This window comes from Cervus canadensis, chromosome 16, assembly GCF_019320065.1.
Source record: "Cervus canadensis isolate Bull #8, Minnesota chromosome 16, ASM1932006v1, whole genome shotgun sequence".
Lineage (NCBI taxonomy): Eukaryota > Metazoa > Chordata > Mammalia > Artiodactyla > Cervidae > Cervus > Cervus canadensis.
The window spans coordinates 40,530,782-40,819,139 of NC_057401.1; the positions used below are offsets into that span (position 1 = coordinate 40,530,782).

At 38.1% G+C, this 288,358-nt stretch overlaps 1 protein-coding gene and 1 long non-coding RNA gene across 3 annotated transcripts; both read left to right on the forward strand.

Annotated features, from left to right (window-relative positions):
- Window positions 1–135,889: 135,889 nt before the first annotated feature.
- On the forward strand, window positions 135,890–242,056 carry LOC122454514. Of its 2 annotated transcripts, XR_006273426.1 has the most exons (6): window positions 135,890–135,948; window positions 180,013–180,108; window positions 186,362–186,414; window positions 235,992–236,136; window positions 241,666–241,771; window positions 241,885–242,056. It is a non-coding gene; the product is annotated as an uncharacterized LOC122454514 (long non-coding RNA). The 2 variants fall into 2 exon arrangements; XR_006273427.1 differs by lacking the exon at window positions 180,013–180,108 and having other exon boundaries at window positions 135,895–135,948.
- On the forward strand, window positions 157,029–157,519 carry LOC122454513 (cytochrome c-like). The gene has a single exon (XM_043489061.1). The coding sequence runs from the start codon at window positions 157,100–157,102 to the stop codon at window positions 157,415–157,417; it is 318 nt and encodes a 105-aa protein (XP_043344996.1). The 5' UTR covers window positions 157,029–157,099; the 3' UTR covers window positions 157,418–157,519.
- Window positions 242,057–288,358: the final 46,302 nt, after the last annotated feature.

Consider the following 288,358-nt stretch of genomic DNA (forward strand, 5'->3'; position numbering starts at 1 on the left):
GCTGCACTCCCAAGGGAAGGAAATACAAATTTCCCTGTTTCCAGCACCACAAATTTTCATTTTGCATTAGGCCCTGCAAATTATGTAGACATCCCTAGAAGTCAACTTCTTATAAAAGAGTGACTAACATATCCTTGGATACTATTTATATGGAGGTCATCATGCTGTCTTCCTATTGCCAAGATATGATGGAAGGTCAGGAATTCTTGTTGATCTTCAGGATGGTACCCTTGGCACAACTGTAGCAACTTCCTGAGATTAATGTCTCCTTCTCATTCTCAATAATATTTCTTCTCTCAGAATATTAATCATACTGCTGTAAGCTTCAAAATGTATTCCATTTACCTTTGTTGCCAGCCCTAATTCCAAATTACTTAGTGGATTCTTTCTTATCTAAATAATCTCTTTTGATATTTTTATTTCTATACTTTTTCCCTTCTGTTATAGGCTGCCTTATTTGTACTTTTCTGTCTTGTAGTTCCATTCTTTTATTTTTTGTACTTGCATAGTCTGTTCTTCCTTATTCTTACTCTAGTGGTAAGATTTAACCTTATCTTCTACATGACCTAAAACTTTTCCAAGCCATTTTTCTTTCTGGCATTTTTCAACATGTCATTTTTTATTTTTTGGGCTTATGTTAGATTCTTTTCCTAAATCAAAGTCTAAGTCCCCTGAAATTTGGGAGTACACCTATTTTAATTCACTTTATTTTTATAATCTTAATTTTGTTTTTTTGAAATAACTTCTGACTACCTACAGTCTATAAGGCCCATCTCTGGGGTCTGGCAACATACTTATGAAATTCTCTCCTTAGAACTTTTCAGAAGAGTCACTATAGAAGAATTTTCCAGAAGGGACATCAGAACAAAACCTAGTTTTCCCCTCAGTCAGTCTCTATCATCAGGAAGCTTCCATAAACCTCTTATCCTTCTCCATCAGAGGGCAGACAGACTGAAAACCACAATCACAGAAAATGAACCAATCTAATCCCATGGACCACAGCCTTGTCTAATGCAAGGAAACTATGAGCCATGCCATATAGGGCCACCCAAGATGAATGGGTCATGGTGGAGAGTACAGACAAAATGTGGCCCAATGGAGAAGAGAATGGAAAACCACTTCAGTATTCTTGCCTTGAGAACCCCATAAACAGTAAGAAAAGGCAAAAAGATAAAACAGTGAAAGATGAACTTCCCAGGTTTAATAGGTGCCCAATATGTTACTGGAAATCAGTGGAGAAATAATTCCAGAAAGAATGAAGAGACGGAGCCAAAGCAAAAGCAAGAGTACATGTGGATGTGACTGGATATTGAATCAAGATCCGATGCTGTAAAGAGCAGTATTGCATAGGAACCTGGAATGTAAGGTCCATGAATCAAGGCAAATTGGAAGTGGTCAGATAGGAGATGGCAAGAGTGAACGTCGACATTCTAGGAATCGGCGAACTAAAATGGACTCGAATGGGTGAATTTAACAGAGGTGATCATTATATCTACTACTGTGAGCAAGGATCCCTTAGAAGAAATGGAGTAGCCATCATAGTCAACAAAACGCAGTACTTGGATGCAATCATTAAAATGACAGAATGATCTCTGTTCCTTTCCAAGGCAAAGCAATCAATATCACAGTAATCCAAGTCTATGCCCCGACTAGTAATGCTGAAGAAGATGAAGTTGAACAGGTCTATGAAGACCTACAAGAACTAAAACTAACACCCCCCAAAAAATGTCCTTTTCATTATAGGGGACTAGAATGCAAAAGTAGGAATTTAAGAAACACACCTGGAATAACAGGCAAATTTGGCCTTGGAGTACAGAATGAAGCAGGAAAAGATTACTAGAATTTTGCCAAGAGAACCCACTGGTCATAGCAAACAACCTCTTCCAATAACACAAGAGAAGTCTCTACACATGGATATCACTAGATGGTCAACACCGAAATCAGATTGATTATACTTTTTGCAGCCAAAGATGGAGAAAGTCTATAGAGTCAGCAAAAATAAGACCAGGAGTTGATTTTGGCTCAGATCATGAACTCCTTATTGCAAAATTGAGACTTAAATTGAAGAAAGTAGGGAAAACCAGTAGACCATTCAGGTATGACCTAAATCAAATCCCTTATGATTATACAGTGGAAGTGAGAAATAGATGTAAAGGACTAGATCTGATAGACAGGGTGCCTGATGAGCTATGGACGGAGGTTCATGACACTGTACTGGACACAGGGATCAGGACCACCCCCATGGAAAAGAAACGCAAAAAGCAACATGGCTGAAAAGGCCTCACAAACAGCCATGAAAGGAAGAGAAGCAAGAAGTAAAGGAGAAAAGGAAAGATATGCCCATTTGAATGCAGAGTTGCAAAGAATAGCAAGGAGACATAAGAAAGCCTTCCTCAGTGATCAATGCAAAGAAATAGAGGAAAACAATAGAATGGGAAAGACTAGAGATCTCTTCAAGAAAATTAGAGATACCAAGGGAACATTTCATGCAAAGATGGGCTCAATAAAGGACAAAATTGGTATGGTCCTGACAGAAGCAGAGGATATTAAGAGGTGGCAAGAATACACAGAAGAACTATACAAAAAAGATCTTCTTGACCCAGATTATCATGATGCTGTGATCACTCACCTAGAGCCAGGCAACCTGGATTGTGAAGTCAAGTGGGCCTTAGGAAGCATCACTATGAACAAAGCTAGTGGAGGTGATGGAATTCCAGTTGAGCTATTTCAAATCCAAAAAGATGATGCTGTGAAAGTGCTGCAGTCAATATGCCAGCAAATTTGGAAAACTCAGCAGTGGCCACAGGACTGGAAAAGGTCAGTTTTCATTGCAGTCCCAAAGAAAGGCAATGCCAAAGAATGCTCAAACTACTGCACGATTCATTCATCTCATGCTAGGAAAGTAATGCTCAAAATTCTCCAAGCCAGGCTTCAACAGTACATGAACCAGGAAATTCCAGATGTTCAAGCTGTTTTTAGAAAAGGCAGAGGAACCAGAGGTCAAATTGCCAATATCTGCTGAATCATCATAAAAGCAAGCTAGTTCCAAAAAAACATCTATTTCTGCTTTATTGACTCTGCCAAAGCCTTTGACTGTGTGGATCACAACAAACTGTGGAAAATTCTGAAAGAGATGGGAATACCAGACCACCTGACCTGCCTCTTAGAAATCTGTATGCAGGTCAGGAAGCAACAGTTAGAACTGGATATGGAACAGCAGACTGGTTCCAAATAGGGAAAGGACTATGTCAAGGCTGTAAATTGTCACCCTGCTTATTTAACTTATATGCAGAGTACATCATACAAAATGCTGGGCTTGAAGAAGCACAAGCTGGAATCAAGATTGTCGGGAGAAATATCAATAACCTCAGATATGCAGATGATACCACCCTTATGGCAGAAAGTGAAGAACTAAAGAGCCTCTTGATGAAAGTGAAAGCTGCTGCTGCTGCTGCCAAGTCGCTTCAGTCGTGTCCAACTCTGTGTGACCCCATAGACGGCAGCCCACCAGGCTCCGCCGTCCATGGGATTCTCCAGGCAAGGACACTGGAGTGGGTTGCCATTTCCTTCTCCAATGCATGAAAGTGAAAAGTGAAAGTGAAGTCGCTCAGTCATGTCTGACTGTTAGCGATCCCATGGACTTCAGCCTATCAGTGTCCTCCATCCATGGAGTTTTCCAGGCAAGAGTACTGGAATGGGTTGCCATTGCCTTCTTTGAATGTGAAAGAGGAGAGTGAAAAAGTTGGCATAAAGCTCAGCATTCAGAAAACTAAGATCATCACATCCAGTCCCAGTACTTCATGGCAAATAGATGCGAAAACAGTGGAAATAGTGGCAGACTTTATTTTCTTAGGCTCCAAAATCACTGCAGATGGTGACTGAAGCCATGAAATTAAAAGATGCTTACTCCTTGGAAGGAAAGTTATGACCAACCTACATGGCATATTAAAAAGCAGAGACATTACTTTGCCAGCAAAGGTCCATCTAGTCAAGACTATGGTTTTTCCACTAGTCATGTGTGGATGTGAGAGTTGGACTGTAAAGAAAGCTGAGTGCCAAAGAATTGATACTTTTGAACTGTGGTGTTGGAGAAGACTCTTGAGAGTCCCTGGGACTGCAAGAATATCCAACCAGTCAATCCTAAAGGAGGTCAGAACTGAATATTCATTGGAAGGACTGATGTTGAAGCTGAAACTCCTATACTTTGACCACCTGATTCGAAGTGCTGACTCACTTGAAAAGATCCTGATGCTGGGAAAGATTGATGGTGGGAGGAGAAGGGGATGACAGAGGATGAGATGGATGGTTGGTATTACCGACTCAATGGATATGAGTTTAAGTAAACTCCGGGAGTTGGTGATGGACAGGGAGGCCTGGTGTGCTGCAGTCCATGGGGTTGCAAATAGTCGGACATGACTGAGAGAGTAAGCTGACTGGCTGACTGACTATAGAAGGAAAATATACAAACTGCAGATACTCTTCATTCAGTTAATTTTCATTTTGATTTTCAATTTACTATTTAGCATATTTCTTATGAAATTGATGCCCATGTTTCAGATATTATCCCTACCATTTCCTTTTTCTTCCATGCTTTCTCAACAGCTACTAGAATGACCCAGTTCTTTACTTTAGAAAACTACAGTAGCAAATAGTTAAGATAGAAGCAGTGAGGAAGGTGGAGTGGGAAGAACAAAGTGTATTTATTAGAAATCTTTGTCAGGTCACTCTGGCCTCCTAACGCTGAGTTTAGAGAATCCTTTGACAAACTTAAAAGTGTGTTTGGTTTTATATTTTTCAATAAATATTAGTAGATAACAGACAATACTATGAATAGGTTCATAGTAAAGGTAGGAGAGAAGAAATAAAAATATAATATTAATTGCATCTTCTCTGTGCCAGGTGTTCTGCTACATGATTTCTATATGTTATATTTATTTTATCTCCATGGTCTCTGTGTGAGGTGGATGTTACCCATTGAAGGACTAGAGGCTCAAAATGTTAATTTTCTATTGTCTGACCACTGAAGAGTGATTGAGCTCAGTTTCATACATAAGTCTGTCTGATTTTGTGGTACTCCATTGCACTACCGGAGAAGGCAATGGCACCCCACCCCAGTACTCTTGCCTGGAAAATCCCATGGATGGAGGACTCTGGTAGTCTGCAGTCCATGGGGTCGCTAAGGGTCGGACGTGACTGAGCGACTTCACTTTCACTTTTCATTTTCATGCATTGGAGAAGGAAATGGCAACCCACTCCAGTTTTCTTTCCTGGAGGATCCCAGGGACAGGGGAGCCTGGTGGGCTGCCGTCTCTGGGGTCACACAGAGTCGGACACGACTGAAGTGACTTAGCAGCAGTAGCAGCCACTGCACTACTCTGAGAATTCTCTTCTTCCGTATTTATATTTCCTTTGTTTCTTATAAACTCTGTGGACTAATATTCAACTTTAATTTTAACTAGGCAGCCTGCTGCCTGACCTGTAAAAACCTCACCTTTTCTCTTAGGAGCCATCTTAATTTAAAGAGCTGCCAGTCTATGAAGGGTCAGTAATCTCCTTCCTGTTGAATTATCATGCCTCATACACTTTGTTTTATGGCTTCAGATTAGAGCTAAAGTCCTCCCTTGTTATTCATTGCCTTGTTTCAATAAGGACAGAGTTGGTTAACGTTTTACTGGGAAGATCCCCAGTGGTCACATTCTGGCATGTGAGAAAGATTGGATTTATTTATCAATATATAACCGGCTGTGTGGGAGATGTCTTCCTCGCCCCCTTTCTTCCTTACTAGTTGATTTGTGAGGAATGCAAATAATGAGAAAGGAGACACGCATTTTGAGTTTTTGGTTCTTTAAATAGAAGAGTCATTCTGGGGTCCACTTTCCCAGTCCTTCCCCTTGTAACATCAATTTTTAAACTCCTGATTCAAAAGATCAGATAAAAGCTAAGCCCAAATCAAGATGAGAAGGAAAATCGGGAGCCATGCCAACTGCCGGGACAGTTGTTCTTTGCTGTATTCCGCTGACCTCTTAAATTAATAAACAACAGCAGCAATGGGTGTAGAGTAGATTCTGAAGTAGCAAAGATGAGAATAAAGATAACCTACTGTCAGTTGCAACTGGACTGACAGTGTCTTGGGCATGGTACTTGAAAGGCTTACTTAGAAATTATGTTTCTATACTTTTTCTTTGAAACTCCTTGTAGTTGTTTGTCACAGAACATTTGTTTCCCCTCAATTTCTTGCCTTGGTTTTAAAATTTTACTAAAGAAAATTGTGATGTTTATTATATAGAAAACATTAATCCCATAAACAAAATACATCAGATCAAGAAAATAATCATAATAAAGCCCTCTGCTTTTATTTTGTATATTTACACAGTATGTTCCATTCTACAGTGTCAGTTCAGTTCAGTCACTCGTTTGTGTCCGACGCTTTGCGACCCCATGGACAGCGGCACGACAGGCTTCCCTGTGCATCACCAACTCCCAGGGCACACTGAGACTCATGTCCATCATGTCGGTGATGCCATCCAACCATCTCATCCTCTGTCGTCCCCTTCTCCTCCCACCTTCAATCTTTCCCAGCAACAGGGTCTTTTCCAAAGAGTCAGTTCTTTCCATCAGGTGACCAAAGTACTGGAGTTTCAGCATCAACATCAGTCCTTGCAATGAATATTCAGGACTGGTTTCCTTTACGATTGACTGGTTGGTCTCCTTGCAGTCCAAGGGACTCTCAAGAGTCTTCTCCACTACCACAGTTCAAAAGTATCAATTCTTTGGTGCTCAGCTTTCTTTAGAGTCCAATTCTCACACCCACACATGACTACTAGAAAAACCATAGCTTTGATTGTATGGACCTTTTTTGGCAAAGTAATGTCTCTGCTTTTTAATATGCTATCTAGGTTGGCCATAGCTTTTCTTCCAAGGAACAAGCATCTTTTAATTTCATGGCTGCAGTCACCATCTGCAGTGATTTTGGAGCCTAAGAAAATAAAGTCTCACTGTTTCCATTGTTTCCCCATCTATTTGCCATGAAGTGATGGGACCAGATGCCATGATCTTAGTTTTCTGAATGTTGAGTTTTAAGCCAGCTTTTTCACTCTCCTCTTTCACTTTCATCAAGAGGCTCTTTAGTTCTTCTTCACTTTCTGCCATAAGGGTGGTATCATCTGCATATATGAGGTTATTGATATTTCTCCCAGCAATCTTGATTCCAGCTTGTGCTTCCTCCAGCCCAGCATTTTGTATGATGTACTCTGCATGTAAGTTAACTAACTAGGGTGACAATATGCAGCCTTGATGTACTCCTTTTCCTATTTGGAACCAGTCTGTTTTTCCATGTCCCGTTCTAACTATTACTTCTTGACCTGAAACAGATTTCTCAGGAGGCAGGTCAGGTGATCTCCTGTTCCCATCTCTTTCAGAATTTTCCACAGTTTGTGGTGATCCACACAATCAAAGGCTTTGGTGTAGTCAATAAATCAGACTTTTTTTGGAACTCTCTTGCTTTTTTGATGATCCAGTGGATGCTGACAATTTGATCTCTGGTTCCTCTGCCTTTGCTAAATTCAACTTGAACATGTGGACGTTCATGATTCATATACTGTTGAAGCCTGGCTTGGAGAACTTTGAGCATTACTTTCCTGGCGTGTGAAGTGAGTGCAATTGTGTGGTAGTTTGAGCATTCTTTGGTATCGCCTTTCTTTGGGATTGGAATGAAAACTGACCTTTTCCACTCTCCACAGTGTAATTACTGTTTAATTTAGAGAATTTTAACTAAAGGAAACAATAGAAAGAAAACCATATTCCCAATTCAAATTCACCCTTTCAGTTTAGAATACCTAGACAGCTTTACTTTTTCTGTTCCTTCACTGGATTGCTCCCTAAATTAGTTTAGGGCTGCCATAACCAAGTACCACTGACTGGGTGGGTTAAACAAAAGAAATTCATTTTCTCACAGTCTGGAGGCTAGACATCTAAAATCAAGATATCTGTGGGGTTGGTTTCTTCTAGGCTTTTCACCTTGGCCTATAGATGGCCAGTTCTCTCCCTCTGTCTTTGCATGGGTTTTCCTCTGTGAGTATTCCTCTCTGGGTATTCATGTCTAATCTGTTTTTATAAAGACACTTGTCATATTGACTGTGCTGTGCTCAGTCGCTCAGTCGTGTCTGACTCTGGGTCCATCAGTATGACCTCATTTCACCTTACCTAGTTTTTAATTGCTCTGTTTCCAGATACAGTTACATTCTGAGGTATTAGAATATAGGAGAGGAGCAATAATACACCCTCTACCCTTCTATGTTCTTGGCTGAGACTCCTTCCCCTCTTAATAGAAGATTAACTAGAGAAAAACAACTAGAAGTTTAGTAAACTTGTGTACCCCTGTTTACAAGGGAGATATTGAGGAAAACTGAATAACTCCCCTACATGGCCCAAGCCATTACTTTAAATACAATCTTCAGCTGATGACAAAAGAAAGATGGTTGGGGGGAGTGGCAAAAGTCCAGTTATGGGAGAAAATGCACAATAACAAGTAACAAGGGTGTTTGAAGTCCTAAGTCATTGGCTTCTACATTGACATGAGTTTATAGAAAAATAGCTATCCTTCGCTTCCTGGTAATAGAGGGACACACCCTTATTATAATAAATGTATTTAAATATTTAAGCTGGAATATGTGTATATGTATATGTACACATACACATATGACAAATATATATATTTGTCAAATATGTATATATATATATATATACACACATATATAACAAATATATACACGCACACACACATATATGTATATACATACACATATGACAAAACTTGGTCCACTGGAGAAGGTAATGGCAAACCACTTCATTATTCTTGCCTTGGGAACACCATGAACAGTATGGAAAGGCGAAAAAATATGACTCTGAAATAAGGTCAGTAGGTGTCCAATATGCTACTGGAGAAGAGTGGAGGAATAGCTCCAGAAGGAATGAAGAGGCTGAGCCAAAGCAAAAACAATGCTCAGCTGTGGATGTGACTGGTGATGGAAATAAAGTCCAATGCTATAAGAACAAAATTGCATAGGAACCTAGAATGTTAATTTCATGAATCAAGGTAAATTGGAAGTGGGCAAACAGGAGATGGTAGAAGTGAACATCCACATTTTAGGAATCAGTGAACTAAAATGGACTGGAATGGGTGAATTTAATTCAGATGACTGTATATTTACTACTGTGGGCAAGAATCCCTTAGAAGAAGTGGAATAGCCCTCATAGTCAACAAAACAGTCTAAAATGCATACTTGGGTACAATCTCAAAAAGACAAACTGATATCTGTTCATTTCCAAGGCAAGCAATTCAATATCAGAGTAATCCAAGTCTATGCTCCAACCACTTAATGCTGAAGAAGTTGAAGTTTAGCAGTTCTATGAAGACCCACAAGACCTTCTAGAACTAACACCAAAATAAGATGGCCTTTTCAGCATAGGGGCCTGAAATGCTAAAGTAGAAAGTCAGGAGATACCTGGAGTAACAGGAAAGTATGGCCTTAGAGCACAAAATGAAGCAGGGTAAAGGCTAATAGAGTTTTGCCAAGAGAACGCACTGATCACAGCAAACACCCTGTTCCAACAACACAAGCGATGACTCTACACATGGACATCACCAGATGGTCAATACCAAAATCAGATTGATTATATTCTTTGCAGTTGAAGATGGAGAAGTTCTTCACAGTCAGCAAAAACAAGAGCAGCAGCTGACTGTGGCTCAGATCATGAACTCCTTATGCCAAATTCAGACTGAAATTGAATAAAGTCAGGAAAACCACTAGACCATTCAGGTATGACCTAAATCGAACCCCCTATGATTATGCAGTAGAAATGTCAAATAGATTCAAGGGATTAGATCTGATAGACAGAGTGCCTGGAGAACTATGGACGGAGATTTGTAACATTGTACAGGAGGTGGTAATCAAAACCATCTCCCAGAAGAAGAAATACAAAAAGGCGAAATGGTTGTCCAGGGGGCCTTAAAAATAGCAGACGAAAGAAGAGAGGTGAAGAAAGGCAAAGAAGGCAAAGAAAGGAAAGATATACCCATCTGACTGCAGATTTCCAAAGAATAGCAAGGAGAGATAAGAAAGCCTTCCTTAATGATCAGTGTAAAGAAATAGAGGGAAACAACAGAATGGGAAAGACTAGAGATCTTTTCAAGAAAATTAGAGATACCAAGGGAACATTTCCTGCAAAGATGACCACAATAAAGGACAGAAAAGATATGGACCTAACAGAAGCAGAAGATATTAAGAAAGGTGGCAAGAATACACAGAACTATACAAAAAAGATTTTAATGACCCAGATAACCACGGTGGTGTGATCACTCACCTGGAGCCAGACATCCTGGAATGCGAAGTCAGGTGGGCCTTAGGAAGCATCACTATGAACAAAGCTAATGGAGGTAATGGAATACCAGCTGAACTATTTCAGATCCTGAAAGATGATGCTGTTCAAGTGCTATGTTCATTTTGCCAGCAAATTTGAAAAACTGCGCAATGGCCACAGGACTAGGTCAGTTTTTATTCCAAACCCAAAGAAAGGCAATGCCAAAGAATATTAAAACTACTGCACAATTGCATTCATCTCACATGCTAGCAAAACAATGCTCAAAATTCTGCAAGTTAGATTTCAACAGTATGTGAACCGAGAACTTCCATATGTTCAAGCTGGATTTAGAAAAGGCAGAGGAACCAGAGATCAAATTGCCAATATCTGCTGGATCATAGAAAAAGCAAGAGAGTTTCAGAAAATCATCTACTTGTGCATCATTGACTATTCTAAAGAATGTGTAGATCACAACAAACTGTGGAACATTCTTAAAGAGATGGGAATACCAGACCATCTGACTTGCCTCCTGAGAAACCTGTATGCAGATCAAGAAGCAACAGTTAGGACCGGATCTTGAACAATGGACTGGTTCCAAATTGGAAAGGACTATGTCATGGCTCTATATTGTCACCTTGTTTATTTAACTTATATGCAGAGTACATCATGTGAAATGTTGGACTGGATGAAGCACAAACTGGAATGAAGATTGCAGGGAGAAATATCAGTAACCTCAGATATGCAGATGACACCACCCATATGGCAGAAAGCAAAGAAAAACTGAAGAGCTTCTTGATGAAAGTGAAAGAGGAGAGTGAAAAAGCTGGCTTAAGCTCAACATTCAGAAAACTAAGATCATGGCATCTGGTCCCATCACTTCATGGCAAATAGATGGGAAACAATGGAAACAGTGGCAGACTTTATTTTCTTGAGCTCCAAAATGACTGCAGATGGTGACTATAGCCATGAAATTAAAAGACGCTCTCTTCTTGGAAGGAAAATATGACAAACCCAGACAGCATGTTAGAAAGCAAAGACATTACTTTACCCACAAAGGTCCATACAATCAAAGCTATGGTTTTTCTAGTAGTCATGTGTGGATGTGAGAGTTGGACTATAAAGAAAGGTGAACTCCAAAGAATTATTGCTTTTGAACTATGGTGTTGGAGAAGACTCTTGAGAGTCCATTGGACTGCAAGGAGATCAAACCGGTCAATCATAAAGAAAATCAGTCCTGAATGTTCACTGGAAGGACTGATGCTGAAGCTGAAGCTCCAGTTCTTTGGTTACCTGATGCATAGAACTGACTCATTGGAAAAGACCTTAGTGCTGGGAAAGATTGAAAGCAGGAGGAGAAGGGGATGACAGAGGATGAGATGGTTGGATGGCATCATCGACTCAATGGACATGAGTTTGGGTAAGCTCTGGGTGTTGATGATGCATAGGGAAGCCTGGCATGCTGCAGTCCATCAGGGTCCCAAAGAGTTGAACACTACTGAGCGATTGAACAGAAGTGAACTGATATATACATATACATACATATATGCCATATATTCATTCTTTATACCTTCATCTGTCGATGGATATTTTGGTTGCTTTAGTGTCTTGGCTATTGCAAAAAGTGCTGCTATGAATATTGGGGTGTATGTACCTTTTTGAATTAGTGTTTTCACCAGATATATACCAAAGAGTGGGATTACTGGATCATATAGGAACTTTTAGTTTTTAAAGGAAACTCCGTACTCTTTTACATAGTTGCTGCACCAGTTTATGTTCTCACTGATAATGTAGGTGGGTTTCCTTTCCTTCATTTGGTGTTTTGATGATGGGTATTTTGACAGGTGTGAGGTGATACCTCATTGTCGCTTTGATTTGCATTTGTCTAATAATTTGTGATGAGCAATTTTTCATGTGCCGATTGGCCATCTAAATGTATTCTTGCAGAAATGTCTATTTGAATCTTCTGATCATTTTTTATTGTTTTTTTTTGTTGTTCTTGTTGTTGTCATTGTTATTATTGAGTTGTATGAGCTGTTTGTATATTTTGGAAATTAAGTCCTTGTTGGTTGCATTGTTTGCAAATATTTTCTCCCATTTATGTAGGTTGTCTTTTCATTTCTTGATAGTTTTCTTTGCTGCGAAAAATCAAATAAGCTTGACTAGGTTTCATTTGCTTATTTTTGCTTTTATTTCTATTGCCTTAGAAGACTGACCTAAGAAAACATTGCTATGATTTATGTCAGAGAATGTTTTGTCTTATTCTCTTCCAGATGATTTTTACTGTGTCATTTCTTTTATTTAAGTCTTTATGCCATTTTTTGTTTATTTTTGTGCATGGTGTGAGGGAATATTCTATTTTCATTGATTTTCATGCATCTGTCCAGCTTTCCCAAGGTTACTTGCTGAAGAGATGGTCTCTCCCCCCACCCCCCCATTATGTCTTCTTGCCTCCTTTGTTGAAATTAATTGACTGTATGGTCCTTGAGGTATATGGGTTTATTTCTGGCTCTCTATTCTGTTGTACTGATCCATATGTTTCTTTTTCTGCCAATACAATGCTATTTTGATTGCTATTGTTTTGTAGTACTGTCTGAAGTCTGAGAAGGTTATGCTTCCAAATCTGTTCTCTTTCCTCAGATTTACTTTGACAATTTTGGGTCTTTTATGGTTCTATATAAATTTTAAGATTATTGGTTTTAGTTCTGTAAAAAATGTCATGGGTAATTTGATAGGAATCCCATTAAACACTTATAAACAGAAATTTCCCTTATAAATATAAATTCCTCTTCCAAAGGGTAATTTCTACTCAGAGCTCCTGAGTCTGTTATTTCTTCAAATAATCTGCACAAAATATGTCAAAGAGGCATATTTTGGGGGGGGGGCAAATTCTGCTTCCCTTCAGGGAGTTAGAGCTTCAACATATGGATTTCAGGGGAATATAGTTTAGCTCATATTACCATCTAAGACCTGTTTACAGCCAGCAATCATAGTGATCCTCGCTGAATACAAGTCAAACTGAATCACTTCTCCACTCATAGTTGTCTTCTAGCACGTTCCCATATGGTGCCTGACATAGAGGAAGCATTCAATTCATATTTCTTGAATGAATATATGTTTTAACTATGCTTTCAAAACTTCAAATTGTTACAACATCTGCCTAATACAGTGTAGTTCTGTAACTTTTTCCATCTAATGTGTGTAATAAACTTGTGTTTTGGTGTTCTAGGGCTTTTTACTTTGATGCAGGTATATTCTGTATGTTCAGTGCATCCTAAAGATAATTTGAATGGCACATAAAGATTAAAGATCAAAAAATTCACAACTATATCCATTAGTCCTGTAGAAGTTATCCTACATATTGTGGGCAGCATATTTCTCAAAGCTACCTGTAATTGATGCAACATTCGATTCTAAATACCCATAAAAAGTAGAGCAAGCTTTCTATTTGATGTAATTCTCTTGATATCAGAGGAAATGTGCATCAAACTTTATATTCATAGTATAACTTAGTGCTTTTAACAGCAGGCTCAGTAATTAGTTGAGCAATTAAGGGACCATAAATTATAATTTTAACTCAGATAGACATCCTCTCTAACACCTTGGGAAGTCCATTTGCTATTACTTCCTCTATTTTTCCAACTATAAAATAAGGCTAAATATAGATTTTCCATAAACTTGCTGATGAACTAAAGAAAGATAGGTTTACAAATGGAAGAAACCATGCAAGTTTATCTGGTTAAGTCTCTAGCTTTCAGACACATTAATTTCATCAGGATAGAAAATCACTTTTTTTTTTAATTAAAAAATGTTTATTGCATTTTAATGTTATTTTATATGAAAAATGGTACAAAGTGATCTCCATGTATTATATGTGCATCATATGGGAAGAACTCAACACTAGCCAGCATCTGTTATGGAGGTGAATGTATTTACCAGCAAAGCTTGGTGGCATCTTAAATCTCAAGGTCAATCATTGACATACTTAAAGTATGGTAATCTACTTTCATTAAAGCTGTTAGTACCTGTGTGTCCTGATTCATGAATCTGTCACCTGGCTTCCTCTCCACAGATTGTATTCTGGATTTGGAACTGAGCTTTAATATTCATTTCCATTTTTTGAAATTGTATCTCTTAAAAATGCTGGTTTGTGTTTCTTATTTTTTTGCCTCTCTCTTTTTTCTCTCTTTAGTACATACCTTGTTACCAACAAAACCATTACTCAAATCCTTTATACATTTTTATAGTTCTGCATTTCTGTTATCCCAAAGGGATTTTGTTCCTACAATATTTTACCACAGGGCCACATGCATTCAGTTTACTATTTTGGGCGAGGAAAATCACATATCCTTTCTTTACATACATGGTTTTCTATTGCACTCTTTCCTTGAGACCTAAAACTGAAGTTTGTAGTACTTGAGTGGTAACCCATTTTAGAGTGATGTCACTTCAGTGGTCTACTGGAGTGGTTCCCAGTTTGGGCATAGGAGGAGGAAGCCCTCAGAATGTCACATGTTAAAGAAAAGTCATTCTGAAACTTGCTAAAGTGGCAAGGAAATTTTGACTATCTTGATGGGTGTCAAGACTATTGCAATAGGGGAGAGAGAGATGAAATTCAGCTTCAGATACAAGAATAAGTGAGGTTCTTTTAGCCAAAGAGTAGGTTAGTTGGGGAAATTGGTAAATAGAAAATTACTAAGAGGAGACATCAATATAGGGAAAATTCTGGCAAAACTGACCTAATTCAGTTCTTACTGAAGGCATTTTGGGGTGATTAGAGAGCAAGGCTGATCAGATGTTGAATTTGGGCAGATTCTCTCTGAACTGGCTTAACAGAATTCCTGGTAAAATTGAGCTATGCAAACCCACCAAGGGCCGTGGTCAAAGCTAGTTAAGAGGGCTCAGAGCAGTCTGAGTAATGTTTGGTCAAAGAGAGTCTTTGTCAAAATGTTACATTATGGTTTTAGATGAGAGGTATGCCAAAGTTGGCCTGTCCTATGTATTTCAAAACAGCTCTTCAGATGATTTTGACGCTAGTGATGCAGAAAACTCGGTTTCTCTGTACACTGGTGCTGAATCAAATCTCAGAGACAGAGTTCTGGTTGAAGTAGAAAAGGAGAGCTTTATTGCTTTACCAGGCAAAGGGAGAGACAATGGGCTAATGTCCTCAAAACCATGTGTCCCAACTTGGGGAAGATAGTGAGAAGTTTTATAGTGATTGTTCAAAGAGGGAGTGATCAGCAAAGAGGGCACAAGCAGCTTGTGGACATTCTTCTGATGGGTTGGTGGTGAGGTAAGTAGGAGTCAGAATCAGCAACCTTCAGGTCCAACTGGTCTTGGGTCAACATGCTTCTGGGCAGCATACCCTTGTTAATCATTAACTTCTCCCACCTGGAGGGGGTTTCAGTATCTGTAAAATAGCTCAAAGATATTGTTGTGTGTATCCCTTGATGGGTCAGTAGGAACTTGCCCCAAGGCTGTTCTTGACTCTTTCTCCCTGGTCCCCAACCCATCCCTTCCCTAATTAACAACTGCTTGAGTTTGCCCATTGGAACTCAGGGAAGGTCATGGAAGCTGAATGAAGGCTGTTTCTTATAATCAAAGAAATGAGGGACACAAAGGCCTTGTGCTCCAGAGCCTCACAGGGCCCTGCCCGGTCAATAGTGGATGACCTTGTTTGAGAGAAACTGGCCTAAAATGTCTTCGCTAATTCCCTAAAAGTATCAGCTGGTTTCAACGACGTAAATATTCTCTAATTCATTGGTTCTCAACCCTATCTGCACGTTGGAAACATCTAGAGAGCTTTTAAAAACTATAGCTGCTTGAGTACCTCTCATTTTCACAGACTTATGGTGAGTCCGTGGGAATGGGCTTTAGGCAGTGGTGTTTTAAACCTCCCTAAGTAGTCTGATATACTGCCAGGTTGAGAAGCATGTCTCTAATTTAATACTACAAAGTTGAAAAATTAATCAGCAATACCCTTCCCTCTCCCAGAAATTAAAGTGATTTCTATGCTTAAATTTAGCAAATTCCTAACATTTTCTTCTCTCGGATGAATAGCAAAATTCTCTTAAATTTTTCCCACAGGAAGTGTTTTTCACATTTCAGCCATTCATCTGTGGACCAATGAGAGCTTCCTCTTACTCTTTTTAGTCTGGGCACCTTACCTCAACAAAGGCCTGACTGACTTCTGATATGGCAAAAAAAGAAGTATTTCCTAGTCCTTGCATGACTTATTCAAATAAATGAGTGTCTGAAGTTCAGACTACTATTTCTTAGTCATTCTTGTATCAGATTGCCTTTTTATTAAAAAACAAAAAAAGAATTGTATGAGTAAGGAGATGGTAAGGTATTTAGGAGATAAAGGCCTGTGATAATCTGCAGTTGTTTGTTGGGTGAGGCAGAAACTTTGTCTGGTGAACTTGTACTATGGAAAATTATGTAGTCAGTTGTGAGGAAGCTGTCAGCCTTTGCTGTGAGTTACTAATGTGGTTCTTTGGTCATAAAAACAATTATGAGAGCTGTCCTTTTGTTATTGTTGTGAATGCTTAACACCATAAGTAAGTCACCTTCTCAGGAAATTTTATGGCTTTTGATAGATCCTTTCCTTTTTCCTTTAAATAGTTATGACACAAATTTTTATCAATAAATTAATTTCTATAATACCTCTCTTCTTCAAGAGCTCCCAGGTGACAGTACATACATAAATAAAAACATAAATAAGATTATTTCTTATGCCTTTTAACTCTGCCTGTTGTCTGAAACTATCATTGTTAATCCCAAGTATTTCACAAGTATTTTGAGTAAAGTTCTTAAAATCCACCAGTCTGGGAGGATGGCAGTCTATTGTGATGAACTGTTTGTAAACTAAAGAACTTTAAACTTTAGAAGCAACTATAAGAGATGTATAAAAGCTGACTGTTTGGACAGGATGGAGCTTTGGAAGAAAGTGAAAAATTATATGTTATATATTTTGGGGAAAATTTTTATAAAAATTTAGCTATATCTTATCCTAGAAAATTACTAACTTATTGTAAGAAATTAGTCACTTTAAAATTTAAAGTGTTTTAAAAGATGAGATGAGAATCTTAGCCAAAGAGTATGATTAACTGTAAGTTTTTAGTAATGTTTGCATGAATGTGTTCAAAATGGCTAGGATTTGTACTTGTAGCAATTAGTTTAAAAATTTGTCTTAATCCTCAACACAGAAAGCTAAGAATGGGAAATCAGTTGAAAACAAAATACAGCATAGAGCACAAAATATACAGCATATAGCACAAAAGTGTCATGTGAGAAAGTATCATGATATATGGAATTATTTCAAAGAGATGCATATTGCATACGGAAGAATGGTAAAGTCCTCATAGAGTGCAATTAAGCTTTTAAAATTCCATAGACATTAAATGTGCTGTGTTTTTGCTTTTTAAGTCTTATACTTCAGTACATTTTAGATAAGCACCATTTTCTTTTTTTTTGCTTGCACACTAACACCAGGAACTGTCATGTCTGTGTTATTTCGATTACAGACAAGAATCATTGTTTGAGGTCGTGCACTTTGTACACTCTTTAAAATAACTCTTGTCACTGGAGATTACTCAAGAGGAGGCATTTCTCTGATTTTGGTCACTCTGAGAATTAGACTGTAGCTCATGGTAACTGAGTCCTTGGAGGTCGCTTGTTAGACCTGATACCTTTAAAAAAAAAAAATCAATTATCAGGATCACAGCTTGACTGAAACCAATTGATGATATATTAGTTTGTTTGTCTTCAGAGAATCCCACATACTGAGATGGTTCTCGAAATCAGTGGGGCAATGATGAAGTGGTTAGTCATTTGTTCTGTAACTTTACACATATCTGAACTTATCACTAATCATCAGTGTCTGTGGGTGTGTTTGCATTTTTTGACTGGTGAGTTATAAAATATATGTATATATATATAATATAAATGGTGAATAATGATTAACAAAAGTATATAGAGAAATATAAGCTCTGTCAGCTCATTGTTTTGTGCTTAACTTGCCAGTATTCATTACTACAGAAGAGCATTTGAATGACTTCATGTCAACACTGTGACAAGCAGTTCAATCCTTCAGAAATATTCATAAAATGCTTTGAAGCCATGAAAATTTTCATTGTGGCATACAGTGATAGATAATCTCTATTGTTCTCTGTGTATTGCCTAGGTTCAGACTTGGGAGAGGATATCCTACACTAAATAATATTTTATATGTGGGTGTTTTAAGGGTCTTGGTTAAATTTTTACTCCCTCACCGTTTATATCCACATAGATAAAAAATTATTTAGATTCCATCTCTCAGCCCAAAAGTATTCTTTTGAATTTAGATTTATCTCAATTACATTTCAGGAAAATAGACGTGAAAGGGGTGAATTCTCTCTACACTCTATGGCACCAGACTTTAAACCACTTGGAGTTTGCTTTTGCGTCGAGGTCAAACACTACCCACATAATGGTCTCAGTGGGCAGAATTGCTCAGTCTCTCTTGGTTTGATGAATTTGATGTTTATTCTCTTCTGAGAATTTATCATTCTCAATTGGTCTTTTCACAGATTCTTTGTTAGCTTTTAGAATTGAGGCATCCAAGCTATGGCTCCTCGAAATCACTCTTATGTCTTTGGTCAGTTATCCAGTTGCACTTATACTACTTTGCACAGGACAAATAGTGGCATACACGAATAAAGTTATAAATTGGTCAGATCCGGCTAACATGAGCAAAGCAATGGCCATGTGAGTTTGTGAGTGCACACACATAATCACTGAAAATCTCAGACAGGCTTCTTTGCCAAACATAGTTTTTTCTGTCCTTATGTCATGGATTTGCTTCTTGAATCTCCAATGCCTCACTAACTTCTCTATTTTCAAGTGCATTATATTTCCTCCCTGCTGTGTCCACTTCTGTTAAATCCCAGTCCTAAAGAGTGTTTTCAAGAAGTAACTACAGCATTCCTTTTTGGATAGAGAAATTAGAATACAGAGGATTGACTTGACTTTCATGATTTGAAATAGAGAATAGAGGTATTTCAGGTATTTGGCCCATGAGTCACCTTTTAAAACCTTGTCTGGTATGTCAGAGACACTCAATAAATATTTCTTAAATGAATGATTGAACATTGAATTAATCTTTAATGATGCCAGCCAACCTCACACCTTATCATATGTCTTCCTTTGCTGGTCAAACATTTCAGTGGTTTTTCACTGTGATAGAGTCTGAAATTCAAACTCCTTATCTTGTCAGTCAAATTTCAAAATAATTTGCATCATATGTATTTTCAATCTTATCTTGCATTTTGTTCTTGCTAGAGAGAAAATTAAAAAAATCATTAATGCTAATGCTAAGTCACATACTTCCTACATAGGAATAATACACAAATAGCACATTCTTTATGGGTTTTTTTTTGAATGATGGCATAGGTATTTGAAATATTTGAATGTTATGAAAGATCTATACTCTGAAAACTATAATATATTGATGAAAGAACTTGAAAATAATCTAAAGAAAAGGTGAGATATCCTGTGTTCTTGGATTAAAAGAACTAATATTATTAAAATGTCCATACTACCCAGGACAATCTACAGATTTAATGCAATGCCTATCAAAATACCCATGACAATTTCTACAGAACTAGAACAAATAATCCTAAAATTTATATGGAGCTATGGAATATCCCAATAGTCAAAGCAATCTTGAGAAAGAAGAACAAAGCTGGGGATTTCATACTCCCTGACTTCAGATTATACTACAAAGCTACAGTAACCAAACATTATGGTACTGGAACAAAAATGGAAACATAGATCAATGGAATAGAATAGAAAGACCATAAATAAACCCAGACACTTACAGTCAATTAATCTATGACAGAACAGGCAAGATATACAATGGAGAAAAAGTCTGTTCAATAAGTGGTGCTAGGAAAACTGGACAGCTACATGTAAAAGAATGAGATTGAACCTTCTCTAACACCATATACAAAAATAAACTCAAAATGGATTAAAGATCTAAATGTAAGACCTGAAAACATAAAACTCCTAGAGGAAAACATAGGCAGTACACCTTTTGACATAGAATATAGCAATATTTTTTTTGGATCTGCCTTCTAAATAAAGGGCTTTATCTGAAACTAATATAACATTATAAATCTACTGTACTTCAGTAAGCATATTACTAATTTTCCTCATAGAAATTAACATTTTTTTTGTAAAAATGTCCTGCTACTGTTCAGAAATAAAGTATTGACAAGCAAAATAAGTAAATACATAAATATCTGAATATTATCTCTTTTCAGACTCTATCATGTCAGGCTGAGAACCAATTGAATATTTTCTTTCTCATTGATATTTTTATTCATTCATTTTTAGTCATATTAACCATAAAACCATTATGAAGATGTAGTGACTAAATCTATGAACTGATATATTTTTAGTTCAAGTTTCATTGGTGAAAATTGCTGGTTAAAATAAAGAATTTAGAATTTTTTATAGTTTTAGAAGTTTTAGAAAGAGTTTTATCCCTGTGGTTTTTTCCCCCCTATAATTTTCAATTGTTTAAAAGGAAAGAAAACATCAAATGAATATAATTTTAATTAAATTTCACCATATAAAGTGAAAATACAGCATTAAATATTATGATGAAATAAATTATTAAAAAAAGGTGAATCTAGAAAGTAGAAACTATATGTATATAATAATTATATATGGGTATATAATTATACTACATATTCATTTTTCACTGATTTTGTTAGAATATTTTGAAAACATGAAGAAAATTGAATTATGACAATGATGAAAATAAGTAGGAATTTATGATGTATAAAATATGATTTTGTTTAAATTTTGTATATACTCATATAAACATTAATGAATTTATTAATTAATGACAAGACAAAAAAGAAATCTATACTCAATATTAGTAAAATACCTTTGCCTTAATTTCTCTAGTCATATGTTATTTTTTTAAAAAGTACTTTTTTTAAATTATAGTTTTTATTATTGGCTGTGCTGAGTCTTTGTTTGTGTAGGCTTTCACTAATTATGGTGAGTGGTAACTGTCTTTAGTTGCAGTGCACAGGCTTCTCATTGCAGTGGCTTCTCTAGTTGCATAGCATGGGCTCTAGAGCACATGGGCTTAGTAGTTGCGGCACATGGGCTTAGTTGCTCCTCGGTATGTGGAATCTTCCCAGACCAGGGATTGAACCCATGTCCCCTGCATTGGCAGGTGGATTCTTCACCACTGGACCGCCAGGGAAGCCCTCTAGTCAATATATTCTGATGCTTCTTCTCAGCTTCTAAACATGCTTACATATCTTCCTCTTCAAAGACATAACAAAGCACCAAACCAACCCAAAACACTGTCTCAGAATCAGTTTTTCTTCTAGCTTCCACCATTTCAATTTTATCCTCAGATTCAAAATTTTCCCAAGACTTGTCTATCCAAGTGGCAACATTTCATCACTTCCTATTCACTCCTTAGTCCATTCTAATCTGGCCTTTTCTCTCTTTACTTCAGCAAATCAATTCTCTTTTAAGACCATTAGTGAAATCCTTATCCCTGAATCTATTTCCATGTACTTGGCTTTTCATTAGCAACTGACACTTTTGGCCACTCTGCTTGAAATAACTTCGTCTGACTTCAGCTGTGTGGATCTCCTTTTTACCATTTACCATTTCCTTTATAGGCGCATTTTCCTCTACCTGGCCATTAAATACTAAAATACCTCATGACTATCCTTTGCTCCCTTCTGTTTTCTGTGTATTCTCTCTAGGGTATATAATTCACAGCCACAGTTTAACGTACCATCTGTATGACAAGGACTATGAAATTGGTATTTTGATCTCAGACTTCTCTTAGCTCCAGTTTTGCATATACATATTGTGCCTACTTAAAATCTCTTTTTAGATGTTTCAAAGGTGCCTTAAACTCACCATGTCTAAAATTGCATCCATTGCCTTCTGTTCCAAACTCATTATCCTCCTGTGTTTCCTATCACAGTGAATTCTACCACATTTCATTCAACCTGCTTCTGTGCTATGCTCCAGCTACACTGGCCTGCCTGCTAGTCTTTGAATAAACCAAGACAAGTTCTATCAGAGGACCTCTGCTTTTGCTTTTCCTTCTTCCTGGAATGTCCTGCCTCGCAAACTTCCAGTGACCCTATCTTATCCTTTCTTTACTTCTCGTTTTAACAGGACCTCCTCAGAGAAGCTCTTCCTTCAGCATCCTATCTAAAGGAGTGGCTCACTCACTCCTGGTGAACTCTGCCTTTTGTTATTTGTCTTTTCACTGCTTATAAGTCTCTATTAGGGTGTTATATTTCATATGTGTATCAGTGTATCACATTTTCTCCAAACTAGAATCCTTAAGAGAAGTTACTCTGTTGTGTTGTTCATAATGTCAAAATAGTGTCTGCAACATACTACAAGTCAGTTTTACCTCTTAGTCCCCGGATTTCTTCATTTCTTTTTATCCCCATTGCCGCTACTCTACTCTGAGCTATCATCATCTCTTGCCTGTGAAAGCATCCTAATCACTTCCATTTGGTTACTTTTCAGTCCACATATTTTCTATCTTGCATCTAGAGTGGTAGCTTTTACAGAAGCAAATCTAATAATGCTTTTTTATTATTTAAAAACATTCAAGCATGTACAGTTCTCAAGATAATGATCAAAATCTTTACCATGAGCTGTAAAGCCAAGCATGATCCACTTCACCTCTTACTGCTTTCCCCCTTGTTCTCTTTCTTCCAGATACTCTGGTGTTCTGAAAGTTCTCAAGTGCATCATTTTTCTCCCATCTTTGAATCTTTCATATGTTTCTTTGTCTTGGAAGATTCTTCAACTGCACCCACCCTCAGCTCTAGATTTAACCTGGTTAATTCCTGCTTACTCTCCAAATTTTTCAGTCCAATATAATGTGTGCTACCTGGCACTGTGAAGTGATCTAAAATATAATGGTGATCTGAAAAGGCAAAACTCCACTCTCTTACCCTTTAAATCTAGAACAGAAACCTGATATAAACTGACTTAGCTCCAAATAGTAACTCTTTCTAACCCTGTAACCCTTTCACAGTTTGTAACTATATATATTTATGAATTTATGGGATTGTTTTTTTTATCAACCTCCCTAAGAAGTAAACTTCATGATTTGCAATCTGTATTTGTGGAATAAATGAATAAATATACATCCACTAATAACATATTAGAACCCATACAAACTAGAACCCAAACTTGACTTCAATAATATTATTTTGTATATCTATCAAATATCTTCAGAGAAGACAATTCCATTATTAAAATTTGAAGCATCTGTTATTACACGCTCACTCAAGCTTTATATTCTGTAACACTTTCTTCTCTCTTTTGTATAATCTGAGTTTTATTTCTAAGCATACCTGTAATTATATCTAATAGGAATTTTGCTTGTGCTCTTGTTTACAATATTCTTTGATGAAATTGCAACTTTGGTCAAATATAATTCTGATTGAATGGGCTCAGTGGTCTTTGCCACATGCATTTAAGTTAATCTGTTGGCAACATGGAGAGAACACATTTCTTTCTATTTGGCAGGATATTAACTCATTTCAGCCACAGAAGCTGTAATTTCCTGAATGGTATCCTACTGTCTGGCAAAAGTTAATGCAGGTTTCCAGTCCCTTTCTCATGCCAGTGGTACAATTTACACCCTGAGACTCTGGCTAGATGTGTGCTGTATTAAACCAACGCATGATGTAAAACATGATGAGTTCAATTCTGCAAGTGTGTTTTGAATTCTAATCTGTGAAAACTGTGTTTTTCAAGACTAGTGGGGGATAGACTAAAAAGTATGAGGGAGTCAGAATTTTTAATAACATTGACATCTTATTAGGGTAATAAAACTTACACACATTTCCATGGAAACTTCATGTCATCATCCAATAGCATTATTTATTCTTGACTTCTTCCAAATACTAATTCCCTGTTCCACATCCCCTCTGTAAGCACCCCACTATTTGAGTGGTTACACAATTTTGAAATCTTGGAATTCTATAAGGCTGTCTTTTCTTTTATATCCTGTGTTTGTTAGCTCTTTGAGTAGTAGACATGTTTAAAGCTCACTCTCTTTTTAAAATCCTATCATTTGCATTCCTGTGACTCACAACCTTCATCTTCTTAATCAACAAAAACATAAGTGCCTAAACTATTTTATAGATCTCGGCCAGTGGAATGTCATTCAGACAAGAAAAATGTGAAGGGCACCCGATGGGCTATACAAAGAGGTAGCTCTCCTATAGAGCATCATCTAACCCAGGACTCCCAACCATTTAGGCACCAGGGATGGGTTTCATGGTAGGCAGTTTTTCCATGGACTAGGGAGGGGTATTGCAGACCCCTGATCTAACTAACTATTGTTAAATTGACTTTTAAGTGTTTGGAACCTTCAAATGAAAAGGAAGTCACTATTTAATTTTGATATTGGATATTTCTAATGGTAATAATTTAAGTGTACTAGACAAAATCTATACTTTCTTTTTTGTTCTTACTTTTTCTTCCCACTAAATATTTGGAGAAACCATCATGCCCTACAATATCTGAACATCATTTGATATGCTCATCTTTTCTCTAATTATTTCTCACAAGGGAAGGTATCTAGGGGCCTCCCTGGTAGCTCAGCTGGTAAAGAATCCGCCTGCAATGCCGGAGACCCCGGTTCGATTCCTGGGTTGGGATGTTCCCCTGGAGAAGGGATAGGCTACCCACTCCAGTATTCTTGGTCTTCCCTGGTGGCTCAGATGGTAAAGAATCTGCCTGCAGTGCGGGAGACCTGGGTTTAATTCCTGGGTTGAATTCAATTCCAGGAAAATCCCCTGGAGGAGGGCATGGCAACCCACTCCAGTATTCTTACCTGGAGAATCCCCATGGACAGAGGAGCCTTGGGGGCTACCGTTCATGGGGTTACAAAGAGTCGGACATGAATGAGCAACCAAACACAGCACAGCAAGTTATCTAGACCCCTTAAGAGACCACTGAACCGAGACAGAGCTGGAATGTACTTCTCTAGTTTTTAATCTATTGGCCTTAAAAAGCTTCTGTTTTCTCATAACTGGATTTAGTTTTACCTAAGAGACTACTAAATTTGTTGAATGTGATATTGTGAAGATACTATACTTTAAGATACTTGTTTTCATTCTAGGTAGAAAGGTACTTTAAGAGCTTTAACCCAGCAGGTTCTACGTATAATAGATATTCTTTAAAACAGTTAGTTGAACCTAAATGGGAAGGAAATCCAAAAAAGACTGGATCTATGTATATGTGTGAGTGGTTAACTTTGCTGTACAGCAAAGACTGTCACAGCAGTGTAACGCTACTATACTCCAGCAAAACAAAACAGACGTTAGCTGATCAGCTTCCATTCTGGCTACTATATGAGGCTAAAGAAACCAGTACTCTACATCTGACAAAATTTAATTGACTCAAAATTGAGGGAGTATTTGAGGCTGTGTACTGTAGCAAAATCTGAGAAAGCAAGTTTACTTTCATCTTTAACATGAAACTTTAGTAGGATTTCTAGGTGCAAAATATACTTGAAATGACAAATTGTATTTTGAATAATCTGTTAACATGGCAAGTTTCTGTGCTTTGAAAGCTATGACACTTTATTCAGGGTAACTTGAATAAAATCAGTATAATATTTCTGCATATTTCTCCTTGTTAAAAGATTGCTCATTTTCTACCAAAGGAGATATTAAAATACTTAAAGTCATATTTTTTGTTCCCAGTATGCTCTCAGGAGCTAAGAGTGATAATGTTTCAATACTTTTACTTTAGAATATGATAAAAATTTTAAATAGTTATTTAGGATACAAATTATGAGAGCTAGTTAAAACAGAGTGTGTACTTTGTAAAAGCAGCCTATCTGATTTGTTGACCACCTGCCTTGCAATTGTAGCTGTTAATATGATTTCTATAATCCAGAGGCAAAAAGATAAGAACACAGCTACAGAAAATATAATTGATAGAGGGAGGCCCTCTTCCCATTCTGTCACTGCAGCAGATGATAGTAGTAACGTTGTATGTATGTATGTTAGTTGCTCAGTCATATCCGACTCTTTGTGACCCCATGGACTGTAGCTGACCAGGCTTCTCTGTCCGTGGAATTCTGCAGGCAAGAATATTGGAGTGGGTAGCCATTCCCTCCTCCAGGGGATCTTCCTGACCCAGGGATCGAACCTAGGTCTCCCACATTGCAGGCAGATTCTTTACTGTCTGAGCCACTAGGGAAGCCCAGTACTGGGTTAGGGACAGTAAATTGTAAAGGAAACAGAACCTCCTTTATTTTCTCTTGTCAGCCCCATCAAGCAGGGACTCTTGATAAACTTAGGTAGAGTTGCCCAGGGAGCATCACACCAGACTCTCTCTGGATGAATCATCAGGTTATTTTGGCCAGTACTCCTGGATAAACTGTCACCTTAATCTCTTTGTACATCTTTCTTGCAGGAATACTAATGCTGTTTGTTTTAATGCCCAAAGTTTTGGGTGCACTAAATAGTTTGAATTTTTTCCTTATTAAGAGAGCTCCATTCATGTTCAACATCCCTAGTGATATCCTGATTGTGAAACTCAGTGAGTATGTTTCTGTCATTGTCTAACTGCAACTTGAGACTGCATTTGACATTTCTGTCATTCTACTGTCACATGCTTCTTGCCATGCTCATATCTTCTCCTTCATGTATTCCTGTCTCTATCTATCCTTCAAAGATATGTGTTTCTCATGGTGGCAGATCCTGCTAATTACTCAACACCCATTCTTTTTCTGTATCAATGGATTCCTGGTTTTAATGGGACCAAACCATACTACAGATAAACGTAGTCACTTTCCTAAACTCTCAAGAGCAATTCTGGGCGAGGAAATGGAATAAAAAACTTCTCAAGGATGGGCTTCTGGAAAAGCTATTGTTCTCTAGATAGAAAAGGACACTTGCCTTTTCCCTTTCCCCCTATTCTTGCTGAGAATGCAGAGCATGCACATCAGATGCCTGAAGGTGGACAAGCTCTCTTGTGACATTGAGGGTGAGAAGCAATGTCAAGGAGACTTAGAAAAGTAAAGCCAGACAAATCATGGGTTCTTTCTTTCTTTCTTGATCTACCTCCCTCTGGACTCTTCATTTTGTCATAAAAATAAATCCTTTGGTTACCTACTATGATTTTTGCTTACATACAGCCTGAAGCAAATCATGAAAGTTTTTTCCTTTGTGTTGTGTTTTTAAAAGTTTCCAATTTTTTAGTACTTTTAATGTTTTAAAATATTTTACTTTGTTTTTGTATTATGTTTTACACTATTAGTTAACACAATGTCTCACGTAAGCTCCTTAAATGCAGAGGTTGGGTTCTTCACACCTGTACTCAAACTACCTCACACACACTGGGGAGAAAAGCAAGAATTCACTCTATGGCTTGTTATACACAAATAAAAAACAGAGTATGAAATAGCTCTGTAAGTTAATTACTACTTTATGTGCAGAGTACATCATGCGAAATTCTGGGCTGGATGAATCACAAGCTGGAATCAAGATTGCCAGGAGAAATATCAACAATCTCAGATATGCAGATGATAACACTCTAATGGCAGAAAGCAAAGAGAAACTAAAGAGCCTCTTGATGAAGGTGAAAAAGGAGAGTGAAAAAACTGGCTTAAAACTCAACATTCAGAAAACTAAGATCATGGCATCTGTTCCCATCACTCCATGGCAAATAGATGAGGAAAAAATGGAAACAGTGACAGATTTTATTTTCTTGGGCTCCAAAATCACTGTGGACGGTTGCTGTAGTCACAGAATTAAAAGACGCTTGCTCCTTGAAAGGAAAGCTTTGACAAACCTGGATAGTGTATTAAAAAGCAGAGGCATTACTTTGCCAATAAAGGTCTATATAGTTGAAGCAATGGTTTTCCCAATAGTCATATACAGACATGAGAGTTGGAGCATAAAGAAGGCTGAACACAGTAGAATTGATGCTTTTGAATTGTGGTGCTGAAGACTCTTGAAAGTCCCTTGGACAACAAGGAGATCAGATTAATTAATCCTAAAGGAAATTAACCCTGAATATTCATTGGAAGAACTGATGCTGAAGCTGAAGCTCCAATACTTTGGCCATCTGATGTGAAGAGTGGACTCGTTGGGAAAGACCCTGATGCTGGGAAAGATGGAAAAAAAGAAAAGAGAGCGGCAGAAGATATGATGGTTGGATGGCATCACCGACTCAATGGACATGAATTTGAGCAAACTCCAAGAGGTAGTGAGGGGCAGAGAAGCCTGGCATGCTGAAGTCTGTGGGGTTGCCAAGAATCAGACATGACTTAGTGATTGAACAGCAACAACAAAACAGAATTGGGCATTACAGAACCTATGGAAAGGTTTGCCATTTTTGTACTATTCAAACTTTTGATCATGTTATCCTTTATTCTGTTTTTGGTAAAATGTATAGTAATTTTCAGTGGGAGTCCTAAAAGTAGTAATTGAGTACAAGGTTCCTGACAACCAGGAGTTACAGAGAACCCATCAAGTTAGGGAGATCAGCTCTAAACAGACTGGCTTTTCCTTTTTTGTTTGTTATTTATTTTTTTTTTATTTTTTAAAATTTTTATTATTTTTTTCCATTTATTTTTTTTATTTATTTATTTTTTTAATTCTTTGAATCAGCCATGGATTTACATGTATTCCCAATCCCGATCCCCCCTCCCACCTCCCTCTCCACCCGATTCCTCTGGGTCTTCCCAGTGCACCAGGCCGGAGCACTTGTCTCATGCATCCCACCTGGGCTGGTGATCTGTTTCACCATAGATAGTATACATGCTGTTCTTTTGAAATATCTCACCCTCACCTTCTCCCACAGAGTTCAAAAGTCTGTTCTGTATTTCTGTGTCTCTTTTTCTGTTTTGCATATAGGGTTATCGTTATCACCTTTCTAAATTCCATATATATGTGTTAGTATGCTGTAATGTTCTTTATCTTTCTGGCTTACTTCACTCTGTATAATGGGCTCCAGCTTCATCCATCTTATTAGGACTGGTTCAAATGAATTCTTTTTAATGGCTGAGTAATATTCCATGGTGTATATGTACCACAGCTTCCTTATCCATTCATCTGCTGATGGGCATCTAGGTTGCTTCCATATCCTGGCTATTATAAACAGTGCTGCGATGAACATTGGCAAAACACTCTCCGACATAAATCACAGCAAGATCCTCTATGACCCACCTCCCAGAATATTGGAAATAAAAGCAAAACTAAACAAATGGGACCTAATGAAACTTAAAAGCTTTTGCACTACAAAGGAAACTATAAGTAAGGTGAAAAGACAGCCCTCAGATTGGGAGAAAATAATAGCAAATGAAGAAACAGACAAAGGATTAATCTCAAAAATATACAAGCAACTCCTGCAGCTCAATTCCAGAAAAATAAATGACCCAATCAAAAAATGGGCCAAAGAACTAAACAGACATTTCTCCAAAGAAGACATACAGATGGCTAACAAACACATGAAAAGGTGCTCAACATCACTCATTATTAGAGAAATGCAAATCAAAACCACAATGAGGTACCATTACACGCCAGTCAGGATGGCTGCTATCCAAAAGTCTACAAGCAATAAATGCTGGAGAGGGTGTGGAGAAAAGGGAACCCTCTTACACTGTTGGTGGGAATGCAAACTAGTACAGCCGCTATGGAAAACAGTGTGGAGATTTCTTAAAAAACTGGAAATAGAACTGCCATATGACCCAGCAATCCCACTTCTGGGCATACACACTGAGGAAACCAGATCTGAAAGAGACACGTGCACCCCAATATTTTTTTCCATTTATTTTTATTAGTTGGAGGCTAATTACTTTACAATATTGTAGTGTTTTTTGCCATACACTGACATGAATCTGCCATGGATTTACATGTGTTCCCCATCCTGAACCCCCCTCTCACCTCCCTCCCCATCCCATCCCCATCGCATCTTAATAGAAAGGCAGGAGGAGAGGATGGCTGCAGGTGGGTGATGGTGTGAATAATCAAGCATTCAGGAAGAGAATAGACTGGTCTGAGAGTCAGCCTTGTTGGTTTTACTTCTTTGCTGGTTTTCTAGTTTGTCTACCACCCCTGTCATACTTTGGGGCTTCCCAGGTGGTCCTGGTGGTAAAGAACCCATCTGCCAATGCAGGAGACATAGGAGACACAGGTTTGATCCCTGAATCGGGAAGATACCCTGGAGAAGGAAATGGCAACCCACTTCAGTATTCTCGCCTGGGGAATTCCATGGACAGAGGAGGCTTGCGGGCTATAGTCCATGGGGTTGCAAAGAGTCAGACATAGCTGAGCACGCAGGTCCTGTCATACTTTAGAAAAGCATCCCTCTCCTGGTCAACTTCTATGACCTCCAGCTTTGTTTCTTTCTAATTAACCCACAGTCATGAGGATCTGATCTGAAAGGAAAACATAGTCCTATCAGTCCATTGTCTAAAAGCCCTTCAAAGTCCCTTATTGCACAGATAAAAGTCTAAGCATGGCACCCTGGTCCCTCCTGGCCTTCATCCCCTGTTCCTTCCCATTCCGTCCTTTGTACTTCCGTGCTTCATCTGCTGGGGATGCTTGCACTGTTCTGCATGGCCCATGTCCCTCTTTCTTCACACACCTTCACTTTACTGCCCATATTCCTGGTCACTTACCTGGTTGCTTGTCTGAAAGTGAAGTTGCTCAGTCGTGTCCGTCTCTTTATGACCCCATGGACTATAGCCTACCAGGCTTCTCCGTCCATGGGATTTTCTAGGCAAGAGTACTGGAGTGGGTTGCCATTTCCTTCTCCAGGGGGGTCTTCCTGACCCAGGGATCGAACCCCGGTTGCTTGTCTAATGCCATTTAATTTCTAAGTGAAAGAAAGTGAAAGTGAAGTTCGCTCAGTCATCTCTGACTCTTTGCGACCCCATGGACTATACAGTCCATGCAATTCTCAAGGTCAGAATACTGGAGTGGGTAACCATACACTTCTCCAGGGCATCTTCCCAACCCAGAGATCAAACCCAGGTCTCCTGCATTGCAGGTGAATTCTTTACCAGCTGAGCCACCAGGAAGCCCTAATTTCTAAGAGTAAGCTCTATTCTGTCTACTAAGGAAACTTTAAACACTTAATTGCTGTGAAACCTTGAATAAGTTACTAAACACTTTATTTTCCTCGTTATTAAAATTAGGTAACAATGGGACCTACCTTGTGGAGTTGTGAGTTGGAATGGGTCAATACACATAAACAATTTAGAATACAGTAAATAAGCACACTCTGTAATAGTATATATTAGTTATAATTATTAAAATAGCTTTTCCAGCCTTACCCTAACAAATCTGAATCAAATATGTCTGCAATATATCCCCATGATGCCACACTGTATTTGTGTTTTGACTTATCCTTGACAGGCAGTATAGCATTGTATAGCCGGAGTACATGGAACTGAATTTTAGTTCTGCTATTTACTACCTGTGTGGCCCTGATAATGTTACTAACCCTCTGCACCTCATTTTTCTCACTTGTAAAATAGGGATAATGTAGAATCTATTTCACTCTCTTCTTTCATTTTCATCAAGAGTGAAAATGGTGGCTTAAAACTCAATATTCACAAAACTAAGATCATGGCATCTGGTCCCATCACTTCATGGCAATTAGATGGGAAAACGATGGAAATAGTGACAGACTTCATTTTTTGGGGCTCCAAAATCACTGCAGATGGTGACTGCAGCCATGAGATTAAAAGACACTTACTCCTTAGAAGTAAAGCTATGACCAACCTAGACAGTATACTGAAAAGCAGAGACGTTATTTTGCCAGCAAAAGTCCATTTAGTCAAAGCTATGGTTTTTCCAGCAGTCATGTATGGATGTAAGAGTTGGACTATAAAGAAAGCTGAGTGCAAAAGAATTGATGCTTTTGAACTGTGGCATTGGAGAAGACTCTTGAGAGTCCCTTGGACTGCAAGGAGATCCAACCAGTCCATCCTAAAAGAAATCAGTCCTGAAAATTCTTTGGAAGGACTGATGTTGAAGCTGAAACTCCAATACTTCAGCCACCTGATGCGAAAAACATTGGAAAAGTCCCTGATGCTGGGAAAGATTAAAGGCAGGAGGAGAAGGGGATGCCAGAGGATGAGATGGTTGGAAGGCATCACTGACTTGATGGACACGAGGTTGAGTAAGCTCCAGGAGTTGGTGATGGACAGGGAAGCCTGGCAAGCTGCAGTCCATGGGGTGGCAAAGAGTTGGCCACGACTTAGTGACTGAACTGAACTGAGACTATTTCATAGATTGTTGTGAGGAATAAATGAGCTGATACATGGTAAACTGTTGGGACAGTGCCTGGAACACAACGAATGTTATACAAGTCTTTGCTGTGCTAACTATATACTACAGGTCAGTTTCTAATTTTCAGATATGTTTTTACCCACCAGAAAGTAAGCTTTATTCTGCCCCAACCCAGCCAGCTTTATTGAGATATAATTGACATAGAAGATTGTGTAACTTTAAGGTATACAGTATAATGATTTGATATAAGTATATATTGAGAAATAATTACTATGATAAGTTTAGTTAACACCTACATCACCTCACATAGCTGCAATATTGTGTGTGTATGTGTGTGTGTGATAAGAACTTTTAAAATATATTCTCTTAGCAACTTCTGGATATACAATATAGTGTTGTTAACTATGGTCACCATGTTGCAAATTACATCCTCAGAACTTTCAATCTTATAACTTGAAGTTTATATCCTTTAACCACTTTATTCTTTCTTCTCCCCTCCCATCCCTGCCACACACACACCTCAACATTACGTACATAGATCACCCCTGGTGATCACCAATCTATTGTTTCTATGAGTTTGATTTCTTTACATTCCACGTATAAGTTGCATCATATAATATTTATCTTTCTCTGTCTGACTCATTTCACTTGGCATAATACCCTCAAGTCCCAAAGGTCCATCCATGTTGGAAATGGCAGAATTTCTTTTTTATTTTATGGCTATATATATATATATATATATATATATATATGAATATATTATTTTTATCTGAAATTTCCTTTTTTTAGCTCACACACACACACACACACGTATGTGTGTGTGTTGTTGTTGTTCAGTCACTCAATTGTGTCCAACTCTTTTGGGACCCCATGGACTGCAGCACGCCAGGCTTCCCTGTCCTTCACCATCTCCTGGGACTTGCTCAAACACATGTCCATTGAGTCAGTGATGTCATATATGTATATGACATATATATATATATATATCTCACATTATTTTTATCCATGCATTCATCAGTGGACATTTAGGTTGGTTGTTTTCAAGTTTTGCCTGTTGCAAACAATGCGGCAGATATAGTGATTGAGATAGTGATTTCATTTCCTTCAGATATATACCCCAAAGTGAAACTGCTGAATTATATACTGGTTCTATTTTTAATTTCTTCTCTGACCCATTTATTTTTCAGGAGTGTGTGGTTTAATTTCTGTATTTTTGTTATTAATTTTTCAGCTTTTCTCTTGTTATTGGCTTTAGTTTCATACCAAAATGGTCATAAGAAATACTTGATGTAATTTGTCTGCTCAATTTGTTGAGATTTGTTTTGTATTCTAAAATATGATCTATCCTGGTGAACGTTCTATCTACGCTATAGGAGAAACTCTGGTTGTCTTTATCTATGGGAAGTTGCTAGTTGGTCTTCTTGTGAGGGGACTGAAGTCAGTAGCCACCAATGTCATTATTCTGATGACCAAAAGTGAGACTTCTGAAGGCAGGGGTTGTGACATTCATTTTATAAATTTATAATTGTTGCCCAGTCACTAAATCATGTCTGACTCTTTGCAACACTGTGGACTGCAGCATGCCAGGCTTCCCTGTCCCCCTTTTTTGGAGTTTGCTCAAATTCATGTCCATTGAGTCAGTGATGCCATCCAACCATCTCATCCTCTGCTGCCCTCTTCTCCTTTTGCCTTCAATCTTTCCCAGCATCAAGGTCTTTTCCAGTAAGTTGGCCCTTCACATTAGGTGGCCAGAGTATTGGAGCTTCAGATTCAGCATCAGTCCTTCCAATGAATATTCAATGAATATTCAGAAAAGTTGATTTTCCTTTACGATTGACTGGTTTGATCTCCTTGCTGTCCAAGGGACTCTCAAGAGTCTTCTCCAGCACTACAATTTGAAATCATCAATTCTCCCACGCTCAGCCTTCTTTATGGTCCAACTCGCACATCTGTACATTGGCATGCATCAAATCTTTCTTGAAAGAATAGATGATTTTTTTCTTTTTGTTTCACAAAGGGACAAAATTAAAAGTAAAAACTGATGAGGTTTTATTTAAACATTACTAAGTTTACTGTTCAGAAAGAGTGAGCTCATTGGTACATAATGGGTTTCACCATTCCTCTGCCAGCATTTCTTTATTCCTGTCAGGTTTAATAAGGACGATAATAAAACTTAGAGAAAACATTAAACTGCTGACACTTGAAATATCCAGTTAGAAAATCTTATGTTCTCACTGTTTTCACTCCCCTGGTTCCTGACTGTATTAAACAGGTTTATTTAAGGGCACCTTAGGTCTTGAAAGGACTTATTCTGGATGACAGATTATACTGAGCCTATGCTCTGTGTTTCCATCACACTGACCGGTGATTCATGAAGCATTTGTTGAACTTCCTTCTGTTTTATCACTGGGTTACCAGATCACTTATGTCAGATGAGTTCCTCTTAGAGCCACACACTTACTGGTGGAGCTTGGCCCCTCTGGAAACAATCTTCTCAATCAGCTTGAAAGTGTTAAGCAAGTGTATAATGTGATCAAGTGCATGTTTTTAAAACATCAATCTGAAGCCCATAGGAAGAAAGACTGGGAAGGGGGTGAGAGCCAGGGTAGGAGGCCAGTTAAAAGACTGATGGAGTAGCCCAGGCAAGGAATCTAGATAGAAATAATCATGGGGTAGAGAGAAAGGGACATATTTGGGAAATGTTAAGGATTTATAACAGGCAATTATTATTATTAGCCTGGCAGGCTACAGTGCATTGGGTCGCAGAGTCAGACATGACTGAGGGACTGAGTGCACACGTGCACACACACACACACACACACACACAGGTGATGAAGGGTATTAAAACAGTTCACATGTGTTTAGATTATATTACTGGATGCAGTGGGACTGTTAATCAGTATAGAGAGAAGAGGAGAAAAAGTAAGTTTTATTAGGGAAAATTACTTCTGTTTATAGCAGTGTCTGTTGGATGTGCCTGGCAGGCAGTTATCAAGAGGGTTTGGATCTCAGAAGAGTAGCCAAAGCTGGAGATACAGGTTCAGAAGTCATTACCATATGGGTTTTCATGGAGATCACTGTTAGGACATCTCAGGTGAAGTGTATACAACAGGGCAGTAAACAGAATGAACTCTAACCTGCTGCAATGCAAATGTTTATTTTTTAGAGATTAGGAACCAACAATTTGGAACATTTCAAGAATCTTCTTCTGGAAGGTCCATGCTTAAGGTCATGGAAAAAAACTAGTGTCTCTTCTCAGAGATCTTAAAAAAGCAGAGTTTCTTATTTGTATTTATACTGATGATTCAACCAAATAATATATGTATAAAATATAAAACACAAAACAAAGCAAGTAGATCACCAAGGCCCCATATTAGGTGTAGTCTTGATTGTAAACAACATGCATTTATCCTTTTTAATCAGAGGAGGCTATAGGGTAGTCCTGAACTTTGAATTTACAGTTTTTTCCCAATGTGAACAGTGCATTTTTAGTACATGCACACATGTACATTTGCCACTGACACAAAAGTTTTACTAAACAACACTCATCCTTACTTCTTATGATGCACTCAATAGTTTTCATACTATTCCATTTCATTTATTCATTTCATTCTTTTCCTTTTTTCCCATTCTGTTCTGCTGTAAAAATAAATAAACTCTGATTTAATGACCCCTCAAGTTGATTTTGCATACCATGAAGAGGTTACAGTCTACAGTTTGAAAAACTCTACCTTAAAAATGCTTCTGAATCTTATATAAAGATGAATTCTATTAGTAATACCTTTAGTGAAAGCAGATTGGGTGTGGAAGAGTTTCTAAGAGACTAATTAGGGCCCTTGTGGATCTTCTCACAGAAATCTTTCTGAGGAGTTCTAAACCAGTTAGTTGATCATTTATTCATTTCTCATTCAGCTGATGGATATTTATGGACTACCTCCTCTAGCCAGACAAGGCACCATGCTAGTTGTTGGGGATAAAGCATTCAACACAAGACAGATCCAGAGTTTGTGGAACTTGAAACTTACATAATTTAGGTACTCATTTTAAGAAAAAGAATGTAAAATTATAAATATAAAATTAGGTGCCAAACTGATCATTTATGATGAAAAAAACATCATGTCATATTCTTCAAGCTTCAGGTCCCTTTTGCCTATGATCCCTTTAGGCAATTTGCCAAAAATGTTCATACAGTAATTCTTACTGATTGCAGCCTTACTCCTTTCCTCACCTAGAACACTCTGTGGCTCTGTGCAATTTCTACCACTCACAAGGGCCTCTGTAAGCAAATGGACCCCAACCAGATATTTCATTAGCTTCAGAGTAAATCCACTTGTGTTTGTATTTGCATAAACAATATCAACCCACTTGTACCCTTTGGGCAAGGAAGACACAATTAAGGAACTAGTCATGTAACACGCTGTTCAATTATATTCTGAGGTGAAGATATACAAAAAAACAAGGAGAACATACAGTAGGAAAATCAGACCTAATCTGCGACAGAGAGAAGACCTACCTGAGGGGAGGTTCACTGGAGAGGGTCCAAGCTCATGAGCTGTAACTGTAGGCCAGTTCCAGGAACTGGTACTGGTTTAGAAACCACACCGTGACAAGACACATTCAGTAACTTAGAGTAAGTGTCTAAAACCTTTTAAAACAATTTGAAAGAGCAATTTTATATCCATTAAATCCAATAATTTGGCTTAAGCTTGCATTTTGCATGCCCTTTTATTTTTTATTTTGTTTTCCCAGAAATTCATTTTTCTTATAGTAACAGTATGAATCTGCATAGATTGGGGGGAAACGTGATCTTTCCTCATTGATAGACCAAGAATACTGCTGTCAGAGACTTTCCTTACAGCCAAACCCCATGCCCTTTTACTTTTTCCTCACCATACTTAGAATAAATAACATTAGAGTGAAAGTAAAACAACATTTTGAATAAGGACTAGACATCAAGAAATATTATCTTTATCTTAAGTTAAAAAGCTGTATGGTAAATAAGAAACAATAATGATATTATTAAAAAATAGAATATGAAAGTGAAGAAAAATTCAAAGCAGACCATGAAAAATTGGGAGGTAACTTTTAAAAGACATATCAAACCATTAAAAGGATAAATCCTTATATAACATAAGCTAATATAAAGAGGGTGCAAAAGACAATGAAACTTTTTATCTAGGAGCCAAAACAGAAATGGATGTCCATGTACTCCTAACACTGGTCTTGCTCTTTGGCTGAGAGCCAATGGGTAGAGATGGATCTCCTGGTCTTGTTCTGGGTGCCTGACAGTCCCAGCATTTGTGCAGGGAGGAGGCGTTACAATCGTTTACAGCGCGTGGTGTGTCTGTTTCCACATTTCCAGTGTGCAGTCTTGCAGCAGCTTCACCAGGTTATCAGAAATCCTCATGTAAAGGTGATCAAATGGAGATGTGGTGATCACATTCCCAAGTGAGTCAACAGACCATCTGTTGGAAATACAAGGACAGTATGTTTCACTTTCCAAAATCCAGAGCAAATTTAACTTTTTGGTATTTATGAACTAAGAAAGGGTTTGCTTCTAAACATTTAATTTCATTTCACAGCAGTTAGTAAAAGAATGTTTAAGCATTAAAGGAAGAGACATGCATTTTCCCTTAAACACTAGCCTTTAAAACTCACTTTAAAAATCATTTCTAAGCGGTCAGGAGAATTTAACCCTTTCATAGCATTTTTATTAGGTTCATGGACGGAAAAAGTAAGAAACAAGTATATTTATTTTGTAAATTTCCCCCCACATTTTCTCCTTATTCTCATTTTAAACCTAAAAATAATGTTTTAACATGATCCCTGATTTCTCAAGTAAAATTTGTATAATTCCTTTCACTAATAAATAATAAACATTTGGTTAAGAGAGGCTTTTTTGTGCAGTACAAAAGACACTTTTTTATAACTTGCTTATCATAAAAGATATTCAAAGTATGACTTCTTTCAGTTGAGCTAAACTAACAGGCTGCTGTTTAATCATGTGTTTAGCTCTGTAAACTCTTCATTGTTGCAAAGTGTATGACATTATTTTAAAATTAATTCATAATTTTGTCAGCTGTTTTTCTTGACAGGTTTAGAACATTGTATGTTGGGTGCATTTAAAAGTGTTCCTGTATTTGCAAAATATTTAGCAGGAATGAGTTACTTTTTCATTATAGTATTCCTTAGCTATTGTGTTATAATTACTTAATTTAGATAAAGTAATGCTATGTCACACTGGTAATTTTGCAAAGATAAATCACATTTTTGTTAGCTTGTTTTCCCTCCACATAGTTAGAATTATTCACACTTGTGGAGTTAGTGAAATTTACCCATGGGATCTACTTTGAACTGAATTTGAAAGAAAAAAAAAATTAACTGAGGAAAAAGCAAAAAGAAAAAAAGGAAAAAAAAATTAACTGAGATTGATGCAGAAAAGATTGGTGTTTCTGTCTTCATTATTATTATTTGTGTAAGCATTTAAGTTTCAACAGATTGGGAAAAGTTTAAAGAAATGACCTGTACCCGAACTGGTAGGTTAGATTGTAAATCATTTATTAAATCATTGAAAATATACTGGCAATAGGAAGGAAACTCATGTTGAAAGGAGACCTGGTCTCTGATTTTGTTTTTTACAAGAGTTTTTCTCTGTTCATTTTGTACCATAATAGAGAAACATAAACTTTCTTTGGATAAATTCATGATATGACATCTTCACAAATCATGCTTCAATGATTGCTCTAGGATCACATTATTTGGATAGTGTGATAACGTAGATAGTTTTGAGTTGGTTAGAACACTGTGTACCCATTCTTCTAACAGCATCAAGGAATGAATGAATGACTAACAGTTGGGAATACTTGGAACATCAACTGTAAATCATCAAACCCCTTGAAATGTTTAAAGATTTTCTAGAAACTTAGGCTATCCATGGACTTAATTGAGTATTGAGGTAAATTGGTCAAGCCCATTTCTCAGACTCCTGGAGGAATTTTATCAAAGCGCTGGTGAAACATGCTTATATACTTTCCTTAATTTTCAATATATTATTTATTCTTCTGAAGACACATTTCAAAGGGGAAAGTATGTCTGGCAAATGTTGTGGATCTAATTAAAGAAACACACATATGTCATAAACAATTTACCTTCAAGGCCCAGGATTATAAATTTAGGATTTGAAGTTCAGGAGTTTGTTTAGGTAAGACCCATTGTTCAATAGCAAACAAACATTAAAAGTTTTGAAAATGAGAGTTGTGTTGGCATCTAATGGTGCTTGCCTTCCGTTTTGCTGATGTAGTTCATCTGGGCCCAGCTGTGCAAAATAGTTAGATTAAAATTTAATCTTATTTAAGTTGGCTTATTAGGGCTAGTTTTGATACAATTTGATATAATAAATTATACATGTTTAATAAAAGAAATATAATTATTTAATAGATTACAAGTGGAGTTAAATTGCTTGTAAATAAGAAAATTAGGCGGAGGAGAGTAATTTATTAGAGTGAAAAAAGTGAATTTTGGATAACGTATGTCAGTATTAAAATAGTATTACCATATTACATTATAAAATGTACATTATAAAATCTAGATGAAGAAATTATCCATTTGCTCCCTTAAAAGTAGTCTTTCCCTTCCAGACATGGGTGTGAGAATTTAGCTTTCCTTTAGCCCAAACACATTATTAAGACAGCAAACACGAAGAGAAGAAAGGGATAGAGGGTAAATGCTCCTCATTAGCGGCCAGAAACCTCCCCAAACCGGATTTTAAGTACTCCTTCTGATATAAGTTTCTTCCTTTTCATTAAGAAAGGATATTAAGGAAGTAACACAATCATAATAACTGTTCACACCGTCCCTTTCACAAGGTATTCTTAGTGGCTTGCATTTTTCTGGGCCTTGTGTCGGATAATGGAAGAGAACTGGTGCAGAAGGTAGAGAAACAAATTGTGTGGAAGTGGCTGCAATGAGCAATATGGCATAATCTTGGATACAATGTTTTCATTGTGTTTGATGCATTCATTCATTTGCAGATACATTCATTTGCAAATTACCCACAGCTCATATACCTTTGCAAACTAAGAATATGTCATTCCAGGAAGGCCAGCAGATCCATGACCCTCTAGATTCTTTAAAAGCCTGTCCTTATCCTGAGTTTCCCTTCCCCCTTTTATTTTCTTTGAGAGGCTGGAAGAGCCTCAGTGAAGAGTGTAAGGGCTCATGCAGAATATGAAGGTAGTTATCCAACTACGCATACCTGTATATTTCCCCTACAACTACTTCATTACAAATCTATTTGAAGGTAAATTTAAATTAGTGAAATTAACCATAGATTGATGGAGCAATCTTGGGAGACAGAATGACTTTGGTTAAATTTGTTTCATCATAATGGAAATGCAATAAGCAGAGAGAAGGACATAATTAAATGGTTATCTATTTTATTTAGTGGGAAAACATATTCTTGTATCAGATCAAGTGTATCTATAATACTTGTAAGAATAAAAAAGATAGAAAGCAAAGAGATTATAATACAGGAAGAAAAAAAACCACAGAAAGAAATATTGGAAAAATAGAATAAAATTCTGCAGAAGTAAGGAATCAGTACTTGGCGTTTTACCAGTGCCTCCCATAGTTTCAGTGTAGATTGACCAAGACGAATCTGTTGCCTGCTATGTGCCGAAGCTCGACCGTGTGCTTTAAAGATGAACAGTCTCCACTTGCAAGGAGCTCACAGTTGACAAAGACGTCTGAGCAGAGTGAAGTTGGGTTGTGCAGGAAACCCATCTTTGATAGTGAAATCTCTGAGCTGAAATTTGAAGAATGATGATTGTCAACTAAGTATCTACAGAAGGAAAGAGCAAAGACTTGTCCACATGGGAAACTCAGAAAAAGCAGGTGTGTGAGATAAACAGGCAGTTTCCACAAGGTTGTATATGGTCTCCATTTCAGCGCTTGAGCCTCTTATCACCCACTCTCTTCAAATTCTTTGAAGGCTGATCTATACATTAATTCAAGCGTATAATTAACCTGGCTTTGACCTTATGTTTTGAATGCTATTCAAGATATTATTAATGATAGGAATGATTGAAATAATTTCATAAGCTCTCTAATTTTTGACCTGCATCCTGAGAAAGATATTTGAACAGATCAATAGAAATAGTATGTGAGGAACTATGAAAATTAACATTGATCACTGGAAACAACTATTATTTGCACCAAATTAAAAAAAACATTTTTTTCTTTTTTTGAAATTAGTATATCTGTAACTTTAAAATGTAATATATAATAGTTCTCCTGATAGTGGAAAATACTGAGGAGGGTGCTATATGCATAACTAATAGTTTGCAAAGGTCATTAGTGGCTCAGTTGTCACTGTAAGAAAATGTCTAGTCACTTAGCACTTGACTGCCTTCACTCCTGCACATCAACATTGAACTGAAAGGTTAAACATATTGCTGCCAGTGTTGCAGTGTTATAGTACATTTCTTTTCTTCCTTTCTCTACAGAGAATGCCAAAAAATAATCAGCATCTATATGTAATTGGTAATAATATACATTTTCTTTAATGTCCATTGCATCCTTTCCACATGTGTACTAAGCCTCCCAATTGTGTCTGACTCTTTGTGACCCCATGGACCCTGCCAGGCTCCTCTGTCCATGGTATTCTTCCAGGTGAGAATACTAAAGTGGGTTGCCATTTCCTCCTCCAGGGGATCTTCCCATCCTAGGGATTGAACTTGCATCTCCTGTGTCTCTTACATTAGCAGGCAGATTCTTTACCACTGAGCCATCTGGGAAGCCCATCTTTTCCACATAGGCATCTTATATTCGTAGGTGGTTCAGACAGTAAAGAATCTGCCTGCAGTGTGGGAGACACTGGTTCGATCCCTGGGTTAGGAAGATCCCCTGGAGAAGGATATGGCAACCCACTCCAGTATTCTTGCCTGGAGAATTCCATGGACAGAGGAGCGCCTGGTGGGCTACAGTCCATGGGGTCATAAAGAGTTGGACATGTCTGAGCGACTAACACATTTTCACATATTATGTTCTAGTCTTATAGATGAAAGAACTGAGTCAAGTAAAATAATCCACTTAGTCTGTAGTGTGCAGTGAAGATCCCAGAGATGGTTCTTCTGGCTTGCAAATCTGGGCTTTGTCCATTGTTTTCAATTATCTGTGCAATTCCTCTTTTGAATATACATGTATGTTGTCAAAAATATTTGTACATTATAAATAAATCTTATTGCTATGTCTACCTCCCTTATGGAAGGAAACACTTCCATTGAATAAAGAAAGGGAGTTAAATATCCTCCATTACTGTACTCAGAGCAGATCATCTTTATAAGTTGACAACTTGTTAACTTCTCATATGATGAAGTGAAGTGAAAGTCACTCAGTCATGTCTGACTCTTTGTGGCCCCATGGACTATATGGTTCTTGGAATTCTCCAGGCCAGAATACTGGAGTGGGTAGCCCTTCCCTTCTCCAGGGGATCTTCCCAATCCAGGGATCGAACCCAGGTCTCCCACATTGCAAGCAGATTCTTTACCAACTGAGCTGCAAGGGAAGCCCTCTCATATGATGAAAGAGCATAAATACCATTATTATTTCATTTTTCTAAATAAACTTTAAAAAAATTTTGGAAAAAAATTTAGATTTACATTAACATTGCAAAGATAGTACAGAAAGTTCATATATACCTGTCACCCAATTTCCCGTAATGTTAACATCTCTCATGGTACATTTGCAAAACTAAGAAATATTAATAGCATTACTATTAATTACACTGTAGACTTCATCTGGATTTCACTAGTTGTTCCATGAATGTCCTTTTTCTGTTTTAGGATCCAATCCAGGATTCCACATTACATTTAGTCTTTATGTCTCTTTAGTCTCCTCTTGTCTGTGATGTTTTCTAAATATTTCCTTGTTTGATAGCTTGGAAGAGTGCTAGTCAGGTGCTTTGTAGAATGAATGCTCGTCAATTTGATTCTTTGAGGTATTAGTCATGGTTAGCCTAAGGATTGGGGTTTTGGGGAAGAAAACCACAGATGTGACATGCCTTCTCATGACATTTCATTAGGGAGTATGTGATAAGAGGAGAAAAATAAACCATCTCTCCTTTATCTATTTTTAGGTTCTTGACTGGGTCTCTATAACAAAAAACAGATTAAAGAGAGAAAAGCATGCACTTTTATTTAGTATAAATTTTACATGACATGGTAGGTAAGGAAATGATCTGACCATTTTTATGCTAATTTAAGGAAGGGTAGAAAGTTGTGGGAAAATGTTATGTAGGGCAAAACGGGTGTGAGTTTCACGCAGTAAACTGGAGGACAGTTTGAAAGGGTTGTTCATTCAGATTCCTCTCAGCATCCTTCCATCTTCAGAGGTAAGGATGCTCCTCTGAGTATAGGGAGGGCACCTCTCACATAGGGATTTATGACCTACTTCAGGGGAAGGTCAAAGAATCTTTCCTGTACTTGCCATTTCTCACACTCCTTTAAGCTTAAAACATCCAGTATGCTAAGGTACCATATTTTGAGACAGTGTATCTTGAATCCTGTCACTGTCAGCAAGACTAACCAACTTGCTCTTGTTGTTCTGTTGCTCAGTTGTGTCCGACCCCATGGACTGCAGCATGCCAGGATTCCCTGTCCTTTACCATCTCCCGGAGCTTCCTTAAACTGATGTCTGTTCAGTCAGTGATGCCATCCAATCATCTCATCCTCTGTCATCCCCTTCTTCTGCCTTCAGTCTTTCCCAGCATCAAGGTCATTTCTAATAAATCAGCTCTATGCATCAGGTGGCCAAAGTATTGGAGCTTCAGCTTCAGCATCAGTCCTTCTAATGGATACTCAGGACTGAACTCTTTTAGGATGGACTGGTTTGATCTCCTTGTAGTCCAAGGGACTCTCAAGAGTCTTCTCCAACACCACAGTTCAAAAGCATCAACTCTTCAGCACTCAGTCTTCTTAGTGGTCCAACTCTCACATCCATACATGACTAATGGAAAAAACATAGCTATGACTACATGGACTTTGTTGGCAAAGTAATGTCTCTGCTTTTTAATATGCTATCTAAGTTGGTCATAGCTTTTCTTTCAAGGAGCAAGAACCTTTTAATTTCATGGCTGCAGTCACCACCTGCAGTGATTTTGGAGCCCAAGAAAATGAAGTTTCTCCCTGTTTCCATTGTTTCTCCATCTATGTGCCATCAAGTGATGTGACCAGATGCCATGATCTTCGTTTTTTGAATGTTGAGTTTTAAGCAAGCTTTTCCTGTTAAAGTTGTGTTTGCCAGGTTTCTCCACTGAAAAGTTGCTGTTTATTATGGGCCGAATTGTGTCCTCTAAAGAAGATAACTTGAAAGCCTAGCTCCAATACCTTGAAATGTGATCTTGTTTGGAAATAGATTCTTTGTATATTTAATCAAAGTAAGATGAGGTCGTTAGAATGGGCCCTAATTCAATATGACAGGTGTCCTTGTAAGACTAGGAAAATGCCGTGTGAAGCCTCTGTGAACACACAGAGACATACAGGAAGAATGTCATGTCACAACAGAGGCAGAGTTTGGGTGATGCAGTGAAAGCCACTTCAGAAGCTAGGAAGAGACGAGGAAGGTTCCTCCCCCAAAGTGTTAGAGGGTCTGTGACCTTTGTTATTTGTCCTTTAGTCACTGTGTCTACATTGTACCTGACTCTTTATGACCCCATGGACTGTAGCCTGCCGTGCTCCTCTAACCATGGGATTTCCCAGGCAAGAGTACTGGAGGGGGTTGCCATTTCCTTCTCCAGGGGACCTCCCAGACTGAGAGGTTGCATCTGCATCTCCTGCATTGGTTGGTGGACTCTTTACTGCTGAGCCACCAGTGAAGCCAGAGCATGGCCTTACCAACTCCTTAATTTCTGACTTTTAGACCTCAGAACTATGAGACAATAAATTTCTATTTTTTTAAGCTACCTATTTTGTGGGACTTTGTTATGACAGCCTTGGGAAACGAATACACTGTTCATTTTCCATCCTCTGTCCTTTGTAAGCAAGTCATCAAATCTAGGACACACTCAAAGGTATTTAGTTTGCTCTTATGCGTACATTTTGAAAACTTTGGATAGAGCTTGCCACCATCTTTCATCTCAGTTAATCTGCAGCTAATGACAGGAACAACGGAAACACTGGAGGAATACCGCACACCAAATGGGCTGTGTTTAAGCTTATCAAAGAAATAGAACTGCCATATGACCCAGCAATCCCACTTCTGGGCATACACACTGAGGAAACCAGATCTGAAAGAGACACGTGCACCCCAATGTTCATCACAGCACTGTTTATAATAGCCAGGACATGGAAGCAACCTAGATGCCCATCAGCAGATGAATGGATAAGGAAGCTGTGGTACATATACACCATGGAATATTACTCAGCCGTTAAAAAGAATTCATTTGAATCAGTCCTAATGAGATGGATGAAACTGGAGCCCATCATACAGAGTGAAGTAAGCCAGAAAGATAAAGAACATTACAGCATACTAACACATATATATGGAATTTAGAAAGATGGTAACAATAACCCTATATGCAAAACGGAAAAAGAGACACAGAAATACAGAACAGACTTTTGAATTCTGTGGGAGAATGTGAGGGTGGGATATTTCAAAAGAACAGCGTGTATACTATTTATGGTGAAACAGATCACCAGCCCAGGTGGGATGCATGAGACAAGTGCTCTGACCTGGTGCACTGGGAAGACCCAGAGGGATCGGGTGGAGAGGGAGGTGGGAGGGGGGATCGGGATGGGGAATACGTGTAAATCTATGGCTGATTCATATCAATGTATGACAAAAAAAAATAAATTAAAAAAAAAAAAAAAAAAGAATGCTCTTCAAGGGGCAGGGATAAACTCATTTGCATTCCCTCAAATAACACTATCCTATTATAATGCAGAGTCAAATCAGGTTTTTGTAACCTTTGCTTAGCATAGTATTGAATGAATGAATGCAATAAAAATGCAGTCCTTAACTCAGGCCTTTTAAATGAAATTTCTCCAAAAATATTTTTATTTAACAGTAATTTGATTGAACTGGCAGGACAGTTTGGTTAAACCACTTAAACTTCTAGGTTTTTGTTAACAGTTTAAAAAAGGTTTTGAATTCTTTTCCTTTCCAGGAGGAAAGAAGGAATATCACATTAAATCTACTTTTATGTAGCAGGCCCCAAAGTAAGCGGTGCCTTCAGCTGTGTTTGAGGCTGTTGATAAATTTTATTTTTATTTTTCCTTGACATTTTTCTTCCTTTCTGTCTTTCTTTCTTTTTCTTTCCTTTTCATTCCTTCCTTTCTTTTATTCACAAGAGAGGTCACTGAGTATATATATGTATATGTATTTGTTCTAAGTATACAGTAGGTCTGGGTTTTAGAAGAAAGATGGAAGAAACATGGGAAAATTCGTTTTTGCTACCCTGTTTGCAGTAATAACACCTATTTTCTGAGATTCTCTAGCATATCATTAAATTTACTTTAAAATTTAATTATGTAAATCCAGTGCATTAGAACGTGTGAAATCATCATGGCTTGGGAGATGATCTCTCAAGAGTTGCACACCCAGGGGAACTGGGAGGTTGCATTACCAATTACCAAAATATGCTTAATGCAACCCCATTCTTCTTCCTACATGATGCAGCATTTACTGGAAACATTCCAAAGCCTTATGAATATGTATGTCCCAAATTGTCCATTTAGCTCTAGCAACAAAGAAGTATTTTATATTATATTATTACAATATCTGCCATCAATTACTTTTAAAATGTATGCTGCTGAAGGTTTTGAATAAGCATGAAGATAGAAAGTACAATAACCTATACCTTCGTCATATATTAAAAAATTAGAAGATACACACACACAGTATATACATATTGGGTTTCCTCCATTAAACTGTATATGATTAAAATGGCTTTTATTTTGGAGATGGTATATATTGACCTTACTGCTTTTATATGGTTCCACCAGTTTAATCATTTTTATGAATACATCTCCCTGACCATGTCTCAGAAACTTAATCCCCAAATCATGCCAGTAAATTTGTTAGAAAGAGTTTTAGGCAAGGGAGAGGTCTGGGAGAGTGAGGCAGAAAGGCTGTGATAATGATATTCTAAGCAATAGAAACAAGCATTTTGTTTTCTGTAATTGTTCTGTAATTGTTATCTTATTGTTCAGTAACCCATTCCCGGGAGGCTTACTGAAGATAGCAAGTGTAACATTCTCTGTTTGCTAAGTATGTATCCATTTTGTTACTCAATAATTATTGGCAAGTAATGATGACTAAATGGAGTTTTAACAATCAATCACATAAGCCATACTCGGGAACATGAGGAGAAGATATGTAAAAATCAGAGTCTAATGCAAATGATGTGTCATGGATCCGGATGATAAGCTGCCCTCCAAGTTTCTTTTAATGTTTGGTTGAATTAGATTAATTGTGCAGGGAAAATACCGAGTGCTCTTTCAGTAAGATGCTTGTCATGTGCTGCCTATCACATGCCGGTAGTTTGGCACCAAGAGAAAATCCTTCGTTTTTCTTATTTCCTTAAGGAAAAGCAATTAGATGTTACCTTCTGATGAAGGAAGAGAAATCATCTACATAACTGAACCTCTGTCCCCTACCCTGCCAAAACTCCAAAACATGTTGAGAATAAATCAAGATTTATGAAATCACTTATTTTAAAAAGTGTTTCTTTAGCAGTTGGGCCCATTTGTTTATGATTGCCATTCTAAGGAATAAATTTTCAAAATCTACCAGGTATCCAGCCATATTCCTACCAAGTCATATATTATAAAAGTCTGCTACTGCAAGTTTGGACAGATTATTTGGAAACATAACATATATTTCTACATAAAAAAAGGATCATGAAAATGAGGGAAGAAAGCAAGAGATCATCTTCCTTCAAACTTCCCCAAATTAAGTTCCAAATACTTTTAAACATTTGTGGTTTCTAGGGAAGAAATTGTATTAACCTGTCCAAAAAGATCATTTCCAGAAAGCTGCCTTTGAACATGCCGGGTACTTACTTAGATTGGAGTGAGATTTATTGGTACATATATGAATATTTTAATGTAATTTCTTACATTTTAAGGAGAGACCAAGATACTCAATTTTCTCTTTGGGCCATTTTATTAGGAATTCAACTTGACAAAGTCTTGAAGACATTTGCTTTAAATCCCTTGCTTTTCTGGCGCCTGTCTTCCACCAGCCTCAGAGTCTTCAAGACATCAGGCTATAGTTTTCAGAAGCTATTAAATCCTTTTGATTTTATCTCCTAATATTTAATGATTTCCTCTTGTTTCAGTAATAAATTATCCCCAAACTCAGTGAGCATAAAACAACAGTAGTGGGACCGCTGACCTCTGCTTCATGGTCTCTGGGCCTCAGCTAGAAAGACTAGAAGGATGGAGTTTGAGATCATCAGAAGACACCTTCATTCACATGGCAGCTGATGGTATAGCATAGCTGGGGCCTCCTGGGCTGTGGGCTAGCATGTGGGCTTTTCATATTGTTCATATTGTTTCCTCATGTGGAGACACTTTGGGCTTCCACATGGTTGGCAGCTGGATCCTAAGAGCAAGTATTTTACGAAGTTAGGTGAAAGCTGTATCCCATTTTATGACCTAGCCTCAGAGGCCATTATAGTGTCTTTTCTGCTGTAATTGTGAGAGAAGGAACTACTGAGCCCAGGAGTCTGCAAGTCACAGTGGGACCTGGAGCTGTGGGGTGCAGTGGGGCAGACACTTTGGGACAGCACAGTGGGCTAGTGGGACCTGGAGCTGTGGGATGCAGTGGGGCAGACACTTTGGGACAGTACAGTGGGCTAGTGGGACCTGGAGCTGTGGGATGCAGTGGGGCAGACACTTTAGGACAACACAGTGGGCTGCGTTTTCCCTCTTGTCCTACCTGCAATTTCAGGTCTGTGTCTCATCATCTTTCACTGGGACATTAGGGCTGATGGCCTCCTGTCTCATCTCCCTGCCTACGCTCTAATTCTCTTCATATCCACCCTCCATGCAACATGCTGCTACTAATAAACTGCTTCAGTCATGTCCAGTTCTTTGTGACCTGGACCATAGCCCGCCAGGCTCTTCTGTCCATGGGATTCTCCAGGCAAGAATACTGGAGTGGGTTGCCATGCCCTCCTCCAGGGGAGCTACCTCACCCAGGGATCGAACCTGCATCTCTTATGTCTCCTGCATTGGCGGGCAGGTTCTTTGCCACTAGAGCCACCTGGGAAGCCTCCATGCAACGTAAAGTGAAAGTTGCTCAGCCTTGTCTGACTCTTTGCGACCCCATGGCCTGGGAATTCTCCAGGCCACAGTACTGGAGTGGGTAGCCTTTCCCTTCTTCAGGGAATCAAACCCAGGTCTCCTGTACTGCAGGCAGATTCTTTACCAGCTGGGTCACAAGGGAAGCCCTAGAATACTGGAGTGGGTAGCCTATCCCTTCTCCAGGGGATCTTCCTGACCCAGGAATTGAACTGGGGTCTCCTGAATTGCTGGCAGTTTCTTTACCAGCTGAGCTATGTGGGAAGTCTGCCATGCAGACCATGTAAGGATGGCCTATTTAATATAGAAAGCTGTCCATCATTTCTTTTGTAAAACCCTCAAGACTATGGAATAAAGGCCCCTCAGCCTGGCATGTGAGCTCTTCATAATGTTTGCCTCACTTTACAACCTGTATACATGGCACTCTCCAGCAAAAACACATTTTCCATACTTTTCTCTTGCTCCTCCTTCATCACACACGTACACAGGCTCCCCATGCCTTTTCTGTGGTGTCTCCTCTACCTCAATTATATCCTCTACTGTTTCCATCTTCCTCCAGTTAATGCATTTTAGTTCTCTACCAATAGGATTAGTTAGCAACAAGATTCCAGCTTATCTTCTAAATTGTAATTCTCATTTCTACTCACTATGCCTTCTTACCCCCTATTAAAAGAAAACATAACCCTCACCTTACATGGCTGTTATAAAAATTAAATGAATCTAACATACGTAAAGTCCTTATAACAATAACCAGAACATATGAACTGCTTAAAAGATGTTGGGTATTATTATTGTGATTATTCACCACCTGCATCTTACATTTCTGGCAAGTTGGAATAGAATGTCTTGCCTTGATGTCTTTGTTTATTGTTCTTTTCTGCATTAAATTCTCTACCCCATCTCTGTGTAGACCTATTTATTCTGTTTCCCCAGTTTTGTTTTATATTCCATAAATTATCAAGGAGAGCATCTGCAATAGCCTGAATATTTGTGTTCCTCCCAAATTCATGTATTGAAAGGAATTCCCAATGTGATGGTATTAGGCGGTGAAGCCTTCAGGAGATCCTCAGGTCATGAGGGTGGAGCCCTCATGGGATTAGCATTTTTTAAAAAGTGATCCTAGAGAGCTTGCTTGCCCCTTCCACCGTGTGGTCCAAAAAGAGGACCAACTATGAACCAGGAAATGAGTCCTCACCAAACACCGAATCTGCCATGATCTTGGACTCCCCAGCCTGCAGAACTGTGAAAAATAAATACTTATTGTTTATAAGCCACCCAGTCTGTGGTATTTTGTTATAGCAGCTAAAATAGACTAAAACAGCATCTTTCTTCTCCAAACTTTAAATCCTCATAACTGTTTTTGTATACCCTCTTGGAATTTGCATATCCTATTTTTATATTAGTTTGCTTGTATGTGTCTTGTTTATGGAGTTCTCAAAGGTAAGAGTTGCATCATATATTTTTATCATTTTAATTACTAACAGTCTGCTTTCCTTGGCATAAGCTAGTATTCACTGACTTAAGTTATGCTTAAGACAAAAGACTTTTCATAGATTTTTTATATTGTTGAGCCAAGATAAATGTACATTAAATTTGACATTTGGTTTTATTATATTATGCCACGTATATTATGTACATTTTAAAGATATACTCAGTGCTTTGTGTTATAAGGTGGGGAAATATAAAAGGTTAACTTCATTTTCTAGTTTAAAATTTGAGGTTTTGATTACTCCAACTTTTTGTCTTCTCTTCAATTTCCTTATTTAATTTCTTTCTAAATTTATGCAAAGAGATGATTATGCAAACTATCCTAGAAACTATCCTAAGTAAAGCTTTTAAAATTTATAATTGTTTATTTATAATTTATTATAAATATAATTTATAATCCAAAATTTATTTCATGAATATTTGATAACTAACATGGGATAAATGCTGGGGCTTCAGGAATTAACAAGACATAGCTTTTTTCCTCAAGGAGCTTAGTGTATTAGGTAAAGAGGGAGGAATCAGTGGGAGATACAGATGAAGGGTAAGAAAATTCAAAGGAGATGATATTATTTTCAGCCAAGAGGCGCACTCAAGGATTTATTGGAGGACATGGTATTTGGTCTGAATCTTGCAGATTTGGTGGGATTTGGAAAGCATCTGTTATTTAGAGAAAAGAAGAAAGCAGAAGAGTTGTGCAGTAATGTGGCAATGTGAATATGTCTATTTGATGGGAAGGCACTCTCATGTGTTTGGTTGAAATGTATTGTGGATGTAAACAGAGGAATATGGAAGGTAGTTGGAGTCTGGGGGCAAAGTCTTGAAATATTCTGCTTGGTGCTGTTGGTAATGTGAAACCATTAACAGGTCTAGATGTGATCAAACTGAGCTGGGGGAAATTACATGGGGAAAGGACAACTGAAGTGAACTGATTAGTAAAAACATCTGACCTCAAATACTTTCTCCATAAATGTTTGAAGCAAATCTAATTTGGATGTGGATACATTTGCTTTTCCACTGGCAATCCGGTTTCAGAAGCTTGAGGCTGCTCTTTAGGTGAGGCTTTTCAGTTATTCCCAACCAGGTAGGAATCACTCCAATGAATAACCCTGGGGCAAACAGCTCCACAAACCAATTACAATACTCAGGAGATTTCTGCACAGAGTCTGTGTCACTCTAATTTCAATTAGCATCTCTTTTAATTAGAAAGAAATACAGAGGTACAGAGGGTAATACTTTTAATTCTTTGCTGCTTGTTTAACTTTCTGTCCATTTGATATATGAGATAGCAGAGATAGAAATTTGGAGAGCTGAATTCATAGAGATTTGATTATGACAATTAAAAAAATTAGGTCAGGTAAATTACATGCAATTTAGAGTTCATTCCAACCTCCACATTTGCCTTGAAGAAATTGTATGTTTGTACTGTAGAAGCTATTTCTATGGACTCTGTATGTTGAACTGTAATGGACAGTACTCTAGTTACATCATCATCATACTTGGAACTTAGGTTCCTAATTCAGTCTCCAAAAGAAATCTTTGCAGTATAGCCACTCATCTCGAGAACAGCAAAACAACAATATGAAACAAGGGTTGCTCCATTGTGCCAATTGAGCTTCTAGATACTGTGTCACTGGGTACGTTTGTTAATTTACCCAGGGGGTACCTTATGTATAAAAACTGAGGGTATTATTCAGCCAAAGGGAAGAATTGATTCACCTCTGCCATCCCAGTTTTCAAATCTTCTCAGAAAGCTGGATATCCTGACCTTAATTAGACAGCTCATGTGATAAAATGTCAAAGGCAAATCATTGCTTCCTGAACTTAAAGCTAACTACTCAAATGAGAAGGGAATGCCTTATTACAAAAACGGTAAAAGAAAAGCAACTCAAAAGGGTTTTTAAACTACATTGAAGTCATCACTGTGTAATAGCATATTCAGTAGAGATGGTAACAGAGAAAATTTCACTAGAAGTATTTATAGGTATTAAACACAGATATCTGGAGGTAGGAGTCCCTAATCTAGGGCTTTATATCATCTCCCTTTAATTAAAGAGGGGAAACACTCTCATTTAATTTCAACAGAACCTGTGAAATACTTTCATCATTTCATACATACTGTGATAAGACACTAATATGGTTAATGGAAATTGGATTTTTCCCTTTTTAGGTCAACAAAAATAGCTTCCATTTGCTGACTGTTTACCCTATAAATGCTTCACATAAATTGTTTTATTTATTTCCCACAAAATTATGTGGCTGATTCTATTATATTAATTTTACAGGTGAGGAAGCTGTGATTAAACGTGGTCAAAGATGTTGCCAAAGTTACAAACAATTAAATGAGAGTTGGTATTTGAATCCAGGTTAGTATAAATTCAAAATTTAAACAATTTCCCACAACATTTTAATGCTGTCATGAAATATCTTAGAATCTGCTGTAGGAATGGTATTTTAAGCTATTTCTCAAATCAGTATTGGCTTGAGGCTTCAGCTGCGTGTTTATCTGTATCCTGTAAATTAAGAGTGAATAGCTGCTGCTACTGCTGCTAAGTTGCTTCAGTTGTGTCCGACTCTGTGTGACCCCATAGATGGCAGCCCACCAGGCTCCCCCGTCCCTGGGATTCTCCAGGCAAGAACACTGGAGTGGGTTGCCATTTCCTTCCCCAATGCACAAAAGTGAAAAGTGAAGTCGCTCAGTCATGTCCGACTCTTAGCGACCTCATGGACGGAAGCCTACCAGGCTCCTCTGTCCATAGGATTTTCCAGGCAGAAGAGTACTGGAGTGGGTTGCCATTGCCTTCTCCGAAGAGTAAATTAAGACTTTTCAATACCAAAACTGTGAGGTTCATAAGGATGATATGTGAAACTGAATCAAGTAAGTTTCAATTTGTAACTCTTAAGTTGCTTTTTCAAGTCTCTAATTTGATGAATGTAACTGTGGGTTAGAAATGACTGTGTGGATCACAATAAACTGTGGAAAAATCTGAAAGAGATGGGAATACCAGACCACCTGACCTGCCTCTTGAGAAACCTGTATGCAGGTCAGGAAGCAACAGTTAGAACTGGGCATGGAACAACAGACTGGTTACAAATAGGAAAAGGAGTACGTCAAGGCTGTATATTGTCACCCTGCTTATTTAACTTATATGCAGAGTAAATCATGAGAAATGCTGGGCTGGAAGAAGCATAAGCTGGAATCAAGATTGCCGGAAGAAATATCAGTAACCTGAGATATGCAGATGACACCACCCTTATGGCAGAAAGTGAAGAGGAACTGAAAAGCCTCTTGATGAAAGGGAAAGAGGAGACTGAAAAAGTTGGCTTAAAGCTTAACATTCAGAAAACTAAGATCATGGCATCTGGTCCCATCACCTCATGGGAAATAGATGGGGAGACAGTAGAAACAAGTGTCAGACTTTATTTTTTTGGGCTCCAAAATCACTGCAGATGGTGACTGCAGCCATGAAATTAAAAGACGCTTACTCCTTGGAAGGAAAGTTATGACCAACCTAGATGGCATATTAAAAAGCAGAGACATTACTTTGCCAACTAAGGTCCGTCTAGTCCAGGCTATGGTTTTTCCAGTGGTCATGTATGGATGTGAGAGTTGGACTGTGAAGAAAGCTGAGTGCCAAAGAATTGATGCTTTTGAACTGTGGTGTTGGAGAAGACTCTTGAGAGTCCCCTTGGAGTGCAAGGAGATCCAACCAGTCCATCCTGAAGGAGATCAGTCCTAGGTGTTCATTGGAAGGACTGATGTTGAAGCTGAAACTCCAGTACTTTGGCCACCTCATGCGAAGAGTTGACTCATTGGAAAAGACCCTGATGCTGGGAGGGATTGGGGGCAGGAGGAGAAGGGCATGACAGAGGATGAGATGGCTGGATGGCATCACCGACTCAATGGGCATGAGTTTGAGTAAACTCCAGGAGCTGCTGATAGACAGGGAGGCCTGGCCGTGCTGTGATTTATGGGGTCACAAAGAGTTGGACAGGACTGAGCGACTGAACTGAACTGAATTGAAACTGAAACAATTTTCCTTGTATTTAGTCTGGGTAACTTAGTCTTAATTGTGTTTCTTTCCTTATACTACTTGTTTTCCTGTCACAAAGAAGTGTAATTGTGAGGGTAACAGCCGTTTATATATAGGGCAATCTTTAGGTAACATGGTTCAGCCAGTTAGAACTCAAATGAAGCTTTGTGCTATAGTTTGCATAAATATTTAACTTTAAATTGAGTGCTATGGGCTGAATGTTTGTGTCCTTCCCAAATTCATATATAGAAATCTTAACTCCCAAAGTTGATGTAGTATTAGGAGGTGGTCATTTGGGAGGTGTTTAGGTCAAGATGGTCAAGCCCCATGAAAGGGATTAAGGCCCTGATAAAGAGGCCCCAGAATTGCCTTGCCCCTTCATCCCTTTGAGGACAGTGAGAATTCTGAGACCCAGAAGACAGCATTCTCCTGACCATGCTGACTCGCTGATCTCAAACCTCCTGCCTCCAGAACTGTGAGAAATTAATTTCTGTTTATAAGCCACCCAGTCTGTGGTGTTTATAATAGCAGCCTGAATAGATGAAGATACCGAGATCTCAAAATTTCAAGTAGGAAGTCCTGCTCTTTACACTCAGTTCCTTTTCTGAATGCATTCAGTAGGTCTGGTGACTTTTCAGTCCTGAATCATGCCTCCTTGGCTCACCACACACCTTGAATATCAACTAGCGCCAAGGGCCACTTCTTGGATTTGTCCTGTCAATGTCTAATTTAGGAAAATGGGATGCAGCAGCTTCCTTGTACTATTTATACGCATTCAATACTTCTACACCTTTAAACCCTCAGGGACATTCAAGGAAATTTCACATTTTGTGTCATTCTCTGCTCAGATTCAAGGCCATCAGAATTATAATTAATTTGCATTTTAGACCCTTGTGTAAGAGGATGTCACTTCTTGGAAATGTTATTGTGTGATAAAGTAAAGCAAGAAAGCACCCACTGCTCTGTATGCACTTAATTAGGAATTCCAGTTAATTACTCATTATGCCTCTTTACATTTCTGGAAATTTGTAGAAAAAATTGTTTCTTCCCCTTTGGTGTCAAAAGAAAGAAAGAAAGGAAGAAATAAAACCCTTCAGCACAGAAAAGCTTCTCTTTTTCAGAGATCAAATCCTTAAGTGACCTTTGTTTAAAAAGCTTTTCTATCCCAATGTTTTCCTCTAACTTTAGGTTGTTAAAAAATAGCCTAAGTCTGAAAAAAGACAAATTTTATAGTTAGGATGTATACTAAAATCACAGCATGGAAGAAAATGAACTCTTTGTTTTATTTTTTTCAATGTACCCAATACTTATATTTTAAGTGCTTTAAAATGTTACTCATTTAATCCTTATTATAAACCTATGAGGCAGAGTATTATCATTATCCCATTTTACAGATGTGACTAGATAATATTATATGGGCAATGACAAAGTGTTTGAGTCTTGTATACAGATATTAGAATTATAGCAGATGTAAAATGTTGATTACTAGCTTCTTTAAAGAGTCATTTCTTTGTGGCAGCTTTCTTAGGCTTAATCTCAATGGTGAGTCAAATTCGTATTATGAATAGCTTCTTCAAGAATTCTAGTGGACAAGCTCCTGAAGTTAATTCTAAAGATGAACTTAGTATATTAAATTCTGCACCACAGTGAGTCACATTATAGTGAAGCTCCAACATGGGTTCTTTTTATAGTTAGAGAAGCAAATTAAAGGAGATTTCATTTGCTTTTGAGCCACTCTCCAGTTTAATTGTTCACATTTATATAATAGGTGGTAGCATAACCTATTGGAAAGGATAGCCAAAAGCGATTGAGTTCTATTTGTTCCTTAATGGACTATTTGTGTGATTTTAGGTAAATCCTTTTATCTTTTTCTGATTTTTGTTTTCTTTTCGGTAAAACAAGAATAATGCCACTTTTATTTCCCTGCCTATTTTCTACTAATAGTCTGTAGAAAACACACATACACACACACACAAACCAGCTATTGCTCATGAGGAGGAGAGGCACAGCTGGGTGTCCCTTTTTCTTTTCTCTGCTATTAGACTACTTGTAATATTATCCACTATTCTTGCCTAAATGGCATTTTGTGATTTTGATGGACATGGAGTCCTTGGGAAGTTTGTCAAACATCTTATTACAAAAGCTTTTTGATAAAAGCAATATTTTAACACTTTCTAATTCTAGAAGACTTCTCCTTGAGATTGTATCTGCCTTGCTGTAATGGGCAGAGAGGCTAAATTCTTTCTTTCTTTATTTTTTACACAAATGTTATAAAGTGTGTACCAGAAGTGAATGGATAGGAAGTAATAAGGGTCAACATTAAGACAGAATTAAGCAACCGTCTTTTTAGTTCCTGCTTTACCATTTATGGACCCCAGTCTCCTGATACATTATTTAAGTTTGCTGAAATTTGGTTTCCTTGTCTATTAAATGAAGGTACTAATATCTCATCTGCCTTTGAAAACCATAGATGCCATTTGTCTTATTGACTTTTATAGATAAGTAACAGTGGGGTTTAGAATGAAGCTAGTTAAAGGAGTAATGGAACCTGTTCTAGTTTTGCATGAGTAGTACTATCATTAGTCTTTTTAATTTAAATGACATTGCTGTAAAATGACTGTGTACTTTTTCTTAGGAAATCCAGACTGTAAATGAGAACTTATTTGTACTGTAACAAATCCAAATACTTTCTCTAGGCTTACAAAGTTTTCATTAATTTTGGATTCCTTCTAAGATTTTTTTCAAAACCTCCTATAATAATTATGTGGAGAATGCTCATAGTCTTTACTATGAGCTAAGGTCAAAATAGCACCAGGCTTCTACTTACCTCCTCCTTTCTCTCTATTCATGACTAAAGTGGACTTATCATCTTTATTCCAAAAATACTTCTTTCTTCTGAATTTCCTAATTGGTATACTTTATAGGATATAAACCTGCAATTATCACAAACCCCTTCCCATCACTTTGCTCTCTCTTTTTCTCTATTTTGCCCATCATAATCTATAAACTATCAAGAACCATTGATTTATTCTTCCTCCTCTTATATATGCTCCTTTTTATAAATATTTCTTTCAAAAATTTTAATAAATATGAGGAGCAATGTGTCAGAGGGTGAGATGCTATGAACCAGGAGAATTAAGACCACTGGAAAGAACACTGATAATAAACCTAAAGTTAGTGTTAATTATACTAACAACTAAACATGTCTCTCTTTAAAGCAAAATTGAAGAACAGATTTGAAAAGAGTAGCATGCTGCTTAAGCATTTACTGATTGACATAGAAATTAAAGCAAACCAAAAATCCTACTGTAAGAATCTGCTAGTATAAGACAGGTCAAACAATATGTAACATGACATTTTATTTAATAATAAAGTTACTGACAACAGTAAGGTATGTTGATAGTTTTTGGTTATCTTGTGTGTGTGCATGTTGTGTTGTATATGTATTTTTGTGTTGGAGGTACTGTTATAAGATATACTATTATCATTGCATATAAGAGAATATATATCAAACATTCTGCTAAATTACTTCTCAGATAGACTCTTATCTAGGCCTCATAACAGTTCTATGCAACAGATACTGTTATTATGCCCATCTTACAAATGACCACGAAAAAGGCAAAAAACAGTTGTTTGTCCAGAGTTACAGATATCTAGTATGTAGCACAGATAGAATTCTAACAGGATATTCATCTTCAGAAGCTAACCTCTTTAACTTCACCTCATACTCCTATTCTGTCTCATGATCATTATCATCCTTTATCAGTAGTCATACTATGAACCTCATCAGGTTCTGCTGCAGAATCATCTATAATAGGGCCTATACTATAAGTCTATTATTGGGGAAGTAATACACACCTGACTTACACACTTTGCTGGTTTACTGACACTTTCAATATTAAATTCAAACTATGTGCGGATGGGTTGATTAGAGGTCACTGAGTGGGAAGGATGATTGATTGGAAGAAGGAGGGGCAACTCAGACCTATGCATGTGGAGGGATTAGAGAAGTTGGGGAGGGGTAGAAGTGGGCCATGTCGGAGAGTCTGTCTTGGGGTTGATCTCTCAGTAGCCCAAAATGATCTGTGCTTGACACTTGGGGGGAAATTTAAAGAGCGACTCCCTGGAAAATCTGTGACATGCTATGGCTGTTGTACTAGATAAGTATGTATGTATATAGGGCAATTCTCACTATCCCCTAGCTGGCATCTGGCAATGTCTGGAGACACTGGTGATTGTCATGACTCAGGGGAAGGGTTGTTCCTGGCAGCTAGTGGGTAAAGGCCAAGGATGCTGCTAAACACTGACAATGCGCAAGACAGACTATCTGCCGTAAAGAGCTGTCTGGTCCAAAATGTCAACAGTGGCACCACTGAGAAATCTCTTTAATGGGGAGTCACGCCTCTTTGAGCTTCCCCAAGGGGCTCAGTGCCTGCAATGCAGGAGGCGTAGGAGTTCCATGTTTGATCCCTGCTTTGGGAAGATCCCCTGGAGGAGGGTATGGCACTCCAGGATTCTTGCCGAAAATTCCATGGACAGGGGAGCCTAGTGGGCTATGGTCCATGGGGTCTCAAAGAGTCAGACATAACTGAAGCAGCTGAGCATGCAGGGCCCTCTTTGCCTCATCATGCAGACTTCTACAAGTTTGTTTTGACACAGTGTAAATTCTTAACCATGAACAGGAAGCACTGTAAGTGATAGGGTCATGTAGCAATGATCATGGTAAAACTTCCTGATGCATTTTCATCTTGATATAGTAGAGGCTAGAAGAAATCTGTGACATTATTTATATGAAATTATTTGTGGAGCATTCTCTAATGACTTTTAGAAATAGTATATATATAAATAAGTTCAAAGAAAAACCAAAAATGCCTCCCTTCTCTTTCTGTTCATCTCATCCATATTTCCTTTTTTCTTCCCTTCCCCACTTTCTCTGTCTCTAACTTCCTTCCAAATTTGTCCTTTCAAACGAAATAATTTTGCATCTATTATATGTTATGAAATCTGTATAGATTTAAAGAGGAGAAGAACAAAATATCACCACGGAATTAAAATGTCTATGATACTATGTAGTCTCTGTTTAGAACATAATCATGATGAAACCTAATGGGTAAACTAAATACATGTATAGATTGGCCAAATTTTCTCAAGTATATGCAGTCACACTTTATCATTTTAGTCTCAAGTTCATATATGTGAGCTCTGAGAAATTTATGTAATTTTATCATGAGGGGGCACCAAACAGAATGGTTTGGATAGTCCCATGCAAACTAATTTTAAAATAGGAAAACACAAAAGCATAAAGTCCATGTCCTACTGACTAATCATGCAGATTATAGTTAGAGTCAGAGAGAAGATTCGTTATTAAGAAATAAACAACTCACAACAGGAAATGCAGGTACTGACAATTGTTTCTTTCCTTTTGAAATAACACTGGGAGATTGGGGAAGGCACTGTATTCAATAGGTGTATCTTTCATAAAATTTTCCTGATCAGTAAAAAGTGGCCTTGTTTGTTTATTTCTTTTTAGAAAAAATTATCTATAAATTGTGTTCATAAATAAGTTTTTAGTAGTTATCCTCCTAGTATATTCTGTTAAAATCGAAAGGAACAATCAAAGCTCCACAAGAAGCTGTAAGAAAAAGAAGAAAGGCAAATATTTCAGCAAGGCAAATCCAAAGCAAACACTGAAACAAATGAGGTTACAGACAACGGCATGAATGTTAATGAGCACAAAGCCATATAGTGGAAATCTGCTAAATGCATAGTTGGGGGAATTGAGAGGCCATTTCCCTAACAGTTTGTTCCTGTTGCTTATAATTTTAAAAAGGGTACCACAGGGTGGCCCAATTCAGTCCCAACATCATGTTATGCAGATGCATTACAATTCCCTACTGAAGTTCTGCCAACGAGAATGGAGTCTAATTTAGCATAGTTGTTTCACACAGTATTGTAAAGATCAGTAAATGAATACCCAAAGTATATGTGTAAGACTGAGAAATGATTGCAGTTTTGCAACGAAGAACTAAGTATTCTTTGGAGGTTCACAAATTTGTGAGAAGGGGAAAAGAAACAATATATAACAACAACATCAAAATCAACACAGAAGTTAGTTAACTTTAGATATTTAGCTTCAACTTCAACATGTATTTTCTTTACATTTTTATTTATAATGATGAAGCATAAAGCTTTATAGTTTTTAGCCAAGGGAAGAGCTGACCTTAGAAATTCTGTTTATCTTTATGGTATCCTGAGAAGGAAGACATGCTGGCATTCTTAAGATACAGCTGACAGGACAAATCATGAAGGTAGTTTAGGTCAGACATTCAGTCTTCAAACTCAGCATGAACTTACATCTCAATTCTTTATACAGGAGAAGAGAGTTTCATGTGTAAAGACCTATCTCAATAATCCACTCAATGTAAAACATTTTCATCAGGAGAAAGAATGATATTCGTTTATGTACTTACTCCCTTATTCCTTCAACAAAGATTTATGAAGTGTCTGTCACAAACCACGGGTAGTCTGTTATTTGAGATTCATAGTCAAATTGAGGAGAAAAACGCGAATCTAATGAACTAGCATACAGTTTGATAACAACTAAAATAATTTTGGGTCTGCAGAGAATGAAATGTCTAAGAGAGAATGAATTTGTCTGTAATAATGGGGAGGATTTAGAAAAGTATTAAAAAAGAGTAGTTAAGAAGATATATAAAAGGTTAGCAGTATTTCCTTACACAGAAGTTAATTTGTAACACTGAATACATTGCTGCTATTTTATAAGATCACTGATTCACCTGCATGTCAGATTGTTGCTGTTCAGTCACTCAGTCATGTCTGACTCTTTGTGACCCCATAGACTGCAGCATGCCAGGCCTCTCTGTCCCTCACCATCCCCCCAAATTTGCCCAATTTCATGTCCATTGCATCGGTGATGCCATCCAGCCATCTCATCCTCTAACACCCTCTTCTCCTTCTACCCTCAATCTTTCCCAGCATCAGGGACTTTTCCTATGAGTTGGCTGTTCACATCAGATGACCAAAATACTGGAGTTTCAGCTTCAGAGTCAGAACTTCCAACAAGTATTCAGGGTTGATTTCCCTTAAGATTGACTTGTTTGATCTCTTTGTCCAAGGGGCTTTTAGGAGTATTCTCCAGCACCACAGTTCAAACGAATCAGTTCTTTGGTGCTCCTCCTTTATGATCCAGCTCTCATAGTATCTAACTATGTCAAATACTAGTTAACTTAAAAAAGATGAGCTATAAACACCTGTTAGAGTTACCACAGAACGTATCACCAAGTTTGAACTGTATTGTTGCCAGGATACAATATCCTTTATCACCTTACCCTGGCTTTGGACTTGATGTTGCATATATGGACTCTGTCCTGGCTTGCTGTTCTCTCTGAGTTCTTTGATTCTCTAAATGCTTAACCCCTGACATTAATTATTTGGCTGGCATAAAATTCAGACCACCACTGGTCCCTCTGAGAAGACAAGTGACTCACTGGGCAGAGGAAAAGTATATGCTAAGGCACTGAGGAGTCATAAATAATTGGTGTTTCCAAAAATGCAATATTTGTTTTTGGTCTGGAGCATAGAATATGTGTAAGTCAGGTGAAACTGGAGACTGGAACTGGAGACATAACATGTGTTCTTCTCTGACATCTACAGATGTAATTTTTTTGTATATGTGTATGCAAGGTAGGAATCCACTGAATGACTTTAAGTAAAGGAGAAAATGGATTAGATTTGTATGTTAGAAAGATGGCACAATGGACAAATAGGGTGGAAGAGGGATTATTGGTATAAAGCAGGAAAAGTGACAATGGAGAGGAGTGGACAGGTTTCAAGAGTTCTTTAAAGAGCAGTATCTCAGGACTTGATTTCTTCTCTGTCCCATTCACTGACTTCTTTTCTTTTATCTGTGATAGTGAAGAATAAAGGATGATTGCCACATTTTTAGCTCCAGGAAAAGAATGGCCATGCCCTAATTTTGCTCCTATATAACTTTCTGTTTGCCTCCTTACCACATAATTTAATAGGTCTGTTTACTTGTCCAGCTTCCCCAACTAGGTAAGACTGTGAGCAACTTATTGCAAAGACATTTTTTTAAATCATCAAAGTTTGTGCAGTATATTTTTTTTTCACAATAGTGAAAGCTGTTTATCAGTTTTCACAATCAATAGCCAGACAAAAAATAAAAGATAATTACAATGGAGTGCCATAATGGGAACACGATTAGCTTAACAATATAAAGTTCAGTTTAGTTCAGTCTCTTAGTCGTGTCCGACTCTTTGCGACCCCATCGACTGCAGCACGACAGGCTTCCCTGTCCATCACCAGCTCCCAGAGCTTGCTCAAATTCATGTCTACCGTGTCGGTGATGCCATCCAACCATCTCATCTTCTGTCGTCCACTTCTCCTCCCACCTTCAATCCTTCCCAGCATCAGAGTCTTTTCCAATGAGTCAGTTCTTTGCATTAGGTGGCATAAGTATTGGAGTTTCAGCTTCAACATCAGTCCTTCCAAAAAATATTCAGGACTGATTTCCTTTAGGATGGACTGGTTTGGTCTCCTTTCTGTCCAAGGGACTCTCAAGAGTCTTCTCCAACACCACAGTTCAAAAGCATCAATTCTTTTGTGCTCAGCTTTGTTTATAGTCCAACTCTCACATTCATACATGACTACTAGACAAACCATAGCTTTGATTAGATGGACCTTTGTTGGCAAAGTAACATCTCTGCTTTTTAATATGTTGCCTAGGTTGGCCATAGCTTTTCTTTCAAGGAGCAAGCATCTTTTAATCTCATGGTTGCAGTCACCATCTGCAGCAATTTTAGAGCCCAAGAAAATAAAGTCTGTCACTGTTTCCATTGTTTCCCCATCTATTTGCCATGAAGTGATGACCAGATGCCATGATCTTTGTTTTCTGAATATTAAGTTTTAAGCCAGCTTTTTCACACTTCTCTTTCACTTTCATCTAGAGGCTCTTTAGTTCTTCTTTACTTTTTCCCATAAAGGTGGTGTCACCTGCATATCTGAGGTTATTGATATTTCTCCTGGCAATCTGGATTCCAGCTTGTGCATCATCCAGCCTGGCATTTCAAATGATGTACTCTGCATATAAGTTAGATAAGCTGGGTGACAATATATAGCCTTGACCTACTCCTTTCCCAATTTGGAACCAGTCTGTTGTTCCATGTCTGGTTCTAACTGTTGCTTCTTGACCTGCATACAGATTTCTCAGGAGGCAGGTAAGATGGTCTGGTTTTCCTATCTCTTTAAGAAATTTCCACAGTTGTGATCTACACAGTCAAAGGCTTTGGCATATTCAATAAAGCAAAAGTAGATGTTTTTCTGGAATTCTCTTGCTTCTTCTGTGATTCAACAGATGTTTGCAATTTGATTTCTGGTTTTTCTGCGTTTTCTAAATCCAGCTTGAACATCTGGAAGTTCTTGGTTCATATACTGTTGAAGCCTGGCCTGGAGAATTTTGAGCATTACTTTGCTAACGTGTGAGATGAGTGCAATTGTGTGGTAGTTTGAACATTCTTTGGCATTGCCTTTCTTTCAGGTTGGAATCTGACCTTTTCCAATCCGGTGCCCACTGCTGAGTTTTCCAAATTTGCTGGCATAGTGAGTGCAGCACTTTAACACCATTATTATGAGCACACCTTCTTCTACTCTTCCATCTGGATGCACAAGTCTATTCAGTCTAGTCTTAAAAGAGTTCTTTACACACAGCAGGATATTATTAAAAATTTGCTGCCTAAATAAGGAGAGAACAGCTCTTGGCATGGCAGTGAGTAGGGAAACTGTAGATTCTGGTAGAGAGATTTTCGGGTTTACTGGAATACTTATTAGTTATAGATGGGATTACTTAGAGGGAAGTATAAGTAAAGGGAGTATAAAAACAATAGGGCGTGATTATTGATGCTGTGGTAGGTACCATGCTAAGTGCTTTACTTGCACTATCTAATTTAATCATCTAAAAACTTAATGAATTGTTGTTCTTATTGATGACATTTTATAGCTGAGGACCAAAGAGGTTCATTGAGGAATTTTGAGAAGCAACATATTTTCCAAGGTCGGTATAGGAAGAGGGATTTGCAAATGTGATAGAAATGGAATTGGCAGAGTTAAGAAGAGAATCTCTGGACAGAAAAGAGGGCCAAGGACCAAGAATTATAAGGAGCAACAATATTTGTGGGCATAGGCATGGAGGGGGCCAGCAGGGGACTTATAATAACTGATCAGAAATTTAGGAGGAGAATGGACAGAAGTGAGAAGAGTTTTGAAAAGAAATGAATGGCTTGGTAGGTAAATGCTTCAGACTGTTAGAGGTCAAGTTGAGGACAAAAGAAGCCTTAAGTTGGGCCCTTGAAAGGTGTTCTTTGCACTGTGAGCAGGGCAGTAGGATGGAAACTGAGGACAAAGGATGAGAAGTGAATTGAATGGAAGAGGAGGGAGTGAAGTAATGAGTAGTGAGGAAATCAGCAAGGGGAAAATACCTAGTTTCTACCAGAGGAGGAAAAATCCAAGGAGATTCTTTTTTTTCTTAAGATAGAAAAGAGATTTATCATTTTGTTTATATATAAAAGCTGAGGGGAAGGAGCCACTGAAGGTGGTGAAGATACAGCAGGAGGGAATACTGAGAGAATAATACCTTGGAGGATGTTGGAGGAAATGGGTCAGAAGTACAGAGAAGGGCCAAAGAAAGACTTCTCCTCCCCTGACCATTGTTTCCAGGATTTGGAGGCAGGTTTGAAACACTGGGTAATACAAGCAAGAGGAAATGTGAAGACAGATCTAAGGGACTGGGTAAGTTAGACATGGAAAAGCTTTTCATGCTATTCCTAGTGTAGAATTGGGGCAGACTATAAAGTTTTATATATATTTTTCATAAAGAAAAATAAATAAATGTAGTACATCTGCATAATACGGCTTTGTACTGAAATGAACCTCAGTATGGTGCCTTCTTCCAAATTAACAGATAGAAGCATAAAGTGTTACAGAAAGTAGTTTCATTTAATTTACTGTATTTCATTTGTTTAACATGGCGATTGCAATTGATGTTCCTTTTGGTATGATAACTACATACAAATTACCATGCTTTCTTCCTTAGAAATTCATCCTCTTTGAAAAGAAAAGCATTTGCAGATTATATTAGACTTTTATTTTTGAAACTGTATATTTGTAAACAGAAAATATATAAATTTATATATTTCCTAGCTACATTTATTTGATCACATGTTAATGGTTAAATCAGATTAATCAGTTTTAAATAACAGAAACAAAAATAAAGCAAATGAAGGCAAAAGGAAAAAAGGATATAATAACTACTGCATAAAATTCAATAGAAAGTGAAAATTTCTAAGTTATCATATGGTAGGATGGGTTTATGTTTAACCTTTTTTTACCTAGGAGAGGAGACTTTGCCTTTAATAACAGTGTTTAGTAGCATATCTCGATGACATTTGAGAAGAAATTCAAATCCCAAACATGATTGCAACATGAAAAGGAGAAAAAAATCAGTATTTTTTCCCCAAAAAGCTGTTGATTTTTCTATTTCATTCAACTTTAAAAGTAAGATATTTTATATATAGCATGCTAAATTTTATCAATTCAAACTAAATTTTATCAATTAGATTTAGTAATTATTACTCAACCATTTTATGGCTAGAATGTCAAACCAAGATATATTTAAATGAAATAAAAAGTAATATCTCTATTATCTAGATCAATAAACATATATTTTGATAAAGAACTGACTATATTTCCCTCTGGTAAGAATTTATCATGGGAAAAGAAGGGATATTTAAACGTGACTGCTTTCAATTTGTCATGTTCTGTTTTCTTCCTGGATGTTTCTACAGTGCCCTGTCATTAGGAGTAGGTTTTCCTCAAAAGGATCTCAAGATCTTAAGACACAGAATCAGGTCTTTTTTTTTTTAATTTTTATATTGTAGTGCTTTTTGCCATACGTTGACATGAATCAGCCATGGATTTACATGTGTTCCCCATCCCAATCCCCTCTCCCGCCTCCCTCTCCAATCCCATCCCTCTGGGTCTTCCCAGTGCACCAGCCCTGAGCACCCGTCTCATGCATCCAACCTGGGCCTGCTGATCTGTTTCACCCTTGATAGTATACTTGTTTCAATGCTGTTCTCTCTGAGCATCCCACCCTCGCCTTCTCCCACAGAGTCTAAAAGTCTGTTCTGTACATCTGTGTCTCTTTTTCTGTTTTGTATATAGGGTTATCATCTTAATGGGAGGGCAACTATATGTGTATTTGCTCACCACTATGTCTTAGACATCAATGTTTCCTACTTAAACTATCTTATTCTTGGACAGGCACTGCTTCCATTACTGAAATATAAGGGGTAACATATTAAGTGATGGGCTTCCCTGGTAGCTCAGTGGTAAAAAAAAAATCTGCCTGCAATGCAGGAGAGGCAGGAGATACGAGTTTGATTCCTGGTTTGGGAAGATCCCCTGGAGAAGGGAATGGCAACCTACTCCAGTGTTCTTGCCTGGAGAATCCCACGGACAGAGGAGCCTGGTGGGCTATAGTCCATAGAATCACAAAGAGTCAGACACGACTGAAGTGACTTAGTACATGCACACATTAAGTGACCATTTCCTTTTAGAAAATAAGTTCTCACTTGATAGACCAGGAAGTGAGATGATAGTTAGGGATAAGATAGTATTTCCTAAACAGTGGGCAAAATCCCCAAAAAGTAGAGTTAGGGGATTATCACTAAAATTTTTGCTTGCTTCTTCATTTGGCATGTGGCCAAAAGCAGCCTTGTCCTGAGACATCCTTTGACACTGGGCTTTTTCATGGGGAAGTGGTATAAATGGACTTTCTAAGAGACACATCAAAGAGCTTCATTTCTGTTAGAATCTGTTCTTCAGCTAAGTTCATTTGAGCAGAATTTTTTGTCCTGATCATATTAGTAACATGTTTGACTTGCCTAAATATATGACAATTTATTTCTCTTTTCTCAGATTTATGGAAAGTTCTTGAAGGCCAGATTCTCCCCTTGCCTTGTAGAAGGGTATGATTTGTTCTCATGAATGTCATTCTCAAATATACCAAATACAGTATGGATTTTCATCAGGTATTTAATTTAATTGCTCCCCTAAATCTCTAAGCTTTAAGAGAGTAGGTTGATAATGGTATATCTGCTATAATATTTCTTGGTATAATAGTCTCAAAATAATGTAAGAATAGTATTTTTTTATAACATTCTATGAATCAGTTGTCTAAATCTTTTGGAATATTCAGAGAACTTTGCTTAAATATATTTGGAGAAAACAATAATGGTGGAAAGCTATTTGTCACCAGTTGCATATCATAAATATAGAGCTTATTTATATATTAATCATTATTACTTCCCCTGTGAAGTAGTTAGTTAGGTGCCAAGTTTCAGATTACAAATTACAAATTTTGACTATCAATCACTTTTCTTCTAGTTATTACCAGAGCTTATAGTAGGTATTCTTCTCTGCTCAGTCGCTCAGGTGTCTGACTCTTTGTGACTCTTTGGACTGTAGCCTGCCAGGCTCCTCTGTCCATGGGATTTTTCAGCAAGAATACTGGAGTGGGTTGCCATTTCTTCCTGCAGGGAACCTTCCAGACCGAGGTTTCGAACCGACGTCTCCTTTGTCTCTTGCATTGCAAGTAGATTCTTCACCTGCTGAGCCATCAGGGAATATAATTAACTGTAAAAATTACCCCATGGTATATAGGAATGTATTTAATCATTCAACAGTCCTGTGTGGGAGATGTCAGTGTTACTCTTTCCTTATAAATGAGATTCTGCAGGTCAGAGATGGTAAGTGATTGGCTCAAGACCTCACAGTCAGAATGTGACAAAATTAAGACCCGGTTCCAGTCTCTGACTCCAAATACAATGCTTCTGCCACCAAAAGCAAACGAAACAGCTTCTCTAAGGTCTGCATTTTCCTTGTGACAGAGAGAGAGGAAAAACACAACAGGATGATTTCTCACAGCCGGAAAGAGAAACAGCTTTAGACTTCCAAGGAATAGGAAATTTTCTGCCTTGTTAATGCATAGGAGATTCCCTGGGTGACTTTCTAAGTTATAATTCTTTCTATGGAAAGTCAGTGTAATAAATGTAAGCTCCCTGAAATAGAAGCACATGGTAAGTCTTCTGAAATCACTGTATCAAATGTGTTCTGCTGTTCAAATATACGAAATCTCACCCTGAGACTCTTGACTCTGAGATATGTGTGGGAAATGTGTGCAGACCTGACTTTGAAAGGTGTTGTCTAGAAAAGCATTGTCCTGTGCATCTCAGACTGTCATACAACAGGTCAAGGATATTGCATTTTGTGGAAGAAGGAATTCACCTTCTTCCAGTCTTTTTGTTTTTTAGACATTACTATGGTTGCTGAAAAATAGATTGCATGAGGTCAAAATACATAAGGAAAATATATTTGTAACTCTTTTTACTAACTTATCTTGCTAACTGTGAACCTTAGAAAATTCTGGTGGAAACCATGAAGGTAGTTTAAAGTGGAGTATTTGATTGGTTTAGATGGGCTATTCTGTTGCAGAGAATGAAGGCATCCACATTTCCATGACTACGAGATACAGTGTTTAAGGGTAGAGATTCTGGATCAGATTGCCAAGATGAACACTGGCTATCCCACTAATTAGCTGTGTGTCCTTGAGCAAGAAAACTGCTCTGTGCCTCAAGTTTCTTGCCTTTTTAATGGGACCTTAATAGTACCTATCTCATTGTGTTATTATGAGAATTAAAGTGGTTCATACCTATAAAGTATTTGAAACATTATCTGGCATATGTTAAAAAAATGTTTGCAAGATACAAATAAATTATTTACATTTTCTCACATATTAACTCTTAATAAAAGAAAGTGAAAGTGAAGTCTCTTAGTCATCTCCGACCCTTTGGAACCCCATGGACTGTAACTTATCAGGCTCCTCTGTCCATGGGACCAGGCAAGAAGAATACTGGAGTGGGTTGCCATTTCCTTCTCCAGGGGATCTGCGCAACCCAGGGAACAAACCCAGGTCTCCGGCATTGCAGGCAGACGCTTTACCGTTTGAGCCACCGGGCAAGTCCTTACCTCTTTATACTTACCGAAAATTATAGAGTTATAGAAATTTAGAGTAAGGAAAAACAAATTGGTCTTTAAAGAAAAATGGGGCATTACATATTGTACTCTCTGCCTTCTAAAGACAAACTTCTTTCTTCAGCTACTTGTTACTAAAAAGCTTCTTCTGGTGACTCAATTTCATTATCAGGACTTTTTGGCTTTAATGAGAAATAAAGTAATATGCTGGGACTTTTTATTTATAAGGAATTAACTTGTGAAAATGGACCGCGCAGCAGAAGCGTGGCCGTGAGGAGCTACCCGTCTCCCAAGGTCAGGAATAGCGACCGAGAGCGCCAGGCTGCAACAGCGCAGGAGCCATGGCCAAGAGGAACTTCCCCACATCCGAGGTCAGGGGCGGCGGGCGAGAGGAGCTACCCCACCTCCGAGGTCAGAGGCAGCGGCCGAGAGGCGCTACCACATGCCCGAGGTCAGGGGCTTCGGCCAAGTGCTACCTTACGCCGGAGGTCGGAGGCGGCAGCCTAGAGGAGCAAACCCACGTCCAAGGAGCGGCAGCTGCGCGGGCGCAGGAGGGCCGAGAGGAGCTACTCCACGTTCAAGGTCAGGAGGGGCGGCCATGAGAAGATACCCCTCGTCCAAGGTAAGGAGTGGCGGCTGCGCTTTGCTGGAGCAGCCTTGAAGAGATACCCCATGTCCAAGGTAAGAGAAACCCAAGTAAGACGATAGGTGTTGCGAGAGGGCATCAGAGGGCAGAAACACTAAAACCATAATCACAGAAAACTAGCCAATCTGATCACAGGATCACAGCCTTGTCTAACTCAGTGAAACTAAGCCATGCCCTGTGGGGCCGCCCAAGACGGACGGGTCATGGTGGGGAGGTCGGACAGAATGTGGTTCACTGGAGAAGGCAATGGCAAACCTCTTCAGTATTCTTGCCTTGAAAACCCCATGAACACTATGAGAAGGCAAAATGATAGGATACTGAAAGATGAACTCCCCAGGTCTGTAGGAGCCCAATATGCTACTGGAGATCAGTGGAGAAACAACTCCAGAAAGAATGAAGGGATGGAGCCAAAGCAAAAACAATACCCAGTTGTGGGTGGGACTGGTGATAGAAGCAAGGTCCGATGCTGTAAAGAGCAATATTGCATAGGAACCTGGAATGTTAGGTCCATGAATCAAGGCAAATTGGAAGTGGTCAAACAGGAGATGGCAAGAGTGAATGTTGACATTCTAGGAATTAGCGAACTAAAATGGACTGGAATGGCTGAATTTAACTCAGATGACCATTATATCTACTATTGTGGGCAGGAATCCCTTAGAAGAAATGGAGTAGCCATCATGGTCAACAAGAGTCCAGAATGCAGTATTTGGATACAATCTCAAAAATGACAGAATGATCTCTGTTTGTTTCCAAGACAAACCATTCAATATCATGGTAATCCAAGCCTGTGCCCCAATCAGTAATGCTGAAGAAGCTGAAGTTGAACGTTTCTATGAAGACATACAAGACCTTTTAGAACTAACACCCCAAAAAGATGTCCTTTTCATTATAGCGGACAGGAATGCAAAAGTAGGAAGTCAAGAAACACCTGGAGTAACAGGCAAATTTGGCCTTGGAGTACAGAATGAAGCAGGGCAAAGGCTAATAGAGTTTTGCCAAGAGAACGCACTGGTCATAGCAAACACCCTCTTCCAACAACACAAAAGAAGACTCTACACATGGACATCACCAGATGGTCAACAGCGAAGTCAGATTGATTATATTCTTTGCAGCCAAAGATAGAGAAGCTCTATACAGTCAGCAAAAACAAGGCTGGGAGCTGACTGTGGCTCAGATCATGATCTACTTATTGCCAAATTCAGACTTAAACTGAAGAAAGTAGGGAAAACCACTAGACCATTCAGGTATGATCTAAATCAAATACCTTATGACTATACAGTGAAGTGAGAAATAGATTTAAGGGACTAGATCTGAAGAAGAGAGCCTGATGAACTATGGACGGAGGTTCGTGATTGTACAGGAAGGGATCAAGACCATCCCCAATGGAAAAGAAATGCAAAAAAAGGCAAAATGATGTCTGAGGAGCCTTACAAATAGCTGAGAAAAAGAAGAGAAGCAAAAACAAGGAGAAAAGGAAAGATATTCAATTGAATGCAGGGTTCCAAAGAATAGCAAGGAGAGATAAGAAAGCCTTCCTCAGTGATCAGTGCAAAGAAATAGAGGAAAACAACAGAATGGGAAAGACTAGAGATCTCTTCAAGAAAATTAGAGATACCAAGGGAACATTTCATGCAAATATGGGCTCAATAAAGGACAGAAATGGTATGGACCTAACAGAAGCAGAAGATATTAAGAAGAGGTGGCAAGAGTACACAGAACTGTACAAAAAAAATCTTCACGACCCAGATAATCACAATAGTGTGATCACTCACCTAGAGCCAGACATCCTGGAATGTGAAGTCAAGTGGGCCTTAGGAAGCATCACTACGAACAAAGCTGATGGAGGTGATGGAATTCCAGTTGAGCTATTTCAAATTCTAAAAGATGATGCTGTGAAAGTGCTGCACTTAATATGTCAGCAATTGGAAAAACTCAGCATGGCCACAGGACTGGAAAAGGTCTGTTTTCATTCCAGTCCCTAAGAAAGGCAGTCTCAAAGAATGCTCAAACTACCACACAATTGCACTCAGCTCACACACTAGCAAACTAAAGCTCAAAATTCTCCAAGCCAGGCTTCAGCAATATGTGAACTGAGAACTTCCAGATGTTCAAGCTGGTTTTAGAAAAGGCAGAGGAACCAGAGATCAAATTGAGAATATCCACTGGATCATCAAAAAAGCAAGAGAGTTCCAGAAAAACATCTATTTCTGCTTTATTGACTATGCCAAAGCCTTCGACTGTGTGGATCACAATAAACCATGGAAAATTCTGAAAGAGATGGGAATACCAGACCAACTGACCTGCCTCTTCAGAAACCTGTATGCAGGTCAGGAAGCAACAGTTAGAACTGGACATGGAACAGCAGACTGGTTCCAAATAGGAAAAGGAGTACGTCAAGGCTGTATATTGTCACCCTGTTTATTTAACTTATATGTATGTAGATTACATCATGAGAAATGCTGGGCTGGATGAAGCACAAGTTGGAATTAAGATTGCAGGGAGAAATATCAATAACCTCAGACATGCAGATGACACCACCCTTATGGCAGAAAGTGAAGAGGAACTAAAAAGCTTCTTGATGAAAGTGAAAGAGGAGAGTGAAAAAGTTGGCTTAAAGCTCAACATTCAGAAAACTAAGCTCATGGCATCTGGTCCCATCACCTCATGGGAAATAGATGGGGAGACAGTAAAAACAGTGTCAGACTTCATTTTTTTGGGCTCCAAAATCACTGCAGATGGTGACTGCAGCCATGAAATTAAAAGATGCTTACTCCTTGGAAGGAAAGTTATGACCAATCTAGATAGTATATTAAAAAGCATAGGCATTTCTTTGCCAACTAAGGTCCGTCTGGTCCAGGCTATGGTTTTTCCAGTGATCGTGTATGGATGTGAGAGTTGCACTGTGAAGAAAGCTGAGCGCCGAAAAATTGATGCTTTTGAACTGTGGTGTTGGAGAAGACTCTTGCAAGTCCCTTGGAGTGCAAGGAGATCCAACCAGTCCATCCTAAAGGAGATCAGTCCTGGGTGTTCATTGGAAGGACTGATGCTGAAGCTGAAACTAGTACTTTGGCCACCTCATGTGAAGAGTTGACTCATTGGAAAAGACCCTGATGCTGGGAGGAATTGGGGGCAGGAGGAGAAAGGGACGACAGAGGATGAGATGGCTGGATGGCATCACCGATTCGATGGGCATGAGCTTGAGTAAACTCCGGGAGTTGGTGATGGACAGGGAGGCCTGGAGTTTTGAGATTCATGGGGTCTCTAAGAGTTGGACACGACTGAGCGACTGAACTGGACTGAACTGAACTTGTGAAAATAAAGTATCCCATTTAAAGTCTATTTCTGTTTGCACAGTAATAAAATAAAAAAAAAAAGAACCCGAAATTCTCAGTTTAAATTTTAATTATGCAAGTAGTATGGTATATTTTGAATCTGGTTACCTGCTGGTGAAGCTATTGGGTAGATAAGTTTCATTAATCGTTTAGGTGGGAAGTTTCTGAGGAAGCACTTTCTGTCATTGAGCAGAAAGTCAAAGCTATAGGGATGTCTTCATTCCTGTATGAGGGCCAGCTTTTTCTTTCTGGATATCCTGTTTTCTCTTTTTTTCTTTTCCCACTGAATATGGCAGCTTGAGCATAGAAAATTATATATACTGTAAAGATGCTACCATTAATACAAAGGGTTTTTGTCCACCTTGTCTTTTAAAAAGAGTCCTGGGGAGTTCCCTGGCATCCAGTGATGAGAACTCAGTGCTTTCACTGCTGAGGGTCCAGACTGCATCTCTGGTTGCAGAACTAAGTTCCCCCAAGCCGTGTGGTGTGGCCAAAAATTAGAATGAAATAGAGTCCTGACCTTTGATATATTAATCACTGTTTAAAGAAAGCAACGAATTTTATTTTTCTTATGTGATACATATTTTTGTTGTATTTGCTGCAATAACTCATATTATAAATATGATCAATGTCTATGGGGCAATCGGTTTATCATAAAGTATCTCACTGTATTTCATATTATTACAGTGGACTCAAGGTCACCTTATTTTTATATTATAAAATTTGCAAGGCATTTTTCTCTGACATTCTATATGACATATTCTTTTAATTTTTTAAGTGACTGGGAGTTGATTTGTTTTATTCTATTATTGCTATTTAAATTTTTGTTTGTGTTCTATCACTATGTTAATAGCTGTGTTTGCATAAATCACGCTCAAAAAATTAACATGCCTTATATTGCCAATTAAGCTTTTGAACAAATAAAAAGTGTAAAAAGAATTTTAAGTATATAATGTGTTATATAGTTTCATGATTTTATTGTTAGTAATCAATCAAGAGAAAAATGTGAAATCTGTATTAATTGTGAATTTGGCTTCATAGTAAAGGAAGTAGGATATAATCTAAACATCATTATGTGGTCTACACATAATCATCGCCAGTAGCTGTCCCTGAGGGAGCCCCTTCAAGAGTGACGACAGAGGGAGACAGATCAGAACCTGATAAAGGGGACAGTTAAAAAATTAAGCAGAAATAATAAAATATACAAAAGATATTATAGAGATTATATATCAAAAGTTGTTTATATGATACCAAAACTATCAGAAAATGCAGTGAGAAATTCGATCAAAACAAATGCTTGGTATCACCAACTTGCCAAAATATTTCTCTCCTTTCATTTGGTCATTGCTGTGCTGCACGTTGTGCATAGTCAGACATTCATTATCTCACTTCCTCATTAATGCAGAATCCCAGCCTTTGTTCAAGAAATGCAAAGGAGATTATTCAGCCAATTACCACATAATTCAAAAAAAATTTCATGGTTGGGTAATGCTTAGTTGAGAAAGAAGCAATTCAATCCATTTAAGCATTTTCATAATTAAAATTATATTAATTTAGACCTCTAAATCAAATACCCCATATTTGATTTTATATATGCACATAAATGCATATATATGCATAAATTATATATTTATATCAGTTATTAATTTTGCATAATCACAATCTACATTGTGCAAAAATGTAATGTGCTTATTTCTTTAAATCCAGAGAAACTCATGGGTTTTCATTTCTGCTTGGTGGTAGGACAATTATTCTAGCCTTTTTAAGGTAACCCAATCACATCCAATTTTATAAAATGTATTTTAAAATAGAATTTTTAGTTTTAGATTTACAGTGAAGTTGAGGAGAAGATATAGAAATTTCCTCTATGTCCCCTGCCCCCACAAGTCCATGGCCTCCCCATTATCAACATTGCCCACCATAGTGTATCCTGTTAGAACTGATGAATTTGCATTGAGACGTTCTCACCACTCAAAGTCCATCGTTTACATTACAGTTCATTTCTTCGTGTTGTATATTCTATGTGTTTGTATAAATATTGAATGACATAAGTCAGCCATCTTAGTATTATATAGACTGATTTCACTATCCTAAACCTCCTGTTCTGCCTATTCAGCCCTGCCTCTCCTCACCTACTACAAAGACTGATCTTTTTACTGTCTCAATAAGTTTGTCTTTCCCAGAATGTCATACAGTTGGAGTCATACTGTATTTGTCCTTCCCCAGATTGCCTTCTTTCACTTAATAATATACAATAAATTTTGCCATGTCTTTTTATGGCTCACTATCTCATTTCTTTTAGCACCGAGTAATATTCCATTGTCTGAATGTACCACAGTTTATCTGTTCACCCACTTGGTTGCTTCCAAGTTTTGCCAATTGTAAAAAAAGCTGCTGTAAACATCTGTGTTCAGGTTTTTGTGTGGGTGTATGCTTTCAACTCTGAATAAATGTCAAGGAACATGATTCCTATATCTCACAGTAAGAGGAGATTTAGTTTTGTAAGAAACTACCAAATTGTCTTCCAAAGTGGCTCTACCATCTTGCATTCCCATCAGAAATGAATGAGTTTCTGTTGATTCACAGCCTTGCCAGAATTTGATGTTGTTAGTGTTCTCAGTTTTGGCTATTCTAATAGGTGTATAGTGGTTTCTCATAATTGCTGTAATTTGTATTTCCCTGAAGATATATGATGTAGAGCATCTTTTCATATGCGTATGTATGTCTTTTTAAATTAAAGTAACTGTTAAGGTCTTTGGCCCATCACATCCAATTTTGATGCCAATTATTTTCTGGGAAATACCCTTTCAATTCAGGATTTACCCCCATTACAGCATCTTCATGCACTCCTTTTTTGTTGGTGGCAATGGCATCTGGGAGACTTCCCTGTGTTCTTAGTACTGGGAGTGGAGTGTGAGGTGCATCTCTGGTCTACAGTGGCCTTTGGTCTTTACTGACTTCTGTTGAGGTGTAACTTGTCTCCCATGTTTTTGGGGTATGACCTTTGTATCCTCACTGCACCTGCTATGATGGTGCTTCCACCTTGGTCTCCAGTAGTCAGTTCTATGAACTTTCCTTTCTTCTCTGAGACTGAGATTCCATTTACCAACCTCCTTCACTTACTCAAGAGATTCAGCTATTTCCCTAAAACCATGGGGTGTGTGTGAAAGGGACTCCCTATGTCTGCTGCTTACAGGAACATACAGTTAGACACATGCATTGGCCCTGGGAATTCCAACTGGATCTCTGGCTTCCCTGAAAGATTTAATGTGTCTTCAATCAAACCTGGAAAAGCAAAGAACTTGTCCCTCTGTTCTGGGATTGTTCCATCTGAAGTTTCTATCACAAACTCTCTTATCCTGTTCTCTCCTTCCGAGGAATAATCCAGGACCAGAGATTTACTGAGAACTTCTCAACATCTGAACCTCAGTGAAATTTACTCTGTTATTTCTCTTTTAATCCTAATCTACTGTTCGTCTTTTTTTTTTTTTTTTATTCTCCCCATAAGGGAAAATTGTCATGATTCTTCTGTAATTTGTTTTATGGTATTACCTTTATGTTCTGGTTCCTCTGTAATTTTGCTCTTGATATTTAAAAGGCATGTCATTGGAATCCATGAGAACATTTTTTATTACTCATTCATGTAGCTCTGGCAGTCAAAAGCCATGGTGCCAAGGCTGTTATCTAGGCTATTTGACCAAATATACTTACAATTTCAAAATCCAAAGACTTGTCTTTCTTTTCTCTCATTATTCCTATTTGCACAACGCTATAAAGTCTCTCCCTGGAGAAGGGCATGGCAACCCGCTCCAGTATTCTTGCCTGGAGACTCCTCATGGACAGAGGCGCCTGGCAGACTATAGTCCATGGGATCAAAGAGAGTCAGACACGGCTGAAGCGACTTAGCACAGCAGCATCAACTCTGCTATTAAGAGGAAAAGAGAGGTAGGGATAAATGAGTTTAAAATCACAAACCCTACTCTAATATATTTACATTTAACTGTGTATTGCACTTTAATAGTTAACACTTTTTTTTTGTTACCCAGAATAACTTTCTTCCTCCAAGAACTGTTCCTTTCTCCACTCAAACAGTATGACTTCTAACTGAACTTCCATTTCCTACAATACCCCATCTTCTGACTACATAGGGTTGGTATGGTGGGAGAGAAAAAAAGCCAACACACAAAAGCATGTAGAGATAAGTGATGGAAGGTACAAGTGGAAAGTAAGATTAAAAGAACATCTAATCTATCAGTTTCTAAAGTTCTTTGGATATTGATCCAAGGTGGATGCTGTTGATGATTTGTAAAGCTTGGACCCATGTGACATTGCACAGTTAAACTTTTTAAGCCACACTTATCTCTTTTGTGAAATATGGCTGACAGTGCTGATTTAAATGGACTAAACATACACAGCTTCACTGTATAACATCATCAGATGGACTTAAAGCTTGTCTTAACCTTAGTTTGGTCTTTTGTTTTCCTTATGGACAACTTAAAAAGATGATTTTCTATATCATCATAATTTCAGTGAATAATGCTTCCTGATTATAGGGAGTAGAAAACATAGATGAAATTTATATATATATGAATTTCATATATATATATATATACATATATATATATATATATAGAGAGAGAGAGAGAGAGAGAGAGAGAGAGGCAGAATCACTCAGCTTGTGGTTTCTGAGTTCCCAGACCAGGGATTGAACCCACAGTGGAAACCTAGAATCCCAACCACTAGGCCAACAGGGAACTCCCTGATGTATTATTTAATTAGAGAAATGTAGGCTTAGCCAACTTTATTTATTTTTTTTTTCTTTCTTTTTTTTTATTTTTTTTATTAGTTGGAGGCTAATTACTTCACAACATTTCAGTGGGTTTTGTCATACATTGATATGAATCAGCCATAGATTTACACTTATTCCCCATCCCGATCCCCCCTCCCATCTCCCTCTCCACCCGATTCCTCTGGGTCTTCCCAGTGCACCAGGCCGGAGCACTTGTCTCATGCATCCCACCTGGGCTGGTGATCTGTTTCACCATAGATAGTATACATGGGCTTAGCCAACTTTAGTCTCAATATTTAAATATGTCTTCAGAAACATTCTGAAATAGACAGTGATTGAACAAAATCAATGTCTAATAATTGCAAATTGCCAATTTAAGATTTTTTTTTTTGCAGTATAAGATTTTTTCGTTTTAATATTATAGAAGTAGAAAACTTATAAATGACACAATTTATTTCTGTATCATTGATTCAAAAGAAATACAATTCTGAGTTCTCTAATATTCCTTTTACCCTTAACCTTGGTTTGGAGAAGAGCACAAAATTATGTGAGTTACATTTATAACAATTCTGCAGAAATACTAATGACTCTAACTTCATCCATTTGTCTTCCCAAAATTGCCTTCACAAATTGAGTAGGTATTATCTTTTTATGATAGTGAATGGAAAACATGCAGCCAGTGAGATGTGAAGGCTATTTCTTCATGGTGCTTGTGGTCACCTAGCACTGCTAAGCTAGGCCTTTATAGACAGTGCTTTGTGTGTGGCTGAAACAGACCAGGGCAAACAGATGCTGAGGATTCTGATTAAGGTTTCCCTATAAGACTGTACTTTTCCTTTCAAACTGTGAGAGGCAAAATTTCTCAGCAGGAAGATTCTCAGTTTATTCATCCCCCTATTTTTAGGGCTGGTTATTCTTTAAGAAGTTTGAGTTTGGGGACTCTTGATTATAAAAATAATTTCATGTTTAATTTTCATGAACATTTGGATTAAACAAATCAAACAGAAGAAAAAGAAAAACACACCTTCATTCCACCACTTTAACTGTTAATATTTTTTTCTTGTTGTGGGGTGGTATTTGTGAGATCTTTCTGTGTAATGAGTTTATTTTTTGTCATTTTCACCTACTGTTGTAGGATAAGCATTTTTTTCCTCATGACTGAAAAACTTTTGGAAGTGGAATATTCATAAGGCTGCAGAATGTTTGCTATAAAATAATGTTTCATCCTTGCCTTATTGTTTATATATTTTTTAGATTTCCAGAATTATAAATAATGCTATAATGACTATTTTTTCTTTCCTCATGAGAAGAGCATAATGAAACCAAGAAGTGCTTTGGGAGGACAACTGCTCCTTCCATTTTGCTCCAACATGTGCTGAAGTCCTCATTTCTTATGTCTTATTGTGTGTTAGAATATATATGTACATATATATGTGTGTGTGTGTGTGTGTGTGTGTAACTGAATTGCTATGCTGAAACTAAGAAGATACTGTAAATCAACCGTTGTTGTTGTTGTTCAGTCACTAAGTTATGTCTAACTGTTTGGGACTCCATGGACTGCAGCACACCAGGCTCCTCTGTCCTTCTCTATCTCCTACACTTTGCTCAAATTCATGTCCATTGAGTTGGTAATGCCATCTAACTATCTCATCCTCTGCCACCCTCTTTTCCTCTTGCCTTCAGTCTTTCCCAGCATCAGTGTCTTTTCCAATGAATTGACTCTTCGCATCAGAATACTTCAATAAAAAATAAGTAAATAAAATTAAAAACCCAAACCAAAAGCAGCTAGTGAAGTTTTGCTTTAGGTACTCTAATGCACAAGACCAAGGAATGGGATATAGTTGTCCCTTGCAATTCTGTAACATTGATTCCAAAAGTAATTTAAAATTCTCCAATCCATTGCTTTGTTGGGGTCTCTCCTCTTGAAGCCTCTTGTGTTCCACTTGTGTGCACCATACTGTACTGCCACTGATGTTCGCCAGTTGTTTTCACTTGGTTCATGCTGTGTTGGCACTCGGTAGAAAGCAGTGTGGCATAAGAATTGTGGTGCTGATGTTTATGTGTTTGGTCTTCCAAACTCTAAATGAAGAAGTCTTAGCAAGCTTATTTCTGATTGGAAATGGTGGTGTGGACTAGTAACACTCAGACTAGAATATTTTTTTTTTTTTTTTAGACTAGAATATTTTAATCACATCGTGGCTGTTAGCTCCTCTCCGGTTCCTTTAGCATTTTGTTGGGCTATTATGAGTGCACTAAAAATTATACACCTCCAACCCCTGCCATTGTTTTAAATTTTTATTTTAGTTTTTCCTGAGCCTAACTGCCTCATGGTTGATTTAATAGTAAAGTAGTGACTGAGAAAAATAAGATGAATGGAGGGACTTTCATACTAAAATTTTTTAGACATAAAACCATAGAAATTCATTGAAATGCTCTCTCCCTCTCTTTCCTCTCTCTGTCTCATCACTGTTTGAATGAACCTAGAATTACATTCTAAAGAAAACCTCAGTTTGCCTCTGAGTGACATTGGTTAGGCAGCTTACATTTCATAAGAGAGTATGAAGAGAGGCTTAACTTACACTTGCTCTGCTCTTACCTGGCAGCCTAAAATAGCTGCATTGTAGGTACTCTAGGTATTTAACAGGGAATATAATGCCAGATTCCCAGCCTCTCAATTTTTTTCAAAAGCTTGGCAGAGAAAAACAATGCTTTTGGAGAACTGCCTGCGAGAAAAGCAATAAATTCATTTCTGTGAGTCAGTGATTCTCAAAGAATTTGGGAAGGCAGGGGAAGAAGGGAGAAGGAGGAAAGGGGAGGACCTGATGTCCTCTTCACAGGAGGGCCTGCTTCCCAAGGGGGTTCATGTTTCCTGACAACCCCTGCTCCCCTCGGATGCAGATGTGGATAAAATTTGATAACTGTTTCTCAAGAGTTGATAAAGTAGGGATGACAAACTGCAGAGAACTCCTGGTCAAATCCAGCTCTTTTTAGACAGGTTCTCTCTGCCAAGTATGTAGAGCACATGTGCGCAAACACACACACATACACACACACATTTTAACAAAGAATACAGAATTTTCATAAAGCCTGAATTTCTCTGGAAATGAAAAAAACATCTGGCAAAGCTAGGCCCATGTCCAGGCATGGCAACAAATGCCTGTAACTAAGAAAAACACTTCCTTCTTTGATCGCTGTCCTTATTACTCCCTTGTTTGCTTCCACTTGGCTCACATCACCAACTCAGGTTACATGTCTGATCCCTGCGGGCATGGGAGTTTAAAGCCCTTGAGTAAAGGTCTGATTCTAGATTAAAGCAAAAGAACAAAGAATGAGGTAGTTGGCCACAGTGTTTGACTTTCCAGAAGTGTTTTTCTGAATTCAGGTTTTATCCTGATTCCATTGGGCTACCTTGGTGGCTCAAACAGTAAAGAATCTGCCTGTAATGCCGGAGACCCAAGTTTGATCCCTGGGTTGGGAAGATTCCCTGGAGAAGGAAATGGAAACCCACTCTAGTATTCTTGCCTGGAGAATTCCATGGACAGAGGAGCCTGACTGGCTACAAGTCCATGGGATGCGAAGAATCAGACACAGCTGAGTAACTCACACACACTGATTCCATAGGCCTTGTGATACAAGGAAATGATCCTATAGAACTCATCCTCAGGTTTGCTTTAAGAATATTTGTTCATTATTTTGGGAGTTTTATAAATATAGTGGTTAAAGGATGGACTCTGGAGCCAGACTGCCTGGAATGTAGTTCTACCTCCTGCATTTCCCATCCGAATACCTTTTGGCCTGACATTTGATCTTGCTTTGATGCGGTTTCCTCTTCTGTAAAATATTTAGGACAGTACTTAGCATAGACAAATGTTTGAGGTGTTATTATTGATACTAATATTATTACCTCCTATTCCAGAAATAGAAATAGTTGCACTTGTTATTATGTTTTTCTACTTTATAGAGATCTTAAACTTATATGTTTGTGTCTTCTTGTTGGTGTCTATCATTGAAAGTTTTATGTCAAATTTGATGCACCTATTTGGTAAATATATTGCATACATCCTTGTCCTGCCTCATCTTATTTTCCTACTCTTCATTTTCTTCCTTATATTTCCTGATTATTCTTGATTATTCTTATTTTGCATAATATTCGTATTATGTGCACCTCTGCAAGTCATTTTGACTCTCCTTTAAAACAATACAGGCCCCCAAAATAAACTAAGAGCAAACAACATATGTGAGCTCTCCTACATGGAAAGTATGACCAGAAAAATGAATTGTTTCCCGACAGGAATTTCATGTGAAGTTTGCTTTTCTGCTGACATTCTAAGCGTCCGTTTATTTTCAGCTATGTCTTTTAGCTTTAGGGATAAACTGATCCAGTCATCTTCGATAGCAGTACTCCAACAAGTTCCTGCAGTCACGTTATTTCCCAGATGTCTTCAAATATATCGCATTGCTGCAAATTGATTTTTAGCTTGTCTTTAAACATAACATCTGAGTGTCCTATGCCCATTTGACCTTTTTTAGGTCACCAAAGGCAATTGTTTGTATATTTAAATTTGCTATGTGGGGTGATAACTAAAAAACAACTACATACTCTATAGGCTATTTCTCCAGTGAAAATAAACCTATTTGGAAATAGTAAGCCACCTAAAGTTTATCCCCAAGAATCTTAATAGAGGGCTTGAGAATTTTGCTATGTTGCTGTTGTTGTTTAGTCACAGAGTTGTGTCTGACTCTTTGCAATCCCATGGGCTGACACCCACCAGGCTCCTCTCTGTAGGATTTCCCAGGCAGGAACACTGGAGTGGGTTGCCATTTCCTTCTTCAGGGGATCTTCCTGGCCTAGGGATCAAACACTTTTCTTGCTTGGTAGGCAAATCATTTACCACTGAGCCATCAGGGAAGCCCAAACCAACCGCTATGAGACTAGTAGAATAATGGGGCTTTATTTCTCTATTTTTTAATTTGGTGATAAATAAATGAGACAACTTTTTTTTTTAAATTTTTTTATTAGTTGGAGGCTAATTACTTCACAACATTTCAGTGAGTTTTGTCATACATTGATATGAATCAGCCATAGATTTACACTTATTCCCCATCCCGATCCCCCCTCCCACCTCCCTCTCTACCCGATTCCTCTGGGTCTTCCCAGTGTACCAGGCCCGAGCACTTGTCTCATGCATCCCACCTGGGCTGGTGATCTGTTTCACCATAGATAGTATACATGCTGTTCTTTTGAAACATCCCACCCTCACCTTCTCCCACAGAGTTCAAAAGTCTGTTCTGTATTTCTGTGTCTCTTTTTCTGTTTTGCATATAGGGTTATCGTTACCATCTTTCTAAATTCCATATATATGTGTTAGTATGCTGTAATGTTCTTTATCTTTCTGGCTTACTTCACTCTGTATAAGGGGCTCCAGTTTCATCCGTCTCATTAGGACTGGTTCAAATGAATTCTTTTTAATGGCTGAGTAATATTCCATGGTGTATATGTACCACAGCTTCCTTATCCATTCATCTGCTGATGGGCATCTAGGTTGCTTCCATGTCCTGGCTATTATAAACAGTGCTGCGATGAACATTGGGGTGCACGTGTCTCTTTCAGATCTGGTTTCCTCAGTGTGTATGCCCAGAAGTGGTATTGCTGGGTCATATGGCAGTTCTATTTCCAGTTTTTTAAGAATCTCCACACTGTTTCTCCATAGTGGCTGTACTAGTTTGCATTCCCACCAACAGTGTAAGAGGGTTCCCTTTTCTCCACACCCTCTCCAGCATTTATTGCTTGTAGACTTTTGGATAGCAGCCATCCTGACTGGTGTGTAATGGTACCTCATTGTGGTTTTGATTTGCATTTCTCTGATAATGAGTGATGTTGAGCATCTTTTCATGTGTTTGTTAGCCATCTGTATGTCTTCTTTGGAGAAATGTCTGTTTAGTTCTTTGGCCCATTTTTTGATTGGGTCATTTATTTTTCTGGAATTGAGCTGCAGGAGTTGCTTGTATATTTTTGAGATTAATCCTTTGTCTGTTTCTTCATTTGCTATTATTTTCTCCCAATCTGAGGGCTGTCTTTTCACCTTACTTATAGTTTCCTTTGTAGTGCAAAAGCTTTTAAGTTTCATTAGATCCCATTTGTTTAGTTTTGCTTTTATTTCCAATATTCTGGGAGGTGGGTCATAGAGGATCTTGCTGTGATTTATGTCGGAGAGTGTTTTGCCTATGTTCTCCTCTAGGAGTTTTATAGTTTCTGGTCTTACATTTAGATCTTTAATCCATTTTGAGTTTATTTTTGTGTATGGTGTTAGAAAGTGTTCTAGTTTCATTCTTTTGCAAGTGGTTGACCAGTTTTCCCAGCACCACTTGTTAAAGAGGTTGTCTTTTTTCCATTGTATATCCTTGCCTCCTTTGTCAAAGATAAGGTGTCCATAGGTTCGTGGATTTATCTCTGGGCTTTCTATTCTGTTCCATTGGTCTATATTTCTGTCTTTGTGCCAGTACCACACTGTCTTGATGACTGTGGCTTTGTAGTAGAGACAACTTTTAAGATGTTATCAGCCATTTTAAATCAGGGAAAGAGAAATCACTCTCTTGTGGTTTGATACGGGGAATTGGTTACCTAAAGGAAGGATGGACAGGAGAAGCAAGGTGGGAGAAGTGATGTCTTCCAGAACCTTAGCTGTCTGCACTCACCACGACATGCTAGGACCCTTGTTTTGAGTAGGAATCCAGGAGCCTACTCTCTCACTAACTCTTCTGTTACATTACTGTGTTCTTTTCCTTCTCTCCTAGTGTCATACAAGTGGCTTCCCATTCATAGAACTTCACTGGAAGACAGAGCTGGCAAGGAGTTTAGGATTTTGGGGGCTTCTACTGCTGGCCATTCAGGGGAGAGTATAGAATAGCATATTTTCCTATATGTAGTTCTGTCCTCAGCCTTTTTATTACTATGAATGCTTTTTCTTCTGTTTCTCTCATATGAGGTACTCATGTAAGTATTCTGATTTTGAAACATTTTGAACTATATGAAAATATTTCTAACTCCAGGACTATGTCAGTTATGTCAGAAACACTTACTGGAGTCACTTATAGGTGTCTAACTAGAAACATTTTAGGCAATTATATATTTGTCAGTTATGTGGTTTTTGCCAGTCCTTAAGTTGTAAATTTTTTTGATGAGGGAAAATACTCCATTACTTTAGCTACATGAATTCCATGTTTCCTTGTAGGGGTTGAAATAATTTAATTCTGATATCTGAATATTTTCTCAGCCTTATTTATTTGAATTTGACTTTCATTTTGGTTTCCTGATTTTCATAAACATGCATTTATTATTTAACTGTCTTGTGTCCAAATATGATTTTAACATTTGGCTCTTTCATCAAAAACTATGTCTGATCAACTTTCATCCTGACTGCCAAACATTGAGATGAATTAGGGATTCTTAAGATGCATCATAAAATGCATCCAGAAAGGCTAAGGCATTCAAGCAACAGAAGCAGAACTGCTAGGCATGAGTGTAACTGGGTTGGCAAGTCAACAGAATCTGAGTGGGAGGACTTATCTCTCTCCGTAGCCCTTTGTCCCCAGAAGGGTTTCTTGTCATTTTGGCAATGGTTGACAGGACTCAGTTGAGCCCTGGAATGTACTGTGACTTCTGTAAGTGTTTCTGACATAACTGACATAGTCCTGGAGGCTTTTGACAAGTTTGTCAACCTAATGAATGGGCAAATAAGCCTTAAAACCACAGTAAAGGTTGTATAAGTTGTTCAGGAGAGGGTGCAAAATCCAGGTAACCAAATAATGGTGTCAGAGTTATTCTGCTTGCCTGCTTGCTGATGACACTGCAACAGGCCAAAAAAAGCATCACCTTTAAAATAAATATTCATCTTTGGGAGCATAATGCAGCATATGCTTTATAACAGAATTACTTTTAATAAAGTTATTTGCAATACTTATCTTCTCATTTGTTTATCACTTTCTTTTATGTATGCTGAATGCTTCAGGCCTCTGATGAGTTCTGGCACTATCTATCTGAAAGGTTTAGGTTACTGTGGTGAATGTTTCCGGGAAAATAGAACAGCGACTACTAAGTAACTTTGCCGAAGTGAGGATTAACTAGAGTAATTACAATTGCTTGGGGTTTTATATTTTAGGGTAAATTTCCATTTCCATTTCTATATGGAAATCTCAGAGCCTCTGACACTCAAGTGCCGCTCTATTTGAGCAATATCATAATTAACAATAGTATCAAGCTACATTTTGAGAGTTGGGCATGAAAAATGATAACTGGGTGCTCATGCCTGCAAATTATTAAACAATATAAAATTATATTCTACCTTTACTCTTCCACTTCAAAAGTGTGCTATTTGGCTTTTTAGACTGATCTACTTGAGTATCTATGTTGAACCAGAATTTTAATGTTTAAAATTGGGTTAAGGTCCCTGACACTTTAGAAAGGCTGTTATTCTAACTTTATACAAGGATTAGAATATCTCCAAATGCAGAGAAGTCTGAGTTTCTTATCTTGAAGCCTATGTTATAACTGATATGTTATACTCAATGGAGCATGAATGCACGGAGAGTATGGTCTTTAATAATCGCTAAGTTTTCAGGTGCTATAATGTAGTTTTTAGCTCTTTGGAGGGACTTTAATCTTGCAATCAATCTAATTGAAGATACTCACCCTCCCAGTCCCTGTTTTCATTCACTGTTAAAAGCTGGAAGGTGCATAAAAGATGGTTGCATCCAGTGCTTCTCATTTTTCCCCTAGGGTAGGGTCTAGGGGGGTAATAAATGAGATAGTAGGTAATAAGGTGATGGGACAGTAAGAGTGAGGGTGAAATTAAACACATACAGCCCCATACTCCTTACTTCTTCTCAGATGAAAGGCATATGTGACTTAATATTATATATTGGCATTCTTGTGACATGTGATTCTGCTGCCAACCAGCCCACCTACATTTCAGATGGGGAAAGTTGTCTCCAGAGAATCTAAGTTGTTTGCCCAAACCCAAGCCTTCTTCATGGAAAACCAAATTCAGAGTCCAGATGTCCTGGGTCCTAATGTGATATTTTTTCTCTTTTTAAATTCAATAAATAGGTTTGTAATAGTATTTCTGATAGCACTGGAGGAAAAAGACTCTTTCTTTTTTTTTTTTAATTTTTTTAAATTAATTTATTTATTTTTTCAGTGGGTTTTGTCATACATTGACATGAATCAGCAATAGATTTACACGTACTCCCCATCCTGATCCCCCCTCCCCCCTCCCTCTCCACCCGATTCCTCTTTCATTCTTTCAAAAAACTTAGTTTAATGAAAGAATAGATGTAGAAATAAGTATAATAACAGTTGCATGCACAAAGAGTCTCTTAGCAAAGAAAAGGCTACTCAAGTTCTTTTTAAATGAGTCATAAAACTCCTGTTTCTTTAAGATTTTTTCCTTTAAATTATTAGCAAAGGTATTCTAGAAACTTTTCAAACAGTGGGTTATTTATGAAATTCTTACTTTGTACTCATAGTTTCACAAAAAACAGGCTAATACAATATTTTAATTGAGCACACATAATGTTTATTATCTAGAATTTCAAGTGTGTCCTATTATATGAGCAGCTTCCTGTGTGGGTTTTTCTTTTCATGAGTTATTTGAATCACATATTGCTTGCACTTTAGCCTCAGAAGTGTGCTTTTTCTGATGGAAGCTAACAATTGCTATAAAAATCAAGATACTTAATGATTTCACATAGCAAGAGACCTCGAGGTCTGTGGCCTCAGGGACGGCTCCGCAGTGACATAAACGATCCAGGATCTCTTTCATTCCTCAGTGTGGGCTCGTCTTCCTCTGGCGGGTTGTCGCCTGGTTGTGAGATGCTGCTGTGGCCTCGGGTGTTCGTGAGGCAGCATCTCCAGTAGGAAAGGAGGCAAAGGGAAAAAATTCTTCAAATAGATCTGTATTCATCTGCTGAGAATCCTTGAGTATTTTGATATAATATTTTGATTAAATAGACTAAATGCAATGTATTTTGGTTTATGTTAAACAGAGTCATTTAGATATGACTGTCCAACTGTGTGTGTGTGTGTGTGTGTGTGTGTGTGTGATGTGATACCTGTCTACTTCTTACCACCTATTCTGAATATGATGTGAGAGGAAAGAGGGGAAGAAAGGTTTGTTCACACTAACTCTGCTGTGGGTAGCAGGCTGAAAAACCATCACGATGCTTTCCTTAAAAATATAACTTCTGTGTCTAAGGAAAAGAAATCAGATGAATCTAGTAATAATACTTATTTATAAATCTTTGCTCCCTGTCACTCACCAGAAGTAATTTCAAACTATCATTGAGCACTGAATGTTTTTGCCTGAATGTCTTTCTCTGCTTTCCGTGACACAGATACTGTCCTTTGAGGTGCCACGGTCTCTTGGTAGATCACACCAAAAGCCTCCTAAATGGTCTTTCCACAGACACTCCACCCTTCTCCAATCTGTTCACCACTCTGCTGTCAGAGTGATCAGCTCGGAATGCATATCTTATTCCCACTCTGCTTAGGAAAGTTCAGCAGAAGCCATGGCAGTTAGAAAAAAGTAGAAAAAAATCTTAATTGCCACTGGTGAGACTTGCTGTGGGCTGATTCATCCTTATCACTCCAGCTGCATCTGTAGGATACTGTTTGTTTTCTGAACTCCCACACCAGTGGTCCTTCAGTCCCTCTGTCAGATACTCTCACTTCTTCCCATCAGGGATCACACGTATGCACTGCTCCGTCTGCCTGCAATTTCCTTTGCACCTGCCATCCTCTTCTGCTCTAGCAAGCTACTCTCTGTTCTTCAGATTAGGCCTATGCTGTGAATTTCTCAAGAAAACTTTCTCGGACCCTGATGTACTCTATAGTCTTAGAGCATTTCCTTTGTATTATTTATACCACACTGTAACTTTACAATCATTTTCCTAATTGTATGATTAATGTCTGTCTCTCCTGACTGATTATATGGTGAACTTCATGGGGATTGGACTGTATTTGTCTATTTTTAAAATTGATATTTTTGTTCAAAATGCTTAACATGACACTCAGCACATAGTAAGTGCTTAAGCAGTGTGTTGACTGGTTGTATCAATAAGTGAATGAATAAGTAATATTTATTGTGTTATCTGATCTCATCATTACTCAAATATTTCAGTTGCTGAGGTTAAGTATTTGATGTGGCTATAAGTCATATTTCAAAATAGGTCATTTTGGGTCCTCTGCATTATAACATTGATAGAGATTTTTGCTTTTATTAATTCCCCAGAAAAAAATCCTCATGTGTCTTTCATATGCTATGCATATGAGGTCTTGTCAAAGAACTTCTAAATGCAAAGATGAGTTTTCTCTTAATAAAATTGAAAGCTGCAGATACATGATTTTTTAATTCAGCAAAATACTATTGAAATGGTAAAAAATTTCAGACTTTCTATATATGGATTTGAATTTGGAGAGATCCAAATGTCACTTAGCATAAAGTCTGTTGACTAGCTCAGTAGTCAAAATAAAAAAAAAAAAAGTTAAGTGGTATGGTTACAAAGTTCAGGTGATTTCTTCCATAATATTCCTTTTAAATTATTCTACTTTTCTGAAATCATAATACTCATTATCTTTGCATTTGGCAATTCAACAAAATTAACTAGCACATATTAAGTGGATACTATGAGTCATTTATTAATTCAATGAATAGCTATTTGTTGCCTCCTACCTGCCAGCCATAAAGTTGTATTTTTCTTGTCAGGAATTCATCTATATAATGACAGAATCCATTATTTCAAGGAACAAACAACATGGAAAAGAATTTTAAAGTGCATGCGTGCTTAGTCAATTCAGTCGTGTCCAACTCTCTGCGACCCCATGGACCGTGGCCCACCAGGCTCTTCTGTCCATGGGATTCTTCAGGCAAGAATACTGGAGTGGGTTGCCATTTCCTTCTCCAGTGATAAAGTATGAAGCTAGTGAAGGGAGTGAAGTGAAGTTGATCAGTCGCGTCTGACTCTTTGCAACCCCATGAACTGCATGCAGCCCACCAGGCTCCTCCGTCCATGGGATTTTCCAAGCAAGAGTACTGGAGTGGGTTGCCATTTCCTTCTCCAGAATTTTAAAGTAGAGCATGTTAAGTACAAGTCCTTTGTTAGAAGTAAGCAGAGAACGTGATGAGAACACATGTTAAATGTCCCCAACTCAATTTGTGTTAAGAAAGAGAATGAAGGGAAGGCTTCTTGGAAGATAAAACATTTGAGCTAAATTCTGACAAGTAGAAGTTTTACGTAAATATTTTTTAATTAGGATGCCAGTTTCTTACTCTATTGAATATTTAAATAGCATTGTTATTTTTTCTCTGCAACTCTCATGTTTTACTCTTTCGCCTGTATATTGAAGCCTTCTTGAGAATGAGAAATATGTTTCATACTTTAAGGTATCTAACAAATTATTAAACATGGAGCTTAGCTTTGCATCATCTAAATACACATTGATGATTTCTCTTACTAATATTAAGTGGATTGAAGCTTTGCAGAGATGGTTCTGGGAGATAAGAAAAGGCACCTAGGCTAGAGTCCACCATGAGCTATATTTATGTTGCTTAGCTCAAGGAAAGACTTCAGTGGCTCTCCCTATGTGGGCATTCATAGGTTACCTGCCTAGTGAGAAATGATCAGAATGAATTATAGTTTTTATATATTCTTTTTTTTTTTGAATCTTAGAGAAAGCATTGCAGATGTTTATATTATCATTTGTGTAACTTCTGGATATAAGTAACTAAACTTTCTCTAGTCCTGAAATTTAGTCCTTTGCATAGGCAGACTCCTAGGAGGGTCAGAATTTTTAAAATAATGTTTAATGGATTCTGTCTTCAGAAAGAATGCCTGCTGAGCATTTAGTAAATACACTCAGTTGGTGGCCAGGTTCACGGGTCTATTTTTCCTTTTCTTTTTCCTCTCTTTAATCTGTCACTTCTTTTACTCTCAGAACAGCTGGGGAACATTTCAAAAATATATGTTAGATTATTTTAATTTAGAAGAGTGAACAATTTTTAACTCTTGTGTGTTAAAGATATACCAGATACTTTGGTTCCTAGGGCTATAAATACATTTTGAGGGAGGATAAGATAAAACTCCTTCCAAGATCATTCCAGGAAAGAAAAGTGACCTTATTAGGTATACTGTAGTGTTGAAAGTGAAAGTGAAAGTCACTCAGTCATGTCCGACACTTTGTGACCCCATGGACTATAAAGTCCGTGGAACTCTCCAGGCCAGAATACTGCAGTGGGTAGCCTTTCCCTTCTCCAGGGAATCTTCCCAACCCAGGGATCAAACCTAGGTCTCCTACATTGCAGGTGGATTCTTTACCAGCTGAGCTACAAGGGAAGCCCAAAAATACTAGAGTGGGTAGCCTATCCCTTCTCTAAGGGATCTTCCCATCCCAGGAATGGAACAGGGGTCTCCTGCATTGCAGGCAGATTCTTTACCAATTGAGCTATAAGGGAAGCCCTTATAAGGGGAGCCCTTATAAGGGAGGTAACTGTTGTGTTACTCCTTTGCATTTGCTCCCTAAGAAATATTGCTTCATCTAACACTTATTTTTAAATATGTTATGTTTGCTATTTTTTTGTTTCAACTGGTAGCATCTCTAGTTGTTTTCCCTCCTCTTTGATTCCCCTTCAGATGGATTATTTATTTTCTATCAAGTTGTTGTTCTCCACCTACACAAGTCAGTTTTGAAGAGCTAAACAATAATCTGTTCACTTAATCTCTCTTCAGAATTCACATTGCCAATAATTCACATTATTTTTAGAAGCACTTTCCTGTACTTTTTTGTACTTTTTCAACTGGGAGATGCCCGTACTGTTTTAATATCTGAAATGCGGTAGCAATAGAGCCTCTCATTATGGAATATTTCTTTTTAATCATGTTGGGTTAGCGCTGACCTTTTCTTTTTCTTTAAGAATGCTGTGTAGCCTAAGAAGCACTTATGCCAAGTGCTCATTTAAATGGAGAAATATACATATTAAGAAAGAAACACACCCACAGCTGCTTACTTATTGTGGAGTCACTTATCTGACAGTTTTAACCATTTGAAGTTTCAATAAGCCCTGGAAAAGGCCTCTAAGCTGTAGCAGTTGCTTATGATGTATTTCCTGGAAAATCTGTGGGCTGGGGGCTTGGTGGTTGTGCTCCTAACCCGCAGGATTTCATTGAGGGGCTCTTTGACCTTATTTATTAGTAAACTGGGTTTTCTTATTTCTCGGTCTTCAGTGTATTGGAAATAGCGAAGTAGAAACCAGAAAGGAAACAAAGAGCAGATGTGTTTTGAAGTGGAGATGATACAAATAATGAACACACTGGAAAATGTATCCCATTTAATGACTGTTCTGATTATGAAAGATAAAAGCATTTTGTTGACCCTTTTGCATATATTTTTGCAATAGTCTAAATGGTTTTTGAGTAAGAAAGAATGTTTTAGTTTCGCTTGTGGGGTTCCTTTTTGAAAAAAAATGAAGAATAAAAGACAAGGAGGTGAGTTATAGAGATAATTCTTTTTATTGAGTAGATTATAATCAGAAAACTATGATATGTTACATATCAAAGACCTTGCAGATTCAGTTATTAATTTTACATAGACTATTTATTAGCCTATTATCTTTCTTTCAGTTCTAGAATTGGAAAAAAATAAGCATCCTTAACCAATTCCCCTATTGGGTCTTTGGGAGAGTGGTGGCAATTAACTATTGACCTATGGGAATTATATTTCTTTGTTTTAAAATAGCTATAATCTAAATAATATAAACACTAATTGAGTCATTTCATTTTACACCTGACATGATAATGAAAAATGGGAACATTTTAGTGCAATCCTTTGAATAACTTGCCCATCTTTTTAAGTAGTTCTCACATAAGAAAGAATCCTCTGAGATTGGATTTCGAGATGCTATATTGACACTTGGAAATCATGGATGCTAGAAATGTGGGAGTTAAAAGGACCACCCCCAACTGCACTGGTGATGAACACAATATGAGGGGCACCAGTTGTTTCTATATTCTCTAGTTTCATGTATGACAGACAGCCAATAAGTTTTGTGCCCAAAACTATTCAGGATGCAAAGCTCGTATTTGAGATAGCAGATAAACTTTCTCAGAGGCAGGCTTTTACATGTTTTCATTAACACCAAATTACAATAGTACGTGACGTGCGTTTGTACCTTTTTGATTTGTGCAGGTGACAGCACGCTGCAGTCCAGTTCTCACAGCACTGGGTGTTCCAAGGGCGCCACACAGCGTCCTCTGTGACGTCACCCGTCCCTGCTGCTCCTGGGTCCTAGGGTGCCCCGCCAAGCATTTTGCTGATGCTTTAACAGCCGAGTGAATCACTAAAATTATTGCTGGTTTAGGAAGGTAGGCCTGCATAGGAGCATATGAAAGGGATCCAGGCTAACACAGATGTGGAACTCAAATGCAAATCTTTAAAAATATAAATATTCTTATATTACATATTCGGTTGCAGTTATTAGCTCTGTTTTGAGCCTTGTGGTACTGGTTGTTCCTTTAGCAATTTAGCAAAAAGAAAACCAAATAGAATAAGAAGCTCATCCTCTCCTTCTCTCCCTTCCCCTCTCATGTCTCCCATCTCCTCCCCTTTCCTCTTTTCTTTTCTCCCTTTCCTTTCTCTTTTAAAGTAAATGTGACACTGAAGTGCTATTTTTATTTCGCTTGGATGTTCCTCTCTTGACCTCCCCACCACCCCTGCCAGAAAAAAAACTTCCCTCAAACCAGAAAAAAACAATTAGGCTAGGTATTTCTTCAGTGTAATGGCAAAAGGTAAAATGGGAGAAAATTTCCTCTCTCTACTGGTTTCTCTACAAACTAGACTCAAGAAGCAAACTAGTCTGTGAAGCGGTGTCTTGGTCAGCGACAGCGGCGGCTTAAACTGCGTGTACTCTGCAGTACGCTTTGTCTGTTGATTTGCCAGGTTTGGCGCCATCACAAATCGATAAACTAACCAGTTGTCCTCTACACCTGGCAGCATGCTGCTTTCCTGGATGCTACCCTCGACTTGATTTGGCAGAGGACAAGCAAAGTGTGGGATCACTGTTAGCTCTGGGTAATATGTGAACGCTGCCAGTTCATGTTGAGAAACCTGAGTCTGTTTCCTGGAGACACTTAAAAGTTTCTATGTTCCCCCATACATCACTGAGTTGAGTTCAAAGAAGTTGTCAATGTCTGTGTGATAACAGCAGTGTGGTCTTGTTGGGCATGGCTGCATTTTAATCACTTCATGGATGTTAAAGGCTTTAGTTCCGGTTGATTCCTGCCTGTCTCTTCCTTCCAAAATCCCCCTAAATCTGGCTCCTGATAGGAGGAACTTGCCTCTAGGAGACAAGCAGAAGCAAAAGATAACAGGAAGGCCCGCACTATGCCAGGGTGTCTTGAAACATGAAAGGTCGGACCCTACATTTCTCTAAAAATAAATCTCTTCTGCAGGGTCAGTAAAACTTCTATCATTTAAAAAATCTTCACTTGCAATTTCTTCCTTTCTAGAAAAAAGTATATATTTTAAACTGTGGCTGATACACTGTTAACAAAGCTTAGTTCAACTATCCAAAGCCCATTTTTAAATCCCTTTAGAAGGGTAGCTGATAAAGTGTCTAACATTGCAATAAACACAATGCCACCACAGGCCTCTTGGATTGTGGGTCTATATTAGTATCATTATCAGTATTATTTTTTCCTCCCTTTCTTCATTTTGCATAAATTGAAATTCCTTCAAAACTTCAGCAGCATGTTATTAAAGTATCTGTACACACGCAAAAAAAATGCAAATGATTTTCTTCTGGAGGAAACGGCTGCTGAAGAGTCTTTGAAGCCTAGGCTTTTGTTGGGAATCTGAGAGCCATTGTTACCTAACAGATTCATACCCTAGGCAGAATTTCTATGGAACTGTGTGCATAAAGCACTGTGTCAGCTGAGTCTGCCTCAGGAAGAAGCAGGACCATCGATGTCCATCACAAAGGAAAATATATGAGTCTCAGCATCCACTGCTCACCTACATCACTACAGTGGTAAAGCAAATTGCATGCTCTTTAACCCTACTGTCTGCCCAGTGTCAGGGAAAGACTGGAACAAATCCCAAGTGTGCATTGTCCTCCTGCTAAAATGTCTATCTTATCCTACTGACAAGACCATTTACAAGGACCACTCAAAAATAATACCTTATGTTCTGGTTTTCTGCATGATTTATATACACATGAATCTCCATTTATATAGGTATATACATACACACACATATACATACATATGTATATATATAAATATGTGTGTATAATCTATTATCTTTTTTAACCTTTAGAGAGATATTGACTAAAAGCAATTGAAGAAAGAATCTCTTCAGTGTCAAAACAACCTGTTTGTTTAATCTGCCATGGCTACATATCCTCCTGTGACTACAGGGTTTAGTGTGTGTGGAGTGGGGAGGAAGGGGAAGAGGCAGTACTTTGGAGAATTCTAATGCATGTTTTTATTTAAAATGATGTAGAAAGGAAACTTTCAGTATTTTAAGTTTTTGGAGGTATTCCACATACTAATCCTTATATAACACCCAGAGTAGGGGAAGTTAGAATGACAGTTGTCTTGGGCCTCAGATTTCATTTGGACATCTGCTTACCAGGGTTTACTGTTTTGACATATCCAGCAGCACTGTATGAAAAATAAATTAGTATTATGTAATGACAGGAGTTTTAAGTTAATAATGATGCCTACTTGAGAGGAAAGATTTTTTTAAGCTTGGTACTTTTCCTTCTTTGTAAATCGGAACTGAAAAAGGGATACTTTCTGTTTAATTTAGAGGTGTTCTCATGAAGTAAAATTTATATTTCAAAAAATTTTTTCTTTGGAAGTCACTAAATCCAAGATAGTCCATTACTAAATGTTTTTGTATTCTTGAAATTGGTTTCACTGTATGTCATATTTTAGGAAATTCAAATACTAACGAAATTTTAGGTTGTGAGAATTTTTTAGAAATCATATATGGCATAGGAGCACCCCTGTTTATCAAGTTTATTTAGTCATTATGAGATGAAAAGAGAAAAAAAAGAATTTCACCATGAATAAATGAGATTATTTCACTTCACATATGACCAGTCAATAAAAGAATAATTACACATAAATTCAGTTTGATTTTAGATAAATTAATGAGTTTATTAATTTCCTAAATATTTTTAGACATACTGAATGATTCACATTTTGTAACTCTTTTAGTTGTTTTAAATTCAAGTTGAATAAATATCCTTCATGGAATTTTAAGTGTGTAACATTAAAGAAATCTCCTCTAGGTTCAACTCGTTTGATATTGAATCTTTAGCTATATTTTCCCTGTTGTTTCATGATACTGAAATTTACTCATTTTAAGAGCTAACCAAATTTGGAATCATTACTCAGTGAACTACCCAAAGTTTTTAACGTGACCTCTTGCTGCACACAGGATCTCTCATTGTGGCTCTTTTCTTTATGGCTCTTTCTTTGTGGCTCACAGTCTCCTTAGGTGCAGGCTGTCTAGTTGCAGGACTCAGGCTTAGTTTCTCTGTGGTATGTGAGATCCTAGTTCCCCGACCAGGGATTGAACATGTGTCCCGGCATTGCAAGGAGGATTCTTAATCACTGGACCACCAAGGAGGTCCCAATTTATGACCTCTTAAAAGGCAGGTTAATTGGTCATCACAAGCTTTTGGTGTTGTCTTGAATTTGATACATTGTATGTGATCACTGACTCTAAAAGCCCCTCCTCATGAAACTATTGTTGTCATAGTCCCCAGTCTTCTCTATTCTCCTTTAATAACTGAAGCAGTAAGTATAATTTATTTGGGAATCTGAGTATTTTTTAACAAAATACACACAAGAGACATACACAATGAATTTAGTAAAAGACATACACAATTATGGATGATAATACTGGCTTATTATAGCTAATAATGTTGCTCAAAAGTGGCTCAGGGTTATTCCTGAAACTTGATGATATTTTAACTTGAATCCTAAGTCAGTCTTAACTGCAATAAGCAAAATTATTAGTGCATCTGTTAATAAAAAGGAATTTTTATCTTAAATAAGAAAAAAAGTTGGGTACTTTAATTAAAAATTAATTCATAAAGCATATGTTTCAGAGAGGTGAATTTTAATTGTATTTACTATATTCTATTTTGTTCTACAATTTTATTCATCAATTATTTATTGAATGCTTCCTTCCCCCCCAAAAAAAACATGCTAATGTGCTAATTTAAAATACTGGTTTAACAATCTCTTTTAGACTATGTCCAAGGAGGATTTTAACAAGCCTCTCAAGAACCATAAGGTTCCCCCTTCCCTTATTCTTCCTACTTCAAATCTGCTTCCAGACTGTTGTGTATAGGGGACACTTTATAACAAGTACCACTTTTTATCATAGCAGTAAATTCTCTGGGTTACTAAATGTTTATTTTGATGATTTTAACATGTTACATTAATCTGCAGAACAGTAAGAACTAATAATCCAAAAAGAAAAATTGCAGCAAATTTCAAAAATGGGAAGAAAAATTTAGTAAATCTTATTTCACTAGAGACTGAATGAAGCCAAGATTTACTGCCTATTATTTGCTTTTCAGGAATGGATCTAACTCTTTTAACTGACAAAGACTGCATTGACAGAAAGTCTTTCCAAAGGTTAATTATTTTACAAAGAAAGAAGTACTATATTGCTTGTTACCCTTTGTTTTCTTCTTAATATTATTTCCCTTAATTATCTGACTGGATAGTTTGAGGGATGTTTCTGATTTCTGATTTACCTTATCAGTTAAAATACTTTTCAAATCTGCATCTTATCTGGTTAATCTTGTTTATTCTGAAGAGAATAGATTAAATTCACTTAACTGTCCACTTTATTAAATTTTTGTTATAATTTATGTTACTGTAATTGAATCAGGACAGGAGGAAATTAAATTGCTTAAATAATACAGAAGAGTCTGTGACTTCCACAGTCTCCTATGTAAAGTTTGAAATCATTTCATGTTCTAAGTGGGGAAAGTAGCATTATAAAACATTTTTTTGTGTGAAAATACATGCCAAAATAACATTTACTTCTTTCCACTTTAATAACAGTACATTGGAAAATCACTGTATTCTTTGGATATGGATTTTGATTTCCTTCCAACTTTGTAGAATAATTTCTATTCAAAAGTTTTAAGCAGAGAACTTATTCCAAAATTTTGACAATGATTGCAATAGTGCAGGGATTAGACTGTTTTATTTCCCAATATTTGTTCCTTGGGCAGAAGTAAAATAAAGCTTATGTTGGTTATCAATACAATAAATCAATGTATGCAACTAATTGGGACCATTCAAGCATAAAAATAATACTCCATTTTATCTTGTAATTATTCACAAGATTCACCTCTTTCTATCTTATTTTTCATAGAAACCCTACTTAGAAGCATATACTTAGAAATTATATAGATTTAGGGAGAAAAGAAAAATTGTCGTAGGGAAAAAATGACTGGAAAAGTTGCAGTACTGTAATCTATTGTGTGTAGTCTGGAAACTAAATCAATGGAAATCTAACTAATTTGCCTTGCCCAAGAGCCGTAAGAACAGGACTATCTGGTTTCATCTATGGGAGTGGTAAATGAGAACATAAAAACACTACAGCTGTTGGCAACTTTCTCTGTATCCACATGCTTGCTAAGCAGTATGAGACACATATTGTTTGAAAGTGAAAGTCGCTCAGTCATGTCTGAGTCTTTGCAACCCCATGGGCTATACAGTCGGTGGAATTCTCTAGGCCAGAATACTGCAGTGGGTAACCTTTCCCCTCTCCAGGGGATCTTCCCAACCTAGGGATTGAACCCAGGTCTCCCGCATTGCAGGCGTATTTTTTTTTTTTTTTGCAGTCGTATTCTTTACCAGCTGAGCCACAGTGAAGTGCAAGAATACCGGCGTGGGTAGCCTGTCCCTTCTCCAGGGGATCTTCCAGACCCAGAAATCGAACCTATGTCTCCTGCATTGCAGGCAGATTCTTTACCAACAGAGCTACATATTGCTTAGCTGCTTCTAATTTGTGAGCATTTATTAGATGCTTACTGTGTATGTATTTCTGGAGGAGGGCATAGCAACCCACTCCAGTGTCCTTGCCTGGAGAATCCCATGGACAGAGGAGCCTGGTAGGCCACAGTCCATAGGGTGCCAAAGAGTCTGGACATGACTGAAGCAGCTGAGCACGCACGTGTGTGTATGGAGTACTTCTAGTTAACTATCTAGGTGGTGCATGTGATGGTATGGGATGTAAAGGATATATAAGGTAGATTGTGAGGTACCAAAGGTATTCAAGGCTTACCAAAAGGTTCCAAGGGGCTTTCCAGGTGGTGCAGTGGATAAAGAATTCACCTGCCAGTGTAGGAGACATAGGAGGCTAGGTCTGATTCCTGGATCAGGAATATCCTCTGGGGGAGGGCGTGGCGATCCACTCCAGTATTCTTGCCTGGAGAATCCCATGGAGAGAGGAGCCTGGCGCACTGCAGTCCATGAGGTCACAAAGAGTCAAACATGACTTAGTGACTGAGCACGCAAAAGTTCCCAAAAAGACATGAGAACAATTATTTAGTAACAGAACAACAAAGTCAAATTCACATATTTTATTAAAATGCAAATACATTGGTATGTGATAGAAGTGGGTATGATTGTTTTGTTAACTTTTAAAATCAGGAGACTGAATTCTGATTTTAAAAATAAAGTTGTAAGTTTTCAGATTCTCACTTAGCCTGAGCTCTGTAGGCTGAATTCTGTGTTCAGCTATTTGTTTGTTGTTAGCTTTGATGCATGCAGCAGAAAGAAAACAGCTTGGTTTCTATAAGTTAGGCAAATTCTAGAGAGCTGGGAATGGCAGGGAGGCAATTGGCTTGCAAAATAAACTGACCAAACCGGAAGCCAAAATTAAATAGAGTGTATAAAGGCACCCCAAGGATCCTCTTAACAGTATACTAGTTATGAACTAACTATTGTCATTATTACCATTGCTAATGAAGAAACCATAGGAGAAGGCAAGCAATGCCTCTCCCTGATTACTGCGGGCTTCTGGTTTAACTAGCTAAGGCACTCAATGATCCTTTAAAAAATGAATTTACTCAAATGTCTTTCTGCTATTAGTGAGGATACCATTAGACATGCTTTAGCTTCAGAAAGTTTGAGGACAGTTTGGCTAATGATAGCTAAAAATGCTCAATAAAATAACACTCTTTGACATTCATAGATTTTTTAAAACCATGTTTTGTGACTTGATAATGACTTTAATTTCTAATACTTCTTTAAAAAGTGATCCAAGGAAGTTATTAAATGCAACTCACATAGAAATATTAGTCCATTGGTTTAGTTAAGTCTTTTTCTCAAAAAACGATTTCTATTGCTAGAAGCTTAGGAAAAAAATATTTTCCCAGTGGTGATTTTTAGAACAATTGAAGCCTATTAACATGCAAAATAGTGCCACAGTAAAAGAAGACTACACCATTGTTGACTATACTAAAAATTTGGTTTGGGGGGGGTGGCAAATAAAAGCTAATGATTGGAATATCTTTGGAAATATCTAGAATACTTATGAAAATAATTCTTTATCCAGTTCTCTTCAGATTTAAAGAAGCAAAAAGTATTTTGTTATTTGATTTTATTTTTATATATTATCATTCAGTCATCCATTTTTTCATCCAGTTCTCAACAAATATTTACATCTCTCTCACATGCCAAAAATATAAGGCTAATAAATAACAAGAATGATTTTGTACAGCCTTGGCCTGCAGCAGCTGAAATGGGGCTTCAGTTTCTGATTCAGAGATTGATGTGGGGTTGCAGCAATGGGAGTGCCAAATCCTAGCCACTAGACCAGTGGTTGGTGACAAGGCCCTGGCCCTTTGGCTTTGCAGAAAAGAATTCCCACAAAGACAGAAAGTAGTGAAATGATGACAGTATTTATCAGGAGGGAAAAAGTATAGTATGGGCAGTTAGACACATGAGCAGACTAAGAGGGTGAGTCCCTGAGTTCCACCCTCGTGGCAGTTTGAATTATTTTTATGGGGTGTTTCTTTCAGTTTTCCTCTGGCCAATCACTCTGATTTGCCAGGTTCAGAGTCCATATTTGGTATATCTCATTGTTAGGACTTAGATCGGATAGAGAGAGACTTCTGCTCTGCTAGGCAGGCCTACGCCCATGCACAGCAGGAAGAAGTTACAGAAGAAAGAGACCTCTGCCCCAATTCCCAAGAGGTATCTTGAGTATGAAGTCTCTCACAGGGGAGTTGTTAGGGGAAGCACACTGACTGAAACCGCCCATGTTGGCCAGGCACCATAGTAACCATTTGCAAGAGTTGTTTTATGACAGGAGGTCCTGGTAAGGAACCAGAACTAATAAGCCAACACCAGCCGGAAGAGTTCGGGAAAGGTCAAAATGAGACACCACATGCCCGACCACCTCTCAGAATCCTTCTCTCTGGCATCCATCTTGGCTGAATGAGGTGTGTACCACCAGGACAGACCCTGAGTCAGAATGATTGACTAAAGGCAACCTGGAAACTAATCCCATCACCATAAAACCTGAGACTGCAAGCCATGTGGCAGAGCTGTTCTCCTGGGTTCCCTTACCCTCCTGCTCTCCACCCGGGTGCCCTTTCCCAATAAAATCTCTTGCTTTGTCAGCACATGTGTCTCCTCAGACAATTCATTTCTGAGTGTTAGACAAGAGCCCAGTTTTGGGCCCTGGAAGGGGTCCCCATTCCTATAACATCATGATCCTCCCGTGCATGCACACGTATCTCTTAGCCAAGTTGGATTCTACCTAAGAGGCATATAGGTAAAGAACCTGTTAGCGTCACTCCCCTTTTTAACTCCAAGGAGCCTTTCTATGCAAATGTGGTCAGGGAGGTCTCCTGACTTGAGGAATGAGACATATGTGGTCTCCTACTGGGCAGGGCCCAACCTCCTCTCAATTGTTCTTCTAGTCTTGTCTTAGAGCTTCGGCCCACAGGGAATGAATATCTTATCGCTTTACCCTGGGGAGTGGCAGGTTGGGGGGAGGGGGGCATCTACCTCCTGCATCAAGAACATCAATAATAACTTCAGGAGACAGTGAAGGACAGGGAATATGTGCTGAGGTTCATCGGGATGCAAAGAGTGGGACACAACTTCAGTAATAGATCATATCTTAAGCTAGGAAACTTGGACTCTAGGGTATTCATTAAAGGTGAAACAGAAAAGTCCTGAGCTAGAATCCTCATTGCCACCTACTGACTGGCTCTAGGCAAATTCTTTATTCTTCAGTTTTCTTGTTTGTAAAATGGAAATATAATAAAAGCATCAATTTTATAGTCTTACTGTAGAAATTAAAGAAGATTAAAAAGCATTTTGAGCAGTGTACATCTAATGATAAGTGGTCAGTAAGTATTAACTAGAGATCAAATTGCCAACATCCGTTGGATTATAGAAAAAGCAAGGGGATTCCAGAAAAACATCTACTTCTGCTTTATTGACTAAAGCCTTTGACTGTGTTGATCATAACAAACTGAAAAATTCTGAATGATATGGGAACACTAGACCACTATACCTGCCTCCTGAGAAAACTGTACACAGGTCAAGAAGCAACAGTTAGAACTGGACATGGAACAATGGAGTGGTTCCAAATGGGGAAAGGAGTACATCAAGGCTGTATATTGTCACCCTGATTATTTAACTTAAATGCAGAGTGTGTGATTTGAAATGCTGGGCTGGATGAATGACAAACTAGAGTCAAGATTGCTGGGAGAAATATCAACAACTTCATGTCTGTATATAATACTGCCTCAGTGGCAGAAAGCAAAGAAGAACTAAAGAGTCTCTTGATGAAGGTGACAGAGGAGAGTGAAAAGGTTGGCTTAAAACTCAGTATTCAAAAAACGAAGATCATGGCATCCAGCCCCATCACTTCATGGCAAATAGATGGGGGAAAAATGGAAACAGTGGCAGAATTTATTTTCTGCAACCATAAAATTAAATTAAACCATAAAATTAAAAGATGCTTGTTCATTGGAAGAAAAGCTATGACAGACCTAGACAGCATATTAAAAAGCAGAGACATTACTTTGTTGACAAAGGTCCATCTAGTCAAAGCTATGGTTTTCCCAGTAGCTATTAAGGATGTGAGAGTTGTACCATAATGAAGGTTAAGTGCTGAAAAATTGATGCTTTTGAATTGTGATGCTGGAGAAGACTCTTCAGAGTCCCTTGGACAGCACAGAGATCAAACCAGTCAATCCTAAAGGAAATAAACCATGAATATTCATTGGAAGGACTGATGCTGAAGCTGAAGTTCCAGTACTTTGGCCAGCTGATGCGAAGAGCTGACTCATTGGAAAAGCCCCTGATGCTAGAAAAGATTGAGGGCAAGAGAAGAAGGGGGTAACAGAGGATGAGATGGTTGGATGCTATCACTGACTCAATGGACATGATTTTGTGCAAACTCTGGGAGATAGCAAAGGACAGGGAAGTCTGGCATGCTCCAGTCCGTGAGGTCGCAAATAGTCGGACACGATTTAGTGACTGAATAGCAACTCTTATTTTTTTAAATTATTTAATTTAATCTTTATATACATGAGCATAACAATGAAACACTTTGAAAGAGGTGAGCAATATGAAATAGGTGCTTCTTTAGGAATCAAAATGCTGAGTTTCCACAATGTATCTTTTGCTTTAATCAGTGAAATAATTCTCTAAGTTCTTCTTCTCTATTATAAATAATGCCTATACAAGAATAATAATAATAGCTATACAAATAAAGAAATGGTCTCTATAGATTATTTATGAGCACATATGATTGCCTACATTCTATATGAAAAACCAAAGCACAGGAGTTTAAGTAGCTTGTTCCATGCGTGCTTGTGTGCTAAGTCACTTCTGCCATATCTGACTCTTTGGTACGCTATGGACTGAAGCCTGACAGACTTCTCTGTTCTTGGGATTCTCCAGGCAAGAACATTGAAGTGAGTTGCCATACTGTCCTCCAGGGGATCTTCCTAACCCAGGGATGGAACTCAGTCTCTTGTGGTTCCACATTGCAAGTGGCATTTTTACCTCTGAGCCACTGGGGAAGCCAACTTCTTCCATATCAAATAGCTAATAAGCAAAGGCACTATAATTGAAACCCAAGCATCTTATCCACGATGTTATGCTGTCTCCCAGCAAGGCCATGTACCTTTTCTCTTATTTAAAGATCACTCAGAATATCACATATGAAGTCAGGTTTTGAGAGGAATTTACTCACGGTAATTCAGTCCTGAAAGCAGATAACAGCTCCAGTCTTCTATGTAAAGCAGCTATCTCTTTGTATCTGGAATAATTAATTAAAATAGGTCATTCTGATCTATAAAGCTGTAGAAGATCTGAATTCTGATTGCTTTAGAGATTAATCCTCTAGACTTACTGTCATGATCATCAAAGTACTTATGCTAATATTTCCCAGATTTGAACTTTGGGAAATCAAAAGTATTTCCTTTATTTTCACATTGTAAATTTCAGGCAACCTTCTTGATAAAATGGAATTTAGGTCAAATTTCTCGTATTCAAGCAGGTTCTTTGTATATGGGATAAGGAAGTAAATTAAGAAGGAAAAAGAAAGACCTCAATTTATCTTAATCTTGTGTTGTATGAGCCTGTGTTATGCGAGATGAAAAATGCATATATATACATAACAAATGGAAACTACTCCTTGACTAGAATCTCAGTTTAGGGTGTTATTGCAAAAAGCGAATGTAGCTAAGAGTTCCATTTTTCTCCTCAGAATAATGAAATGAGTACATATTTCTCCCTCTTTTCTTTTTCTCTTCTTTCCTTTTTACTTCTCTTTTTCCTTTTTAATTTCTTTTCTCTCAGTAAAATATACTTAACCAGGGATCATGCTTGCTTTGGATAAAATAAATAGTTTTAACTTTTTCAGCAGTTGTCCCCAGCAGAATTAAACAAAAGTTAGGCAGGAAAAAAAACACCACCTGGTTTTCTTTCACTTAGATGCTATGCCCAGATTGAACATTTTGATTTGACTGAATGAGGAACAATGTAATCTGCAGAAGAATAATATTAACATAAAAACACAATAGAACTTGTCACAAAATGCATGGCAAACATTATAGCATGTAGTCTAGAGCTTTAATTAACATATTTGTTAAATGCCAATTCTTCGAATAGACACTATCAACAAAGAAAAGAGTTTCCTTAACACAGATAATGTTGATAGCTCCCCTTCCTTTAAAAGAGATTTTGACAGTTATACTATTGAGCTCTGTAATTCTGCCGGGAATCAACTCCCATCCTTCTGCCACCCATGCTTTCAAAATCAGAATGGAGGAGAAAGTCAGTAGCTTTTACAGCTATTCAATTTATTCCAAGGCAGGAGTTGTAAATGGTTGTCTATATAGTCTTGGGAATTTGCATACTGAATGCCTCCTCTCAGTTTTCTTATGCCTACCTCTGTCCCTGTCATTTAATTTGCATTTATTCACCAATCAAGTTTGCTTCCTGGATGCCTCACTTGCATGAATGGGTAGCAGAGTAATTACAGCTAAGTAAAGTGGTTTTATGAATGAAGGCACAATTTACGGCAATGTGTGTGGATATCACCTCCCTTCCTCTTGTTTAATATTCAGACCTGTCACCTTGCACACAAGCTGTTGGAAAAGGCTCCAGAGCCACAGTTATACTTCTAACAAATCGCATAAGATTGTAAAGCTGCTCCAGGGGACTTTGTTGGGGTTGAGCAAAGAGGAGTCTTAATAAGAAAGCTGAATATGGAAGCTTGACTCATTATTGCATAAAAAAAAAACAAAACAGATTGGTGACTGACAGGCAGGATGAGGGAGAAAGTTAAACAAAAAAAAACTTACATGTTATTTTTGAAGAAGATTGTGTTTTATTCCAAGTCTTTGCTAGAGAGTTCTCTATTTAGAAAGTCCATGGTCTAGCTCTTAAGCACAGAGGATAAAATTTAGTAGGAATATCTTTGTTGAACCATGGAAACAGTACTAAACCTTGAGGGTTTTCAAGTGCCAGTGTTTCAAGTGTTTAGGGCAGCCTCTTGCAACAAAGAACTATCTAGTATAAAATTTCAGCAGTTCCAAGGTTGAGAAACTCTGCCTTAAAAACCCTTTTTGCAAGACCTCAGTTCAGTCACTCAGTCGTGTCCAACTCTTTGCAACCCTAGGGACTGCAGCGTGCCAGGTTTCCCTGTCCATCACCAAATCCTGAAACTTACGGAACTCATGTCCATTGAGTCAATGATGCCATCCTGACAGTGGCCATGCCAGTGATGCCATCTCATCCTCTGTGGTCCCCTTCTCCTCCTGCCCTCAATCTTTTGCAGCTTCAGGATCTTTTCCACTGAGTCAGTTCTTTGCATCAGGTGGCCAAAGTGTTGAGTTTCAGCTTCAGCATCAGTCCTTCCAATGAGTATTCAGGATTGATTTCCTTTAAGATAGACTGGTTGGATCTCCTTGCAGTCCAAGGGACTCTCAAGAGTCTTCTCCAACACCACAGTTCAAAAGCATCAATTCTTTGGCACTCAGCTTTCTTTATAGTCCAACTCTCACATCCATACATGACTATTGGGAAAATCATAACTTTGACTAGATGGACCTTTGTTGGCATAGTAATGTCTCTGTTTCTTAATATGCTGTCTAGATTGGTCATAGCTTTTCTTCCAAGGAGCAAGTGTCTTTTGATTTCAAGGCTGCAGTCACCATCTGCAGTGATTTTGGAGCCCAGAAAAATAAAGTCTCTCCCTGTTTCCCCATGTATTTGCCATGAAGTGATGGGACCAGATGCCATGATCTTAGTTTTCTGAATGTTGAGTTATAAGCCAACTTTTTCACTTTCCTCTTTCACTTTCATCAAAAGGTTCTATAGATCTTCTTTGCTTTCTGCCATAAGGTGGTGTCATCTGCATATCTGAGGTTATTGATATTTCTCCTGGCAATCTTGATTCCAACTTGTGCTTCATCCAGCCCGGCATTTCCAATGATATACTCTGTATGTAAGTGAAATAAGCAGGGTGACAATATGGAGCCTTGACGTATACCTTTCCTGATTTGGAACCAGTCTGTTGTTCCATGTCTGGTTCTAACTGTTGCTTCTTGACCTGCCTATAGATTTCTCAGGAGGCATGTCAGGTGGCCTGGTATTTCCATCTCTTGAAGAATTTTCCACAGTTTGTTGTGATCCACACAGTCAAAGGCTTTGGCATAGTCAATGAAGCAGAAATAGATGTTTTTCTGGAACTCTCTTGCTTTTCAGTGATCCAGTGGATGTTGGCAATTTGATCTCTTGTTCCTCTGCCTTTTCTAAATCCAGCTTGAACATCTGGAAGTTCACGGTTCATGTACTGTTGAAGCCTGGCTTGGAAAATTTTGAGCTTTAGTTTGCTAGCGTGTGGGATGAGTGCAATTGTGCAGTAGTTTGATCATTCTTTGGCATTGCCTTTCTTTGGGACTGGAATGAAAACTGAAGTTTTCCAGCCCTGTGGCCACTGCTGAGTCTTCCAAATTTGCTGGCGTATTGAGTGCAGCACTTTCACAGCATCATCTTTTGGGCCTTGAAATAGCTCAACTGGAATTCCATCACCTACAATGGCTTTGTTCGTGGTGATGCTTCCTAATGCCCACTTGACTTCACATTCCAGGATGTCTGGCTCCAGGTGAGTGATCACACCATCATGGTTATCTGGGTCATGAAGATCTTTTTGGTATAGTTCTTCTGTGTATTCTTGCCACCTCTTCTTAATGTCTTCTGCTTCTGTTAGGTCCATACCATTTCTGTCCTTTATTGTGGCCATCTTTGCGTGAAATGTTCCTGTAACTCTAAGTTTCTTGAAGAGGTCTCTAGTCTTTCCCATTCTATTGTTTTCCTCTATTTCTTTGCATTGATCACTGAGGAAGACTTTCTTATCTCTCCTTGCCATTCTTTGGAACTCTGCATTCTGATGGATATATCTTTCCTTTTCTCCTTTGCCTTTAGCGTCTCCTTGTTTCTCGGCTATTTGTAAGGCCTCCTCAGACAACCATTTTGCGTTTTTGCATTTATTTTTCTTGGGGATGGTCTTGATCACTGCCTCCTGTACAGTGTCATGAACCTCCATCCATAGTTCAGGCATTCTGCCTATCAGATCTAATCCCTTGAATCTGTTTGTCACTTCCACTCTATAATCAAAAGGGACTTGATTTAGGTCATACCTGAATGACTTATCCCTGCCCAATTCCATCACTTCTCTTTCTTGAGGAAGATGATCTTGGTCCTTATTTCATAGAATACAAAGGCTATCAACCACGTGCTCATTCCCTCAGTCATGTCCAACTCTTTGTGATCCCATTGACTGTAATCCACCAGGTTCCTCTGTCCATGGAATTCATTGCAGCACTGTTTACAATAGCTAGGACATGGAAGCAACATAGATGTCCATCAGCAGAAAAATGGGTAAGAAAATTGTGGTACATATACACAATGGAATATTAATCAGCTATTAAAAAGAACACGTTTGAATTATTTCTCATGAGGTGGATGGAACTGGAGCCTATTATACAGAGTGAAGTAAATCAGAAAGAAAAACACCAATACAGTATATTAACACTTATAATGCAATTTAAAAAGATGGTAATGATGACCATCTATGCAAGACAGCAAAAGAGACACAGATGTAAAGAACAGACTTTTGGACTCTGTGGGAGAAAGTGAGGGTGGGATGATTTGAGAGAACAGTATTGAAACATGTATATTACCATATGTGAAATAGATGACCAGTCCAAGTTTGATGCATGAAACAGGACACTCAAAGGTGGTGCACTGGGATAACCCAGAGGAATGGGATGGGGAGGGAGGTGGAAGGGAATTTGGGGATGGGGGACACATGTACATCCTTGGCTGATTCATGTAAGTGTGTGGCAAAAAGTACCACAATATTGTAAAGTAATTAGCCTCTAATTAAAATAAATGCTAAAAAACCCAGAATTTTCATATTAAAAGAAAAACAACAGAATCCTGGAGTGGGTTGCCAAATCCTCCTTTAGGGGATATTCCTGATCCAGGAATCAAACCTGTGCCTCCTGCATTGCAAGAGGTCTCCTTCATTGCAAGTGGATTCTTTACTGACTGAGCCACCAGGGAAGCTACCCCACCCTTAACAGCACCTATCCATTCACAAACACATTTGTACTTAAAGTCCTTCCATTTAAGTCTTTACCCTCATTCTCCTAGCCCTGAAAAAGAGCAGCTCCTTCTGCTTTCCAAGGTTAATTGGTTCATATGTGTTCTAGATTTTATCCTCCCCCATCTCCTCTTGGTTAGTTCATCACTCATCTGTTTATCCCTCTGTTTTATCCCAAACCTTTCATTCTCCATCAGTTCAAGACTCACTAAATTCCTTCAACTTTAGCTTTCCTCTTTCCTTCATGCAGAAGTTTTCCAAGAATACTGTACAATTGCTATGTCTACTTCCTCAAATCCATATTCCATTAGTCCATTGCATTATTTTTCAGTGACAAGTTTTAACTGTTTATATCAGTTAGTTCTGTGTGGCTTAGTGGTAAAGAATCCCCCTGCAAAGCAGGAGCCTTGAGTTTGATCCCTGGGTCAGAACAATCCCACAGAGAAGGAAATGACAACCCACTCCAGTATTCTTGCCTGGAAAATCCCATGAATAGAAGAGCCTGGTGGACTATGGTCCACGAGGTCACAAAAGAGTTGGACACCACTTAGCGACTAAACACACACACACATTGCTGTGTAATAAGCCACCCTAGAATTCAGTGGCTTAGCATAATAAACGTTTACTATTATTCACAAATCTGTGAACATCTGGATAACTATTCATCTGGGCTCATAAATATCAGCTGTGTATCTGGTACACAGGATCAGTCAGTTGTGTGTCTGGCACACAGGATTTCAAGAGAATGAGTGTAAATGGAGGCCTCTTCAGGTCTAGGGTTGGAATTGGCACAGTACTGCCTCTAGTAGAAGTCACAAGGACCAGCCAAGTTCAAGAGGTAAGAAAATAAACTCCCGGTCCTGATTGGAAGAAGTGAAATGTATGTTGCAAAGGGTAACATACTGTAAGGGGCAGAAGATCAGAGCCATATTAAATTATTAAAATTACTAGTGGTCTAATATTAAAAATCAACTCTAATTGCATGCTTTCATTTTCCCTGATTTTGTAGCAGCCTTTGACACAAAGGAATATTTCTTCCTTCTAGAAACTTCATGCTCATGTTTATTCCAACACCACTGTCTTTAACTGCCCTTCTGACTGTGCTCACTCTTGATAACCCTTGATTTTCACTACCATAAATGATAATGAATGTTGTGTTAGGGATTCTTTTCTTGGCCCTCTTTTTGGTTTTCAAGCACTTATATGACAATCTTATTGAAACTATGTTTTTATTTGTCACCTATATTTTGACACCCAAATCTAAATTCCTAGCATAGCATATTTTCACTAGTAATAGATATTAGGAATCTTTGCCTGAAAACATTTATTGTTACTCTTCCAGTTCTTGGTTCTCTCAAAATATCTAGTTAGGTACTGGTTTTTATTCCTCCTTTTGTCTCATGAAGCCACAGGCTTCCCTCATGGCTTAGACGGTGAACAATCTGCCTGCAATGCGGGAGACCTAGGTTTGATCCCTGGGTCAGAAAGAGCCCCTGAAGAAGGGAATGGCTACTTACTCTTGCCTGGAGAATCCCATGGTCAGAGGAGCCTGGGCTTCAGTCCATGGGGCAGCAAATAGTCGGACACACTTGAGAGACTGACACTTTGTCTCATCACCTCCAACCCTTTAAGTACCATTTTCCAATGTAATGGTTCATTAAATTCTATTGATTTATTTCACCAGCTCAAATAAATATTTATTCAGTGCTTACTATGTGCCAGTTTAGTCTCTTATGCTCCTTCATCAGTAATACAGACACTGGCCATGCTCTTTTGTCCCTTATTTTTTGTCCAAGCTCTTCATCTACCTCCCAAATTAATAACTTTGTGATTTTAGTTCTGAATTAGTGCTTTAAAGTTATTAACATTTACATTTAAGTACTCTGCTACAAAATTCTTTAGAAATTCTTTTCGGGGATTTTTTTTTTTTTTGGTAGGATCTACTTTTCTGAATAGTAAATTGGGTAGATATGAAAATCCACATTTAGAACACTGACAATATCAATTCAGTGTTATCTTGTGGATGCAGGGTCTAATTAAGGTTACCACATTTAGCAAACAAATATATTAGACAATGCAGTGAAGTGTGAATTTCAGGAAAACAAAAAGTAATTTTTAAAGTATGAGTGTGTCACATGTAATAAGCACTTTGAGATATACATTTACTAAAAAACAATCCACTTTTTACCTGAAATTTATAAATTAACTGAGCTTTCTGTATTTTATCAGGCATCTCTAAATCTAAAATAATCTGATTGTTTCTGTTCTGTTAGAAGATTTAAAAATTTTTAAATATGTAAAAATTTCAAGATATGGATGTTTATTCTTGAGATCCTCAAATGTCACCACAGTGTGTCTGGTTGTGGATATGTTTATCTGTGTTCTCTTCAGAGTCAGTCAGCCCTTTTAAACTTAGGTCCTCTATTTGTCTTCATTTCTGGGATTGAAGAAACATTTTGCTCTGCCACTTTTCTCCCTCTACTTCCCCCTGCTCTTTATAGAACTCCCATTAGACAGATGTTGAACTATGACACATAATTGTCCTTTTATTCATTCCATGTCTGTCTGTCTGCAGTGGTATCAGGAAGAATTTATTGGCTTGGTATCTTTGCGCATTAATTCAGACTTTAGCTATGTGTATTCTGGTACTTGCCTGGTCATTAAAAGCAAAAACCATCATAATATTATAAAGTAATTATCCTCCAATTAAAATAAATTAATCTAAATATAAATATTAAAAAAGCTTACTTTCTGGGAAGGGTGCTTCCTTACAGACTAACCCTTTGGTCATGGCCTCTTTGATTTTAGAAGCTTTTCTCTTTCATTAACTTGTTTATAGCTGTTTTGTAGCTCACTGTGCAAACTGACTGCAGAAGGAAAAGAGCTTATGTACCTCCAGACAAACTCTTAGCTTATTTGTTACATCCACTGACTCTGAGCTTAGTGGTCCCTGTACTACCTTGACAATTATGCACTGAACTGTGTCCCTCCAAGTTCATGTATTCAAGTCATAACTCCCAATAACTTAGAGTGTGACTATATTTGAAGATAGAGCCTTTCAGAGAGGTAATTAAAGTTAAATGAGGTCATTAGGGTAGGCCCTATCTAGTATGACTGGTGTCCTTATAAGAAGAGGGAGAGAAGCCAGAGATGTGCACTCAGATGAGAGACCACACGAGCATACAGTGAGAAGGAAGCCATCTGTAAGCCAAGGAGAGAGGTCTCAAGAGAACCAAACCTGCTCACACCTTCATCTTGGTTTCCAGCCTCTAGAGTTATTTGTTGTTGTTGTTGCTCAGTCATTCAGTTGTGTCCAACTCTTTGCAACCCCTTGGACTGCAGCACACCAGGCTTACCTGTCCTTCACCATCTCCCGGACTTTACTCAAACTCATGTCTACTATGCGATTGCAAAGAGTCAGACACAACTGAGCGAATGAACAACAGGAACAGCAATATCCACCGAGTTGGTGAGGCCATCAAACCATCTGCTCCACTGCTGTCCCCTTCTCCTCCTGCCTTCTATCTTTCCCAGCATCAGGGTCTTTTCCAGTGAGTCAGCACTTTACATCAGGTGGCCAAAATATTGGAGCTTCAGCTTCAGTATCAGTCCTTCCAATGAATATTTAGGGTTGATTTCCTTTAGGATTGATTGGCTTGATCTTCTTGCAGTACAAGGGAGTCTCAAGAGTTTTTCCCAACCTCAGAGTTCAAAAGCATCAATTCGTCGGCACTCACCCTTCTTTATGGTCCAACTCTCTATCCGTACATGACTACTTGAAAAACCACAACTTTGCCTATACAGACCTCTGTCAGCAAAGTAATGTATCAGCTTTATAATACGGTAAGTTTGTCGTAGCTTTTCATCCAAGGAGCAAGTGTCTTCTAATTTAGTGGCTGCAGTCACCCTCTGTAGTGATTTTGGAGCCCAAGAAAATAAAGTGTCTCACTATTTCCATTGTTTCTCCATCTATATGCATGAAGTGATGGGACAGGATGCCATGATCTTATTTTTTTGAATGTTGAGTTATAAGCCAGTTTTTTACTCACCTCTTTTATCTTCATCAAGAGGCTCTTTAGTTTCTCTTCACTTTCTGTCATAAGGCTGGTATTATTTGCATATCTGAGGTTAAAAATATTTCTCCTGGCAATCTTGATACCAGGTTGTGCTTCATCCAGCCTGGCATTTTGCATGATGTACTCTGCATATAAGTTAAATAAGCAGGGTGACAATATACAGCCTTGACAGGATGACAGGATGACAATATACTCCTTTCCCGATTTGAAACCAGTTCATTGTTCCATGTCCAGTTCTAACTGTTGCTTCCTGACCTGCATACAGGTTTCTCAGGAGGCAGGTAAGGGGGTCTGGTATTTCCATCTTTTTAAGAATATTCCAGAGTTTTTTGTGATCCACACAGTCAAAGGCTTTAGCATAGTCAATGAAGCAGAACTAGATATTTTTTTGGAATTCTCTTGCTTTTTCTATGATTCAGTGGATGTTGGCAATTAGATCTCTGGTTCCTTTGCCTTTTCTAAGTCCAGCTTGTACATCTGGAAGTTCTCAGTTCACATACTGTTGATTATGAGCATGATCTTGCTAGCATGTGAAATGAGTGCAATTGTGTGGTAGGTTTGAACATTCTTTGGCATTGCCCTTCTTTGGAATTGTAACAAAAACTGAGCTTTTCAAGTTCCGTGGCCACTGCTGAGTTTTCCAAATTTGCTGGCATATTGAGTGTAGCACTTTCATAGCATCATCTTTTAGGATTTGAAATAGCTCATCTGGAATTCCATCACTTCCACTAGCTTTATTCAGAGTGATGTTTCTTAAGGCCCATTTGACTTCACATTCCAGGATGCCTGGCTCTAGGTGAGTCACACCATCATGAGTATCTGGGTCATTAAGATCTTTTTTGTATAATTCTTCTCTGTTCTTGCCACCTCTTCTTAATATCTTCTGCTTCTGTTAGGTCCTTAATTTTCTGTCCTTTACTTCCCCCTTCTCTGCATGAAATGTTCATTTGGTATCTCTAATTTTCTTGAAGAGATCTCTAGTCTTTCCCATTCTATTGTTTTCCTCGCATTGTTCACTAAGGAACAGGAAGGCTTTCTTATCTGTCCTTGCTGTCCTTTGGAACTGCATTCAGATGGGTATATCTTTCCTTTTCTTCTTTGTCTTTCACTTGTCTTCTTTCCTCAGCTATTTGTAAGGCCTCCTCAGACAACCATTTTGCTTTTTTGCATCTTTTTGTTTGTGACAATTTTGATCATTGTCTCCTGTACAATGTTACAAACCTCTGTCCATAGTTCTTCAGGCTTTCTATCTATCAGATCTAATCCCTTGAGTCTGTTTGTCACTTCCACTATGTAATTGTAACGGATTTGATTTAGGTCAAACCCAAATGGCCTATTGTTTTCCCTACTTTCTTCAATTTAAACCTGAATTTTGCAATAAGGAGTTCATATCTAAGCCACAGTAGGTTCTAGTCTTGTTTTTGCTGACTGTATGGGGCTTCTCCATCTTCAGTTGCAAAGAATATAATCAATCTGATTTCAGTATTGACCATCTGGTGACATCCATGTGTAGAGTTGTCTCTTCTGTTGTTGGAAGAGGGTGTTTGCTATGACCAGTGCATTCTCTTGACAAGTCTCTGTTAGCCTTTGCCCTCTTTATTTTGTACTCCAAGGCCAAAGTTTTCAGTTACTCCAGGTATCTCTTGATTTCCTATTTTTGCATTCCAGTCCCTATAATGAAAAGGACATCTTTTTTGTGTGTTAGTTCTAGAAGATCCTGTTCGTCTTCATAGACCCATTCAACATCTTCAGCATTACTGGTTGGGACATAGACTTGTATTACTGTGATAGTGAATAGTTTGTCTTAACACGAACAGAGATCATTCTTTCCTTTTAGAGATTGCACCCAAGTTCTGCATTTCAGACTGTTTTGTTGACCATGAGGGCTATTCCATTTCTTCTAAGGGATTGTTGCCCATAGTGGTAGATATAATGGGCATCTGAATTAAATTTGCCCATTCCTGTCCATTTTAGTTCACTGATTCCTAAAATGTCAATGTTCACTCTTGCCATCTTTTTGACCACTTCCAATTTACCTTGCTCATGGACCCAACATTCCGGGTTCCTATAAAATATTGTTCTTTACAGCATCGGACTTTACTTTCACTACGAGACACAACCACAACTGGGCATTGTTTCTGCTTTGGCTTAGCCTTTTTATTCCTTCGGGAGCTATTTCTCCACTTTTCTCCAGTAGTATATTGGCACCTACAAACCTGGGGAGTTCATCTTTCAGTGTCATATCTTTTCTCCTTTTCATACTGTTCATGGGATTCTCAAGGCAAGAATGCTGAAGTGGTTTGCCATTCCCTTCTCCAGTCAGCCATGTTTTTTCAGAACTTTCCACCATGACCTGTTCATCTTGGGTGGCCCTTCCTGGCATAGCTCACAGTTTCATTGAGTTAGATAAGGCTAAACAAATGGAATGAGACAAGTTAAACAAATTATTATTGTTTTATGTTATGGCAGTCCTAGCAAACTTGTATGTGTGTGAGTTTAGTCCCTCAGTCATGTCCAACTCTTTGAGACCTCATGGACTGTAGCCCCCAGACTTCTCTGTTAATGGGATTCTCCAGGCAAGAATATTGTAGTGGGTTATCATTCCTTTCTCCAGGGAATCTTTCTGACCTGAGGACTGAACCCAGGTCTCCTACATTGCAGGCTGATTCTTTACTGGCTGAGACACCAGGGAAGCCCAGCAAACTAGTATACCTACATTTAAAGAATGATCTCTTGATATATTTTTTTTCTATCCCTGTTTTTACATTTCTGAAATCTAGTGTCAGTATTGTTTTTATTTTGCCTTATAAATACATTTAGCTAAAATAAATTTTTGGCTATTTTATGGAACTTTAGGCAAGAGAGGACATGCAGAAATTCTCAATCTACTAAGTCTATATATAAACTTACAGTTATCTATTAATAATGAAATTATATTATGCCTTGACAAAAACCTTTTGATGACATTATATTGCTAATAAAATGAGGTCCACTGTCTTCTGCATTTGTTTTTCCATGACTTCACCTATTTCCTATGTCTGTCTTGCTAATCTTTCCTCTTCCTCTATCATATTAGCTGCGGTGTGTGCTCCAGGCCTGTCAAACTCATTGAAGTTCTATTTTTTGTGTCCTATAATGTTTCATTTTGAATGAAGTGTCCCTTTATACTTTTGCTTCCTTCGTAAAGCTTTACTTACCATTCAAGATGTCAAGCAACTATGTCTTGATCTGTTAATGCTTTTCTCTCTCTTCTCACTGAGATGCTGAGATCTGCCACTGGTACCACCAATATATGTTTTTTTTTTTTTTTTTTTAATGTCCTTTCTAACATCTTATTGCCAAGTATTAAGTGATCTCTCTATGGCTTCCCAGGTGGTGCTAGTGGGAAAAACCCACCTTCCAGTGCAGAAGACCTAAGAGATGTGGGTTTGATCCCTGGGTCAGGAAGATTCCTGGAGGAGGCCATGGCAACACACTCCCGTATTCTTGCCTGGAGAATCCCATGGACAGAGAAGCCTGGCAGGTTATAGTCCATAGGGTCACAAAGAGCTGGACACGTCTAAAGTGACTTATCACGTAGGCATGTTTGTTTATGCCATTAGAGAGTGAATTATTTGAGGATCATGGCTGATTATATTTGCAGCCACATTGACTGAGATATGACTCAGAGGAGTAATTGCTTAATACATAAATTAAAAATGAGTAAATGAGAGTATTAAAAAAACATGAATGGTTGAGTCATTTTTCAAGGACCACAAACCAATCTATTATTATTTATTTTAAACTTAGCATTTTCATTTTGATTCCATTTCATTGCTATCGATTACTGCAGTGTTTTTTAAATAAAAATTGGCTGGGAGAAACTTTAAATCACTTAACCTCCTTTGTATTTACTAAAAACATAAGTAAAAAATTACTTAAATCTTAGTTAAAATGTAGGTCAGTGTTTCTTATACCTAATTTATAACACTGTGGGTAGATCGCCTTGGGGCATCCAACAGGAAAGCAAAAGAATCCCATTTGCCACTTGTTCAGCTCTGTATAGTCCAGAATACTTATCCTGAAAAGGACACATATTCAAAGAGGAGAAACAATTATCTGCAAGTGAAACAGGTAATGAAGTTTTCTCTGTGCTATAATTTTAATTTAAAGAGCATGTTTGAAAGGCTAAGATACCCAGACAGGCAGATATTTCTTTCTTCACAGTTATAAAATCTGTCACATCTTAGAAATACTCCCCCATTGAGTGGCAATCACAATTTTTATTCTAAAGGTTCCACATGCGTGGCATATTATGTAATGGACAGCACTTCAGAATAATCTAATGAAAAGAGAACTCTTTTCCATGCTAATAAACTTCAGATTCTGCTTGTTTCAAGAAAATGAATTCAGGCTTTGAACTGCTGAGGTCCACATAAATTCAGGTTATCCATACAGCCGTGCGGAAAATCTCCAAGATGAGTTCTTTATTAATAGCAAGAATGAGTGAGTCAGTCAGCTCGTTTAATGATCTGGCCCATAATTTGAATCCATTGAAAGTTGCCTGTTAGCACCTCTGGGAGCCTGGATCAAGCGTGACCTTGACTTGTGATAGCCTGAATTAAATCCTGGTATGATAGTTCCCACAGAAGCTTTGTTTTTAGCATTTGGCATGCAAGCAGACTCCTTGAACAGCCTAACAGTTATTACTAACATGAAAATTGTAAGGAAGTTGAAGGAAGGTTATGCTAACATGTAAAATTTATTCAAATAAAAAAGAATGGTCAATTCTATGAAATCTGGTAGAGGTCTGTTAAAAGTAGTAATGTTCATGCAGGCATTTTCATTAGGCTTCTGCAGGATATTTTGTATACATGTCTATTCCTTAGAATTTCCTATTATTTAATACATTTATGATGTGTATTACAATCACATACATACATATGTGATTGACTCTTTGCAACCCCATGGACTGCAGCCCACCAGGCTCCTCTCTCCTTGGGGGTTCTCCAGGCAAGAATACTGGAGTGGGTTGCCGTTTCCTTCTGTAAAAGAGTAAAAAATAATCTCTCCACTTAGGGGTGTGCTTGCGTGCCTGCTAAGTTGCTTCAGTCCTGTCCTACTCTTCTCCAGGGAATCCTCCAAACCCAGGGATGGAACCAATGTCTCTCATGTCTCCTGCATTGGCAGGTGAGTTCTTTACCCCTAGGGTTCATCTGGGAAGCCCCCATTTATAGATGATCTAAGTTTTATTCCCTCTTGGTAACTTGAACTTGTGAAATCTTTAAGGTTTATAATTCTTACCATATCTTTGGTGATAATATTCTACAATTTGAACTCTTTTGTTACTTTCTGCTCTACAGCAAAGTAATTCAGTTGTTCATATATATACATAGTCTTTTAAATATATTTTTAAAAAATATTCTTTTCCATTATGGTTTACCATAGGACACTGAATATAGTTCCCTGTGCTCTGCTTAAGACCTTACTGTTACCCATTCTATATGTAATGGCTTGTATCTGCTTACCCCAACCTCCTACTGAGTCCTTCCTATAATAAAAGTTGAAAATTCTATTACATTTGAAAGTTTGAAATTTTAAATATAACAGACACTTCAGTTTTTTTCAAGACTCATGTATCTTACACATCCTCTTATCATACTTAAATTTAAAAATAATTAATCATTTTCATATGATTTTTAGGCATTGTGACATTTCTTCCTCTTTTTTTCCATGCTCCCACCTCACCATTTCACTATAGGGATATGGCATAATTCTCTGACATAACAAAACTTCTTTACTGGAAATTGATGACCTCAAGGACACTACAACAGCTTTATAGTGGAAAGTGTATGAATTTCCTAGGGTTGCTTTAACAAAGTCCCGTAAACTAGGAGCGTAAAACAACAGGTATTTATTATTTAGTAGACTTGAAGTCTAGAAGTCCGAAATAAGGTATCAAGAGACATATGCTCCCTCTGAAACCTACAGGAGAATCCTTCCTTGCCTCTTCCTAATTACTGGTGATTTACTAGCAATTTCTGGCATTCTTTGGCTTGGCAGTGAGCCATTCCAATTCTCCGTCTCAGCATGGTGTTCTGTGTTCCTTCCCATAGCCAACTACTTGCGGATGTTTGCCTCTGTGCCTAAATTTCTCTTTTTTGTAAGGCCATGAGTCTTGTTGGATTTTGGCCTACCCTAATGATCTCATTTTAACTTGACTACCTCTATATTTCTAACAGCAAACATGTAATTTCTTCTTTGATAATGACTTGGAAACAATAACTGTCCTAATACAGTGTAGATGCTATAAAGTGATTTTATTTGAAAGTGCCTCTTACTGTGAATCTAAAGTGTATGTCGGAAAAGATATGAGTGACAGCTTTAGACAAACATGAAAACTAGAAATGGTCAATGCTTAAACACTGTTAATTTTAGCTGTAGCATGTAGTAGCACTTTTATTTTTGGCAATTTATTGTTATTTTTTGTTGTTGTTTTGCTTTATAAACCAAAAGTGATTTGATTTTATCAAAGTGTCTTCAGTTTATTGTGTTTATGACCATATCACATTAGAAATAGCATAACTTCAGGGGAATTCACAATGCAGACTTATTTAATTTTTTGGATATTTCTTAATTTTAGGGACTTTCAGTCTTCTAACTTGAAGTCTCCGACCCTTTGAGGGCACAGTAAAACACTTTTACATTTTAATACTCTCCATAGTGTACATGTTCTGGACTTTATATCTCTTCTTTTTCCCATTCTGAATTAGTGAATAGCAAAGTGAATTACTTGTAAGTAACATGAGTTGGCTCACAAACTCAGACATCCATGACTTTCCCAGCAATTCTCAGTTAGATAGAGTTCAATAATGCAATTATTTCATGATTAGGAGGGGAAAATTGAGTTTATAAAGTCAAGTAAAAATCAAATGAGAATAATTCTCTCATTTATGACTATTGCTGCCAAGTGAAAATCACAGAGGGAGTTCTCTTTGAGGGTAGCACACAGATATCTAATGGAAATATGGTAGGGGTAAGGCTCATTGTGATCAGATGAACAGAAATGTTAGACAAGTGCATAGAATAAAAGGATTAGAACCAATCATTTTTTTCTAGGCTAACACTGGGCTCTAAAGTATGATTTTACTTGATTTTGGATTCTGTGACTAAATCTGCTGAAATATTTGTTCAATTTAATTTATTCTAGTTCACTAAGATAGTCTCATATGCACTATGACAGTTGTTAGGTCCCATAAAAACTGATTTTTGCAGGTAGATGATCATTCAATCCCATCTAACCATTCCATGGTTATATGGTTAGAACAGTAATAAATTGAATTTTAGCTTTCATGCTTCCTAAATATTCAGTGTCCCTCATGAAAGAAATAGCTAATGTATGTATTCATTGCATTTTCAAAGCATGGTAACTAAGAAGAATCTAAATATGGTTTCCAGGTCAATTCTACCTTGGGATCACTGTGGGATTATAATACATATAAATCTTTTATAAAACATGTGTACCAAAATATTGTTGCCCCCTCCTTTTTAAAATACACACAGCCTATTATGCCTCTGCTACAGCTTTCAATATGTGATGGAATAAAAGGTAGGAATAGTTTCTCATTTATTACATTACCAGTTTAATAATTAGTTCATGACTCTGTGATTGTGGTTGGTTGCAGCATTTCTAATCTATCTTAGGGTCAGTCAACTTCAAATAATATTTCCAAATTGAAACCCATTAATCTCTTTGGTCTGACTTCACTAAAATGTATTTATGGAACAGGTTAATTGGAGCCACCATATCCGTGACTGTGAGCCAGTCATTTTGAATGATGTAGGTAGCATTAGCTCATGCCAGACCGTGGCAGGCTTCTTTTCCAGAGTCAATGCCATATTCACATTCTGGACCTATAATGTGACCGAAGGGGTCCTTTCAGAATAGAATGAATCACACTGTACCACTGTTTGCAGAAGAGAGCAAAGAGGGGACTGAGCACAGAAGGTGTGCGCCATCCAAGCAAATGGAAAGTGCTCAACTTCTATGTTGAAAGCAGTCAGTAAATCTAGAGGGCTTGAAAGGATGTAGTTCATCTGTCTTTGGATCAGCATGGTTTAAAGCAGCTCCATTTACAGAGTAAGCATGTCCACATTTTTCAAATGGCTCTCATGATTAGAAATTCATGTTGTATAGTCACATTGATTTTTACAGATATCTGTGATGTGATGAGAGGCTCCATGTTTAATGTGTAACTACAGAATCCGACTCTAGCTTGAGTCAAGTGATTATGCAGCATTTATTCTTCTCTTTTATTCACTTATCAGTGAATGCTTCATGTTTTACATTAGTATCAATATAATTAATATTAGTGAATTATAATTCACTAATTATATTTATGTGATTATTATATTAATATAATTAATATTAGTGAAATTAATCTTAAATTGCTGAAAACTCTATAATCATATTTTTCAGTTATGATTCACAGTCCACCAGCCTGGCACCTGCTGGCAAGCAGTTACACAAATTCAGCAAAGGCTATGCAGTAGTTTCTCGTTTTAGTTGGCTTCTCAGGCTATAAACAAATCCTTTTCCCCAGTGTATAGACTTACAATATTATTCTCTCCCATCTGCTCTTTTGCCTGAAGCTAATTCCTTTTAGTGAACTTGTCTCTGTAATTTCTAGTTCCCATTTCCACAACTCTGAACTTAGTCTCTTATCCTGGATCAGCTGAAGATGCTGAGCCTTCTGAGGTCCAGATTTGGCTCTATGAGCCTACCATTCATTCTTACATTTATTTAAGATTTTTGAGTTTTATTATTATGAGCTATTACTATTAATATTATTGCTACTAATTCTCATGGAATCCACAGTTGTATACAAACAGGGCTTGATGTGAGCCATGGAAGATGTTGGGAGATGTAAGCACTCAGGTAGTAACAATGTTGTCTGATTACTGCTTATCTTTGACTTTTGCTAATGTAATCACAGTCTTTCTCAATGTCTACAAATAAGTCAAAAACAGATGAAAAACAACAGTAAGGTTTTAATTTCTGACTTGTGTGCCCCTAAATGTACATGGGTAGCACCAATAAAGACTGATACCTTTATTGCATTCACTGTGTGCCAGAGACTATTACAAGTTGTCTGTTTTAATCTCTATAACAACATTGTGAGAAAACAAACAAACAAAAACCAAACAAGCCCCTTGAGGGGAAAAAAAAGTGATACAGAAAGTTTAAGAAGCTTTCTACCTTATCTATCTGGTAGGTAGTGAAACCAGTTTGAACCTAACCATCTTAGTTCCAGCTGCAATAGCAAGATGCCACGGACAGGGTCACTTAGAAACAACCTAATATTACTCACAGATCTAGATGCTGGAAGGTCTAAGAATGGGGTGCCAACAGTTTGGCATCTGGTGAGAGCCCAATTCCTGGTTCCTAGACAGCGGTATTGCTCTGTCTTCACATGGCAGAAAGGGTGGGGGATCTTCCCTGGGATCATTTGTATAGCGGTACTAATCCCATTCATGAGGGCTTTAGATCCATCATCTAATCATTTCCCCAAAGTCCCACCTCAGATACTATCACATTGGGGGTTAAATTTCAACATATGACTTTTGGGAGGACACCAACATTCAGTCTATAGCACAAACCAGTCTGGATTTAGGGATGTTTCTATAAACCCTAATGTATCTCGTGTGAGAATGAGAGAAGGCCTTCCCAGTTTCTATGGAAAAGAGGCATTTCCTATGGCATTTCTGTGTATCTTGAGTTTGAGAACACAGACTTACTAGGAGTATATCTTATTCAGTGTTTCAAGTCTAGCATCTAAATTTAAATGAATGGATATGAGCAACTAAAATTGCAGTTAGTACATACGGATCATGGTTTACAAATATCTTAAAGACATACTTTTGAATAATTGAACAACACACTTTTCAGATAGTGTTTGAAGAATTATGCTCTATATTCTCTTTCTAAAGCTGCATTTGGGAGATTTCATTTATTCTTTTTTATAGGCATTCTTGAGCTCAATATTCATGTTTTCTGGTGACCATGTTCATATGACATTTTATAGATGTCTTGAAACCCAGCATGACCTAGACTGAATTCCTAGTCTTCCCTTGCCCCTCCCATAAATGGTTTATCTTTTGATTTATATCAGAAAATGGCACCATTATCCTCTATCTTGTTATCTAGGCCTGAGACTAGGTCTTCTTTCTTCATTTTTCCCTTCTTGCTTTCCAACACCCCCAGCCCCCAATCAAATCATTCCCATGATATATCTTTTCTATGTCCTTAATATCTCTCAAATTCTTTCACTTCTCTTCATCATCACAGTTTCTTAGTTGGTTCATTTTACCCCCTTTGGTACTTGTGGCAACAATTCCTGTATTCTCTGGCCCTACCACCAGCTGTCTTAGTCTTCAGCTTGACATTCAGCATGATGTACTTTGAGGAGGGCATGGCAGCCCAGTCCAGTATTCTTGCCTGGAGAATCTCATGAACTGAGGAGCCTGGCAGGCTACAGTCCATGGGGTCACACAGAGTTGAACGTGACTGAACATACTTTTCATTTGGCCCTTGTTTCTCTTAATGACTCATCTCTTACCCTTTGACAGTCTCAGCTCCTTGTACTGAGATCCTTGAAGTTCTTCAGATGAGCAACGGGCATATTTTACTCCTGTGGTCTGTGCGTACTCTTTACTGTGTATGGCATACCATCTCATCTCTCGCTCTTTCTTCTGTGTAACTCCTGCCCACATTTTCACTCTGCTTTTCCACTCAGAATATGGCACATCATCAGTACTTGAGCAATGCATATTAAATGGGTCATAAAATGAATGTAGATAGTCAGCTTAGAGAAGTATTAGACTAGTTTAAAGAAGCAAAAGCATTTGTGTTAGAGAAAGTGGGTGGTATTTCCAAATACACTAAAGTCAAAATTTAAAAAACATAGCTTGGTTCAAGAGCTTCCCTGGTGGCTCAGTTGGCAAAGAATCTACCTGCAGTGCAGGAGACCCAGGTTCAATCCCTGGATTGGGAAGATTCCCTGGAGAAGGAAATGGCAACCCACTCCAGTATTCTTGCCTGGGAAATTTTAAGGACAGAGAAGCCAGGCGGGTACAGTCCGTGGGTTCGCAAGAGTCAGATGCGTCTTGGTGACTAAACCACCACACCTTGGTTCAAGAGTAAGGTTTTAATAAAGGAAGGTATTTATTTGTCATATGATTCTAAAAGACAGATGAACTCGTTTCTATATTAGTAATAGGTAGACTGCATATTAATATTTCATTTGCAGTTCTCTCAGTTAAAACTCTTCATATCCATAGTTATTAAAAAAGACTGTGCTGAGTTTCTAAAGGTAGGTTCATGACATCTTTATAGTAACCTCTGTGTATACACAGAGTTTTTTCTGAACTGGATAGATCAGTTTATGTCTTTCTATTACACTGTCTGTTTCCTGAAACTATAGGCCTTTAATACTTATTTTCTATAATGTAAAAAGGTATGACACACAATAGATGTTTTAGGTACTTTTTGTTGAATGAGTGATTTAAAGAATGAAGAAAATCATATTAATAATTTCCCATCCATTGAAGATCCCTTCAACTCTGCTCCTTGGTTATAGATTCCCATTTTTCCTTCTTATATTTAGAAATGAACCCAATTTCTCTCTCTTACTGCAACTCCCCCCACCCCTTACCTACAGTGACATGCTTCTTGATTAAAACTTGAAATTTTAATAAGTGTCCCAATAACTGTTTATACACTGCTCTACATTTTAATGTTGCAAAGACATAGAACTCAGCAAGATAACAGCTGAAGAGAAGAGGATTTGTCTCTAGGATCAGGAGCCTCAGAGTCTGGAAGAAGAGGTTGAGATGAGGACAAGGAGGAGTGACTCACAGAAGGACTTTTGGAGTACTCCAGTATGGTTCTTAGTCACTCTGGAAAATAAATGCTCTGAAGAAGATGCAGATATGAGAGTGCATTCTACAAGGAGAAGAAAAGGAAGGGAGAGAGATGTGGAGGTAATCTCACAATCTCTGAAATTATTTTTTAAAGAGCACTAGTTCTAATAATGATAATATGCCATTTGCTTTCTAGTTTCTAAATATTCTTAAAAAGCTCAGGTGCAGAATAATAAGCAAGGACAGGTTAAATTTGGAACAGGTTTTCCAGAATTAGGGCACCTTGCTTTTCCAGTGCTTCATGCAGATGTGAAAGTTATGGAAATAGTTAAAAATCCTGAACCTATAATTACGCCTTTTATCTTAACATTTTAACTGAGATCTTGCTTTGAACAAGCTTTTGTTTCATTTCTCCCCCATTCCTGTCCCTGCCATTTTGTTTGTTTGAGAGAAGGCAGAAACATAGATGATGGAATAACACTGGATTAAGAATAAAATTAGCACACTGAGCAGCAAGCAAGATGACTTGAGGAAGCATTTGCTTCCATCTGTGCGTGTGGTACCTGTAGGTGGCTGGGCCCATGGGTCAGTGGTGTTAATTGTTTTTATTCTTTAGACCCAGGCATACTCGTTGTATTGGCTCTCCCTGTGTCACTCTGAGTTCAGAATGTTACATCATGAACTTTTTCACAGCTGGGTTGATTGGCTATGCTATGTGCCAAGATGATAAAATTGGAAATACTTTTGTGTAGATTCTCTCAAAGCCTTATTTCTCTCTGTTTATACACAGCTTGTAACAGAGAGCGGTCAAAGGAAAAGAATACAAGCTTCCAAGAAAGCAAGCGGTACATGACAGAAGTCAAGAGAAAGCAAGAGAAAAAGTTCCTGACATTTCAAGGCAGAGGCCAGCCATACTTTTTCAGTTATGAGTAACTAAGATTTCCTTTTTTAACTTTTTACTTTATATTTGAATATAGTTGATTAACAGTATTGTGAAAATTTATGTGAGCACCTTAAGTCCATCTCATTTTCTTCTTTGCTCCCTCCGTTCCACCAGGGCATCTAAGTATGATGGCTGCCGTATTTGACCTCATTGCAACTTAAGGACTTGATCGTCCCCCTTTTTTCTCCTATGTGTTTTCCAAGGGGATAGGCTGCTTAACTGACATATAGGCAAATGCAGGTGATAAACGGTCAGTCCTTTCCTCTCTCCCTCCTTCTTACCACCTTCTAGGAATAAATGTCCTCTTTGTCATCCCCTATCCTTCATAAGCATATCCTATGCTTCCCTGGTTGCTCGGATGGTAAAGAATCTGCCTGCAAAGCAGGAGACCTGGATTTGATTCCCAAAAAGGGAATGGCAACCTACTCCAGTATTCTTACCTGGAGAATCCCATGGACAGAGTAGCCATGGCAGACTACACTTTTGGGCTCGAGAAGATGGGACATGACTGAGTGACTAACACTTTCATTTCCATCCTTCATAAGTCTGAGGATGATACTACAGTACAATTTCTTTCCAGAGAGCAGATAGAGTATGGTTGGCTCTTGGCATACACTGAACTGATGCATGCAGTTTTAGTTCAGTATAAGCTCCCACCATAGGGAACCAGCCATGTGTTGTGACTGCCAAAAAATACAAATAAAAGTTAATGCAACGCACGAAATTTCCCTCAGCCTTCTTATTAAAGAGTTTGCCTACAACAAAACTGATGACAGTTATTTGTACAGATTAAATTATGTTTATCAAATTAATCAAATAAGTTAATAAAAATTACATCGTGACAGAAATTTCTAAGCAGTCAAAAGAAAATGCAAGCTTTACTGATCACCAGTCCTGTTGAGTTCTTGTGTGGTGCTGGTAGGAATTCAGATATCTTTATGAACTGCAACAGCCACTAAATGAAAAGCACCTTGTATTTACTATGAACAAAACTAGTGGAGGTGATGGAATTCCTGCTGAATTATTTAAAATCCTTAAAGATAATGCTGATAAAGTACTGCATGCAATATGTCAACAAATTTGGAAAATAACAATGGCCACAGGGCTGGAGAAGTTCAGTTTTCATTACAATACCAAAGAAGGGCAATGCCAAAGAATGTTCAAACTACCGTATAATTGCACTCATTTCACATGCTACCAATGTTATGATCAAAATCCTTCAAGCTAGACTTCAGCAATATGTGAACCAAGAACTTACAGATGTTCAAGCTGAGTATAGTAAAGGCAGAGGAACCAGAGATCATACTGTCAGCATTAATTGAATCATGGAGAAAACAAGGGAGTTCCAGAAAAAACATCTACTTCAGCTTCATTGATTACACGAAAGCCTTTGACTATGTGAATAACAACAAACTGTGGAAACATTTTAAAGAGATATGAGTACCAGATTACCTTATCTACCTCCTGAGAAACCTGTTTGCCAGCCAAGAAATAACAATTAGAACCAGACATGGACCAATAGGCTGGTTCAAAATTGGGAAAGGAGTATGTCAAGGTTGTATATCATCACCTTGCGTATTTAACTTAACTGTGAAATGTGTACATCATGTGAAATGCCGGGCTGGATGAATCATAAACTGGAGTTAAGATTGCTGGGAGAAATATCAGCAACCTCAGATATGCAAAGGATAACACTCTAATGGCAGAAAGTGAAGAGGAACTAAAGAGCCTCTTGATGAGGGTGAAAGAGAAGAATGTAAAACCTGGTTTGAAACTCAACATTAAAAAAGCTAAGATCATGGCATCTGGTCCCATCATTTTATAGCAAATAGAAGGGGAAAAACTGGAAGCAGTGACAGATTTTCTTTTCTTGGGCTCCAAAATCACTGCAGAGAGTGATTGAGGCCATGAAATTAATAGGCACTTGCCCCTTGGAAGGAAAGCTATGACAAACCTAGATAGTATATTAAAAAGCAGAAACATCACTTTGCTGACATAGGTCCATATAGTCAAAGCTATGGTTTTCCCAGTAATCATGTATAGGCATGAGAGTTGGACCATGAAGAAGGGTGAGTGCCAAAGAATCAATGCTTTTGAATTGTGGTGCTGGAGAAGACTCTTGAGAATCTCTTGGACTTCAAGCAATCAAACCAGTCAATCCTAAAGGAAATCAACTCTGAATGTTCATTGGAAAGACTGATGCTGAAGCTCTAATGCTTTGACCACCTGATGCAAAGAGCAGACTTACTGGAAAAGACCCTGATGCTGGGAAAGACTGAAGGCAAAAGAAGGGGGCAGCAGAGGATGAGATGGTTAGATAGCATTACTGATTCAATGGACATGAAATTGAGTAAACTCGGAGAGAGTGGAGGACGGGGGAGCCTGGCATCCTTCAGTCCAAGGAGTTTCAAAGAGTCCGTCTGTCTTAGTAACTGATAACAACAACAATGTATTAACCCCACCGTGTATAATACTTTACCATTTTCAGCACCCTTCAGCGTACTTTGTCAACAATACCTATAATGGGCAAAGTAGCTCCTTATTTTATGAGGCAGAATCTGGAAATCCAAGTGGTTTCACACTAAGGGAAGAAGCTAGAGCTAGAAAGTGAGATTCAGACAATGAGTTTATTACCCTTTATTATAGACTTTATGGTTGTGTTCTCCTAAAATTCATATGTTAAAGCTCTCACCCCCAATATAATGGTATTTGGAGATGTGGTGATAAGGTAGAATTAGGCTTAGCTGAGGTCATGAGAGTGGGGCACTCTTGATGGGACTAGGTCCTCTATAAGGAGAGACTCCAGAAGATTTGCTTTCTCACTTTCTCTGTGGGCACAAAGAAGAGGTCATGTGAGCATATAGGGAGATGGCAGCACCGTGGAAGCCAAAAGCAAAGACCTCAGAATAAAATTTCTGTCACAGGTACCTTGATCTTGGATGTCTCAGCCTCCAGTACAATGAGAAATAATTGCCTGTTTTTTAAGCAATCCGTCTTTGGTATTTTGCTATGGAAGCCCTAGCAGCTAGCTGGGCTTCCCAAGTGGTGCTCGTGGTAAGGAACTGGCCTGCCAGTGGAAGACGCAGGTTCAATCCCTGTGTGGGGAAGATCCCCTGTAGGAGGGCAGGGCAACCCACTCCAGTATTCTTGCTTGAGAATTCCATGGACAGAGGAGCCTGGCTGGCTGTTGTCCTTAGGGTCGCACAGAACTGGACACAACTGAACCGACTTAGCACGCATGCGCGAAGCAGCAAGTAGTTGTTAACCGGCTAGGAGCCTATGTGACTTCAAGCAGTAACCAATATCTGGTGTGCTATCATTTTATTCATTCATTCATTTTATACATGAATTCTTTCACTCCAAAAGCTTTCATTCAGTACCTGTTTTGTGCCAAGAAGTATGCCCAGTCCCACAGATAAAAAATAAGCAAGCCATATTCAAGTTGTTCACATTTTGATAGGGGAACGACTCACAGAAGAAGATAGTTATAATATTATTTGATAAATTCAATATTCAAGGTGTTAAAAGGAGCTTTGGAAGCACAAAGGATCTTTGCAAGCATAAAGGAGCTCATTCAGCTTGGGGGAGCTCAGGAAATGCTTCACAAGGAAGGTAACATGGACAGCGTTTGAAAGTAGGACATGTGAGACTTGGAACTCATCCACCCAGCTGCATTCAAGGAGGACGCAGCTGATGGAAGTAAGGAGGGCTGACCTCACTGTGGCAGGCGGCTGCAGGTTTTCGGCTGCACGCCTAGCCTTAGGGTGGACAGCAACCTAGCATTACTGCCTATTCCAACATTCCCCAGAGAGTTTCTGTGAAACCCAGATTCTGAGTCTTGACCCAGACCCGACCTACCTAAACAGACTCTCTGGACACAATACAGTGGAATAAGCATATTTAATAAGCACTCTAGGTGATTCTCATACACGCTGAGGTTAGAGTAGCAGTGCACTCAGATGCAGGAGTAAAATCAGGCTTTTCTCTCCATTTCAGCATGGACGAATTCTGATGTCAGATTTCCTACACACTCTTTTACATGATCCTTTATTCTACAGTTTTCTCTGTGCAGCACTGAAACTTCTTCACAGCTCTACTTTCAAAGCATTCATGGAGTTAATACTGCTTTGTCAGTAAAATGATCTTTCCCTTTCTTCTTGATTAATAAGCAGAGCGTCATCTTTTTTTTCCATCAAACTGGTACAGTTCTATTCTACTTTTACCTGAAAGATCTTACAGTTGGCTAATAAGAACTGAGGCCGCACAGCACCAGGCCTCGTGAACCGTTACTGCTAAATAGAGATAGATCCCCCTCAGCATCTTTTTATTCCACTCTCTCAAAAATCCCTCCCTAAATTTCAGCCACTTCACAGGCGTCCATTAATGATATTTAATTTCCTCTGAAAATATTGAATGTATAATTAAGATTAAGCTGCTCTAAGGGCTTTCCCTAGATTTGAGCTTGACTCTTCCTTCTATGTGGAAGTATGTCACTTAACCTCTTTACCTCTTTTCTTCTGTAAGTGGAGAATGTCAAATTTACTTGCCCCGAGAAAAGCTTTCTGGATAGTCAGCAGCAGTGTTAGTCAACTGTTTGGCACATAAAAACTGCCAAATAACAGCTATGTGATGTGCTGGGCAAAGCTCTCTTCAGAACATCTGTGGTACCTGACCCTTTTGTGATTCTCTTTTCTTGACAAATTATGTCATAGTGCCTCACTACACATGAAGGAGCAACAATATTTAATGTACATGATTAAAATGAAAATTTTTACCATCTATGTTAAATAGGAACAAAGAACAACAGTAATGTGTCACCACAGTTCCAGTTCTAGTTCAATCGCTCAGTTGTGTCCAACTCTTTGCAACACCAGGGACTTCAGCATTCCAGGCTTCCCTGTCCATCACCAACTCCCAGAACTTGCCCAAACTCATGTCCATCGAGTCAGTGATGCCATCCAACTATCTTATCCTCTGTGGTCCCCTTCTCCTCCCACCTTCAGTCTTTCCCAGCATCAGGGTCTTTTCTAGTGAGTTAGTTCTTCGCATCAGGTGGACAATGTATTGGAGTGTCAGCTTTAGCATCAGTCCTTCCAATGAATATTCAAGACTGATTTCCTTTAGGATAGACTGGTTGGATCTCCTTGCTGTCCAAGGGACTCTTAACAGTCTTCTTCAACACCACAGTTCAAAAGCATTAATTCTTTGCTGCTCAGCTTTCTTTATGGTCCAACTCTCACATCCATACATGACTACTGGAAAAACCGAAGCTTTGACTAGACGGACTTTGTTGGCAAAGTAATGTCTCTGCTTTTTAATATGTTGTCTAGGTTGATCAAAGCTTTTCTTCCAAGGAGCAAGCGTCTTTTAATTTCATGGCTGTAATCCCCATCTGCAGTGATTTTGGAACCCAAAATATAAAGTCAGTCACTGTTTCCACTGTTTCCCCATCTATTTGCCATGAAGTGATGGGACTGGTTGCCGCAGTATTTGATGCCACCACAGTATTTGATGCAATTTGAAAGCCAGTATTTTAATGGAAGGATTTTGGAAAACACCAGATAGCAATATGAGGGTGCCACTGGAATTTTGCTTCCATTCTTTCAAAGAACTCTGTCTCCCTATCTATTTAAAGAAAAAGAACATGCTCTGTATAATCGCAATGGCCTTCAGGACTGAGCTATCTTTGGTACTTTTGCCTTCTTCACCAGACCAGTTGATTATACAGAATATTTAAATTTGTCTACATCCTCCCAATTCCACTCCTACTATTTTTTATTTTGTTTTATCTATTATACCACTTTCTCTCTATTGTGTTTTAGTTGTTCCTTATCAACTGGTCCACATGTTTCCTTTTTGCATCTCTTCTTAACCATTCTTCACATAGCAACCTGAATGATTCTTAAAAAACAAACAAACAAACAAACAAAAAAAACCCACAAAGAATCAAATCTTGCTTTTCTGCCCTTAAGTTCTTCAGTGGCTTTCTACTGAACATAGGATTGTACGTAGCCTCCATACCATGAGTTACAGACCTGGCTATGGTGACTTCTGCTTACTTCTCTAGCCTCATTTTGAGCCGTTATTTCACTGTTGCTCCAGCGAATTGTCCACCTTTTAGTTCGTAGAATACACCAAGCTCTGTCCTACCTCAGAGCACCTGTATAGTCTTTCTCCTGCAGAACTTCTATGCAACATGTCTCACCCTCACTCATTATCACTCTTCATCTCAACTTAAATGTTATATTAAAAGATAGAGATTCTAAGCGACATATAAAACAAATCTCAGCAGGTCTCCCCTTCATGCTTTAATAGACAACATGCCTATTACCTCCCAAGCACTTTTGTAATTTGTAATTATTCATTTATGTATTCATTTGTCTAATGTTTGTCGTACCTACTTGACCATAAGCTCCTTGCGAGCACAAACCAGGTCTTTTAACTTTCTACTGTGTACCTTGTGCAGAGAATACTGCCTGACAGTTAGTAGAAATTTAATGGATGGTTGTTGACTAAATAAATGAGTAATAACGTAGATCTTGTTTCTGAATGCCCTTTTGTAAAAGAGCTCCTGATTAGTTTGTATACAAAAAAAAAAAAAAAAAAAAAAACCCAAACCTAGAGATACACTGATAGTAGGAGATGAAAGAGGTGAAATTAAATCTATGAGTGAAGATGTAATACAGAGAAATGGAAGAGAGTGAGGGAATAGCTGTTGGATAGATGAATAAGAGCAAAAGAAAAACAGCAACAGAGGATACCCTCACTGCGGGCTGCCAAAGGAGTGATTATAATTTCTAACATTTGATTTGCAATTTTTTGATATGCCCTTGATGTAAACTCCTACTTAGCCTTCCTTAGTCTTCAGAAAGGTATGCTAATATGAATAGCAAATGAGTATTTATGTTTTATGGGTATTATCTATTTTTGCATAAGAAATTACCAAAAAATTGGCACCTTAAAAAATTTACATTGACTGTCTCATAGTTTATGTGGTTCATAAACATGAGCATGATTTAGCTGGGTCCTGTACTTCAGGATCCATCACACGGTTGAATCAAAGTATTGGCCAGGACTAAGGTCTCATCTGAAGGCTTGCTCTCAAGCTGTTGGACTTAGGGTATCCATTCCTTGCCAGGTGGTTCTTTCCAATATGGCGGTTTGCTTCCCTGAAGTCTGCAGTCCAGAAAGCTGTAGAATGTCTCTGCTAAAAAGGATGGAAACCACAATCTTTTGCTACCTATACATGGAAGTGTAGTAGTGTGTATATTAAATTTTCAGTATCCTGTCAGTTGAAAGCAAGTCACTAGGTATAGCTTACACTCAGGATGAGAGGATTGTACTAGAGGTCATTGTGGGCCAACTTAGAAGTCACCTACCACAGTATGTTTCTTGATGTTTTGATTGTGTGTGTGTGTGTGTGTGTGTGTAAATCAAAGAAAGGATGAAGTTCAATATTTAAAATGACACAATAGGCTGTTGGAATGGAGTTATCCATGAAAACATATATTTCCTGAAAATATGAAGAAAATTTGAGACAGCCCTTCACAAGCCGTGGCTGCTGCTGCTAAGTCGCTTCAGTTGTGTCCGACTCTGTGCGACCCCATAGACGACAGCCCACCAGGCTCCCCTGTCCCTGGGATTCTCCAGGCAAGAACACTGGAGTGGGTTGCCATTTCCTTCTCCAATGCATGAAAGTGAAAAGTGAAAGTGAAGTCGCTCAGTCATGTCTGACTCATAGAGACCACATGGACTGCAGCCTACCAGGCTCCTCCATCCATGGGATTTTCCGGGCAAGAGTACTGCAGTGGGGTGCCATTGCCTTCTCCGTCACAAGGTGTGGAGAGAGGGCTGAATTATATTATTTGGTTCTCAAGGGATGCTTGGACCTTAAATTCCAACATATTTCAATAATTTGATTATCCAGAGCATTGCTGTAACTCTCCACTTTTCCTTCCTTCCCTTACAAGTCCTTTGGAGATATAATAGACTCAGAAGTTCTAAATATTGCCAGAGATTTAGGGAGATTTGTGTAACAATTGTGAATAGAGGGAGTTTTACAAGGCTTTGCACCATAGAGTCGATTTGCTTCAGTGGAACAAAGTTCCCAAGTTATTTTATAGTACATCTTGGCTTAAGGCCTAACAGAAAGTTCTTTAGTGATCTAGCACTAACTTTGTGACTTGTAAACTCCCTGACTGATTAAATTAGAAAGATGTTCTATTATAAAGATAATTATTAATGCACTTATCTAATATTAACCTGCTGTGGGGAGAATAGTTGACTGACAGCCTGATGCTGAGGCCATTATTCTCCTAGACTGCTAACCAGCCAGTGGCTGAGCCTGGCAGAGGTACTGGAGTAGGGGCTATTCTCCGATTTTGGAATCTTCTAATAGGTAGGGACTCCCATCCAGCCTGCTGGAGGCTTTCACTGTACTCTGCTTTGGTATGAAGCTCTTCCTACTCTATCCTTTCTTCTATATCTCCCTTCACAAGTATCAGACTCACACAAGTATCAGAACTGAAAGCTCTTCCCACCTATTTCTGCTCCCTCCTCCTTTACTATTTGTACAGAACTTGACTCACTGTCTCTTGAGCATGTCTAACGCCATCTTGGTGTCAATGTGTTGAAGGGTCTGAACAGGCCTGGGATGAGTTCACCGTTGCAGGTGACAGTTGTGTCATACACTGTTAGAGTGGGCATGCCCAGTGTCTGGAATCGTCATGAAGAACTTGGGGTCCTGAGGAGACTGGGAATGGCGCTGATACATACTTCACTTTGATCTAAGCAGGGTTACATTTCAAGCATGGCATTTTATTTAGTAAATCAAAACAGTGTTTCATCACATTAGAAGGACTCTTTCCTTTAAAAATAGGATTTCCAAAATTGGAATGTGTTTTTCTAGGACAATTAAGTTATTCAGATTACTATGTTTGCAGTTTGTGACAGATGGATGAGGTGGTTCACTATAATATTAAAAAAAGAAAACACAATCAGTGGGTCGGGAAATGCATATTTGGATTGAGCTCATCTGTTTCCTGTGTTTTTAGATGTATTTTGATGTGTGCTGGGGAGGTTTGTCATTGACTGGGACCAAAACCCAGAATATGAAAACTTAGTTCATCTTAAGTTAGAAGAACAATCCAAAGCTGATACTTCCCTGGTAAAATCATGATAGCTTAAATTCACAGCAGGATTTATACACATCTTTTGAAAAACCCAGGAGACATTTCTGGTCTCCGTGATAGGAGAGTTCAAGTCCATCATGTACCCCATTATATCCTCACTTGTCTATATCATGTGTTGTATAGGGTAGATGGTCAAAAATATTTGTTGAAAAAAAGATGAAGGTCATTATAATCAGGATAGTTTTAATTGTGAGTAAATATGACTCTGTTTTGACCATTTTTATATGTAGAATAATCTGGTAACCACAACTGGTTACAATCATGTCTATTCTGTGATCTGTGTTTCTTTAACACTGGGTGGCGCAGTGGTAAAAGATCCATCTGCTAATGCAGGAGATCCAAGAGACACAGTAGGATCCTTAGGTCAGGAAGATCCCTCTGGAGGAGGAAATGGCAACCCACTCCAGTATTCTTGCCTGGAAAATCCCATGGACAGGGGAGTCTGGTAGGCTATAGTCCATGGGGTCCCAAAGAGTCAGACACAGATGAGTGACTGAGCACACTACTGGTCACATGACCAGTAAATACGGGAATGATGTTGGTAGGTGTTGACTCACACATGACTTTTTTTCAGAGTTTTTTTTTTTTTTAAGTGATCAAGGTGAACTATCATAATAAATGTCTTGTTGTTGTTCAGTCTCTTAAGTCATGTCTGACTCTTTGTGACCCCATGGACTGTAGCATGCCAGGCTTCTCTGTCCTCCAGTCCTCTTTTCCAAAGTAGCTCTTTGCATCAGGTGGCTAAAGTATTAGAGCTTCAGCCTCAGCATCAGTCTTTCCAATTAATATTCAGGGTTGATTTCCTTTAGGATTGACTTTGATCTCCTTGCTCTCCAGGGAACTCTCAGGAGTCTTCTCCAGCACCACAATTCAAAAGCATCAATTCTGTGGCACTCAGCCTTCTTTATGGTCTAACTCTCACATCTGTACATGACTATTGGAAAAACCATAACTTTGACTATATGGGCCTTTGTTGGCAAAGTGATGTCTCTGCTTTTTAATACATGGTCTTGGTTTATCATAGCTTTTCTTCCAATGAGCAAGTATCTTTTAATTACGTGGCTGAAGTCACCATCTGCAGTGATTTTGGAGCCGAAGAAAATAAAATCTGTCACTGTTTCCACTTTTTCTCCATCTATTTTCCATGAAGTGATGGAGCCAGATGCCATGATGTTAGCTTTTTTAATCCTGAGTTTCAAGCCAGCTTTTTCATTCTCCTCTTTCACCCTCATTGTGAGGCTCTTTGGTTACTCTTCATTTCTGCCATTAGAGTGGCATCATTTGCATATCTGAGGTTGTTGCTGTTTCTCCCAGCAATCTTGATTTCAGCTTGTGCTTCATCCAGTCCAGCATTTCACATCATGCACACTGCACTTTAGTTAAATAAGCAGAGTGACAATATACAGCCTTGTCATACTCCTTTTCCAATTTTGAGCCAGTCAGTTCCATATAAGGTTCTAACCATTGCTTCTTGACCTGCATACAGGTTTCTTAGGAGACAGGTAAGGTGGTATGGTGCTCCTATCTCTTTAAGTATTTTCCACAGTTTCTTGTGATCCACACAGTCAATAGCTTTAGTTCAGTCAATGAAACACAAGTAGACGTTTTTCTGGAACTCCTTTGCTTTCTCCATGATTCAGTGAATGCTGGCAGCTTGATCTCTGGTTCTTCTGCCTTCTCTAAACCCAGCTTGTATATCTGGAAGTTCTCAGTTCAGATACTACTGAAGCCTAGCTTGAAGGATTTTGAGCATAACCTTGCTAGCATGTGAACTAAGTGCAAATGTGCAATAGTTGGAACATTCTTCGCTATTGTCCTTCTTTTGGATTGTGATTAAAACTGACCTTTTCCAGTTCTGTGGTCACTGCTGAGTTTTCCAAATTTGCTGACATATTGAGTATGGCAGTTTAACCACATTATCTTTTAGGATTTTAAATAACTAAGCTGTAATTGTGTCACCTCCACTAGCTTGGTTCATAGTAATGCTTCTTAAGGCCCACTTGACTTCACACTCCAGGATATCCAGCTCTAGGTGTGTAAAGGTTATAGCAACATATAAACCTGTATTAAAATACCTAAAACTCTATAACAGTGAATTCTTTTAGTGTAAGCTGTGCTTGTACTCCATCATGTTATACTACAGTGAATTTCAAGTGCATGTGAAGGAGATGGTGCTGCCATTTCCTCCCTTATTCAGTTCAGTTCAGTTGCTTAGCTGTGTCCGACTCTTTGCGACCCCATGGACTGCAGCACGCCAGGCCTCCCTGTCCATCACCAACTCCCAGAGTTTACTCAAACTCATGTCCATCAAGTCGGTGGTGCCATCCAACCATCTCATCCTCTCTCTTCCCCTTCTCCTCCTGCCTTCAATCTTTCCCAGCATCAGAGTCTTTTCAAATGAGTCAGTTCTTCGCATCAGGTGGCCAAAGTATTGGAGTTTCAGCTTCAGCATCAGTCCTTCCAATGAATATTCAGGACTGATTTCCTTTAGGATAGACTGGTTGGATCTCCTTGCTGTCCAAGGGACTGTCAAGAGTCTTCTCCAACACCACAGTTCAAAAGCATCAATTCTTCGGTGCTCAGCTTTCTTTATAGTCCAACTCTCACATCCATACATGACTACTGGAAAAACCATAGCCTTGACTAGATGGACCTTTGTTGGTAAAGTAATGTCTCTGCTTTTTAATATGTTGTCTAGGTTGGTCATAGCTTTTTTTTCAAGGAGTAAACGTCTTTTAATTTCATGGCTGCAGTCACCATCTGCAGTGATTTTGGAGCCCCCCAAAATAAAGTCTGTCACTCTTTCCACTGTTTCCCCATGTATTTGACGTGAAGTGATGGGACTGGATGCCATGATCTTAGTTTTCTGAATGTTGAGTTATAAGCCAACTTTTTCACTCTCCTCTTTCACTTTCATTAAGAGATTCTTTAGTTCTTCTTCGCTTTCTGCCATAAGGGTGGTGTCTTCTACATATCTGAGGTTATTGATATTTCTCCCAGCAATCTTGATTCCAGCTTGTGCTTCATCCAGCTCAGCATTTCTCATGATGTACTCTGCATGTAAGTTAAATAAGCAGGGTGACAATATACAGTCTTGATGTACTCCTTTCCCTATTTGTAACCAGTCTGTTGTTCCATGACCAGTTCTAACTGTTGCTTCCTGACCTGCATACAGATTTCTCAAGAGGCAGGTAAGGTGGTCTGGTATTCCCATCTCTTTAAGCATATTCAAGAGTTTTTTGTGGTCCACACAGTCAAAGGCTTTGGCATTGTCCATAAAGCAGAAGTAGATATTTTTCTGGAACTTTTTTGTTTTTTCAATGATCCAACAGATGTTGGCAATTTGGTCTCTGGTTCCTTTGCCTTTTCTAAACCTAGCATGAACATCTGGAAGGTCATGATTCATGTACTGTTGAAGCCTGGCTTGGAGAATTTTGAGCATTACTTCACTAACATGTGAGCTGAGTGCAATTGTGTGGTGGTTATTAAACAATGGTTAACAAATGAGGCTACTATCTGGAGAAGATTTTTGATTTGAGGAACATGTTTGTTTTGAAAGCAAAGGCCCTCCAAAAGTTCACATCAAAGAAGATAGAAGTGCCACAACTGAAGTTGGGAAGAATTAACTGTGATATCAGAAGCCAATGCCAAACATATTTTAGATGCATTTATGTTTTTATTGGGGCTTCCCAGGTGGCTCTAGTGGTAAAGAACCCGACTGCCAATGCAGGAGACATAAGAGACTCAGATTTGATCCCTGGGTCGGGAAGGGCCCCTGGAGAAGGGAATGGCAACCCACTCCAGTATTCTTGCCTAGAGAATCCCATGGACAGAGGAGCTTGGCGGGCTACAGTTCATAGGGTCACATAGAGTCAGACACGACTGAAGCGAAAGCGACTTGGAATGTATGCATGCTCTGTTTTATTATGATTGATATTGTTTTGTTAGTTCTCTGGATATAGCAGGCTTTTGGTGATCTAAGCCAACATTATTTTCACCATGAGATTTTACTGGAAGCATGTCCTCCCAACCCTGAAACACTTATGTGGCATGATAGCAAGAATGCTTGTATTTAGAAGAAAAGCATTATAGTAACTTGGTTAGGAATTCAGATGTAGAGTCAAATTGTTTGGATTAAAATTTCAGCTTTGCCATTTTCCAGATGACTGTGTTACTTACCTGGGCATGGCCCTTCATATTCTGTGCCTTCAGACCTACACTGGTGAAGAGGAGAAATACTAGTATTAGCCTCGTTGGGCTATTTTGTTGTACATGAGTTGATGTAATAAAGAGCTTAGGCAAGTACCAGGCACACAGTAGGCACTCCAATAATGTTAATAATTGTTATGATATAAAGTAGCTCTTTCTCCAACTAAACCATGTAAGAGAGAGTTCACCCTGGTATGTGGAGATATAGTGTGGTTTCATAACTGGTACCTTAATATAGAAGTTCCTTAAGGCTTGACTCATAGTTTTTTGCAGAAATTTTAAGAGCCAGTCCTTTTTTGAATTTGTAGTCACTGTTGCCACAACCTGTTTTTTAAATTTCCTCTGACTAGAGTCACTAGACTGTGATTTAAATTATAACTTTAAAACTGATTTCCTCAAGTTACTTGTGCTCTTTAGAGTCATCACATACTTACTGCTTTTATTTGACATTTTCTCTTACTATTTTTCTTGATAAATTATGACCTGTTATGCCACTTCCCTTATATGTGAAATTGATACAATGTAATAGAAACAAGATGTACTATCAATAAAATGATCTATCATAAACACAACTAAAACTGGGAAACACATGTCCAAAATTAAGTGATTACAGAATTAAAATACACTTTTCTTTCTCCCTTGGAAGAGGCTGATGAAACCAAAGATTAACACAAGAAAGAAAACCTTTTGCTACCTCTAGCAATGCTTGTGTTCCTGAGAATATATGGGAAAACGGGATTAGTGCTATGTGAAAGTTTGCTTTAAGAGCAGGATCTGTGCATTGATGTGCCTTTTCTTACTTATATGCTTGGATTTCCAAAATAGTCATTTATTGTCTGGGGTTAAACAGTGCTCTCTTCCAGCTGTCAATTAAAAAGGACTTCAAAATAGTGAGTCAACTGCTATCAATGGATTAGGTATGATTATCAGGTGGAAGTATAGGTTGGATAAAAGGATTTCAAAGGGCCTTCAATTCTATGAAATGCTAACTAATAAAAAAAGAAGGTCCAACACCTGAGAACCAGCTACTGTATCTGTTTTACTTTCCACCATTCATGGTGGAAGGAAAATACTATGAGAAAAACAGTTACTTAGGCAGAAAAGGACCACGTGGAAACTAAAGTTGCTTGTTTTCAAATTCTTAAGACTAGGGTGGGTTGTGGTGTTAGAGAACTCTTGACAGTCCCTTGAACTGTAAGGAGATCAAACTAGTCAATCCTAAAGGAAATCAATCCTGAATATTCATTGGAAGGACTGATGCTGAAGCTGAAACTCCAATACTTTGGCCACCTGATGCGAAGAATCATCTCATCAAAAAAGAGCTTGATGCTGGGAAAGAAAGAAGGTGGGAGGAGAAGGGGATGACAGAGGACAGGATGGTTGAATGGCATCATTGACTCAGTGGACATGAGTTTGAGCAGGCTCTGGGAGATGGTGAAGGACAGGGAGGCCTGGTGTGCTGCAGTCCATGGGGTCACAAAGAGTCAGACACAACTGAGTGACCACTGAACAACAACGGGGCAGGGGGGTGTTGCTCTATTATGAATTGTTGATGTTTAGTGGTGGGTTTCTCTGTTATGAATTGCTGTTGTTTAACTGCTAAGTTGTGTCCGATTCTTTTGTGACCCAGTGGACTGTAGCCTGCCAGTCTCCTCTGTCCATGGGATTTTCTGGGCAAGGATACTGGAGTGGGTTGCCATTTCCTCCTCCAGGTCATCTTCCTAACCCAAGGACCAACCCCATGTCTCATGCACTGGGCAGGTGGATTCTTTAGCACTGAGCTACCAGGAAAGCCCTGTGTTAAAATACACACAAGTAAAATTATGATAAGGGGAAAAAGTCAACTATATATTAAACACTTATGTGAGGCTCTGAGAATGACATCTACTATTTCGTGTAAGTCCCTTCTTCCTCCCCCAAAAAACCAATCCTGTGAGTTAGGTATTATTTTGTAGCTACGGGATCAGGTTAGAGGAAGAGTAATGATAAGGTTACTCAAAGTCTGTATTCTTGCCATTATTTAATACCTTGTCTTAGGATCTTCCTTCTTGTTTACAGTACTCCTAGTTTCAGATTACTTGGATTGTCCTCTCCTTTTCTACCAGTTCTCTCACCTTGATTCTATACAAGTCAGATTTTCAAGGAAAAGAGCCAGGATCAGAGTGTCACTGATAAGTAGGTCTGTTGGTTGTCTAGAGGAGACTCAGTGGTTCTTCTGCCTGGATGCGCCTACTGTACTGCTTAATCTAACTCTCAATCTTAACGGTTCAGAAACAGGTTTCAGCAGTAATGAGAGTAGACTCTGTTTCTCATGCTTGGCTTATGCTAACAGAATTCATACATGTTGATACATAAGATGAGAACATTAGTTGATTTGTTTATAATAAGAAGCAAACTGGCTAAGGTCCTGAACACTCATATTCAGTGGTCAATGCTTTCATTCTCTGCAGACGAGTGTCTTAAGAAGCTACTTTATCATCACAAACTTGCTGTGATTGGTAAGCCATTGGAACAGCAAGAATTGGTAACTCAATGAGGTTTGATGGCTTCTGGTAAATGAGAATTCATATCCAAAGTACATATGTAATACACTGATAGATTGACTCAAGCCCTTGGGCACTGAAGAATTTAGGTGGGTACTGTCAGTACTGTTTCTATTTATTTACTTATGTTTTCCTTGTCTTGTAAGTGCTTTGGTTTCTAACAGTTCACTTTTTGATTGACTCATTCCTCAAATCTTGTGGACTCCAAGGAGAACTTCTATAACTTACTATGACTTTACACATATGTGTTTCAAGCAATTTGATATTGATGTTTAGTTCAACTTTCAGGTAGCAGTCTTTCTTTTTCTTATCTGGAAATGAATTTTGGGTTGGATGGAGGAAATCCCTCTGTGCATATCAAAGCCATAGATACCAGATTGCTTTTCAAAAGAAAATGAAATTTACTCCTTTGAACAGAGGTATGTGAAAGATGACATTCTTGGAAATGATATCCAATTAAGATTTAGTGATATCTTAATAATGGGGCACTGTATTTATATTTGCTTTAGGAATTTTGTTTATGGTAAGTGAAAAGTGAAAGTCACTCAGTCGTGTCTGACTCTTTGTGACCCCATGGACTATACATTCCAAGGAGTTCTCCAGGCCAGAATACTGGAGTGGATAGCCTTTCTCTTCTCCAAGGGATCTTCCCAACCCAGGGTTTGAACCCAGGTAACCCTCATTGCAGGCAGATTCTTTACCAGCTGAGGAGGGCCTAGTCTCAGAATATGTTTTATAGGAAGAAAACCCCATCAATGTCTGCCTCCAGGATGAGAGTTGTAAAGCCTTAGGAAAGCCATATAGGCCTCAATATCAATACTTATCTCATCATCTGTCTGTTATTTAACCTTTGAGACAAATTTCTTTGCCTTACCATCTTTTGTTTCAAAAATTTCTTCTTAGGATGTAGATGTACCTGAGATATTTAATGCATTAGACTAGTGTTTAGCAAATGGATATTAAACAAGCTGCAGATATAATTTCAATGTCTAAAGAAATTCTGTAGAAGAATTCAACTTTAATAATGCAGCAATATGTATATTCTAGATCGCTTGAATGACTACTTTGTAAATCAGCACTCTCGTCTAATCTAAAGCCTGAACTTGTGTTTTAATTCCTTTTAGCATCAATTATTGTTACTTTAATTATCACTGGCTTATTAATAATGGGATGCTTAAAAAAAAAAAAGGCCAGACACTATCATCTCATTCTACAAATCAGGTTTCTTAAAATTTTAAAGTGCAAAGAGAGATGAAAGAATTGAGTTCTACTAAAGGGTAATGTAAACAGATCATACCTAGGTAATTATTATCTGGATGACTACTGATTTGAGGCAAGTGGATGTTTAAATTCTGCTGATGGAGTGGTCAGATTAAAATCAAGCTACCTTATATCAATTACTTCCTGAATTTGAATTAAAGAAGATAATTTTGGTCCATTAACTTGTCCACTATAGAAAAAATATCGAGTGGCTCTGATTCCCAGTAGTGAAAAATAAAATGCATTCCCCTATTGCAGGAGATTAAAATTGTTTGGAGTGATTTTTCATCAGAGAATCACATAGTAGCCTTCTTTTTCTTTTTTGGAGTTTGTGGATTGATTGCTGATATACAGACTAGGTTTAGAAGATTGTGAGGTATTGATTTGTGAGTCTCAAGTGATATAGATCCAAGAAATATGTTTTCCTATCCCCTTAAATGGATATACACCATCAAGCTTAATCTCTTCTCTCAAATTTAGGATATCATTTGAATTTTTGAAGGGAAAAAAAAACAAAACACTAAAGGCTCTGAAGATTCTAGTGGTTGTCACCAACAATAAAGCCAATTAGTTAATGTAATACACCTGATACAAGAAACCAGATATAATAGTTTCTTTGATGAAGGGTCTATGTGAATAGACTCAAGTTCTGATTGAAATAGCTTGAGTTGTTACTGCAGTGTGGATTCACCTATGTTTAGCTACCCTCAATGTGTCTGGGGTAAACAATTCATGCCATAGACTTTAGAGAAATTCTTCCTAAGAAACTCATGGTAATATTAAAGTATTTAGCACACAGTTCAACTCTTTTCTTTTTCCTTTTAAAATTTCTACTTCTTCCTTTCATTTTCTTTCCAATTTCAAGATCTTCTGTTTTTCTTTATTACATTTTCTTTTCTTTCTTTCTGATTTTAAGACCTTATGTTTTTCTTATTTTTTATTACATTTCAGTTTTTTCTTTCTGCACACTATGGGGAAAGTAAGGGGAAAAAGGGAAGAATTTTTGCTTAGGTTGGCTTTTATAATTATGACTGATCATTAATCCACATCCCTTACAAAGTAGGTGAATTGAGGTTCTGAGTGTGTAAAAAACAGCTTTAGCACAACTGAAAATTGATAGAGCCAGTTTTGAATTCATGTGTTGAAGTATTCTGTAATAAGAGTATTATTTTATCTCTCTATATAATATTTCTATGCATAATACAGATATCCACTATCCATGTATCTGTAAATATCTATGGTAGCACTAAGAAATATATTTTATTAATATAGTCATTTCCAGGACCCTATTCCCCACCCCAAAGAAAAGCAGGATGATTTCTGGCAAATATTTGGGCTGTAAATATTTGTTAAATAGAAAGCATATCTCAAAAGCTCACTAATAGAAATATTCTAATATTTCTGGGTCTCCCGCATTCCAGGCAGACACTTTAATCTCTGAGCCACCAGGGAAGCCGTTAGGTACAGTACAGCATATAATATTCATGACCATGGCTTTGAGATTTAATCAAAACACCTAAATCTAATTTACATTCCTTTTTCCATTGCGCTTAGTCGCTCAGTCGTGTCCAGCTCTGCGACCCCATGGACTGTGGCCTGCCAGGCTCCTCTGTCCATGGGTATCCTCCAGGCAAGAGTACTGGAGTGGGTTGCTGTGCCCTCCTATAGGAGATCTTCCAACCCAGGGACTGAATCCAGGCCTCCCACATTGCAGGCAGATTCTTTAACATCTGAGCCACCAGGGAAGCCCCCATTTTCCATTAAATGCCCCAGATCTAAAGCTCAAAGAATTCAGAAATTTGAACATTCTGTCGGTACCAAGTATTATGCTTACCATCAGAATTTATATCATTCAAGAATATAGTTAATCTTATCATTAAAAAAAGAGTAATGACAGGTATAAAAACTGAGTTAACAACATAAAGATTACAAACTGAGTGTATTTATCTTTGAAGGTAATTAATAATTGTATGTGCCAGAGATCTATAAAAGAATGGCCTCAGAACTTACTATAGGGACTTTATCCTTTCCTCTACAAATTGCTCAGTTCCACCAAAGCAAAGACACTATTCCCCACTGAGGACTAAATAAATGACAAGATTGAAGTGGTGAAAAATAAATTCCTTCTCTGAGTTGCTTGAGTAAAAAAGCTATCCGAAAAAATATCACATTTTTCTCTTCACATAATGAAAGCGTAACACTTTTCACAACATTGTACTTATTTGAGAGGAAGCTTGAAAAATTCATTCTAAAGGGAAACATATATGGGATATTAGTTCTACCACACACATAAATAATGCAGAAGAGCACTGAGAATAAGGATGATTTGGCCTATTCGGTGCCTACCCCCTCCACCCCAACCTTTCATCTGTGTTATTACAATCCATGTATAAACATTTTCTGGTAACCAGGGAATAAGTTATTTACGCACTTTATTTTCACAACATGTCTATAAGAATGTAAAAATGTAAACATTGATCTACATAATCATATACACATATTAAGTGAAACTTCCTGCAACAGTGTGAGTCAGATCATTAAAAAATAGCAAAATTTGCTTTCAATGGCTTATTTGCTGAAAGTGGATGTTTTAATTATTCTAGATAGTTTAAATTCATGAATGACTTATTAGTCACTCATTCTGTTTTTTTTTTTTTTTTCTTGTTCATCATCCTTGTGAGCTTCTGATATTTAGATCATAGTCTTCAATGTTGTTTATTTAAATTCTTATTAGAATAGCCTGGGAAATTATATGACCAGCCAGAGTAGATTCGGTTCTTGATACAGTTGGCCATATGATTGTATATCTCTTTAAGGAAAAAAGGACCAAAAATGTAACACAGCATGCTAGAAGCAAGACTTTTTCCCCAATGCAGATGACATGATAGATACTGAATTATACTGGAAAGATACGTATATATATACATATATTTTTTTTCCTCCACATATTTTTGTTTCTAGGCTCTAAAGTAAAGAACATGGACTAGGAGTCATGAGACATGAACCATTACAAACAGATTTTTGTTGACTGCATTTTTCACCTGCTATAGTGCCCTGATCACTGTCATCAAAGTCCCCAGTGTCTCTGTTACTACTGTCCTGCTTGCTCACCATCCCTAAACATGCCCAGCTTCTATATCAAGACCTTTCCTGCATCATTGTTTTGCACAGTATTTCCCTTCTTTACATTTTATTTAATCATTTCCTAATCATCCCTTAGGTAACAATTAATAATCACTCTCTAAATAGGCCTTTTCCAAGCCCACCATCTATACAGGGCTCCTATATAGCATTCTTGCAGAATTACTTCATCACTACCTGCATGTATTACTATTTTTAAATGTAAATTTATTTCAATAATTGTTTCTTTATTGTCTAAATAATGTAGGTAATATGCTTCATTAAAGCAGAGAGTTTGTCTAGTACACTGCAGACACTCAGTAAATATTTGAGAAACAAATAGATGAATAAATTAGTAGTAAGAGTTGGGGTAGGATAAATGAGTTACAAGATTTCATCCATCTGGAGCAGTCTATGATACTGGGGTAAATTCATTGTTTCATTTTCATTCAAAGACAGCCCTGAAGGAGATTTTGTTTTAAAATCATGCTTCATGCACACAGTCAAGAACTGCAAGAAAGTTTCTTCAAAACACACTCTGAATTTTGGACTTTCCATCAGCCATTCACACCAAGGAGTTAATCTCTAAAACATAAATATGATCCCACAGTTTTTTACTTGACCTGGCTCTTTGAAACCTTGACCTGGCTCTTCACTGTATATAAAGCAAACCCTTTCACTGTATGAAAAGCAAACCCTTTGGAATGATACGCAAAGCCCTCATGGTCTGCTTGTGCTTCAGACTGTAGCTAAGACAGGAGTCCTGCATTTGACGTTTAAGACCTATCTACAGCTCCCAAAACCTCATCGTGCCTTTTCATGTTGTTGTTTTTTATTTGTTGTCATGCCTTTGTAACTACTATGTCTACTTTCTAAATAGCCATTCTTCCCATTCTTATTTTTTAGTTTTTGGTCACTAGGCAAATTCCAACTCACACTTTAAGATTTGGCTGGAATTTTGAATACTTAGTCTTTTTTTTTTTTTTTTGTATGTCCAGAAAGATCAAAGAACTTTATTATATGCATGCCTCTAATATAGCACTTAACAGATTTCTATAATCATTTATCTGATTACCTGATCACAGAAACAGGACAGTTTTTCCCTTAATATTGACAATCCTGGAGAATAGGCATTGCATTCTTATCGTGTGGGTACCTGGGTCCCCAGCAGAGTGCCTGGCACACGTTAGGCAGTTCTTGAATGTGGAGTCAATGAATGACAGTCTCAATTTACTGTCTTGGCAGCTTAGCCTATGTTTACTAGTGCTTTCATATGTTCAGGTGTGAGTGGGAGAAAGTGGTCTCTAGCATCCCAATTTCCTTCTAATATTATAGTTTATTCATAATGGATCATTTTATATATAATGGTTGCCTTTATAATGCTAACACCTACAAACAAATATTTTTAATAATTTTATTAAAAATTATTTCATTATTTCCTCTGAACATTTGCCTTTTATTTTTTGCATTTTTGTTAAAATTAATTTATTCAAACTAGAGTGAATCATTTATGCACAAAGAGCATTCTCTAGATTTTGGTGGTCATAATCCTGAATACATCAGCTTCTTACAAGATTTTAAAATCAGAGAATTGTTTTTCAAACCTTTGTTCAGTTTTGTATTTATGATCACTTTAAATCTTTATCTTTCATATTTATTTACTGGTGAGTCTTCACTATTTACTGATTTCTTCCTATGATAAAAATGCATGATTAGCCCTTAGCTCCTTTCAAGAGAACACTCATTTTATTTTTTGGAGTAATCATAAATTCTATTTCTGTTTTCCAAGATGTTGGAAATAACAACCAAGCATTTTGCTTATGATTATAATAAGAAGAAATTATGTATAACATCATGATGTAGTACCCATGATATATTTCTTCTTTTACTAATTAATGAGAACTCAATCCAAAACCCTGAGCTCTTGTGACCCTCCAGTGGGTCATGGAGTGCAGACTCGTCCATCTCAGGTATAGGTGCTCAGAGTTGGGCATTTTTAGTCATGTCACCTCTTACTGCCGTTTATTTGGTGTTCAGTACCTGATACTCAGCCTATGATGAACTAGAAAATTCAACCAGCATTTCCTTGTAAATAAGAGTAATGAAATATCAAATATCTTGGTTACATGGTACAAAAAACAAGACTCTCATCTTTCAGGTTTGTACTTGTAAGAGAAATGAAGACAGAGAGTGACAAAGGAATGGTTTTATGGACACATGTTTTAGAACCACCCTACACTAATAAAACGCAATTTTAGAAGGCAGAAAAAATATTTCCCAATACTTTAATAGTCCTATTTTAATCGTGTCCATTGACTGAAGCACCAAGTGCTAATGTGCCCTTGCTATAAATTATTTCAAGAACACACAATGAAAAAAAAAAAAATGAAGAACTTGCAGTGGATGGAGCCTCCCTGAGGCTGGGAAACAGCAGGGGGTCCTTTACCATCAGCCGGGCATCTTACGAACAGTTCAGTTGCTCCCCATAGACCACCACTTTCTCTTGTTGAGAGTCAGGCCATCTTAACTGAAGCTCTGCCAGCAAGACTTTTTGTTGGTAAAAACATTGTAAACTGAAAGAGAAGAGATTTGATAACCAGGAAGGCTCATTCCCTAATTTTAGGTCAGAGCAACAGGCCAGGTGCTATGAGTTACACAGTATCTCTAACTGGATAAGGAATTCAAAGGAAAACTTGAGAAGCTGTCTTTCTTGGGTGCCATTTTACCCTTAGAGATAACTCACAGCATTTTAAAACAAGAAGGATATGATAGCTCAAGAGTACCTTCACCCCCTCCATGTGGGACCAAGTGTGTGACTACCAACTAGTTTATACAGCATCCACAAGGGGTTTAAGTGTACAGAAAAATGTTTGCAAGGTTACTTACGCTATTATTAGTGATTACTCTGTTTATGGAAAAGGCATCTGGAGAGGGGCAGATGCATTGAGGAGGAATAAAAATGAATTTTTGCTTTATATATTTTATATTTTTTAAATGTTCTTTCACAACAAAAATGCTACTTGTTTTTTAAAAATATTTTCCAGACCACAAATGCCGCTTATTTTGTAAATAGTAACCCATGTAAGCTTCTCTAACCGTGGTAATAATTTAACTTCATCAGCTTTGCAAAGGCTGATAATTTTTAAAGTATTAAAATATTTAGTATACACTTTAATTGTCCTTTACCATTAGTAGGGCAAGGCAAATTATTGACCAACTGGAGAAAATCATATTTAGGGGACAGCAGAAGGTCCCCAACTAACCTACCAGTGGTCATTGTCATCATCATCATCATTATCATCATCAGCAGCATCATCAAGCAGCAGCTTTAAACAGTCCATCTGAGCACGGCGCGGCGCAGGCCTCTGCAAGGTTAATGAAACAGAGTGTCAAGGACTGCTGTTTCAACGTTCCCGTTCATACCACAGACCAAACATCAATAGCAATATGCATATACACGTGTAGACAATTCTACCATTGTAAAAAAAACCTGACTAAAAAATGTTTTTGGAGATGCTGTTGGTCATTCCTAATTGAGGAAACCCAAATGCCACATAGAAATTGTTCTGTTTTCCTTTAAGCAGAAGACCCTTATTGGGTAGTTGTTTGAGAAGATATTCTGGAATACCATTGTTTTCATCTGTATAGACTTTGGTAAACAAATCTTTCTTTGAAGTGCTGGTATTATCATAGAACAGTTACTTGCAAATAACAAAAGCATAATCATTCTTAGTAAGCACTTGTTTGCTGCTGACTAGGATAGGACATGTTGTTCTAGTTATATTTGCTAGAATAGTTCTTTTGTTAGCTAAGAACGAGTACTATTTTTCTTGACTGAATTTTCTGCTGTTGGCGTGACATGAACTTCAAGAGCATCAAAGAATATTGAGTCTAGAGTCCTATTGTTGATTTTAATAATTTTATCTCATAATTGGCTTAGAAATTGATTTTATGTTGTCTTCATGCTTTGTAAGAAAAAACTGAATTTAAGTTTTGATACAACAGTAGAACTCACCTTATAAAGAGTATCTTGTTTTGTTTTTGGTGTTCAGAACTTCAATAAAATCTCTTTGAAAATGATATGTTGATCTTTCTGAAGATTACTACTGTTGTTTCTTTTAATTTAGCTCTGTATTTACTTTTTTTTGAGGGACCGTGGAAGAATGACATAAAACTTTCTTGCTGAGACTTTTAAGAAGGCCAAGTAGAGCTTGATGCCATGCCTGTGAAAGCTTGTTTTCATGTACAATGAAAAGAAAAGGTTTAACATTTCAGAATCACTTTTATTTTTGTTTTAAATTAAATTAAAAATTGTTCTAATAGTTTTAAGTTCACAGCAAAATTGAGAGGAAGGTACAGAGATTTCTTATATACACCCTACACTTACATATACATAGCCTCCCCCATTATTAAGATTCCCAACTATAATGATGCACTGATGCACTTGTTACAATTAATAAACCTATATTGACACATCATAATTACCCAAAGTCCACAGTTTACCTTAGAGTTCATTCTCAGTGTTGTACATTCTGTGGATTTGGACAATTGTATGGCGACATACATCCACCATTCTGGCATCATACAGAGTATTTTTACTGCCCTAAAACTTATCTGTGCTCCACCTTCTCTCCTTCATTCCTGGAAACTGGATCTTTTGACTCTCTATGGTCTTTTTGTCTTTTCCACAATGTCACGTAGCTGGATTTACATAGTATGTACTCATTCAGATTGGCTTTTTTTAAAACTTACATTCAGATTTTCTCTATGTATTTTCATGAGTTGATAGTTTGCTTCTTTACAGCATTAAATAATATTTCATTGTATGGATGCACCATGGTTTATTTATCCATTTCTTACTGAAGGACATCTTGCTTGCTGTAAATTTTAGAAATTGTGGATAAAGCTGCTATAAAAATCTGTGTGTAGGTTTTCATGTGAACATGAGTTTTAAACTTTTTTTTTTTCCTTTGGGTAAATACTAAGGGGCATTCGCTATCAATTTTGGAAAGAAAGGCAGAGACTCAAATTGTGCTCTGTGTAGATTCATTGCTCTGTTAATCAAAGATTCTAGTAGATGATGCTATTAGCTGTACAGTCTCCACATTAAGCCTTTTTCTCATTTGGATAATGTTTTCTTTAAAAGAAATACTAATGAGAAATAAGGTTTCAAGGACTTTATTCTACAAGTAGACTGTAATTACTATGAGAACAAGAACTATTTCAAAATTTTGAGTATAATCTAATGTTATGGGTTCTCAATATACGTCTCTTAATGATAATGACGTGGTTAAATCAGCTTCATAAAAACAGTTCACCTGAAAGTATTATTGAGAAGTAGCTTTGGTTTTCTCAAGAATATCACCGAGTTTCTGAGGAAATTTTCTGAATTTGTAGCAGGCCATATTAGCTTTTATTGTTTTCTACTGATCCATTTTTTATTAAAATCAAGTGAAATAAACTGTGCAGTAAGTTTAGATTGATTATATACATATTCCTTAGCTTAGATAAGAATGCAACAATGAACAAGAACAACTCTTGTTCTGCTCCACTTCAAAGCCTTAGCAAACCTCTTACGACTCAATATGCTATTGGTATCATTGAAAAGATCCTGAGTCAGTCATCTAGAAATGCTCCCACACAGACTTACAAGAGATTACAGATCATTTTTCAGACTGGGGACAGTCAAATGGACTTAGGCCTGGAGAAAATGTAGTTATGAAGGAATCTAAAAGCAGTAAAAAATTTCCATTAACTATACAGAGGAGAAAACCATTACCATTCTGCCATTTCAGCAGTATGACATAAAACAATGCTCTGATAAAAGATGAAAACAAATCTATAAATCCAGTATATGCTTGCAGGGGACGCATCCAGAGTGGTACTAAATGTGACTTCAAATCACACGCAGACAACCTAAAGACCTTCTCAGTGATGGTCAACCTCAATATGATTGTGAAACTCAGAAACTTGGCTCTCCAACAAAATTTGCCCTTATTTCCTTGAGAGCTTTTATTAACTTCACTTATAAATCTCATTTAATATCTAGATAGGAGCAATAACATCGAGGATTTTGACCAGTCCATCAGCATTAGAGGAATGTCATGAAGTCAAAACAAAATATATCTATGTAGCATCTATTTTGTGCCCCAAATTGTACTAGACATTATGGGAGAAACCAAAGCCATTTTTAAAAAAGGAAGAACAAACTAAATTATTTTAGAGTTGACATTTACATGCGTGGAGAATTAGTGAGCCATGTAAGACAATTCACAGTAAAAATTTAAAATTTTCTGAACAGAATGTAAAGATGAATTCACAAGAAGAGACGCCAATGTGAATTGCAGTATTTGGGCTTTGTTAATAAAGCAGGTCTTAGGCTGTGCACTAAAAAGATGCTTTATTGGAGTGGTATAAAGCAAAGAAGTTTTGACCTATCTTAGTTGCAATAGCTACATATGTAATATGAATGAAAGCTAGCCGTTGAAACATCAACAAAGAGAACTCCAAAATACTGCATGGACTCTCCTAAAAAACTGGGTATGGTATTGTGCACTTTAAAATATGTTAACAGGATAGATTTAATGTTAAATGTTCTTTAAGAAAGAAAAAAGGAAATAAAAAACTAAATAAAACAAGAATTCCTCCAAAAGAGCAGAAGTAAATTTTTGGAGGTGATAGACATGTTTTAAGCCCTTGGTTGTAATGATGTTAATAATATCATGGGTATATGCTTATGTCCAACTCATTAAGGCATATACATTAAATGTGTGAAATTTATAATATATCAATCATATACCAAAAACAACTGAAACATAAAATAATCTTAATATGTGGAGATTAGCAAAGAAAAATGATAGAGGGCCACAGTCAGGGCTAAAGTTTGTACATATTAGCAGAAACGACTGAGTGGAATACTTACTACACATAAGGAATAATTTTATAAACTTTGAAAATGGGTCTGATGTGAAAGAATAGTATCAAGAAGAGTGTATTCAAGACTTTGCAACAGAACAGATATCCAGAGATGTTTGTTGATGGCTTCATATACGTAGGGGTTTCCCTGATAGCTCAGTTGGTAAAGAATCCGTCTGCAATGCAGGAGACCCCAGTTCAATTCCTGGGTCGGGAAGATCCCCTGGAGAAGGGATAGGCTATCCCCTGGAGAAGGGATAGGCTATCCACTCCAGTATTCTTGGCCTTCTCTTGTGGCTCAGCTGGTAACGAATTTGCCTGCAATGCGGGAGACCTGGGTTTGATCCCTGGGTTGGGAAGATCCCCTGGAGAAGGGAAAGGCTACCCACTCCAGTATTCTGGCCTGGATAATTCCATGGGCTGAATAGTCCTTGGGGTTGCAAAGAGTCGGACATGACTGAGTGACTTTCACTTTCACTTTCACATACATATGGTTCTCATGTGTGAAACCCAAAGCCTTAACATCATTTAAAATCATATCAAGCATGAATAATCAATATATGAATAAACTGCAATAGGTAAATTCAAATTCTAAATTATTGTGCGCAAACTCTAAGAGGAACTGCGTCTTCTCCAAGCTAGGTCAGTCCCTCCTCTTCCCTCCAAACTTCACAGAAAACTTATACCATCTTTAGCCTTTCTCTTTCTCTTATCTTTAATCTCTTATTGCTTAATAGGTCCTTCCAAAGAGCTTTTAGGTAAACTTGAGGCTCTCTCATGTTTAAAATCAAACAAAACAATAAAATGACCTCAAATACATACATATATATACCTTAACAAGCTAAATTTTTTGTTATTTATTTGTTAATTATTTGTCGGACCTCATCTTAAATGTTAATACTTACTGTGCTTAGTCGCTCAGTCGTGTCCGACTCTTTGTGACCCCATGGACTGTAGCCCACCAGGCTCCTCTGTCCACAGGGATTCTCCAGGCAAGAATACTAGAGTGGATTGTCATGCCCTCCTTCAGAGGATCTTCCCGACCCAGGGATCGAACCCATGTCTCCCGCATTGCAAGAGGATTCTTTACTGTCTGAGACACCAGGGAAGCCCATTAATACTTACTAGTGGCATTTAATAAAGCAATATAATTATTACTTCGGAAAATTTTTCTGACTCCTGGTGTATGGCTCTGTAAAACTTTCTACCTTCCTTTTGCAGCCACTGAGCTCAAGCATTATCAATTGGCAATCTGTGAAACAATTTGCTTATTGAATGCTTTCTCTGCTGGGCTGTAACCTCTCATTAGCTGTTTATGGCCACAGCACTGAATTCTCAGTGCCTAGAACATTGTTTGGCATAGAGGGGCCCTCAGGTGATTTTTGTTGCAAAATGAATAGCTATAATACTCAATCTCTCTAATATGTGAAATTATTGCATGTAACCTTATAAGATACACTAGGTGAGGGAGGACTTAGACATTTGTGTGTGTGTGTGTGTGTGTGTGTGTTAGTTGTTCAGTCTGTGTCCAGCTCTTTGTGACCCCATGGACTATAGCCTGCCAGGTTCCTCGGTCCATGGAATTCTCCTGGCAAGGATACTGAAGTGAGTTGCCCTGCTCTTCTCTAGGAGACCTTCCAGACTCAAGATCAAACCCGGGCTCCCGCATTGCAGGCAGGCTGTTTGCCATGTGAGCCACCAAGGAAGCCCGACATATCTTATGTGTGTCGTCAAACCTTATCTCGCTCATCCATTCTCTTCTTTGGCTCCTTGTGTTTGGACCCTGGATTTTGCATGTCCAACTTGAAGGAAAGAATGATGAAGAATATGCTAGGGTCCTTTGAGGAGCATTTCCTAATTACTTAACTCTGTCATCTGTACATATTTATAGCTTTACCAATTTATATTAGTCTGGTCCTGTGATAGAACATAAGCAATAAAGTATAACTTGAATGGTCATTATTCTTAGAGTACTTACTTAGATTACTATATGATTTCTCCTGAAACTCCTAGGCTTCTAATAATGGCTAGATTCTATATGGTAGTATAACCTAATTACGGCATAATTAATTTAGCCTTTTCAGCTTTTCATCTTTATGTCCTATCCTGCTATGGTTAGTTGTGGACCAGATTATTTACAAAGCCTCTCCAGAATGTATGACTTGACTCTCATAGACAATCTACTCACATCAATTAGACGCAGAAAGATACCAGACAAATATTTAAATGGATAGGGGCGGCTTAGAAAGCGGGGCGTTCGGCTTGCGAGCGGGAACTTCTCGGTCGCGCACAGAGAAAGAACGATTTAAAAATGGGTGATGTTGAGAAGGGCAAGAAGATTTTTGTTCAGAAGTGTGCCCAGTGCCATACTGTGGAAAAGGGAGGCAAGCACCAGACTGGGCCAAACCTCCATGGTCTGTTTGGACGAAAGACGGGTCAGGCTGCTGGATTCTCTTACACAGATGCCAACAAGAACAAAGGTATCACCTGGGGAGAGGAGACGCTGATGGAGTACTTGGAGAATCCCAAGAAGTACATCCCTGGAACAAAGATGATCTTTGCTGGCATTAAGAAGAAGGGAGAGAGGGAGGACTTGATAGCTTATCTCAAAAAAGCTACCAATGAGTAATAGTTGGCCACTGCCTTATTTATTATGAAACAGAAGTGTCTCATGACTTTTTATGTGTACCATATTTAAATTGATCTCACACACTAGAATTCAGATCATGAACGGCTGATGGAATAATTCTGTTGGACAGTCCGGATTTAAATAAGATTGGTTTGTGGCTAAACAAAAAACAACAACAACAACAACAACAAAAAATGGATAGGGGCTATGCTGTAAATAAGGAAAAGATCTTTTGAAATTTCCAAGCCTCCATTTCTAGGCAACGATTCTGTAATTACAGGGCAGTCAGAGTGAATATTATTGACTCCTTTTTAAGGGACTCTCTGATGTACAGTTAAAGTAAACATTGGATTTTGGTGCAATTGAGATATTTAGTTTCAACAGCCTTGTATGAAGGTGGAAAATAATTTTTAATACTTGCTGATATTTACAAACCTCAAATTTAGAATTTTATTTAAGTGATGGGAAGAATACTGAGATTACTGAGGATAAAAGCAATTATAGTTACCACAGTCATATTTTGTAATTTATTCACACACAAAGGATAAAATGGAGCCTGGAATTCTACACAAATGAGGAGGGTAATTGAACCATTTAATATGGTCATTTAAATTTGAAAAAGCAAATTTGATGTGGTCATGCACTAGCACATCTCTGTACATCTTATTTCTGATGTCTTCTGATGTGTACTGTCTAGTTACAGAACTTGAATGCCTTGTTCCGTATGGTTGTATTCTATAAATTAGCATGAAACAAACAAACAAAATATTTCTAGTGAGCCTATACTTTTGTTTGGCCTTAAAAGCCTCTTGGAAAATCTGCCTCAAATTTTTGTACAAGTCTTTCGCTTTCAGTGGGTTATGAATGCAAAGGCAGTGAGATTTGCTTTCCAAAAAATTTAAGTGATTTGCTGTAAACTGTGGTACATTACCTTCCACCACTTGATCACAGGCTGCTTTTTTCAGTCAAACCAAAATCATCCAGCTTTCTTGTGAAATTAGAGTTGGTATCTATTTGATAGGAATTACTGAAAATACTTTTGAGAATATAATTGCCCCTACAAGTTAAAAATAAGTGACTAAAAATGTATGACATTTGTTTCTCTTTTCTAAAGAAATTAATATCAAGGAAATGCTTAGTCACTCAAGCAACTGGGACCTATGCTCACATGAAGATCAACATTAATGTAAAACATAATTTTAATATCCTTTTCCATGTCTCAAGAATGCAGGCTATTCAATTTGTGTAGTAACACTTTTCTGTACATAAAATCATGCAGAATACTTAAGGATGTGCAGAGTATGATGATCTCATACCTAAAAGTTTAGATTTTCACAAACAGGATGAAAAGCAAATGCATATAAAGTGGTTAGTATGAGATAATGTGTTAAAACATCAAAGAGAGGGGTATAGATAATGAATACTACACTGGTTCTGAGGAGAAAAATCAACTGGAGACATCAAAGACACTTCACTGAGACTGGAGGTTTGGGCTGGCCTCTGAATTAGTAAGGTCTGGGTAGACAAAGGAGAGATTGGGTGAATACTCCAGGCCACAGCACAACATAAGAACAAGCTGAGAGGCTGGAAAATGCATGGGAAGCAGTGGAGAGAATCACGGGGAGAGCAGGCTAAGGAGACTTGATATGAAAACCCAGTACTGTTATTCATTATTTGTGTCACCTTAGGGCACTTAATTAACTTCTTTTAGTTTCAGATTTCTCACGTGTGCAAGTGGGGTTAATAAGCTCACAGAGTTGTGTGTGTGGTTGGAAACAATGTTTATTAAGATTTTTTCAAAATGCCATGTGCATAGTGAATTTTGACTTTTTCCACTTTGTTTTCCTAGAAGTAGGAGAAGATTTATAATGAAAGAAGGAACACATCAAGTTGTTTTGGAAGACTTCAATGACACACAGGAGGCATTTGAATGTTATCCTGTAAGCAGAGGATAGATTTTGAAAGTTTTGGGGTGGATAGTAGGTTGGTTACAAAGAATGTATTTTATTTTATTTTTATTTATTATTTTTTTTTATTAGTTGGAGGCTAATTACTTCACAACATTTCAGTGGGTTTTGTCATACATTGATATGAATCAGCCATAGATTTACACGTATTCCCCATCCAGATCCCCCCTCCCACCTCCCTCTCCACCCGATTCCTCTGGGTCTTCCCAGTGCACCAGGCCCGAGCACTTGTCTCATGCATCCCACCTGGGCTGGTGATCTGTTTCACCATAGATAGTATACATGCTGTTCTTTCGAAACATCCCACCCTCACCTTCTCCCACAGAGTTCAAAGTCTGCTTCTGTACTTCTGTGTCTCTTTTTCTGTTTTGCATATAGGGTTATACCATCTTTCTAAATTCCATATATATGTGTTAGTATGCTGTAATGTTCTTTATCTTTCTGGCTTACTTCACTCTGTATAATGGGCTCCAGTTTCATCCATCTCATTAGGACTGATTCAAATGAATTCTTTTTAACGGGCTGAGTAATATTCCATGGTGTATATGTACCACAGCTTCCTTATCCATTCATCTGCTGATGGGCATCTAGGTTGCTTCCATGTCCTGGCTATTATAACAGTGCTGCGATGAACATTGGGGTGCACGTGTCTCTTTCAGATCTGGTTTCCTCAGTGTGTATGCCCAGAAGTGGGATTGCTGGGTCATATGGCAGTTCTATTTCCAGTTTTTTAAGAAATCTCCACACTGTTTCCATAGTGGCTGTACTAGTTTGCATTCCCACCAACAGTGTAAGAGGTTCCCTTTTCTCCACACCCTCTCCAGCATTTATTGCTTGTAGACTTTTGGATAGCAGCCATCCTGACTGGCGTGTAATGGTACCTCATTGTGGTTTTGATTTGCATTTCTCTGATAATGAGTGATGTTGAGCATCTTTTCATGTGTTTGTTAGCCATCTGTATGTCTTCTTTGGAGAAATGTCTGTTTAGTTCTTTGGCCCATTTTTTGATTGGGTCATTTATTTTTCTGGAATTGAGCTGCAGGAGTTGCTTGTATATTTTTGAGATTAATCCTTTGTCTGTTTCTTCATTTGCTATTATTTTCTCCCAATCTGAGGGCTGTCTTTTCACCTTACTTATAGTTTCCTTTGTAGTGCAAAAGCTTTTAAGTTTCATTAGGTCCCATTTGTTTAGTTTTGCTTTTATTTCCAATATTCTGGGAGGTGGGTCATAGAGGATCTTGCTGTGATTTATGTCGGAGAGTGTTTTGCCTATGTTCTCCTCTAGGAGTTTTATAGTTTCTGGTCTTACATTTAGATCTTTAATCCATTTTGAGTTTATTTTTGTGTATGGTGTTAGAAAGTGTTCTAGTTTCATTCTTTTACAAGTGGTTGACCAGTTTTCCCAGCACCACTTGTTAAAGAGGTTGTCTTTTTTCCATTGTATATCCTTGCCTCCTTTGTCAAAGATTTTAAACAAATCCACCTGGTAATAACATGCTAGATTTATTAACAGTGAATGAGAATGAGTCAGAAAAACTAGGTGAAAGACTCACTTGATAAAGCTGACTTTTTTTTTTTAATTACTGAAAGCAGGAATAAAGGTAGTTTTGAAAAGTTAACATTGGTAATTGATAGGTTCTGATCAATCTCTTTTGTCATAACACCTCAACCAGGTTAAGGCTTATATAAGTCACTCTGGAATTCAGGGTAACAAAAATTGGATTCTTAATTGCAAACAATAGAAATATTCTTAATTTAGGTGAAAATTTTAAAAAAGATATCTGGTAACTCACAGATTCTCTGAGGCTTCCTCTCCAGAAACAATGCCTGAAATTGTACCATAGACCCTTTCAAGGCTAGAAAGCACTGATGTCATGGCTGCGCCCCCGGTATAAAGCTAAAATCTTGGTACTGCTGCCCCTGGAAAAAAGATGGGTTTGCCTTGTTTTTTCCCAGAGTGCAATGCTCAGACCCCTCATTCTGTGTGTCACTGTGTTGTGAACTTAAGCTAGATGCAAGGAAATCTCGGAATGTGGCTTCAATGGTTCTAGGAAAAGATTCACAATGTAGGAGATTCCTCAAATATAAAAACACAGTGTTCTTATAGGCCGAATTGTGTGCCCTTAAAGTGCATACAGGGCTTCTCGGGTGGTTCAGCAGTAGAGTCCGCCTGCAGTGCAGAAGCCATGAATTTGATCCCTGGGTCGGGAAGGTCCGCTGGAAAAGGGCGTGACAACCCACTCCAGTCTTCTTGCCTGGAGAATCCCATGGACAGAGGCGCCTGGTGAGCTACGATTGAAGTGACTGAGCAGCAGCAGCAGCAAAATGCATACAGTGAAGTCCTGATGCCCAGGACCTCAGAACTGAGTGTATTTGGAGACAGGAGTCCTTGAAAGATTATTAAGGTGTTAGGAAGTCATTCAGAATGGACTCTAGTCCTACTTTTTTAGTGTCCTTATGAAAAAAAAAACATTAAAATATAGACGTGCAAAGAGGGGAGACCATGTGAAGACACAGGAAGAAGACAACCATCTACAATCCAAGGAAAGAAAAGACATAAAGCAGTATCTGAAGGTAGCTGGATGGGAGAATGGGCAGAGATTTTTTTAAGATGGAAGAAGGCCGTGAATGTTTCGAGACTGACAGGATTGAGTCAGTGTAGGGGAAGATGTTGACTTTATTGGAAAGAGAAGCTATAATGGCCAAGCCACGGGCCTAAGACAACAAAAGGTTATGATACGTAGATCATGGGTGGAAGGATCCACATTATATCAAGACATATTTATTTCATGGTAAGGAAGAAAAGGAAGATGTAAGTATGTTTCAGTTTGGAGGTTGGAATGGTATATATTTCTAGTGGCTCACCTGTTTGTTTGTTGGAGGGGACAGGGCTGTGGTGCAGAGTTGTTGTTGCTTAGTCTTACACATTCATGTTCGACTCTTTGTGATCCCATGGACTGTAGCCTGCTAGGCTCCTCTGTCCATGAGATTTCCCAGGCAAGAATAATGCAGTGGGTTGTCATTTCCTTCTCCAGGGAATCTTTCCAATCGAACTTGTGTCTCCTGCATTGGCAGGTGGATTCTTTACCATTAAGCCAACAGGGAAGCCCAGAGAAGCTACAGTAATAAATTTAGATGCAGAAAAATATTTTTGTCAGAGGTTAGTCTTTGGAATATATCCATGAGTCTATTCTATCCTATGGTTGATTATGTTTGGCTGAGATTTCTAAGTACTGTGTCATAAGAAGTTATTATTTGAATAACTGAATTATTATGTAAGAGAAGGCTTGGCCTTCATGGATATAAACAAGTTTATAAAGATATTTGATTAAAGCACTTGACCTCTAGTAATGTCCTAAAACATCTCCCCAAAAATGGCAGTGCCAACACATAGTCAGCTGGATTATTATTATTATTATTTTGCCCTATGTGTCTTTTTTCCAGTCTTCATGAAGAAAAAAAAAACAGATGCAAGAGACAGAAAGGTAGATATGTGAGACAGCAATGCTGCTGCTAAGTCACGTCAGTCGTGTCCGACTCTGTGCGACCCCATAGACGGCAGCCCACCAGGCTCCTGTCCCTGGGATTCTCCGGGCAAGAATACTGGAGTGGGTTGCCATTTCCTTCTCCAGTGCATGAAAGTGAAGAGTGAAAGTGAAGTCGCTCAGTCATGTCCGACTCTTAGCGACCCCATGGACTGTAGCCTATCAGGCTCCTCCGTCCATGGGATTTCCCAGGCAAGAGTACTGGAGTGGGGTGCCATTGCCTTCTCCAGAGACAGCAATAATAGTGCATTATTTAGACAATCTGTATCAGTACAAAGTTTAGATCAGTGCCTTTAGCATTCTGGGTCTTCTGCAGTGGCGGCAGATTTTCTATATGAGAGGAAACAGAAAGGAAGAAGTGGGGCTGTGTGGACTGGGAAAGAAATTGTTTTTTTCCAGTGGATTGACTCTATCCCCTAATTAGGTAGGGATTGGAAGAACAAGATTTACTCTCACAAATTCATTTTTCTAAGCTAAACTCAGCTAGGAACCTAATCTTTGAATGCCTCTGAGTGTCACTATCTTTTAAAATATTGAATATTGAAGCTTCAAATATGTATTATCATTCCCATTTTCTAGATAAGAAATGGAGGCTCTGGTAAAACACAACTACAAGGTCAAATAGCTTGGTCCTGAACCTAGGTCTATCTGAATTCAGTCTATTTTCCATAACACTCAGTAACCTTCCACATACTCTTCTGCCCAGAAATCCTACAAAAGTGTAAAGGATTAAGGAAGAAGACTTCTTATGTCGGTGACACTTTCTTCAGTTCCTACTTTTCCCTTTATCCATTCTTCTGTTTCTTTTACAGGTCAATAAATGGGTTCCTTGGCCCACCTTTATTTTCATCACATCCTCTACCACTTTCTTTCCTAATTCTCCTTCCCTCTTTCCCTACCTTTAAAATATCAGGGCATTTTGAGACGGTAGCAGGCAATGGTCATCAAACTGCAAGCCTAGTATTAAGGGAAGAATTGTGTTAGAGAAAAAATCGTGTCACAGAATGAGTTCCTTTTTTTTCACTGATCCCATTATCCTGTAAATTACTCTGCTTCATCCATATCCTTAGCTGTAAATGGACAGGCCATATTTCATAGGTTGTTTAAGCTAAAAATCTTGCTGGGTCCATCTGCTATGTAGAACCAATTTCCATCAAGAAATCTAAAAATCTGCAGCTGGAAGGGACTTGAAGAACACCTAATCATACTATGTCATTTTAGAACTTGGAAATTGGGTTTCTGTAAGAATAAATGCTTTCCCCAAGGTTACCAGGAAGAGCAGATTCATACCTGCCCAATGGAGGGCTTCGAACAAATGAGAGTCTTTGGCTTGAAGCATCAACATCTAATCAATTATTTAGCTAAAAAGGCTTTGTACATATTGTAATGGGATGCATAGTTAAGTCCATGCATCCTAGTAATAGAGAAGATGTAAGGTTAAATCACAACTCTGCTGCCTCTTGTGAGAAATTGTTTTGCTCTATGAGCTCTATAAAGGCAGTGGGCATGTATTTTTTGTGATCATAGTATCCCCTGCATCTAGCATGATCCTGCTAAGTTAGGAGTACTTTGACTTTATTTGAATGAATGAATATCTTTTATATGGTTGGGAGGTTTCAAAGAGAATTTAGCACAATGGACCTATAAGAAGCTCTATGCTTAGTTATTATTATTGCTAAAAGCACAGCTGAGTATCCCTTTGCTTCACAGTCCAAATTTCTGAATAGCAAGAATCCTTCTGATCATGTTCAGTAAGTTCTTTCATCTTGAATGCTTTTCTTAGAGCCAAAAAATGTTTGAAAAGTGAAAGTGTTAGTCCCTCAGTTGCGACCCAATGGGCTGTAGCCTGCCAGCATCCTCTGTCCATGCTATTCTCCAGGCAAGAATACTGGAGTAGGTAGCCTTTCTGTTCTCCAGGGGATCTTCCTGACCCAGGGATCAAACCAAGGTCTCCTGCATTGCAGGCAGCTTCTTTACTATCTGAGCCACCAAGGACTGTAGGCCACCAGGGTCCTATGTCCGTGGGATTCTCCAGGCAAGAATACTAGAGTGCATTGCCATGTCATCCTTCAGGGGATCTTCCCAGCCCAGAGACTGAACCCACATATCTTATATTTCCTGCCTTGACTCACGTGTTCTTTACCACTAGCACCACCTGGGAAGCCCTAAAGAAAGTTTATGGGGTGCTTAAAAACAATTGACAGGCATAAAAGGACAAAGGGATAGAGAGTGCATTTACTGCAGCATAAATGAGTAAAGATGATACAATGGAAAGCGAGAATAAACCTCTGTGTGTTGGGAGGTTGTGGAGAGGAAGGCAGCATTAGCATTTCGATGTATGGCACTATTTCTGCCATGTTTTCCCTATGGCTCTCTCTCAGTGCTGAGCAGGTATAACCCTGTATCAACACCAAGTGTTGGCACCTTGGTTTTCTTTAGTTCTTTGGAAATTTCTAGTGAAACCACAAATTTTAACTAAATTTAAGGGACTCTTTTTCTTTACAGAAAAGTGGAACCCCCTAGTTTTGGAAAGTAAAATAAAATCTATTCCATGAATATCCAAATTTAGATAGGGATGAGTTGTCACTCTGGAGTGGCTACTAAGAGTCATTGTAAGTTTTCAGGGCGTACATAAATAACAAATAGTAGCTTGGTAAAGGATTGTGAAATTGTAGCTCTTAATCGTAAATGTAATGACTGTCATGTCTTTATTTAGTATTTATATTACTACAAGGCTTTAAAACAAGGAATGCAATAGAACAAGTTCTTTAAAAAATTAGTCATAATTTCTCAAAATGTATTGATTCCAGCAGATGATTGTACTGCATTTTATTTTCAGTGAAGCAGTAAACTAATATTGGTTTCTATAAGGATTTGGATCATATTTAGTTTTAGAAAAATAGTGACATGATTTCAGTGGCTTGTGAATTTCTGTTTTCCTTATAAGCTAAACAATTAATATGGCCATTTGCAAAGCTATACAGAGATCTTTGAAATATTGCTCTTGGAAGAGAATCTCCACTTGGGACAATGTTTTTTAAAATCCATTGCTTGTAAGGGGCTGTAAAGAAAATATCTGGGGTCAAGAATAACTAAACCCTATACAAAGTGCAGTCTGTCAAAAAATCAGGGCATCTGGAATCCTTATCCAAGTATCAGAGATGCCTATTGCTACTTGACCCACTTTTTTCTCTGTGTGTAAAATAATTCACATTTGTTTCAGCGATATGAAAAGGAAGCAGGCTACAAAATTTTATTTTGAAATGTCTTAAAGTAATCAAGAAATCCATTTTTAGATGTCAAAATTTATTAGGAATATATAACCCTGTACAGGTAATTTGAATTGTAACTATACATATGGACGACAGTCTTACTAAATTGGATTTTAAATGGATGGGGACACATGATAGCATCTGACATACAGAATTTCTCATTTCAATAGAATTTATAAAATCTGCATCAGCCAAGGTGAAACTCACATGGGCTATTGAGCCATTGATTAAGATATGAAAAAGTTTCTTTATCACACAAACATTTTCCAAGGGCTTACTCATCTGTAACTTAGTTTATAAGGTATCCAGTTATATTTTAGTTATATCATTTTTGAAAATTAATAATGAATCTTATTTTTCCTAAGTTGCACCTTTCTAATAGTACTTCTATCAGTCCTTCCAATGAACACCCAGGATTTCCTTTAGGATGGACTGGTTGGATCTCCTTGAAGTCCAAGGGGTTCTCAAGAGTCTTCTCCAACACCACAGTCCAAAAACATCAATTCTTCTGCGCTCAGCTTTCTTCATAGCCCCACTCTCACATCCATACATGACTACTGGAAAAACCATAGACTTGACAATGTGATGCAAGTCAAAGAAGTGGAAGTCACCAGGAGATAAACTATTGCATTCCTCTTTTGTACATTCTCCTTCTCCTATAATGGTTAATTCCTTCTGTGGTCAACAGCATGAGGTACTCCATTCCTCAGAACCACTTTCTGGGTCTTACCTTTCTGAAAACCTATTGACTATGGGGGAGACCTACCAGGAATCCTAGCTAACAATGATCCTCCAGTTTTAAATGGACATGCAGCATTAAGGTGTTCAAGGACTGTCCCCAGTGACATTGATGAGACCGAAAAGAAGGCCAAGCCCATACTCCAGAGCAATTGCCCATAACCGATGTTCTGAGCTCCTAGGTTGCCCCCTTGGTTTGGCTGGCATTCCACGAGAAGTGACTCACTACTCTTCAGAGTGTGCCTACTGCTGTCAAAGAGAAGTTCTGAGACTTACCATTCAACCAGTAAAATTAAAGTACTAACTTGGTCAGTGGAGATATTTGATCTTTTAGAGTTTCAATATCTACATGAAATGTTTGACATAGTAACATTGATAATTTTCACTGAAATACTTACATAGAAGCAACATCTTTAGGGTTTACAAATATAGTTTCCTGATGTTAACTATATTTGTAAAGAATTAAACATTAAATAACCCATTTTTAAGAGTCAATAAACTGAGGCAAAGGAGAAAAATGCATCATAATTCAATAGAATTAAAAAAAAAAAACCCTCAGAAGCTTCATTCATATATTGATGTCCTTTTGGGCAGAATATATTTTATGGTGTCATTATAAGTCCAATTGTAAGTCTGTCTTTACAGATAAATGTCACATTAACACTGACATACATTTCTTTCTGAATGGAAATTGCACTGGCCAAGCTTCTGTTTTGAGTGCACCAAATCAGAACCTTGATTAAAGTAATTGGTTTAGTAAGGGGCCACATTTTAAATCCACATTTTCTAGCATGTATGGATTTGTTAGGTGGTGGGTATTGATAGTTAACATGGAGACCCACTCTACTGCTCAGTTGAATCAGTACCTTCTTGCCCCCAGGACTGCCATTTTCTGTGAAATATTGCAGTGTAAGTACGTATATGTGATATGTGATATACCTAATATCCCTTATTTCTGCTACATCATCAAAAATAGATCAATTGTTACTATGAATGTCTTTACAAAGAATTATTCAGTTGCTATTGTTTAGTCGCTAAGTCATGTCTGAGTCTTTTACGACCTCATGGACTGGAGCCTGCCATGGAGCTCCTCTCTGTCCATGGAATTTCCCAAGCAAGGATATTGGAATGAGCTACCATTTCTTTCTTCATGGATCAAACTCACATCTCCTGCATTGGTGGGCAGATTCTTTACCACTGACCTCCATAGGAAGCCCCAAATTATCCAGTAGAGGCCTACTAAGAAGAAAAATTACTATTAATATATGCTTTTTCTCTGTTTGTGATCCTCATATCTTTGAATGTGGCACCTTTTCATCAGTCCTGTCACCAATATATGTGAAGCATGCATGCACAACCTATAATGATTCAGCTTATAGAGGAAACAGTAACAGTGATTACATTTAGCTTATAGAAGTACTCATTACTCTGCTTTCTCTAAAAAGATCATATGTCATATCATGGTTGTATTGCCTAATTAATACATTTATGTTTGTAAATACAGTCAAAACCTAAAAGCCAAACTTCATCAATGTGATTGTGCAAGGTGGCAGCCTTCCCTACATTAAGCAGAGCGTTTTCATCCTGGGACTAGCAAGCTGTCTCTTGATTTGAGTGAGTCAGCTGACATATATATGTGTGTTGAATTGTACCCAACTGACAAAATATTGACCATGTCTTCTGCAAGAGTCTTTCATTCTTCTGAATGTTTACTGAATGCCAGACACTGTATAGCAGAGTATAAGACAAATGAAGTCTCTTCCTACTTGGTGTTTTCATAAGCCTAGCAGGGGGACATGTGCAAGAGAAATAGATGCAACTAATATTGAATAAAGTGACAAGTGCTAAGAATGAATAAGTAGAGACTGTGATGGAGAGTCACAAGGGGACTTCTTTTACATAGAAGGAACAGCAGGGTGTAGGGTGATAGCAGAGAAGCAGTCTCTGCCCTCAAATTGCTGATGGCCCTGGGGTGGCTGAGATGTGTCCACGGAGAGTCATTACTCACTGGTGTGCTATTTCTCAAATAGGATTCTGCCAAATCCTTATCCTTATTTTACAAGAGAGATGTTAATAGGTATTTTATGAAAACAATGAAGTGTTCTGTGGTCGAGTGTATTTAGAGAGTTATGCATAGCAGTTTAGCTCCTTCTGGAAATTCACAAATCCTAGCATAGTGTAGCATAGGCTCTGAGAAGTCTGACAGGGATAAAAAATATATAGAAATCTGCTTAATCCTACATATTAAAAATATTTTTGACTTTGGATTCCGATTCCAGTTTAGTAAGTGCTTTATGATGCAATGAATTTGAATGATGTCAAAAGTGCATAAGTGTCATGAGGCTTGGCAGCATCAGATAAACCACAGTATTTTGTGAATGAAAATAATAGTTATGGAAAGTTTGGAGATCATCACACTTTGCTGATGGCCGTCACTGTCCAATAATCCTCAGAATTGACTTCCTAGTGGAAATGATTTTGGAATAGTACGTAGTTTGACTCATTAGGGATTTTAATGTATATATTGTTGTTCAGTTGCTCGGTTGTGACTGACTTTACAACCCCCTGGACTGCAGCACATCAGGGCTCCCTTTCCCTCACCATCTCCTGGAGCTTGCTCAATCTCATGTCCATTGAGTCAGTGATGTCATCCAACCATCTCATCCTCTGTCATCCCCTTCTCCTCCTGCCTTCAATCTTTTCCAGCATCAGGGTCTTTTCCAAAGAGCTGGCTCTTCGATTCAGTTGGCCAAAGTATTGGAGCTTCAGCCTCAGCATCAGTCTCTCCAATGAATATTCAGGGTTGATTTCCTTTAGGATTGAATGGTTTGATCTCTTTGCTGTCCAATGGACTGTTGAGAGTCTTCTCCAACACCATAATTAAAAAGCATCAATTTTTCAGCACTCAGCCTTCTTTATGGTCCAACTCTCACATCCAGACACAACTACTGGAAAAACCATAGCTTTGACTAGATGGACGTTTGTTAGCAAAGTAATATCTCTGCTTTTTAATAGGCTGTCTATGTTGGTCATAGCTTTTCTTCCAAGGAAAAAGTGTCTTTTAACTTTTTGGCTGCAGTCACCATCTGCAGTGATATTGGAGCCCAAGAAAATTGCCAGTCTCCTAAAAGTGGGATCTTGTTTCCATTTTGGCTGCTCCAGGACTATTATAAAGATACTATGTGTTAGTGATAGGTAACAAGTAAGTCTAGTCCATGAAATTCTTCTCTTTTGATTCTTTGTAGTTATGATCATAGAAAGTCTTTATTAGTCAGTTGGTACACACACACACACACACACACACACACTTGATATTTCAAGATAATTTGAAAAGGTGTCAGCAGAGTTTAAAGGAATCAATAGGAGATTGAAATACTCTAAGCCGATCAGGAAGAAGGTCCTTCTCATCCCTAGTCCTAAACCCAAATGTATAGCTTTATGGAGAGAGTGGTCTTGGATGAATGGTGCCCTTCACCACCGGGCATCCCTTAACTCATAAACACCTGGCAGATCAGATCAGATCAATAGCCTGGCTTATACTCATCCTGCCCTCAAATTGCCTACCTGTGCCTCCTAATGCCTAAAAAGAGCTAAAGGAAAAAGGACAAAGGGTTCCAGTTGATGACTTTCATTTAGGTCAGTTCTAATATCAGGAAAGGGTGAAGAAAGTGATATTGATTAAATTGAATAAATTGATTTTGGAGAGGAAAACTATATTCAGCACAAGATCATTTTTATGTTCTCTGTGATAGAAAGATGAGACTCATTTTATCTATTTCCATCCCTTTTTAAACACGAGGAGTGTTCCCAGCCTTCAATAAAGCCAGCCTGACTGCAGTAAGTATTAACTTGACTGAGCTTTGATTATCTTGATATTTAGGCTAATGCCCAGGCCATGAAGAGTCTGCCACAACCTGGTGTTAAGTATGAAATCATTGTACTACTTTATATTCTAGATTTCTATTACCACTAGACAGTGGGCTCTCCACTTCACTGTGTTTCTTAACGTCAAAGTAGTGGCTACTCTGCCCCCCTGCTGCATTGAAAAGCAAACTGTAAACAAGATACCTGGGTAATCAGTCAGAATCCTTGCTTCCCATCCAGTTCCTCTTGCTTCTTAACACTTGGAGGAGGACTCTACCAGAGTTCTGCCTAGATCACCTTGGATGCTTTTTACCTCTTCTTGTCACCCACCACCTGCCCCCTCCACCACCTCAACCCCTTGGATTGCATGATTTTTGCTTCTCATGACCTGTCCCTGCAGTTCCATCCAGGTGGCTGTTTTTAGGTACTGGTACTACTTTGCTGCGTGTGGTACTCTTTTACTCACCTCATGCTGCCATAACAGAATACCTTAGCCTGACTGGCTGAAACAATGGAACTTAATTTGCTCACAGTTCTTGAGGCTAGAAGCTCAAGATCAAGGCTTATCATGGTTGTCTTCTGGTGAGAACTTTCATTCTGGCTTGTAGATGCCTGTCTTTTCTCTCTGTATCCTCACATGGTGCCAGATGGGGGTGGGGGAGAGCAAGTTCTCTAGTCTCTTTTTATTAATCCAGTAATAAAGATCCCATACTGCTTCATCCAAACCTAAATCTGTGGCAAAGGCCCCTTTACCAAATATCTTCACATTGGGGGCTAGAGCTTCAATAAGAATATGATTTTTTGCAGGGGGGATGGGGAATACAATTCTCCCATAACCAGCATGGTGATAGAAGTGCCTTGGAGTTCATATCCCTTGGGGCAGCGTTTAATCAATGACTGAGCTGTGCCAGAGTTTGAAGGCTCACCCCCTAAGGTCTTATGCCAGGGCAAAGCCATGAGGCATGGTTTACATTCCATAGGGATAACCAGTGTTAGGTGAAGGAGGCTGAGGATGGGTGTGTTCGGAATGAAGGGCAGTGCCTGGATGGCTTGCCCAGGTGCCTGGGCACGCTGTGTGACTGTACTGTAGGAGGGCCTGTCTTTGAATTTTTAGTTCCTGAGTTGACAAGGGCATAAAGAAGGAGAGGGACAAAGAGAAGGAAGGTTGGAAGTCAGCTTTCAAGTCTTAGCTTCCTCACTATTATTCCCAGACATGAGCTTTAGTCAGAGATTCTGTCTGAATCGAGGCTTTATATATCTCTGAATAGAGATTTATCACCCACAGAATAAGTCAATAAGTCTTGGACTATCCATGGTGTTCTTCACTAGTTCAAGCAGAATATTTTAAAATGGGAGAAAAGTCATTTTAGGACTATTTTTCTTCACAAAATAATCTGTATAAATATATTATATCCAACTGAAATCCTAATTTATATACTTAATAACAATAATTTGACGTGTTGGTATGGTACCTTCCTGGAGTTGTGGGATTGATTGATTTACTGACAAGTCTCAGACACAAGTTTATACAATCCTATGTATAAAACGTGCTAAGAGTCTGTTAAAAATACATTTTTATCCACACTAGACCTAATGAATGTGTGTAGTAAAAATACAGTTAATATCTTTGACATTTCTACTTAGCACAAGATGACCTGTCTTTAAAAACACAGACACACACACACAAAAAAAGATGTGTTTATTAATAGCCCTATCGCTGGTATTGTGATTGGATCAAAATCAATCTTTGGCTATGCATTATGCATAGTCAGTTCTAACTTGATAAGCTAAATATGTAAGACTTTAAATGTATGCCTTCCACTTGATACAGTAAATCCTGAAGTCAAATTTTTCCATCACTTTCAAAACAAACATTATCATCTATTTAGATTCCCAAGCTTATAACTTTTGAAAATCGCTGTTTCTTCCTGTGGAACATGCACCGCATATCCATCACCTGCCTGGCTAACTGCTTTAGTAAACTTCACCACCTTGGTACCAGGCAGCCCTGAGTCTTCACTGATTACCCTGCATCTAACCGTGCTGGCCCAGTGCACCACGCTCTGCAAATACTAGTGGGTTGAATGCTGAATTGTTCTGTTAATTAAACAATTCCCCAAGGGATCAAAATTAACTTTTGACCAATCTATTCTTTATGGATTTTCCACTTCTAGCTCTAGAAAAAATATGCCCTATAGATTTGTGAAGAGAAAACAATCTTTATTTCTCGATGGCAGGTAGAACTCCCACCTGTCAGGTTTTGCATCTGGTCTCTAGACTAAAGATTTGGAAGCTACATATAATCTCTTTTTCCCCCTTAGCATTAAAATGAGTAGCTTTCAAACTACTGGAACAATAGTTTCAAGCGATCGAAGGAAACTTTAGCTTAGCCAATGATACATAAAATAGCAACTAGATTACTGCTTTGTCAATCAGTTTTTATAGCATGAAAATAATATTTGCTTCTTTGCTTTTCATCGAGATGATGTGGAAAATAAGGGGGAAAACCTGGTTGTGGATTTCATCTCTGTGAAGCAAAGCTGCCAGGATGATTTAACTCCCATGTGGAGCTATTTTAAACTTGAAATATTTCGACCGAGCCCTTAGCTACCTAATACCCTTTATACTTTAAAGAGCCACCCTGGTTCTGCTGCTGATGTAAAGCACTGGTCAAAGCTTTTATATTTAAAATGACCACTCTGTATCTGGGGATAGAGAATTCTATATAACCCATATGAAGCAACTTTGGCTCTCTACCTTCAGCAGAAAACCATAAATGTCATACAAAAGCCAAAAAATCCAACCATCTCACTTTTATGCAGTAAAGAACAGCACTAGGGTTTTTCTTAGAGTTACTGAGGCAGAGTCCACTGCCATAGGACATGCCTGTATTCAGTAAAAAACTAGCTCAGTCATTTTGTTTGAAGTTTCTGCTCTCACGTTGTATAGAAAATTCTGATTTTAAAATGGAGATAGAATGAGAATACTTTATTGAAAGCCAGCAACAGGAACCAGAAATGGCAGGAAGGGCATAGGAATACGCTATCAGTTATGAAGCAAAACTTAGATATGCAAGAATCTGTCAAGAACTGTGAAGAGTCAGAGACTTTAATTGCAAGTTAAAAAGTTAGCCTGCCTCAGCTTCATGGATGCTGGCAGAAGATGCAGCCTCCTGTTAGAGACACAGGTCTTTACCACTCAGCACAGCGGGTGGCCTGAGCCTCATCTTTGCACTGGTTCCCTTGCCCATCAGTCCCACAGGGGTGAAGCCTGGGAAAGCTCTGAACACAGTGGGGGTGTGTCACAGCTGAGGAGCCCTGAGTTTAACAAAACCTTAATATTATAAAGGGGGGTTGCAGTGCTGCCCAACTTTTGCCTTAGGGAGAGATATTGTCTTTATTATTTTGTTCAGGAAACAAACCTGTCCTGTGCCCCAGATGGAGATCTTCTCTCAGTCTTCCAAGGGTCTTCACTATACAAGCATCCTTGATAGTCCAGAACAAAAACCATTGATACCTCTGCTCAGAAGACATGCAAAAAGGTGCAAGACCCATGCAGAGCTGCCTCCCCAAAATTGCATGAGGTATTGAACTGGCTCTGCAATGCCCTCAGTTGCCAATATTCCACCCTTCGTGAGAGCAATACCTCTCTATTGGTTGTGTGTGTGTGTGTGTGTGTGTATACACACTCAGGTGGCGCTAGTGGTAAAGGGCCCGCCAGCCAATGCAGATAGACATAAGAAATGCAGGTTTGATCCCTGGGTCGGGAAGATCCCCTGGAGAAGGAAATGGCAACCTACTCCATTATTCTTGCCTGGAGAATCCCATGGACAAAGGAGCCTGGCAGGCTACAGTCCACAGGATTGCACAGAGTCGAAAACGACTGAAACAACTTAGCACGGGCATAAATGTGGACTCCAGTAAAGTACCTCACCTGACATAGTCTTTTAATAAATGACTTTAAACAGTTAACCAATGGTCTGATTTTCTGAAGCCCGTGTAAGTCACTGTTTTCCCCTCAGGAATTCAGTTCTGCTCAGCCATCAATCACTCAATGGGAAACTTTGCAAAAGTGGCATATCAGATAAATTCATTAACCAATTTAATCCATTTATGTGTACACTAGGAATTGCAGGGGGATATTTTATCGTATTTCCAACCAAGAGAAGCAATTTAATAGTAAATTACATCTGTCATTTCTTGCAGATCTCTGTATGTACCTTTTTTGGGTCACTTTGTTAGACTACAGATTTCCAAATCTTCTGGCATATCAAAATCCCTTGGAGTTCTTTTATAACATTCAAGTTCCCCAGCCACTCCCTCAGAGATTCTCACTTAGAGGTCTGGCATGTAGTCCTGGATTATTTAATATAGAAAACTTCCTGGGTGATTTTGAGGGACAGTTTGGGGTAAGCACGTGTAGATTTTAGCTATAACTTCCCAGTTATTAAGATTTTCTGTTTATGGCTTAAGATAACATTTAAAATCTAAAACGTAAGGAACAGAGGAATGTTCAAATCATATCTGTGTAATTTTTTAAATGATCTGTGAATTACTTTAAAAATTATTTCATTAGAGTATAGTTGATTTACAATGCTGTGTTACTTTCTGCTGTGCAACATCTGTGTAATTTTAACTGGGAAAATAATACATCTTATGGAAAGGCATGGAAATAAGTTATTTTACATGTTGAACACCTTTGATTCTTTGTGAGAACAAATCAAAAGGCGTGAAAGAGCTGGTGAATTTCTAGGGCTGGATTACCCACCGTCTCATCAGAGTGGGGCTCTGGGAGTGGAGAGGACAGGGGTACAAGCCTGGTGACAAAGGGAGCGAGTGTCCCGGTAGCACCTCTCTGGCCAGGTGACTGGAGGTCATGCTGACAGCGTGGATGGAAGGGACCAACCACGCAAAAGAAACAAGAGGAAGACTCAACAGAAATTTCATAGTTTGGCATAGTTTTTGAAGACAAATGCCTGCCAGGTTTCAGAGGATTAAGTAGAGGACAATTCTCAATGCTAATTCTCAACTAATTTAATCACTTTTAGCAGCCACTGGGTATCCAGTTCCTATTGTTAATATTATTATTGTGGTTATTTGCATTCTATGTCTCTGGCTGTTTGGTTGAAATTGTGGGGTTGGGGGAGGGAGTAGGCAACTATACTAAATTAGCTTGCAACAAGTGATAGTCCCAGTTCCAGTCTCTCCTGGTCCTTGCTTATTGATCTAAAACATGAGTTGTGTTCAGTTAGATGAGTGGTTTAGAAATGTCACCCCTTAGGTCACTGCCAGTCCCTAACAAAATTTTCAGTGATCTAAAACAAAACCAAAATATAGAAAATAGAAAAGTTAAAAAATATATATAAGAACAGTAAAGAGAAGTTTTAAAGTGTGATTCTTTATTCTGAGATACATGTACCCACCTCTTTGATTATAACTCTTTGTTTTACATTGTAATGGGAGAGAAAAGTTTTATTTATAGATATTTTTTAAAGGTTTTTACTTTTGGAAAAATTAAAAACAGCCCTATGTTGATTCGTGTGTGTGTGTGTATGCGTGTGTGTGTCTATTTCCTGATTTACTGAAATTTAAAAGTCTGGGAACTCTGTGGAAAACAGTTTGGCAGTTTCTCGGAAGGTTAAACATAGAACTATTATATAATCTAGCAATTCCACTCCTATGATTGAAAGCAGAGACCCAAATAACTATTTGTATACCCATTTCATAGCAGTGTTATTCATAATAGCAAAAAGCTGAAAATGACTCAAGCATCCGTCAACAAATGAATGGATAAACAACGTTTGTACAGATCCATAGAATATTATTCAGCCTTGAAAGGAATAAGATTTTGATACTACAATTTTGATGCACTGCTTAGGTGAAATATGTTAGACCCAGATATTATATGATTTGACTTGCATAAGGTATCTAGAGTAGTCAAATTCACAGAGACAGAAAGCAGAGTAGAGTTTACCTGGGGCTAAGAGGACGGGGCAGGGGCAGTTATTTTTTGACAGGCGCAGAGCTTTTGTTGGTCATCATGAGAAGTCGTGGGTATGAATAGTAGTGAAAGCTGCATGGTACCGTGAATGTTTTTTAAGACCATTGAATTGTCAATGGTTGTTGGACTTAGGCTATGCTCAGGCCCTTGCCATGTGGACCTCTTTGTATTAGTTATGATTTCCCAGAGAAACTATAAATATATAGAGAAACAGTTTTATTTTAAGAATGTCATTGTGGGGACTGTTAAGTCCAAAATCTTCAGAGCAGGCTGACTGGCAGGAGACCCAAAGAAGAGCTAATGTTTCAGCTTCAGTCTGACGGCTCTCTGCTAGTAGAATTCCCTTTTCCTCTGGGGACCTCACTGTTTTCTCTTATGGCCTTCAACCAATTGGACAGGCCCACTCAGGTTGTAGAGGGCAATCTGCTTTATTCAAAGTCTACTGGCTTTAGATGTTAATCATACCTAAAAAACACGTTCACAGCAGCATGTAGACTGGCATTTGACCGAACAACTGGGCACCATATCCTGGCCAAGTTTACACATACCATTATGCTTTCCAATATGCCAGCTTGCTTCATGTATTGTCTTGTATTTTGCAAAAAAAAAGAAAAAAGTTTGCTCATATTTTTTTACCTAACACTAGTCATCTATCTCCCTCCCTTCTAATTTGTGGCTTCCAATCTGCTTCCAAACAGGACAGCCATAGCCAGACTCTTTAGCATTAAAATTAAGTAAGGAATGAGTTGTGAGGGTCTAAAGAATCCTTTGGGAAGAAGGCAGACACACAGCCTGGTACATGGACTTACTGACATTTATTCTGGCATGCTAGGTGCCATTTACTTCCTGGAAGTTTCTTTTTTATGTTTCTGGAAAAAAACTATCCAGGGATTATTAATTTGAAGTTTTTTAAAAATTGAAATGTAAGAGAGACATGGTGAAAGAAAAAGACAGAGATAAAAAATGGGCTTCCTGCATAAACTAGAGGAAAAATCTCACATTTTAGATTTGAGGCCACACTAACCCTGGAGTCATATTTTGAATGGGAAGAGTTTAGTCATCGTTTAATAGTTATGGTATTTTTGTCTTCAGCTTCAACATTTTCCTTTCACAGATTTCTTATCTTTGTGGCTACATCTTCTGATATTTGAAGAACCAGTGATTCAAAGTGAGGGCAGAAATGTCATATCATGTTTTGAGCAGAGAGCAGGCAGCAGAAGGTCTTGGGATTTATTTCTGCCTCCACAAGTAACTTGCAATGCAGTGGGGCATGCTGCTGCTAAATCTCTGTGAAGATTGCCAGTCTACAGTGTGGGCAGAGTCACTGAGTTTTGTAGAAGTATTTCATGTTTGTAAATACCCCATGACCCTTGAACTAAAGGTGCTATTGAGGTACAAAGTATTATTTTCAAGTGACTGAACATCGTGCACCCCTGAACTCTGCAGAATAAAGTGGTTTGTGTAGTCTACTTAATACTTCTTGTGTTTGGTTTTCCTGATTGCCAGACACAAAGAACTAGAGAAGATCCATATAAAGTTGTTTTATTCTTTTGTTTTAAAAATATCATGGCACAGAGTAAATTTCATACCGATTTTGAGGGTATTCCTTTTTGTTTTATTCAGTGTTTCTTCACTTTCCATGAATCCGTTTGGTTTTATGGATCTTGAGATCTAGCTGCGATTTAAAGAGGGAAAAAAAGGGTCTATGCCCTAGAGATATCTTCAGAATAATTTATGAGCCACATAAGGCGACCAGGAGGTTCCCATATGAATCATGCACGCGTGGCGGTTTCTTTCCCTTATATTTGAAACTTGGGGAAGGGAAAGGTGACGCCGAGGGCAGCATCTTCGGCGGTAGAGCACTCTCCTCCTTCCATGTCCCCCTTCAGTAGGACTCTGTCAAACATATCCTCACCCTCTCACCTTTGCAAAATGTGAGAAAGTGTGGCCGAGTGGCTTTCATGCCGCAAAGCGGAAGGAGGGGGAGCATATGTTGAAACTGTCAACCGATTTAAGCTCCCTCTTGCTTTCAAATGTCTTACACGTGGCAGGGAGGGGGGTGGGATATCAGAACTCACACTTCAGTAGGCATTGAATTGCCTGCATAATTACCTTTCTCCAAATCTGTCTCACTGTTGAGAAAAACCTTCCTTGTTGGCTTTTTAGGATGAAATGTGGGTGTATTTTACAATTTTTTTTCCCCAACTTCTTTCAGGTACTACTGTTATTTGCTGTATCTCACAGCCATTTGGTTAACCTTATAAATGTCAACCTGACTGAATGGTTTCCCTTTACGTAGTGTCTGGAATTCTAACTAATGGTACCATTATAAAGTGAGGAAAGGAAACAACTATAAGAATCACAGTCCTTTGTGGAAATTGTCTTGTTCCTTCTGATTTGTGAAGTCTACCAACTGTTAAGAGTTTCTTGATTGAGTCTAACAGCCCTTGAACATAGGGACTGAGTTGAGTTTTAATGCAATTGAGTCGAAAGTGATACAGTATTTTGTAGACCCATATCGATTGGCAGGCTGGCAAATGAGGACTGGCAAAAAACTCACACTGATAAAATGTCTCTTAGCCTCATCTACCTCACATGCTTTTTTCCTATCAGTGTTGGCATATTTGTCCCAGCTCCCTGAATGCAAGTCCTTGTGAGGAATTATAACTGAAATTTTCAAGATCACCTCTGAATCACATCAGTCACCACTTCCTTACCTCATGTGCAGCAAGATTTCTCTTTGCTAGTCTCTTGGATCTTCTCTGCTTCTTTGGCTTCTATCTAATCCCTTCCTACCAATTTTCTTCCTGCAACTTTCCCAGTTTCTTCTCTGTCTCCTTCCTGATTTCCTTTTTCTTCTTAAGCTGATGCTGCCTTCTTCCCACTGATCTCCTCAGGTTACATTGTTTTCCTTAGAAGTCTCATTCTCACTCATCATTTTATAATAGCTTCAAAATGAATTTGCTCAGTCGTGTCTGACTCTTTGTGACTCTATAGACTGTAGTTGGAGAGGCTCCTCTGTTCATGAAATTCTCCAGGCCAGAATACTGGATTTAGTAGTCATTGCCTTCTTCAGTGGATCTTCCTGACCCAGGGATCAAATCCTATAATAGCTTAAGTGCTTATGATTCCCAAACTTATATATTGTCTTGATCATTCCACTGATGTTCAGATTTATAATCTGCTCTGTTTATCAGTTTGTTTCACAGGCACCTCGGATGAACCCTGTTCTTGAATCATCCTCTCAAATTCTGAATGACAGTTACTGACACACCACCCCCTGAGCCAGCTGTCACAGACAGAAAGTCAGTAATCATTCTGTTATTTCCTTCTTTACTTTTCCTATTTAGACAATTACACAGTCCTTTGCATTTCATCTCTCAAATATTTCAGGAGTCTCCTCCTTTTCACTACTGCTGTTGATGCAAAAGTCAAAGCTCTTTCCTCATCAGTCCTAACTAAGCTTCTTCTTTCTAGTCTCACTTTGCCTCATTTATGCCATAGAAGGATACTTCTAAGACACAAAGCTGACCTTAATGTTCTTACAATTAGAATGGTATTCTTTCACCTATTAAACTGATACCAAGAACCATAATATGACTCAAAAGCCTGAGTTTGTTCTCTTATTAGATTGCAGTTTTCCTCCTCCAAACTGACCCTCCTTCTAGCCATTAGTAACTCTCACTCAGCTTTCAAGACTAAGTTCAAGCATAACCTTTGCTAGAGATCTTCCTTTTCCTACATAGGTTGAGCTAAGTGCCTCTCCTCTAACTTCCATAGCAACAAATTCACAGCATTCTTACAGTACTTGAGAAGTTATGGAACTGGATTCATCCTAAGAGGTCCTCCACAGCACTATTCCTGCCATCCTTCCACTCCCAGAGCTCAGCGCAGAGCTTAGATCACACTTAGTGCTTAATGAATTTGAACTGAGCCAGAATATTCCAGGTGTTTATTTCACAGACAAATGCTGCAGTTGCTTCACTCTGCCTCCAGTGTACTCTCACTATAGTCTGTCTTATACACAGCTGATGTGTGCATGCTAAGTCACTTCAGTTGTGTACAACTATTTGTGACCCTATGGACTGTAGCTGGCCAGGCTCCTCTGTTCAAAGGATTCTCCAGGCAAGAACACTGGAGTGGGTTGCCATGCCCTCCTCCAGGGAATCTTCCCGACCCAGGAATTGAACCCACGTCTCCTGAGGCTCCTGCATTGCAGGTGGATCCTTTACCATTGAGCTGCAGGGGTAGCCTTCACAACTGCTTGGTGACTATAACTAAAGCATTGTTCTTATGATTCTTCTTCCTGCTTAAAATCTACAAACATTTCCTCATGCTCTGTGAAGATTTACAATCATATGTGTCTGTCTTTCCTTGTGTATTTGGTCCTACCTTTCCTATTCAGATGCTCCTCAACTCCGTTCTCTCAACTCACACTGCTGTTCTTTGCCATCATCACTTGTAGGTTCAATAATCATAGACTTTCAACTTTACATAAACCTTTTCAGCATTCATAAAAAAATTTCACAATTAATGCTTATTCCCTCATCTAATAACTGTTGCTCTCCTTCCTGCCTGCTTTGCCTTCTTTGTGCCCTAATTTATATTCCTGTTTTCTTGAAGGTTCATCACTTCTACGATATCCACTACAAGAAAAGACCGCAGTCTTTTACTTCATCTATATTTCTCTAAAAAAGACACATAATCTTGCTTTATACCATACCTTCTCCCATTTTAAATACCTCCCCAAGTCTTCTTCATTTTTAGTGTTGCATATTTTATCTTTTCAGATTTCTTCAGAGTTTATCAAAGGTAAAGCCAGAACTTCTCTCTCTGTGTATATGTATTGTCATCCATGGTCCTAGGAACAGAAGAGATTTTCTTTGTGGGTGACATCTACTAAGATTTTCTTCTTTTGTGAAATAAATTTTCTCCTCATATTCAACTTCATCCCTGGAATATAGTTGGTGCATCTTTAAGTTTCTTTTCTTTCTGTATTATTATAGTATTTTTAGAAAGTCCTTCAAATATTTAGAAAAATTATTTTTTCTGTATCATGTCATTAATCTTGACCTGTCCACAGAAATGAGATATTGCTTTACAACTAGTAAGACTGCTGTTTCATGTGCAAGCAATAATATGTAACATAACACATTGCATTGATACAGCAATGGTGTAATAAACTGGACCTGAAATACAGGATAGGTTGAACTGTTTTTGTTGTTTAATCGAATTCAGTAAGGTGATAGAAACATTCTGTTTGAGAAAAAAAAAAAGATGTTTGTTTACAGGTTTGACTTCCTCTGATTGCTACTATGAATTTCTTTTTTGTTTTCATACTCATCAGCAGTGTTAGGTAGAATTAATAGTGCCTATATCATGGAGAGCAGGTCTTCGTCTCCCTTCAAAAAAATAAAACAATTTTTAAATCGAACAAAGTTGAGAAAACAATGATAGTAATACAAAGATACAGCATCATGTTCTGAGTAACAAGATCTACTGTTCAGCTAACAGCCATTTTTTCAGATGTTATAATTGGGTAGGATTTATGATTCAGGTTAAAGCTTCAGAAGCAAGCAAATTCTAGAGATTTTTAAAATGTAAATCAACAGTAACAAGAAATCCCCCCCTAGGGAGTCCAGCATTATTTACAAAGTCAATTGGGCTATGACAGTGATGCTTCTTTTTATCTCTTATAGAGCTTAAATTTCATTTTTCAGCTTTCTCTAGAGCTCTACAACCTATAACTTAAGCAGCATATATCACGCATGCTAAAGTCTGCTCTTCCCATCAGGGAACTTGTGCAATTGACTTGCTGTCCTGGTGAGCGGATGAGCAAATTGGTTTGGGGCAAAAGGTCAATCTGTATTCATGGTGTGCTAATGCCTTTGCAGATGAAAAAAATTACAATAACTCTCCTGGACATACCACACTGTATGCATAATTTGAAAAAAAGAAACACATGTGTAAACTCCTTGAACATACTTTAATTGAATGGTGCTACTTACTGATGGCCTTCTGCCTCCAATTTGAGAGGTACTTTCATGGGAAAGAATGTTGTCCTGTAACTCTCCATTCAGACAGGACATCTGACAGTGGCATCCAGCTTCCTTCATGTCTTTCATGTGTTAATCCCATATCTAATATGTGATGATTTCATAAGAGCTGCCCACTATTATTTAATTGTAGTGAGCACAGCACATCTGAATCTCAAAACATTAAATCGTAGTGTTTGTTTCAACATTCCGTGTCCTGCTGTATTAAGGAAATATTTCTGGTGAAATAAATTAATTAACAGTCAATCACGAGGGCCCTATCATTCGGAGTCTTGTGCCAACATGCACCTTACAAACATGATTAATAAAAGAACACCCTGGAGTAAAAGAGGTCAATCACTGCATCATGGCATTAAAAATGAGACTATGGCATGTCAACAACTTTAATTGAGTTAAGTGTTCCATGAAAAGAATTGAAAAAGTCAAAATGAGAAACAGGGCTCTTCATTATTTCCAAAATTGTTGATGCAAGATTTTTTTCAAGTAAGGGAATTTTGCATCCCTAAAAGAAATATCAAATTGTCAGTTGATCTTTTTGAAAAAGATAATTAAGCACTTCCGTCAATAGAAAGACTAAAACTTGATGTGATATTTATTAAATCCTTAGTAATTTTTGCTCTTTTCCATTTTATAAGACTAATAGTAAATTTAAGAAGAGAATTTTAGAAGATATAATTATGTACAGATTCTAAAGAGGAATTTTTGTAAGTATGGGTTGCTTTGCCTTTTATTAATCTAACTCAAGCATTATTTTTTAGATTTCTAAGAAAGTAATTTTTATTATTTAAAACAATCTATGAGTAATTTATATCCAATAAAATGTGTAGATCTTAAGTGTTCCCATTTGATGAGTTTTGACAGTTGCACACACTTGTGTGAAAGATAGTGTTTAATCACCCCAGGAAATTTCCTCACAATCTTTCTGTTGGGTTGCTCAGTGCCAACAGGTGCAACCACTTACTTTTTTCACTGTGTTTACATTTGGCTGATCTAGAACTTTAGGAAATGGAAACATACAATAAACAATGTGGTTGAGATTTCATCCATGTGGCAGTAGAAATATGGTCTCTATCAATAGCCTGCTTCTTTTCCTGCTAATCACTACTTTTCAGTGTGGATAGAACATAACTTGTTCTGTCTCTGTGCTGATAGGCATTTGTGTTGTTTTCAGTTGTCTTATTACCCTTTCAGAAATTGCTCTCTAAAATTTGACTTCATAGAAATGCACAAATTCTTTACTACACTGTCCTCCCACGTGGGCAGCTAAAGCTGTTTCTTCATTTTTCTGAAGAGGATGAGTAATTTTCGATGAATGATGGAAAAAACATGTTTGTAATTGATGAAGAATTTAGCTATGGCTGCTAATGCTTTGGAACAGTTGTATTTTTCTAAAAAGAAACCTAATTTATTAAAATTCTTATTTAGATCATAAATACATGCATATTTGAAAAATTGTACAGATAATGTATAAGAAATTGTAGTTTATAAAGATGGTAGGTATTGGATAATATTTTAAAAGTAATCTATTCTACTTAATAGTGTTAAAATTTTTTCATTTATTGATGTGCTTTAATTTCTTTTTGTTTCAGAAGTTTAAGTAAATCAGGGTATGCAAAGATATAGATTTGGATGCATATATTTTTAGCTATCAAGAAAATGTATGTTCTAAAATGCCATAATTATGTATAGAGTAATACCTCTGTCCAAAGACTATAATTATTTAGAATACAGTGGGCATACTGTTAGCATAATTTACTTCATTGTTCAAAATAGCTAGAGAAATGGTCCCACTTGAAATGATTGACAACTGCTTTGAAAGTCTCAAGAGACAGGCCCAAATATCAAATTAAAAGCATGTCATAACATATTTTTTAGCTTGTTATTTTGCTGCATTTGATTTTACATTATGATTCTGATATGAAATTAAATTTCCTATAATGGATTTTTTTTTGTTTTCCCCCTCCAAACTGTTAGCTCCTTGTGAGGAGGGTTTATTTTTTGTTCACCTCTGTATCTTTGAATTCTAATGTCTACCCCAATGCCCAGAACACAGTAGGAAATAAACATTGGTAGGATGATTGAATGCCTATGTACACCGTGACTAGGCTTGACTGATACGTGTCCTGTTTTTGTACTATATCAGATACCATACCAGTCAAAATGATCAAAAGAACAAATTTTTCTTGATTTTTGGTAACTTAAATAATTTTTCTAATTCAGTTATTACTGTATGCAAACCAGATTGACGTTGTTTGCAATTTGGATGGTGTTCTTCATTTTCCAATGTGAATCAACTATCTACATTTATTACTAGGAAAAATGGTTTCTAGAGCTTAGAGGCTGTGGAAAAATCTGCACCAGAAACACTGATGATTTTTCTCAGCTGGAGGGATTGCCTATACTACTCCCGCTCATTCTGCAACCCTGGAATCTGCTTCTGACCAAAACACTTCTCATAATGTTGCAAATCCAATAGACACTCATCTCTTTGCATTTCCCTCAAACTGGAATGAATAATATTGACAGCACTGTTCACTTCCTCCTTCCTTAAACATTCTTTCCTGGCACTAGCCTGATTTTTTGCATACCTGTAGGACATTTTCTGTCTTCTTTTGGGTCCCTTCTCAGCCCACATCAGAGTCTTCCTACAACCCACCTGGACCTTTTCTTTTTCCTCTCCTCTCTTCTTAGAAGACTGCAGCAACCTCCATGGCTTTACGTTCCTTACATAGACCGATGACATCTCACTTTGCAGCTCCAGCTGAGAGCTCTCATGAGCTCTGTATTTGCATATACAATTGCCACTTGACATCTGTTTTTAGATGTCTCAAAGACATCTCAAACTAGACAAAGATTGAAGAAGAGAAGTCTCAAGTCTCAAGCCAGAGTCCTTTACCAGTCAACTCCAATAAATGGAAACTACCTTCTTATTCCAGCTAGAGTCCTCTTGCAAAGCATTATGGACTCCTATTTCATATCACTTTTCCAATTCATCAGCAAATTCTGTCAATTCTATTTTCAATATATACATTGAAATCATCTGCAGATACAATGGAATATTACTCAGTCATGAAAGAATCACTTAAGCTCTCTATGCCTAAATTCATTTTCTTCATCCGTATGGACAATGATGAAAGTAATAGTTTCAATGTCACAGAGTTCCTCAAAGGACTAAATATGAGATGTTCCAAGCAGTGCACAGCAAATCCTGAGTGCTCAATAAGAGATAGCTCTTAGTACTCCTTGTTACAGTAGCATTGGACAGCACTCACTTCTACCTGCTTCTTATCCTCCAGTTCTCACTTTTAGTTTTATTTTAAAAAGGTCTTTCTTGAATACCTTGGCTGAAACTAGCCCTCCTTGTAATTTTCTATATTTCACTTCCTCATTCGTGTCTATTATAAGAGTTAGCACAATGTGTAAATATTTTATTTACTTGGTTTCCTTCTTTTCTGACTATGTGTCTCTTTCTTTCTCTTTTTTTTTCCCTTTTGGTTGCTAGAATGCAAGTTTCTGGAAGACAAGGATCCTTCATCTGACTTAGTGCTGCACATGGTAAGTGCTTTTTATTTATTTTTTGTGAATCAGTGAGTGACATTCTAGAATCTGAGAATTCATATACACTTCCCAGACATAAGGGTAGTCTGTGGGATCTTTGTTCCCTGACCAGGGGTTGAACCTGTGGTCTTGGCAGTAAAAGCACTGAGTCCTAACCACTGGACCACCAGGGAATTCTTAACCATCTTGATTTCTCTCTAGAAATGGGTATACTTTAGTGCTATATCAATAGACTGAAGAAGTTTACATACTTCTGCATAAATTTATGTAACTTTCATCAACTTTTCTAGTTCTTCTGTATATAAGTATATATTTTCATCATATAATTAGCTCTTACTTCTACCGGAGATAATTATTCCCTTTTAAATTGAATAAACATAATTAAATAACATTTTAACTAATTACCCAATGAGAAAAGTTGTATATGCAGCAGTTAAAATGAATCAAGTGAAGAAAGTCCATTTCTTGAAGGTTTCTCAGTTTTTTGTTGTTCGTTTGTTTTGCCTTTAACAGATACTCTAGTTTTAGATCTAAGGGCCTAGGACAGAGAAAGGGTTTTCCAGTTCAGTCACTTCGGGTAGTGGCTGACAGTTGAATTATTTTTCCTGATTCAAATAAAAAAAATGAGGCTTCTCTTGTGGCTCAGACGGTAAAGAATCGGCCTGCAACTCAGGAGACCCAGGTTTGATCCCTGGGTTGAGAAGATCCCTAGAGAAGGAAATGGCCACCCACTCCAGTATTCTTGCCTGGAGAATCCCATGGACAGAGAAGCCTGGAAGGCTATAGTCCATTGGGTTACAAAGAGTCAGACATGACTGAACAACTAACACAAATAAAAAATGGTAACCAACCCCATATAAGAGCATTCTATATATTTATTCTATTAATACAGATATTTTCACTTGTGTTAAATATGCTCCTTAAAAAAAAAACTTATGTAAGTAAAACATGTACAGAGTAAAGTTTACAAGTATTATATGTACCTCTTAGTTTCACAAAGTGAATATATCCATGGAACCATCATCCAGATTAATAAATAGACTGTCACAGGCATTGCAATTTTATCCATTCAAGTAGGAGTATATTGAAATCTTACTGGGATTTTAATGAATATCTCCCTGAAAAATAATAAGATTGTGTGTTTTTCATATATCCATTAACCATTTGGATATCCTCTTTGTGAAGTGCTTCCTCAGGTCTTTTGTTCATTTTTCCAATGGGATTTCTGTCTTTTCTTGCTGATGTTTAGAAATTCTTTATATATTCTGCATACAAATCCTTTTTGAGCTGTCACACTTGTTACTCTGTTTTTTGACTTAAAATTCTTTTGATGAAAAGAAGTTCTTACTCTCAATGTAATCTTTCCATCTTTGTTTAATACTTTTTTGTTATATATATATAATTTTCTAAAAATTTAAAGTAACTATATCAAAGTTTTGAAGATATTCTTTCATGTTATCACATAGAATTTTGTGATATTTTAGACTTAGATATATAATTCATATGGGATTAATTTTTTGGATGTGATATAAGATTTGCTTTTCATGGTATGTTTCTATCTTATTTATTGACACCATTTATTAAAAAGACATCCTTATTGTACTGAACTATGATGTCTCTTTTCAGCAAACCAAGTATTTTTATAGTTCAAACAATGTCAGAAATGTATTTAAAAGAGACAGTATCTATCATTAACATTGTCAGCCACATTTAGTATGCAGTAACAGTGATATTTTAGCAGTAAATGTTAAAATGTTAAACCCTAATAACATGTTCTTTTTAACCTTTCTTGTATCAAAGTGACAATCTGATGAAAGCTTTCAACATTATTCACAGGAAAATGCACATTACACAGAAGTTTTGAGTACAATTTTAAAGTTGTTTGTGAACATCTTATAGCCTATGTATTCTGATTTATGAACCCCTGAGCTATAATATTCCATGAATAAATGATGCTATTTGACTGTATAACATGAGAATTAAAATGTAATCTTTAGAGAGAGAAGAATGGAGGCAGTGAGTAATTTTTGAGCTTGTAGGTTTTTCACAAAACATTTAACTTTGTGGTGTAAGTGTCTCATACCTAAATAACATACATTCATTCTTGTTCAGCAAGTTGATATTTACTCTATACTATGAACCTAAAACAAAAGAAAGAATGCTGAGTTTGGTGTTTAGTATGAGAAATCAATCAAACAGTAACTTATCTTTTGCAATAAAATTATATGAAAAAGTCAGAAGTTGTTCTAAAAAGCATGCATTGAGTAACCTAAGCTAAACTGTGGATATTAGGGGTTGTTGTTGTGGTAGTGGTGGTGGTGGTGGGCAAGAGGCAGAGAAGTCTTGCTTAAGAAAGGAATATTTTACTTGGAGTCTGAATGATGAATACGAAATTACTATACAGGGTAGGTGGGTACAGAACATTTCAGAAAGAAGTAGCATCAGGTAAAATGCCCATGAAGTAGGCAAAAATCATGGTCCGTTTGAGAAGAAAATAGCTGGTCTAAGCTGTTGATGCATGCAAAACAAGGAAGGTGCAATGTCCAGCAAGTTTAGAGAGGCAGGCAAAATTGAGGCATTTCTTGAAGAGCAATGGGAAGCCTATATAGACTGGGGAGGTCAGTGTAGCCAAGAATTGAAAGTGCTTGACTTTTGATCAGATCAGTCAAGACAAAGAAAAGTGATAGGATATGAAAGAAACTGGACTTCTCAGGTGGGTCTAGTGCTAATGAACTCACCCCCTAATGCAGGAGACGTAAGAGATGTGGTTTGACTCCTGGGTCCGGAAGATCCCCTGGAGGAAGGCATGTCAACCCACTCCAAATATTCTTACCTGTAGAATATCATGGACAGAGGGCCTTGGTGGGCTATAGTCTGTAGGGTCACAACAAGTTGGACACGACTGAAGTGACTTAGCACACACAAGAAAGAAATTGAACTGGGGAAAACTCAGGATTTGGTGAGATAAACATTTGCTTTCTGGGAAGCAAAGAAGGGAAGTCTCAAAAACTATTTCTTAATTTTGGGTTAAACCATTGAGATAGGAACCACAGTAAGCCATGACAAATGGGTGAAATTTTTTCTTTCCTTTTTAATGGACAGAATGCAGAGATCATGCATTTAGTTTTGGATTTGTTGACTTAAACTGATTGTGAGGCAGCTACACAATGAGACTGAGTTGACAATATATAGATTGTTCTGAAGACAGGAAAATAGTATGACCAGAAGCTGTACATTTGGAAATCAGAGGAACTTAGATGACATTTAAGGGTAAGTGTGAAAAACTGTCAAGAAAGGCCCTGCAGGATATGTATTAAGAGAGTGGTCTTTATTTTTCCTGATTCAAATTGACTCTGCTTAAAATCAGCTGATGAAATATACTTTCACTTGAGAGAAAATATATAATAGTTCTCTTGGTCACTGATAATTTATCAAGATAGTTTAGTAGGCTCAGAGGTCTAAGCAGAATTCATAGACTTTCCATTAAGAAATTAAGAAATGGCAATTCTGAAAATACATTTTATCCAAATCATCATGAAAAGGAAACATCTACTTTTCTTAAAATCAGAATTTGACACCCTCCAGTGATTATGGTGAAGAAGTGAAGTTGCTCAGTCGTGTCCAACTCTTTGCGACCCCATGGACTGTAGCCTACCAGGCTTCTCAGTCCATGGGATTTTCCAGGCAAGAATACTGGAGTGGGTTGCCATTTCCTTCTCCAGGAGATCTTCCCCACCCAGGGATCGAATCCGGGTCTCCTGCATTGTAGGCAGACGCTTTACCCTCTGAGCCACCAGGGAAGCTTGGTAACTATGCATTATTTCTGTAGGAAGATATGTATGTGTATGTAAATTAAACTGGATATTAAATATCCGAATGCATATCTATACTACTTTGTCTTTAGCTTTTCTCCATCAAAATCTCATAATTTTATAAATATTGTTTAATGCAATGATACACAAATATTTATAAGATTAGACTGTCCAGCTGTCTCCAGAACTAGGGAAATGAGTCCTGAGACAATGGGCTATGGGACAAAATATGCTATTTTAGGGGAAGCGGGTAATCAGAAGAAGTTCAGAAATGGATGGCTGAACATCTGTAGGTTGCAGTTACCATAATGACCCTGTAGCTGCTAAAAAATAAACATGCTACTACTTCACAGTTTTGCCTACGATTAATCCTGTCCCATCCAGTACCTGGCACACAGAATGCCAACCATTGGGTAATTAGCACAAACTTTTTTAACCTTGGTACTATTGACATTTTTGCTGGAAAATTATTTCTTCTGTGTTATGTCTTATGTTGGGTGCTCTCCTGCACATTGCTAACTAACATCCCACTTGAAGCCAGTGACATCCCCACCTTAGTTATGACAGCAAAAATATCTCCAGATATTACCATATGTCTGGGGAGTGGAGTGGTTTGAAAGGGACAGTTTTCACTCAAGAACCACTGATTTATTGAATGAGCAAACATTTCCTTTCTGATAGATATTGACTATTCTGAGTCCTTTTTGTCTTCCCCACCTATGTCAGGGAGGGTGGAAGTGTCTTGGTCTCTGGACAGTATGAGAGGAAGAGCATCTTGGTCACCCTGTGGTCAGAGGCATAGGTCAGAGTTCAAGTCAGGTGCGGATGGCACACGCGTAGTGAGTAATGAGACAGGGTTCAAAGCTTTGGATTGTCTCTCAGCCAGTCGAGGTTCATCCGGGTCACACACACATGCCCATTTTATATCTTCAAGGCTTATGAAAGAAGGTTTTCACAAGATGACAGTGGAACCCTTGTGAGATATCTTAGTAGATAGGTCAGAGATTGACTCTAGAGGTTAAAAGTTACCATTTAATTAACTCCTTTCTCTTTTAGGTCAAATTACTTACAAAGAACAGTCTGAAAAATAAGGGAGTAAAACTGCCATTTCATGAGCATGAAGTTTCCTTTGAAAACAAAATTTAATGACCAAAAAAGAAGTACTTATGAACGTTCAGTTTGAATTGACTTATATATGTGACTAGTAATATCATCTGACATATTTCTATTCTTGCTAGTCCCATATACTGAATAGATCTGCAGATATCTGCCATACAAAACTAAGGATTATAGAGCACTCAGCTGAGGCTGCAAGTCTTCATAGAGTCTCTGCTTTGCACATGCCTTCTAACTTGTAAGGCTTACATGGAAGGAGGCAGAGTATATGCTTATACATGAAGGATGGTTTCTTAGAATAGCTCTGTCTGGAGGAAGAAAAGAGTGTGCTCTTCACCAGGATTTCTGCTGGGGTCTTCGACCATAGCTAATTCAAATCTCTGTAAACTTCTAAAAAACAGAGCTAAGCTGGATACTGGCACAACATGCCATAGTCTAGCAGCCAAGTGGAAACGTGTATTGTTATGACAATAGAGGGATATAAAATCATGCTGCCTGCCAGCAGGAGTGGGAACCTAGTGACCTAAATGAACTCAACCAGAAATCCATTAAATGATTTAATTTTTGGTTCATCCAGCTATTGATTATACTTATAGAGCTGGGGCAGCAGCAGTAGCAATATCAAAAGCAGCAATGAAAGCCTGAGTAGAATTATTAAGAGCATATAACTACCGTATAAGGTGAGTAGATGTCTGATACGAAGGGGCTACAATAACTAGAACAATAATTTTCTGACAACGCTGATTTATTCCCTGTGCAATGGAAAAAATAGATTTCTACAGACTGTTCATGTCAAAACATCAGAATATACCAGGTGTCTCAACATCTGAATGCACTGTGATGTTCAATATCTTTTGCCTTTCAAGAAAAGACTAAAAACAAATGAACAATAGATTCGTGTACAGCAGGCCATGAGATCTTTCACGCTGGACAGGCTGGGTAGGGTACAAATCCTGCATGAAATGGGAGTGACAATATGTAGCTGTTGAAGGCTCACATTCACATTAAGAATATTGAATGTAGAACCTGTTCACAGATGTGAACTCAACTGTGTCGTAATATTTGTATAGTAACAGAGAAATCTCTCTTTTTTTTTTTTTTCTGGTGCTGTACTACAAGCAAGCTGGAATTCTTGCTTTAAAACACAATTCACAAGCAAGCAAACAAAATATAAGCCTCTGTCTTAGGAAGTGAAAAAACAGAATTATGAAAAACTTTTTACAATAATTTAAGGTACTGAGAAGGGAAACATGGGTAGAATTTCACTAAAATCCATTTCAGTTTTTTTTTTTTTTTCATTTATTTTTATTAGTTGGAGGCTAATTACTTCACAACATTGCAGTGGGTTTTGTCATACATTGACATGAATCAGCCATGGCATTTCAGTTTTATAGAAGAAGTTTTAAAATATTCATAGAGCTTATAATTTTAACTTTTTTTTTTCTTTTCACTAAGAATAAAACAAAGGGAGAATCCAACAGTTTGGGCATTGAGGACTATATTCTCACTAGTGTTGTATGGAAAGAAGGATAGAATAAAGGTTCATGTGATTGTGATGTTCTGTTTCAATGACTCAAGACAGAGGGAGTTTTGTCTTTGGTTTTCACTAGCTATAACTGGAGCAAAAGCAGAAATAAGTAACCTAAAAGCTGCTAAATTATGACAGAGTTCAATTTTTTTGCAAGTATGAGGTTTACCTGTACTCAATCCAAATATAGAAGAGAAGATTTTTAGAATCAACTATTTCCTATTCTTTCCATTTTCAAATGAATATTATTAGTCACCAGAAATAAAGTGCAATAAATAATTCTGAGGTTCAGCTCAAACTTCTTGGCCTCTACAACACCTGCCTTGGTTCTGAAGGCAGAAATGACTCTGGTTTCTGGTGTTACATTCTGGTCCAAATCCTTCTATTGCTCTTGGTTACATTCCACTAGTATGAGTAACAGCAAGAATAATATTAACAGTCATAGTTTTAGTCATTGGGGAATCCTTTGCTTTGCAGAGACTACAGATTTTCACATTATTTGTTCCTCCAGAGAAAGGACATTCATAGAAACAATAAATGAAATGAAATTTAGTTTCAGAACTAAGGAGTGAAACTAGATATGTGTACTTATTAGTAATTGCAGTGATTAAGTCTGAAGAGACAGATTTTCTGAATTCAAATAATGCCTTTGCAACTTACAAGTTCTAAGATCATGGGAAATGTATTTCTTTTCTGTCTCTGTATTGACCTCATCTGTAAAATGATGCTGATAATTCATTGAACTTCTAGGATTATTGTGAGAGTTAAATACACTTTTTTTCCTGGCACATAGTAAGTGCTCAATTAGTGTCAACTATTTTTGTTTACCATTGCTATATCTTATGTCTTTGGGTACAGTTCAGACATTTTGAAGAGGGCTAGTTTGGAAATTCCTGGGTGGAAACATAATGGAAAATTGTGATTCATTTTAACTCTTGAACCAAAATGAAAATATAAAAGAAAACTAAGATGTGTTGTTAGAACAAGATCCAGTTTCCCCCATGGTCAGTCTCTCTCTTTAGGAAGTTTCCATAAGCCTCTTATCCTTAATCATCAGAGGGCAGACAGAATGGAAATCACAATCACAGAAAACTAACCAAACTGATCACATGGACCACAGCTTTGTCTAACTCAATGAAACCATGAGCCATGTGTTGTAGGTCCACCCAAGATGGACAGGACACAGTGGAGAGTTCTAATAAAACATGGTCCACTGGAGGAGAGAATGGCAAGCCACTTCAGTTATTCTTGCCTTGAGAAACTCATGAACAGTATGACAGGGCAAAAGAAATATGACACTGAAAGATGATCTCTCCAGGTCTGTAGGTGCCCAGTATGCTACTGGAGATGAGTGGAGAAATAACTCTGGAAAGAATGAAGAGATGAAGCCAAAGAGAAAACAATGCCCAGTTGTGAATGTGACTGGTGATGGAAGTAAAGTCCAGTTCTGTAAAGAACAATACTGCATAGGAACCTGGAATGCTAGATCCATGAATCAAGGTAAATTGGAAGTGGTCAAATGGGAGATGGCAAGAGTGAATATTAACATTTTAGGTATCAGTGAACTAAGATGGACTGCTGCTGCTGCTAAGTCGCTTCAGTCATGTCCGACTCTCTGCGACCCCATAGACAGAAGTCCACCAGGCTCCCCCGTCCCTGGGATTCTACAGGCAAGAACACTGGAGTGGGTTTCCATTTCCTTCTCCAATGCATGAAAGTGAAAAGCAAAAGTGAAGTTGCTCAGTCATGTCCAACTCTTAACGACCCCATGGACTGCAGCCTATCTGTGGGATTTTCCAGGCAAGAGTACTGGAGTGGGGTGCCATTGCCTTCTCCAAAAATGGACTGGAATGGGTTAATTTAATTCAGATGATCATTATATCTACTACTGTGAGCAAGAATCCCTTGGAAGAAATGGAGTAGGCCTCATAGTCAACAAGAGTCTGAAATGTAGTACTTGAGTGCAATCTCAAAAATGACAGAATGATCACTGTTCATTTCCAAGGCAAACCATTCAGTATCACAGTGATCCAAGTCTATGCCCCAACCCATAATGACAAAGAAGATGAAGTTGAACATTTCTATGATGACCTACAAGAACTTCTAGAACTAACACCAAAGAAAGATGTCATTTTCATCATAGGGGACTAGAATGCAAAAGTAGGAAGTCAGTCAGGAGATATCTGGAGTAACAGGCAAGTTTGACCTTGGAGTACAAAATGAAGCAAGGCAAAGGCTAACAGAATTTTGCCAAGGGAACACACTGGTCATGGCAAACACGCTCTTCCAATGACTCAAGAGACGACTCTACACATGGACATCACCAGATAGTCAATACTGAAATCAGATTGATTATATTCTTTGCAGCCAAAGATGGAGAAACTCTATATAGTCTGTGAAAATATAGAGCTGACTGTGGCTTAGATCATGAACTCCTTATTGGCAAATTCAGACTTAAATTGAAGAAAGTAGGGAAAACCACTTGACCATTCAGCTATGACCTAAATCAAATCCCTTATGATTATAGAATGGAAGTAATAAATAGGTTCAAGGGATTAGATCTGATAGACAGAGTGCCTGAAATTCTATGGACAGTGGTTCATAACATTGCACAGGAGGCAGTTATGAAGACCATCCCCAAGAAAAAGAAATGCAAAAAGGCAAAATGTTTGTCTGAGGAGTCCTTACAAATAGCTGAGAAAAGAAGAGAAGTGAAAGGCAAAGGAGATAAAGAAACATATACCCATCTGAATGCAGAGTTCCAAAGAGAGCAAGGAGAGATAAGAAAGCCTTCCTCAGTGATCAATGCAAAGAAATAGAGGAAAACAATAGAATAGAAAGACTAGAGATCTCTTCAAGAAAATTAGAGATACCAAGGGAACATTTCATGAAAAGATGCACACCATAAAGGAAAGAAATGCTATGGATGTAACAGAAGCAAAATATATTAAGAAAAGGTGACAAGAATACACAGAACTATACACAAAAGTTCTTCATGACCCAGATAACCACAATGGTGTGATCACTCACCTAGAGCCAGACATCCTGGAGTCTGAAGTCAAGTAGTCCTCAGGAAACATCACTTTGAACAATGATAGTGGAGGTGATGGAATTCCAGTTGACCTATTTCAAATCCTAAAAGATGATGCTGTTAAAGTGCTGCACTCATTATGCCAGCCAATTTGGAAAACTCAGTGGTTGCCACAGGACTGGAAAAGATCATCTTCATTCCAGTCCCAAAGAAAGGCAATGCCAAACAATGTTCAAACTACCACACAATTGCACTCATCTCACATGCTAGCAAAGTAATGCTCAGAATTCTCTAAGCAAGGTTATGTGAACTGAGAACTTCCAGATGTTCAAGCTGGATTTAGAAAAGACAGAGAAACCAGAGATCAAATTGCCAACATCCCTTGGATCATAGAAAAAGCACAAGAGAGTTCCAGAAAAAAACACCTACTTCCGCTTTATTGACTATGCCAAAGCCTTTGACTGTGTGTATCACAACAAACTGTGGAAATTTCCTCAAGAGATGTGAATACCAGACCACTTTACCTGTCTCCTGAGATATCTGTATGCAGGTAAGAAACAACAGTTAGAACAGGACATGGAACAATGTACTGGTTCCAAATTGGGAAAGGAGTACATTAAGGCTGTATATTGTTACCCTGCTTATTTAACGTATATGCAGAGTACATCATGTAATATGCCGGGCTTGATTAATCACAAGCTGGAATCAAGGTTGCAGGCAGAAATATAAATAAATAGTGACCGACTCTTTTCTTGGGCTCCAAAAGCACTGCAGATGGTGACTACAGCCATGAAATTAAAAGACGCTTGCTCCTTGGAAGAAAAGCTATGACCAACCTAGGCAGCTTTTTAAAAAGCAGAGGCATTACATTGCCAACAAATGTCCTTCTAGTCAAAGCTATGTTTTTTCCAGTAGTCATGTATGGATGTGAGTTGGACCATAAAGACAACCAAGTGCTGAAGAATTGATGCTTTTGAGCTATGGTATTGGAGAAGACTCTTGAGAGTCCCTTGGAGTGAATGGAGATCAAACAAGTCAATCCTAAAGGAAATCAGTCCTGAATATTCATTGGAAGGACTGATGCTGAAGCTGAAACTCCAATATTTTTGCTACCTGATACCAAGAACTGACTCATTGGAAAAGACCCTTTTGCTGGGAAAGATTGAAAGCAGGAGGAAGAGGGGATGACAGAGAGTGAGATGGTTGGATAGCATCACCGGCTCCATGGATATGAGTTTGAGCAAGGTCTGGGAGTTAGTGATGGACAGGGAAGCCTTGCTTGCTGCAGTCCATGGGGTCACAGAGTCGGACACAACTGAGCGACTGAACTGAATTGAAGATGTGTTGAGGGCTTGCTATTCACAGATATTTTGACATGTGTTGTTTCATTTAATACTCATATTAAGGCTGTAAGGGAGATTTTGTTACCAATTTAGAACTGAGAAGATCTAAAGTGAGAAGAGTATAAAGTTATTAAAATTCATGCATAGTAGCATTAGGGTTTGTACCCAAACATGCTGAGCAAGGTTCTTTCCACTTCCTAACACAGGGCTCCTTCCACTTCATGCTTTCCATTGTTTCTGGCTCCACAATGCACTTGAGTCTTGGAATGTCCAGTCTCTGCCAGTCACAGAGCTATTCCAACAGGATAGCTCCAGGCTGTGATTATTCAAAGACAACAATTTGAGGGATGAAATTGATAGATGTGATTTAAATGGAGGTACTTCCTTTTATACCTACTCCCTTTTAAGGTCCCAGACGCTATGTAAACTCCTGGCAAAACTCTAAGCAGCAGTGACCAATAGTCTGTCTTGTACCTGACAGTGGTTTGATAGCCTGAAACCAGCTCAGACTTTAGAGATGATGGACTAGTGTATCCAAAGGCTCATTATCCATTTTAGAGCTCTTAGACCTAAATAAGTCTTATGCAGCTCTAAAGTACGTCTCGCAGAAAATAGCAGTGTGTGACTAGGTTAGTTTAAGAAAACTGTGGCGAGTGCTGCATCAGATGGGATTGGGGAATAGTTTCCAAGTGAGGTCGTCTGATTGCTGGAGGTGGTTACCTGTAAAACCACGTGGTGGGCATGTTGATAAAGATGCTGAAGCTGCATCCAAAGACAGAGGGACTGCTGTCATCAATTAATAACATTTGTCAGAGGTTTGGAATGGGGAATCGTTATCATGCAAACTGCCTCTCTGTCACTTCTGAGCTAGAAGCAGTGACAGGATCTGCAGTCAGTCTGGATGTGACTTTTGTCATCTGTGAATTATTTTTGCAGTCTCCTTGCTGCTCAGGTGGGCCTCCTTTCCTCACTAATCTTTAAGTACTCCTCCTGAAGTTGTATGCTGTCTTGAAATAACTCTTCTTTGGCCAAGTAGCTACATTATTCTGCCAAAAGCAACAAAAATTATTTTCTGAGAAGAAATGCCCCCACACCAATGTATTTAATTTGTTTTCAAGAGTGTTGGAAATTTCTCTTAGAATCTACACTGTATTACCAGTATAAATAGCACATATTTAAGTAATGGCAGTAAATTATGAAAACAACAACAAGGAACATTTTAATAGCTTAAACTGTTGATTTGAAGAATGAGCCAATATTTCTACATTCTACTGGGCAAAATCATCCTATGAATATAGAATTGTATGAAACTAATTTTTGCAATCAGGATCTCTAAAATTTGTTGTGTTTTATTTTGATTTTACTGTTCATGGCTCATTTCCCAGGAATATATTAAATGATGGAAAGACTAATGCTGTGGGGAGTTTTAAGGACTTTTATTTCTACATTGACTGATATATTCTTAACCTTGAATGATATTGATCCATATTTAATATAAAAGTGGGTATATTCTTTCTCAGAATATCTCAAGTTGGGCATTAGCAATTCAAAAAACAACAGTCCTTATATCAACTGCAAATGTGTTGTTTCAGATGTTAAATGATGGATTAAAGGCAGAAATTAGTAAAAAAAAGCTAAGATGGCATTTCAGTATAGAGACATATTAAGCATTTGAGAAAATACATGTGTCTTTCTTAAATACTATTTTTTTTTCTTTAACACTATCTTGCATTTGCTTACTTAAGCACTAAACAACTCTAAGGAAAATAAACAACAGTTTTATTACAAATGTTGTATTGTTATATACATACATATCCATACAGAATTGTCTTTTAACATGTGAAGATTTTAAATTATTCACTTTGAAGGCAAACCATTAATATCACAGTGATCCAAGTCTATATCCCAACCACAAATGCTGAAGAAGCTGAACGGTTCTATGAAGACCGACAAGAACTTCTGGAACTAACACCAAAAAAAAAAAAAAAGTACTTTTCATCATAGGGGACGGGAATGCAAAAGTAGGAAGTCAAGAGATACCTCAAATAACAGGCAAGTTTGGCCTTGGAGTGCAAATTGAAGCAGGGCAAAGGCTAAGAGAGTTTAGCCAAGAGAAAGCACTGGTAATAGCAACACAAGAGAAGACTCCATACATGGACATCACTAGATGGTGAATACTGAAATCATATTGATTATATTCTTTGCAGCCAAAGATGGAGAAGCTCTATACAGTCAGCAAAAACAAGACTGGGAGCTGACTGTGGCACAGACCATGAACTCCTTATTGCCAAATTCAGACTTGAATTGAAGAAAGTAGGGAAAACCACTAGACCATTAAGGTATGACCTAAATCAAATCCCTTACGATTATACAGTGGAGGTGACAAATAGATTCAAGTGATTAGATCTGATAGACAGAGTGCCTGAAGAACTATGGATGGAAGTTTGTGACATTGTATAGGAGGCACTGATCAAGACCATCCCCCCCAAAAAATAAATGCAAAAGGCAAAATGGTTGTTTGAGGAGGCCTTACAAATAACTGAGAAAAGAAGATAAGTGAAAGGCAAAGGAGAAAAAGAAAGATAAACCCAACTGAATGCAGAGTTCCAAAGAATAGCAAGGAGATATAAAAAAAGCCTTTCTCAGTGATCAATGCAAAGAAATAGAGGAAATCAATAAAATGGAAGGACTAGAAATCTCTTCAGGAAAATTAGAGATACCAAGGGAACATTTCATGAAAAGGTGGGCACAATAAAGGAAAAAAATAGTATGGATCTAGCAGAAGTAGAAGATATTAAGAAAAGGTAACAAGAATACACAGAAGAACTGTACAGAAAAGATCTTAATGACCCAGATAACCATGATGGTGTGATCACTCACCTAGAGCCAGATATCCTGGAGTGTGAAGTCAAATGGGCCTTAGGAAGTGTCCCTACAAACAAAGCTAGTGAAGTGATGGAATTCCAGTTGAGCTATTTCAAATTCTAAAAGATGATGCTGTTACAGTGCTGCACTCAATATGCCAGCTAATTTGGAAAACTCAGCAGTGGCTATAGGACTAGAAAAGGTCAGTCTTCATTCCAGTCCAAAAGAAAGGCAATGCCAAAGACTGTTCAAACAACTGCACAATTGCACTCATCTCACATGCTAGCAAAGTAATGCTCAAAATTCTCCAAGCAAGGTTTCAACAGTATGTGAATGGAGAACTTCCAGTTGTTCAAGCTGGATTTAGAAAAGGCAGAGGAACAAGAGATCAAATTGCCAACATTCTTTGGATCTTAGAAAAAGCAAGAGAATTCCTGAAAAACATATGCTTTATTGACTATGTCAAAGCCTTTGACTGTTGTGGATCACAACAAACTGTGGAAAATTCTTTAAGAGATGGGACTACCAGACCACCTTACCTGCCTCCTGAAAAATCTGTATTCAGGTCAAGAAGCAACAGTTAGAACCGGACACAGAACAACAGACTGGTTCAAAGTTGGAAAGGAGTATATCAAGGCTATATATTGTCACCTTGCTTATTTAACTTATATGCTGAATACATCATGTGAAATGCCAAGCTAGATGAAGCACAAGCTGGAATCGAGGTTGCAGACAGAAATATAAAAAACCTCAGATATGCATATGACACTACTCTTATGGCAGAAAGTGAAGAGGAACTGTAGATCCTCTTGATGAAAGTGAAAGAGGAGAGTGAAAAACCTCTCCTCTTGGTTGGTTTAAACTCAACATTCAGAAAACTAAGATCATGGCATCTGGTCCCATCACTTCATGGCAAATTGATGGCGAAACAATGGAAACAGTGACAGACTTATTTTCTTGGGCTCCAAAATCACTGAAGATGGTGACTGTAGTCATGAAATTAAAAGACACTTGCTCCTTGGAAGAAAAGTTATGACCAACCTAGATAGCATATTAAAAAACAGAGACATTTGCCAACAAATGTCCTTCTAGTCAAAGCTATGGTTTTTCCAGTAGTCATGTATGGATATGAGAGTTGGACTATAAAGAAAGCTGAGTGCCAAAGAATTGATGCTTTTGGACTGTGGTGTTGGAGAAGACTCTTGAGAGTCCCTTGGAGGGCAAGGAGATCCAACCAGTCAATCCTAAAGGAAATTAGTCCTGAATATACTGAAAGGACTGGTGCTGAAGCTTCAATACTTTGGCCACTTGATGGGAAGAACTGATTCATTGGAAAAGATTCTGACGGTGGGAAAGGTTGAAAGCAGGAGGAGAAGAGGATGACAGAGGATGAGATGGTTGGATGGCATCACCAACTGGATGGACATGAGTTTCAGCAAGCTCCAGGAGTTGGTGATGGACAAGGGAGCCTGGGATGCTGCAGTCCATGGGGTTGCAAAGAGTTGGACACCTCTGAGCAACTGAACTGAACTGAGAAGTGAATTACTTTTCTAAAGTACAATAATTATGAATAAGTAAATTCCATTTACTTCTAAATTATAAGCCTTTCTTCTGTACTGGGTTCATCACACCTATAGATGGAGAAATGCTTTGAAATTAAGTTGACTACTAATGTGACCCATGACTATAGAAGTCAGCATTCCCATCCTTTGCCTGCAAATCAGAAAAAGAGCAATGACAAGAATGGAAAACAAAAGACCAAAAGCTTGTAAAAATGGTGTGCAATTAACCTGGGAGACAGAAATAATGCACATACTCCAAAATATATCTAGGAACTGCCCTGAACATCTGAGATCTGGTGAAACCATGAAGAAGACTCAAAGTAAAGAAGACTCGTTAAAGGGAGAGTTAATGGGAAGAAGTACAAAACAAAACTAGAGCATCCAGGAAAAAACCTTTAGAAAATGGAAGCAAATAAATACTGCCTAACATGGCAAATGCTTTGTTCTTTGTTTTCACATTGTTCTTGGACTTAGGCTAAGCAAGGCTAGAGGCAGAAGCATTTCTGGATTCAGCTTGTCCCTAAGGAGATGAGGTGGACCTACACAGAGAGGGCAGTGATTTCAGGAAGCAGTGTGCCTGTGTTTGTGGCAATAGAGGAAGAACAGCTATAGACCTACAGTCTGGTCAGTCAACCAAGAGTCATCTGGAGAAACTTCAGTGAAAAGACTGGAAATCAGTGCTCGGTATATCTAATTCTAGCACAAAGATCAAAGTAAATGTGGAAATTAGAATCATAGTGAAAGAAAGTGAAAGAGTTAGTCACCCAGTCACATCTGACTCTTTGCGATCCCATGGACCATAGCCCACCAGGTTCCTCCATCCATGGGATTCTCTAGGCCAGAATACTTGAGTGGGTTGCCATGCCCTACTCCAAGGGATCTCCCAGACACAGGTATCAAACCTACATTTCTTAGGTCTTCTGCATGGGTAGGTGGGTTCTTTACCGTTAGGCCAGAATCATGGTATAAAATGTAAATCTCATTTGTTTTAACCGAAATAATAATTTCACTGATAATCATTGGGAAAGGAAGGATGGACGAAGGTGGGAATAAATGTGTTTGATAATGGCTTCTGAATCTCAAGTTTTTATTTAAAATGGAGAATGTATTAGGTTGAACTATATGGAATTGCCATCTTACAATCCCCAAACATTTGAATATCAGAAATCTCAGAGTTCAAACCATACCTAAGGTACTCTCAACCTGAAAGACTCTATTTTGATCTCTGCCACTTGTAAGATAAAAACCCACCTCTAATTACAATTGTAACTTATCTTTGATTGTAAGACAAATTTCAGTTTTAGAGATATTAGTATGTGAAAAGATTTACAAGTGAAAATGACCCTGATGCTGGGAAAGATGAAAGGCAAAAGGAGAAGAGGGTCGCATAGGATAAGATGTCTGGATGGTATCACTGACTCAATGGACATAAACTTGGGAGATAGTGAGGGACAGGGAAGCCAGATGTCCTGCAGTCCATGGGGTCACAAAGAGTTGGACACAACTTAGGGACCAAAAATTTGGAATGATGGACTAAAGGGTTTAAAGCAACAGACAATTACAGCTCAGTTCAGCTCAGGCTGACAGATGTTTTTACTAGACAGACACTCCCAAGACTTGAGAGCAGTCTGACCCCAAAGGACGCATCATAATGACCTCTCTTGGCTTCCCTCTTTTTATACTGCCTGTCTCCTTTTGGTTGTGCCCTGTGCAAAACAGGGCTTGTACACACCACCAGTTTAGAAAGGGGATACAAATGGGCATACACTCAAGGCTGACTGACAATTGCAAGTTATGTAACAGTAGGCTCTGTTGTGTATGTGCTCCCATAATTCCATCTGTTATAATCAGATGTGTGTATGTGAGAATGTTCATGAACCCTTAATGGGCTCCTAGCTGCCTAAGGATACCTGAGGAAGTGCATGTGGTTAGTTTGTATCCATTGTGTGCCTAGGGTGCAGTGCAGGAGTTGGAAAAGTCTCTGGTTATTTTTGTAGCATATCTGAGAGTTCTCCTGGGTGTGTCTAGGATGGGGTTCAGAGATCAGCTTACATCCTTTACCACTAGGCCACCCCTCAGTTGCTCATGCCTAACTTCAGAAAACTAAGATCATGGCATCCGGCCCCATCACTTCATGGCAAATAGATGCGGAAACAGTGGAAACAGTGGCTGACTTTATTTTTTTGGCTTCCAAAATCACTGCAGATGGTGATTGCAGCCATGAAATTGAAACACGCTTACTCCTTGGAAGGAAAGTTATGACCAACCTAGACAGCATATTAAAAAGCAGAGACATTACTTTGTCAACAAAGGTCCGTCTAGTCAAGGCTGTTTTTTTCCAGTAGTCATGTATGGATGTGAGAGTTGGACTATAAAGAAAGCTGAGTGCCAAAGAATTGATGCTTTGGAACTGCAGTGTTGGAGAAGACTCTTGAGAGTTCCCTGGACAGCAAGGAGATCCAACCAGTCCATCCTAAAGGAGGTCAGTCCTGGATGTTCATTGGAAGGACTGATGTTGAAGCTGAAACTCCAAAACTTGGCCACCTGATGTGAAGAACTGACTCATTTGAAAATACCCGAGGCTGGGGAAGATTGAGGGCGGGGGGGGAAGGGGACAACAGAGGATGAGATGGCTGGATGGCATCACTGACTCAATGGACATGGGTTTGAGCAAACTCCGGGAGTTGGTGATGGACAGGGAGGCCTGGCATGCTGCGATTCATGGGATCACAAAGAGTCGGACACGACTGAGCTGAGCTGAACTGAACTGAACTGAACTTCCTACCTAATGGTGAGACTCTTCGATTCAGTAAAACACTGTAAGAGAAGAATAAAGCCTATGTTACAGCCAAAAGAAAACATAAAATGCTATTAAAAAGTATTCTGTGATAGAAGGAAGCAGAAAAATGCTAATTTTATCACTTCTTATAACAGAGAGCAAATAGATATGACAAAATATAAAGCACTATGGGTATGCACAAATTATAAATTAATTATAATGATCACCAATTCATCAAAAATACTATGCTATCTAAATATCAGAAGAGGTAAATGTACTGTAATGTAATACAAACAGAAAATGAATCAAGTGACAAAATTTATTCTGTACTCAAACAGAGCACACTAATACACTAAGTTAGATGTCACTGGTCATCAAGGACTTACCACAGTGCAGTAATCCAGACACCCTGGCTTCTTTGCTCTTAGGGTTCTGTTATCTCCTGGGGCTTCATCATCATTTGTCACCAGCCAAGGAAGGAATGCAGAGGAGATGCAAATTCTTCTTAAAAGCCTGAGCTGGGAGAAAGATCACATCACTTTCCTTCACATTCCATTGGCTCTGAAATCTCTCCTTTGGGTACATCCTTGATGAGAAGCTAGGGAGTGTTGAGTTGAGCTAGGTTCTCAGGGTAAGAGGGGGAAGAAATTGGTGAACATTTTATAGTCTCTGTCATAGCCTTCAGCTCAAAAAGTGTGAAAGGGGATTGCAAAGTAATCTAATAAAAATTAAAACAATAGAGAAAGATGAAAATAAGGGATTAATGAATTTGAAAAAAATTACAGAGCTAATCAGTAAACTCCTAAAGCAGGAGAGGTTGTATATATGCTCCTTTTAAGTTAAAAAAGAATGGGTCATTAAGAATATATGTTTGAACTACTGGTATGAGCATAAAGCAATGCTGGAAGGATAGAAACAAAACTAGTGAAAGTGGCTACTGTGCTTATTTGAAGGGATGGGGATTGGGTGAAAGGAAAAGGTATTAGGATCTTTTTATTGTGCATACATTTATATTATTTTCACTTCTGGACCATGTGAACATACTGCTTACTTGAAAAATAAATAAGCTAGAGGAAAATAAAAGAAAATTATAAGCTGAGGAAAACTGAATTTGTAAGCTTGGCTTCCCATGGTTACTTATGTTAACAGATTTTGAGGAGAAGGAAATTTTTTTTTTTTTTTACTAGGGGGCCTGCAAAACAATCAGCTAATGATACATTATTGTAATAGCATAGAAATTGTAGCTGTGAGACACCTTGGGTAAAAACATGTAAGGACAGATGATTTTCAGAGAGTGATGTTATGGTAGCTGATGAAATTTGGCACAGCAATTGGCGAGTGTGCTTCCACAGTCTGGCCTTTGTTGGATTGTCTCCCTAGGGCAATGTTGAAAACGACTGGACTCCTACCTTCATATCTGTCTAACATATTATGTGATGGGATTTTCCTGCTTGGTAGCAGTGAAAGTCCAGAAAACAGAAACCCCTGATCTTCATATTTTATTCCCTGAAGTGATTGTGTTAAGTTTCTTTGATGCCATAAAGTAGGCCTAATTCATTTTTATTTTCCCAGTATGTGGAAAATCTGAGGCTCTGAATTAATACTGAGTAACTATAGTGAAATTTGGTGTCCTGCAGGCAATGATTCAGCCACAGGGTAAAACCAGCACAGTGAGACCTTTGGGAGGCAGTAGAAAAATCCTGATGACTTATGAGGACCTTTGGGTATATTACTTCCATGTTCCTCTGGAAATAAAGGAAGAAAATGCCTCATAGTCAATATTAGAGCACTCTATATCAGACAGAGTTACTGCCTTGTTATCCAAAGAGAGTGATTGGCTGAAGACTGAAGACAGATATCAAAGAGGTAGTCAATAGGCCAAAAAAAAAAAAAAAAAAGAGAGAAGTAGCAAGAAGTAGTCTCAGAGTACCATATAAATTGCTTCTTTTCTTTGCACTGTACTCATCTTTGACCCCACTTTGCCCTTTAAATATCTCGAGATACTGAATGAAGAGAAGGAAGAGATACTTCAAATAATCCATTTTTAGTTCAGGATTTGTTTTTCTTCCCCCCACCCTTTGTTTTCTTTCTTATATAAGCAACAGGACTTTCTTTTTATCTTGGACCTCTTAAGAAAAAAAAATGACCCACCTGAGATGGGTCAGAGTGACAAATGAAAGAAAAAGTTTTGTGAGGCAGTGAGTAGCTCAGAGTCGATATTCTCCAATAGGCTGAGTGAAAGCTGCCCTCCACAGCATGGTCTTCTATGACCTACTTAGATATATCTGTTCATGTGAGGTTAACTCCCCAGACCTTTTGTGATTCGCATGAGTGGTTGAGGATGGACAATCAAAATACATCTAAGTCTGTGGTCATGGCCCGCTTATCTGGGAAAACAGTGCATAGACAGACACTACAGAGCATCCATGCTGTTTGAGGCCAAGGCAGAAGGAAGTCTCTGCTTGGTTCTAGGTCTCCTAGAGTGGTGATTTGAGAAGGAGACTTCCTTCACTGTTAAAGATGCTGCTGTATTTCTCATAATTCTCACATGAGAATTATGGGAATAGTCAGGGTAGTTGTGTTTCCTGCTTGCCTGTGACAGTCTTGGCTTATGCCCGCAGTTGCAGCAAAATTATAAATAGTGCTAACTTTCATTCTAAAGAGTGTTCTGGTTTACATGATAAATTATATGATCTCTGTAGGAATTAACCATTTTGAGATTTTAGGAATTTCATTTGTAAGAACAGCAACCAATACATTCAAGTCTCCTTCTTAACATTCAGGTGAATGATTGAGTTTTTATTGACCTCACTGGAAAGAGAACCCCTGGCATGTATATTTATTTAAGTCCATAAGTGGAGCAAAATTAAGTGCAGCATTACATTTCTCTGTTTTCTGAATTTGATTATCATATCACATATAAAACAAATTATTTAGAAATGTGCAGTCAGGAATTAGCCAATTTCTGTAATTCCTATGAAATCTATTTTAAGCGCTTACTCCGTGGAAGGAAAATTATGACCAATCTAGATAGCATATTAAAAAGCAGAGACATTACTTTGCCAACAAAGGTCCGTCTGGTCAAGGCTATGGTTTTTCCAGTGGTCACGTATGGATGTGAGAGTTGGACTGTGAAGAAAGCTGAGAGCCGAAAAATTGATGCTTTTGAACTGTAGTGTTGGAGAAGACTCTTGAGAGTCCCTTGGACTGCAAGGAGATCCAACGAGTCCATCCTAAAGGAGATCAGTCCTGGGTGTTCATTGGAAGGACTGATGCTGAAGCTGAAACTCCACTCCTTTGGCCACCTCATGGAAGAGTTGACTCGTTGGAAAAGACCCTGATGCTGGGAGGGATTGGGGGCAGGAGGAGAAGGGGACGACAGAGGATGAGATGGCTGGATGGCATCACTGACTCAATGGGTATGAGTCTGAGCAAACTCCGGGAGTTTGTGATGGACAGGGAGGCCTGGCATGCTGCGATTTATGGGGTCGCAAAGAGTCGGACACGACTGAGCGACTGAACTGAATTGAACTGAACTGAGGTGGTGATGTAAAGTGTTTTCTTCTTTTTGAGCGTCTAAAGCCAGGTGGACGGGATGCAAAATTTACTCACTCTCAGACACATGCAGTGAAAAATACAGAGTTATATGTTTGTTGAAGAATACTGAATTCTGCTTCAAGACAAATCTCAGGCTTTATCTATACTCAGGGTGCTTCCTAAACTGTGGCCTCTCCCTTTCCCCACTTCAGAGTGGGTTATCACCCATTGTGTGTCTTCTGCTTGCATCTTTTTGCAAATAAACCACTATTGTATTGTATTGAAAAGGCGTGTGTCTGTCTTGTCTTGTGTTCTTGTTCCTTGAGGATACAGGCCAAATCTTACTCATTTTCACATCTAGAATACCTTTCACTGAGCTTAATGTATGTCATGTACTCAATGTTTATTGAACCAGAACAAGAAAATGAATTATAAACAAGTAATTGATTCAATTAAATTAATTAAAATTCTGCTCCAAAAAATTTATCACAGCCTTGAAGAATCTATTTCAATAATAATAAAAACTAAAAAAAAAAAAAAACTAAAAAAAAAAAAATAATAATAATAATAAAAACTAACATTTTCTTACTTTGATAATTAAATGATTCAAGTCCAAATTTTGAGGTATTTAATACTTGTGTATAGGAGAAAGCCTGAAGAAATAATAAAATTTACAGCATTGTCATGAAACCTACAAAAACAGATTCTCATTGGGACATTTTCTGAACACTCTATCCCGTGAGAAATAGAATAAAGTAGTCTTTGTAGTGGGATTCTGACTTATGACTCACCCAAAATGAATAGAGTAGACTTTTATTCCTCCTTTGCTCTGCTTCTTCTTTTCCTGAGGAAAAATGCTAAGCTATTTTGGGGATAATTTTTAAGAACATACCAAGAAAATGTGATAAAGACCAGATATATACAAGGTCAGTAAATCATTTCTGAACTCAGTTTCTGAGGGGTCTGTAATGTCTATTGGGCTAAAATATCTTTTCATTTCTATATTTAAAAAATGGCTAATTGGATGCATCAAAGCAATTTAAAATCAATCTGGATATATTTGGTAGGGAGAAGACTGGTTTAATTCAATTTTAAGTCCTTGGTTAACACTTGAGTTTCTTCCTTAATATAGAGACAGACAAGACACAGTGTGAAACCATAAACTCAGAAGGAAAAAAAGATCACAAAAGAAGTTAACTTTCAGGATCTCTATAATCATCTTATATTAATATAATCCCACACTCCTAATGCACATTTAGCAATGAATTCATGACTAAGAATTAAAGCAGTGAGTTGCATAATTACATATTATATTGAATGAGCTCAGGACAATTCAAGTGGAAGTGGATCACAAAGCCTCAATTATCTAGATTGATTCTCTTGATGAAGATCAATTCACTGGATAATTGTTTGCTGCTCTATCCTTTTGCCCTGATAAACTTTCATTGAGTTAAGAGAAGGAGGGCCAAATTGCACTTTTTTGTTTTGTTTGGTGGTTGTTTGTTTCTGTGTCTCAGATTTAAATATGAATCATTGACTTTGACTAACACCTGCCTAGACTTAAAGGATGACTGGAAACTACTGGATTTTGTTCACCAGATGGATTTTTCTGAGTCTTGTCCAACACTCGTTGAAATGATCTGCATTGGTCTGTTGTTAGCTTGTGTACCACTGCATTATGCATCATTTCTGACTGCTCATTATTTGAAAAAGCTGTACAGTGCTCCAATGGTGATTGTCCTGATTGTCCATTTGTGCTCAGTCTTCAATTTTCCAACAGTATTTATTCAAGTATCATTTTCCCTGTATTACTAATACCTAAATTTTATGACATCAGAGATGAGTAACATATATAACATATATAATATACTTATGTATAATGTATATTTAAAGTACCAAAAACTAAAAAGTTGTGTGGAAATCATCTTCCAGTGAAATTACTCACTGAATCTATTTCCTCAATGATGTGAATATAACATTGATTTATTATATTGAAAGTAAATGCAAAACTGGGACTTTGAGAACAAGGCCTTATACTAAACATTTATAGTGTGAAAATAAATATTCTTACTAGTTTTGCTTTTTGAAACATTAATTATATTGGGGAAAGATAAATTAGTTTTCATTCCTTATATATCACTTAGCTTCAGAAGACATAAAATCTTTACCAATTTATTTGAGTAACACTGAGAAGCCTTCTATCTTGGTACTAGAATATATAAACATATAAAAGTGAGATGAGAGATATTTACACAGTTCTCTACATATCATAGGAGTTTATGTGTTAGGGAAGGAGAGGACTGGAGACAAGGATATGAGAACTGGCTTCTAGTTTCAATTCTGCTATTGAATGTTCTGTGCTAACATAGTGATTTTACTCTTCTCATAAAATGGTGATCATATCTGACCTGCCCATCTCAAAGTTTTTTTGTGATGATCAAATAAACTAAAGTTTGTGAAGATGCTTCACAAACTCTCAAACACTATATAAATTTAGGTACCATTATTTTATTTGCTTTTGGCACTATGTATTTGAGCCTGATTAATTGATTAAAGAATCATTAATTTCTGGGTATCTTTTGAAAAAGCCTGCAGTGAAAAAAGAAGACAGTCTCATCCCTTTTCTTTGATATGACAAGATAAAGACTTGGAAGAAAGGTTAGAAAATAAATTTAAAAAGTCATTGCCTCAAGAACATAGACATTAAAAAGGGAAAAAAAAAGTATCTTGAAAGCTAGTTCAGTAGGTTAGGAGGATAGCTCTGTGAGTCAGCTAACCAAATCATGCACACAAGGGTATAGCAATTCGCTGGATGTTCACAAAATAGACACATTGACTATTTAGGTGAAGAGGAAGGCAAATTCAATAATGTACCATAAAGGCTGTGAGTTTTTGCACACCGTAGAAGGAAAGTGGGAAAAGAGCTTAGATTGTCTTTTAGCTCAGAGAGATTTAAGTGAAAACAAAATGAATGTCAAAGATCAATTGATGATGAAATGAAGCAAGAGATGTCTCTCCATGTATTGTTCCCTCTCTATCCTGAAAAAAATCACATTTAATATAGAAATATTCTCCATTATCTTTAAATGTAGACTTTCAAATTATTTTTTTATTAAAATGGTACACCTCACCAAATTACTGAAATGGTGTCTAAAACAAATTATTAACACAAATGGATTAAGATTTTTCTTTAATCATTATAAATCTTTTTTTTCTGTATGTGAACTGTTAATAAATCTTAAGAAGTAACTGGAATTTCACAAAACTGTCATCTTACAACCTTGTTATATTTTGGTGCAATGCTCAAAGAAATGTATTCCTTTGCTAACACTTCCAAACAGTGAATATAAATTCAGTGACAGTAAACATTTTGGACATTTGTTAAGCCTGGAAAATTGATTTTTGCTGATGTTATTTAAATTTGATTGGTTTGAGATAGTAACACTTCACAGAAAAATCTTGTAAATCTCTTTTGCAGTGCTGAAGAAAGAGTACACCATAAACAAATATTAGTATTACAAATCATCTGGATATTTAGTGTGCTAAGGTATATATGTTTTACTTTAATAAAGGTAATATTTGCAAGAAATTGGTTTAGTGAGTTTTTAAAAATTTTATGTCCTCAGAAACAAGCCACATTTTATTAATATGGGTATAAATCTATTCTCTTCCCACTACTGTTCTTGGTATTTTACAACACCCAGTTTTACGCTCATAGGAAACACGACAAAATGATTTAGAAATGGAAGAACCCAACCATTTCCCTTTGGCAAGTAGTATCCAAGAGATGGCATTTCTAATCGGGTGTGTGCTAGAGTAGATGCTGAGGAAGGTATAAAGAAAGACATGAGTCCTCTCCTTTATGAACTTAGCACTTTAATGGGTAAAGAGCTACTCTGATTACAAAAATAATGACATTTAAAAATTTAATGTGTGTGATTTGGGGTCATCTTTTTAAATTTCATAAAACAGCTTACAAAAACAACTTCTTTTAGTCAACTTTTAAAAAATCTTATTCAGTTCAACACTCACTGATTTCTGTGCATTTCCCCCTTATTTTACCTTGTGGTGCCTTCATCTGTTAATTTCTAGATCTCTACTGCATGTTCCTAAAAACTATGCACAACTAATTTTATTAAAAAAAGAAATTTGACAAGTTATTTCCAGTTTAGGATTCAATTTGTATTTTTTACCTATATCAGTTTCTTCAACAGACTGTGTTTAGCTGAAGATTATTAATAAAAACTTATACTCACAAGTATCTTTACTCACACAGTAAGAGGAGAAAAACTCACCTGAATTCATTGTAGTGGAACTAATGTCAACTTAGCATCAATACTGACACAGAGGAAAAGGCAAGAAGGAGACTGAACAGCCTGGGATGTGGGAGAATTAATTTAGTTAGTCGGCATTTACTTTTTTCCCCTGAATGTCTCAGTATCTTTTTAACATAGAAATTTGTATTCTTAGTTTAAACACTTTCAATTTGAAGCTCTAATTATAGTTTATATAATTCATGTTTTCCAAAGAATGCTGTTTCTTTTTACATAGAAACACTTGCGTAGTTCTTTCAGATGTTTAAATATTTCAGCATTTGTAATAGAGAAAAAAAAATCCTTATAATAGCCTTATAATGGCCTTGTTGAATGGAATGGAAACCACATATTAGAAGTTTAAAAAAACCTTAATTTTGAAATTGGGCTGCATCATTTTTAGTGGATTTTCATGTGTGAAATGTATATTTAAGCAACATATATAATGTTTGCAGGCAGAAAAGCAACAGTAATCATAGCTACATTATATTAAATTCAGAAATCATAGTGATTATAGATATTTGACAACCTAAAAATTGCCTATTGCTTATAATTTCATTTTAAAATTTCCAGGAAGAAAAGCTGCTAATCTATTCTTTGGCACTTTGCTAGGAGAGACTTTACCCTTTGTGTCAAGTTATTTTACATTTTTGCCTTTTTTACCCTTTGCTTTAGAATCACCTTGCTATCCAGAGGAATGGAAGAGCTTCTAGAAATCACAAGAGTGACAGCTGACAGTGAAAGTAAAATACATATCCCGTAATTCATGGGGGGACCAAAGATAGGCCTTTTGTCCTTTAGGAGGAATTGTGGTTTATTTATAAGTTTGTATGTCAAGTAGGAAAGACGCTGAATTTTATTCTCTGTAGTGCTTCTCATGGACAAGACTCCCAGAGTTTTAGTACATTGAATTATAAGATCCTATACAAATTTAGGTGATTTGTGCAAATCATTTGGATGTTTAAAGGAAGAAGTAAATAGGTTAGCTGAATTATTCTTGTACATCCTACTTTTGGTTGCATACAGTGATAAGAGCCAATTCATTGCTAATAGCTAAACAGTCTTTAATTTTATTGGTATTTTCAGTATGACTGCAGTCAATAAACGTTTCTTCACTCTATAGAAGCTTGGGTATGTGTATATAAAGAGCATGTGTATGTAGAGATAGATATATGTATAACATATATAAATCCTTGGCACTGAAGAAACTGCAGGCACAGTCTCTACTCTCAAGAAGCCATATGTGATATGCGAGAGAGACAAAACTTCAGTTAAATCTCAAAGGTAAGAGAGTAGCAAGAAGACAGAGGAGGACTTTTCAGGTAGATAGGGTGGAAGGTGTGGTCCTGAAGGTGCAGGCTTGGTCCCAAGGCAAATGAGTTTTCAGCAACAAACATATAAGGAGGGGGAGGATGATGGGATCAAAGCTGAACAAACTGGATTATTCTGAGTGGAATAAGCTCCATTCAACTCAAATGGCTAAAGGGGATGGTATGGTCAGCAGGGACAATATTAGGTTGGTGCAAACATAACTGTGATTTTGGACCATGAATTTTTAAATCATTATAACCAAGCCCAAACACATCTTTATTAATCAAAATAAGAACCATTACAATCAACATATTTTTTCCAACGAGAAATAAGTTTGTTTATTCCTGTAGTGTAAAAATCTGTGCCTTGGGATTCTATGAAGCCTTGGAAAGCATTTTCTCCCGCCTACTGGTTGTGGAAGCATTTTCGCTGCAAAAAAGTTGTCAAGATTCTTGAAGAAGTGATTGATGATTGGTGAGAGGTCAGGTGAATATGGCCAATGAGTCAAAACTCAGTAGCCCAATTTGTTCAACTTTTAAAGCATTGGTTGGTTGTGTGACGTGCCATTGGTTGTTGTTGTGGAGAAGAATTGGGCCCTTTCTGTTGACCAATGCTGGCTACAGTAGTTACAGTTTTTGATGCATCTCATCAGTTGGCTCAGCATACTTCTCAGATGTAATGGTTTCCCTAGGATTCAGAAAGCTGTAGTGGATCAGATAGGCAGCAGAACACCAGACAGTGACTATGACTTTTTCTGGTGCAAGTTTGGCTTTGGGAAGTGCTTTGGAGCTTCTCTGGGTCCAACAACTGAGCTGGTCCTTGCCAGTTGTCATATAGAATCCATTTTTCATCACACATCAGAATCCAATCACACAATGCTTCACTGTTGCACAGAATAAGAGAAGATGACATTCAAAATGATGTTTTGGTAAATTCACAAGGTGACCACTTATGGAGTTTTTTCACTTTTCCAGTTTGCTTCAAATGTTGAATGACCATAAAATAGTCATTGTTGAGTTCTTCAGCAGCTTCTCATAGTTGTAAGAGGATCAGCTACAGTGATTGCTCTCATTTGGTCATTGTCATTTTCTGATGGCCAGCCATTATGCTTCTCATCTTCAAGGCTCTTGTCTCCTTTGCAAAACTTCTTGAGCTACCACTGCACTGTATATTCATTAGCAGTTTCTGGGCCAAATGTATTGTTGATGTTGTCTCTGCCGATTTGTGACCCATTTTGAACTGGAATAAGAAAATTGCTCTAACATCATTTCCATAGTCTAAAATAAATATAAAATAAACAGCAAGTAATAAGTCATTGGAGCTTCCCAGGTGGCTCACTGGTAAAAAAATCTGCCTGCAATGCAGGAGCTGAAGAAGAGGAGGGTTCAATCCTTGGGTCTAGAAGATCCCCTGCAGGAAGGCATGGAAACCCACTCCAGTATTCTTTCCTGGAGAATCCTATGGCCAGAGGAGCCTGATGGGCTACAGTCCAAGGGATCACAAAGAGTCGGACATGACTGAAGTGACTTAGCTTGCCCACTCAATAAGTCATTAGCAAAAAACATAAAGTGAGAAATGTGCATCAATCAAGTGTGGGTGCTCAGTTGTGTCTTGACTCTTTGAGGCCCCATGGACTGTAGCCCACCAGGTTTCTCTCTCCGTGGAGTTTTCTAGGCAAGAATTCTGGAATGGGTTGCCATTTCCTACTCTAGGAGTTCTTCCCAATCCAGGGTTTGAACCCTCATTTCTTGCGTCTCCTGCACTGGTTGGCAGATTCTTTACCACTGTGCCACCTGGGAAACCCAATGTATAACATAACCATATTTATTTAAGAAGGTATTCCAGTTTCAAACAGCAAAGTTCAGCAATGCCAAACCACAATTACTTTTGCACCAACCTAATAGTTAGGGTTGAGTTTTGATATCTAAAGGAAGATGTAACTGGGTTTTCCAGACAGTTGTGATGTTCACTGATGGCAAATGTTAGTTTTTTATTTCTGGATGATCAATCCATTTTGGAACAAATCCTCTAGCAGCTGTTTGCTGTACACCTTGTCCTGAATTATCAATGAGCCGTGAAGCTGGCACCCACCAAGAGAAAGATGGGCACAGCAGCCCCTTTATGGCAAAGTCCTGTTCCCTCTCGCTCTATTTCTCTGAGACCTTACCTCTTAGCTCATTTTCAGGTACCTAAGTAGCTCCTGGATGCCTCCATTTTGTTTGCAGTTCTTGGCTTCATTCATTACCATCTTCATGGCTTCACTCTCTATCCTTACCACCCTGCTTGGCAAGACTTATGTTTACTCATTCTAGGTGACAACTCTGCCAGATGAGCTCTAGCCTCTAGGTCTCCACCTCACAAGCCACCCTTTGGACAGAGCCCATATGCAGCTGCTGTAGGTAATAGAATCTGGGCCCAGGAGGTCTCCCCTGTTTTGGATGGAAGCTGAAAAGAGCCAGGCAGGGGATCAGAGCCCCAACTAGGAAAGCCAGAACTCAGAGCAGAACTCTAGTACTAATAAGGAGGTGAAATTCAAATAAAAATTGAAATGAAGCTCTGCCACTGGATCGTCATGGCAAAGGGCCCGGGAAGGTTGCACTTTAGGAGCCTGCAGTAGATTCTCATTTTACAAGGAGGAATTTTATCCCCAGCCTCATTCCAAAAGCAGTATTGTATAAGGTGATTATCCATTTTTAGTTCAGGCATTAGGAAAGGATGAGCTCCCAGATGGAGACACTTCTACACAACTGAAAAGGCCAGGGGGAAGCAGAGGCTGAGGGTATACAAACAAGTGTGAGGTATATTCCTGTCGGTGTATGTGTGTGTGTGCTTACTCTTTGTGACCCTTTGGGCTGTAGCCTGCCAGGCTCCTTGGAGTATAGCCCACCCGGCTCCTCTGTCCATGGGATTCTCCAGGCAAGAATACTGGAGTGGGTTGCCATCCCTTCCTCCAGCAGATCTTCCCGACCCAGGGATCGAACCCATGTCTCCTGTGCCTCTTGCATTACAGGTGGATTCTTTACCTGCTGAACCATCAGGGAAGTCCCTGTCTGTGTAGTTCTGAGCAATAAAGAGAATCACAGCACAGGCTAGAGTTGACAAGCACGAAGAAATAAGTTTAGGGCAGAAATAGCAGACTTTTAATGGCAGGTATGAGGCTTGGATTGCTTTTGGGCCTAGGGAATTACTGAATATTTTGAGGACTGACATTCGTGAAGATTAGCTGGCAGTTGTCTGTGAACTGAAATATCGCGGGAGAGCAAGAGATGAGCCCAATTAGGGTACTCTTTATTCTCAGAGACAACACTCTGAGTTTTAGCTTTTCACTGTCTGACATTAAGTAGGTGCTTAATAAATATTTATGTGATGAAAGAATAAAGTAATTAATTATGGTCTCCCTGAGTTAGTGGATAAATTCAAGTTCAACTATCTAACCCTTTATTTGTTGCCTTAACTGATCTGACAGCTTGTCTGACTATTTTTTGTCATGTGAAAAATCAGTATATATGGAAGTAGCACATTTCATTTGGTGTGGTGGCATTTTCCAATACTAAGAAGAGTTGAAAAAGGCGTAAAACATTCTTGTCTTCTTTCCCTTGCATGTAATGACCACACAAAGGCCTCTGAAATCATGTAAAATAAGTATCATTGCCTCAGAGAGATCTTCTTAACCCCATAGGCTATGCCAGTGCTCTTGTAATACACTCCATTAGCACCTGTGACTCTGTGTTGGAAGTGCTCACTGCACGGGCAATTACTTACTAACATCTGTAATAAGTTATCAGTCTCATTCATTGCTGAATTCCCAGGGCTTTGCACAGTCCTGGCATGGAGTGGGTGCTCTGTAAATATTTATTCACACCACAATTTTCAACTGACTGTCTACAGTATAAAAGCCGCTATTCTAGACATTGATACAACATCAGAAAAAGTGTGATGACTTTTCTCATGGAGTTTCCATAGGTGTAGGGGTGGGACACAAATAATAAACAGATAACAAAACTATGAAATGTGTCCATGGCCATAAGTGCTATGACAAAAACTAAAAGAGGGTGAGAGGACAGGCTAGGAGGATGCTACTTGAGATACAGGGTTTAGGGTGCACTCTCCATGGAAAGACATTTATTAATAGACAGAGAGTAGTATGAAATGATGGACCAAAATGGGTAGATTCAGGTACCTGGGGGAAGAAATTCTGGTTGAAGAGTAAGTAACTGTTGAACTGAGTGGAATCCTCTGTTCTTAAAGAGCTTCCCAGGTGGTGCTAGTGGTAAAGAATTTGCCTGCCAACGTAGGACACAAAAGAGATGCAGGTTCAATCCCTGAGTTTGGAAGATTCCCTGGAGATGGGCATGGCAACCCACTCCAGTATTCTTGCCTGGAGAATCCCATGGACAGAAGAGCCTGGCGGGCTATAGTGCATAGGGTTGCAGAGAGTTGGACACAACTGAAGCAATACAGCATGCATTCTATTTGATAAATTTAACAAAACATATGACCAAGTGAAGAATGACAGGGCATTGAAAAGTAAGAGAACTGCAAGCTTCAGTTCTATTAGCTTCACGGCACATCCACCTCTAGATGCACTATGCATCAGAGAGGGAAAAAATTGTTGCTCTTTCTATTGTCTCTTCTGTTTATGTCCTAATAAGGAAATGGCAGTTTGAGGTTAACATAGTTGTTTTTCTAGGCAAGCATGTAGTTAATACTTGTAAATGTCCTTTCAAACACTAGGAAACTGGGCCATTTTGATGATGTGGATAAAGTACTTGGCTGAGATTCAGAGGCTCTAATTTTAGTGCTATTATTTGCTAGCTTTAGGAACAAAGGGCAAGCCAACCAACCAATCTGACACTTTCTCCCCTTTCTTAATATTTATTTATTTACTCCGATCGAAATAGAAGTGGAAAGAGTTTTATTGAGTGCTAAGACCTGTCACAGCACTAGATTTTTTAAAAATGTTATTTTAATTGCAACTTTAAGGGTTACTGTTCATTTACAGAAATTACAAAGTATTCACTATATTCCCTGTGTTGTATGGGGCTTCCCAGGTGGTGCTAGAGGTAAAGAACCCACCTGCCAATGCAGGAGACATGAGACATGGGTTCGATCCCCAGGTCTCAAAGATTCCTTGGAGAAGGCAATGAAGAAAGTTCCACTATTCTTGCCTGAAGAATCCCATGGACAGAGGAGCCGGGCTAGTCACAGTCCATGATGTCACAAAGATTCAGATGTGACTGAAGCAACCGATCTGTGTTGTACAACACATCCTATCTTACATCCAGAAGTTTGCACTTCCCGTTCCACCACCCGGTATTGTCCCCCTTCCATGCTTGCTTTGGTGGCCACTAGTTTGATCTGTATATCTATGAATCTGCTTCTTTTATGTTATGTTCACTAGTTTGTTATATTTTTTTAGATTCCACATATAGTGATACCATACAGTATTTATCTTTCTCTGTCTTATTTATTTCATTTAACATAATGCCTTCCAAATCCACCCATGTTGCTGAAAATGGCAAAATTTCATTCTTTTTATGGCTGAGTAATATTCAAGTGTGTGTGTGTGTGTGTGTGTGTGTGTACCACATGTTCTTTATTCATTCATCTGTTGATGGGCACTTAGGTTATTTGCATATCTTGGAAATTGTAAATAATGCTGCTTTGAACACTGGAGTGCATTTTTTTTTCAAATTAATGTTTTTGAGGGCTTTTTGGATATACACCCAGGAGTGGAATTTTTCAGTCATATGATAGTAGTTCTACTATTAGATTTTGATAAACTTCCATACAGTTTCCCATAGTGGATACACCAATTTTCATTCCCACCAACAGCGCATAAGGGTTCCCCTTTCTCCATATCCTTGCCAATAATTTTTACTTATTTTCTATTTGATAATAACCATTCTGACAGATGACAGACAATGTCACATTGTGGTTTTGATGTGCATTTCCCTTATGATTAGTGATATTCAGCGCCTTTTCACATGGCTATTGGCCATCTGCAGTTCCTCTTTGGAAAATGTCTGTTCAGTTTTTCTGCCTATTTTTGAATCATGTTTCCTTTTTGATAACTGAGTTGTTTGAGTTGTTTATGTTTGTCAGGTATTAATCCCTTATCAGTCATATCATTTGCAAATATTTTCTCCAATCAGTAGGTTGTCTTTTCATTTTGTTGATGGTTTCTTGTGCAAAAGTTTTTAGTTATATTAAGTCTTATTTGCTTATTCTGACTTTTATTTTTATTTATTTATTTACTTATTTTTATTTTAGGTAACAGATCCAAAAAAGTATTGATGTAATTTATGTCAAAGAGTATTCTGCCTATGTTTTCCTCTGAGAGTTTTATGGTTTCAGATCTTATGTATAGGTGTTTAATCCACTTTGAGTTTTTTTTATATGGTGTTAGAGAATGTTCTAATTTCACTCTTTTACATATAACTGTCCTGTTTTCCCAGCACCACTTATGGAAGAGATAACCTTTTTTTCATTATATTTTTGCCTCTTTCAATTAATCATAGATTAATTGATCATAAGCGCATGGGTTTATTTCTGGATTTTCCATCCTGTTTCATTGATTTACATGTCTGTTTTTGTGCCAGACATATAAACTGAACTGTTTTGGTGATTGTAGCTTTGTAGTGTAGTCTGAAGTCAGGGAGCGTGTTTCCTCCAGCTCTGTTCTTCTTGCTTAAGATAGTTTTGGCTAGTCAGGGTCTTTTGTGTTTCCATACAAATTTTAAAATTATTCTAGTTATGTGGGAAATGTCATGGGTATTTTAATAGGGATTGCATTAAGTCTGTAGATTGCCATGGGTACAATGGACATTTTAGCAATATTAATTCTTCCAGTCTGTGAACACTGGGTACTTTTCATTTCTTTCTAACATCCTCAGTTTCGTTCATCAAAGGCTTGTAGTTTTCAGAGTATAGGTCTTTCAACTCCTTAGTTAAGTTTATTTTTAGGTATTTTATTCTTTTTGATCTAAAGTAAGAAGAATTATTTTCTTTCTCTTTCTGATAGTTCTTTTTTAGTGTCTAAAAAAGCAGGGATAGGTTCTACATTAGTGGACCAGAAGCGCAGAGTGTTTGGTTTAAGTTGGCTTTATTCTTTTTACGTGTGTGTTCTCCTCCCTCCCAGCACGACACCCTCACCCCAGAGGGGAGCAGTGCTGAGCAAGGGGAGCTTGTGCAGGTGCTCACCGTGGATCTGGGCGGGGGCTGTGACTGCACTGACTGCAGTCAGAATCCTGGGCTGATTCTGATGCACTGCCTGTGTGACCACCAGTAATGGTTGCCCCAACCCTGCTGAGATGCTGCTCAAAGCCACCTTTGTCCTCAAAGATGAGCCTTCCCTAGACCATGGCAGCCCTTGTCCGAGTGTGGAGCTGCGTTGAGAAGCAGACGTGGCCATAGCAGGCTGTTGGCTCAAGCTGGGGTACAGGCTGGGCTGGTTGAGGAAAACAAGCCGCATCCTGTGCAGTGCCCACCCTTCCTCTCTGCCCTACTTTGGGAGTAACCAAGCCTGTGTGCATTCCTCACTCTTGGAGTCCAGGCTTCCTACAGCCTTCATGTTAGTCTTGCTAGCCCTCCAGCCAAGGGAACTCTTCTTCCTGGGTCCCAGATCTGGGGTACTTTATATGGGGCTCAAACCAGTCACTCCCCAGGGATGGTCTCTGTCCATGTAATCCCCCTTCTCTTTTTAAGTCCCTTCCCAGGGGCACAGGTCCCAACCAGATTGGTTCTCTTCTCTTCCTACCCAGTTCTGTGTGGCTCTTTCTTACAGCTTTGGTTGTACAGAAGTCTTTCTGTCAATCTCAGATTAGGGTTAGTATCATGTTTCCAGCCTCTATTCCTCATGGATGTTGTATGTATTCTCATATCTCTATTTTCTTACATCTGTGAAGTGGAAGGGCTTTTCAGGTGGCATTCTTCCCAGTGGTAAAGAATCTGTCTGCAACTCAGGAGATGCAAATTTGATCCCCAGGTTGGGAAGATCCCCTGGAGAAGAAGATGGCAACCCACTCCAGTATTCCTGCCTGGGAAATCCCATGGACAGAGGAGTCGTAGACTGCAGTCTATGGAGTCACAGAAGAGTCAGAAATGATTGAGTGACTAAATAAATTAAGTGAAAGATGTCATACTAGGTCCCCTTGTTGTCTTTCCTGCAAAAGTTCTGCATCACTGAGACAGCTGATGACCCAGTAGCTGTCATCGTTTTTGTTGGCGTCTAAATCCCTGCATATCACTAGTGTAAATCTTGGCCTCCAAATTTGTGACTTCCTTCTCTCTTGTGATCATTTTCATAATTTCATTTTAGCTGCCCATCTCTGTATCTTCAACTCTGACCTCCAAAATCTCAGATGCAAATATCACACTCGATGACCCCAATCTTCTCTCTGCCATAATCCTTACTCAATAATCTTACTACAACTGTTTCTCAATAATATCTTGATCTCAAATCCAGTGATGTCAGTTTTTCATTATTTTATTATCATATCTCATTCTCCCTTCTCCTTTGGCAGTGCTTGTTTCAGATGCATCATTGCAATTGCTCATTTTCCACTATCTTTTCACTATTCATGTTTCATTTATACTTTCATTTTGAGTCCATGGTCCATTATTCTATCACTGTCTTAAACATATCTTAAAAATCTTATCTCTTTCTTAATCTTTCTATAGAATACCAACCATGAGTGAACTCAATAATATTTCTTCTCAGTGCCTGCACTCAAGCATCTGAATGAGAGTCAGAAGAATATTGCCTTTCATTGAAGTTAATTATCCCAAACATTTAACTTGGTTGGCCACTTCTTCACCTGGAAGCACTTCTCTTTCCTGATTTTAGGACACTTTATTTTCTGTCTAAACTCTATAGATAGAAGATATCTTCTAGTTCTCACAAATGTCAGTACTATCTATGTTACAAAAAAATTCAATTATATGTCTTTGGCTCAAATTCCTCTTCTAACTTTAGGCATGTCTACTGACATCTTCACATGTGTCCTATAGGTATATCAAGCTTACTAAGGTCAAAGTCTTTTCTTTCTTCTTTTCTTCTTTCAGTTTTATTGACCTACAATTGACATACAGCACTGTATAAGTTTAAGGTGTACAGCATAATGACTTACATATACTGTGTAAAACTATATACATTTATCTTAAAACTGAATCCTTCTTAAATATTTCTCATCTCACCAAATAGCACCACTAATCTCTCATTTGTTCAGTCCTTGCTTCTTTTCTCTTTCTCATCCCCACATTCAATCCAGATGCCACTTCCATTGATTTTAATTCTAATACATACCTTAAAAGATGTCATCCCAGCTCCCATCCCTCTTGCTTAGATAAGACGGTGATGGCCTCTGACTTGAACTCTGTTTTTTTATTGCTCCTCTACAGCCAGAGCAAAGGGCTTCCTTGGTGGTATAGTGGTAAAGAACCCCCCTGCCAATGCAGGACTTGATCGCACTTGATTCCTGGGTCGGGAAGATCCCCTGGAGAAAAAATGGCAACTCACTCCAATACTCTTGACTGGAAAATTCCATGGACAGAGGAACCTGGTGGACTACAGTCCATGGGGTCACAAAAGAGTCAGACACAACTTAGTGACTAAACAACTCACAACCAGAACAATATTTTTATAACATACATCTGATAATGCATTTTTCAAAAGGACCTCCAACTGCATTTAGTCCTATAATTATTGAAACTGTTGTGTTCCTGACAATTTCAGTACTCTCATCTCCTCTGTTTCCCCCTTCCAGTTGCATTGGCTTCACTTCTGTCCTTCAAACACTCCAAGTTCTATATAGCTTCAGTGCTTTTGCAAAAACAGTTCTTACTGCAGGGCCTTTGCACAATGCCCCATTTAATACTTCTGCATACACAATCTACTCTTCCCTTTTTGAAGCTGTCTCCTTTTCATTCATCCCTTCTTGACTAAATAGCATCTCCTAAGACTGTTCTTCCTATCATATCTTATGAAGTACAGCTCTGACTTTTACACAGTATTTTCTTTTTATAACAAAAATCTGTTCATTTCTTTTCTATCACTTAGACAAGTTTTAAATAGTAGCATTATTTATTGATTGATTATTATTATGTGCTTTCCCATTGTATTGAAAAATATCTATGAAGGCAAGGTTATATATTTTGCTAATGAGAGCCTGCTGATTTTTAAACACAAAGCCTGACATTTGATATTTGTTAATTAAAATATATTTTGAATCATTAAATGAGTACATATGTTTTCATGGAAAATACATAATTGGTTAGTTGTGTATTTCAGTCGCAAGACTCAGCTGTTACTGGACTTCACAGATTTAATATAGGGTACTATATTTTAGTGACATTTACTTTAAATTTTAGGCATCTATTTATAATAAAGTAATCCTCCTAGTATTGTCTTGGAATTTTTTAACTAAAAAAACTGGAAAGCAAAAGTTATAGATATAAGTTCCCTCTAAAGACTCTGCTTGTTCTTTACTGTCAAATGTATATTTCTTTTGTCAAATGTATACACTCTGAAAATTTTTGATCACCTTTGTCTTCACTCACCTTGCCTCCTCTCAACTCAGAGCTTTCATTCTCAGTAACACTTATTCAGGACTTCTATTCTATTTTGAGTTGTTGCCCATATTTTGAAGCATTTATACCTTTACTCTAGAAGTAGAGTGTACTTATTTTCAAATCCCACTATTACCTTAGAACCCAGTAGTTACTGACTGTCTAATAGTCAGAAAATTGCATCATCCATCACTTTATTTTTGCTATTTATAAATGTCACTTGTGGGTTACCAATTATCAAGTTAAGTCAGTGATAAACAATTTCACATACATGTAAATTCACATAATCAGGATAAGGATATTATGGGGAAATATCTTTTACCAGCCTTCAGATATTACGTACCTCATTAGTCATTACCATACCTCATTAGTCATCTGTCTACAGCTGGACTTCATGACTGACCGAACAATAAGTTGTATTTCATACTCCATATTTATCAGTTCATTATTATTTTGGGGTAGTTGTGGGTTGAGAGGTTCAGTGGTGATAGTCCTTGTGTTCTACTGGAAGTAGTAATTGCAGCATAAACTTTGGCCCTTAGAAGGTATTCAGCTAATCTTGGTTAAATAAATCATTTACTAGTATGTGACTTAAGGTAAGATGCTTAATGGCATCACCACAGCCGCTGATACTACCATCAATAGCAATAACAGCAGCAGCAAAAAATCCAACATTATACATCATTTGCAATCACTTGTACTGCTCCTGTCTTCTCTAGTCTGTCAGTGAATAACATCAGAGAAAACAGTGTGCACATTTCTTTGTCTTTTGATCACAACCTCAATAATATTTCCCCAAGTCTCTCTGTTAATAGTGACATGCCTACACTTTACTTCACCTGTAAAGAAGCTGTCTGACAATTGATGGATCTGGACGAGAGGGTAGCCAATTAGGTAATGGCCTCTAGCAAGAGCAGACTCTGAAGAAGAGTCGCCTTTGAACTATGTGGAGTTGAACTAAAGGGCACAGCTGTTACATAAATCAGAGAGAAAAGAACAAGGTTACACCTGTAGGTTGACTCAACAGCTAGATTTTCTCTGTTCAAATAGTAGAGTAGTATAATGATAGCTAATACAATACTCAGTTTAATTAAGTAATTTTGACTTCAATTTTTTAGATAACTCAAGAGAGTGGGGAATTATATCCAAAATTAAAGCGTTAATTTCAGAAATGGAGACATTGCCCTAAAGGATTTCTATCAGAAAGTAACTCATGGGGAGTCTGTTATTAAGAGACTTAACACTTAGATGGCAAAGAACATTATCAGCAGGACCAGTGGCTATATATTTAAAGCCAGAGATCTAATATCAAATTTATTAAGTAGATATAGAGAACATGTCACAAATATGTTTGTAGATATCTTTCTGTAAGACATTTTTTCTAACTACTTGCTGCAATCTGAACTTGGCTCTGACTTGATAAAGGAAACTAACTGGTCAAAGGAATAGATAAAAGTTTGTGCCCATCTGACTCTAATATATTAGTGTTAATTTTTTTTCCCCATAACAGAGATCATTCATGGTTTATGATTTGTACAAAAGTGCTGAAATTAGAGATGCACTATGGACAAAGACTCTTGCTACTCCCAAGTGTATGTACATTTATCTGCAGGCATCTCAGAATCTAATTATTTTTTCTTTACTGATGTGCTTCCTTTGCCTTCAGAATAGCTAAAAATTAAATTAATTGCAATAATGTTATAATTTTAATGAGAAATAATAAAATGTGAAAAGTCAAGTTTTTATTATGCAATTATATTTCTTTCTCAGCATTTAAACAGTGATATTCACTTGGTGCTGATCCTCAGGGTCCAAGGAAAATTTTATAAAGGTAATAGTTACTTAAGAAGTAAGCTGTATCATGATTTTATCATTTTTAAACTCTCTCTGCAGCTATAGCCTGGGCCCTTAGAAACCTAATTCAACCATCCAAACATACCAAAGTTCAAAGGATAAAATAAATTGTATCTTTTATCAATCTTATTAATTTTTAAATTTAAGATGCCCACTTTTACTAGGCACATTTGTTCTAGAAAGTAAGTGATGTAAATTTTTAAATTTCACAGTAACATGACACTTGATATACTTGGCCTGTGAACACAAACTCAGGATAACTCAATACTAAATATATTGAATTAAAAATAAAAGATCAAACTAAGGAAATTAAGTAAAAATATAAAATGAACCCTTACTTGTGAATAAATTGATGCAGATTACTTTTAGTACGTATTGGAAATGTTTTAACTTAGATAATGATAATTTACACATATGTGGTGCTTTTCAGTTTACAAAGTATTTCACAAACATTTTTCTTCTCCAGGAAGCCCCATGGGAATGGCTAAGCAGGTATTTTTATTACCTAAAAAGAAACTAACTCACAGAAAGGTTATTTGATCATTTTACACAACTGCTAGATAGCAGAACCAGGATTTGATAGAATATAGAATTACTCTATAAATACTGTCACATTCATTTTCCCCTAACAGCCAACAGTATTGTCTATAAATACTCTTAATTGATTGACTGTTTTAGGAAGCAATACACTCTTTAAGATTTTGCCAAATAACTTTGTAGATATTTCATGTGACAATTTGTGTAGTAGCTTGTTTTTCACTAGACTGTACCCTCAAGATTTCTCTCTCTGTATTTAACTAGACGTATGTTTTAAGGGTTGTGTCCTCTGGCTTCCATTAGGCATAAGTGACATCTGTCTGTGCATTAATGAAGCACAAAGGCTGCTTTCCATCAATGAAGGAAGAGATCATTGATTTTGCCCTCATCCTTTGAACTATTTAATTTTACAGCCACCTGAGTCAACTTTTATTCTCTAGCATGTGTTCTAGAATTTTAAAAGGAAAGAAGGCAGAAAAGTTCAACACCTAAGTAGACAGCTTTGGCAAATGTTATTCCTACATTGTTTTACAAGTTCTTTTTTTCTGTAGTAAATGGCAGTGCCTTTCACTGAAGGAGTAATTTATAAATATCTCCTTTTGGTTTAGACTTCTATGGTCCTTATAGAACTCTTAAATTTAGTTCAGAGTATGTTTTTTTTTCCCTTTTGGGAAATAAGAGTGGAACATTTTATTCTCTGATATTAACAGTCTGGTGCTATTAAATAGATATGAGAGAGGTGGAAAACGGACATGCAAAAATCATTCTTCAGGTTTCTTTCCCCTTTTTTTAAATGGCAAGGTTAGAAGGAACATGATCTTCTGAGTTCTGACCGGAAAGATAAAAGGAGCATACCCTGGCATTCAGAAGCCCGCCTGGCACACACAGCTAGGTCATGTTATTCTCCAACTAGACGTAAACTATCTCACAGAATGCCAACCTCAGACAAGGTTACTCTGAGATCATCATAAAAGGAAATAAAGCAAGGCCACTTCATAATTCTGTCTAAGCCCAGACAAAAACAAGGTCACTGTGCCACCCACAAAATATCAAACACCCACTTCCTCATCCAAAATGCATGACTGCTACATCCTATCAGTTGCAGTTTTATTTTCATTCTTGTCTCCCCTCCTTCTCAACTAAGTTTACTGAGATACACAATCACAAAAGTTCCCCTGCTTCCTTTCAGCATGCAGTCTTTTGTAAGCCCCTGCTCCCTTAGATCCTCCTGCTCCAAATAATCCAATCAAAACCAAAATCCAATGAAAGGTTCTTTCTAACCATCTCTTCCTGAGACACCCCACAATTCCCAATACAGCAAATATTAAACCAAACCTATCTCAACTAGAAATGTATTCCTGGTAATCTTGGCTGCAGAATATTGACACATTTTTCATTTTTGTCTCAGTTTACTACTAGTTTTTTTGAAATTAAATTATTTAGGTACTTTGGTCTTCATTTTTCCTCTGTAAAATGGAGATGTTTATATTTACCATAAGATTGTTAAGGTGTTCATTGAGGTAAGCAATTTAAAGTAGCCCAATCATGTTTAACACAGGAAGTAATAAATATTATTTATTTCATTTCATAGTATTTTCTTTTTCCTTCTTTTTCTAATTTCCCCCAAATTTAATTGTGATAGTTTTCTCAGTTGTTTGATACATGATTTGCAACTCATATGATTTTTAAAATCTAAAAAAGAAACCTTTTTAGGTAGTTCTTTGTCTGTTCAGTGGTTAGGACTCTGTGTCTCCAATGCAGGGGGCATGGGTTTGATCCTTGGTCAAAGAACTTAAGTAAAACAATGCAAAGAAATACAGGAAAGCAATAGAATGGGAAAGACTAGAGAACTCTTTAAGAAAACTGGAGATATCAAGGGAACATTTAATGCTAGGATGGGCAAGATAAAGGACAGAAAATGTTAGAACCTGACAGGAGAAGAAGAAATTAAAAAGAGGTGGCAAGAATACACAGAAGAACTATATGAAAAAGGTCTTAATGACCTGGATAGCCATAATGTGTGATCACTCACCTAGAGCCAGACATCATTGAGTGTGAAGTCAAGTGGGCCTTAGGCAGTATTACTGTGAACAAAGCTACTAGAGGTGATGGAGTTCTAGCTGAGCTATTTCAAATCCTAAAAGATGATGCTACTAAAGTGCTGCACTCAATAAGCCAGCAAATTTGGGAAACTCAGTACTGACCACTGGACTGAAAAAAAGTCAGTTTTCATTCCAGTCCCAAAGAAGGGCAATGCTAAAGAATGTTCAAACTACTGTACAGTTGCATTCATTTCACATACTAGTAAGGTTATGCTAAAAATCCTTTTATCTAAGCTTCAAAAGTACAAAAACCAAGAACTTCCAGACGTACAAGCTGGGATTAGAAAAGGCAGAGGAGCCAGAGATCAAGGTGCTAGTATTCATTGGATTACAGAGAAAGTAACAGAATTCCAGAAAAATGTCTACTTCTGCTTAACTTCCTATGCTAAATAAAGCCTTTGACTGTATGAAGTGTTAGTCACTCAGTCCGACTCTTTGTGACCCCATGGACTGTAGCCCTCCACGTTACTCTGTCCATGGAATTTTCCAGTCAAGAATAATGGAGTGGGTTGCCATACCCTTCTCCAGGGGATAGTTCTGCCCAGGGATCAAACATGGGTCTCACGTATTGCAGATAGATTCTTTACCATCTAAGCCACCAGGGAAGCTTTGACTGTATGAAGCACAACAAACTGTGGAAAATTCTTGATGAGATGAGAATACCAGACGACCTTATCTGCCTCCTGAGAGACCTATTTGCAGGTCAAAAAACAACAGTTAGAACCAGACATGGAACCATGGACTGGTAGGGCAAGGATGATGACAAGGCATCACCCTGCTTATTTAACTTCTATGCAGAGTACATCATGTGAAATGCTGGGCTGGATGAGTCACAGGCTGGAATCAAGACTGCTGGGAGAAATATTTACAAACATCAGTTATGGAGATGATACCACTCTAATGGCAGAAAATGAAGATGAACTAAAGAGCCTCTTAATGAGGGTGAAAGAGGAGAGTGAAAAAGCTGGCTTAAAACTCAACATTAAAAAACAGAGATCATGGCATCTGGTTCCATCATTTCATGGGTATTAGATAGGGAAAAAGTGAAAGCAGGGACAGATTTTATTTTCTTGGACTCCAAAATCATGCAGATGGTGATTGCAGCCATGAAATTAAAAGACATTGCACGTTGGAAGAAAAGCTATGACAAACCCAGACAGTGTATTAAAAAGCAGAGGCATCACTTTGCAGACAAAGGTCTGTATAGTTGTTGGTCCTTTATTTTATTTATTTATTTATTTATTTATTTTTTTATTAGTTGGAGGCTAATTACTTCACAACATTTCAGTGGGTTTTGTCATACATTGATATGAATCAGCCATAGAGTTACATGTATTCCCCATCCCGATCCCCCCTTTCACCTCCCTCTCCACCCGATTCCTCTGGGTCTTCCCAGTGCACCAGGCCCGAGAACTTGTCTCATGCATCCCACCTGGGCTGGTGATCTGTTTCACCATAGATAATATACATGCTGTTCTTTCGAAACATCCCACCCTCACCTTCTCCCACAGAGTTCAAAAGTCTGTTCTGTATTTCTGTGTCTCTTTTTCTGTTTTGCATATAGGGTTATCGTTACTATCTTTCTAAATTCCATATATATGTGTTAGTGTGCTGTAATGTTCTTTATCTTTCTGGCTTACTCCACTCTGTATACAGAGTGAAGTTGTTGGTCCTTTAATAGACTGGAACCTGGTGGTCCAGAGTCGACGATGAGAAAGTGAAAGAAGGAAAGAGGCTAATATTCCCTGGGTTACACAGCCGGTTTTTGTGTTCCAGGGAATCAGCCAGAAATAGAGAGATAAAGAGAGGAAGAGAAAGAAAGAAAGAAAGACACAGGGATCAAAGCTCTGATGGAGCAAAGGTGTTTTAATCAACATGATGTGGGCATATATACTGTCTTACAAGGTAGTTATTCTCAGCAAAGATAAAGATTAAAATTCCAGACTTACAAAACACAAGATGACCCCTATTAAAGAGAGAAGAGGGTACTTATCACCATAATGAGAAACTAACAAAGGAAATGCCTGGAATCCTCAGCCCCAGGAAAGGTGTGCCTCTCCTTTTAATTCCTGAATATTCAGGAATTAATAAGGACCAAAGGATTCCTGACAGATCCAAAACAGCACACAGGAAGCCTCCTGTTAAATGCTTCCTGACATATAGTCAAAGCTATGGTTTTTCCAGTAGTCCTGTATGGAGGTGAGAGTTGGACCATAAAGAATGCTGAACGCTGAAGAATTGATGCTTTTGAATTATGGTGCTGAAGAAGACTCTTGAGAATCACTTGGTCTGCAAGGAGATCAAAGCAGTCAATCCTAAAGGAAATCAGTCCTGAATATTCATTGCAAGGTCTGATGCTGAAGCTGAAGCTCCAATACTTGATCCACCTGATGCGAAGAGTCGTCTCATCAGAAAGGACCCTGCTGCTGGACAAGTTGAAGGCAAAAGGAGAAGGGATCATCAGAGGATGAGATGCTTAGATAGAATCACCTACTCAGTGGACATGAATTTGAGCAAACTTCAGGAGAGAGTGAAGAACAGGGAAGCCTGGCACACTGCAGTCCATGGGGTTTCAAAGAGTTGGTCATAACTTAGCAACTGAACAGCAACCCACTCCAATATTCTTGCCTGGAAAATTCCATGGACAGTGGAGTGTGGCGGGCTACAGTCCATGGGATCACAAAGAGTCAGACACAGCTGAGCAGCTGTGTACACAGAAGATCATGTATGCTCCGTGGTGCAGCCAAAAAAGAAAAAGAAAAGAAACCTTCCTTTCAACTGTTTAATTGGGGATCAGAATTTTGATAATATGTTTGCAGTTTTATAACTATTTTCCTTTCTTTGCTTTACTGTCTTCATACTCTGAGAAATATTGTTGCCCCTGGAATTCATTTATGAAAACCCTGAGTTCCAGGGTGTGAGCTGGGCAAAGTGGGCACCAATGAATTAGATGTCACCCTGCCATCAAATAATACATATTCATCTCCAGTAATATTTCAAGTATCAGTCATACTAATAGTTCTTATGTTCCTAGTCCAGTGTATCTGGGGTTTATGACACAGTCCAACAGTCCTAGTGCTACACCAAGCTTCTCATTTGGTGAGATGGGATTCAGTGACAAATAGGGTAATAAATTCAGAGAATAATCCAATTTAGATACACTCTCAAAATACTTAAATAGAAATCTGACAGATATAAAAGGAAAAATTGAAAAACTCTTCATTCTCTGGGAATCCTAATAGAAACTATAAACTAAGCAGGCAAAAATAATGAGATGAACTGAGGAATGTGAACAACAAGAGAAGCTATCTGTATCATGTGTTTGTGTGTGTGTAGATTCACCCAAAAATCCAAGCAAAATCATGGTTTTTAGACATATGCAGAACATTTATAAGACTCAACCCCATTCCAAATGACAAAAGAAGCCTTGGCGGGGGTGGTGGTGGTTTAGTCGCCAAGTCGTGTCTGACTCTTGTGACCCCATGGATTGTAGCCCACCAGGCTCCTCTGTCCATGGGATTTTCCAGGCAAGAATACTGGGGGGATTTGCCATTCCCTTCTGCAGGGGATCTTCCCAACTCGGGGTTCAAACCTGGATCGTTTGCATTTCAGGAGGACTCTTTACCATCTGAGCCACCAGCGAAGCCCAAAGGAAGCCTTAAGAAATAGCAAAGAACTGGTAATCAGTCAGTTCAGTTGCTCAACTGTGTCTGAATCTTTGCTACCCCTGCAGCATGCCAGGCCTCCCTGTCCATCACCAACTCCCGAAGCTTGCTCAAACTCATGTCCCTTGACTCGGCGATGCCATCCAAGCATCTCATCCTCTGTCATCCCCTTCTCCTCCTGCCTTCAATCTTTTCCAGCATCAGGGTCTTTTCCAGTGAGTCAGTCTTCACATCAGGTCACCAAAGTATTGGAGTTTCGGCTTCAGCATCAGTCCCTCCAATTAATATTCAAGGCTGATTTCATCTAGGATCAACTGATTTGATCTCCTTGCAGTCGAAGGGATTCTCAAGAGTCTTCTTCAACACCACAGTTCAAAAACATCAATTCTTCAGTGCTCAGCTTTCTTTATGATCCAACTCTCACATAAATACGTAACTACTGGAAAAACCATAGCTTTGACTAGATGGACCTTTGTCTGCAAAGTAATGTCTCTGCTTTTTACTATGCTGTCTAGGTTGGTCATATCTTTTCTTCCAGAGAGCAAGTGTCTTTTAATTTCAGGGTTGTGGTCACCATCTGCAGTGATTTTGGAGTCCAAGAAAATAAAATTTTTCACTGTTTCCCCATTGATTTGCCTTGAGGTAATGAGACTGGATGCCATGATCTTAGTTTTTTGAATGTTGAGATTTAAGCTAGCATTTTCTACTCTCCTCTTTCACATTCAACAGGAGGCTCTTTAGTTCCTCTTTGCTTTCTGCCATAAGGGTGGTGTCATCTGCATATCTGAGGTTATTGATATTTCTCCTGGCAATCTTGATTCCAGCTTGGGCTTCATCCAGTGTGGCATTTTGCATGATGTACTCTGCATATAAGTTAAATAAGCATGGTGACAATATACAGCCTTGATATATTGCCTTCCCAATTTTGAACCAGTCCATGGCTCTGTGTCCAGTTCTAATGGTTGATTCCTGACCTGCATACAGATTTCTCAGAAGGCATGTAAGGTGGTCTGGTATTCCCAACCCTTTAAGAATTTTTCAACAACAACAACAGCAGAAAATAATTTTTCAGTTTGTTGTGATCCACACAGTCAATGGCTTTAGCATAGTCAATGAAGCAGAACTAGATGTTTTTCTGGAACTCTCTTACTTTTTCTATGATCCAATGGATGTTTGTAATTTGATCTCTGGTTCCTCTGCCTGGTGGCTCAGATGGTAAGACATCTGCCTAAAATTCAGGAGACCTGGATTTGATCCCTGAGTTGGGAAGATCCCCTGGATAAGGAAATAGCAACCCACTCCAGTATTCTTGCCTGGAAAATCCCATGGACAGGGGAGCCTAGTAGCCTAAAGTCCATGGGGTCGCAAAGAGTTGGACATGACTGAGTGACTTCACTTTTCCTCTGCATTTTCTAAATCCAGCTTAAACATCTGGAAGTTCTTGGTTCACATACAGTTGAAGCTTGGCTTGGACAATTTTTATCTTTACTTTGCTAGTGTGTGAGATGAGTGCGACTGTGCAGTAGTTTGAACATTTTTTGGCATTGCCTTTCTTTCAGACTGGAATGAAAACTGACTTTTTCCAGTTCTGTAGCCACCTCTGAGTTTTCCAAATTTGCTGGCATATTGAGTGCAGCATTTTCACAGCATTATATTTTAGTTTTTTGAAATAGTTCAGCTGGAATTCCATCAATTCCACTCACTTGGTTCATAGTGATGCTTCCTAAAGCCCAACTGACTTTGTACTCCAGGATGTCTGGTTCTAGGTGAGTGATCACACCATCATGGTTATCTGGGTCATTCAGATCATTGTGTGTAGTTCTTGTGTGTATTCCTGCCTTCTCTTATTAATATATACTGCTTCTGTTAGGTCCATACCATTTCTGTCCTTTATTGTGCCCATCTTTGCATGAAATGTTCCCTTGGTGTTTCTAATTTTCTTGAAGAGATCTCTAGTCTTCCATTCTGTTGTTTTCTTCTGTTTCTTTGCATTGATCACAGAGGTAGGCTTTGTTATCTCTCCGTGCTGTTTTTTGGAACTCTGCATTCAGACGGGTATATCTTTCCTTTTCTCCTTGGCCTTTCACTTCTCTTCTTTTCTTAGCTATTTGTAAGACCTCTTCAGATGACTATTTTGCCTTTCTTTTTCTTAGGGATGGTTTTGATCATCCCCTTCTATACAATGTTAATGAAGCTTCATCCATAGTTCTTCAGGCAATCTATCATATCTAATCCCTTGAATCTATTTGTCCCTTCCACTGTATAATCATAAGGTACTTGATATAGGTCATACCTGAATGGTCTAGTGGTTTTCCCTACTTTCTTAAATTTAATTCTGAATTTTGCAATAAGGTGTTCATGATCTGAGTGACAGCTATCTCCCAGTCTTATGTTGCTGACTGTATAGAGCTTTCCCATCTTTGGCTGCAAACAATGTAATTAATCTGATTTTGGTAATGACTATCTGGTGATGTCCATGTGTAGAGTCATCTCTTGTATTGTTGAAAGATGGCAAGTGATCTGACTAGTACGTACTCTTGGCAAAACCGTTAGCCTTTGCCCTCCTTCATTTTGTACTCCAAGACCAAACTTACCTGTTACTCGAGATATCTGTTTACTTCCTACTTTTGCATTCATATACCCTATGATGAAAAGGCCATCTTTTTGGGGTGTTAGTTCTAGAAGGTCTTGTAGGTCTTCATGGAACCATTCAACTTCAGCTTCTTTGATATTAGTGGTTGGGGCATAGACTTGGATTACTGTGATACTGAATGGTTTGCTTTGGAAATGAACAGAGATCATCCTGTCATTTTTGAGATTGCACCCAAGCACTGCATTTCAGACTGTTTTGTTGACTTTGAGGGCTACTTCATTTCTTCTAAGGGATTCTTGCTCACAGTAGTAGGCGTAACATTCATCTGAATTAAATTCACCCATTCTGGTCCATTTTAGTTCACTGATTCCTAACATGTTAATCTTCACTCTTGCCATCTCCTGTTTGACCACTTTCAATTTACCTTGATTCATGGACCTAATATTCCAGGTTCCTATGCAATATTGTTCTTTACAGCATCGGACTTAACTGCCATCATCAGTGACATCCACAACTGGGTGTTTTTTGTTTGTTTGTTTGTTTGTTTTGTTTTGCTTTGACTCAACCTCTACATTCTTTCCTGAGCTATTTCTCCACTCTTCTCCAGTAGCATGCTGGGCACCTACTGACTTGGGACGTTCATCTTCCAGTGTCATTTCTTTTTGCCTTTTCATACTGTTCATGGCATTCTCAAGGCAAGAATACTGGAGTAGTTTGCCATTCTCTTCTCCACTGGAACCACATTTTGTCATAATGGTCCAGTGTCATGGTGGTTTTGTCATGGCTCCACCATGATCCATCCATCTTGGGTGGCCCTACAGGCCATGACTCAGTTTCATTGAATTAGACAAGGGTTTGATCCATTTGATCAGCTTTGTTTTCTGTGATTGTGGTTTTTATTGTGTCTGCTCTCTGATGGATAAGGATAAGAGGCTTGTGGAAGTTTCCTTATGGGAGAATCTGGCTGTGGGGAATCTGGGTCTTGCTCAGGGCTATCCTAAGTAGATCTTTAATCCAATTTTCTGTTGATGGGTGAGGCAGTGTTCCCTCCCTTTAGGCTGGCCTGAGGCCAAACTACGCAGGGGTAACAGCAGTAACCGGCATGCCCTGCAGCTCCCACAACCATTGTATTCAGTGCCCCTGACCCCATGGCAGGCCACTGTTGACCCACAGCTCTGCCGGAGACTCCTGGACACTCACAGGTAAGTCTGGCTTAGCCTCTTGTGGGGTCACTACTCCTGTCTGCTGGGTTTTGGTTTTGTTTGTGCCCTCCAAGAGTCTTTTTCACCAGTCCAGTTAAGTTCTGTAATGAGATCCCACTGGCCTTCAAAGTCAAATTCCCTGGGAGTTCTCAGAATTGGTAATACATGGACAATATTCTCTGGCTAAAATTCAATAAAACTAAGAGTAAGCAGTAGGTCTGGAGCATTTCCAATTCTCTTTTCCAAAGCTAAAGGCTCTCTGGGACCCAGTGCCACTGCTGTTGAAGTAGAAAAATATTAAAAATAAAAACAATGACTCTTAAGAAGCCAGTACTTGATCACACTTCATCTTCTTGCCTTTTCATCCTTCCCAAACTTTCCCTACATATACTGTCCAGATAATTGCTTAAGAAGAACAATTTAAAAAGAGAAAGGAAACATATACAAACTAATAAAATGGCAGTAGATCAGTACAAGAGGGATAAGCATAGGGATAAGCATAGTTTTGGTTGACAGAATGGGTTAAATAATATTCTCCGGTCTGGTATGACTAGAGCAGAAGTATTGAGTAGGAGATAATATGGCATATGATTGAGCATGAAGAGAGCAACCACATCAAGCACTTTGGGAAATTTTATACAAAAGAGTTTAGAATGGAAGCAGTAACCAATGGAGAACAACTTTGTTTTCTGAAATTATAAAATTGGACTCCTAGGAAACTCAGTTTGACAACTGTATAAGCATTTCAAGAAGGAGAGACAGAATTTGAAGAAAGAACATTTATGAGGTGATAAATATTTGATACCAGAAAACGTCAGAGTCAAGCAGGTGGATAGTTAAATGATGGTGTGCACCAGCATAAGAGGCCAATGTTTTGGTTATTGCTTCCACAGTGGTATGCTCAAGTCATCCCTGATAAATATTTTTATCTGAGCTCAAAGGAAGTAATGAGAGCAAGAAGTTCAGAGACCAGTGTGTAAAGGAAATTGAAAAAAGAGAGGTGGCTCAGTAGCAGAGAAATGAGTGGAGTCATTTTATAATCGATGAAGATATGAGTCCCACCATGCTTACCACCTTCACTTCTCATTCTGCCAAACACACTGGCAAGTGGGAAAAAATGGAAATCCAGGAACAGAAATCTGTTCTTTCATCCACATAAGGAAAAACAGTGTGATGCTACAGGGCATTTTGAATTTAATCCAATCCAGCTATAATCTTGAAGCTTCTATAAAGCTTAAGAAGCTTCTTGGCATAGAGAGCCCCAGTGTTGATATCCAAAGAGGAAAGAAGGGAAATAATACTTTGGCAGCTTTTCTCTCCCTATTTTTCTCTTTCTTATACCTTTTCCCTCATGACTTTTTCTTTATCTTTATATCTGAGTTGGGGAAACCAGTATTGCTGCTGCTGCTAAGTCGCCTCAGTCGTGTCCGACTCTGTGCGACCCCAGAGATGGCAGCCCACCAGGCTCCCCCATCCCTGAGATTCTCCAGGCAAGAACACTGAAGTGGGTTGCCATTTCCTTCTCCAAAACTAGTGTTAAGATGGATGAAAAAATGCTATCATGGTCTTTTTCTTGTTGTTCTGATAGATCTTTAAAAATTTAAATATTTTGGAAAAGTTTAAAAGACTGATTTTTTTTAATATTGAAGCAATATGAATATGGATTTTAATTTAGCTTTTATTATATATTGAAATAAATTCCACTCAGTGATTTACTTAAGAAAAATTCAGAACACTAGATATTGAGGAAATAATTTTATTCTCTTAATTAATTGCATGTGTATTTTATTATATTGTAGATGTTTGAAATAAAAATATTACCCCATTGATTTAATCATGTATAACACAGAGTGATTAAAAGAAATTTTGAGCTCCATGTTTTAATTAAATTTTTTTGTAAGTATAAATGAACAATTAGTAAAATTTTGCTGTATAATCCTCTAAATAACCTTTCTTAACAATATATTTCATAGTTTATTTTTTCTCATTTATCTTACTTTAATCTAAAATTTCATAGAAGTATAATTTAACACACATTTTCAATTAGATATTTTCATAGCTATTGTAGCTAGTAGCTACAAAATACTTCTGAGCACCTTCATCAGAGCAAAGCTCCCACATCATAACTAGCTCAATAAAGCTGGTTAAACATTTGCTGAGAAAAGAAATAAAAACCAATTTTGCCTTCAGTTAAAAAAAAGGACAGCCTGAGGTATCCAGATCATCAACAGACTCAGCTGTCATTAAAAGAATGTTCAGATATCGAATTTTTCATTTAATTACCATTTGAACTTTGATAGTATTTTATAAATCATAAGGCTGTATTAGTAGGGTCCCAGCAGGAAACAGAGGACACAATTAATTGGATAATTGAGGAGAGTTTAATAAACTTCCGAAGGCATGGACAGGATTTAAGGGTACCAGTAAGGTACTTGAAGTTCCCTAGGCTAATAACTGAAGTCATATTTATCCTAAGGCTAAAAGATGGAGTGATCCCTGGAACACAGAGAAATGGAGAGGATCACCTGAGTGGCGGTGTGGTCTCTGAGGGAAGACACACAGAGAATAGATACCCTAATGTCGTTCTCCCGCCAGCCCTGCGGTGCTTCCCATTAATCAGAGTCATAGGTAAGCCTCAGTGCTTGGAACTCCACTGTTGCACTTTGTCCTAGTCAGTTTTACCTCCAAGACACAGAGCTGAGTAGAGAAAGACTGAAAAATTATACACGGGAGAAAAACAGAATACAGCCAGCTTATTGGCTCAGAAGGAGAATTTAAACACCCACTCAGAAAGTGTTTATTGAACATCTATTGTATATTGTGTTAGGCACTGGGGATAAAAATATGAACAGAATGTAATTCTCACAAGTGGAAAAACAACATGGGCTTTTTTTTTTTTTTTTTTCTTTTTCATTTTTTTCTTTCCTTCAGAAGCATGCAGATTAAAAAGGGACTAAGGAAAACAAAAACAGGAAAAACTTCATTATATAGAAAAGATATTATGAATTATAAAATATTCACTCCTAGAAAAAAATAGAAGAAAAAACTACTCTACATCCAAGCCTCCATCTGCCTCGAAAGAAAAAGGCTTGCAAAAATTATTCTGGACCTAAAAATTCCTATAAATGAATAGTAGGCCCAAGTTATATGAGGAGGCACAGGGAATTGATTCATGCTTAATAAACCCTGCAATTAATAAAACCTTGTTCCTGGGCTGCTCTGTCCTCTGGGGAGCTCTCAGTATTTTATAGCCCTTGTCTAAGAAGCCTTATAACTCCTCTGTGTTATAAAGAATGGAGTAAGTATGACAATTGGGTGGGTATTTTTTTCTCCGTCTTCTGTACCTGGGATCCTTTACTGGGGAATCAATGTTTTACAGTTCTGTTTTTTGCACTTTATACAACTACTGAAGGGTAGCTTTCTTTGCCTGCACTAATTATGTCCAGATTGCTGGAGATCGTACATCATCCAGTGGTTAAATTTTAATTAATTAAAAGAATGTTAACTAAGCCTTTTGTATATTTAACCAAAATATAAATAAGCACTACTTTCCTTAGTTTTCCTTTGACCTTAAGCTTAATTCTGTACTTGATAAAATGTTCTGTGGTACAATTCTAGACTGAATGTGACAGACAGTAGTGATAAAAGTGACCCATTTAATAATTGATTGTTTCCTTATTCTCCTCTCAGTTGCTTAAAAAACACATGCCTGCTTATGCACGTATTGCTGAGGTTGATTTGTATGGCTTAAAGCCATTGTGAGTTTCTTCCAGACCATTGCTTACCTAGCCCCTGCTACAGTTGTCATTAAGACTTCAGTACAAGCAAGAGGATGCCTTTCCCAGCCGCTCAAGACACCTTAGTGTTTTGTATTCCTGAAACTGACAGATGGATGAAAATTCTCTGTTAGGAAATGAGATAACCCACATGTCAATTGGAGTTTCCTAGCCCTTTGGGACTCGCCTGGACAGCTGTTTGTGTCTAATGGAAGCCAAAGTAGCCCTCAAACTCCTGCACTTTGAGGGGAGGATGGTGCCTGTGTTTTCCAGGTCCCTTCTACCTCCCATTTCCTTCCTTTCCTACATACAATCATTCCAATGACATTTATGCAGACATGAAACAGATTCTAGCCTAATTTTCCCCTAACATGCACTCCTCATACAAAATGTCCTCAAGTGTTGTAGAATTGGAGAGGTGTGAGAAGGTAAAAGGACATTTATAGTGGAAATAACTTCACATTGAACCCTGGCACTTTAAAATATTAGTCTCTGCTTTTCCAGTAAATTTCCGAAGACCCTCCCCACCTAAGGACCTCTGCACCTCAGCTTCCTCCCCCGCCCCCATCTGCTTCCCTCTCTCTGCACTTCCCTCTATGTTCTCCTCCTTCCTAAGAGAGATTAAAATTCCTCCCTTTGTCTCAAGGAGGCTTTTTCATCTTTTAGCTTTGCTGTGGCTTCTCCTACCAACATCTATAGTCTTAGGATCTTACAATACCAACTGCTTTATTGAGGTTCTTCCCCAGAGAAAGACTTGTTCTCTCTATAAGGGGTAAATGGACAATTATTAAGGTAATAGCATTTTACACTTTGCCATGGTGGGACATATACTTTCTAACAAGATAACCTAGTATTTCCTTTCTATTTTCTCCTGTAACCTTGAGAGATGAAGAAAAAATTTTACTTACATAATAAAGTAATTACAAATTTGGCAGCCATATGTTTTTGACAATAGAAGTGCATTATTTCAGTGTATTGATAATATAATTTGAGAGCCTGAACACATGCAGGTTGAACTTATGAGTTCTTTGGTTCATAAGTTAAGGACAGTCTTACATAGATTTGGGAACCAAATAGGAAAATATAAGATGTGCTAGGCTGAAGTTGTATATTTTCAGATTTATTTATTTATTTTTTTTTGGTATCTGAACCTTGAAAAGTAGGATAGGTGGTGTGATTTTTAAAGACCTGAGATGATCAATCCTAATTTTCTACATTATTTACAAACCGGCTTTTGGATGTCTAAAATCTCTTTGAACCAAAGTTTGTCTTCTGAGAATAAGTAATATTAAGGCAGAATCACAGAAAATGCACTAAGCATCTGAAAGGGAGGGGAAGTGAGTCAAAAGGGAAGGGCTGCAGTCACCTGAGCTAAATTTCAGCTGTGCTAGGAAAGCAGCAAAGCAGAAGGCATCAGGGTTACTTGCTGCTTGTGTCTCTGACCTTTACTATTCAAAGTATGTATTAAATTGAGAAGTTCTCTGGTTGGTGACAAAGTGGATGTCCTATGGCTTTTGTATCTTAGAAGATAACTCAGGACAGGGCTTAAGTTCAGATTTATTGCAGTGCTATGAGTGGAAAAAAAAATAAAGCAAGGTAAAAGAAGATATCAGGGGTATAGAGGACTCATCAGGGTCAAAGAGAAAGTAAATGGAAATTGGAAGATATTTTTGTGTCATTTATGTCCTGATGCTCTTTTAATTTCATTTAAAATGAGTAATTTACCATGAACAAAAATGCTCTCATGGCCCAGACTCCAAGATGTACTCCAGACAGAAATACCTGCAAAGGAAAAATCAGGACAATGGACAGCACCAGAAAAGGCCACCTTTGACCAGGCTGGGGAGCTCCTCTTAGAGGTGTGTTCTTTTCTTTCTTTCTTTCTTCTCTTTTTTTTTTAGTTGAATATTTACAATATTGCGTTAGTTTCGGGTATACAGTATAATGAGTTGGTTTTTTGTTTTGTTTTCAGGAAATGTCTTGAATATATTCAGAGTCAAGGCCTCTCCCAGAATGATTACACTGTTACAGTCTTGCCATTGGGCTTCCCAGAATAAAGCATAACGTCTGGATTTGAAGAGATCCTTACAGATACTATTTGGCTGAATACATTCAACATATAGTTTACATACAGATCAATAAAGATTGAGTTCCAATTGAACCCACGTCTTAGCTTCTAATTGTTTCCTCCAAATTACAGTATAAAGGAATCACTTTTGCATTTTCCTAACTGAATCAGGAATTTTAACTTATTTACTTTCACAGACTATGACCTAGGAGTACAAATACTCACCTAACTAAAAGCCTAGTGGACCACTTAGCAGAAAGCTTTTTTTCCTCCTAGCGCTTACTTATAGAAATCCAATAGGGCTTCACTCCCTTAGCTATCACGAGCTGCTCTGAGCTTTCAAAGGTTGTCTTCGTCTGTCTGATAACATCTGCTCCACACTCTGGTCATATGGTAGCCCTTAGGAAACAGTTCTCTAAGGCAGAAGCATATTTCATAAGATTCATATGATTTACAAACAAGAAATTTAAGTTCTAATTAGTACTTTCAGGGTGATTCATGCAAAAGAAAGATTTCCGTTTGCATGTCAATGAAAACCTGCTGCCTTAGAAACCCTTGCTAAACTATATGATTAATCTTTGTACATGAGGAAGGATTTATTTTTCTTATTCCCAGTCCTCAGGAACAGATTCAGACAAATTTTTTTTAGTGTCTTAGACATTTAAATATCCATGAGTATTGCACCATGTTTTAGGTTTGGTATGTGGTTTGGGGAGATAAAAACTCCTAGTAAGGGTTCCTTTTCTTTAAGTATAATATCCCAATTGTTTCTCTCTTTCTGTCTTCCTTTCCTACTTTCCTCTGTCTTGTCTTTACCTCCTGTCCCTTTCTCCTTCCTCTGCCTTTCCTTCTCCAGTATTATATTTCTTTTAGAAATATTTATGACCAGTACTTGTTGTATGATAACTTTGATTTTGTTAGCTCTTAAGCTAGGGTGACTTATTTTCACACTGTGTAATTATTAATTAAAATGATTTATTTTAAAGTTCTGTCAAATTTTAACTAACCACTACCATGATAATTGGATTTCTAATTTTTAGAAATTAAGTCATTTTTTAAATGTTGGCTCTTGAATAAGCTGATTTAGTGGGAAAAAAAAATCAATACACGACTGGAACCTGGGAAATATTTGTAACGGTAAATAAGATGTACTTAATTCCTTAGGTTAATGCATGATAGTGCTCATGGAAGAAATGACTATATATATTACATATATATATATATCTTAGATATGTGTTCTTTCATGTCAGTACACCTCCTTTTGGAGGACTAGAACCACCCTTTCCTTTTTCATAGTGTCTTGCAAATTTGGGATTGTGTATGGTTCAAACTAGAAAGAATAAAAGTTCTCTCTTCCATGACCACATTGATTCTGATCTGATCTAAGATTAGCTGATCAGAGTTTTTCCTAGGATTTGTGCTGGAGCTCTCAGGAGACATACAGCAATGAAGTATGTAAGACTGGGACTGGCAGTGGTTATTTTGCTGCCCTAAGAAGAGATCCGAAGAGCAAAACTAAACAGAGGCAGTGGAGTTGGATGAGAGCAATAGAGGAGATTGAGAGTACTGATTCCACTGACTGCATTCCTGGAGGTTTACACATGGAAGGTATAAATATATACACACACATATATGTATATATATATGGATAGATAGATAATGTATGACTTTATGGAGACAGAACAGTTAAAAAAATCAGGGATGAAAAATGGAGCATGGTATATCTGGGGCTTCAACTTTCATAATAGCTGAGGTTTCAGATTGCTGATTGTTTACTAACAGGGAGGAGCTGAAACATATATGAGGGACTGATTATGAGAAGGACTTTGATTGCCAAGTTAAGGAGCTTGGGTTTGCTCTTGAAGGGAATAAGGAGCCATTAAAGGCATGTAAGCAGGCATCTGACATGATTAGATTTGCCCAAAGCTCGTCTGTGTTGAGGAAATATGTAAATTGGAATGAGTTTTAAATATCATCATTGCTGTTTACATTCAGAAACATCAAACTAATAATAGGAAAATTTGAATGTCTAAATCTAACTCTTAAAAATCAATTTTAAAAAAAAAAAACTGCCAAGTTTATCTTGTCATTTATGATATTATAAAACTGTGGAGACATTGTTCTGAATAAATCGATTTGATCTTGAACATTTCAGTTATATTAAAAAAGCTAAGTTAGCAAATAAAAAGCACTACAACTGCTGAAAACTAAATCAGTAGAAATAACTAAATTTAGAAGATAGAATTCACTTTAGAGTGGGGGACTACAATGAGAATTACTTTGGTTCTGTTGCTTCAGAATAGACAGGCATACTCAGAAATCAAATAAACCATAAATTTTGTCTAAATATTCTGTATATCCATCTCAAAATCCTCAAACTATGTATTGTAGATACGTTGTGTTATTATTTAATATAGTGCAAGCTGTAATACCTGTTAAGTATACTCAAGTTTAAATAGCATTTTTATATTAATACACAGTGCTTTTCAGTGTGAAAAGTTCTTTTCTACCTGTGTTTGCTAATTCCAACATCTCTGTGATTCAGACTCTGCAGCTTACTTTACAGATAAGAAAACAGGCTCTGAGATGGTAGCAGTAACGTACTCAAGGGCACGCAGAGAATCCGGCCAAACTGAGATTTGCATGCGTCTTACTCTAAAGCCCAGGACTTTTTGGTTTCTTTTGACTTCAAATGCAGTATCCCTTGCTTTTCAAGGCAGCGTGACAGCTGACCCAGGGCAGCCAACTAGCCGAGTCAGGAATTAGGTGTCTACATCATACGGTGGATGCCAGGGGGTGAGTCTGGCAGTCTGACGGAGCCACCGCCTTGCACTACCCTTCTTCAAATGAGCCTTGTTCTTAGGCTTTTGATGGCATTTCCTCTGGTATACTCCCTGAAGGAGAGTAAACTTGCCCTAGTCTTTTGCCCTTGAGTCTTTTACCCTTTTACTTTTCCTTGCCAGCTAAGGTAAAGGTTAGAAACTCTCCCCAGTGTTAAGGTGATTATGCACCCGTTTCAGACGAGCGACAACTTTCCTTCCAATGGGCTGCTAACCAGGTATCAATACTTCCACCCAACTTGACGCATCTCACTGTCTGAACTCTCGCTGTGACTCAGTTTGGTAACATTGCAGTCTAAATCAGTGTGGGGCCACACAGGCTTTTGGATGCTGGATTTTCAGTTAACGCCCCTCCCTTCAGGGATGAGGACTGAGCCCCACCGGCCGCCATGTTCCTTCGAGCTCCCGGATACCACCATGCCTTGTGTCTTTTGGTGGCAGCCCTTTGGTCCCTTTTCTCCCTGTTACCAGGTTAATTCCTACCCACTCTTCTCTCATCTGACACACCTCCTTCCCAAACCTTTCCAGACAGCTTTAGTGTTCATTTAGGTTTCTCTTCTGTGAGTTCCCACCTGTATTACAGCAGTTTTCACCTTGTACCGTAAATGTTTATTTCTCAGGCTCAGCACGTCTTAGGTGGAGGGCCTGTGTTTTCATCTTTTTTAGTTCTAATGTCATTTATAAGGAGTCTGGAATCAACGAATGTTTGTGGGACTAAACACTGACTGCCTGAAATTAAAAAAAATGGACTTAAAAAAAAAAAAAAACCCCAAACAAATCCATAAATATATGTCTTAAGTGTATAGATGTTTTCTATGAATGACTGACACTTTCGGCCTACTTTGGAATTATTGAAAGAACCTCTTCGTGGAGGTGTGCTAGGAAACATTGTACCCATTCAGTAAAAGAAGGCAAAGAGGAATGAATTAATATTTGTTAAGGCCCATGTCCGAGGACTGATTAGAACTGTCTTAAGTGTGTATTATCCCATTTAATCTTTACAGTCATTCTATAAGCAAATATACTTTATCTCTTCCTTTTATGAATGAATAAACTAGGTTTTAAAGAAGCTGAATTACCTTCTACTAAATTCTCACATTTAGTAAGTAGTAAAAACGGGACAAAATCACAGGAGAGAAAGCACTTTAAAGTCTGATTAACTTAAATCTTAACACTTGCTCTGTATATAAAGTTTCAAATTTGGGGGTAAGTATTTACTCTCCCTAAGATTCTTCTGTGTATACACACATTTGTGTGTATGAACTATGGACCTGAGAATGCCTGTTTATGAGTATGTTGCAAGGATAAATGAGCTGATATACGTAAGAATATACGTATTGACTGGATAGTGATTATTCTGCTTTAATAGCCCAATAATTACTGAATACTATAGTCTTCCCTCTTCTCACTATACAAGTCCAGGGCATGGATATCTCTTTTCTATTTCTTCAACTCCCCTCCCCCCGCAGAGAACCAGCTGACTAATTGAGATAATTCAGAAGAAAGAAAAAGAAAAAAACAAAACAAAACTATCTAACCTATCTAGTACATATGACATGGAAATACTGCCTACATGTGGAAAAAGTTTAAAAAATGTGACAAAGTAATGAAGTTTCTTTCTGTAAATTGGAGTAGAGTCATCAGAGAAAGTTAAGGGGAAAAATCACAGGAGATAAAAACATTTCTCTGTCTGTAGTGGCTGTCAAGGCACTGTGCTTACGGATGCTACATTAACTGCCTAAAGCGTGCTCCTGTGCTTCTTAAGGCAGTAGAAGCTTTCAGGGCCAAGTAGAGCTGCACTTCACAGCTCCTGTTAATGAAGTCAGTGTGAGCCCTCTGAATAAAAATGCCTCAAAGGATGTGGAATAGAATGAGAATCAGGTTCACCCAAAATGATAAAAAAATTAAAAAAATAAAGATTAAGTAAAAGACATTTTCCCTCAGAGCATTGATAAGAATTGTCTCGGCTCCTTGGGGAGCTCAGCCCTGTGTCGGAAGCATTCATGGTAGAATTTCCTTTCTGGAACTTGGCTTTTTAAAAGCCACCATAACTTGAATCAATGGGTCTTGTGAAACAGAAGTTGGCATTTTTTAAACTTTATGAATTATTAGGGAAGCTCCTTCAAATAAATTAACTTTAGATCGTGGGAAACAATGGCAAAAACCTATAAAACACAATTCTTGAGCTTCAGATGAACTAAAATCTAATAGTTTATCTACTGAGTGGGTGGAGAGGGTTTAAGAATTACTTTTAAAAGGGTTAAAACGGTTCAGAGATTTTCTTAAAAATATCTTATTTCATTGTAGAAAGATCTCTCCCTACTCTTATTGAAGATTTGGCTCTGTTAGTAATGATTTCTTACCTACAATCTATGATTCATTTTTGTTACAACATTCTCTGTTTTATGAAAAGGTTTTTTTTCTTTCTTTTTTTAAATCCAATCTTACCTGTGATTAGTCCTGCCCTACTTTCCCATGTCACCTTCAAAAAAGTGATAAAGCCCGAGTTTCCTCCAAAAATAGACATTATTTGAGTCTCCTTGCTCTATAGCTGTGGTGTCATTAGGGACTTATGTGGCAGTGCAGATACTAAGAAGAAATATGTCATTTGGTTCTGAGGTCAGCCTAGTCTAGGGAGGAAAGAGCAATCTGGTGGTGAAACACCCTATAAAATAATATCTCTGATTCAACTCACAGAAAACTCACTGGAATTAAAAGACATCACTAGTATTTTTTTTTTTTTTTTCGTGCTAACCAGGGCTGTATCTATCTGACCTAGATTATCAGACCATGAAAAGTGTATATGGGTCCTCTTAAGGTCTTGGGACTGAAAAGAAGCTTAACAGCTTCCTATCACAATGCTTTTAATTCTTGGATCTGTCTTCAGTAGTTTCTCCATGTGGTTCTCTAGTCTTTTTAGACAGATTTCTAACAAAAAAAACCCCCAATACTCTTGGGAATGTGAGTTCTTTGAGGACAGGGGTACTGATTTTTTTCTTCCTTACTGTTATCATCTACTGAGTATAAACCGTACCTACTATCTATTAAAACCTTACTAAAAATTTGATGAATGAATTAAAGAATGAAGGGTCACTCTGAACTACTCTTAATGGTGCAGTAATTTTGGCATAAAAACATTTGTATGAACCACTTTCTTTCTACTCCTTCTATATCCATCTCTTCTTTACCCATTCCTCCTCCTTTCCTAGCAAGGCAGTTATCCTGGAGATAAGAAGATCTAGCTTTCTGTTACACACAGGGTAACCTCTTATCTGTTCCTGTCATTATGTGTTCCAGAGAAGTCTAATTTAACACAAATTAGGGGATCACTAGTTAAATGACCCATGTTACTTAAGTTCTCCATGTCTCAGTTTTTTTAATCTATAAAATGGAGGTAAAAATTGCATATACTTGACATGTTTATGGGACTACCCAGTGCCATATTGTGTATAAAATACTTCTGAATGGCACCTGACACATAGTTTGCACTCAGTAAGCAAAAAAATGATGCCTTTTGAAACAGCATTTTCTACATTTGTTCATCTTTTGACTATTCTGGTTGTTTCTCATTGCACAAAAAATCACTGCTTTCATTCTTCTGCACATTGACTGAGCTCAGATATGTGATTCTCACATGTGTTGAGTGAGGACTTAGAGACTTGCCTGAGTTGGACCTCTAAGAGGGCACATGCCACGGTTGGCAACTGAAGCTGGTGGTTGACTGAGAGCTCAGCTGTGACTGTCAGAGTGTTGGTGCCCAAACTTTTTAGTACTGTGAACTGGTTTTGTGGAAGACAATTTTTCTTCTACTGAGGGATGTGGGGGGCATGGTTCTAGGTTGATGAAAGCACAGTACATTTATTGTACACTTTATTTGTAATCTAATGCTGCCTTTGATCTGATAGGAGGTACCAGTCTGTGGCCTGGAGGTTGGGGACACCTGAATTAGGGTATCCACACTTACCTCTTCAGGTGGTTTGAGCTTCTCAGCATGGTGGGCTGGGTCATGAAAGGTATTACCCTGAGAGTGAGCATTATAGTCAAGCCAAATAGAAATAGAAAGACTTACTATGCTCTAGCCTCAGAAGTTACATGGTGTAACTTCTGCCATATCCTGTTGATCCAAACAGTCACAGGGCTTGCCTGGATATAATGGGGTGGATAAATAGGTTCCATCTCTTGAGTCAAAGTGACAAGGTTACAAACAGAATAACATGTGGGAGAGAGAGAAATTGTTGTTGCCATCTTTGGAAAGTTATATCAGCCATTGACTATTGTATTTTTTCCCTTATTTTTGAGATTAATTTATTATTTTTCTTCTGAAACATTTAAGGCAATATAGAAAAGTATAAACCCTCAAACCCTCCTTTTATATGTTAAGCTTTCAAAAGTCTAAAAATTATTAAGTGACTTTAGTAAGGATTTTCTTGATAAATATTATCGACGCTTCAATTTTTCTGTGAAAAACATGGTTTAAAAATCTTTTGCTGTTGATGTTGTTCTTATGGGTTGAATGTGGTGGACTGAAATAGATTTTTTTAAAAGTGGTTAAAAGCAGTATATCCATCATGGTTGGTTTCATTGCCTTGAGTTGAATAATGTAGCTGGCCAATGGTTTCACTCTATTACTTTCTTATCACCGAACAAAAAGACATTTGAATTAAAATAGTTCACACCATGTGTTACTTGGTTATACATATCCTCATCTCTAGTCTAGCACAGTCCATCATAATAACATAATATTTTATAGTCCCAGCTAGCCCACATACCATCTTCACATGCAATATCTTACCTGATCTTTATAATACAATTGAGTTACCTTGTGTGTGTGGCATTTCTGCCATCCCATGGAGGTATTGAAATTCAGAGAAAGTTAAAGGCTTTTTTCCAGCAAAGGAGTGGGGATTCCTTTTACCTGGATACGTTTTAAGTGGATAAGTTACAGTTATCCACTTTTTGTAAGTTTAAAAATGTTGATTCAGTTATCAAATTTCTGATTCTTTTCCTTATATTCAAAATTAGTATAGGTCCAATGCTCATTCCCAACATCTGCCACTTGGATAACACCAATATAGTATCTGGGATTCTCTGGTGGCTCAGTGGTAAGGAATTCGCCTGCAGAGCAGAAGCTGCAGGAAGCACGGGGTAGATCCTGGGTAGGGAAGATCCCCTGGAGGAGGGAATGGCAAATCACTCCAGTATTCTTGCCTGGAGAATCCCATGGACAGAGTAGCCAGGCGGACTATAGTCCATAACGTTTGCAAAGAGTTCGACATGATGAAGGACTTAGGACCCACAATATAGTATCTAGAAAAGCTATAACTATTTCTGCAAATTTCTTTGTAACTAAGATGTTCTTTCATCAAGAGCCTCTTTAGTTCTTCTTCACTTTCTGCCATAAGGGTGGTGTCATCTGCATAGCTGAGGTTGTTGATATTTCTCCTGGCAATCTTGATTCCAGCTTGTGCTTCTTCCAGCCCAGTGTCTTCCATGATGTACTCTGCATAGAAGTTAAATAAGCAGGGTGACAATATACAGCCTCGACATACTCCTTTTCCCATTTGGAACCAGTCTGTTATTCCATGTCCAGTTCTAACTGTTGCTTCCTGACCTGCATACAGGTTTCTCAAGAGGCAGATCAGGTGGTCTGGATTTCCCACCTCTTTCAGAATTTCCCACAGTTAATTGTGATCCACATAGTGAAAGGCTTTGGCATAGTCAATAAAGCAGAAATAGATGTTTTACTGGAACTCTCTTGCATTTTCGATGGTACAGCAGATGTTGGCAATTTGATTTCTGGTTCCTCTGCCTTTTCTAAATCCAGCTTGAACATCTGGAAATTCACAGTTCACTTATTGTTGAAGCCTGGCTTGGAGAATTTTGAGCATGACTTCACTAGCATGGGAGATGAGTACAACTGTGTGGTAGTCTGAGCATTCTTTGGCATTGCCTTTCTTTGGGACTGGAATGAAAACTGACCTTTTCCAGTCCTGTGGCCACTGCTGAGTTTTCCAAATTTGGTGACATATTGAGTGTAGCACTTTCACAGCATCATCTTTTAGGATTTGAAATAGCTCAACCGGAATTCCATCACCTCCACTAGCTTTGTTCACAGTGATGCTTCCTAAGGCCCACTTGACTTCACATTCCAGGATGTCTGGCTCTAGGTGAGTGATCACACTATCGTGATTATCTGGGTCATGAAGGTCTTTTTTGTACAGTTCTTCTGTGTATTCTTGTTACCTTTTCTTAATATCTTCTGCTTCTGTTAGGTCCATACTATTTCTGTCCTTTATTTATTAAGATCATGGCATCCAGTCCCCTCACTTCATGGCAAATAGATGGGGAAACAGTGGAAACACTGTCAGACTTTATTTTTTGGGGCTCCAACATCACTGCAGATGGTGACTGCAGCCATGAAATTAAAAGATGCTTACCCCTTGGAAGGAAAGTTATGACCAACTTAGACAGCATATTAAAAAGCAGAGACATCACTTTGTCAACAAAGGTCCATCTAGTCAAGGCTATAGTTTTTCCAGTGGTCATGTATGGATGTGAGAGTTAGACTATAAAGAAAGTTGAGCGATGCAGTTTTGATGCTTTTGAACTGTGGTGTTGGAGAAGACTCTTGAGAGTCCCTTGGACTGCAAGGAGATCCAACCAGTCCATCCTGAAGGAGATCAGTCCTGGGTGTTCATTGGAAGGACTGATGTTGGAGCTGAAACTCCAATACTTTGGCCACTTGATGTGAAGAGCTGACTCATTTGAAAAAACCCTGATTATAGGAAAGATTGAGGGCAGGAGGAGAAGGGGACAACTGAGGATGAGATGGTTGGATGGAATCACTGACTCAATGGACATGAATTTGGGTGAACTCTGGGAGTTGGTGATGGATGGGGAGGCCTGGCATGCTGCAGTTTATGGGGTCACAAAGAGTCGGACATGACTGAGCAACTGAACTGACTGAAGATGTCCTTGTTGTTTAATCACTTAGGTCATATCTTACTCTTTGTGACCCCATGGACTGCAGCACACCAGGCTGCCCTGTCCTTATTATCTCCCACAGTTTGCTAAAATTCATGTCCATTGAATCAGTGATGTCATGCAACCATCTCGTCCCCTGCTGTCCCTTTATCCTCTGGCCCTCAGTATTTTTCAGCATCAGGGTCTTTTGCTATGAGTTGGCTCTTTGCATTAGGTGGCCAAAGTATTGGAACTTCAGCTTCAGCATCAGTCCTTCCAATAATATTCTGGGTTTATTTCCTTTAGAATTGACTGGCTTGATCTCCTTGCAGTCCAAGGGACTCTCAAGAGTCCTCTCCAGCACAATTTGAAAGTGTCAGTTCTTTCGTGCTCAGCCATTTTTAGGGTCCAGCTCTCACATCTGTACATGACTACTGGAAAAACCATAGTTTGACTAGATGGACCTTTGTCAGAAAATGATATCTCTGCTTTTTAATACTCTTTCTAAGTTTGTAATAGCTTCTCTTCCAAGGAGCAAGCATCCCTTAATTTTGTACCTGCAGTCACTGTCCACCATGATCTTGGGACCCAAGAAAATAAAACCTGTCACTGTTTTCAATTTTCCCCCTCCTCTTTGCCAAGAAGTGATGGGACCAGATACCATGTTCTTCATTTTTTGAAAGCTGAGTTTTAAGACAGCTTTTTCACTCTTTCACTCTCATCAAGAAGCTTTTTAATTCCTCTTTGCTTTCTGCTATTAGAGTGGTATCATCTGCATTTCTGAGGTTGTTGATATTTCTCCTGGCAATTTTGATTCCAGCTTGTGATTCCTCCAGCCTGGCATTTTGCATGATGTACTCTGCGTATAAGTTAAATAAGCAGGGTGACAATTTTGAACCAATTTAGCACTTGTAACAATTGCACTTCTCACCCATGCTAAGCGAGGTCATGCTTAAAATCTTGCATGAGTCACTCAGTATAATGGGCTCCAGTTTCATCCATCTCATTAGAATGATTCAAATGAATTCTTTTTAATGGCTGAGTATTATTCCATGGTGTATATATACCACAGCTTCCTTATCCATTTGTCTGCTGATGGGTATCTAGGTTGCTTCCATGTCCTGGCTATTATAAACAGTGCTGCGATGAACATTGGCGTGCACGTGTGTTTTTCAGCTCTGGTTTCCTCGGTGTGTATGCCCAGAAGTGGGATTGCTGGGTCATATGGCAGTTCTATTTAGAAAGATAGTAACGATAACCCTATATGCAAAACAGAAAAAGAGACACAGATGTACAGAACAGACTTTTGGACTCTGTGGGAGAAGGCGAGGGTGGGATGTTTTGAGAGAACAGCATCGAAATATGTATATTATCTAGGGTGAAATAGATCACCAGCCCAGGTTGGATGCATGAGACAAGTGCTCGGGCCTGGTGCACTGGGAAGACCCAGAGGGATTGGGTGGAGAGGGAGGTGGGAGGGGGGATCAGGATAGGGATTACATGTAAATCCATGGCTGATTCATGTCAATGTATGACAACAACCACTACAATATTGTAAAGTAATTAGCCTCCGACTAATAAAAATAAATGGAAAAAAAAAAAAATCTTGCATGCTAGGCTTCAGTATTTTGTGAACCAAGAACTTCCAGATGTCCAAGCTGGGTTTAAAAAAGGAAGAGGAACTAGAGATCAAATTGCCAACATTCGCTGGATTATAGAAAAAGCAAGGGAATTTCAGAAAATAATCTATCTCTGTTTCATCAACTATGCTAAATCCTTCAACTGTGTTCAGTTCAGTCACTCAGTCGTGTCTGACTCTTTGCGACCCCATGGACTGCAGCACGCCAGGCTTCCTTGTCCTTCACCAACTCCAGGAGCTTGCGCAAACTCATGTCCATTAGGTTGGTGATGCCATCCAACTATCTCGTCCTTTGTCTTCCCCTTCTTCTCCTGACTTCAATCCTTCCCAGCATCAGGGTATTTTCCAGTGAGTCAGTTCTTTGCATCAGGTGGCCCAAGTATTGGAGTTTCAGCTTCAGCATCACTACTGCCAATGAATATTCAGGACTAATTTCCTTTAGGATGGACTGGTTTGATTGATCTTCTTGTGGTTCAAGGGAACTCCTTGGCTGTGTGGATCATGACAAACTGTGGAAAGCTCTTAGATTGAAATACCAGACCATCTTACCTGTCTCCTGAAGAACCAATATGTGGTCAAGAAGCAACAATTAAACTCTGTATGGAACAACTGAATGGTTCAAGATCAAGAAAGGAGTACAACAGGGCTGTCTTCTGTCATCTTGTTTGTTTAACTTACACGCTGAGTACAGAGAAGTGCTGGGCTGGATGAGTTACAAGCCAGAATCAAGATAGACGGGAGAAACATCAGCAACCTCAGATATAAGGATGATACCACTCCAATGGCAGAAAGTGAAGCAAAATCAAACAACCTCTTGGTGAGGGTGAAGGAGGAGAGTGAAAGACCTAGCTTAAGGTTCAATATTAAAAAACAAAAAACAACTAAGATCATGGCATCTGGCCCCATTCAGTTCAGTCATGTCCTACTCTTTGCGACCTCATGGACTGCAGCACACCAGGCTTCCCTGTTCATCATGAACTCATGGGGCTTGCCCAAACTCATGGCTATTGAGTCAATAATGCTGTCCACCTATCTCCTCCTGTCGTCCCCTTCTTCTCCTGCCTTCAATCTTTCCCGGCATCAGGGTCTTTTCAAATCTTGGGTCTTTTCAATGCTTGGCCATCGCATCAGGTGGCCAAGCAGTTGGAATTTCAGCATCAGTCCTTCCAATGATTATTCGGGACTGATTTCCTTTAGAATGGACTGGTTGGATCTCCTTGCAGTTCAAGGGGCTCTCAAGAGCCCACACCAACAGTTCAAAACCATCACCACAGTTCAAAAGCATCAATTCTTCGGCGCTCAGCTTTCTTTATAGTCCAACTCTCACATCCATAAATGACTACTGGAAAAGCCATAGCTTTGACTAGATGGACCTTTATTGGCAAAGTAATGTCAGTGATTTTAATATGCTGTCTAGGTTGGTCATAGCTTTTCTTCCAAGGAGCAAGTGTCTTTTAATTTCAAGGCTGCAGTCACCATCTGCAGTGATTTTGGAGCCCAAAAAATAAAGTCTCTCACTGTTTCCATTGTTTCCTCATCTATTTGCCATAAAGTGATGGGTCCAGATGCCATGATCTTAGTTTTCTGAATGTTGAGTTTCAAGCCAGCTTTTCACTCTTATCTTTCACTTTCATCAAGGGGCTGTTTAGTTCTTCTTTGTTTTCTGCCATAAAGATGTTTTCATCTGCATATTTGAGGTTATTGATATTTTTCCTAGCAATCTTGATTACAGCTTTTGCTTCATCCAGCCCAGCATTTCATATGATGTACTCTACACATACTGGAGAAGGAAATGGCAACCCACTCTAGTATTCTTGCCTGGAAAATCCCATGGATGGAGGAACCTGGTAGGCTACGTTTCATGGTGTCGCAAAGCATCGGACATGACTGAGCAACTTCACTTCACTTTACTCTACATATAAGTTAAATAAGCAGGGTGGCGATATACAGCCTTGGTGTACTCCTTTCCTGATTTGGAACTGGCCCCATTACTGTATGGCAAATAAAATGGAAAAAAGGTGGAAATAGTGACAGAATTCCTCTTCTTGGGATCCAAAATCAGTGTGGACTGTGACTAAAGCAATGAAATCAGAAGAGGTTTGCTTCTTGGCAGGAAAGTGATGACAAACTTGGATAGTGTGTTGAAAAGCAGGGATCATCTGCTGACAAAGATCCATATAGTCAAGGCTATGGTCTTGCCAGCAGTCATGTGCAGTTGTGAGAGCTGGACCGTAAAGAAGGCAGAATGCCAAAGAATTGATCCTTTTGAACTGGGGTGCTGGAGAAGACTCCTGAAAGTCCCTTGGACTGCAAGGAGATCAAACTAGTCAATCTTAAGGGAGATCAACCCTGAATATTTACTGGAAGGACTGATGGTGAAGCTGAAGATCCAGTATTTTGGTCATCTGATGTGAACAGATGATGCTTTAGAAAAGTCCCTGATGCTGGGCAAGGTGGAGGTCAGAAAGAGAAGAGGGCATCGGAGGATGAGATGGCTGGTTGGCATCACTAATGCAATGAACGTGAACTTGGCCAAATTTTGGGAGATGGTGAGGGACAGGGAGGCCTGGTGTGCCTCAGTCCATAGGGACGCAAAGAGTAGGACACAACTGGGTGACTGAACAACAACAAAGTGCTACCTTGTAAAACATTTTCAACCAGGGAGATATAAATGGAAGTCTTCTGGGAGCATTCTGGAGATATTTTTATTTCTTTGTTGAAAAGATAAAGCGGATTCTCTTCTTACCAGTTTCTTCCCACATTGACTGTAGTAAAAGTGACTAAAACTGCAGCCATTATCTAGTGTCTACAAGGAAAAGACATGAGGACTACAGTCATGCTGGTTCCAACATTTTGTAGCCACTAATACAAGAGCAGCAAACAGCTTCTTCCTGATCATTTTCTAAACGCACAAAGACAAGTGTTGAACAAGCCCAGTCTTCTTGGTTTAAGCTGATCATGGCTTAGTATTGTTACCAAAAGTAGAACACATTCCCTGCCCCACTAGTTTTCCTTCCTCCCTCCTTCCCTCACTCCCTCCTTCTCGCCTTTAAAAAAAAAATTTTTTTTTCCTTTTCCTTTATTTTTTTCTTCTGCTTGTGACTGATATTTGAAAGTGTGAGTGATACTAAGGAAGAGATAGCTTGTTTGAGAGGATTTCAATTAACAGATTTTATTGATGAATTTTCATTCACCAGTATAGGAAGAGAAATCTTCAAAGTAATGAGAATGATAAAACACTGAATCTAGAAATATTTTAGTTGGCTAACAAGTTGTAGGAATACTGTTTGTCCACTTGTCTGATTTACTCAAAACAAACACAATACATTAATTGTTTAACTAATTAGTTAATTTACTATTCTACCACCAGAAATAAGCATTGGCCATTAAGTTAGCCATAAAATTAGAATAGATATTTGGAAGTATTTCTTTGTTGCTATTTTGGGAAAGTACACAATGAACTACTAATTCATTATAGTGTGTTAGATAAACTATGCTACTATGTCTGAAGTATTAATATCTGTAAAAGAATGAAGTAGAAGTATCAGTCAATCAGTCAGTTCAATTGTTCAGTCATGTCTGACTCTTTGTGACCCTATGGACTGCAGCATGCCAGGCTTCCCTGTCCTTCACCAGCTCCCAGAGCTTGCTTAAATTCATGTCCATTGACTTGGTGATGTCATCGAACCAGCTCATCCTCTGTCGTCCCCTTCTCCTTTTGCCTTTAATGTTTCCCAACATCAGGGTCTCTTCCAATGAGTCACTTGTTCACATCAGGTGGCCAACAGGATCAGTCCTTCCAGTGAATATTCAGGATTGACTTTCTGGAAAGATTGATAATATGTTCATCTTGGTTTGTCACATCTCTTTCCATTGCCTTTTTCTTTCTTTCTTTTTTTTTTTTGCTTTTTTCTTATTCTACACTTCAACTTGGGATATGTAAAATGTTTTGTTGGACCCTTGTATGTACTATTCCCACTGTCTGGACTCTTTTTTTTTTTTTTCCTTCTCTAATTAGCTGCTAATTATACTGACAGAATGTGCTCCACTAGAGAAGGAAATGGCAAACCACTTCAGTATTCTTACCTTGAGAACCCAATGAACAATATGAAAAGGCAAAAAGACAGGACACTGACAGATGAACTCCCCATGTTGGTAGGTGCCCAATATGCTACTAGAGATCAGTGAAGAAATAATTCCAGAAAGAATGAAGGGATGGAGCCAAAGCAAAAACAACACTCAGTTATGGATGGGACTGGTGATAGAAGCAAGGTTTGATTCTGTAAAGAGCAATATTGCATAGGAACCTGGAATGTTAGGTCCATGAATCAAGGCAAATTGGAAGTGTTTAAACAGGAGATGGCAAGAGTGAACATCGACATTGTAGGAATCAGCGAACTAAGATGGACAGGAATGGGTGAATTTAACTCAGTTGACCATTATATCTACTACTGTGGGCAGGAATCCCTTGGAAGAAATGGAGCAGCCATCAAAGTCAACAAAAGAGTCCAAAATGCAGTACTTGGATGCAATCTCATAAAGGACAGAATGATCTCTGTTTGCTTCCAAGGCAAACCATTCAATATCATGGTAATCCAAGTCTATGCCCCGACAAGTAATGCTGAAGAAACTGAAGTTGAATGGTTCTATGAAGATCTACAAGACCTTCTAGAACTAACACCCAAAAAAGATGTCCTTTTATTTATAAGGGACTGGAATACAAAAGTAGGAAGTCAAGAAACACCTGGAGTAACAGGCAAATTTGGTCTTGGAGTACAGAATGAAGCAGAGCAAAGTCTAATAGAGTTCTGCCAAGAGAACGCACTGGTCATAGCAAATGCCCTCTTCCAACAACACAAGAGAAGACTCTACACGTGGACATCACCAGATGGTCAACACTGAAATCAGACTGATTTTATTCTTTGCAGCCAAAGATGGAGAGCTCTACACAGTCAGCAAAAACAAGACTGGGAGCTGACTGTGGCTCAGATCATGAACTGCTTATTGCCAAATTCAGACTGAAATTGAAGAAAGTGGGGAAAACCAGTAGACCATTCAGGTATGACCTAAATCAAATCCCTTATGACTATACAATGGCAGTGAGAAATAGATTTAAGGGACTAGATCTGATACACATAGTGCCTGTTGAACTATTGACGGAGGTTCATGACATTGTACAGGAGACAGGAATCAAGACCATCCCCAAGAAAAAGAAATGCAAAAAAAGCAAAATGGCTATCTGAGGAGGCCTTGCAAATAGCTGTGAAAAGAAGAGAAGTGAAAAGCAAAGGAGAAAAGGATAGATATACCCATTTGAATGCAGAGTTTCAAAGAATAGCTAGGAGAGATAAGAAAACCTTCCTCAGCGATCAATGCAAAGAAATAGAGGAAAACAATAGAATGGGAAGGACTAGAGATCTCTTCAAGAAAATGAGAGATCCTAAGGGAACATTTCATGCAAAGATGGGCTCAAGGAAGGACAGAAATGGTAGGGACCTAAGAGAAGCAGAAGATATTAAGAAGAGGTGGCAAGAATACACAGAAAAACTACAAAAAAGATCTTCACAACCCAGATAATCACAATGGTGTGATCACTCACATAGAGCCAGACATCCTGGAATGTGAAGTCAAGTGGGCCTTAGGAAGCATCACTATGAACAAAGCTAGTGGAGGTGATGGAGATCCACTTGAGCTATTTCAAATCCTGAAAGATGATGCTGTGGTGTGTTGCACTCAATATACAAGCAAATTTGGAAAACTCAGCAGTGGCCACAGGACTGGAAAAGGTCAGTTTTCATTCCAGTCCCAAAGAAAGGCAATGCCAAAGAATGCTCAGACTACTGCACAATTGCACTCATCTCACATGCTAGTAAAGTAATGCTCAAAATTCTCCAAGCCAGGCTTCAACAATAAGTGAACCATGAATTTCCAGATTTTCAAGCTGGATTTAGAAAAGGCAGAGGAACCAGAAATCAAATTGCCAACATCTGCTGTATCATTGAAAAAGCAAGAGACTACCAGTAAAACATCTATTTCTGCTTTATTGACTATGCCAAAGCCTTGGACTGTGTGGATCACAATAAACCGTGGAAAATTCTGAAAGAGATGGGAATACCAGACCACCTGACCTGCCTCTTGAGAAACCTGTATGCAGGTTAGGAAGCAACAGTTAGAACTGGACATGGAACAACAGACTGGTTCCAAATAGGGAAAGGAGAATGTCAAGGCTGTATATTGTCACCCTGCTTATTTAACTTATATGCAGAGTACATCATGAGAAATCCTGGGCTGGAAGAAGCACAAGCTGGAATCAGATTGCCAGGAGAAATATCAATAACCTCAGATATGCAGATGACACCACCCTTATGGCAGAACGTGAAGAAGAACTAAAGGGCCTCCTGATGAAAGTGAAAGAGGAGAGTGAAAAAGTTGGCTTAAAGTTCAACATTCAGAAAACTAAGATCATGGCATCCTGCCCCATCACTTCATGGCAAATAGATGGGGAAACAGTGGCAGCAGAGGCTGACTTTATTTTTCTGGGCTCCAAAATCACTGCAGATGGTGATTGCAGCCATGAAATTAAAAGACGGTTACTCCTTGGAAGGAAAACTATGACCAACCTAGACAGCATATTAAAAAGCAGAGACATCACTTTGTCAACAAAGGTATGTCTAGTCAAGGCTATGGTTTTTCCAGTGGTCATGTATGGATGTGATAGTTGGACTATAAAGAAAGTTGAGCACCAAAGAATTGATGCTTTTGGACTGTGGTGTTGAAGAAGACTCTTGAGAGTCCCTTGGACTGCAAGGAGATCCAACCAGTCCAATCTAAAGGAGATCAGTCCTGGGTGTTCATTGGAAGGACTGATACTGAAGCTGAAACTCCAATAGTTTGGCCACCTGATGCGAAGAGCTGACTCATTTGAAAAGACCCTGAATCTGGGAAAGATTGAGGGCGGAAGGAGAAGGGGACGACAGAGGATGAGATGGTTGGATGGCATCACCGACTCCATGGACATGGGTTTGGGTGGGCTGCGGGAGTTGGTGATGGACTGGGAGGCCTGGCATGCTGCGGTTCATGGGGTCACAAGGAGTCGGACACGACTGAGCAACTGAACTGAACTGATACTGCCAATCTCCAGTTAAAGCTTTACTTCTTCCAAAAAGATTTCCTGACACAACAGTTTAGCTGCTTTTTCCATATGCTTCCATACACCTTTTCTCTATCATAACTTGTAATTTGTTGTTTACTTGTCAATTCCTTGCTAAACTCTACGTTTCATGAGAATAAAGAATACCTTTCATCTTTGTATCCTCAGAGCCTTGCCTGATACACAGTGAGTACTTAAAACTTGTTGAATAATTGACAGAATCAATTTAATTATCCTTTTATAATTCTTACATTTGCTTTAAACACAGAGTCTTTAATTAGTTGAAAGAAGCAAGTCTAGATTATTAAATTCAATTGTATGATTTTATTTTTGTCATCGTTACAGAAAGAAATAATCCTTTCTTTTGAAGTTTTCTTCCTTTATATATTCAATACAGAGTCTTCTCTAATTTTCCAATTTCTTCTTTGACATTCTATATAGGCCAGAGAGCTATCAGTCTTCTCCTTTCTCAATCTTTGTTTTGTCAAGTGTGAATGTTCAAAGCCAGAATAATTTCCACATAACATACACTACATTTTCCTACCTAAAAGTTCAAAGAAAAACACTATGTCTGACATGATTTATTTTTGACAAATATATGTAGCCTGCCTTAACATATGAAAACATTTTTCATTAGGTTCCTGAGGGGGACAGTTGTGTCTCACTGCATATACATCTCCATTTTAACAAAGTGTTACTCATTCCAATTTTGTTTTGTTTTGTCTCCTTGCAAGGAGAATCCAATCAGTCTATCCTAAAGGAGATCAGTCCTGAATATTCATTGGAAGGACTGATGCTGAAGCTGAAGCTCCAGTACTTTGGCCACCTCATTCGAAGAGTTGACTCATTGGAAAAGACTCTGATGCTGGGAGGGATTGGGGGCAGGAGGAGAAGGGGATGACAGAGGATAAGATAACTGGATGGCATCACCGACTCGATGGACATGAGTTTGAGTAATCTCCAGGAGTTGGTGATGGACAGGGAGGCCTGGTGTGCTGCGATTCATGGGGGTCTCAATGAGACGGACATGACTGAGCGACTGAACTGAACGGAATATGAAAGTGAAAGTTGCTCAGTCATGTTCGACTCTTTGCAAACCCATGGACTATACAGTCCCTGGAATTCTCCAGGCCAGAATACTGGAGTGGGTAGCCTTTCCATTCTCCAGGGGATCTTCCCAACCCAGGGATTGAACTGAGGAATTGAACACAGGTCTCCCACATTGCGGGTGGATTCTTTACCAGCTGAGCCACAAGGGAAGTCCAAGAATACTGGAGTGGATAGCCTATCCGTTCTCTAGCAGATCTTCTCCACCCAGGAATTGAACCAGGGTCTCCTATATTGCAGGTGGATTCTTTACCAATTGAGCTATCAGGCAAGCCTAGTATATAATGTAGGTGGTTTAACCTACATTATTTAAACCTAATTTTAAGTTCATTCTTGGATTTTCACTTGCAAATTTTTTTATCAGATTTGTGTATTAATAGCATCAGCTAATGGCTAAATCAATATTTTGAAGTTCAAATTTCCTTTTTTCACCTTTCAAGTAAGCTGCTGCTGCTAAGTCGCTTCAGTCGTGTCCAACTCTGTGCGACCCCATAGACGGCAGCCCACCAGGCTCCCCCTTCCCTGGGATTCTCCAGGCAAGAATAGTGGAGTGGGTTGCCATTTCCTTCTCCAATGCATGAAAGTGAAAAGTGAAAGTGAAGTCGCTCAGTTGTGTCTGACTCGTAGCGACCCCATGGACTGCAGCCTACCAGGCCCCTCTGTCCATGGGATTTTCCAGGCAAGAGTACTGGAGTGGGGTGTCATTGCCTTCTCTGTCAAGTAAGCTAACTGATCAATTTTTTCCTTTGCTAACTTCAAAATTTTCAATTCATTTACCTAAATATTTTAATTTTCTTTTTGTGTTTTATTTTATGTTATGGCATCTTTGACAGTATTGTTTTATTTATCTTATTTTATGTCATCTTGAATAATTGTGGCTCTTTTCAGTTATTCAGCTCTTAGAAAACTTCAAAATTGAAACTCATTATCCTGCTTGCTTTTTTTTTTCTCCTCACATTTTTAGGGTGTGATAATGATACACAGTGGCTTTTCTGGTGGCTCTCCCCTGGAGAAGGAAATGGCAGTCCACTCTAGTATTCTTGCCTGGAAAATCCCACAGACTGAGGAGACTGATGGGCTATAGTCCATGCGGTCGCAAAAAAAAAAAAAAAAAAAAATCGGACATGACTTAGAGACTAAACAACAAATGATACACAGCTTCTTCTTCTCCAGTACTCTTTTGCAAATAAAGAGTCTCAAACACCATAGGATTGCTTAAGCAATGATTGGACACCATTTTTTTTTAAACTCTTCTATTTCATTACCTCTCCATATGAAATAAATCTCAACATACTCTCCATTTTACTTTCTCAGGACCTCTTGTGTATTTCCATCTTGTCCCTGCTGCTACCGCCCACTGTGATTTCATTTCTCATCTACCTTTGTGGGAAAACCTAACATTTCTACTTTCCCATCCTACCACATTTCTTACCAAGTACTCTTTCCAAAGATTATTTTGGAAATCTCATCATTTTAGTTCTCTGTATGCAATCACACAATTATTTCCATCTCTCTTGGGAAAAAGTAAAGTTCTTTAATGTGGTTAGGACTCAGCCCTCCTGAATATTTTTCACGTCTTCAAACAAATGTCATTATCTTGCCTTCCTGATCTCCTGACCTTTTGCGTATTATGGTTACTTTGGCTGGAAAACCTACTTTCCTACCCCCACTGCCCATCCACTTTCTGGTTCTTCCCAAGGCTCACTCATGTTGCATGTCTCAACTTCAAGAAGCCTTGGAAGCTCAGCCTCCACCCTCTTCTCCTGAGGAGAAGGGTTAATTCCCAGCCCATGTTTTCCCATGAAGTCTTCTCCTTTCCTTCTCCTACTCTTAGCCCACTGGCCTCTTAGTTGTTCCTTTCGCCTTGTTGGAAATTCTATCTATATTTTTTCCTACCTTGTTCCTGTTACAGAGCACTTAATTATTATTTAGAAGATAAAGTAACCCAAAAACGTTTCTTCCTGAATTGATGGTTTCCTGTTTTCCACTTAGGAATATCTCTCAGAGAGAAACTATTCCTTTAGGAAGGTAAAATGCTGTAAATTTTTTCCATCAATGTTTTGAGCTTTTGAAAATTACTACTGAAGTCTGTATTTTTATCTTTCTCACACCTCTGTTAGTATTTCAGACTATACAATTGTATGATCACTATCTTTCAAATTGTCTTTCTTGTGCAAAATGAGTCACTGTTTGACTTTTATGTTCACCTACAGGGACCTCACCGTGTTATTTTATTATGCATAGCTCATAGTGCTGTAGATGTATTTAATTGGTAAGGTCTGTATGTGTGGTTTCTAATTTTGCTAATATAATGCTGTTGGGCCAAAGGGAGGTATAGAAAACTTTCAAAATTACTTGCCATTTCTATTAATTAATAATTGCTTTAAATATTCTTAGTAAAAATGTAGTATCCTTTTAATTGTACTAAGATCCCTCTATTGTATATATAGTATATATAGTCTATATATATATTGTATATATAGAGTGAATATAAGGTAAAAAGTCATGTGGCATTCTGTTTTAAAGACACAACCTTGTTCAGAAAGGCTTATAGAATTGGTAACTGGTACTTTGCCAGTACATAAAATAATTATTACCTCTCTAATCTAATGGAGAATATTTCATATGATGGGAAAGTGAGATGAAATAATTGCCTTCTCACATTCAAGTTTCTGTTAAAGCCACCAGTATAAGGGAGAAGAGAAATAAGTTTAAATTAACACAGCATTAAAGGCAATAATTTAGGGTAAGATGTTTTTTCAGAGCTGTATTTTATTAGTGAAGTTTCAAATCCATAAGAACATGAAATAAGATACTTATCTTTTATAAACTCACTGTGCTAGCCTAAAGATGGAAATTCTCTTATAGTGCATCTTTCCTTCCTTAAATCCTTCAGGAAGGCTAATTTTAGTTCACTGAGCCTGAATTCACTTAACAGTGGCAATTAATAGAAGAATGAAAAAGTACTGAGGCATTGAGTTCAAATGTCTAGCCATGAGGTGGTTTCTTAGGATTTTTTGGCAGTCATCTCACTTGCCTCTTCAAATTCTTCCTCCCCCTCGTCCTGTTATCTAATCACACTCTTAACTACCAGCTTTAATATTTTTGTACTTACACATTCACCAGGCTCCACTTACCTTATTCATCATATATGTGTAGTGTACCCCTATTTGGGTATCAGCAATCTCTCTTTTCTGCTCCCCAATTTGCAGAACCTCTCTTTTCTGCTCAGAAAGAGTTAAGCCCTATGCAAACTTGTTTCTGCTATATGGCCCTACTTGCCTACCCCTAATGGCATTCCCGTGTCTGCTTTATTGAACCTCTGTATATCTCGTACTTAGTACCATCACTGTTTATGATGGATGCTCAGTTACTTTTGAATGAGTGCATAAATAAGTGATTGGATTCCTGACTCAAGCTCAGCTCATCAAACCTCTCACTTGAAAATTACAACTGAGAAACATGTTACTGAGAATTGGTGGCTGAAGTGAAGTGAAGTGAAGTCGCTCAGTCATGTCTGACTCTTTGAGACCCCATGGACTGTAGCCTACAAGGCTCTTCTGTCCATGGAATTTTCCAGGCAAGAGTACTGGAGTGGCTTGCCATTTCCTTCTCCAGGGGATCTTCCCAACCCAGGGGTCGAACCCAGGTCTCCTGCATTGCAGGCAGACTCTTTACCATTATCCACACCTGATCAGGTTCCTATTCCACTGAAGTGTTGCGTCCATCTCTACCTTAGACTATGTGAGATACTCTAGTACGTATCTGGTAATCAGTTCTGTACAATTGCTTTCCTTGCAACCACTAATTCACACACTCTAACACTCTCAACCATCACCTTTTTTTGAAAGTATTTGTTCAAATGTGAGTGGGTACCAATAGATTGCACATATACACATGTATATGAGTATATATTGTATTCCTCTAAATAAACCAAACACAAATGAAATACATCAACTGCAATAGTGTATCTGTTAATGCATGCTGTTTATCAACCTAGAATTACATATGGATCTATTACTTTTTGTATCTGCCTCTTAGCATTTGATATATATGTATTTGGACATAAAAATTTGAGAAGGCATACGTTTTAAATTAGTACAGTTTATCTATGTACAAATAGATATATTTAGGACAATGTGTGATTTTAGTGTAACCTACCATTTGCTAATTATGAATTGAAAGCCACTGTGCTCCTTGCTATCTCTTTCATATTATGGGAGGATTTTATAACTTTTTTATTAGCAGAATTTTTATTAATAACTTATTTTTTGTAACTGTGTTTTTGTCTTGTTATCATTAACTTAAAGGTCAATCTATTTTTAAAAGATGGTCTGAATGAAGAATTAAAAACACTAAAAAAAAAAAAATGAAGACTTTTTAAGCTACGTATTCTTTGCTTCTTCCTTTTTCTCCTCCTCTATTAGTTGTATTTGTTCTGGGTTCATTCATCAAACAAGGAATTTTATGTTCAAAATGTTTGTGTTAAGAATTTCTTCCACTTGAGACATGAAAGTATTATATAGTCTGATATTCAAGCTTCTGTTTCCTTTCTATTATATTTCCTTCATACTAAAACAGTGTAGTCTCTTTGAGTAATGCCATTTAATTAATCTTTCTTTAATATTAAGGACTTTTTGAAAAAGAGAATAATCTCAGTTTGCTGGTTATCAAATGATATTTGGATCTCTAATTTCTGATTATTTTGTATAAGCTGAATATAATGAAGAGATAACTGATTAACCTAAATTTGTACTTCCTTCTAAAACAGAAGCTTAAAACTTTCTAATAATAATGAATATGTGATTGTGAATAAGAGTGGATACATTTTCCTGCTAAGAAAGGATGTTTTTAAGGTGTACAGATAAGAAACTCAAGGTTCACCCAGGGTTTCTTATAGGAAGTACCATTCTAGGCTTGCTAATTATCTTCTTTTCTTAAGATTTGTTTTTTGATGTGAGCCTTTTTAAAGACTTTATTGAATTTTTTACAACAATGCTTTACAACATTGTTTTGTTTTGCTTTTGTTTTTGGCCATGAGGCATGGGGCATCTCAGTCCTCAACCAGCGATCAAACCCTCACCCCCTGCATTAGTAGGTGAAGTCTTAACCTTTAGACCACCAGGGAATTTCCATAGACTTGCTAATTACCTTCTAATGGAAAGAAACTCAAAGTGTCTTAATACCCTATGATCTAGAATTTAAAATCCATTATTGTATATTACTTCATATGTGTGATGGAATGATTGCATGAACACAATTCAATATTTGATGCTAGAATCTTCCCATCTCTAATCTCAGGACTAGATGGGAACACGAAAAGATAGGCACAATAAAGGACAGAAATGGTATGGACCTAACGAAAGCAGAAGGTATTAAGAAACGTTGGCAAGAATACCCAGAACTATACAAAAAAGATCTTAGTGACCCAGATAACCATGATAGTGTGATTACTCATCTAGATCCAGACATTCTGGAGTGCGAAGTCAAGTGGGCCTTAGGACGCATCAATACAAACAAAATCAGTGAAGGTGATGGAATTCCCGCTGAGTTATTTCAAATCTTAAAAGATGATGCTGTGAAAGTGCCACACTCAATATGACAGCCAATTTGGAAAACTCAGAAGTGCTCACAGGACTGGAAAAGGTTAGTTTTCATTCCAATCCAAAAGAAAGGCAATGCCAAAGAATGTTCAAACTACTGTACAATTGCACTCATCTCACATACTAGCAAAGTAAAGCTAAAATTTCTCCAAGCTAGGCTTCAACAGTACATGAACCAAGAACTTCCAGATATTTAAGCTGGATTTAGAAAAGGCAGAGGAACCAGACATCAAATTATCAACATCCTTTGGATCTTAGAAAAAGCAAGAGAATTCCAGACAAACATCTACTTCTGCTTCATTGCCTATGCTAAAGCATTGACTGTGTGGATCACAACAAACTGTGGAAAATTCTTAAAGAGATGGGAATACCAGATCACCCTACCTGCCTTCTGAGGAATCTGTATGCAGATCAAGAAGCAACACTTAGAACTGGATGTGGAACAATGAACTGGTTCCAAACTGGGAAAGGAGTACATTGAGGCTGTATATTGTCACCATGCTTATTTAACTTACATGCAGCGTACGTCATCAGAAATGCCAGACTGGGTGAAGCACAAGCTGGAATCAAGATTGCCAGGAGAAATGTCAATAACCTCAGATATGCAGATGACACCACCCTTATGGCAGAAAGTGAAGAGGAACTGAAGAGCCTCTTGATGAAAGTAAAAGGGGAGAGTCAGAAAGCTGGCTCAACATTTGAATGCTGAATGCTGAAACTCAACATTAAAAAAAACTAAGATCATGGCATCTTGCCCCATCACTTCATGGCAAATTGATGGGGAGACAATGGAAACAGTGACAGACTTAACTTTGTTGGGCTCCAAAATCACTGCAGATGGTGACTGCAACCATGAAATTAAAAGACACTTGCTCCTTGGAAGGAAAGCTATGACCAACCTAGACAGCATATTAAAAAGTAGAGACATTACTTTGCCAACAAAGGTCCCTCTAGTCAAGGCTATGGTTTTTCCAGTAGTCATGTATGGATGTGAGCGTTGGATCATACACAAATCTGACAGCCAAAGAATTGATGCTTTTGAACTGTGGTGTTGGAGAAGACTCTTGAGAGTCCCTTGGACTGCAAGGAGATCAAACCAGTCCATCCTAAAGGAAATCAATCCTGAATATTCATTGGAAGGACTGATGTTGAAGCTGAAACTCCAATACTTTGGCCACCTGATGCAAAGAACTGACTCATTTGAAAAGACACTGATGCTGGGAAAGAATGAAGGCAGGAGGATAAGGGGATGACAGAAGATGAGACGGTTGGATGGTATCACTGACTTGATGGACATGAGTTTGGGCAAGCTCCAGGAGTTGGTGATGGACATGGAAGCCTGGTATGCTGCAGTCCATCCGGTCGCAGAGTCAGACACTACTCAGAAGTGAACTGAACTAGTCTCAGGACTATTGTTGGATGTTTGTTTTTCCCCAAACTTCAAAATTTTCTGAAGATGATTTTTCAGTAGGGCAAAGATAGGAGTCATTCCAAGGGAACTGGCTTATGCTTTTTTGGGGGCAAATTCTTCTTCCTTTGAAGAAGTCTAACTCCACCACAACAGTTCCCAAATATACTTCCTCTCCAACATTGTCACAACCAGTCATTCCTCCCCAATGAATCTATTCAATTTCAATTTTTTCTTTAATAAAAAAATCAGTTGTATCCTGCTGAATGTATATCATAGATAAGTGAGTGCATGCTAAGTTGTTTTAGTCATGTCAGACTTTTTGTAGCCCATCAGACTCCTCTGTCCATGGGATTCTCCAGGTAAGAATACTGGAGTGGGTTGCCATGCCCTCCCCAGGGGATCTTCCCCACCCAGGGATGGAACCTGCCTCTCATGTCCCCTACATTGGGAGGTGGGTTCATTACCACTAGCACCACCTGCAAAGCCCACAGATAGGTTTATGTTTCTTGGTTTCAGTTTGTTTATCATAGTAATCTATCTTGCTTGTCATGTCATAAGGTTTTCCAAGTGGGTCTGAAATTTAGGTCTTCGAGGTTAAACTGGTATCTGAAAGGGAGTGAGGGCATGTTTCAAATGAGGTAGGACTGATTTAGGTGCTAAATCATGGTAGCCTGTGATCTGTCACTATGTACGATTTCCTGCACATTCATAGAGCAAAGACAAAGTTTGTTATATATCAGAGATTACTGTACTGGAAACAGGTAAGAAATTCGAGTTTCTTCTTGAAGTTTATAAGACTGTTTTCAAGTAAATGATTTTCTAAAGAAATTAGCCTTTGGTGAGACACCAGGGAATAATGGAAATAGATTCAGAAAAATGCCACAAGCTTATTTTATTGATTACATTCCCATGAGTTTAAATGTAATTTTTAATTAGAGTGTATCACCGAAAATACCTTTTTCTATTTATTTAAAAATATCGACCATATTTTGACCCTTTTAACTTATAGCTAGAGTGACAGAGTCTGTAAAGGGTTTAGAAAACAATCTATGATCTGTCCTTGACATGATTAGCTAGTTAATTCCTGAATAAGTCATAATGACACTGAACAAGTTAAGACAGTTTGTGCTTTTTCTCAAATCGGATGCATTAATATTTAATTTAAAACATTTTAAAATGGTAAAAAATGCATTTGGAAAAAACACACTATTTTTCTATATTTAATGATGCTGATTTTAGAAAAAGAGAATGATGATATAAATACTAAGATACAGTGATGAGTATATGTGAAGTATATAATGGTTGTATTTATCCAAATGATTTAATGCAATTAGGTTTGCTTGATAAGCAATATAAATGGACTTGTTATTGACATTTGCATGATACATGTCTAATTTAGTTTTTGAATTGAAGTATAGTTGATGTACAATGTTGCATTAGTTTCAAGTGTGTAATATAGTGATTCAATATTTTTATAAATTATATTCTAGTTGCAGTCATTGTAGGGAGTTTCCTGGTGGTCCGGTGCTTAAGACTTCACCTTCCAATGCAGGGGATGCAAGTTCAAAGCCTGGTCTGGGAGCTTCGATCCCACATGCCTCATTGTCAAAAAAACAAAACGTGAAACAGAAGCAATGTTGTAACAAATTCAATAAAGGGTTTAAACATAGAGCACATCAAAAAATCTTTTAAAAAAGTAGAATGAAGTTATTGTAAATTATTGGTTATATTCTCTGTGAAATAAACTGAATCCTTGTATCTTGGTTGTTTTATGCCTGGTAGACTGTACCTCTTAATTCTTTCCCTCTATCTTTTGCCTTCTCCCTCTGCTGTCTGCATTGATAACCACTAGTTGTTCTCTGTGTCCATGGCTTGTTTCTTTTTTTATGTTCGTTCATTTTATTTTTTTTTTAGATTCCACTAATGAGTGAAAACAGACCACTTGTTTTTCTCTGTCTGACTTATTTCACAAAGTATAATACTCTTCAGGTCAATTCATGTTGTTGAAAATGTCACAATTTTATTCATTTTATTACTGGGTAATTTTCATTGTATATATAGTCCACAGCCTCTTTAATCCTTTTAATTGTTGATGGACATTTAGGGTGCTTTCATATCTTCGCTATTGTTAAATGATGCTGCTATGAACATAAGGTGTATGAATCTTTTCAAATTAGCATTTTCTTTTCCCTTGGATGCATATCCAGGAGGGAGATTGTTGGATCGTATGGTAGTTTATTTTTAATTTTTTGAGAAACCTCTGTACTGTTTTCCCTAGTGGCTCTACTAATTTACATTTTACATTCCTACCAACAGTGAGCTGGGGTTCCCCTTTCTCCACATCCTCACCATATTTAACATTTGTGGTCTTTTTGATGATAAACATTCTGATAGGTGTGAGGTAGTATCTCACTGTAGTTCTGATTTGCATTTCCCTGATTATTAGTGTTGTTGAGGATCTTTTCAGGTGCCTGTTAGCTGGCTGTGTGTCTTTTTTTTTTTTTTTAAGCCTATTCATTTTTAAATTGATCTTTTCATACTGAGTTCTATGAGTTATTAGTATATTTTATATATTAACCTCTTACTGGTCATATAATTTACAAATATTTTCTCTCATTTAGTCAGGTGTCTTTTCATTTTGTCCATGGTTTTCTTTGCTGGACAAAAGCTTTTAAGTTTGATTCAGTTCAGTTCAGTTCAGTCGCTCAGTCATGTCCGACTCTTTGCGACCCCATGTACTTCAGCACACCAGGCTTCCCTGTCCATCACCAACTCCCAGAGCCTACCCAAACTCATGTCCATTGAGTCGGTGATGCCATTCAACCATCTCATCCTCTGTCATCTCTTTCTCCTCCCACTTTCAATCTTTCCCAGCATCAGGGTCTTTTCCAATGAGTCAGTTCTTCACATCAGGTGGCCAAAGTATTGGGAGTTCAGCTTCAACATCAGTCCTTCCAATGAATATTCAGGACTGATTTCCTTTAGGATGGACTGGTTTGATCTCCTTGCAGTCCAAGGGACTCTCAAGAGTCTTCTCCAACACCACAGTTTAAAAGCACCAATTCTTTGGTGCTCAGCTTTTCTCATTGTCCAACTCTCACATCCATACATAAATACTGAAAAACCATAGCCTGACTAGATCGACCTTTGTTGGCAAAGTAATGTCACTGCTTTTTAATATGCTATCTAGGCTGGCCATAACTTTTCTTCCAAGGAACAAACATCTTTTAATTTCATGGCTGCAGTATTCATCTGCAATGATTTTGGAGCCCCCAAAATAAAGTCTGTCACTGTTTCCACTGTCTCTCCATCTGTTTGCCATGAAGTGATGGGATGAGATGCCATGATCTTAGTTTTCTGAATGTTAAGTTTTAAGCCAACTTTTTCACTCTTCTCTTTCATTTTCATCAAGTGGCTCTTTTGTTCTTCACTTTCTGCCATAAGTGTGGTGTCATCTGCATATCTGAGGTTATTGATATTTCTCCTGGCAATCTTGATTGCAGCTTGTGCTTCATCCAGTCTATCATTTCTCATGATGTACTCTGCATGTAAGTTAAATAAGCAGGGTGAGAATATATAGCCTTGACATACTGTTTTCCCGATTTGGAACCAGTCTGTTGTTCTATGTCCAGTTCTAACTGTTGCTTTTTGACCTGCATACAGATTTCTCAGTAGGCAGATAAGGTGATCTGGTATTCCAATCTCTTTAAGAATTTTCCACAGTTTATTTTGATCCACACAGTCAAAGGTTTTCGCATGGTCAATAAAGCAGCAGTAGTTGATTTTCTGGAACTCTCTTGCTTTTTGGAGGATCCAACGGATATTGGCAATTTGATCTCTGGTTCCTCAGCCTTTTCTAAATCCAGCTTGGGCATCTGGAAGTTTATGGTTCACATACTGTTGAAGCCTGGCTTGGAGAATTTTGAGCATTACTTTGCTAGCATGGAGTGCAATTGTGCTGTAGTTTGAGCATTCTTTGGACTGCAAGGAGATCCAACCAGTCCATCCTAAAGGAAATCAGTCCTGAATATTCATTGGAAGGACTGATGCTGAAGCTGAAACTCCAATACTTTGGCCACCTTATGCAAAGAGCTCACTCATTTGAAAAGACCCTGATGCTGGGAAAGATTGAGAGCGGGAGAAGGGGATGACAGAAGATGAGATGGTTGGATGGCATCACTAACTCAGTGGACATGAGTTTGAGTAAACTCCAGGAGTAGGTGATGGGCAGGGAGGCCTCACGTGCTGCAGTCCATGGGGTTGGAAAGAGTCGGATATGACTGAGCGACTGAACTGAACTGAGCTTGAGCATTCTTTGGCATTGCCTTTCTTTGGGATTGGAATGAAAACTGACTTTTTCCAGGCCTGTGGCCACTGCTGAGTTTTCCAAATTGGCTGGCATATTGAGTGCAGCACTTTCACAGCATTATCTTTTAGGATTTGAAATAGTTCAACTGTTATTCCATTACCTCCACTAGCTTTGTTCGTAGCGATGCTTGTGAAGGCCCACTTGTGACTTCACATTACAGGATGTCTGGCTCTAGGTTTAATTAGGTACCATTTATTTATTCTTACTTTTGCTTCCTTTGCCCAAATGATAGATCAAAAAATAGTATTGGTAAAACTTATGTCAAAGAGTGTACTGCCTATGTTTTCTTCCAGGAGTTTTATGGTTTCTGGTCTTAGGTCTTTAGTCCATTTTGAGTTTACTTTTCTGAGAAAATATACTAGTTTTATTCTTTGATATGTGCTAATTTTATTCTTTTACATGTAGCTGTCCAGTTGTTCAAACATCACCATTGTGAGACTATCTTTTGTTTATTGTATATTTTTGCTTCTTTGTTGTAGATTAATTGACCACAAGTATGTGGGTTTATTTCTGGGCCCTCTATTTTGTTCCATCAATCAGTGTGTCTGCTTTTGTCCCAATACCATACTCTGTTAATTACCCTCACTTTGTAATATAGTCTGAGATCAAGGAGCATGAAACAACCAACTTTGTTCTTTTTCTCAAGATTGTTTTAGGTATTTGATGTTTACTTTAGTTTCATACAAATTTTAGGATTATTCTCCTTTTGTAAAAAATGTCATGGGTACTTTGATAGGCATTACATTAAATCTGTAGATTGCTCTGATTACTATGGATATCTTAACAATATTAATTCTTCTAATCTATGCATGGTGGGTATGCTTCCTTTTCTTTGTATAGTCTTCAGTTTCCTTTATCAATTTCATATCGATTTCAGTGTTATAGGTCTCTAACCTCTGGTTAAATTTGTTCTTAAGTATTTTATTTTATCTGATGTGATTGTAAATGAGATTGTTTTCTTGCTTTTACTTTCTGATAGTTAATAATTAGTTTATAGAAAATAAACATATTTCTGAATGTTACTATTGTTTCTTGAAACTACTGGGTCATAAAGAAGGATGAGTGCTAAAGAATTGATGCTTTTGATCTCTTGTGCTGGAGAAGACTCTTGAGGGTCCTTTGGACTGCTAGGAGATCAAACTAGTCAATCCTAAAGGAAATCAATTCTGAATATTCATTGGAAGGACTGATGCTGAAGCTGAAGCTCCAGTACTTTGGCCACCTGATGCAAAGAGCCAACTCATTGGAGAAGACCTGTATACTGGGACAGATTGAAGGCAAAAGGAGAAGAGGGCAGCGGAGGATGAATGGTTTTATAACGTACCTGACTCAATGGACATGAATCTGAGCAAACCCCAGGAGATGGTGAAGGACAAGGAAGCCTGGTTAGTGCTGCGGTCCATAGGATCACAGAGTTGAACACAACGTAGTGACTGAACAACAACAGCAGCAAAGCCAAAGGTGTTGGTGCCACACTCCTGAGCTGAGCCCACCCCCTCCCAAGTGTGCACACTCTTGTTGGTATGGCAGCCTCTACCTTAGCGAAGAGCAGCACTGAAGCAAGAGGGGCTGGAGGAGGCACCATGTGTGGGCTGGCGGATGCACTGAAGTGGTCTTGACAAGCTGGCCAGAGCCCTAGACAGTTTTCAGTCTGTTGTTCTGCCCTGTGACTGGGAGTCAGCATGTCTGAGTTCAAGCTCTTCATGAGCAGAGTCTTGATTTCTTACTGGCCTAATAATTCCCATTTATTTATAAACAGCTAAGGGGGCTCATCCTTTTGGTGTCACCCCTGCAGCCTGGGGTGCCCTGATACATGGCTTGAACCCCTGCTTCCCAGGAAGGATCCTTGAACCTGTGATAGCTCCCCCTCCTCTTCTGGGTCCCACAGTAGTGGTGTGGGTACCAATCAGATCGTTTCTCTTTTCTTCTTACAAGACTCCATTTGGCTATTTCTTTAGTCTTAGCTGTTGAAGAGCTATTCTGCTAGTCCTCAGGTGGAGTCCAGCAGGAGCCATTCTATATATAGCTGTAGTTTTGATGTGTTCATGGAAGGAAGTGAGCCCAGTGTCCTCCCGCTCTGCTGCCATGATCTCTCTCTGTGGAGAAGTGTCTAAGTGTTTTAGCAATGCAAACAGTTTTTTCTTTAACCTCCAATTTTTTTTAAAATAGTTTGGTGATGAAATGTTATAGAAATCTGGGATTTCAAATTGTAGATTGAATTTTAAATAGTTTGAAATTTGACAATATAATGTAGAAATTATTGCAGCAACATGGATGGATCTAGAGGTTGCCATACTGAACAAAGTAAATCAGACACAAAAAGACAAACATGACACAGCTGCAAAAATTTCTAGGACTGAATTATGAAACTTTTGGAAGGTATTTAATAGGTTTGGACAGAATTGAATAATCTCTTATCTATATTTTAAATAAATTTAATAGTTTTCACTGCATTAATATCTGCAGAAAAAAGCTACTTATAGTAGCTTCCTGGAAAATTTTCTTCAACCCATATTTTCTTTTTTTTTTTTTCAACCCATATTTTCATGCTATTTATGAAGGGTTCAGCGTCACTGAATTTATGTTAAGTGGCTTTTATCTCTGATACAGGACTGACTTACATGGATGCAGCTGGAGTATGATGTGTGAACAGCTCTGTTTGAACCAAGGTGATCAGGTTATTTGAAACTTGGTTTTCACATTGGAAACAGTCATTAGAATAAGTTGGAAACATGTATAAACTGATGTAAATAAAAAACGATGATCTCAGTTATTTTAATCCCCAGTGTCTTGGTGGTTAGAGGTAAAATTTGTGTTTAGATTTTTAAGGTTCTGTTGAGGTCTAAAGTATAGTTATACAGTTAACCAAAGTAAGGCAGTGTATATACAAAATCAAGTATCAGATGGAGAAACAATGTATTACAGTGGAAAATGAAGACACGGAAATAAACATGTCTTAAATATTCAAAAAAAAAAAAAGACAAACATGATATCACTTACATGTGGAATCTAAAAAAAAAATTGGGAGAAATTAACAAATTTATAAAACAGAAATAGAACTACAGACGCAGAAAAGAAATTTATGATTACCAGGGTGGAAAGTGGGGTGAGGGGATTAGGGAGAGAAAAATTGGGAAATTGGGATTGACGTATACACATCACTATATAAAATATAGGGGTTTCCCAGGTGGTGCTAGGGGTAAAGAACCCACTTGCTAATGTTGGAGACTCAAGGGACATGATTTTGATCCCTGGGTCAAGAAGATCCCCTGGAGGATGAAATGGTAACCCCTCTCCAGTATTACTGCCTGGAAAATTCTATGGACAGGTGTTTGGAGGGCCACAGTTCATACGGTTAAGAGTCAGACACGACTGAGCAACTTAGCATATAAAATATAGATAACTAACAAGGACCTACTGTATATCACAGGGAACTTTTCTCTGTACTTTGTCATGACCTATAATCTAAAAAAGAATAGATATATGTATATGTATGGCTATTCACTTTGCTGTATTTGTTGTTCAGTCGCTAAGTCCTGTCTGACAATTTGCGACTCCTGGACTGCAGCATGCTCGGTTTCCCTGTCCTTCGTTATCTCCTGGAGTTGCCCAAACTCATGTCCATTGAGTCAGTGATGTCATCCAACCATCTCATCCTCTGTTGACTCCTCCTCCTCCCCTCAATCTTTCCCCGCATCAGGGTCCTTTCCAATTAGTTGGTTCTTTGCATCAGGTGACCAAAATATTGCAGCTTCATTCAGCTTCAGCATCAGTCCTTCAAATGTATATTCAGGGCTGATTTCCTTAAGGATTGACTGGTTTGATATCCTTGCTGTTCAAGGGACTCTGAAGAGTCATCTATAACATCACATTTCAAAATAATCAGTTCTTTGGTGCTCAGCCTTCCTTAAGGCCTGAATTTCACATTTGCACATGACTACTGGAAAAATCACAGCTTTGATGATATACACCTTTGTTGACAAGGTGATGTCTCTCCTTTTTAAATTGCTGAGTAGGTTGGCCCATAGCCTTTCTTCCAAGGAGCAAGCATCTTTTAATTTTATGGCTGCAGTCACCATCTGCAGTGATTTTGGAGCCCACGAAAATAAAGTCTCTCACTGTTTTCATTGGTTCCCCATCTATTGGCCATGAGTGATGGGACTGGATGCCCTGGTCTTAGTTTTTTAAATGTTGAGATTTAAGTCAGCTTTTTCACTATCCTCTTTCATTCTCATCAAGGGACTAGTTCCTCTTCACTTTCTGTCATGAGAATGGTTTCATCTGCATATCTGAGGATGTTGATATTTCTCCTGGCAATCTTGATCCCAGCTTAAGATTCATCCAGTCCAGGATTTTGCATGATGTACCCTGCATATAATTTAAATAAACAGGGTGATAATATACAATCTCAACATACTGCTTTCCCAATTTTATACCAGTCCATGGCTCCATGTCCAATTCTAACTGTTGCTTCTTGACATGCATACCGGTTTCTCAGGAGGCAGATAAGGTGGTCTGGTATTCCCACGTCTCAAGAATTTTCTAGTTTTTCATGGTCCATACAGTCAAAGGCTTTAGTGTAGTTAATGAAGCAGAAGTAGATGTTTTTCCAGAATTCTATTGCTTTTTCTATGATCCAATGGGTGTTGGCAATTTGATCTCTGGTTCCTCTGCCTTTCCTAAATGCAGCTTGTACATCAAGAAGTACTTGGTTCACGTACTGCTGAAGCCTAGTTTGGGGAATTTTGAGCAATAATTTGCCAGTGTGTGGGATGAGTGCAATTGTATGGTAGTTTGAACATACTTTGGTGTTGCCTTTCTTTGGGATTGGAATGAAAACTGACCTTTTCCAGTTCTATGGTCACTGCTGAGTTTTCCAAATTGGCTGGCATATTGAGTGCAGCACTTTAACAGCATCAACTTTTAGAATTTGAAATAGCTCAGCTGCAATTTTATCACCTCCACTAGCTTTATTTGTAGTAAGGATTCCTATGGCCCACTTGACTTCACATTTCAGGATGTCTGGATTTAGGGTGAGTGATCACACCATTGTGGTTATCTGGGTGATTAAGACCTCTTTTGTATAATTCTTCTGTGTATTCTTGCCACCTCTTCTTAATATCTTCTGCTTCTGTTAGGTCCATACAGTTTCTGTCCTTTATTGTGCCATCTTTGCATGAAATTTTCCCTTAGTATCTCTAATCTTCTTGGAGAGATCTCTAGTCTTTCCCATTCTATTGTTTTATTCTATTTCTTTGCATTGATCCCAGAGGAAGACTTCTTATCTCTCCTTACCAATCTTTGGAACTCTACATTCAGATGAATATATCTTTCCTTTTCTCCTTTGCCTTTCACTTTGCCTTTCATTGCCTCCTGTACAATGTTATGAACCTCTGTCCATAGTTCTTCAGGCACTCCGTCTCTCAGATCTAATTCCTTGAATCTATTTGTCACTTACATTATATTATCAAAAGGGATTTGATTTAGGCCATACTCGAATGGCCTAGTGATTTTCCCTACTTTCTTCAATTTATGTCTGAATTTTGCAGTAAGGAGTTCATGATCTGAGCCACAGTTAGCTCCTGGTCTTTTTACTTTTCTTTTTCTTTTTTTGGTGACTATGTAGAGCTTTTCCATCTTTGGTGCAAAGAATATAATCAATCTGATTTCATTATTGACCATTTGTTGATGTCCATGAAGAGTCGTTTCTTGTGTTGTTGGAAGAGGGTGTTTACTATGACTAGTGCGTTCTCTTGGCAAAACTCTGTTAGCCTTTGCCCTGCTTCATCTTGTCCTCCAATGTCAAACTTGCCTGTTACTCCAGGTATCTCTTGACTTCCTACTTTTGCATTTTAGTCCCCTATGACATCGCTTTTGGTGTTTGTTCTAGAAAGTCTTCTAGGTCTTCATAGATCTGTTCAACTTCACCTTCTTTGCCATTAGTGATTGGGGCATGGACTTGGATTATGGTGATATTGAATGTTTTACCTTTGAAACAAGATCATTCTGTAGTTTTTGAGATTGCACCCAAGTACTGCATTTCAGAGTCTTTTGTTGACTATGAGGGTTACTCATTTCTTTTAAAGAATTTTTATCCACAGTAGTAGATATAATGATCATCTGAATTAAATTTACCCATTCCTGTCCACTTTAGCTCACTGATTCCTAAAATGTTGATATTTGCTCTTTCCATCTCCTGTTTGACAACTTCCAATTTATCTTGATTCACGAACCCAACATTCCAGGTCCTGTGCAGTATTGTTCTTCATAGCATCGGGCTTTACTTCCATATCCAAGTAACTTTTAGTCACATTCACTACTGGGCATCATTTCTGCTTTGGCTCCTTCTCTTCATTCTTTCTGGGGCTATTTCTCTAGTCCTTTCCAGTAGCATATTGAACACTTACCAACATGGTAGATTCATCTTTCAGGGTCATATTTTTTTGCCTTTTCATACTGTTCACGGGGTTCTCATGGCAAGAATGCTGAAGTGGTTTGCCATTCCCTTCTCCAGTTCAGTTCAGTCACTGAGTAATGTCTGACTCTTTGCGACCCCATGGACTGCAGCACGCCAGACCTCCCTGTCCATCACCAACTCCCGGAGTTTACTCAAACTCATGTCCATTGAGTCAGTAATGCCATCCAACCATCTCATCCTCTGTCATCCCCTTCTCCTCCCACCTTCAATCTTTCCCAGAATTAGGGTCTTTTCCAATGAGTGAGTTCTTTGCATCAGGTGGCCAAAGTATTGGAGTTTCAGCTTCAACATCAGTCCTTCCAATGAATATTCAGGATTGGTTTCCTTTAGGATAGACTGGTTGGATCTCCTTGCAGTCCAAGGGACTCAAGAGTCTTCTCCAACACCACAGTTCAAAAGCATCAATTTTTTCAGTGCTCAACTTTCTTTATAGTCCAATTCTCACATCCATAGGTGCCTACTGGAAAAACCAGAGCTTTGACTAGATGGACTTTTGTTGGCAAAGTAATGTCTCTGCTTTTTAATATGCTGTCTAGATTGGTCATAACTTTTCTTCCAAGGAGTAGACTATGTTTTGTCAGACCTTTCCACTATGACCTGTCTGTCTTAGGTGGCCAAATAGGGCATGGCTTATCGTTGAATTACAGCTTTGTGTAACTCAATGTGATCATTTGGTTAGCTTTCTGTGACTGTGGTTTTCATTCTGTCTGCCCTGTGATGGATGAGGATCAATGGCTTATGCAAACTTCCCGATGGGAGGGACTGGCTATGGGGAAAGTAGATCTTGCTCTGGTGGGCTGGGTCATGCTCAGCAGATCTTTAATCGGATTCTCTGCTGATAGCTGTGGCTGTGCTTCCTCCCTGTAGTTTTGCCTGAGACCAAACTATGTTGGGATAATGCTGACTTTCTCCATAAGGATTTATGCCAGCATGCTGTGCCTCCCAGGACTGCTGCTGCCTGTGCCCCTGGCCCTGTTGCAGGCCAATGTTGTGCCGCCCCTCTGCTGGAGACTCCCAGGCACTCACAGACAAATCTGGCTTATTCTCTTATGGGTTCACTGCTCCTTTATCCTGGATCCTTGTGCACACAAGGTTTTGTTTGTGCCCTCCAAGAGACTGCTTCTCCAGTCCTGCGGAAGTTCTATAATCAAATCCCACTTACCTTAAAATTTAGATTCCCTGGGGATTCCCAGTCCCTTTTTGGGATCTCCGGGTTGGGAAGTAGTTTTGGAGTCTATAACTTTCACAGCAGTGTGAGAACTTCTTTAGTATAATTGGTCTCTAGGTTGTGGATTGCCTGCCTGGTGGCTCTATAGTGGGGCTAATTGCAACCTCCTCCAAGAGGACTTATGTCACTTGCCATGCCTCCCAGGATTGCTGCTGCATATGCCCCTGTTTCTGTGGGAGGCCACTGCTGACCCTTGCCTCCGCAGGAAACCCTAAAACACTCACAGGCAGGTCTTGCTGCATTTATTGTGGGTATCACTGCTCCTTTCCATGGGTCCTGGTGCATAGAAGGTTTTGTTTGTGCCCTCCAGGCATCTCTGTCAGGTATAAGATTTTATTTTAAACTTGATTGTGCCCCTCCCACCTTCTTGTTTCAGCTTCTGCTTTGTCCTTGAACATGGGGTATTGCTTTTTTTGGTGGGATCCAACATTCTCCTGTTGGTGGTTGTTCAGCAGCTAGTTGTGATTTTTGTATTCTTGCAGGAGAAAATGAGCACATGTCTTTCCCCCATCTTGGGGGGAAAAAGATGTTGCTGCGTTTATATGTGTGTGTGTGTGTGTGTGTGTGTGTGTGTGTGTGTGTGTGTTTTGATCCTGGGTCTATTTACTCTCTGATCAATTCTTTTTTTCCTCAGAAAATGATGGGAGGATTTCCCTAGCAGGAGGTACTTCCCTTGTGCCAATTGCCTTATGGCTAGGTTTAGCCAATGGTAATTACATGTTGGCAACTGAAAGGCCCAGAAGGGAGAATCTAGATTATTTCTCCCTGTTGCTCTCTGCTTCTGGCAGCTTCTCCAGCAATACCTATATCTCCACTATCTGTCCATCTCCTTTTGGAAACATCCACCTTAATGCCAGACTCCTTGTAATCCAGGGCTCCAGGCCCAAATAATATCATCTACTCCTTTCTATTATCTGTGGGTACAAGCGGGTTCATGCTTTTGCAATCTTTGTATTGCTTCCTTTCCCTTATTTTGTCATTTCAGGTCTTCTATCATATAGTATGACCAATTCCTGCATTAAATTTTATCAGTTTCAAATTCTTAGTGGTTTCAGTTTCCTGGCTGAACATTGGCCAATACATGATTTATAATACATTTTAAAGAATAGTAATGTATAACCCCATATAATCATTATTATGAATTGGAAGATTCCTGATAGATCAGTACTTGGGAAGTCTGCATTAGTTTAATTTAGATAATACAGAGCCAGAAAAAAATCCAAACAATTGAAGAATTCAATTCTTTTTATAACAGATCATTTTTTTTCTCCCTCCAATAGTATAGAACAGTGAAACTGCTTCTATAGTGAGAATTACAGAGCTGCTGGTGGTGGTGGTGTGAGAGTTTTATGTGTTTACATGCATGTGTATGCCTGTGTGTGTATAAACACGGTCAGGGAACATTTGTTTAGTTTGCTTCAATGCTATCACAGCTAACATTTGTGTGTGTTTGCTTTCTTTATCTCAGCTCTGGTAAATCCATGAAAAACAGATGAGAGCCAAATCTTTCATTATTTCTAAATCCCTGATTATGACATGTTTCTCCTAAAATGTGTCCCAAAAGAGTGAGAGAAGCATCTGTAACTATATACAGATTATGTCATAGTCTCCTTAGTAGCATTGGGTCCATATGGAGCTTAATTCTGTAAACTACCTATAACTAGGTATAAAATTCAGACAGAAAGTAGGATTTATCACGTGTCCAACTGGTTTCTTCTTCTTAGTGGTTATTTCCTGATCTGAAATGCAGCCCATTCTCTGCCCACTTATGTTTTTGAGCTATGAAATCAATAATAAATAGCAAGAATATTCCCTTAAGAGATTAGTCATGCTTTCCTACTGGGAAGAACAAATGAAGGGAACTGTCATAGAACTGTGTGCTTGGAATTCAGCATAGGAAATAAAACAAGGAAAAATGGCAGAGTTCTTTAATCAAGTTGATCAGAAATGTGATGTAAGATTACATTTACAATTCCTCTAAATAAAAAAAATTCTTTAAAAGCAAAGTTTTAGAGAAATAAGTTTTTAATTACTATAATCTCAGAAATAGTGTTTGTATATTTTACTGACTTATTGACTTTCCTTTAATATTATTAAAACTGATCAGTTCAAACTACACATTTGGAGCCCTTTTCAAACTGAAGGCTTGAAGTCTTCTTTAAAATGTTGATATACTGCTCTCTGAGAGAGTGCACTATTAATTTCAAGTGCAAATCCAACAGAACTGTTCTATGTAGAAATATTTTAACCCAAGATAATCATCTTCCTATCTGGCTTAATTATTTTTGTTTGAGAGTGTATACATTTTTAAGAGTGTATATGTATTTATATATATATACCTATATACACAAATATACATGTACATTATAAACAAACATATATAAAAATATGTACATATATGCACACAAATTCTTATATATATATAATATTTAGCACAAATTATTCAATAACAGGTTATCATCTTTTTCTCATGTATTTATATCCATAGTTTTTTTTGGCCAATAAGTGTATTAATAGGAAAATGACATAAACAATCCATTATTATTAAAATGTGTTTTATGATTCTATTCTTTATAATGATATACATAGTAAAATATGATAAAACCTTTTTAAGGGCTTGCAAATTAATTCATAAACATAAGTATATTTAAAAAATGCAAGACTGTAGGAAAATCACAGTCAATAAGTACCAGCGTTATTTCACTGAATTCTTAGCCTCACTCAGGAAAGTAGTTATTACTGCTGCTGCTGCTAAGTCGCCTCAGTCGTGTCCGACTCTGTGCGACGCCATAGGCGGCAGCCCACCAGGCTCCTCTGTCCCTGGGATTCTCCAGGCAAGAATACTGGAGTGGGTTGCCATTTCCTTCTCCAGTGCATGAAAGTGAAGTCGCTCAGTCGTGTCCAACTCCTCGTGACCCCATGGACTGTAGCCTACCAGGCCCCTCTGTCCATGGGATTTCCCAGGCAAGAGTACTGGAGTGGGTTGCCATTGCCTTCTCCAAGTTATTACTAATTTTGCTTTGGAGATAGGAAAGCCATCAGAAATTAATTTAACCAAGATCACCTGGCTAGTATGTAGCTTATTGGATATTTGAACTTAAATATAGGCAAAGACCTTCCTTTTTCATTATATAATGTTGAATTTCATAGTAAAAAATTAAATATTTTGGAAGAAAGCCTGTAATTAAAGGACAATTAAAATTATATAATAGTGAATAAATTATTCATATCTGGAATGGTTTGCAAAGTTTTCATAAAATAGTAAAAATTTGATCATGTCTAAAAACATTGGTTAGACCATGAAGAAAAGAGTAGTCTTAACATGCAAATTTGCAAAGTGAGAAGGCACAAGACATGTGTCAGAGAGACAAGAAGAGCAGAAAAATTTAGCTAGAGTGTAAGATCCCAGAGGATCAGTGTTTGAAGACATTGTTGAACACGGATTACAGCCAAATTTGGAGGGACTTGAATTTCAGTTCATGAGGATTGAATAGTATTTGACACATAAAAAATAATAAATATTTTTTTGACTGAATGAATTAATTTATTCTGTAGTTAATAGGTTGTTTTAATGGTTTTTAGTGAAGAAGCATGGTTTGATGACAGTATTGATTCATAATCGTTATTCTGATGACATTATTCAAACATGGGCAAAACTGTAAGTTGAGGGATTTCTAAGTATGGGATAATGACAGATGAATTTAAAAGAATGGATGGATAACTAACAGATTTAGACATTAGGAATATTAGAAATTTAATATTCTGAATCTCTGAAATGGAGTAATTAAACATTTTTATAAAATGTATTGAACACCTACTAGGTGCCAGGTAAATAAAAGGGAAGAGTTACAGCCTGTAACAACCTGTAATTATGTGAAACTATGTGAACTATGTTAAAAGGATACAGGAGCATAAGAAAGAGAGTGTTTAACTGAAATTGAGAGTAATAAGTAAATCAAAGGGACATGTATGTATTCAATAGATTCACCTTGAATGAATATTGAACTTGTTCAAAGGATGTATATTGCAAAGCAGGAAACATTTTCTTTTTAGAAAATATAAAGTTTTCTAGTAAGAAAATCATTGCATTAAGGTGAAAATACTGATAATACAATGATAATGGTTTAGTCATTATGTCGCGTCCGACTCTTGTGACCCCATGGACTCTGGCCCGCCAGGCTTCTCTGTCCATGAGATTCTCCGGGCAAGAATACTAGAACGGTTTGCCATTTCCTTCTCCAGGGGATCTTCCCTACCCAGGGTTTGAACCAGGTCTCCTGCATTGCAGGCAGATTCTTTACTGACTGAGCTACGAGGGAAGCCTATATATATATATATAATGATAATACAATGTCATTATATATTTAGGCGTATGTGTGAGTGTGATTATTTCTGGATATTGTGAAATGAGGTTTGTTAACCACTTCTAAATTTTTTGAGGATAATTTGTTTCATTAAAAAAAAGTGCCAATCTATTTTGGAATATATTTTTATATATTAATATTTATCATAGTAGGATTAAACATATAGATATCAATATTTAAGTTCATGATTCTTCATATTTGTTTCTAGATTTCTAACTTTTTAGAAAAACAGTGAGACTGAAAATGTCATCAAGAAAACACTGTAAAAACAAGTTTCAAATGTAATAACATGATGCATTTCATTCAAATGTAGTGCTAGATATGATTAAGAATATTTATCCTTTCAGGGTGGAAAGTAGCAAAATTTTTTCTCTTCTAGAAGTACCCGGTCATTTTTGTGTACAAACAGTGAACACCCAATGAAGTGCTTTGTGTGAATCTCCAGTGTTAGTGCTCCCTATCTCTAACTATAAATTTCTGAACTGAATTATGAATGTGACATGGTGATTTTTAGATGATTCCATGCAGTTAATAAATAATTTTACATATAAACTTTTCCCTTTGCTCTTGAGAGAATTTAGAATTCCCAGCAAGATTCTGCATTCTCACTCCATAGTCCAAGGCTGTTAACCAAGTCAATAGAATTGTGTGAAGAACAATAAAATCTGTCCTAGAAGACTGTTATGCTTTTCTAGTAGAAGTGACTAAAGTTTCCTCCCCCTTTCATTGTTTAAATTAATAATTAAATAAACCAAAAATGCTGAAATGTCTGAGAGGTTGACAGGGGAGTCAAACAGAAGGGTGAAGATGGCGGTGGCAATCCTGTGCTGTTGGATGCAAACCATTTTTGCTCTTTTGAGGTGATGTCATATTCCTTTAAATTTTATATAAAGTGCTTGAACTCTGGCCATTTTTGCTTTATACAGTCTGAGGAAAGCAATTTGATATCAATGAATATAACATGAGTATAGTTAAAGGATGCCCATGATTAATCATTAAATAAAACCATGAAATTAATCATTTTTATTTATCAAGATATTTCTGAAAGTACAATATAAAGCTATTACAGGAAGTGTATTTATAAAAAGTAAGCCTCTTCAACTTTTGGAAAAAATCCTTTTCTTAAAATGTCCCACTAGAAATTGCATGGGTAGAATAAGAAGTACCACAAAAAACAAAAAAATCAAATTTGAATGGAAAATTAGTAAGGCCAAGAGGAGTAAAGTAATAACCCCCCAAATATGTGGTTTCTTTCTTGGAAAAGATTCTAATTTTTGTATCTTAGTAATGTTTTATCTTTAGAGTATGTGGAAAGCTTTACTTTCATTCTTAAAGTAACATAGTTTCAAACATGGAAACCAAACTCAAAGATTGCCTGAAAGTTAATAGTAAACTGTGAGAGGTACTAGTAAAGACATGAGATTTTTTTCCCGCTCATATAAACTAATGAATTTGATCCATGGAATATTCACAAGACTTTTGAAAGATAAAATATGAAAACTGAATTATTTCATTCTTTAATCAAACATTTGTTTATCACGATGTTGTTCGGTTTCTCAGTTGCGTCCGACTCTGCAACCCCATGGACTGCGTGAGCACACCAAGCTGTCCTTCGCTGTCTCTCAGAGTTTGCTCAAACTCATGTCCATTGAGACGATAACGCCACCCACCCATCTCATACTCTGTCTCTCCCTTCTCCTCTTGCCCTAAATCTTTCCAGGCATCAGGGTTTTCTCCAATGAGTCAGTGCTTTGCATCAGGTGGCCAAAGTACTGGAGCTTTGGCTTCAACATACGTCCTTCCAATGAGTATTCAGGGTTGATTTCCTTTAGGATTGACTGGTTTGATCTCTTTGATGTCCAAGGGACTCTCAAGAGTCTTCCACAATTCAAAATCATCAATTCTTTCAGGTTCAGCCTTCTTTATGGTCCAACCCTCACATCTGTACATGACGACTGGTAAAACCCTAGCTTTGACTATAAGGACCTTTGTCAGCAAAGTGGTGTCTCTGCTTTTTACTGTCTAGGTTTGTCGAGAGTTGGTGATTGCCTGTATAGGAAATGTCAGTCACAGTGATACTTGGTAGGAATTCAAAATTTTAGATGATCCTCAGACATTGTATGAATGGCACAATAATAATTTAAAATTCTATTGGATTAAACATTCTCATAAATTAGATAAAATGGTTTATGCTAGTAGACTTCCATGACTGAAGACAGAGCAAAATACATATTTTACTACAGAGAGATAAAAAAGAGTTTTAGCTGAGCTAATTATATGAACTTATTACAGCAAACCTATCTTCTTAGTGAAGATGAGATTCCAAACCCGACTGTTAGATTTTTTTCCAAGTGTTATTGTTTTATGCTAAATTTGGCCACATTGATGGAATTCCTACCTGTGTGTACTTCTAAAATGGGCTGCAGCTGCTTCTCAGAGTTATATCTTGGCTTAGTTCCCATGTTTTTCTACTTGAACGTGAAACACAATTGGGAGTCCCAAATACTGGCTATTAATTGCCTCCCCTAAAGTGTGGGGCAATTCTAAATTCTGAATGGCTTGCTTTTATATTCTTTCGGTCACTTCATTTAATTAGTTATTGCTCCTTTTATATAATTTAACCATTTTTTCTCAAATATTTCTGTACTACGGCACTTAGTACCTAGCATTTTCATTTCTAAGTGTTGAAGGTAAATAGAAGGAAATACATGTTTTTAAAGGGATTAGACTGATACACATTTGTGTAAGTTTTAAAATTTTATATGGACTTTTCATAGATGATGTCTTCTTGTTTGCATGAAATTTGCCATCTAGAAGTGTAAGACAGGTTGGAAGAAGCTGCTGAATTATAGTTGCTAGTCTGAAATCTGAGAAAGCTCAAACGAATTTGACTTGTTTTCTAAAGCTCTTCATCAGTGTTTTAAAATGGACATCAGAATTGATTATTACAAAAGCCATGTGTCTAATTTAAAGCCAGTTATTAGAGCAATGTGTTTTTTTAAACTCATTGGTTTTAAGAGTAACCCATTTTCCTATGATCAAGTAAATATACAATAGTTAATATTTATTCCTCTGTTAAGATATTTATAAACTGGTTTCTAGGTTATAGAAGCTGAAATGGACAAACAATGTGGATTATTCAGATCATTACAAAAGTATGCATGCATGCTCTGCTCAGTCACTTCTGTCATGTCCAGCTCTTTGGGACCCTATGGGCTGTAGCCCA

Excerpts from the sequence above, each read along its gene's own strand:
- LOC122454513 (XM_043489061.1), top strand. The coding sequence starts at position 157,100 with ATGGGTGATGTTGAGAAGGGCAAGAAGATTTTTGTTCAGAAGTGTGCC.